A 288,358-nucleotide genomic window follows, 5' to 3' on the forward strand; every position below is an offset into this window, starting at 1 on the left:
AAGAAGGGACTGCATACATAATTTTCTTTTCAAGTACTTGGTAATTTATTTCATAGAATACGTTTTTGTGGTCCACCACTTTAATTATATAGACATTAAGATGTGAATATACATTTCCCTTATCTGCATTGTTGTCTTTAGTGTACTGTTTTTTCTGCTTGAGCTTTGTCATGTTTAGATATAAGTTATTGCATATGCTGCTGCTGTTTGCCAGGCATAGTGCTACTAAATTTCACTTTGTATTACTCTGTTAAGCTAGTTTTACTACTGATTTATTTTTCCTGTTGCTGCAGATTGGCTCATATTAGTGATAACGTTGCATTTTCTTTGCTAACTTATATATATGAATATTGCTGCATGCTTTGGCAATTTGAATTTTTTATTGCTGTTTGTATTAATTGTTTTGTGCTGCTGCATTGCGTCATCCCTTAGTTTAGCATCTGAGTTCAGTAGGTTTAAGTTAGCTTAAGAGGGGGTAGACTATATAAGAAACTAGCTATGATGAATTGGAAGAAAAGCATTGAGAACCTATAAGAAAATGGTTTGGCCAAAAAAGTAGTGTACAGTGGAGAAAAACTATTTTTGAAAGAGGATGTGAACAGAATACAGAATGCATGCTTGGATAGGATTTTTTTTTTTTTTTTGGCTGGAGCAAATGTTGAAATAAGAGGGACGATCTATGGAATGAAGTTTTGGGTTAGACTGCAGTACCAAATGTTACACTGGCAACAAACCCTGTCCTTTCCTTTTGTGTTATCCCACTATGTGTTTGTGTACCCTTGTGTATTTATTTTCTTCCTGTCTCTGTGTACTGTTTCATAGTATTTTTTTCTTCTAATACTAAGCTACATACACTATGATGAGGAATACTGTTATCCACAAATATAATTTGCATTAGCAACATGTTATTTACTTAGTAAAGATGTTTACACATTATTTATTCTGTTTTGTACTAATGCTCATGTGTGAAGTTGATGTTTCAAAAGTTATTCTGATCTTATATGTATGTACTTATGTCATAATTTTTGTAACTCTGATGTATTTGTTATTTCGATTCTTTTGTAAAGCCTGAATTACTGCAAATGTTATCTGTACTATTATGTTCTTTAAGGATATATTTTGTACCTTTGTTATTGTATTCTCATGTTATAAAATTGTAATTGAGACCAGTTCATCAAATTAAGTAACTTGTAAATTACATTTCACTGCACACGTTTCTGTTGGTCATATTATATGGACAATATGTGAGAAGTAGGGACTGTTAGTGTTTGCACGTGTGTTAATAATTCAGCAAGGGACTGGATAACAGCATTTCTGGTTCTAAGGACATTTCAAACAAATTCTTTGTGAGTGGACAAGTGGTGGTTTATGGACTTGCTATATTCTCCGCAAGAATCTTCGATGGTGATTGTGCACCTGCACAGTCGCAACAGATGGCTGCTGGCCATTTCTCCAAGGACTACATTGGGTCTGCATCTTTTGATGGCCCACCAATACCATTATTTCTACAAGGTCTACAGTGGGTCTGCATCTCTGGTGGCCCACCAATACCGTAATCTCTACCGGGACTACATGGGTCTGTTCTCTGATGACCTACCTACCAATAGTCTTCAAAACTTCGACTGACTCTGCTGTGGGTTTGCTCTGTTGTGGCCCCTTACCTGTCTGCATGTCAAGAGTCAGCACTGTCTTTCCGTTGGAAGGACAACACTACTCCTTCAAGATGGCATGGAAATCCACCACTTCCATGTGCATTCTCTTTTACTACTCAGACTTTGAGAAAACAAACACTGTAATTTTACTGTGATGAACCATCAGGACTGTCTTTATGGACTGTGAGAAAATTTTAGCTTTTGACCAACATTGTATCGATAAGTGTGTACATTTCATTTCTTTGTTATTGTAATTATGAAAAAATTTTTCAAATCTGTATTGGCCACTGCCTAAAACAATTTGTAATTTTTTTTGTGGAGAGCATGGGGGCTATGTAAGTAGGCTGTTTAGGTTTTTTTATTGGTAACACCGCCGCCATGTAGCGCTCTGTATGAAAATCACTGGCTGTGCCGTGTGCAGCCTGTGGCTGGTTTGCATTGTTGTCTGCCATTGTAGTGTTGGGCAGCGGCAGCTGGATGCTAACAGCGCGTAGCGTTGGGCAGTTGGAGGTGAGCCGCCAGCAGTGGTGGACGTGGGGAGAGAGATGGCGGAGTTTGAAATTTGTAAGACTGGATGTCATGAACTGCTATATATATATTATGACTATTGAGGTAAACACATTGTTTGTTCTCTATTAAAATCTTACATTCGCTAACTACGCCTATCAGTAGTTAGTGCCTTCCATAGTTTGAATCTTTTATTTAGCTGGCAATAGTGGCACTCGCTGTGTTGCAGTAGTTCGAGTAAGATTTTTGTGAGGTAAGTGATTTGTGAAACGTATAGGTTAATTTAGTCAGGGCCATTCTCTTGTAGGGATTACTGAAAGTCAGATTGCGTTGCGCTAAAAAAATATTGTGTGTCAGTTTCAGCACAGTCGTGTACAATTTTTCTAAGGGGACGTTTCACGCTAACGCAGTTGTAATTGTCACAGAATTCCGAATCAATAGGGAGCAAGGCAGTTCAATAGTTCATTCCTGTGAAAAAATATGTAGTTACTTACATATTGTTGTATATAGCGGTGGTTCACATATTATCCATACAGTAAAATACTCTCCTCTTTGCGTGCTGCCAGTTGCGAAAATCTCGTTTTGGTGTCAAACCATCTGTGAGATATGAAGGATATTGTGAATATTTCATTCTCGCTTTATCCTTGGCACACACGAGCAGAAATGAGTAGTCCGTTTACTCGAGATGAGAGATGGGTGCATATATCCTTCCAAGTTTAAAGACTAAATTAGTATGTTAACTACAATTCGTATGCATTAATGTATGACAGAGCATGCATCAAATGCAAACTCGTAGTGACCTCTATTTTTCATCGCCAACAATTCGAAGTTCTTGCAGTAGCTTACTTAGTCTCAAAATGTCCCAATAACTACGAACTTTAACGAAATGGTAAGTGGTTCATCGCAAGACTGACGAATCAGGCTATGAAATGAGAATCAATTTCTTTTGCCAAATAGTTTCTTTAAAACCAGAAAACGTGCATGGCGCTCTGCAGGTAGCAACGTAGCAGTTGACTTGAGACTGCTTGGGAGCCATCGCGTGAGCCAAGTAGTAAGCTTACAGCGAATTTAATGCAGAGTTTACACTGCAACCAGCCCGCGCAGAGCCCAGAGCCATGACACTGCTGTGGTCTTCGTGCTGGTGGGGCCCGCGACGGGACGGTGGAAGTCCGCCTGGGATGCCACGGCAACGTTCACAATGTTTAATACACTCCAGGGCAATAAGAGCCGACACACCACGGAAGAATTATCCAAAATTTGTGATTTTCATGCTCACCTACTGAAATAGAAACTTGTTTATTGCTGAACTGCATAGATGCTGATGCACTAAAGTTTTGTGTGTTTATCTAGATTATTTATCATTCTCAAATGTTTCTGTATTTAATGTATTTCTGAGGTTGGGAGCTCGTATGTAAGTTTCTAATTTGTGGTTGACCGTTAAAACTAGTTACCCTCTGGGCCATTGGGTGTAAGTCTGATGTAAGGAAACATCCTTATAAATTCTATTCTTCTGTGTGGACAGTTAGTACGAATGTTTAAGCGGGAATGCTCGGCAAATCATTTACCTGTTCTATATATTTTCCACATGTTCAGGTATAAATTCATGAAGTACACTCTGTTTTGAGTAATAAGTATAAGGCACAGCATTCCCTTGCGAGAGTGTTTTTTTTTGTATTTTATGGTAATCTAACTAGATAATAACTGCTCAATTCATTATTAATGATGTCAAGATTATTTTATGCAGTCCACCCCAACTTTCCAACCTGGGCTTCTTCAAAGCCATCCAGCATTGTTTCATGTGCAAATTTTACAGGTTAATAATTTTTTTATCAAAGATCATTAATGATTTCTCAGTGAGAAGTAGTGTTATATTAATAAGGTTGTATTATTACTAATTACAGTAATTGTAGGCTATGCCCAAAGATACATACTATTTATTGCTTACACAAACCGAAATATACTTATGGACATCTAACTGGAACTTTTTGAACAGCATTACCAGCAATCCACGTTGCAGATAACTGACACTAAATCAGGATTACCGAGCTGTGTTAGCTGTCCGCTAATCAGCTCCCTCAAAAGAAACTATTTAAATTTTAATCTATTATTTCATGTATTTTGAGACAAGAATCTCTGTTCTGGATTTGATCAAATGGTAATCATAGAGGTAATTTTGCAACATTTAATTTCAAATTGTAGCTGTAAACAGTAAACGAGAACCAAATTCTGTTTCGTCCTGAGCACTGTGTAGGATGTTTCAACTGAAAACTGAGTAGGGACTATTCAAGTGTTTTAGGCACCTCCCGTGTGTTTCTAAAAGGAGTGTTACATCAGATGTTAATGAGTCTTCTATCACTGTTCCGTTGCCGTCAATACCTCCGGATAGGCTGAAAAATACTTAATTGTCGCCTTTTTTTTAAAAAGAAATGGGGAGCTTCTTACCACTAAAAAGGGGAAAAATTGCCAGTATTAGCTTTCTAGGAAAATAATTTCCCCATCTGTGCTATCGTTTATCAGAAAGCTCTTTCAGCTACTTTTGAACCTACTAGGATATATTACTGTGGTCCACATTATATGAATCTCTAAGTATGCTGGTCATGCATTGATCACGTCACCCAAGGCACGCACGTGTCTACCTGTACACACACACACACACACACACACACACAGATACAATATTTATGATTGGCGAATACCAGGCTGGGCTTCGTAAACACAGGTCGTACGCTTAACAGATATGGAACCTTAAGATGATAACGCAACACAAACAGAACATAACCATCACGTTGGCCGACTTTAAGATGCCCTACGAATCAATAGATAGAGAAACCCTCTTTAAAATCCTGAAAGAATACAGAGTAGATAGGAAGACACTAACCATAATTCAACAAACACTAACAAACACTACATATAAAGTGAAGTTCTATGTAGAGCTCTCAGAACAATTCGAAATCAGAACAGGATTCAGGCAGGGCGTCGGCCCTTCGCCATTGCTGTTCAACATAGTACTGGACAAAATAGTGAAGGAATGGGAAAAGACACAGAAAAGAGTCCCGTTAGGAATAGAACGAGCGAAGTGCCTAGCGTTCGCAGACGATTTAGCCATCGTAACGGTACGAGAAACAGAAACAATAAGAGACAAGACCGGACTACAGATATAACACGAGGAAACACAGTTGATGACCACGCGAAAGCACCCATCACTACACACAAAACATGGGTCAATGCACAGAACAGAAAATTTCAAGTATTAGGAAAAACAATGTAGATTACAGGAAGAAATAAGGTATCTAATGAACAGAGAAGAGCGAAACTAGAGAACGGCTACAAACTGACTTGGTACCACTACAATAAGACAGATTTCTCACGAAAGGCCAAGACGGTGGGGATGCCAGAAGCACTATGTGCAGCCGGGACCACAGTTGTACAAAGACAGGCACAAAGCAAACAGGTAGAGAAGACGGAACGAAAAATACTCAAGAAAATATTAGGGGCGGCGCAAAATGACGGGGTATGGATAAAGAGGCCAGCTGAAGGACTATACGAACACAAAGACCAAATCAGGAAACGAAGACTACTGTTTTACGGAAACCTCAGTAGAATGGCACCACATAGTATAACGAGACAGATATTCAACTGGGCTATCAGAAGGAAAAACAACAAATGGATGAATGAAGTAAGAAATGACATGGAACTCAACATCACACAGGATACAATACAAAACAAAACACTCCTTAGGAACCTTCTCAGAAGAAACAAACTATAAGAGACACCACACAACAAACTAACACAATGGACTGAAAAGACACGACAAGAACACAGCCAGAGGATGAAGGAACACTGGGCGAACAGGAAAAAAGAGAATCTGAATAGAACACAAGGCCTAAAGTCGATCGAAGAACGGAAGCAGAAACACAGCACACGAATGAGGGAAGTTTGGGCAGAAAATAAAGAGAAAAGAGAAAGCAACAGGGAAATGGACATGAAGTTTAGTCTAAATGCGCCATTCAAGAGCATAATGCTTGCCAGGGGTTGAGAGTGGTGGGTGGTGGAGGTACGGTCAGTGTCACGATTATTTGTGACATGCCTTGATACTGTTCTTGTCGTCATGGATGTGTATCAACTTACAAACGGACGTAGTTGCTCCCAGCTTTTTGGGATCGGAGACTAGTCGAATGCCACAATCATGACGGAATTTCCAAGTGATCGAATGAAGTGGCAAAGGAGTGCATTTCAGATGGTGAGCGTGAATGTAAATTATCTTTCTTTCCAATTAATTTTGATTTATTTGTAATAAACTGATATGCTTATGTAATATAGTAATTTTGGAAGTATTTTCAATTTCAAAACAAATTTTTAGAGAAACTGAATTTTTTAAATCTGTGCCTGTAATTAAATATTAAACAAATGAGTTCCACATGATGTGGAATTCACGCTGGTTGCTGTACCAGCAGTTTGCATACATCATTCTTACAAAATTGTTTAGCTTCAATATTGCATTCTTCCATGTTGATGAGAATATTCAAAAGACAAATGAACTTAAATAGGTGATCATCTGCACTGATAAACATTTCTGTTTCCTTCTTGAGAAATCTCCAATTGTCTGTCATTTTAGCAAATGCGCAATGAACAGCTTTTCTTTTTATGGAATGCAAATTATTCTACAGACTCCAAACATCTCTGAGGAAAAGATCTCCCAAATTCTTTAACTAGATATAAGTTTAATTCCCCAGAATGACATAGTGTAGTTCATGACACTAGCCTCGAAATCTTTTTTTGTGGCAGTAGTAACAGTATCCCATTATTAAGTTGCTTATACAACACGCTTTGAACACACTTACATCAGAGATTTTACTGTAGACTCCAACCTCTGTGACTACGGCCTTTTCATCAGCGACTGCTAGGAATACAACAGAGTAATATTGCTAGTAATAGTAGAAAATTCTGCCAGAATTTTTAGGAGACAGGATATGTTTGCGCTTTCTGTCTATACATTATAGGCAGTTTGGGAAATCCTACCTTGCAGTCATTTCACGCGCCACGTCTTTAAATCAAGAAACAGTTGGTGTGGTTAAAAGAACTGGAGTAAGTGTTTTCCATACGGCCACTCAAACTTCTTTCACCACCAATGATACAATCGGTGTTGCCATTCGAAATGATGATGCTGTGCATCATAGAATATACCAGTAGACAGGTATCTGAGAGGAAAAGCTCTTAAACTTACTGGTGATGCACAAAGTCTTTGATACAGTTTCAATAGCAAGTGTAATAGACATTTACACAGTTAATCTATCTTCAAACTCCTGTTGCTCATCATCATTGACTCGCAAGTCGCCAAAGTGGCGTCAACTGAAAAGGACTTGCAATACGGCGGCAGAACTTCCCCGCATGGAGTCTCCCGGCCAGCAATGCCACACGATCATTTCATTTTTTTTTTTTGTTGCTATAGGGAACTAAAGACTCATGTTTTCTTACATCCTTTTATTATTCTTTCAGTTAAAACACTGAAACCGAAATGGAAACACCTTAGCGACATTTGTAGAGCAGAAACTAAAAAAAATTTAAAATGTGAAATCATGTTATACAGGGAAAAATCTAGACAAAGGCAATTCCATTCCATCTTGGCTTTACCTCAATAATTTCTTGTAAGCCATTTTAATTCCAATCATTATGTTCAGTTCAATGTCAGCAGAAAAAAACCAATGAACCAAATTCAATTACCTCCAGAATATTCGTCTTTCAATCTGTTTGTCACGAGACTAAGGCGATTATTCTGAGAGATCATAATTGCCTTCGGTCGATGAACTATCCCCACTGCCAAGTACATCATCATTGAGGAAAAAGAAGAAAAGTTGTGGGAAAAACGTTGAAGAAGAATGTTCGCAGAACGAGAGGAACAAAATTAGCTCGGATGAAGCCATACCACGACGTCACCCAAGACGACGACTCTTATTACTTCCTAATGAGTCTCCGGAATCCAATGAACTACTTTCCTCTTCAGAGTGTCACGTCTGTATAAATGAATAGAATAAAAGTTATTTAATTAAAGTTGTCTCTAGCTAATGATGTTCAATAACAATAAAGCAGTAAATAAGCGATGTTACTTTTGTGTTATAACGTTAAATTGCAAAAGTCTATTATTAATTAAAGGTTTTAATTCTCACAGCTGAAGAATGAATACAAAGCTCTCTCTAATTTAAATAATAAAAGATGATTTCGTGGATATGCGTGTTTTTTGACACTATACTTTTATAGATGCCTACATACCATCTTACAGTTAGACATGAAAACCACAACATATACGAAGTTACCGAAATACATTCGCAGTTGCGAATGTGGACAATAATCAGCTGAGTAATGGAAAGATAATGAAAATTCGTGGCAGACCGGGACTCGAACCCAGATTTCCCTCTTGTTGCAAGAAGTTACCTTACCATTTTTTTAAATCTCATTTTGATCGTTGCGGTACAAAAAATGGTTCAAATGGCTCTGAGTACTATGGGACTCAACTGCTGTGGTCATCAGTCCCCTAGAACTTAGAACTACTTAAACCTAAATAACCTAAGGACATCACACACATCCATGCCCGAGGCAGGATTCGAACCTGTGACCGTAGCACTGTTCCGGACTGCGCGCCTAGAACCGCGAGACCACCGCGGCCGGCTAGTTGCACTTGTTCGCGGCGGACGTCCCATGACTCCCGTTCTAATTCATCGGTGATCCGTTCACCAATTTTTTTTTATTTATTTTTTTATTTTTATTTTTATTTTTTTTTTTACCTGAGGGCAGCTATCCCTCTGACCGAACACGTTGAGCTACCGTGCTGCTGTACTATCAGGCTATCGAAGCACACTCCACAGCCAGACCCAAACATTCATATGTCGTGTAAAATGTGTCTACAATCTGTACTCGTACATTCATTATAAATTATTCTCATACAGGAGAGACATTCTGTTTGAAGTCGATTCCCTCGCATCAGCAAATAAATACATGTATGCATGCATGTCCGATAGGAACACAGTATCATAATTTTGAACAGCACAGGCTCTGCAATATGGTAAATATACGAAGGATTAAATATTGAACAGTCTGAAACTCCTTTATCAAAATTTTACTTAAACTGCTGAGGTAAATTGAATGCAAGTGGACCTGCTTAAACTGCTGACTTAAACTGAACGTACAGAGCCTACTTTCTCTTGACCTACTCTTATCATCTCAAAAGTGACCCACAATATCCTGGCGCAATGCAATTTGACTGCTCAAAAATTGATAATCTGACTTCAAATAATTGATACAAAAGTATGGCCCTGAATTAGAAGAAATCCTAATAATAACCCATACATGTCATAAGTCACTTACTTCACAAAAATCTTCACAACACGAACTACTGAATACTCAAACTACTAATAGGCATGTGATTAGCGAAGGAAAGGCTTTATTGCAGAGTAAACAATGTATTTACCTCAATAATGTGACAACCAATTCAAAAATTATATAATCGACCGTGACATCCATTTCATAAAATTATGCAAAATCGAAGTCGGGCATGTCCAGATCGTCCGCTTTCGCTAACGCTTCAAACCTCTAACCTGCATCAATGCTAATTACTCACTTCCACCCTCCATCACTGCCGGCTGTTCACTTCCAACTGCTAGTGCGACCGGCCACAGAGTCTCTTACAGAGTGCTCACAGCGCTGTCAGAGTTATTAGTGCAGTCTGTCGCGCTGCCAACATATAGACACATAAACAGGCTACTTACAAGTAAATCAGATACAAAAATGCTGAATGCATTCAGTTTACTCGCTTACTAAAAAGCATTTGCAACAGAAATATTTTTGGTTTTAGCTTATATTTTAAGCTTAGTTCTCAGAATGTTGTGTAGTATACAATGATTTTTTTTTATATTAGTGCCCGTGCTCCTGGCCTGTCTAACGATTAGAATCAGATTCCTGTACATTCAAATTAACTTATACAACAACATTGGAAACGATGAAGTTCAATTCGGTGCCTACACAAGAATAAGGACCAGAAGACAGAGAGAAATCAACATGAAATAAAATAATTGAGGAACGAAATACCTGCAGTGATTACATACAAGTCGTTTACGTGTTCTCTATCTTTGAAAACTGGTGTCTGGACACAGAAGAAGTTTAATTTTAGTGCTGATGTCACCAAAGACAAATGTTTATAAAACATAAAATACAAGAGCCTGTATATTATTTATTGGAGGTAGTGAGTTTGGTATGAATCTATCCTTCAAAATAATGATTGTGCGCTAATTCATCTTTCTCATCTTTAGAGGCAGTTCTGCTTCTGCTGTTGTACGCCAGCAAAAATGTGTTTTGAAATTTTATCTCGAATATTCTTCAACATACACTGGAATACAGTATTCTTCATTCTGTAATGCGAACAAGAGATTTCAAGAAAGTTTGTTAGCTCTTCATGTAAGCAAAAAAGCTCTCCGTGTTGTCAGTTGATATTCATGGTACGAACCCATAACCATTTATTGCTCATGTGCTTCAAAACTTGATGAGTCACTACGATGCCTACACAATACCATTAAAATAATAAAAGTCATTGTTCTCCAAGGTTGCAAAGACTGGATGCCAGTGAACAGATTTTGGTTGCTCCAGCGTTATCTTCACCCTTGTATGCCAACTTATGAACAATGGGAATACGACTGCTAGTGGGAAGAAGCCCACCAAGGGGAAGAAACAACACTGAAACAAAAACAAAGAATGACACAATCTCTCGTTGTTTAAACAGGCTGTAACTGCATTGACCGATAGTAATTCTTTTACCTGTCCTGCATTTTTTGAGGCTATGCTGAATCCGCGCATTTGTCTCTCAGTTAAAATACTCAAAGAAACAATCGTAATGGAGACGCCTTATAGATTAAGAAAACTTAAGAATTCTCTAGTCAGATGATTCACCAAAACATCGACTGAAACGGGTTATTAAATTAATTTTCTAACATAAATACTGTTCCTTAGTGCTGTACAGTGTTCCTTTAAAGTCGAGATGGGTCGTTCTAATTCATTTACAGCTTGAGATACAACATTTTCCTAGAACTACGAAAGCGATAATTTCAGTACTGAACATGTTGCTTATTAGTCACTTAAGCTGTAGAACCATTTATGACTGTAACTGTACAGCCGCGCGGCCTCCCTCGGGCATGGGTTGTGTGTTGTCCTTGGAGTGTTACTTCAAGTTAGGTTAAGTAGTGTGTAAGCCTGGGGACGGACGACTTTTGTAATTATATCTTTGGCATCTGCCATTTTTCATCTTCAACAGAAAAGCAGTTAAACAGACCGTCACAAGCTTTTATTATACTCCTTACACATCAATGTACTGCTGAAGTCCCTTGTGCAGTGAGCAGCCTTAGCCAATGAAGTGCAGAGGCGCAGAGGCGCTGGGATTGCTGTACAAGTTTCGAAGGATAACATGGCTGTGGCTTCTGGCCATTCTGTTCGTGGCTGTGGTAGGGATAAGGTGTAATTTCTTGCAATGCGAAGTGATTTGCCATTGAATGTGGGTGCATTTATACACTGATAAGCCGAAGCATTATGACCACTGTCCACCGTGACGCTGAATACCGCCAAATGGCGTTGCGATCACGTGACGCGGTTAGAAAAGTGTGTAAGCGGAGCAGACACGGATGGCGGACCACGCTAGTGATGATATGGCCTCCAAATGGAGAAAATCCATTGAGATAAACGACTTTCACAACGAGCAGGGTATTGTTATACAAAGCTTGTGAATAAGTATCTCGAAAACAACGAAACTAACCGAATGTTCACGTTCTATTGCCGTGAACATCAACGGCAGGAGGTAGAAGGACAGTGAAACTACCAATAGGAGCTAATTGGTTGGACGTCCACGAATCTTCACGGAACGTGAGGATCGAAGGCTTGTGTGCTCTCTAAAGTGGGATAGAGGGTGATTTGTGGCATCTCTGCCGAAAAAGCACAGTGCTCGTGCACTCACAAGTGCCGGCCGTGGTGGCCGAGCGGTTCTAGGCGCTTCAGTCTGGAACCGCGCGACCGCTACGGTCGTAGGTTCGAATCCTGCCTCGTACATGGATGTGTGTGATGTCCTTAGGTTAGTTAGGTTTAAGTAGTTCTAAGCTCTAGGGGACTGATGACCTCAGCTGTTAAGTCCCATAGTGCTTAGAGCCATCTGAACCACCATCAACTCACAAGTGTTTCGGAGCACGCCATTCATCGTACAGCATTGAACATGGAGCTTCGCAGCAGACTACTCTTACGTATTCACATGTTCACCAAACGACAACGCCACTTACGACTGCAGTTGGCACGGAGCCATCGGGATTCGACCGTCGATGAATGAACATGTGTCGACTCTTGCGGTGGATCACCTTTTTGCTCCAGAAATGCCGTCATCGAGGTGAACGGCGGCTCGAAACGTGCAGCCCACCACGGACGCAGGCTGGTGGGAGCAGCACTAAGGTACGGGAGTCATTCTTATGCACGTGCATGGGACCTTTGGTAGTAATCGAAGACGAGCTGAAAGCTGCGAACCACCTGCACCAGTTGATGCTTGATGCCTCCCCTTCGGCGATGTCATCTTTCAGCAGCATAATCGTCCGTGTCTCAGAGGCAGAATCGTGCTGCAGTGATTCGAGGAGCATTATAGTGAACTCACGCTGATGTCTCGGAGGCCAAATTCGCCTGATGTAAATCCTGTGGAACCCATCTGGGTCGCTATAGGTCCTGTCACCGCGTACGCAGTTCAGCGGCTCGTTATTTACGCGATATTTAATACCACATATGTCCACAAACCGACCAACAAACCGTCGGATCCCTGATACGCAGACTCAGTGACGTACACTGGTGTCCACAGTTAAAGCAACAAAAGGAAATTTTGCAACGTTGCGTTTATTTTATCACAAAACAGTATAAACAGGTGATAGTAATGTAGAAACAACGTAAAGAATACAGAACGCAAACAACTGCAGCATGCATAACGGTAGACAAAACTGTTCTTCATTTTTTCAGACTTAACGGATTTGCACACATATTCCGAAAACTGTTTAATGTGCTCATTATGGGGTGTGACCACCTCTGGAAGCAATACAGGCTTTAGAACGGCAGGGCACGCTGTGAATGATGTCATCAGCCTCATGTTGAGGCAGCAACGAGCAGTCCTCTTGCAGAACTCCTCGCCGAAGTGGAGAGTGATGAGTGGATGCTAACGTGATGTAATCTGCTCCATAGTACATTCCAGACATGCCCTGTGAGATTCAAATTGGGAGAGCGAGCAGCCCACGCCATCCGTGCAATATCTTCCGTTTCGAAAACATCAACTAGCTGTGCTCGATAACTGAAACAAAAACCGTAACCTCACCTAAACTTCGAAAAACGCTTTGTAACTCACTGCAAGTTGTGAGAAACTTCGAGCTACACATAGAAAAACATCCCAAAAACTCCGACGAAAGAGCACCTGTTCTAATAACATACTGCTTTCTACAGATATAGGAACTTCATCAATACCGGTATATTAACACACACTCGCACACATCGAAAGATATTGGTGAAATGTATTCCAGTCTGTGTCTTCCTCTACAATTTTTGCCCTCAACAGGTGCCTCTAGTACCATGGAAGTCATTCCCTCATGTCTTAACCGATGTCCTATCATCCTGTCCCTTCTCCTTATCAGTGTTTTCCACATATTCCTTTTCTCTCCGGTTCTGCGTAGAAATTCCCCATTCTTTACCTAATTTTTAACATTCGTCGGTAGCACCGCATCTCAGCTGCTTCGATTGTCTTCTATTCTTTTCCCACGGTCCATGTTTCACTACCATACAATATTGTACTCCAGGCGTACATTCTCAGATTAAGGCCGATATTTGATATTAGTAGACTTCTCTTGGCCAGGAAGGCCGTTTTTGCTGTAGCTAGTCTGCTTTTGATGTCCTCCTTGCTCCGTCCGTCATTGGTTACTTTACTGCCTAGGTAGCAGAATTCCGTAACTTCATCTACTTCGTGACCATCAATCCTGATGTTCAGTTTCTCGCTGTTCTCATTTCCACTACTCATTACCTTCCTCTTTCTTCGATTTACTCTCAGTCCATATTCTTTACTTATTAGACTGTTCATTCCTTTCAGCAGATCATGTACTTCTTCTTCAACTTTCGCTCAGGATAGCAATGACATCAGCGAATCGTAACATTGATATCCTTTCAATTTGAATTTAAATTCCACGCATGAAACTCTCTTTTATTTCGATCATTGAAGAAGTTTTGGTCCAGGTCTACAGTAGTTGTATTCAGGAATGTATAATTCGACTGGTAGTTTGACGAGAGTACCGCCTCCTCCACTAACGCGTGTGCTGTCACTCATGTTATGCTACTCAGGTGCTTATGGTATGCGCTCCCTGTTGTATAACAAATCGTCAGGGCCAAACCAGCTGTTTTGTGACGCAGGAAAACCAAGCCATTTAACCAACGCCCTGTTCCTTCGACTCCGTTGACCGTCTCTACGAGATAAACATCTGTTTATTATCACGAACATCGATTGGCCTCATTTTTATTGTACGATGTTTGATTCAATTATACTGTGCAATTATTTGTGGGAGGATATCGATCCATTTGTGTGAGACACGAAGATTGCGTCCACATCTGGGTTTTAACTGTTCTGTTCAGACGTTCTACGATACTCGCCTTCAGATGGGTGAACGTCGAGTAGTGATATATTCCATACCACTCCATCACAGCCTTGAAATATTTATTGTAAAACTCACCGCCACGATCCGTCTGAAGGTTGTCTGGGCTTCGTTTCGCCCCCGTCTGCAGCAGTCCATGAAACACATGCACGACTTCCTTCCCTGTTTTCGCCTTCACTGGTAATGCCCAGGTATATTTAGAATAAGTTTCAATGACCATGAAAATATATTCACACGTGAATATTCTCTCATGTCGACAAGATCCGCCTGCCATAGGTCGTAAAACCTTTTATTATAATATATCTTCGAGTGTACGTTTTGCCTGCTGGTTCGTGCAGTTCTCGAACTACAGTCTCCATACTTATTCGATGATCCCTCTCTCTCTAGGCTCAGAAATTACTGAAACAACTTCATTCGATTGAACTGTATTACCAGCGGCAGCTGATGCCATGAGCAGTCGTAGCCGGTCTATTAGCTCATTGGGGTTATCGTAATATACACTCCTGGAAATGGAAAAAAGAACACATTGACACCGGTGTGTCAGACCCACCATACTTGCTCCGGACACTGCGAGAGGGCTGTACAAGCAATGATCACACGCACGGCACAGCGGACACACCAGGAACCGCGGTGTTGGCCGTCGAATGGCGCTAGCTGCGCAGCATTTGTGCACCGCCGCCGTCAGTGTCAGCCAGTTTGTCGTGGCATACGGAGCTCCATCGCAGTCTTTAACACTGGTAGCATGCCGCGACAGCGTGGACGTGAACCGTATGTGCAGTTGACGGACTTTGAGCGAGGGCGTATAGTGGGCATGCGGGAGGCTGGGTGGACGTACCGCCGAATTGCTCAACATGTGGGGCGTGAGGTCTCCACAGTACATCGATGTTGTCGCCAGTGGTCGGCGGAAGGTGCACGTGCCCGTCAACCTGGGACCGGACCGCAGCGACGCACGGATGCACGCAAAGACCGTAGGATCCTACGCAGTGCCGTAGGGGACCGCACCGCCACTTCCCAGCAAATTAGGGACACTGTTGCTCCTGGGGTATCGGCGAGGACCATTCGCAACCGTCTCCATGAAGCTGGGCTACGGTCCCGCACACCGTTAGGCCGTCTTCCGCTCACGCCCCAACATCGTGCAGCCCGCCTCCAGTGGTGTCGCGACAGGCGTTAATGGAGGGACGAATGGAGACGTGTCGTCTTCAGCGATGAGAGTCGCTTCTGCCTTGGTGCCAATGATGGTCGTATGCGTGTTTGGCGCCGTGCAGGTGAGCGCCACAATCAGGACTGCATACGACCGAGGCACACAGGGCCAACACCCGGCATCATGGTGTGGGGAGCGATCTCCTACACTGGCCGTACACCTCTGGTGATCGTCGAGGGGACACTGAATAGTGCACGGTACATCCAAACCGCCATCGAACCCATAGTTTTACCATTCCTAGACCGGCAAGGGAACTTGCTGTTCCAACAGGACAATGCACGTCCGCATGTATCCCGTGCCACCCAACGTGCTCTAGAAGGTGTAAGTCTACTACCCTGGCCAGCAAGATCTCCGGATCTGTCCTCCGTTGAGCATGTTTGGGACTGGATGAAGCATCGTCTCACGCGGTCTGCACGTCCAGCACGAACGCTGGTCCAACTGAGGCGCCAGGTGGAAATGGCATGGCAAGCCGTTCCACAGGACTACATCCAGCATCTCTACGATCGTGTCCATGGGAGAATAGCAGCCTGCATTGCTGCGAAAGGTGGATATACACTGTACTAGTGCCGACATTGTGCATGCTCTGTTGCCTGTGTCTATGTGCCTGTGGTTCTGTCAGTGTGATCATGTGATGCATCTGACCCCAGGAATGTGTCAATAAAGTTTCCCCTTCCTGGGACAATGAATTCACGGTGTTCTTATTTCAATTTCCAGGAGTGTATATATTGCAGGAGTCGATTGCTCACTCTTTTACGCTGAATGTCAATACCATCACCACTGCTATATTTTTTCACCATCCAAAATAGGTCTTGTAATGGATTTGTATTTCATATTGCTTCGACTTTTTGCCTTCTTACGCAGATCAGCTAAAAGCAATATTTAACGATACATTTCCAGATCTTTAGGCGAATAATTTACAGTTTTTGTGGGTCTTAGGAAAATAACTTTCAGTAGACCAGGTGCTCTTTGAAATTGTTTATCGCCGATCTGAATCGTTTTTTCATTTAAAGTTATAGTCTTTGTGCCCAACATGTATGGTTTCTCACCACTAACACCGAATGTTTTGTCTATCCCAGCGTCGCTGTGACGGTTAATGAAATCGGCAATTGCGTCATCGTCGTTGCTGAATTTCACTGAAAGTTCAGCGAGAGATTCAGTAACTGGTTTGAAAGTTTCTGGCAGTGTCTGCTTCTTCTTCAAATGCCCTAACCTCAGCAACACTAACTCCTCGTGAACGGGCTTCCGTGCCTCTATGACTTTATGCTTAGTCACATCTCGGTGTATACTAATCGGACTTCTGTGCAGCGTGAGGTTTTATATATCCGCTCACCTTCTTCTTATGCTGCTCCCCCTTCTCGGCAACAGCTGTTTTCCCTTCAGTTAAGTTGCCTATTTTCTTTTCAATTGCGTTAACCCTTTCGCACAATGTCCCATTCACAATGACAGATATCCGCCCTTCAGTTAAAACGGTTATTTAATTCTCGATTGCATTAACACGATCATTCGGCGTATTGTTCAGTCTCAGAAGGGTTTGACAATACGCTTCTAGTTCCTAGCGTACACCTCCAACTTTATGTTCGAGAGTTTGAATTTTCGCGTATACGTGAAACATCCCCTTAGCAAAACTAATAAATTACTGTGCTGCTGAACCTCTTACGTTATTTGATTTGCAAACATCTGAGCAGAACTGAATGTGCTCAGACATTTCTCTCTTTATTTATTCTGTTCAACACCAAATTGACACACAATATTTTTAGCGCAACGCAATCTGACTTTCAATAATCTCTACAAAAGAATGGCCCTGACTAACAATAACCTATACCTTTCAAGAATCACTTACCTCACAAAAATCTCCGTTCTCGAACTACTGCAATACAGCGAGCGTCAATACTGCCAGCTAAATAAAAGATTCTGACTACTGAAGGCACTAACGTCTGATAGGCATAGTTAGCAAATGAAGGATTTTGATACAGAACAAACAAGGTATTTACCTTAATAATAGTCAAAAGTCATAATACATATATCAGTTTATGATATCCAGTATTACAAATTTACTCTTTCTGATGGACACACGTCCAGATCATCCACTCACGAAACTCCGCCATCTCTCTCCCGACATCCACCACTGCTGACGGCTCACCTCCAACTGTGCAATGCTACGCGCTGTTCACATCGAACTGCCCAACGCTACAGTAGCGAATATTCCAACAATGCCAACCAGCCACAGACTGCACACAGCACAGCCAGTGATTTTCATACAGAGTGCTACGTGGCGTTACCAACATACAATCCTAAACAGCCTACTTACACACGTACAAGGGAATGTTTTGTCTGTGTGCAACCATCCTGTCAAACTGAGCTCACGGCATGCGCGCGAATTTATCCATGGCGATGCGTATATATATATATATATATATATATATATATATATATATATATATAGGAACTCCTCGAAGTTCCATCTGTACCTGCCATCATTCAGTTTTCTTTTTTTATCAATAATGAGAAAACCCATACTGTGATTGATTCCAGCAATCTGCACATATCTTTACAAAATCATTGAACAACATGTCGGTTCCTACATGTGCCTGGTAAATCTGTTTTAAATGCAGATTGTCCTGTTTGAATGCTCTAATTAGGTTTGCCTTATCCCTCACTAGCTGCTTTGGGATTCTGGAATATGTTTGACTCAGATAAAATACATCAACAGCCATATGGCGACAGAAACAGAAATATCGCCTAATTTGATCTTGGTTTTCCACAGCAACATCGTCAAATATGAACACGGTGTTTGGCTTTACTTTTTCCGGTGGAGGGATGTTGCTGCTGTCACTGAATGTCGTGTATGACACACCATCTACACCCTGCAGAATCTCCTGCAATAGTTGGTATTTGGGGTGAAACAGTGTTTTTGAATATACACATACATGCGCAAAGCGGACTCCATCCGTATGTGCTAGCAGCGACATGAGAACATTTGTCAGGCCGCATTTGGATGGACCTACAATTGTTGCACCTATGTTGTCGGGAAGGAGTGCGCCATTTTTCTTCTTCCGGTCTTCTTGCGCAGCATCACAGCTCCAGTCGCTTACAACAAAGTCTTGGTGCTTCACCCACCCTGAAATGATACCTACTACGTCAGGTACTGGCATACAATGGCTTTTTATAGAAAATAATTAACGCTCTGCCCTTTCCATGATACCAACCATTTCAGGTACTGGCGTGCAATGGGCTTTCACGGAGAATTTAGTTCAACGACATAATTTTCTGCAGTTTCATGTTTCCAGTGAAAATACTGGGCAATACCTTTAGTACTTGCAATATAATGAGAGGTAAGAAATTAAAAAAAACACATACATGGTTAAATAGATTTTTATCATACACAGGACGCACTAATCATCAACTGGTTCTTTCTTTATCTTAACGCCAGTACAGAATATAAAAAATACAGCCTTCTTGTAAGCACAGAATTCAGCATGTATTTCTCTCAAACCTATTGGCAATACCTTAGTTTTCGCTGGCACCATAATGACCCACTGTTCCAAGTCGTCTACATGCACCCTGTTCATACTTAGGTACTCCGCAATGTCTCTATACAAAGCTTTAACATAAGGCAGGCATCTGTTCACTCTTTCCAACACAATGGATATCACCATCTGTAGATCGAAAACATTTTTAACGGTGAGGTGCTGTAGATAAACAGATGTGTCACCTGATTTCACACGGAGTGCAGAGTCATTGTACACTGTTGTAATGGATAGAGTTAGATCAGCACAGTAAATGTCCGGAGGAGGACGGCACGGGTGAAACTCGGCGGTCAACTGTTGCATGATATACGCTTTTGCATGACGGAGTTCATCCCATTTCACCTCCGTAAACCGCACTTTAATACTTTTAGCTGCATTCTTCATCTCTATGACAATACGCCACTCTCTGTCTGTAGTTGCTTCTATACCAATATGTAAACCTTTCGAACCACTAGCAAATGCTCAAATGTGTGTGAAATCCTATGGGACTTAACTGCTAAGGTCATCAGTCGCTAAGCTTACACACTACTTAACCTAAATTCTCCAAAGGACAAACACACACACCCATGCCCGAGGGAGGACTCGAACCTCCGCTGGGATCAGCCGCGCAGTCCATGACTGGAACCACTAGCAGTTAAATTATACACTGAAGAGAGGAGTAGTGGTGCACAATGGTTAATTGGTATCTTCTCATCCAGAACACCCTCACTCTGTCCATGCAGTATCACAGGAATATTCTGCGATGGCGCGTATGATGGAGGCCAGTACCGACCTGCGTCATGCTGATTAAGATCCCCGGTACACTTCAGCGAGTCACGGTCTGGCTGGGTGTCTTCAACCGATAATAACAGCTGATTGTCGTGCTCCATCAAGCTGACCAGGTGCGTGACAGGGTCGCAGGATGCTGCCGCTGCTGCGGATCCCGACGAGCTGGGACACGTCGCTGTTGCAGACCGCGACAGGCTGGAGGACGCCGCATCCGCTGATGAGTAAAGAGGAAACAACGTTACAAGCGATGATGGAAGCACAAAGACCCTCACACGGCACTAAACACAGACATTAAGCAGGGGATACCTACTTTTCCGCGGCTTCTTCGTTTTCCATTGATACTATGGGTGGACAGTACAAGTCGTTCTCGACTGGCGCTTCATTCTGCCTTGCGGTTCTAGGCGCTACAGTCTGGTAACGAGCGACCGCTACGGTCGCAGGTTCGAATCCTGCCTCGGGGATGGATGTGTGTGATGTCCTTACGTTAGTTAGGTTTAATTCGTTGTAAGTTCTAGGCGGCTGATGACCTCAGAAATTAAGTCGCATAGTGCTTAGAGCCATTTGAACCATTGTGGGTGACTGACCGCATCTGAGGCTGCAGAGCTGCTGGGCCCGCCTTATATCCCTGTTGTGATCGGATGCTTCGTTCCTATTGGCCACTACCAATTTCAAGTTTAATAGTGTTAGGGGAGGGGGGGGGGGATACTTGGGCTTTTCACCCAGGAGGACCAGGGTGCGAGTCCTGGAAATGGTACCGCCAATTTTAATTTTCCGTCAATTCCAAGTGCCTCTGGTGGTTTAATTGTTTTAGGGAGGTACACTTGAGCTTTCCACCCAGGAGGACCAGGGTTCAAGTCCCGGAAAGGGAACCGCGACTTTTAATTTACCGCCAGTTCCCAGGTGGAGGTAGGGTGGGATGTCGGCACAGCCCTGAGACAAAGAAATTCCCACAAAAATTCGAAATTTCCGCCAAAATTCTAAATTCCCGGTAATAGGGTAGGTTGGGGGGGGGGGGAAGGGGGAGGGGTAGGAGGCGGCTGGGGCACACGTGCAGCTGAGGAATCACGTTACGTCATCCAAGGGCGGGTGTGGGCGTGGTCGAGGTTAGGAGCGAGCGGGGGCGATGGTTTTTAATTAATCAATTTAATTAATTTGCTAATCAATTGGATATCAAAAGTGTGCTGACGCCGCCACTGCCCTACTACTAGCAGATGGCCACTGTTAGCAGCAACAAACAACGAGAATCCACATAACATACATCGGCATCCAGCATCAGGTGGTACAATGTACACACTTGCTAGTGCATTGGAGGCCATCGCCACCAGCCCGCCGCCGACACACTCCTCAAATCATAACACAGCGCCGCGAGCAACCAACGCTCCTCAGTAACGGTCACTCCAAGTCTCTCCAACACAACATCTGCCCAAACAACGGGCAAGCACGACCACTGGGGCCCCGGAGCGTAAAACCAAGACAGCCATAAATTACTAAAACAGTTCTTTGCAAATGCATATTGTACACTAGAGATAGAAGGAATGACGGTAAATTGTTTTAAAGGGACTGGACATGAATTTTGGAGAATGGAGGCTGCAGCCTCCTACAGTCCATCCTGATTTAGATCGTCCGTGGTTTCCCTAAATTACTTCACACAAATGCCTGGATGGTTTCTACTGTAAGTCCATGGCCAACTACCCGACCCGCCCTTGTCAAACTAGACCCGTAACTACCTGTGTATACGAATAATGATTTTTTCTTTAACTTTGGTATTATGATATGGCCAATATCTTTGTTGAAGTGATAAAACTAGTTCTACCAGTACTGTTCTTCTCGCCAAGAGTTTATAATGTAAAGTCTCACAGATATCCTCGCCCGGAGATAGGGCTCAAACGGCGACACCTTAGCACGGTACAGGACAGAGGGATTGTGAACATGTCGAAAAGTCTTGCAAGGTTGAATGTACGAGGACTGGGAAGAAATGAGAAAGAGCTGAACCATATTGTCAAATAGTACAAATTTAACATTTTAAGATATTATTCCTCCACTTTCTATGGTGTGTAACTACAGGCAGTTAGTTAGAAAATGAACTTATAGTTCACACGTCGCATTCGTGATTACTTTCACACATATATAGTTCAGAATGACGAACGGTGTCTGTACATCCACTGACAACGGATCAAATGCTTATGTAAACTGTTCAACGCAAAAGTTTTACATAAAAGTGGCCTGAATTTCATTTCTGTAACTTATAATAACAGGCAGTTCTCCTTGTTCCTGAATAGATTCAAAATACCTGAAACAACATTTCAGAATGGTGTTGATAGTCGCAATATATATTGTATAATATAAAATTACAGCTGTTGCTGAAATTCTATTCCAAATAGTAAACTACTGAACTTGTTTTCGAATGTAATGAACAGTAACTTTCAGATCACCAACTGTCTCACAATTTTAAGCTTAGAAATGTCAAAACTGTCCTCACATGGGCTGTGGCCTCGAACGTCAGCGTTCTGTGTAAAGAGGTTCTGACATCAGAGAGCGAAAAAGCATTTTGCGGAGGTTTCCCGAACGAGTAATGCCAGGCATGTCAGATACCCTGAACACCCATACATCGCGCACCTATGAAATGGAACAACGGCTCCTACGTCACAGGCAGTCGCTTCTCGTTTGATTACAGAGAGAGTATAATGGTTCAAATGGCTCTGAGCACTATGGGACTCAACTGCTGTGGTCATCAGTCCCCTAGAACTCAGAACTACTTAAACCTAACTAACCTAAGGACATCACACACATCCATGCCCGAGGCAGGATTCGAACCTGCGACCGTAGCAGTCGCACGGTTCCGGACTGCGCGCCTAGAACCGCGAGACCACCGTGGCCGGCAGAGTATAATGGCTGCTTGGATATTGGGATAATTACGTCTAGTGACTGATAAATTTAAAGAAGAGCGATACTCATAGAACAGCGAAAGTACAAATCACCATAATAAACATGATCGCGCAGTGGCTCCATTTCTTGTCTTTGACGAAGTAAAAAGTTAGCGTACGTTGGTCCATTTCGAAAACTCATGTGTAATTCGTGCGCCTATATGTAGCTAGCGATTGCCACTGGAGTATTCTGCGGAACTCACTTGGTCACGTGACTAGCTACAGTCACGTTCCAGTTCAAAGTAGCTTGCATTTTTAGCTCGCAGTGTGAGCTTGGAAAGTTATCGCGAAAAGCTATCGCGGAAAATTTATTCCACGCAGGGTGCCGTGATAATTTGCTGTTACCTTCATTAATTTTACTGCCAATGACAACATGGAATGTGTGATAGTACTGATACGGAACGTGCAAGCAAAATTTACAAGCAAAAGATAAGTATGTCACTGCTGAGACGAGTGCACCAGTATTCATGCATCTGTCCCAAAGCACAAGTAAAATGCACACAGACAGCTGATCATACAGATAAATGTGTTATTACACAACAGTTTCCCTGGTGTTACGAACAACATAAAGAAAACTGACTCTTCAAAACCTTCACAGAACTACACTTCCAGACCGAGCGAGGTGGCGCAGTGGTTAGCACACTGGACTCGCATTCGGGAGGACGATGGTTCAATCCCGTCTCCGGCCATCTTGATTTAGGTTTCCCGTGATTTCCCTAAATCGTTTCAGGCAAATGCCGGGATGGTTCCTTTGAAAGGGCACGGCCGCTTTCCTTCCAAATCCTTCCATAACCCGAGCTTGCGCTCCGTCTCTAATGACCTCTTTGTCGACGGGACGTTAAACACTAACCACCACCACTTACACTTCCAGACTAGCAAAGGAAGCTGAGGATAACTGTTAAATCTATGGGATTGGATTTCAATACGTGCCTGAATGACAGTTATGTTATGCATATGAGAGAACATGCTTGCAGAACGATCATAGTACATCAGATTTTTATGAAAAAAGCGTGACATTCAAAGTGGCCAGTGATTTTTTTAATCATAGACACAAGCTGCGCTGTGAATGAATGCTGCTACGTTAGAAGGTCCGGCGTAATTGCCAAAAGACAGTGCCTGGCAATGTTTCATTGTTGTTTCGTGATAACTTCTTCTCTAACATTATTACAGAAAAATTTCGAACTGTCACGTAGAAAGCGACATAAAACAATTAAAAATAAGTACAGCACGAGAAAGCCGAACTTTTGGTATTAATTAAGAAGCACCAACTTTCTCCCCATATTTCAACTGCTGTTATACGACCTACTTGTAAATCGTATGGAACTCACCTGGAATCTTGCGAAGAATAAGATCCGTAATCGTAATACGTCAAGAATCGTCATCTCTAACTGACAAAAAATTGCGGATCATGCTTTTGCTGCTAATAAGTAAATGTAATCTGTCACTTTGCCCGACGCACGTCTTTCCACGTAACGCTACTTCGGTGACATGCTTGTCAACTTCACTGCTTTTATATTCATCTAGCTTGTACTTGCCCTCACAAGGACTTCCTTACACAACTTCCTACCACAAAAAATGAAGTGGTAACCAGCAACCAATCACGGAACCTCGACATTACTAGACGAAAACGCTAATCACTGGACCACATTCTTTTACATAGTCAGTTTGCTTTTCCAGCTGTTACATCAGCTTTTACTGTTGAGAAGCCGTGCAAAAGGATTTAGTGATAACTTCTGGAGGAGAGATACTTCGACAGGCAAGGAAATTACACGCATGGTCAGAAACAGCAGGACACTTCGAATGACTAGAGATAGGACGTTCATATTCACTTTAGCACGTGCTGCAGAAATGATTAGCATTTCAGTCATCTCAGTTCTGCATGTTTCCTCTTCCTAGTAGGCACAGGGTCCGCCATGGGCCCCGATAACTTGTTTCTTGCGTGATGGCATCGACGCTTACAAGACATGAATTGAGTCCTATGGTACAGTCATCAATGCTGCATTCACCGGGTTCCAAACTTCATCTGGGAGTTTGGCATTGGGTCACAGCGCTGCACCCGTCGTTTCACCATGTCCCTCACATTTTCTATTTTTCTGGTAATCTGACGGGCCAGCGCAAAAGGCTGACACCCTGTGACACCAAGAAGGGACGTGTTGCTGAAAAATGACGTCTGGGGTGTTGTGCAGAAAGGGTAAGGCTGCAGGTTGCAAGGACGTCATTCAAATAGCGTTCAGTCACGTGCTGGAAGGTTTCTTGGGGAAGGCAGGCTATTCTTCATGGAGTGCTGCAATGAGGAGAGGTATCGAGTGGGCTCGTGAGACCTGGCACGAAGTCGGCATTCCAAAACATACCGAAGGTGTTCTATAGGATTCAGGTCTGGACTCTGTGCAGGCCAGTTCATTTCAGGGATATTGTCGTGTAACCACTCCGCCACAGGCCGTGCATTAGGAACAGGTGCTCGATCGTGTTGAAAGATGTAATCGCCATCCCAGAATTGCTCTTCAACATTGGGAAGCAAGAAGGTGATTAAAACATCAATGCAGGCCTGTGCTGTGATATTGCCACGCAAAACAACCATGGGTGCAAGCCCCCTCCATGAAAAATACGACAGCATAATATCACCACCGCCTCCGAATTTTACTGTTGGCACTACACACGCTGGCAAACGACGTTCACCGGGCATTGGCCATACCCACACCCTGGCATCGGATCGCCACATTGTGTACCGTGATTCGTCACTCCACAAAACGTTTTTCCACTGTTCAATCGTTGAATGTTTACGCTCCTTACACCAAGCGAGGCGACGTTTGGCATTTACCTGTGTGATGAGTGGCTTATGAGCAGCCGCTCGACCATGAAATCCAAGTATTCTTACCTCCAGCCTAACTGTCATAGTACTTGCAGTGGATCCTGATGCAGTTTGGAATTCCTGTGTAATGGTCTGGATAAATGTCTACCTATTACACATTACTGTGCTCGCGCTATTCGTCCACGAGACTCAGAGGGCCTTAGACACGGGCTCACAGGTAGATGCCGTATTTCTTGACTTCCGCAAGGCGTTTGACACAGTTCCCCACAGTGGTTTAATGAACAAAGTAAGAGCATACGGACTATCAGATCAATTGTGTGATTGGATTGAGGAGTTCCTAGATAACAGAACGCAGCATGTCATTCTCAAAGGAGAGAAGTCTTCCGAAGTAAGAGTGATTTCAGGTGTGCCGCAGGGGAGTGTCATAGGACCGTTGCTATTCACAATATACATAAATGACCTGGTGGATGACATCGGAAGTTCACTGAGGCTTTTTGCAGATGATTCTGTGATGTATCGAGAGGTTGCAACAATGGAAAATTGTACTGAAATGCAGGAGGATCTGCAGCGAATTGACGCATGGTGTATGGAATTGCAATTGAATCTCAATGTAGACAAGTGTAATGTGATGCGAATACATAGAAAGATAGGTCCCTTATCATTTAGCTACAAAATAGCAGGTCAGCAACTGGAAGCAGTTAATTCCATAAATTATCTGGGAGTACTCATTAGGAGTGATTTAAAATGGAATGATCATATAAAGTTGATCGTCGGTAAAGCAGATGCCAGACTGAGATTCATTGGAAGAATCCTAAGGAAATGCAATCCGACAACAAAGGAAGTAGGTTACAGTACGCTTGTTCGCCCAATGCTTGAATACTGCTCAGCAGTGTGGCATCCGCACCAGGTAGGGTTGATAGAAGAGATAGAGAAGATCCAACGGAGAGCAGCGCGCTTCGTTACAGGATCATTTAGTAATTGCGAAAGCGTTACGGAGATGATAGATAAACTCCAGTGGAAGACTCTGCAGGAGAGACGCTCAGTAGCTCGGTACGGGCTTTTGTTAAAGTTTCGAGAACATACCTTCACCGAAGAGTCAAGCAGTATATTGCTCCCTCCTACGTATATCTCGCGAAGAGACCATGAGGATAAAATCAGAGAGATTAGAGCCCACACAGAAGCATACTGACAATCCTTCTTTCCACGTACAATACGAGACTGGAATAGAAGGGAGAACCGATAGAGGTACTCAGGGTACCCTCCGCCACACACCGTCAGGTGGCTTGCGGAGTATGGATGTAGATGTAGATGTAGATGACCGTCTTCAACGGTCGGCGGCTTCGGTCAGTCAACAAAAATATGTTCAAATGTGTGTGAAATCTTATGGGACTTAACGGCTAAGGTTTTCAGTCCCTAAGCTTACATACTACTTAACCTAAATTATCCTAAGGACAAACACACAAACCCACGCCCGAGGGAGGACTTAAACCTCCTCCGGGTCTGTCAACAGACGAGGTCGGCGTGTACGCTTTTGTGCTGTACGCGTCCCTTTACGTTCGCACTTCACTATGACATCGGGAAGAGTGGACCTAAGGATGTTTAGGAGCGTGGAAATCTCGCATATAGGTGGATGACAAAAGTGACGCCCAATCACATGACTACGTTTCAAGTCCGTGAGTTCCGCGGAACACCCCATTCTGCTCTCTCACGACGTCTAGTAACTACAGCGGTCGCTAGTATGGAGTACCTGGCAGTAGGTGGCAGTACAATGCACCTAATATGAAAAACGAATGTTTTGGGGGTGTCCAGATACTTTTGATTGCATTGCATTATACATGGATACAGGCGAAACAAGACGACTAGCAATGGATAAGAACGAAAGCTACGGCTTAGCAGAGCTAATGTAGCAATTTTAATTGTGTTCATTCTCGTAATCAAGCTGTGTGCTTTGAGAACCAGATACAGCCGCTGGAGTGGGTTCCCCTTGCAAATCACGTTAACTAGCACGTCCCATGTGACTGCCTCTGTCTCTCGTGACATTGGAGTTCTCGTCGGCTTCAACGTTAGCTGCCTCGTCTGGTGTGAGAACGGCTTAAGGTCGGGGCCTGTTCCTCTCTTTCCGGTCTCTCTCTCTCTCTTTTTTATTTTGTGCTTTTCCGATGCCGCAGGGACACCGGTGCCCCACAGGCGAGTTTTCGAGCGAATCGACAAAGGCGGCAGTGGAGGAACTTGGCCGCTGGCCGCGACGTGCCCGCTCGCTCCCCCGCCACCCCCACCCGCCCTCTCCGGCGCACCCCTACCGTCCCACCCCCTCCTTTGACAACCCGGCGGCGCGCGGGCAGTAGTTGCGCGTCCAGAGTGCAGACTCGCGAGACAACTTGTGCCGCCGCCGTCACCGCCCCAGCTCCCTTTGTTTCCGGGCAGACAGACAGCACCCCTCCCCACCATCACCCCCTCCCACTACTCGCCTAAGCTGCGCCGCTTCTTCAGTCTGCAGACCCGCCGCCGCGCTGTGGAGCCTCACGCCAAGGGCGAAAACGGCGGACTGCGTAAGCGGATAGGGCGATTTTCTAACGGGCAAGTCAGGAATTACACTAAATACGTTTTTCCCTCCCTTTCTCCTCTACTCTTCCCATTTATTACAATCCGCAGTTACTGATGAGTACAAAATTGATGCTAGAGAAAGTAGAACGCTGGCGATACTAAATTTTTCGTATAACGTAAACAGGGGTTACTTTGGCCCAACTTTCGTTGTATTTTTATAAACGGCCAGGAAACAAAGGATAGTGGCAGAGAGGTATTCTTAAATACTTTTTTAGTATCGTCGGAGACACACACCATCAATTAAGTAAATCATTAAACGAAGCAACATCACATCTCTTACCTTGGCATCATAAAAATGTACACCAACGTTATCTGTGCCGGGGTCAATTTTGACCCAGTCATGTGTTCATGAAAAAGTGGTAATACGACGTTTGGACAAAGTAAACTATACAAATATCTCTTAGAGTACATATTCAGGGGCGTGAAGAACAAATAAAACACTAAATTCTGAACGTAAGGCCAGGGAACTGAAGTATATTCAGAAAGTGATGCTGTAAATATACAAGTGTATTAGATTTCATCATCTGACTAGTTAACTAATTCCCAAGTCACATGTTACACTATGGCAACTGTTTGCAAATACGTCATCACATACACTCATGTTCATAAAAAAGACTGAACAGCTTGAACAATTAGAGATAGGAAGTTCATATTCACAGGACATGTACACTCATGCTCATAAATTAAGGACAATGCTGATACATGGTGAAACAACGCTCTGGTAGGCGGTTTGCGGGTTTAAATCACCCCGGGTATGACCATGCGGTGCATGTGACCTGCAGTCGTCGCATGGTGGCGCTGGCAGAAGTCCACATACGCAGAGGTGTGTTGGTGCATGTCAGAGTACGGTGCAGCGAGTAAGTGTGCAGATGTTTTCAGACGTGCTAATGGTGACTGTGTGTTGAAAATGGCTCAAAGAACACATACTGATGACGTTATGAGGGGTAGAATACTAGGGCGACTGGAGGCTGGTCAAACACAGCAGGTCGTAGCACGGGCCCTCCGTGTGTCACAAAGCGTGATCTCAAGATTATGGCAACGATTCCAGCAGACAGGAAATGTGTCCAGGCGCTACAGTACGGGACGTCCACAGTGTACGACACCACAAGAAGACCGATATCTCACCATCAGTGCCCGCAGACGGCCGTGGAGTACTGCAGGTAACCTTGCTCCGGACTGGAACAGTTGTCCCCAGAGACACAGTCTACAGACGACTGAACACACATGGTTTATTCGTCTGGAGACCTGCATGGTACATTCCACTAACCCCTGGTCACAGGAGAGCCCGTAATGTCTGGTGTCAAGAACGCAGTTCATGGTCATTGGAATAGTGGTCCCAGGCTATGTTCACGGACGAGTCTGAACAGTGATTCTCACTGGGTTTTCATCTGGCGTGAACCAGGAACCAGATACCAACCCCTTAATATCCTTGAAAGGGACCTGTATGGAAGTCGTGGTTTGATGATGTAGGTTGGGATTATGATTTATGCACGTACACCCCTACATGTCTTTGGCAGAGGAACTGTAACAGGTCAGGCGTATCGGGACGTCAGTGTGCATCTGTATGTCCGCCATTTCAGGGGTGCAGTGGACCCCACATTCCTCCTGATGGATGACAACGCACGGCCCCAACGAGCTGCCATCGTAGAGGAGTACCTTGAAGCAGAAGATATCAGGCGAACAGAGTGGCCTGCCTGTTCTCTAGACGTAAACCCTATCGAGCACGTCTGGGATGCTCTCGATCGACGTATCACTACACGTGTTCAAACCCCTACGACACTTTAGGAGCTCCGACAGGCACTGGTGCTAGAATGGGAGGCTATAACCCAGCTGCTGTTCGACCACCTGATCCAGAGTATGCCAGCCCATTGTGAGGCCTGTGTAGATGTGCATGATGATCATATCCCATATTAATATCGGGGCACAGTGGCGTTTTGTAGCACATGTGTTCCGAGACCGTTTTCTCATCACCAATACAGATCTGTGTCGTGTGTGTTCTCTATGTGCCTGTACTATTAGCACCAGTTTTGTGTAGTGCCACGTTGTGTGGCACCACATTCTGCAATTATCCTTAATTTATGAGCATGAGTGTACATTACTATGTTCTGCAGAATTGATTAGCATTTCAGTCACCTCGGTTCAGCATGTGTCCTGTTGCCTAGTAGGTACACAGTCCATGTGGTATAATCCGCGATGCTGCATTCACCTGTTTCCAAAGTCCATCTATGATGGTTGGCATTGGGTTATAGCCCTCCGCCTTTCGTTTCACCATATCCCACATTTCGATTGGCGGCAAGTCTGGTGATCTGGCAGGCCAGAGCAAATGGCTGACATCCTGTTACACCAAGAAGGCACGTATTCGTGCAGCATTACATGGTCGTGCTTTGTCTTGCTGAAAAATGGCGTCTGGGATGTTGTGCAGAAAGGTCTCAGGATGTCAGTTACGTATCAAGTTTCATTTGTGGAGGTACCCAATAGCGCCTTGAGTTTGCACTGCATGTCTTGTGTGAATGCGTTCGCTGTGAGACCTTTCCCTCTGTCTGCGGTGAACCAAAATGCTGCCATCATTTTCAAACAAACAGAACCTAGATTAGCCCGAAAACGCTACCTGGTGCCTGTCGTGTCCCCAGCGATGTCGTTCCATACACCATTGCCGTCTAGCATGTTTCTGCACATTCGCCAAAGGTAGGCAGAGAAGTGGCCGAAACGCACGTAACCTACGCCTTAATAAACGGCTACGGACTATCACCCCTGATAGTGTACGACGTGTTAAACTGTTGTATTATTGTGCCAGAGCCGAGGAGAACGCAGATCTGTCCTGCAATACCATTCGGATGAGGCCTCAATCTTCCGACCATGTAGTAATAAGGTAATATTGGCATTACTTCAACTACTGCTGCTACCACGAGTAGTTATAATACTAAAAATATTAATATTAATAATATTAATAGTAGTAGTAACAGTAGTAGTAATGAAAATAATAGTGATGATAGTGGCAGATATAAAAAGAATTTATAGGTGTACAAAATACATGTTTTCCGATGTAACGTATTCTGGGAAAAGGAAATTTAAGGAGACTGGACCAACTAACACTACTGGGAAACGAGTAAGATCTGGGTGAAAAGAAGGATGTGAAGGGGTAAAGGGTGCGTACAGGGACCATCGTAACCATGTCTGTTGCTTAAGCAGGTAAGTTAGTAACTGTCTCCTGTAGGAGGAGATGTTATCCAGTTCTCTGACAAAATGCGCGAGTTTATGAGCGAATGTGGTTTCTGCTACTGAGAACGCCTTTGAGAAGGTGACTGACCGATGGAGTGGGACAGAAAGGATTTTGCTCTGATGGGAATTAGCGTTCATGCAGTGTTGTTGAGACAAGAACGTTAAAGGTCAAGCAGAGACATGAGAGACAGATAGTAGAGACAACGAAAGGTATGGACATCTCTGAACGCAGACAGCATAGTTGTGCATATGGTAGTGAAATATGATCGAAGAGCCTGTGACAAAGCAAGTTTGGTCCCCGTCATCCTACATTGTCTCTTACAGTCCTAATTACAAAAGCTTGGATCATTTCTTTTCTTGCTTTTTTATTTTTCCCAAAAATTTTGATGAGAGAATCCGTTATCTGAGCACACATTACGTGAATTTACAAAGTGATGCAAATTACTTTCCCCTGTGAAACTTGTTTATTCAGATTATGGAATTCATTGTTCTGAACGTTTTGTATCAATTATTTTTGCTGGAAATGATGTATTTCAAAAGTTACTAAACGTATTCGACCTAGAAGGCATCCGTAAAAATCTAGTGAGCTAGTAAACAAATTCAGAGAAGTAGAGTATCTCTAAACTATAGACCAATTCCTACTCACTTCCAAAACATTTATTTTAGCTCAAACGTAATTAATTCAGGAGACGTAATTAATTAAACATTTCAATCAGCGCAAACTTTCAGCCCATATTGTGACCAAACCGCAATAAATTTCTGGAATATGTTAACATGATATTGATGGGCTAAATTTTCTGAACCCAACGACACCAATAACAAATATTTAATTGCCATAACGAAGGACTGCGTAATTTTTCATATTCAAATTTTAATGATCTAAGTTGATGCCACGTCTGAAAGTCGGGAATTCGCAGATTGTAAGCATAGATCAGTTGTGTGTATTTTAATAGCTACCAATGATATCTGTAATTTGATAAACAAAGTCAAACAGTCAATATTACATCTATTTAAAAAGGAATAATTTGATCTAGGGAAATTTCAAATAATAATAACAAAAATGTCATAATATTCTAGCCCGCGTCTATATGAGGACAAAACGTGCACAATATCGTAATTACGCTTCTGCTTTTCTTGGAATAAGTCTTCGTCAATATATAACAGCATAAAGTCAGCGCTGCCATGCTAGTCGGGAACGACAACGAAGAGGAGGCTGTGACAAGAAGACAGCCAATAGATAGCAATTTCAATGTTAACCGCTTCGTTGGCCATCTCAAAGTAGCACAGACTAGTGTTTGTCTGTTCTGAAAAAAATGTTCAAATGTGTGTGAAATCTTATTGGACTTAACTGCTACGGTCATCAGTCCCTAAGCTTACACAGTACTTAACCTAAATTATCCTAAGGGCAAACACACACACCCATGCCAGAGGGAGAACTCGAACCTCCGCCGGGACCAGCCGCACAATCCATGTCTGTAGCGCCCCAGACCGCTCGGCTATTGCCGCGCGGCGTCCTGAAGAAGACTGATTATTTGCATGTCACCCTTCACTTGCGACACATACCAATTAATTATTAATATGAATTGTTTGATTGTCTTTCTAGCGAACCGAGTATGCGGGATTCCTAGACACAACAATAATTTGCCTCAAGAATTCAGTAATCTCTACACTGCACACTCTAATGATGTCGTTTCATCTAGTGCAGGGATTTTAGAAGATATCAGTGTGCTGCCGTTAAGCTGTCGCCAGCACACCGGTCGTTGAAGACGAAGTGCGAAAATATATTAATAGTCGCCGGATCAAGCGCGCCTATCATGAGAGAGGCCAGAGACACATCCACAAGTAATATACCGCCAACGCCCTCTCGACAGCTTGTATGCAGGCCGCCGCCGCTAACCGGAGGGCCTCACTCACTCAGTCATTGGCGTCTGTCAGTCTACGTGCAGAGTGGGTTTAGTTCGTCACAGATTATGACATTACACAGCGACGAGATTAGTGAGTACAGGGGGACTATTTTTCTTGACATTACATCAGTCTGCAAGGGTACTATTAGAGATGAGCTTGTACCACAAAACATGGCCTGTATTCAAATTAAGTAACAGCTTTCTGTTAATGTAAATAAAGAACCGTATTAATCCACATGGGCATTTGTGTTGTAGAAAGACCGGTACCGGCTACCCATAACATCCTATCCCTTGCTTCCTTCTGGTATAAGACTCTACAGTGGCGAATGAGGATAATTCAGTGGCGATCGTAGATAATCTATTTGGCCAAAGATTTTGCTTGCTTTTCTCCTGTTTTAGCTTGCAGGAGTGATCGTGTTCAAGTGTTTCTATTTGCTAATTTTTTGTTGTGTTCTTGCATATATTCCAGGAGGTGAGCCGCAGAACGAACCAAAATTCTCTTTTCAGAGGCTTGCTTGCTTTTTGACATAACGTATTTGCTCAAACCATCAGTTCCCTTCCCCTTCCACCCGCTCCCCCTACGCCTAAGCCGCGGATGGCCAATGTGATGGATCTAACACACGCTTTTCAGTATTAGAAGCGACAAATCGCGACCTTACTGACGAGTGCACAACAACTGCTGGCTACACAAGCTGAGTCGGCCGCACAACGACAATCGACCAATCAACAGCCCAGCAAGTGCCGCCGAGAAGTACACCACCGTTCCGGGAATTTAAGAAAACAAAGGAGGAACGGATTGAATACCTGACCCAGTTGCAGGCAAATTGTCAGTCCAGGTACTGTGAAATCTCATTACTTTCTGTCCGTCACAGGAACTCCTGAGTTTCGCTTAATTCAAAAACTCTTCCCTAAGTCGTCTCCCAACTCTTCCTCCTGTGATGAAGTAGTAGGTGCATTAAGTCGGTATTACGAACAGCAGATTCGGTCGCAGCAGCCAGAATTGAGTTCCTTCGAAGAAAAAGCCGGAACACTCGTACCGCCAGAATTAGTGAGCACGACTAGGAATTGTAAATTTAAGAACAGTTGTGGCAACTTTTACAGTGATTTAATGATAGTGGTTTATTGATACGTGTTGCAATAATATTCAATGCCCAAGATGGCAGAATACGGGAACAGATCTTAAATACTGTGCTCCATCAATTCCCCAAGTATTGCAAATCTTAGAGCAATACGATTCGGGTGACACAGAGATAGCCGGCCGTTGTGGCCGAGCGGTTCTAGGCGCTTCAGTCTGGAACCGCGCCATCGCTACGGTCACAGGTTCGAATCCTGCCTCAGTCATGGATGTGTGTGATGTCCTTAGGTTAGTTAGGTTTAAGTAGTTCTAAGTTCTAGGGGACTGATGATCTCAGCTGTTAAGTCCCATAGTGCTCAGAGCCAATTGAACCATTTCTTGACACAGCGGTCGATAAGTTCGACCAGGCCCCGATTTGCCGGGCTGAGTCTGGCCCGCGACCGCCCCAAGCAGCCACAACAACGGCCCCATACACACAGCGTGTGGAAAGAAAGGCCACGTCCAAGCAGTTTGTGTGCGAAGGTACAAATACGCAAATAGTGCCCGCTCCCAGGAAACCAGACCCGTACACCTGCAGTGAACGCTGTGTTTTCAAAACCTACAACAGGTTCTGAGAAAAATAAAATTAAAGTTGTGTCTCCTTTTCGCCCTAGTGCTGTGCAACGACGCTCTAACAAACCGTTTGTCTCATTACGCATTGCTGGCCGTCGTGTGAACTTTCATTTAGACACACGTGCCTCAGTAACTTTTCTTAATCATGAACAGTTACGCTCATCACGCCTTTCTACGAGGCATGTTTTTTAAGTAACTACCGTTTTGAAATTAAAAAAAGACGTGCTAAGATATCTCAATAATTTTATTTTTAGACTAAAGCCTGTACCTTAATCTACTTTTCTACATAATTTCCGTCTATATTGAGGCACTTGTCATAACGTTGCACCAGTTTTTGAATACCCTCCTCATAGAAGTCTGCCGCCTGACTTGTTAACCACTGCATCACCACTGTTTTGACTTCGTCTTGAAGACGCTGACCGCCTAGGTGTTTCTTCGAGTTTAAGTGGCTCTGAGCACTATGGGACTTAACATCTATGGTTATCAGTCCCCTAGAACTTAGAACTACTTAAACCTAACTAACCTAAGGACATCACACAACACCCAGTCATCACGAGGCTGTTTCTTCAAGTGCAGGATCAGATGGTAGCTACTGGGCTCAAGATCGGAGCTGTACGGAGAATGATCTAGAGTTTCCCATAGAAAAGATTTGATGAGATCTTTGGTCTGATTCGCCACATGCGGACGGGCATTGTCTTGCAGCAAAACGATGCTCTTGCTCAACTTCCATGGACTGTTGCTTTGATTCTGGTGTGACGTAGGCCACCCAGGTTTCATCGCGCGTAACAATTTGGCTTAAGATAACATCACCGTCGTTGTGGTACCGCTCAAGGAAAAGTCTATGCACTGTTTAAACGTTGGTTTTGTGCACATCCGTCAACATTTTCGGTACCCAACGTGCTCACAATTTTCGGTAATTCAAGTGCTCGGTCACAATGCCATACAAAACACTACGAGAAGCATTAGGAAAGTCATCCCGCAAGGAGGAAATCGTAAAACCTTATTTTCCACTTCCTGCACAAAAACTTTCATTAACGACCGAAGGACGTCCACTCCGTCGTTCATCATGCACATTTGTGCGGCCATCTTTAAATGCTCTCAACCACTTTCTTACCATTCCATTACCCATAATGTTTTCTCCGTAAACTGCACAGATCTCACGATGAATATCGATCGCTTTTAGGCCTGTACCACTAAGAAATCTTATAACAGCCCGTACTTCACTGTCGGCGGGACTCACGATTATCGGAGGCAGCTTGAATACTCAGTACACAACGTAAACCAGGAAGAATCAGACTGTAATGGCGTCAGTGCATAGAATAATGTACAGGCTTTCATGTAAAAATAAAATTATTGAGATATCTTAGCACGTCTTTTTTAAACTTCAAAACACGGCACGTAAATCGAGCAAGCACCTCGCTGCCTACAACGAACAGGGAATTCCAGTGCTTTGACAATGTAGTTTGCCTGCCACTTACAAATCTCACGCTAGGACAGTGACTTTTACTATGTTGAAGTCAAGAGACATAACATTTTCAGTTTAGATGCCTTTGATTTGTTTGGACTTAGCATCTAAGACAATGTACTTTCAGTGTTTGCTTTTTAACCAAAATACAGTGCAGCTGCATTCCTTAAAAAGAATTTCCTGAACTATTTTCAGAAGGAAAGGCAAAAGCTAAGAACTTCGTAGCGCATGTTTCATTGAAAGACAATGCACACCCTAAGTTTTTCCGGGCCCGCCCGGTTCCAGTTGTTTTAACAGAAAAAGTAGCCAGTGAATTGAAAGAATTGCAAGATAGTGATGTAATTGATCCCATTCAAGATAGTCAGTGGGCGAGGCCTTCTGGTCGCATTCGCATTTGTAAGAATTTTTAGCATTGTGCAGCCCTGTCAGCAACCGTGATAACTGAACACGTAAGACGTCAGCCTCAGTTGCAAGTAGAAACCAATCTTTACCCAGGTTTCAGCCAAAATAATTTGGCCTTCGTCAGAAGCCAATGACACTAAACTATTGCATTCCAAAGTTTGGCCATGTGAAGTATAAAACTGTAGCAACGTAGTATCCATTCATAAATCTACATTACTTGGGCTGAAGAAACTGCAGGCCCCATTGCGCGGACGAGGTCGGTGGGCCGCGAAAGCTGCGCCGGAACTCATGGAGTTGCTACAGTTTGATACTTGACATTGCCAAACTTTGGTGTGCAATAGTTTAGTGTCGTTGGCTTCTGAAGTAGGCCAAATTATTATGGCTGAAACCTGGGTAAAGATTGGTTTCTATTTGCAACTGAGGCTGACGTCTTACATGTTCAGTTCGCATTTGTGTTGACTACAAGTCTACAATCAACTCACAGGCAGTAATTGACGCTTACCTCGCCCTGAGGAATTAATGGACAGGCTTGGTGCAGAATGTCACTTTTCTAAGATAGATTTGCGTGATCCCTACTTGTAAATTCCAATGGATGAAGGATCACAGAAAGTGTTTGTTCTAAATATATACTTAGGACTGTTCAAGTATTTGCGTTTGCCCTTCGGCCGTGCTTCCGCACCCGCCATTTTTCAACGTTACTTAAAACAGCTGACTGCAAATGTGCCATTTTGTTCAAACTACCTCGACGATATTATCGTGCCGACCGGAGTGGCTGAGCGGTGCTAGGCACTCCGGTCCGGAACCGTGTGACCGCTACGGTCGCAGGTTCGAATCCTGCCTGGGTCATGGATGTGTGTGATGGCCTTAGGTTTAAGTAGTTCTAAGTTCTAGGGGACTGATGACCTCAGATGTTAAGTCCCATAATGTTCAGAGCTATTTGAACCATTTGATATCATCATCTGACGTCGTATACCAGAGAAATACACTGCCAATTTGCGTAATCTTTTTCGACTGTTATCAGAAGCAGGACTCTTGTGTCGTCATGAAAACTGTGACTTTTTCAAACTAAACTTCAGTACTTAGACCATGTGACAAACAGTCAGGGTGAGCATCGCCTCCACCCTCATTTGAATGCAGTCTGTGACTTGCGAGTTCCTCGCAATTTGTCAAAGCTGCAGTCGGTACTAGGCTAGATAACATACTATATTCGTTTTATTTCGAACGCTTCACAGATCGCGGCCCCATTGCATCGCATGCTTCTGTAAAATGTGCCTATTGTGTGTTACGACACGTTTCAGAAACTAAAAAATGCCTCGCCCAGTGACAGATGGTTAGCACATCTCGATGCGGCGAAACCAGTGGTTTTGCAAGTAGACGCTTCAAATGGTTGAAATGGATGTGAGCACTATGGGACTCAACTTCTGAGTTCATCAGTCCACTAGAACTTAGAACTACTTAAACCTAACTAACCTAAGGACATCACACACATTCAAGCCCGAGGCACGATTCGAACCTGCGGCCGTAGCGGTCTCGCGGTTCCAGACTGTAGCGCGTAGAACCGCTCGGCCACTCCGGCCAGCGCTGTGTTTTCGCTCGGGATTGGTGCACAAGACAGACCTATTGCTTTTGCCTCCAATTTGTTAATTCAAACTCCGTGCCATTATTCGCAAATTTAAAAACAAGCCCTCGCTATTGTGTATGGTGTGACAAAATTCATTAACTACCTGTATGGTCGCAATTTCTTTTTAAAGACAGATCACAAGCCTTTGCAGTCCTTGTTTCATCCGTCAAAGCCTGGTCCTACACGCACTGCTAAAAATTGCAACGTTGGTCTTTATTGCTTTTGAAGTATCAGCATGAAATTGTGTACAGGCCTACGGCAGAGCATGGCAATGCAGACGCCCTATCTCGCCTTCCGATTGGCCCAGACTCCGATTTTGATGCATCTGCCGCGTCTTGTTGCCAAACCGATGCGCTGGACTCTGAATTGCTGGAATTTTTTCCCTTGCACTACAGAAAATTTGCAAAAAAAAAAAAAATCACATGGTTCAAATGGCTCTGAGCACTATGGGACTTAACATCTTAAGACATCAGTCCCCTAGAACTTATAACTACTTAAACCCAACTAACCTAAGGACATCACACAACACCCAGCCGTCACGAGGCAGAGAAAATCCCTGACCCCGCCGGGAATCAAACCCGGGAACCCGGGCGTGGGAAGCGAGAACGCTACCGCACGACCACGAGATGCGGGAAGAAAATTTGCACAGGCCACTGAAGCAGACCCAGATCTCAAGATTTTGTTGCATTATATTCGCACGTCGTGGTCTCGCTCATTGCACAGTGTCCAGGACTGAGTAGTGTGCCGATGTTTTGGACGTCGGCGTAAGCTTTCAGTCTTACAGGGGGTGATTCTAGCTCAAAATGACAGTGGACAGTCGCGTGTGCTTATTCCCGAAGTGTTGCAAAAGAATGTGTTGCGATAGATCCATCGAGAACAATGAGGAATTGTTCGCTCTAAACTGTTAGGGGACCGGCACTGTACCTGGCAGGGCACGGACGCCCACACTGAACAGATGACGTCAGTGTCGCGCATGCGCAGACAACCATTCAGCTCCGCCTCAGACTCATTCGCCATGGCGACGAGTACACATAGACTTTTCCGAAACGTTTTCGAAGACTCGTTGGCTTATAGTGGTAGACTCTTTTAGCAAGTTCCGATTTGCGCTGCCTGGGGATTCTACCACATCACGGAGCACCATTCATGCGTTGTCCTCCATTTTTGTATCGAAGGAGTGCCAGAAGTCCTGAGTCGGACAACGGACCACAGTTCGCTTCACGTGATTTTGAACAGTTTTGTGAACGAAGTGGCATTCGTCATGTAACATGTGCTCCGTTTCAGCCCCAGTCCAACGGACTGCGCGGATTTTCTGGGCTCGGGCACAGGGTGTTTGTGCTGAACTTATCATTTTATCTCATCTTCGTTACAAAGACGCACAAGTCACCGAATTTGCGACTGAGAAAAACGCCTGCACGAGGCGGACGAACGACGCAAGGTTGGGGCCTCCCTGTCAGCAATGCCTTACGAAAATTTCATTTCAGTGCGATGTTCACAAGTACGTGTTGCGAAAAGCACTTATGACTGGGCAGTGGTAGTATGAGTTATGACCGCTGAATTTCTTGTTGCGTTATTTAGCTAGACGATTTTGCCTATATCGACCGCGAACACACACACACACACACACACACACACACACACACACACACACACACAGAGAGAGAGAGAGAGAGAGAGAGAGAGAGAGAAAGAGAGAGAGAGAGAGAGACGAAGGACGCACACTCTAGACAAATCTGCTTTACACGTAGAACCCTTTTCTTAACTTCTTATGCCATCAATTCCTATGTCGAACGATTGATGTGCAACTTTATTTTATTCATTATGCAAATCTGAGGTCTATGAGAAATTCTGAATTCGGGGTTACTTTCCTTTTTCAGAATAAATATGTCTATTTATTTCTTACATTCATATTAGCTACATAATCTTAACAATCAAGGGAATCCATACATACTATACAAATGTGTTTATTTATGGATGTTCCACATCTGCTCCTTTACAACTGGATCGATTTCAACCAAACTGGATACATACATCAATCACTTACTGTAAGGCAACAGTCACTGTGGGGGTAAGAACCAATGACCTGTCATAGTTCAGAAGCTAAGGCGTCATAAACAGTGAGATGCGTGAAAAATGCCGAATTGTGCATGATGTTTAAATTTATTATGTCTTTGCTACTAACTCTATTCGCAACACATTTTGCACACATTATCCACGTGTGCCGCTGAATTTATCTACAAAATTATATCACTGTTTGACTCGAAGATAAGAAAATAGAACGTCATAAACACAGGGATGCGTGAAAAAATGTCACTGCAGGCATGAAGTTTTAATACATTTATTCTGTACTACTAAAACACTCCTACGTTCGTCTCAAGGGCCGGCCGTGGTGGCCGAGCGGTTCTAGGCGCTTCAGCCCGGAACCGCGCGACTGTTACGGTCGCAAGTTCGAATCCTGCCTCGGGCATGGATGTGTGTGACGCCCTTAGGTTAGTTAGGTTTAAGTAGTTCTAAGTTCTAGGGGACTGATGACCTTAGATGTTAAGTCCCATAGTGCTCAGAGCCACTTGAACCATTTGCCTCAAGGAACTCCGGAAGACACTGCAGCGCTTTTGACAGTCTTCAACTGCGAAATGCAAACGGGTGTCGGCGAAAATAATAGCCGTCTATAGAGATATGACGACGTATTGCTATGGAGACTTTTACAAAATCGCGTTACAGACACGCGAAGCAGCTGCCACCAGAGTACAGAAACTGTCCTAGATCTTTATACGAATATTTCGTAACTTCAAAGGTGTTATCACGTATAGATGCAAATGAAACGTTTTCGATGCTACACTACAAACACAGGTCATTATTTTTTTTCGCTTCCTATGTAAAATTGGCAGATAGTTATTATACTCTTATAAAACGAGAATAGGGTGGGCCATGGACATACCTAAAAATAAACTATTTTATTACAATCCCTACAAAATTAGATGTAATCTAACCCTTGCGTTCAAGAAATGTTGAAAGACCACTCTTAGAAAAAGCAGAATTAGTTAAAAGAAGGAAATTGGAAATAAACATAAATGAATAATAAAGTACCAACGAAATCAGGATAAAAAGTCTCATTCGTGGCTATTGTCATTTACTTATTTATTTATTTATTTATTTGTTTACTTATCGTGATCTGATAGGGCCATCAGGCTGCGTCTTACATCGGAGCAGGGTTTCATGGATACAGTAACATTATTCTTAATACGCAAGTACACTTGCGGGAAACGTGCTCGCTGGCGGCACGTGAGCCATTTAGCGCACACATTTGCGAACCGACTGACTGATGAGACGCTCGCGAGCAAGTTGTTCGCCAAATGTGTTCGCACCATTTCAGCACCAACATACAGACCACTCAGCGGATGCCTGCAGACATTAGACGACACGAGGATACCGACACGATCTGGTCACCGCTAGCGCTGACTGAGGCTCCGACACCAGCCACCAGTTGGCTACGGGCCCGAGCATCAAGCAACCGGCAGTCAGTAGGTAGCTAGCTCGCCGCTTTGTCGTGCTGGCGACAGGCGACCAGAAGGCGCAGTGGAATCCAATTAGCGCCCTCTCTGGCTTGCGACGTCACGAAGCACCCCTCACGCTCACTTGTGCCACGTCGCGTCGAAACGCCACCTCAGCGAAAGCGTACGCCGCCATCAGACTCCAACCAGGCGCAAGGCTGCCCTCAGTCGCACTGGCCAAACTTTGGTCTACACCAGTGGTTCCTAAAAGGTGAAAAGGTGGTCCGCGGTCCCCCAGGGGTACGCGAGCTATGCCAGAGGTGTCCGCAAGATGCTATAAGAATAAAATATATATTAAATATATTTCGTATGATAATAGATTTTTTGTTTTGGCCGCTTCCTGCATGGGCAGAGCTTTAGCGAACGCTAACTTCTGGGTCTAGCGTCTTGCTAGAGCCAACTGACACTAGCACACTCTAGTGTAAAACAAGAATTACATAGAGGCAAATAGTTCAGCTGTATGCCGTTAGACTGCGCGCGCTGCCTCTTTGCAGCTGACGACTGACAGTCAGTTTACACAGAAACTCGCATTTCAGACGACAATCGGTCATTATTAGTTTAGTTCCGGTGCTTTCACAGACAGCGGTGTTTACATATTCAATATTCTCTATTAAAACAGTAGTGTTTGTAAAGCGCTGCTTTTCACGGAAGCTACAGTTCGGGTTATTAAAAATGGACCGTTGGTTAAAAAGTGGTTCGTTAAAACGAGAAAGGCCTACAGATGAAGAGGAAGATAATGAATATGTAAATGTTTTTTCTAAGTACCAAAAATACAAAACGTATAAAAAGACTTTTAATTTGGCTTTTTTAGGTACTTGATACTGTGATATGAGAAGATACCAATCATGCTCGATGAGGGGTACTCGAGAAAATTTTGTTGGGAACCCCTGGTCTACACCATTACAATCCACGTTCAAGTCCTCCATCTAGCGTTGTGTTAGCAGTAGCATAGGCTAACGAAGAAAAATATTTATTAATGTTATTTAGGAAAAACAATTTAGCCACAGCATAAGTCACGTTTTTTCACAAAAATTGAGCCACAAAAAATTAGGATGAGAGTTATCTGCGATATATACGGGGTGAATCACCTAATACTTGCACTGCATATGTTGCGGAAATGGAAAATGCTATTGATGTGTGGGTTTCACAGAATGGATTGGTAGTCAGGGGCTCGTATTGTTAGCCAATCAGCAGATTGTAGTAATACTTGAAAAGTGTGTTTTAACGTGCAAAAATATACTTTTTTTAAATGGTGCAATATTTATTGACATTAACATACTAAACGTAGGGTAAATTAGAAATGCTATTTTGTCTAAAACTGACATGGTGAGACCGTGGCTGTGTACAGTTAATGTAGGTTAATTCTTACAAAGAAGAAAACAGCAACCAGCCACTATCAATACTGCTATTTATTTAGGTAAATAGGAGTATTAGTAGTGGCTGGTTGCTGTTTACTTCTTTGTAAGAATTAACCTACGTAAATTAGAAAGTCAGTGTGTTTGTTGCAGATTTCTAGTGCGAGTCGTTTACGAGATGTGGTATTTTGGAAAGTTTCTCTGAGCACTGAATATTCCTCCTGGGACACCCACTGTAAAAGAAACATCAACAACCGAGGACGGCCACATTGTCACCTTGAATATACATAAGAGTACATCTAATAGAGGGATCTGAAAGAAAAGTATTGTTTGTACGAATCCAATGCTCTTCATTGGATTGCATTGAAGAATAGGCTGTAACTTGTTGTTTCATCGAGGAAATCCTAGAGAGGAGAAAAGTGGTAATAGCGTGAAATTGAAAGAAGGGGTCCTGCTTCTTGATTTGGTCGTCAGAGAAAGAGCTGCTGCTATCTACTGTTTAAAGAAGAAGTAAATGAAATACTTGTGATTCTTGAGGAGAATTCTATTTCCACCGGGGAGCGTATCATGGATTTGCTGATATTTCACTCTGCGGTGGAGTGCCACTGGAGGGCGAATATAACGCTTCTTCCCAAATTTCAGGAAGAGACTCGAATACGGAAGCGCTCAACCAACCGATAGCCTTGTACACTGTCTAAAAGGACCTAGGGCCATACCCTGATTCTCTGCAAAGAATACGGAAGAAACAAAAACACCGTTGTGGTCGAGGAACCACAGGTAGACCTGACGACGTCCTACTGGAATGTCGCGTTTATGAGTCACTTAAGGCATAAGTGCTTCAGCACACTCCTATCTACGACGTAGTGCATAATTATCAGAAATCTGCTTGTACAATGAAACTGCTTCAGTCGTCATACAGGCAGCCCAATGAGTGCAGACCAACTACAGGGTGTCCAGGAGGAGGACGAGACGTGACATGGAGGAGATAGCTCGAAACCAAGATAGGAATGAAGGGAGAAAGATCTAGTAGACCTTCAGCTTTTCGTATCCGACGCCGACGTATCCTGCCATCCCTAGTCGAATCTGAAAAGGAGATAATGCAACAACCCGTTCATCTAATTCTTGTCCGTGTGCATGTGCTCTTCTCATTGCTATCGTCTACGACAGGGGACGGTCTCTGGGGCGAGGATGCATTGATAAGCCTTCGGGTGATCGTCTAGTCTTTCCCTAACCGTCCTAAATGGGTAGTGGTCTGGCTCGAGGCCGAACGATTTCCCCAGAGCGACCGGTGTTTACAACACCCGCTACAGAAAAACATTTCAGTCCTCGCACGAAGCAGTCCTTTATAAAAGCGTTATCAGCGCTAACGGGAAATGATCAGTCAAATTTGTCGGCATGTAATAAATGTTTTTCCTCTTCTCTCTATTTGACAATCGTACACGGAACTACCCCTGAGCCAGGCCGCACGCAGCGCTGCGCAGATGTTTCCGTTGCCACCAGTTAGCTGCAGGCCGTCGCAACTGGTGTTTACTAGAGCCTTCTATTCCACCCGTAAGTATGGCTAAAACATGTGTCTAAGAGTTTCTTAATTCATACGCATAAAACTACTTTTTCTTATTTAGCAGTTTCTCCACGGTTTTCATCAGGCTCCCCTAAATTTCCAATTACCCTAGCACATTAAAAACTTTTCGAAGGTCTGTGTAGCACCTCCATCTGTTCACTTATTGTGCTAACCTCATGTTTGCTCCTTTTACGTGCGCTCCAAACGCTGTCCAATTACTGGGACTATCGCGCAATGTTCCCTGCATCCGGTCTCAAAATTTCGTCCAGTTTGCCATAGATAATACGTATTACGCGAGGCGTGCTTAATCCTGTATCCCCTTGAATTATTGTATTTGTTTTGCTGTGTTGTGGTTTGTCTGTGCCGTAATCGATGGGCCGTTTGCCGTCTGTTTTGAAATACCATAGTAATGTTAATTGGAAAGAATTTATCAGCGCTCTTCGAGAGAGCCTCTTGTATGTTGAAGTGAGAAACTTGCTACCCTCATCATCTATACCGAGAAATTTGTTTTTGTTTTAAGTCCACAGACACACCTCATCTTGCGTGCTATGTCCATTAACTGCAGCTACTTTTTCAGTCACGTCTAATTCTCTGTGCAATTCGTCTTTCTTGAGCGCGAGTATAAGGACTCTTTTGCACATCAAAAGTTTGCTCTTTTATGCTGTGCAGGGTGACATGTGGGCGCTCTTATAAAGCTATCTCAGCAAGCCTCCTTTCTAAAGAAGCCAAAAGTGGGCCTTCCTCCTTTCTTTCTCAGGGTCAAATCTACAAAGTTAATTGCTCCTTTCTTCTACATTTCCAACTCAATTTCTAAAGTGAATCGCATTTCTGAATGCTGCTCGTTTACATTTTCGTCATTTCCACTACTTCATCTTTCCTCCTACTGAACAGCAAAATAGTCATCAGTGTAACGTCTGTAATCATCTCCACCTTAATTTCTGGAAAAGAGCTTAAAAATTTGTTCTCAAACTCGGTCACAAAAATTTCAGTAAAAATGTGTGATAGACAATTCCGTCATCTTGCACAAAAAACTTGTTGAAAATAAGACAATTAAAGCCAACGTGAACTCTAGCACATCCAAAAGTTCAAAGATTTCGTCCAAATTCATTGACATGTTTTTTATCGACTTGTCCCTAACAACTATTAAAGTTTCTGAAATTTACATGGTAGAGCAGAGGTTCACAGTGTCAAACGAGAGCAGGACGGCGCCCTTTGGAATTGTTACATACTTCATTCGCAAAGCACACACTATTTTGACATTGTAAGCTTGCTGGAACCTATACACAGATTTCAATTTGTTATACAACGCTTTTATTCAAGAGCTCATTAACTGCCTCCCTACCATTACAAATGACGCGCGCAGGTTTATTCTCCCTATGCACCTTTATTTGTATTCTCGCTTATCATGTTTTTTGATGCACCCTAATTGATCTAGATTTTTCACTCGGAGTTAACAAAACCTGCATTTTTAAAAAATTTATCCCGTGTTTCTACCTGGAACTCCTGGGTTAGATTTCTTTTGGTTTGTTTGATTTCATTCTCCAGGAAAAGCTGGACAGTTTTATTTACATAAAATTTCTCATAAATCACAACAGTTATGCCACGCTCATCTGCTTTGATCACAATTCCAAGATTAGAATCCAACTTTAAGGCCGGCCGTTGTGGCCGAGCGGTTCTAGGCCCTTCAGTCTGGAACAGCTCGACCGCTACGGTCGCAGGTTCGAATCCTGCCTCGGTCTTGGATGTGTGTGATGTCCTTAGGTTAGTTAGGTTTAAATAGTTCTAAGTTCTAGGGGACTGATGACCTCAGATGTTAAGTCCCATAGTGCTCAGAGCCATCTGAGCCAACTTTAATTTCTGTATTGAATTTATGCTCACTGTGATTAATATTGCCTAATTCCTTTTCGCGTTCAATAGCCTCTGTTGCTCTGACCGTGACACAAGTCTCTTGGAATTTGACCACTGTGTTTCTCTGCATCTTATCTTCACTTCCAGGTCTTGGTTTTGCATCTTCTTCTGCGGATTATGTTTATTCCCCTTATCCAAAAGTTCCTGCTCTACATTAGAAAAAACAGTGTCTGTTAAATTAATCTGTCTTCTCATAAAACGTATCTACATGTCGCCCTTTTCCGTTTTCCTCTTTGAATTTGCTGTTGACTTGAAAAGATTAGCAATCTTCTTACTATGTCTTTTTATGATTGTGTTCCTATGCTCTGCAGTCCTGGCGGCAATCTTACCTTCACCTTTTCTAAACTGCAGTGGTGTCAGCAGACTTTCAAAGGTAAGCTGAATTAATTTATTAAATATATATTTTTCAACGTGCCAAAACTTTGTTTTGTGTCTCAGCCACAACTGTTCCGCCCGCTTTTTCATTATTCTGTCTGAAACTGCGCTATTACCACTTTTTATTCTAGAATACTTTGGCACTGCACCCACTATAAATACAGGGTGTATAAAAAGAATCATCCGACTTGGCAAGTCTATATTTCTGAAACTAATAAACATATACAATGAATTTTATTCTTTGATGACTAGGAAACTCAAAAAGTTTTTCATACCTTTTCATAGGTGTTCAATGTGGCCCACGTGAGATGCACAGCATATGTCAATGCGGTATTCAAATTGTTCCCACACTGCTGCGAACAAGTCGTGAGTTATAGCTTCCACAGCTGCAATTATGCAGTGTCTCAGTTCATTCATTGTTGTTACTAACGGGGCACACAAACAGAGTTTTTTTTTAAACCCCCACAAGAAATAATCACATACACTCAGGTCCGGTGAGCTTGGAGGCCAAGAATGTAAGGCTGAATCCTTTAGTCCAATGCAACCGTCCCGGCGATTTGCCTTCACACAAACAACCTGTTTCTCGAAATTGTTCGTGCCATCGTCTAATGCTCTGTGCTGTAGGAGGATGCACACAATACATACTACGAAAGTCACGCTGAACAGTTGTTACTGACCCGCGCTGCTCAAAACACAGAACACAAGACGCTTTCTGTTGTCCCGAGACCATTTTTAGTTTAATTAAGTGAGCGCACACTGCTGCTACCTAGCGGAAACCATGTACAACTCGAGAGTTTGCTCTTTCCAACAGTACGTTGTTCACGAACATATCTCAGATAACGTAAAAGCTGTGATTTTTTTAAAATCGGAATATTCTTTTTGATACATGCTATCCTTATTAAATTATATTTTCATATTAGCTTTCATGGTTTTAAAATTACCGAAATAGTCACTAGTTTATCGAATGTAGACATGTTCGTCATTACGCCGATATTACAGCATCATATTTCTTTGATAAAGAAATATGATCACATATTCGACAAAAATTTCTTTGACAAAGAACTTTTACATGGCGCTAAAAATTGCTATTACACTGTCATCGCATTTTTCGTGTAAGTTCAAGATGGCGGATAACAACAGCTTGTTACTATGCACTGCAGTTGCTTGTAACACAATTGCATTGTGTTTGCATATGGAGGAGAAAAGCACTGCATTTCAGTATTTGCTCAGTAAAGTGGCTCGTCATATTACAAAACGGAATGCTCAGTTCAAACTGCGATTTCTTGCTGCAGGAGAGAGCCATTCTAGCTTACAATAGAGCACTCCAATACCACAGAGCACATTAACCAAAACAATTCAACAAACGTACGAAGCGATTTATAAAGCAATGAAGGAAGAATATCTGAAGCCAGACAAATGTTTAGTATACGCTATATGCTCAATAAGAAATATTTTTATTCTTGAATAATTTAATTGAAATGAAATGTCGTGTGGCTAGGGCCTCCTGTCGGGTAGACCGGTCGCCTGCAGCAAGTCTTTTTAGATGGCGACACTTCGGCGACTTGCGTGTCGATGGGGATGCAATGATGATGATGATGATGACAACATCCAGTCCCTGAGCGGAGAAAATCTCCGACCGAGCCAGGAATCGAACCCGGGCCCTTTGCACGGCACGCTGTCACGCTGGCCACTCAGCTATCGGGGCGGACTAACAATCTGAATAATAGAATTTGTGTTCCAACGACTGCAAACTTAATAAAACGTACGAAATATGTGACGCACATTTTAACTTGTGCCATCCGGAGTTCAAAAATAGACAAGGCAGAATGGAGAGCTAAGAAAAGATTTTTTTGTTTTAGAGTGTTTCCTTTTCCTCTATCGGCTTGCTCAAGAGGTATCTAGATGATCCCAGATGCAGAGTCGCTTGCAGCATACCCATCTGTCCATCAGCAAACGATTAATGTGCGTTGTGCCCTTACTCACCTCTACTCTAGTCAAAGCAAGGTTATTAAAAAGAGTCAAAGGAACACACCGAGCCTCCCGGGGTGGCCGAGCCGTTCTAGGCGCTACAGTTTGAAACCCTGCGACCGGTATGGTCGCAGGTTTGAATCCTGCCTCGGGCACGGATGTGTGTAATGTCCTTAGGTAAGTTGGGCTTACGTAGATCTAAGTGCTACGGAACTGATGACCTCAGAAGTTAAGTCCCATAGTGCTCGAGCCATTTGAACACACCGACTAAACTCCGCAGCAATGTTTACAAACACACTGATGATGATGAGGGCCCATACTTCTCGACAGAGAATAGGGGACGATGCGGAAGACACGCACCGCCTCCTAGGCTGGCTCCTAGCGGAGATGGTTCGCCATTGCCTTCCTCCGACCGTAATGGGCACAAACATATTACAGACGTCAAATACCTGTTGGGATGCCAGCGCTCCAAGCGGTTACATTTCACATATTAGTGAACAGAAGACGAGCGAGTTTTATGATCAAATTAACGCCTAGGCCCCAGATTTGATCATATTTCTTTGACGAAAGGCGAGGTTTGACGAAGTTCCCCATTACATTATCAAATTTCTTTGACATAAATATTTAACGTATCAACTCTGAGAAAGAAATATGATAGTGTCATACCGGCCTTAGCTCTGACATCATCCGCAAATCGCGGTGCCACACCAAAGTCGTCAAAGAGAATGGATGTCACAGACATTACCGAGGGCTGGCTGCAAACCGCAGCAACCAATGAGAGACACTGTGGAAGACACGCCCTCCCTCTCAGTATAACAGCGTCTTCGCACTGACAGCAGTATACTGTCGAGCACGCAAGAGCTCAGCTCCAGCTGGATACTTCAGCTACAGTAGTCAACATCATCGTGTAGGATAGTGATAGTTGAAGTTGTTGATGGGATGTACTTTCGTAAATGTTGCAGGTGATGCTTTGAGAGTCAGTACAGTTGTAAATTTCCAAGCAATCCTGTGGCAAAGACTGTATCAAAGTTAAGTAAATCTTTTATTCATCTGTGTAGTGAGAGAGATGATGAGATGATCGTATGGCATTGTTGGCCGGGAAGCCCCATGCGAGGGAGTTCGGCCGCCGTATTGCAAGTCCTCCTTAGTTGACGCCACATCGGCGACTTGTGAGTCAATGGTGATGATAATGAAGATGAAGGACACACAACACCCAGTCCCATGCTGGGAATCGAACCCGGGCCCCCTGTGTGGTAGGCGGTAACGCTACTGCTACGCTACGGAGGCGGACATTTGTGTCAGTTGATATTTCCTGTGTTCTGCTTTGATGAGCCTTCTGCCAGAGAAACCAAAGAACGCATAGTTTTGGCTTGACGACTATAGTTTCAACTGGCCGGAACATTAAGAATTTTCTCGATATTTATTTGTACAAAACTGCCCAGTTACAGTCTGCCGATCGCTTTTTTTCTGCCGATCGTTTTTTTCACTTTGAAAAACCAATATCCGACATGCTGCCCACTTTCGGATGTGTTAGACCGAGGTTAAATAACTTTAATTCAAGACAAACGTTCAGAATTTTAATAAAGTAGTTATAATACAGAACGTAACATCTTTTACAGAACAACCAGTCGATACAGAACTGCGAGTTCACTATTATAATTAAACGTGTGCTAACTTGATATTAAATTTTTAAGAACCCTAATTACTACAAGGACAGTAGCGCTGGAAAGTGGCCTCTATCTGCAGAAAATGGAATGGCATACGAAAAATATTCCTAAGGGCTAGGACGCTCTGCCAAACTCCACGTGCGGTGACCCCAGGGTTGTTCTAAACGAAAGTTTGCGTATAACCAGTTCCCCGAATAAACAAATGCAGAGCAACGCACACAGCCGGAACAATCGACCGCCGGCCGCAACCGATGTCGCTAGTACTGCATGTACTACATACACTAAGGTGTTGCGAATGATAGAAAATAGAGTTAAAACTCAAGTGAGAAATTCTTGTTACCAGCGAGGCGGACGTGACCGGACGTAATGCTGACTGTGCCTAACTAGAGTGAACTATGCCGCATCACGAGGCTCGAGAGCCGACGGAAGACGCAAACCCTCGACAGCGGCGTACGGCCTGCGTCACGTAGGCCTCACGTGACACACACGCAATGCTCAGGAGTACTGGAAACTTCTAGAACAAACAGTGCCGGGTGCATTACCGCTATAAAAGGGCTAGCTGCCATATTGTTGGGGCAGTGATGGGAGTGATGGCAGTGATGGAGCAGCAGGTCGGTCAGTCAGATATGGTTTAGCTGGAGTTCTGATGCTGTCAGATCGCAGTGCAGTCCTGCGTAACTACGAGGATACTTAGACTTATCTCCACGTAGACAACACTTAGTCCGGCGCGACCACCTATGCTGTATTGGGACTTTGTATATAAACCTGTATATGAAACGGATGTGCAAGGTGTGCTTCCAGTGCATACAGGGTGGTCCATTGATCATGACCGGGCCAATATCTCACGAAATAAGCGTCAAACGGAAAAACTACAAAGAACGAAACTCATCTAGCTTGAAGGGGGAAAGCAGATGGTGCTATGGTTGGCCCGCTAGATGGCGCCGCCATAGACCAAACGGATATCAAACGCGTTTTTTTTTTTTAAATAGGAACCCCCATTTTTATTACATATTCGTGTAGTACGTAAAGAATTATGAATGTTTTAGTTGGACCACTTTTTTCGCTTTGTGATGGATGACACTGTAATAGTCAAAAACATATGGACCACAATTTTAGACGAACAGTTGGTAACAGGTAGGTTTTTTAAATTAAAATACAGAACGTAGGTACGTTTGAACATTTCAATTCGGTTCTTCCCTTGTGATACATGTACCTTTGTGAATTTATCATTTCTGGGAACGCATGCTGTTACAGGGTGATTACCTGTAAATACCACATTAATGCAATAAATGCTCAAAATGATGCCCGTAACCTCAATGCATTTGGCAATACGTGTAACGATACTCCTCTCAACAGCGAGTAGTTCGCCTTCCGTAATGTTCGCACATGCATTGACAATGCGCTGACGCATGTTGTCAGGCGCTGTCGGTGGATCACGATAGCAAATATCTTTCAACTTGCCCCCACAGAAAGAAATCCGGGGACGTCAGATCCTGCCAACGTGCGGGCCATGGTGCTTCGACGAACAATCCACCTGTTATGAAATATGTTATTCAATACCGCTTCAACCGCACGCGAGCTATGTGCCGGACATCCATAATGTTCGAAGAACATCACCATTCTGTCATGCAGTGAAACATATTGTAGTACCATCGGTACAACATTACGTAGGAAATCAGCATACATTGCACCATTTAGATTGCCATCGATAAAATGGGGGCCAATTATCCCTCCTCTCATAATGCCGCAACATACATTAACCCGCCAAGGTTCCACTTGTCTCAGCCATCGTGGATTTTCCGTTTCCCAGTAGTGAATATTATGCCGGTTTACGATACCGCTGTTAATCACTGAAGCTTCGTCGCTAAATAGACCGCGTGCAAAAAAACTGTCATCGTCCCCTAATTTCTCTTGTGCCCAGTGGCAGAACTGTACACGACGTTCAAAGTCGTCGCCATGCAATTCCTGGTGCATAAACGGGTGCAATCGATGTTGATGTAGCATTTTCAACACCGACGTTTTTGCGATTCCCGATTCTCGCGCAGTTTTTCTGCTACTGATGTGCGGATTAGGAGCGACAGCAGCTAAAACACCTACTTGGGCACCATCATTTGTTGCAGGTCGTGGCTGACGTTTCATGTGTGGCTGAACACTTCCTGTTTCCTTAAATAACGTAATTATCCGACGAACGGCCCGGACACTTGGACGATGATGTTCAGGATACCGAGCAGCATACATAACACACGCCCGTTGGGCATTTTGATCACAATAGCCATACATCAACACGATATCGACCTTTTGCGCAATTGGTAAACGGTCCATTTTAACACGGGTAATGTATCACGAAGCAATTACTGTCCGCACTGGCGGAATGTTACATGATACCACGTACTTACACGTTTGTGGGCATTACAGCGCCATCTATCACAAAGAGAAAAAAGTGGTCCAAATAAAACATTCATATTTCTTTATGTACTAGACGAATATGTAATAAAAATGGGGGGTTCCTATTTTAAAAAAACACAGTTGATATCCGTTTGACCTATGGCAGTGACATCTAGCTGGCCAACCATAGCGCCATCTGGTTTCCTCCTTCAAGCTAGACGAGTTTCGTTTAACGCTTATTTCGTGAGATACACTCCTGGAAATGGAAAAAAGAACACATTGACACCGGTGTGTCAGACCCACCATACTTGCTCCGGACACTGCGAGAGGGCTGTACAAGCAATGATCACACGCACGGTACAGCGGACACACCAGAAACCGCGGTGTTGGCCGTTGAATGGCGCTAGCTGCGCAGCATTTGTGCACCGCCGCCGTCAGTGTCAGCCAGTTTGCCGTGGCATACGGAGCTCCATTGCAGTCTTTAACACTGGTAGCATGCCGCGACAGCGTGGACGTGAACCGTATGTGCCGTTGACGGACTTTGAGCGAGGGCGTATAGTGGGCATGCGGGAGGCCGGGTGGACGTACCGCCGAATTGCTCAACACGTGGGGCGTGAGGTCTCCACAGTACATCGATGTTGTCGCCAGTGGTCGGTGGAAGGTGCACGTGCCCGTCGACCTGGGACCGGACCACAGCGACGCACGGATGCACGCCAAGACCGTAGGATCCTACGCAGTGCCGTAGGGGACCGCACCGCCACTTCCCAGCAAATGAGGGACACTGTTGCTCATGGGGTATCGGCGAGGACCATTCGCAACCGTCTCCATGAAGCTGGGCTACGGTCCCGCACACCGTTAGGCCGTCTTCCGCTCACGCCCCAACATCGTGCAGCCCGCCTCCAGTGGTGTCGACAGGCGTGAATGGAGGGACGAATGGAGACGTCTCGTCTTCAGCGATGAGAGTCGCTTCTGCCTTGGTGCCAATGATGGTCGTATGCGTGTTTGGCGCCGTGCAGGTGAGCGCCACAATCAGGACTGCATACGGCCGAGGCACACAGGGCCAACACCCGGCATCATGGTGTGGGGAGCGATCTCCTACACTGGCCGTACACCTCTGGTGATCGTCAAGGGGACACTGAGTAGTGCACGGTACATCCAAACCGTCATCGAACCCATCGTTCTACCATTCCTAGACCGGCAAGGGAACTTGCTGTTCCAACAGGACAATGCACGTCCGCATGTATCCCGTGCCACCCAACGTGCTCTAGAAGGTGTAAGTCAACTACCCTGGCCAGCAAGATCTCCGGACCTGTCCCCCATTGAGCATGTTTGGGACTGGATGAAGCGTCGTCTCACGCGGTCTGCACGTCCAGCACGAACGCTGGTCCAACTGAGGCGCCAGGTGGAAATGGCATGGCAAGCCGTTCCACAGGAATACATTCAGCATCTCTACGATCGTCTCCATGGGAGAATAGCAGCCTGCATTGCTGCGAAAGGTGGATATACACTGTACTAGTGCCGACATTGTGCATGCTCTGTTGCCTGTGTCTATGTTCCTGTGATTCTGTCAGTGTGATCATGTGATGTATCTGACCCCAGGAATGTGTCAATAAAGTTTCCCCTTCATGGGACAATGAATTCACGGTGTTCTTATTTCAATTTCCAGGAGTGTATTTGGCCCGGTCACTGTCAATGAGCCACCCTGTATATCCTCATGCACTGATTTATGATTGCATCCAGTGTACCCTGAGATTCCAACCGAGTTCCATATTCTAACTCACCCTACAGCCCCGTTTTTAAGAAGGCAGCCCGAGACCACGAGACGTCCTGTCAAGTGAGTTCTTTGACGCGCATTCTTGCAGTCTTTCTACACCCTCTCAGGACTCGTCAGTGGCACACAACAAAGGAATGACAACAAAAATGTATAGGCTTTTGTGTGATTTGGTTCAAAATGTAATACATAAAAATCGATCAGTTTCATTAGATAAGGCATGGATCGTCAATAACGAAAAATAAATAAAAACCTGAAGCGAGGGTTCTTTCTCTGTACAGGGTAAAAGGAGATGGGATACGTATCTCTCGATAAATAATCTAGTTAATCACCTTGAATATTGCTAAGGTCTTAATTTACATATACATCTACATACATACTCCGCAAGTAAATTCCTGTTTATAAGCCCTTATTTGTTGTATATTATTTTCGTCGTTTGTTGGTGGCGGTAGGACAGTTGTGAAGTCAGCTTTAAATGCCGGCTCTCCAAACTTTCTCGATAGTGTTCCTCTGAAACAACGTCGCGTTCCCTCCAGTGATTCCCATTTGAGTTCCCGAAGCGTCTCCGTAACAGTCGCGCGTTGTTCGAATCTATTGGTAACAAATCTGGCAGCCCGCTTCTGAATTGCTTTGATGCCTTCCTTTAATCTGACCTGGTGTGGATCACAAACACTCGAGAAGCACTCAATAATGGTCGCCCTAGCGTCCTGTATGCGGTCTCCTTTACAGATGAACCACACTTTTCTAAAATTCTCCAAATAAACCGAAGTCAGACATTTTCCTTCCCCACCTCAGTCTTTGCATGATCATTCCATTTCAAATCGCTTTGCAACGTTAAGCTCAGATATTTAAACGAGATCGCTGTGTCAAGTGGAACATTAATAGTGCTATATCCGAAAATTACGGGTTTGTTTTTCCTACTCATCCGCATTAATTTACATTTTTCCATATCTAGAGCCAGCTGCTACTCAGCACACCAACGAGAAATTTTGTGTTGTATCGTCCTACACCTTCTCACACATCTCATACATCATCAGTAAACGACCGCAGGTTGCTGCCCACCCTGTCCGCCAGACTATTTAAGTACCTAGAAAGTAACAGCGGTCCTATCATACTTCCTGGGGACACCCTGGAGATACTCTTGTCCCTGGAGAACACTCGCCGTCAAGAGCAGTGTATTGGGTACTATTGCTTAAGAAAAAAATGGCTCTGAGCACTATGTGACTTAACTTCAGAGGTCATCAGTCGCCCAGAACTTAGAACTAATTAAACTTAACTAACCTAAGGACATCACACACATCCATGCCCGAGGCAGGATTCGAACCTGCGACCGGAGCTGCTTAAGAAATCTTTGGGGCACTCAAATATCTGGGAACATATTCAGTACGCTCATACCTTCGTTAACGATCTGCAGTGGGGTAGGGTGTCAAATGCTTTTGAGAAATCTAGAAATATGGAATCCACCACAGGTAGAACTCCTTGGAGTATCGACTGGTGCCACAGGTTTATGCGACGTCCGCTAGTTGAGTGGTAGGAATAATATGGTGTAATGGAATCTTGAATAAGACCATCCGGCTTAAAAAAAAAAAAATCTGTTGCATTACGTACTGAACGTGTCTCGTGTACTTGGGGACAATACTGTAGCTTAATCTCACAGTTTTTTGGTGAGTAAATCAATATCTGACCTCAATTGTTATCAGCCACGTACAGTTTTATCACATTGCGCCTTCTTTATGAACTAGAGTATTAGTAAAATACGTGTAATTGAAATGCAAAGTAATTTAATTTTCCCATAACAAAAAACTTTTTTATTGAAGTATGAACATGAAAAAACCTCTTTATTAGGTAGAAATTATGTGCCCATTGGCTTATACCCGGCTGAGTCACATTAAGGGCCTATGTTCGACGTTAACGTGCGTTAATCACTCACAGAGCGGCAGGTGGTAGCACTAGCTTTGGAGGGTATATTAAGGGTATTTAGGGAGGAGGGGGCAGAGGTGAGGGCGCGGAAAACAGTGCAGTCGTTGTCGTAATGCGAAAACGAGCCGGCCGTTATGGCAGAGCGGTTCCAGGCGCTTCAGTCTGGAACTGCGCGACCGCTACGGTCGCAGGTTCGAATCCTGCCTCGGGAATGGATGTGTGTGATGTCCTTAGGTTAGTTAGGTTTAAGTAGTTCTAAGTTCTAGGGGACTGATGACCTTAGATGTTAAGTCCCATAGTGCTCAGAGCCATTTTATTTACGAAAACGAACGATTTATCTGACGTCCAAACGCGCATTATCATTCGGGGGAAGTGTATAAGCATATTCGAAACGGGTAAGTTCTTAAACTGCCCGCGTGTCACCGTGGTTAAAGTATAATGCACACGGCAAAATGGCGCTATCCATTACGGGCGCCGAGGAAGCTATGGTGCACGACATGCCATATATGACAGAGGTGAATGGTGGCTGACCACAAAGATGAAGCAAGAGGGTGCCAACAGTATCTCCACAGCGACAGTTCAGCGAACGTTGTTGTATATGGGCCTCCACAGCAAGCTCTATTTTCGTGCACTCACGCTCACTGCTGTTCGTAAGCAACGAAGGCTGGAATTTCCACTTCAGTACTGCAACTTGACGTCCATAGAGTGGTGACAGGTGGCCTTTTCAGATGATTCATACTTTGTGCTCCATCGAGCAGCAGGCAGTCGGCGTGTGCTGCGCGTGAAATTTCCGAAAGTGTACACCTTGAAAACAATCATCGGAAGGCCCCATGGAGTGCTTTCCCTGGGTAATGTCGTCATTCTGGAAGACACACTGGATCAACACAAGTGTGAATATATGCTTGGGGATCAGGTCCACCCTAAATCTGTGTGCTTTTCCTCTGCACTATGGTACCTACCAGCAGGACAAGGCACCGTCTCACACAGCTTGCAGTGTATGTGCGTCGTACGAGGAGCGTCATAATGAGTTTACCGTACCTCTCTGGCCGTCAGATTCCCTAGATTTAAACCCAGTAAAGAATCTGCGGTACCACCTCGATCGGGGTGCTGGCACCACGGATTCTCAACTGAGAAACATAGCGCAGCTGGCAACGGCACTGGAATCCTCATCGCTCCACATCCCTGTCTCTTGTACTTATAGCATCTAATTTAGTATTTTCTAAAATGAATTACCTGTTCTACCTCTCAGTGAAGTGACCAAAAGTAGTTCCACGTCATACTGGTATTCCGGCGGTGACGATAGCATCCTTACATCAGTTCGATGCCTTGATGCAAGTGCTTACATTGTTCCTCTGAAATCATTCAGATTTTCAAGGAAAAAATTCAAGATGACTGTTGAGAATGTGAAACCTGAAGCTTACCAACCGCTTACCCCGTTGAAGTTTTCCAGCACGTTGGTTTCACCAGAAATATGAGTCCTTTTTATTGCCTAATAACTTAATGAAAACCCCCTTAAATAATTCTCAGATTTCATTTTCACTCGCGGTCATGGTTTTATTTAAAGTCGGAATCAAACATAATTTATCTCGGTCAATAGGTCTTTTCAAATGACATAACAGCATTGATATGCGATAAATGAAGCTAAAATCATCTACACTTTGAGTCCAGTTATTAAAACCTCTGGATTACAGTTTTGTCTTGATGTTGGCTACCACAGAACGACAATCAGTCAACCTCTAATTAATAATTTTATTCTTGTGGGTGTCCACAGTCTCAACGCGTTTTCAAAAGGAAAGTAAAGGTGCCAGTAATAGAACACAGCCTACTTGGACCATATTTTGATACTCAAATTTAATAAATAATTTCCGCTGTTCATCACAAACATTATGTTCTGGCGTAAGCACAAGCGCCTGAAGGAATATGAAGAACATAAGAGAAGAGAAGGCGGTGAAACGACTTGCGGCAGTGGCGCGGTGAGTAGGACCGAACCACGACAGGAGCGGCCTCTACAAGAGGAAATATAAGCGCCGCTCCTGACAAACTTGGCCGCTCAGTATCGCTCAGTTGTAGACCAACACTCGCAGAACAGTCATTGGTGATCCATATTCATTGCTTACTTGGACATTGTCGGTAGCGAAGAACATTACGTATTTGCACGTCGCCCATCGCTTGCGACATAGTTGTAAAGCCTAAGTTAAGTATTGTCAATGTGCTTTACTGAAATAAAACTACTAATGTCATTTGCTTGAATTGTTGTATAGCATTCCGAGAACACAGCATCCCGTAGGCACCCTATACGAGACAAGTGGGCAGGCCCACACATTACATCCAGCCTTATTTCACTTTCAAGTTCCCAGTACATTAGCAGTACATTCAACATTTAATGTTCCTGCAAAATATAGTACTTTATAATGTGTATCTTTAGTCACACTCGCCGGCCGGAGTCACCGAGCGGTTCTAGGCGCTACAGTCTGGAACCGCGTGACCGCTACGGTCGCATGTTCGAATCCTGCCTCGGGCATGGATGTGTGTGATGTCCTAAGGTTAGTTAGGTTTAAGAAGTTCTAGGGGACTGATGACCTCAGAAGTTAAGTCCAATAGTGCTCAGAGCCATTTGAACCATTTTTTTAGTCACACTCGACAAACATAATGCAATGTTGTTTGCAAATCGCCTAGTAAGTCAATATTTGCAATGAAATTGATACACAACACACTTCTTCCCACTTTGAAGCATTAGTACCCAAGCGCTGTTCAAAGTGTAGTATACATTGAATGAGTCTACTCTTGTGGGTCCAGATGATTGCGAATATTCATTGGAATAAGGTTAATAATGTCTTCAGTTCAGGCTTATTATCTTTTTGAAGGCATTTCAGATTTTATTGCCATAGCAAACGCCGTTGGTGAGTCAAGTGCGATGCTGAGAAACCTGGACTGGTAGACTCTTGAAGACAGACGCCCACTGGAGCGCGCAAGCCAACTTGTAAAGTATCAAGAGCCACAATTACGTAAGGAGTCTGAGAATATACTGCTGCCTCCTACACACCACTCCTGTACATACAGTGAAGGCCGGATTACATTAATTACAGCTAGCACAGGGGCATTTAAGTAATTATTCAACCCGCGCTCCATACGTGAATGAAACCAGAAGAAGACCTAATAAATGCTACAGTGCGAGGTACTTTCCGCCATGTACTTCACAGTGGTTTGCAGAGTGTGCCCGCAGATAGAAATGTAAGTGCAGAGAAAAATTATAAAATGTAAATCCTCGTGATACGCGTAAAATAGGACGTGTGTATTGTTTCAAAACAAATATACAAATTTTAAGACTTTGCAGCATTTATTACATTCAACTTGCAATAATACACTCCTGGAAATGGAAAAAAGAACACATTGACACCGGTGTGTCAGACCCACCATACTTGCTCCGGACACTGCGAGAGGGCTGTACAAGCAATGATCACACGCACGGCACAGCGGACACACCAGGAACCGCGGTGTTGGCCGTCGAATGGCGCTAGCTGCAAAGCATTTGTGCACCGCCGCCGTCAGTGTCAGCCAGTTTGCCGTGGCATACGAAGCTCCATCGCAGTCTTTAACACTAGTAGCATGCCGCGATAGCGTGGACGTGAACCGTATGTGCAGTTGACGGACTTTGAGCGAGGGCGTATAGTGGGCATGTGGGAGGCCGGGTGGACGTACAGCCGAATTGCTCAACACGTGGGGCGTGAGGTCTCCACAGTACATCGATGTTGTCGCCAGTGGTCGGCGGAAGGTGCACGTGCCCGTCGACCTGGGACCGGACCGCAGCGACGCACGGATGAACGCCAAGACCATAGGATCCTTCGCAGTGCCGTAGGGGACCGCACCGCCACTTCTCAGCAAATTAGGGATACTGTTGCTCCTGGGGTATCGGCGAGGACCATTCGCAACCGTCTCCATGAAGCTGGGCTACGGTCCCGCACACCGTTAGGCCGTCTTCCGCTCACGCCCCAACATCGTGCAGCCCGCCTCCAGTGCTGTCGCGACAGGCGTGAATGTAGGGACGAATGGAGACGTGTCGTCTTCAACGATGAGAGTCGCTTCTGCCTTGGTGCCAATGATGGTCGAATGCGTGTTTGGCGCCGTGCAGGTGTGCGCCAAAATCAGGACTGCATACGACCGAGGCACACAGGGCCAACACCTTGCATCATGATGTGGGGAGCGATCTCCTACACTGGCCGTACACCTCTGGTGATCGTCGAGGGGACACTGAATAGTGCACGGTACATCTAAACCGTCATCGTACCCATCGTTCTACCATTCCTAGACCGGCAAGGGAACTTGCTGTTCCAACAGGACAATGCACGTCCGCATGTATCCCGTGCCACCCAACGTGCTCTAGAAGGTGTAAGTCAACTACCATGGCCAGCAAGATCTCCGGATCTGTCCCCCATTGAGCATGTTTAGGACTGGATGAAGCGTCGTCTCACGCAGTCTTCACACCCAGCACGAACGCTGGTCCAACTGAGGCGCCAGGTGGAAATGGCATGGCAAGCCGTTCCACAGGACTACATCCAGCATATCTACGATCGTCTCCATGGGAGAATAGCAGCCTGCATTGCTGCGAAAGGTGGATATACACTGTACTAGTGCCGACATTGTGCATGCTCTGTTGCCTGTGTCTATGTGCCTGTGGTTCTGTCAGTGTGATCATGTGATGTATCTGACCCCAGGAATGTGTCAATAAAGTTTCCCCTTCCTGGGACAATGAATTCACGGTGTTCTTATTTCAATTTTGAGGAGTGTGTATACAAATTGTTGTGGTCTCAAAAAGGCGAAATGTGTCAATAAAGTTTACGCTGGTTATGCATGCAGCCTCTACATTTTTCCTATTGAAAAAATATCACAGTTGCACGACGGTCATGGAGCGGGAGGATTTTTTTGACTAGTTGTTTGAAATTTTCTCGCTATGTTTGTTGGCATGTAGTGCTAGCCACCAGAGAAGCGTACACCGAGTTGCTGGCTGCCCGCAGTAACCGCCATTTGAGCGTGCGTGTGTGTTGAGGGGAAGGGGGGGGGGGGGGTTGCGAGGGAGGCTCACACAGCAGAGTGGTACAGAACGCAGAGCAGCTTGGCTGGCCGCCTGCCGGCTCAAATTCCTCGCCTGCCGTGCGGTCCCGCTTTGTGCGGCCGTGTTCGGGAGCCGCGCGCCTATCGGTAAACCGTTAGCTGCCGCATTAAATCGCCATTAACAGCCGGCTGTCGGGTAGCGCGAGCGGAGCTGCAAGAAGTCGGTCGCTTGTGTCCCCAGAGAGCGCACGCTGCATGCAGGCACTCTCTGCCCCGTCTGCTCTCTCTGCGCAAACTTCGTTCAGAAAACCGGTGGCACTGTTCCACGGCGCACAGGCGGAGCTAGTCAAGGCCGATCGTTACCTACCTTTTTTCAAGTCATCAGTCTTCCGTTTATTTTACTGTTTGATGCTGGCCTTCATCTTTTCCTATGAAAAATTGACATGGTTCAGCTGTTTTATTATTCTAACTTTTTTCTCGTTTCAGTCTACTATCTCTGTAATTATTACTGCTTCCTTTGAAATTTCGAACATCTTCACATCCGTCTAGAATCCTTTCGTCACAAGAGTCACTGGACGAAATGTTCTAGATTAACTTGCAGCGTCAGATACCAAGAGACCCAAGGTCTCGATGACTGCCTTAATCATCGGCGTGAGGGGCTGAGTCTGACTGCGGTGAGACTGTCGAGGCTCGCATGTTTATGCTCAGAGGGAGCAAAAGTGAGCACGATCTGCGTTGTTGCCAAAGTTGTTCAAGATACCAGCTCTCCCTGGATAGTCCCGCCACTTCCTTTAAATGGGGCAGGTAGATGTGGCAATGTCCCTCTACTCCTCCCCCAATTTCTCCTCCACATCACTTTCCCTTGTCGGCCACCGTGACCGAGCGGTTCTAGGCGCTTCAGTCCGGAACCACGCGGCTGCTGCGGTCGCATGTTCGAATCCTACCTCGCGCATGGTTGTATGTGATGTCCTTAGGCTAGTTAGGTTGAAGTAGTTCTATGTCTAGGGGACTGATGACCTCAGATATTAAGTTCCATAGTGCTTAGAGCCATTTGAACCCCTCTCCCTCTTCTGAGGTGGCAGTAAAAAGACTCAATCTGTGCTGAGATGCTACAGACGAAAGATGTATCGTAATGTCTATTTATTTACATGGGGTTTGTCCTACAATTGCCTTCCCTACCTTACTTGTGAACTGGCGGAAAAAGGCCAGCCTGTGTTGAAGGATGAGGAGGGTACAGTGCATGTGCGCAAAGTGAACGACTGGTGAGATGCGGGCATCAAGCAGAGAGGAGTTTAATAACTGAACTACATGTAAACATGCACTTGAGGACTGTGACCATAACTTCCTACTTGATGTCTGAGAATGTGAGGGAATGGAGGAGAGTAAAAAAAAATACTTTTCGCCAAAAAATGTCTCTGCAACTGGATGAAGTAAAGATGCTTTTCGAAACTCAAACAGATGGTTGCTGGTGCTCTAACTGCTCAAAACCTCTTTTTGAAAAGGCTAGTCAACCTGTCTCTTCCACCACTAAAGAGACAATTGCCACAAATTCAGCAGACAGGTAATATTATTGCTATGTGCTACATTTTTTGCAGTGAGCAACACACCAACAGAAGTAATATGCTGAAATAATAATATTTCTCCCTGCTGCCAAACAGAGAGGCCTAGAGCGGTCTGTCCTCTCCCACAACATCAGACTGACTGGCCTAGTTGATAATTCCACCACCAGACAGTGCTCAAAACTGTGACATCATGGGGGAAAAATTGCAGGAACCAGTGGCAACCCTGCATCCGGTTATGTGCTCATGTCAGGGGCAGCTCACCAGCCTCTGTCAGTGGAAGGAACATGAGGTTGAGATTGTCCAGCAGAATAGAAAGAAGTGGAAGACTTGAGTACTCATTACATGTCTTGCTTTGTGTGTGCTACTGCTACCATGTGTAGAGCTTCTACTTCTTTTTAGTTTACTATTATTATTTATACACATAATTGTATTTCTTCTTTTTCTTCGTTCAACAGCTGAGATGAGCCCCAGCATGTCTGGCCTAGCAGTAGTCACCGCTGTCTCGTTGGGACTTGCAGTGACCTCTGCCCTGTTAGGACTCGCTGTAATACGTGGAATATTGGTGTGCACGTCACTGCATGTTGGAGCAGGACAAAGAGCTGTTATGATTGATAGTGCTCGTCGATTTATGTAATGAAGACGCCCAGCATGTCCCTGACTCTCATAACAACTCTGCTGGGAACCTACACCACAAACTTCAGGTCAATCTTGGTCTCTGAAATACTCGCCATCCCAAAACATTCTGGTATCACTGCAAAGACAAATTGTTGATGTGGTGGATGAGAAGCTGGTGATTCATCCCAGTGCTCTATCGCTTTTCACTTCAACTTATAATTTAACAGCTAGCAGTTCAAAGCACTTAAATATTGTTATGGAAGCACCAGTGGGCAGTGACTGGCGTGTTGTTTTAGAGACCGAAAATGCACCTAGAAGTGTTACAGTGCAGTTTACTAAGTTGGGATGGGATGAACTGTGTTGTGGAGAATTCTACATCAGTCAGCAGATTACCTCAAAGTGTTGTCAATCTCGTTCACACCCAGACGTTTCCTGTGCTGGCCTGATGCTATCTGTAACATAATTGTACGATGGCGTGGCACTCATGGTGAGATCTGGAAGTTGATCAATTTTGGTGGAGTGCTGCAGTATACATATGTATTCTGTAAAAGCACATTACACACCAAAACCTGATGTCATCAGTATCATAGTGGGGTGGGTGAAACAACCTTGATACAAATACTTTGTTGAAAGTGACTGGTCCTGTGATGGTGTAAAAGAACACTAGAAGAAGTAGGATAATAGGATACTCCTACTCGATAATATAGAACGGTAATTGTAGGTCCATGCAGCTGCAGTAAGAAAAAAAATGGCTCTAAGCACTATGGGAGAAAACATCTGAGGCCATCAGTCCCCTAGACTTAAAACTACTTAGACCTAACTAACCTAAGGACATCACACATCCATGCCCGAGACAGGATTCGAACCTGCGACCAAAGCAGCAGCGCGGTCCCGGACTGAACCGCCTAGAATCGCTCGGCCACAGCGGCCGGATGCAGTAAGGCAAATGTTCTCATGTCACTGCCAAAACATCCAGTTAGAAACCGTTTTGAGCATGTACATCTATTTTCAAAAACGCTGTTTTAGTCCACGTGCCAACTGCTGCAAAAGATGTCGGTGTAACATACACAACATTCAGTCAAAGCAGTGAAATCCCTCCACTAAAGAAAGTAACGCCAAACACCTTGATTACGTTAGGTGATGTCGCTGTGGAAAACCAGGCTCAAATTCTATGATATTTCTCTTTTGGTAGTCATATGGGTGTTGAAGTCTTTTATTTGAGTCAAACATATTTCAGAATCTGGAAAGTGTTGGAGAGGAATAATTCAAACGTAATTAAAACTTTCACAGAAGACAGTTTGAACGTATAACACGTTTACCAAGCTCATGTAGGAACTGACAAGTCATTCGATGAGTTTGTAAAGGTAAGTGGAGATGGTTGGAACCACACAGTTTCTTGTTACTGATAAGACAATAAAACGGAAAGATGGTAGGTATAGACGCAACTTCCAGGAATTTCTACATAAATATAACTGTGAAAAAAATTCACATACATCCCAGGCACTCGATCCAAGAGGACTGGTGTACATAGACATAGAATTCCTTCTTTAAAGTAAAGTATATATCGGATATAAACAAAGACATAGATGAATAAATATATTTATAAGCATGCTGCTACCGTTTTTTCGTGTAACTGTGGAGTACTTACGGCTTGACGCGATCGATAGTAATCGGCCACTTTGACCTCAAATAACTCATGTACCATTCAAGTTACATGCCTGTAATTTAGACCAATTTAGGTTTACACTAATAGCTTTCTAAAGATATGTCGATAGATGAAATTGGATGAGCCGTTTAGCTTTTGGAAATTCGTTGCTGGGTGTTACTTGCATATTTTACAGTCAGATACTAAACTTTAAAATAATAAAGATATTCAAAATAATACTAACACGAATTCTTTACAAACGAATGGAGAAACTGATAGAAGCCGACCTCGTGGAAAATCAGTTTGGATTCCATAGAAATACTGGAACACGTGACCTTACGACTTTACTTAGAAGAAAGATTAAGGAAAGGCAAACCTATGATTCTAGCATTTGTCGACTTAAAGAAAGTTTTGACAATGTTTCAAATTCTGAAGGTGGCAGGGGTAAAATACAGGGAGCGAAAGACTATTTACAATTTGTACAGAAACCAGATGGCAATTATAAGAGTAGAGGGACATGAAAGGGAAGCAGTGGTTGGGAAGGGAGTGAGACAGGGTTGTAGCCTCTCCCCGATCTTATTCAATCTGTATATTGAGATATTGAGCAAGCAGTAAAGGAAGCAAAAGAAAAATTCGGAGTATGTATTAAAACCATGGAAAAGAAATAAAAACTTTGAGGTTCGCCGATGACATTGTAATTCTGTCAGAGACAGCAAGGGACTTGGAAGGGCAGTTGAACGGAATGGACAGTGTCTTGAAAGGAGGATATAAGATGAACATCAACAAAAGCAAAGCGAGGATCATGGAATGTAGTCGAATTAAGTCGGGTGATGCTGAGGGAATTAGATTAGGAAATGAGACACTTAAAGTAGTAAAGGAGTTTTAGTATTTGGGGAGCAAAATAAGTGATGATGGTCGAAGTAGAGAGGATATAAAATGTAGACTGGCAATGGCAAGGAAAGCGTTTCTGAAGAAGAGAAATTTGTTAACATCGGGTATAGATTTAAGTGTCAGGAAGTCGTTTCTGAAAGTATTTGTATGGAGTGTAGCCATGTATGGAAGTGAAACATGGACGATAAATAGTTTGGACAAGAAGAGAATAGAAGCTTTCGAAATGTGGTGCTACAGAAGAATGCTGAAGATTAGATGGGTAGATCACATAACTAATGAGGAGGTGTTGAATAGAATTGGGGAGAAGAGGAGTATGTGGCACAACTTGACAAGAAGACGGGATCGGTTGATAGGACATGTTCTGAGGCATCAAGGGATCACAAATTTAGCATTGGAGGGCAGCGTGGAGGGTAAAAATCGTAGAGGGAGACCAAGAGATGAATACACTAAACAGATTCAGAAGGATGTAGGTTGCAGTAAGTACTGGGAGATGAAGAAGCTTGCACAGGATGGGGTAGCACAACAACAACATTGAAAATGTGATTACAACATCAGAATCACTGTGCAAATAATGGTAATGTACGTTTCTTTTTAAGGTGTCGTGATTCCTCTGGCTACTATTAATTTCTATACGAACTGTGAACTGTCTGCCCTGGTGGTTTCACAAAGTCCGCCATCTTTGGCACTCCCAGCATGTCTCCTTCGTCGACACAGCGTCACCTGGACTACGCACTGGGGCCACCCCTGGTGCTCCACTATTCGGCACCACATGGTCGCTGCTGGACCGCGGCCCACCGAGAAGCCCCCACGCGGCCACGCCAACTCCGAACTTAGAACATTTCCAGGGCGCCACAACTCGCCCGTTACCTCGCAGACTAGACCCTGGTCATCCAACTATGGATCTACCAAGACTGCAGCAGACGTTCAGAAGTCAGCCACAAGGTTGCGTGTACGTGCCATGCCTGGACAGCCTAGGGATTACAGCTCGCAGATCAGCCACGAGGAGGAGAGTTGGCGGCACGCCTGTCTTCTCTTCAGCCACAGCATCCCAGCAGGCAACAATTTTTAGAGCTGACGTTACTGCCAGACCACAGCTGTGGTTTCCATCAGGTCGACTGTGTCTCGGCACACAAGTCAGCATGCCAACCATCATTTAAAAAATGGCTCTGAGCACCATGGGACTTAACATCTGGGGTCATTAGTCCCCTAGAACTTAGAACTACTTAAACCTAACTATCCTAAGGGCATCACACACATGCATGCCCGAGGCAGGATTCGAACCTGCCAGAGTAGTCCCTAGAACTGCTCGGCCACTCTGTCTGGCGCCAACCATCATCGATCAGCTTGTTATGGTTTTCATTGAAACTCAACAGACCGTCATTCTCGCTGATTCTAGCGACACAGGATGAATGACTGAACAACTCGATGTGTCTTTGAGTTCCAAGGGACTCGTTATTCAAAGAGTGAAGCCTGCACTCTGACGCGATGGCTCTCGGCGCATGGTCGCATTTGCTGTCGTTTATTGGTGTCATGAGTGCTCCCTGCCTCACTCTGCTGGTTCAGTAATTATTCTGGGTCTCCAAGCTAGGGTCTTTCAGCAGCATTTCACTATTGCGGTGGCGTTCTGGTACTTTAACTTATGGAGTGATGCTTCAGACTGCCCTTTCACCTGGCATCGTGGCGTGTGCGCTTTTACTTTCCTCACTCAGAGGTTGTGTGACAATGCTTGCCTGGTGGCCTGTCTTCCGTTGTATCGGCGGTACGCTGTTGAGATTCCGATGTACACACCGCCCCCAAGTGGCCTCTTCAGCTCTGAAATAGACGGCTGGTGCTTCAAAAATTGATACATATTCACCAAAATTATAGTGCGGCGCAACAGCATCAACAAAAAGTAAATTTAGTAAGGGAGGAATACACAACATTTAAAAAAGTGCAAAATTACGTTTCAGTGGAACTGAACCGATTTTACAGATCAGAATAGATCGTAACCGAGCTCAAATGTCTACTGTGGATAGAGTAAAAGTCACTACTGTGGACAGGCTAAACTTAACATGATCTGTAGACCTCCAAACACCCCCATGCCTATCCCCTACGACGGCTCCTACTCCCGCCTTCATACACTCCTGGAAATGGAAAAAAGAACACATTGACACCGGTGTGTCAGACCCACCATACTTGCTCCGGACACTGCGAGAGGGCTGTACAAGCAATGATCACACGCACGGCACAGCGGACACACCAGGAACCGCGGTGTTGGCCGTCGAATGGCGCTAGCTGCGCAGCATTTAGCGCCGCGCAGCATTTGTGCACCGCCGCCGTCAGTGTCCATTCACATTCCATTCACATTCCATCGCAGTCTTTAACACTGGTAGCATGCCGCGACAGCGTGGACGTGAACCGTATGTGCAGTTGATGGACTTTGAGCGAGGGCGTATAGTGGGCATGCGGGAGGCCGGGTGGACGTACAGCCGAATTGCTCAACACGTGGGGCGTGAGGTCTCCACAGTACATCGATGTTGTCGCCAGTGGTCGGCGGAAGGTGCACGTGCCCGTCGACCTGGGACCGGACCGCAGCGACGCACAGATGCACGCCAAGACCGTAGGATCCTACGCAGTGCCGTAGGGGACCGCACCGCCACTTCCCAGCAAATTAGGGACACTGTTGCTCCTGGGGTATCGGCGAGGAACATTCGCAACCGTCTCCATGAAGCTGGGCTACGGTCCCGCACACCGTTAGGCCGTCTTCCGCTCATGCCCCAACATCGTGCAGCCCGCCTCCAGTGGTGTCGCGACAGGCGTGAATGGAGGGAAGAATGGAGATGTGTCGTCTTCAGCGATAAGAGTCGCTTCTGCCTTGGTGCCAATCATGGTCGTATGCGTGTTTGGCGCCGTGCAGGTGAGCGCCACAATCAGGACTGCATACGACCGAGGCACACAGGGCCAAAACCCGGCATCATGGTGTGGGGAGCGATCTCCTACACTGACCGTACACCTCTGGTGATCGTCGAGGGGACACTGAATAGTGCACGGTACATCCAAACCGTTATCGAACCCATCGTTCTACCATTCCTAGACCGGCAAGGGAACTTGCTGTTCCAACAGGACAATGCACGTCCGCATGTATCCCGTGCCACCCAACATGCTCTAGAAGGTGTAAGTCAGCTACCCTGGCCAGCAAGATCTCCGGATCTGTCTCCCATTGAGCATGTTTGGGACTGGATGAAGCGTCGTCTCACGCGGTCTGCACGTCCAGCACGAACGCTGGTCCAACTGAGGCGCCAGGTGGAAATGGCATGGCAAGCCGTTCCACAGGACTACATCCAGCATCTCTACGATCGTCTCCTTGGGAGAATAGCAGCCTGCATTGCTACGAAAGGTGGATATACACTGTACTAGTGCCGACATTGTGCATGCTCTGTTGCCTGTGTCTATGTGCCTGTGGTTCTGTCAGTGTGATCATGTGATGTATCTGACCCCAGGAATGTGTCAATAAAGTTTCCCCTTCCTGGGACAATGAATTCACGGTGTTCTTATTTCAATTTCCAGGAGTGTAGATATACTTCGTGAAGTCGATACTGTGGTGGCAAGAAGGGCAAAATAAATGGTACAAATTTAGGGCGAACAAATACTTATCAAATGCATACTCTTCAAAGAGGAAGTGGGTTATTATTGTGTTCTAGTGGATAACAATGGAAAGGAGTGTGTTACTCACGTTTCCTGCTCAAGATTGTGTTACTGCTCTCATATGACACGAACGCAACTTAAGCTAAACATACTCATCCGCTGGTAGTTAATACATAGACAACGTCACAAACTATCACGCTATGAGACACTGTCAGGACATTGACACATAGTCTAGTGATAAAGAACGAACTCGCCTCTCATTGCGCTCTATCTGCTTGTGATGAAAAAGACAACAAAGTTATTCGACAAAGCAACGTCATCCTGGTATTGTCCCAGCGTCATTTCGTTATACGACATTCAGAATAACATTTTACTACCTGAGTTACTTAGTCATTCGTCACGTTTACATGCTTAAAATGATGAGCTCTATTACTGTTAAATAATGGAAGTAATCTTCTGTTTGTGATGCTGTGTGAGTGTATCTGTGGGAATGGTTACCAAATCAGTGGGAACTTCCCGTTTCTAAAAGCTTCGAAGTTGTCAGGTTCTAACACTAATCTATACTGCGATTGCGCTGTACTTTGCTTTGTAGTGTACATTATTAATTCGACCCTACGTAGGTGAGGCGTAATAAGAGACTATTCTGATTTCCAGACAGGTCGTTTGTGTCGGAAAGCATATCCAGGTCAGACACATTTTTGGGGTCATATAAAGGACTTATTTCAATAATGGTACGGAGTCCTAAAGTTAAATGAGCACTAAAAAATCTGCAGTTGAGATACCAGAAATATTCTTCCTAGAGATGAATCTTTCTTTCTGTTTCTTTGGCTCATTAATTTCAGAAGCATTATAGGCAGAAAAGTGGAAGTAATGGACTTGTACCACTATTGAAATAAGCCCTTCATATAAAGTAACGGTCACCAACGTGACAGCTGACTATTCGTGGTAGGGATTAGGCGAAGGTTAGGCTAACACTGGACGAAAATGAAACTTCACTAATCGTAATTAGTGAAAAGTAGTTGGTGGAACGACCTTATATGAGAGAAAAATATGGTGTTGCAACTACAAATCAACTGCATCATCTCTTCGCTTGGCATGCAATCGGGTTGCGCGAGGTGACCTGCGATTTGTGAATTCTAAATAACAGAATTTACAAAAGACACAGGAACTACTTCCCTCCTGCTTATAGCCGTGATTAAAATAAAATAATCAGCTTCTTCAGACACTATATCGCTGTTTGTGGAGCATAAATGTGAACGTAGTGTTGCGCTGCACGTCAAACTTGAAGTAAAGCATCAACGGGCTAACTACACTTTTTTTTGCCTGCTATTTGACTCCTTTTTGACCATTTTTCCAGTTCTGAAATTGTCAGAGCAGAAGAATAGAGCCAAAATAAGTAAGCAACGTTGAAAATGTCCTTGAAAATGACTGTAAGGATAGAAGAAATCAAACCAAGAGGAAAATACGTGTCTTATCATCCAATATAAATCGCACAGATTATGTTTATTTCTCGGTCGATCGATATTTTTATATTCATGTAATAGACGCTACTGTCAATACAATATTTACCTTTATACAATGATTAGAAGTGCACACTTCTGTTAGGGTCATTAAAAACAAGTATCTGAGGGTGACGGAAGTATTGGACACAAGAGAATGTATGTGCACCAATATAAGGTATTTTGATTTTGTGTGTAAGGACTGATTAGATATAGCTCTCCGCGCAACTCTGTCTCTGCAACCCTTTTTATCGCCGGATGACTACTGTAACGAACATCCATTTGAACTTGCTTAATGTATTCATTGTCTCCCTCTACAATTTTTATCCCCCCCCCTCCTCTTCTCCACACTACAAAACTGACGATTCCTTGATGCTTCAGGATCTCTAGTACCAAGTGACTCTTCCTTTAGTGAAGTTGTGCTATATGTTTCTTTTTTCTGTAATTCGTTTCAAAACCTCTTCATCTAATCTTCTGCAATCTTGTGTAGCATCACATTTGAAAAGCTTCTAATCTATTCTCGTGTGAACTGCGTATCTCCTGCGTTTCATTTCCGTAAACGGCTTTATTCCAGAAAGTACCCGCAGAAAAAATTCCCAACACGTGAATTTAATTTACATATTAACGAAGTCCTCCCTTTCAGAAATGCTTTTAGTGCTGTAAGCAGTCTACATTTTAAATCTTCTCTAATTTGGCTACCATCAGTTGTTTTCATCCCCAAATAGTTAAACGTATCAGCTGCTTTTAGGGTGTCATTCACCAATCCAGTTCCTTCAGCATGACCTGATTTAATGCGACTACATTCCATAACGCTTGTTATATTTTTCTTGGTGCTCATCTTACAATGGCTTTTCAAGACACTATTTAATTCATTCAGTTGATCCTCCTTACATGTGCTGTCTGCCAGAATCATAGTGTCATCGACAAATTCACAAAGTTTTTCTTTATTCTACATGAAGTTCAATTCCCTTCCAAAATTTCTCCTTGTTTTCCTTTATTGCTTGCTCCATATATAGCTTGAATAACACTGCCTGACTCCCTTCTCAGCCACTGCTTCCCTTTCAAGTCCAGTTCGATTACTATACATGTTGTAGAGGACATTCCGCTTCCCGACTTTATCCGTGTCCCTTCAGAATTCCAAAAAATGTAGTCTAGCATCACTGTCAAAAACCTTTTCTGAATCTACAAATGTAGTGGAGGTAGGTTTGCCTTTCCTTAATCAATCGGCCGGCCAGTGTGGCCGAGCGGTTCTAGGCGCTTCAGTCTGGAACCGCACAACCGCTACGGTCGCAGGTTCGAAACCTGCCTCGGGCATGGATGTGTGTGAAGTCTTTAGATTCGTTACGTTTAAGTATTCTAAGTTCTAGGGGACTGATGACCTCAGATGTTAAGTCCCATAGTTCTCAGAGCTATTTGAACCATTTTTTAATCAATCTTTTAAGATAAGTCGTATTTTTAGTAGTGTCTCGCGCATTGCTCCACTACTGCAGAACCATGTTGATCCTTACGTGTTCCTCCATTTCTGGGGAACCCGAATTGGTGTTCCATTCTTCTGTAAATAATTAGTTTCTGTAGTTTTTTAACAATTAATTATTAAGCTGATAGCTCGGTAATATCCACTCCTGTCAGCACTTGCTTTCTGTGGAACTGGAACCATTACATTCATCTTGAAGTCCAAGGGTATTTCGCATGTTTCATGCATCTTACACACAAGATGCAATAGTTTTTCGCGCCTGTCTCTCCCAAGGATCTCAATAGCTCTGAGTGACTGTCATCAAACCATGTTACCTTGTTTTGGCTTAGGTCTTTCAGTGTTCTGCCACATCTGCCACATGTTTCTCGAAGTATCGTATATCCTGTCTCATTTACATCCAGTTCTATTTCTCTTTCTCTAATATTGCCTTCCAATTTATTGCCCTCTTACAGTGTAAGTTGGCTGTTTAAGTTTTTATGTTGGTAATTCCACGTAGCGTTCTGTATGAAAATCAGTGACTGTGCTGTGTGCAGTTTATGGCTGGTTCGACACATTGTTGGAATACTCGCTATTGTAGTGTTGGGCAGTTGGATGTGAACAGCGCGTAGCGTTGTGCAGTTGGAGGTGAGCCGCCAGCAGTGGTGGATGTGGAGAGAGAAATGCCAGAGTTTTGAGAGGTCACTATAAGCGGACGATCTGGACGTGTTTCCCCCAAAAAAGGAAATTTGTAAAGATGGATGTCATGAATTGATAGATACATATAGGATGACTTTTGAACATTATTAAGGTAGATACATTGTTTGTTGTCTATCAAAATTTTCCATTTGCTTAGTATGCCTATAAGTAGTTAGTGCCTTCAGTAGTTGAATCTTTTATTTAGCTGGCAGTATTGGCGCCCGCTGTATTGCAGTAGTTCGAGTAACGAAGATTTTTGTGAGGTAAGTGATTCATGAAAGGTGTAGCTTATTGTTAGTCAGGGCCATTCTTTTGTAGGGATTATTGAAAGTGAAATTGCGTTGCGCTAAAAATATTGTGTGTCAGTTTATTGATGATCAGAATAAGTAAAGAGAAAACTGTTTGAGTACGTTAGTTTTGCTCAGCTGTTTGAAAATCAAATAACGTAGAGGTTTCCCAGCACTGTTCAAAAATGGCTCTGAGCACTATGGGACTTAATATCTGAGGTCATCAGTCCCCTAGAATTTAGAACTACATAAACCTAACTAACCTAAGGACATCACACACATCCATGCCCGAGGCAATATTTGAACCTGCGTCCGTAGCAGTCGCACGGTTCCGGACTGCGCGCCTAGAACCGCGAGACCACCGCGGCCGGCAGCACTGTCAGTTATAAATTTTTCTAAGGGGACGTTTCAATAGCCTCTCTAAATATTCCTCCCATCATCAGATTTCGTTCTTTGCTTAGTACTGGCTTGCTGTCGAGCTCTTGATATTCATACATCTGCTTCTCTTTCCTGAAAAGGCCTCTTTAGTTTTCCATAGGCCGTACGTACACTGGGGTGACAAAAGTTATGGGAGACCTCCTAATATCTTGTCGGGCCTCGTTTTGCACGGCGTACTGCAGCAACTCAATATAGCATAGACTCAACAAGTGATTGAAGGCCCCTGCAGAAATATTGAGCCATGCTGCCTCTGTAGGTGTCCATGATTGCGAAAGTGTTGCCGATGCAGGATTTTGCGCAAGAGCGGACCTCTCGATTTTGTCCCATGCCGGGCGATCTGTGCGGCCAAATCATTCGCTCGAGTTGTCCAGAATGTTCTTCAAGTAAATCGCAAACAATGGCGGTCCGGTAACATGGGGCATTGTTATCCACAAAAATTCCAGCCTTGTTTGGGAACATGAGGTCCATGAATGCTTCAGATAGTCTCCACGTAGCTCAACATAACCATTCCAGTCAATGATCGGCTCAGATGGACCAGCGCATCCAGTCCATTCCATGTGAACACAGCCCACACCATTATGGAACCACCATCAGCTCGCACTGTGCCTTTTTGACAACTTGGACCCATGGATTTGTGGCTTCTGCGCCACGTTCGAGCCCTAGACAGCTCTTACCAACTTAAATCAGGATTGATACGACCAGGCCAGGGATTTCCAGTCATGTAGGGTCCATCCGATATGGTTACGAGCCCAGGAAAAGCGCTGTAGGGTCGTCGTGCTGTTAGCAAAACCACTCGCGTCAGTCGCCTGCTCCCATAGTCCATTTACAACAGATTTCGCCGCACTGTCCTAACGTATACGTTCGTCGTACGTTCCATATTTTTGCTGTTATTTCACACAGTGTTGCTTGTCTGTTAGCACTGACAACTCTACGCAAAGGCTGCTGTTCTCGGTCGTTACGTGAACCATGTTATGTCTGACTCTTTGGCTTTCAGAATATTGAATTCCTGAACGTTTTCCGAAATCGAATGTCCTATGCATCTAGCTCCAAGTCTGTTAATCCTGTTCGTGCGCCCATAATCATGCCAGACACCTTCTCACATGAATCAATTCAGTACAAATGACGGCTCTGACAACCCACTACCCTTTTACACCTCGTGTACGCGATACTGCTGGCATCCAATGACTCTCCGCCCCATTAGTTGAATGGCCAGCATGTTGAACTGCCACGCACTGGAGCCCGGGTTCAACGGCATAAAGCCATTACTTGATATTTGATTTCGTGTTCCCTCGTGCAGTTACCGAAATATTTTTTTCTATCTAAGCCGGTTCATAACTGTTTGTTCATTAAATGGTTTACATTAACTACATTTCATCTTGTGCCATTTTTCTATCCGCTGAGCTATTCAGCTCCTTTTGTAATCCTGTAAAGGCGTTTTCTTCAGCCTTTAAACTGTTCTTCTAAGCTCTTATCTAGACAAGTTGTTAACATGTCTGCTGCTGTCAGATAAAATATTGGCACTTACTTCATGTATTACACATTTCACCTGTCTATGTTTGGAATGTTAAGTATCCGGTTTGTATTTGCGGCTACTAGATGGCTCTTTTGCTATAACGTTCACGTGCCCGCAATTGCTAACGTGCGTACCTCAGTCTAATGCTACCGCAGCTCGACATGTGGTGCAGCCCTTAGTGCGCTGACTCTATGTTTTCTATTTTAATATTTTGTGAATGAAGCGTTATCGCTTCATATTTATTGTATACGTGACATGGCAATTTCACATGTTTTATTTCTCATCAAGGCACTCTTAGAAGTGGCCGAAATCTGGGTCAAAGGGACTTCATTTCCGCGACCGAGGGCTGCAATTGCTTTAATTTTACCTAACGACCGCTGAGAACGCAGCCATGTGTAAAGCCTTAACACTGTTCAGCCCTTGGCTGGGGTTCGATCCTTATTACCGTCCCATGTCCTATTTTTGTATCGCTCTCCTGTTCTGCTTTAGGAAACCAAACGAAGAATAAGTTTAGCGACACCGTCACTGGCGTTCAGCAAGAATTCGCGCTAGCAACGACCTGATTGGCTAACTTCAGTGCTAATTAGCTCCGAAATAGCTCAACATATCGAACTTTTTAACTATTATATCTCACCACAACCTATCCTGCAAGACCCTCACACTCTATTCACTGTGTTTCTGACCACCCTGTATATTCCTCAACCGCCTTGCACGTCTCCTCCAGCCATTTCTGCTTAGGCATTTTACAGTTCTTGTGAATCTCATTTTTTCGGACGCCTGTATTCCCTTTTTCCTGTTTCTTTAGCTGTAGTTTTACATTTTTTCCTTTCTTCAATTAAATTCAATCTCTCCGACATTATCTAGGGCTTTCTGTTGGGATTTGTCTTTGTTCCTATTCCGTTTTCTGCTGCCTGCACTGTTTAATTTCTCAAGGCTATTGGTACGTTTTCTGTTGCGTTCCTTAACCCGGTTTTAATTAGTCATTGCCTCATTCTCTCTTTGAAACGCTCACCAACTTCGTTTTCTTTCAATTTATCCATGCTGGGTTGAGATTGATTTGGGGGAAGAGACCAAAAAGCGAGGTCATCGGTCTCATCGGATTAGAGAATGATGGGGAAGGAACTCGGCCGTGCCCTGTCAAAGGAACCATCCCGCCATTTGCCTGAAGCAATTTAGGGAAAGCACGGAAAAACTATATCAGGATGGCTGGACGCAGAATTGAACCGCTGTCCTCCCGAATGCGAGTCGAGTGTGCTGATCATTGCGCCAACTCGCTCGGTTTTATTGACGCCCCATCTTAATTTCCAAACATTCTGCACTTTCTTCAGTTTAAATCTGTACATCGTAACCAATAAGTGATTCATCCGAAGTGAAACACGTTTCCTTTAGCCGGCCCGTGTGACCGAGCGGTTCTAGGTGCTTCAGTCTGGAATCGCGCGACCGCTGCGGTCGCAGGTTCGAATCCTGCCTCGGGCATGGATGTGTGTGGTGTCAAATGGTTCAAATGGCTCTGAGCACTATGGGACTTATGAGATCATCAGTCCCCTAGAACTTAGAACTACTTAAACCTAACTAACCTAAGGACATCACACATCCACGCCCGAGGCAGGATTCGAACCTGCGACCGTAGCGGTCGCGCGGTTCCAGACTGTAGCGCCCAGAAACGTTCGGCCACTCAGGCCGGCTGTGTGATGTCCTTAGGTTAGTTAGGTTTAAGTAGTTCTAAGTTCTAGGGGACTGATGATCTCAGACGTTTAGTCCCATAGTCTTCAGAGTCATTTGAACCCCACGGTCCCGGGCCCACTTGAGCTGTAATCGACGATGTCATTGGATCAACGTGTGAACACGTAGAGCAGTCTGCTGCGCTCAGTGTTCAACAATGTATGATGAACAGAGTGCTCCGGAACAGCTGTGCGCGCACCAGCAATGTGCTCTTTCGGCAGAGATGCGACAGACCACCATCTATCCAACTTTACAGAGCAGACAAGCCTCCGTACCCCCCGTTCTGTGAAGAGTCGTGAACCAATTAGTGGCTAGTTGTAGTTTCAGTGTCCTTCTACCTCTACCCTAGATGCTTACGACAGTGGCATGTGAACATCCGATTAGCTTCACCGTTTTCGAGATACTCGTTCGCCGGCTCTGGGTAATAGTAATCTGCCGTCTTTCAGAGTCGTTTATCTCAACGGATTTCGTCATTTTCATCCCACACCTTCGCTAGGGTGATTTCCCCTCCTCCCGCTACATACTTGCCTGCAAAGTCATCAGGTGGCATGCAATATCACGGTGAGCAGTGGTCATAAAGTTTTAGCTGGTCAGTGTTTGTCAGTGAGAACAGGTAGTACTATTTCCAGCACTGGGGATCATTAGGTTCTTTTGGAAGAGGAAATATTAATTGAGAGCAGTGACAAAACAGCTTACGAGACATTATTTTTCTTTAAATTACAAGGCTCTGGGACGCTGGTGTAAAGTAATCTAACGTGAAAGGCAAACATTCAGTAGCTCATCTTGGTTCATCGCGTACTGTAAATTACTAGCAAAATATCATTTTTCAAAGAGCAAAGTAACGTAGACAACACCTTATTCGGAGTCCTTAAACATTACATCTGAATGCTTAAAGCCGTCAGCGGTTATATATAAATTATTATTCAGCATGTTTATCTATTGCTCGAAAATGGCTCTAAGCACCATTGGTCTTAACATCTGAGGTCATCAGTCCCCTAGACTTAGAACTACTTAAACCTAACTAACTTAAGGACATCACACATATCCATACCCGAGGCAAGATTCGAACCTCCGACCGTAGCAGCCGCATGGTTCTGGACTGAAGCGCCTAGAACCGCTCGGACGCAGCGGCCGGCTTACCTATTGCTTGAACACACTGCCTTCAGCAGATTTAGAGGTCATAAGTGAAGTAAACAAATTATATGCGCCGCCATTTCTGTCACAGCTCTCTCGACGTAAATGGCTCATCGCGGCCAGATTTGAACAGTTACAGGAACAAAATATATCATTGATTTAATGGTGACCCAGCTCATTAACTTTGAAAACTATAATTATGAATTTGATTTAACTTCAACTATCAAAATCTTATTTCACCTGAAATGAGTGACATAAATAGTTATCAGTTCAGAGTATTCTGAGCACTGCACGTAACCAACACTCAGAACAAATCCAGACTACAAGAGGAGCTTTGGTTGTCATACTACAAAAAATACAAATGAGGATTGCCCATGAGTTAAATGGTATTTTTGGTGCAAGATAAGCCTATCCATGTGTCTCCTATCTTTCTTTGTGTAATTAGCTGTATAGTCACACAGGTTTTCGATGTCTCTGTAAGTTTATTGCGTTTATAGCACTTAATCTTTCCTAAATGGTTCAGAAACGTTGCCTTATAAAGAGTATTTCACAGCCTGAAACAATGAAATTAACAGGAGAAGAAGGAATCTTAGAGGTAACAACTTTCCGGTTACAACCTCTGAACCATACATGAAAGGTTAAGTACTGGAAACAGATTTAACGTACAGAGACATTTAAAACTTGTATGACTACATAGTTAATTACACGAAGAAGAGACACTTCGATAAGCATGGGAGAATCAAAGTATATCCTGGTCGAAAAATATCGCACAACTCACGACTAATCCTCACCTATATCTATTACAGCATGATTTCGTTTCCAAACAATCCACCAAAGCTCTGAGAGGGAATTTACATTGATAACATAGTTGTCATCTGTCTAAATACCGTTCCTTATACGGATGTAGTGTGGGTTGCATAAAACCCCCTTTATAATTATTGTTCACTGCTCCCTAGCTATAGTGTTCCTGGGTACAACTGAATCTCAACGAACAGAGGAACGAAGAAGAAGGGACTTTCATTCGGCTTGTGTGTACCCTAGGATCTGACTAAACGTAACAAGCCTGTGACTCCACAACAGCCGCGCGGGATTAGCCGGGCGGTCTAAGGCGCTGCAGTCATGGACTGTGCGGCTGGTCCCGGCGGAGGTTCGAGTCCTTCCTCGGGCATGGATGTGTGTGTTTGTCCTTAGGATAACTTAGGTTATGAAGTGTGTAAGCTTAGGGACTGATGACCTAAGCAGTTAAATCCCACAAGATTTCACACACACTCCACAACAGATCTTCATTGCATCTAGAATATATGCTCCTGGAGACCACAAATGCCACAGAACTTCGTTAATTACAATGAAAAGTAATGACATTTTAATTAGTCTTTTTTCCCAACGCCAACAGTGCAAAAACTACTGAATTTGTTTTACCTCGACAAGCAGATGGAGCAATTCGTTAACGTCACATTTCAGGACAACGGAAGAAATTTTAATGCTACCAATGAACTAAAGTCATGCATTTTTAATCGCGAGTGCTGTCCATAGAGATGTTTTTACGATGTGAAAGCTTACAAAATTTTGCGGTGTGGAAACTCATAACTGAGATGCAATGCTAACGCGTTAGCTGTACGTACTTCTCTCTCTCCCTCTCTCTCTCTTTCTCTCTCTCTCTCTCTCTCTCTACAATTTTTTGCATTTGTAGCTGAAAGCACCAATTAGCTTCTAACTACTGCGTTTTTCATCCATGTTGATTGGACGAAATGCGGACATTGTTCTAGAGCGCCGGAGAACATCCTACGTCAGCGCTGGCGTGATGGATGGTCGGGCAACTGGGAAAATACACGATCAGTGTGTTACTGGCCGTTGTTAGCGTCCCGGCAAAAATTTTGAGAACAACAGGAAAAAAACATAAGTCAACAAATACAAGGGGTGTTATTGCAACTGGTCGGTTACTAGCACGCTCGGTGTACAGCAAAAACGTTTACGTTGTATTTAATTGGAAGACAAACATATCAGTTCGCGACTCGCAACCGATGAAATAAAGCATGTATTGCTACTAAATGTGTCCTATCGCTGCAGTTTATGTCAGCAATCGAACAATACCACGGAAAATACTGCAAGAAAACATGTTCGTTTTTCTTGGTATTATAATATTCGAAGTCATTACTGTTTCATGATTCTCAGTATATGAATTGTTACATTTTCTGAAATTTCATTTGAATTTTGAGCATTTACACGTCCATGTTTAAGATTGTAAAAAGACGAGTAATTTTCGTTCAGAACCGTATAAACGGCCAGAATGGTGTACAAGAAGTCGCAACATCAGAAAACTGCTTTAGGTGAGTTCGGGGCGGAACGGGATAGTTAGTGTTTAGCAATTTGTACGATTTAGTACGTCAGTCGGTGAAATCAGAGCCCTTACAGGATCACTTTGTTATCTGTTTGTCTTTTTGTCTGCCTGTTCGGCTGTTCAAAACCCCTTTTTCTCAGTGACGGGTAGAAGTATCAAGTTCAAGTTTATGTCGCATACCAAGGTCTATACTCCCTTGGTGCTAGAATGAGCGTTAGTTTTTAAGCCAATACAACGAAAAAGATAAGGCCATTTATCATAATTTTGATCTCTGCAAATTCAGTCTTCAAAAGCTACAGGCTATTTCCCGTTAACCTAGAATCGTGAAATTTGACACGACATCCAAAGGGAAAAATCCAAAACTGTTAATCCTTAATTGTATAAGAGATTATTTTTTTGTCATTTGTTATCAGATATTCTGTCCGTCCGTCTCTTCGACGGCCGGTGTGGCCGAGCGGTTCTAGGCGCTTCAGTCTGGAACCGCGCGGCCGCTACGGTCGCAGGTTCGAATCCTGCCTCGGGCACGGATGTGTGTGATGTCCTTAGGTTAGTTAGGTTTAAGTAGTTCTAAGTTCTAGGGGACTGATGACCTCAGATGTTTAGTCCCATAGTGCTCAGAGCCATTTGAACCATTTGTCCGTCTCTTCAAACCCATTTTTGTCAGGATCGAGTAGACGTACCGACTTGAAATTTATATCACCTACTAATATAAATGGTCCTCTGGCGGTGTAATAAACGTTAGCTTCTAAGTCAGTGCAGTCAGAACAATGGATCATTTGTATGTTGATACTAGCGAGCTCACCCATATCTACTTGATGTAGAGTTGTGAAATTTGGTGGCAAGAGGAAAGGTTTCACAGTACAAGTAAAGGGAAAAAAATCAGAAAGTTGTTAATTTATAATTATATCACACAAAAAGTATTCATTTTGTCATTCGTTATCCGACTTCAAAATTGAAATTAAAACATTCTCGAAAGTCTTGTAATTCGTGGGAACAATTCTTGCCATTGTCAATGTAGATAACAGGCAAAACTCTTCGAGATTCTTGACTACTGGGATGGATGAACTGTCTGTATACATAATTAATTTTGTACGGAACCCTCAGTCCGTGACTCCTATTCACACCTAACCAACTATTGTAGAAAAAAGGAGCACAAGAAAACACTTTCTGAACGTATAAGGGATCACCTTGTGATAATCTTAACGTACTTTGCTTCAAAATTGTTTTAAACTCTATGTTTCGTATTTCTTGCATCTTTTTTTTTTTTTCAAATAAATGCTTGCATATTTTTCACTATTCGCCACTAACGTAACAGAATGGAATACGGCAACTTTTCGGAAATTTACGTTAAAATGAACAGTTGAGAACGCAATAATATTTTTTTATTGACCGGTCTCGGCTTATATACAACACTCTACAGAATTTATTGACCCCCAATGGCTGGTTCTGACGGTTACTCGGATTTCTCGTGGCGGTGGTGGTACCACAAGAAATACGAGGAGCCATCAGCACCAGCCACAGGGGGAAAAAGTTCTGAAGATGGCTTGCACACCCATAAAAAAAAAGTTTTGCGTCATCTCAGTTCCGAGTGCTCCGGAACCAGTTCAGAAAATTGGAGTAGAGATCAACATAAACATCATTTCCACCCTTTTTATTGCTCATGAAAATCACACATTGCATGTTGTACCACCATACAGCGAGACCTTCAGAGGTGGTGGTCCAGATTGCTGTACACACAGGTACCTCTAAAGCGCAGTCGCACGTCCTCTTGCACTGATACCTGCCTGTATTCGTCGTGGCATAGTATCCATAAGTTCATCAAGGCACTGTTGGTTCAGGTTGTCCCACTCCTCAACGGCGATTCGGCGTAGATCCCTCAGAGTGGTTTTTGCGTCACGTCATCTATAAACAGACCTTTTCAGTCTATCCCAGGCATGTTCAATAGGGTTCATATCTGGAGAACATGCTGGGCACTCTAGTGGAGCGATGCCTTTATCCTAAAGGAAGTCGTTCACAAGGTGTGCACGATGGAGGCGCGAATTGTCGTCTGTGAAGACGAATGCCTCGCAAATATGCTGCAGATATGGTTGCACTATCGGTCAGAGGATGGCACCCTCCATGACCACCAGCGGCGTACGTCGGCCCCACGTAACGCCACCCCACAAAGGATGGGCCCCTCCACGCCCGCACCAACGTGGTGACCAAACCAAAAGTTCTACTGTCACCTCTGTACAACACGTTAGTTTTAGAATCAGGAGTCAGAGGATGCAGGCTGTGATGTTATCCATGCGTCTGGGTAAGATTACTCATTTACATGGTCCATCAGGAGATAGAAGTGGTCGAAAACGATCGAAGGGTAGACCCCAAAACAACAGGGAACCTCCACCTTGCTGCACTCGCTGGACAGTGTGTCTAAGGCGTTCAGCCTGACCGGGTTGCCTCCAAACACGTCTCCGACGATTGTCTGGTTGAAGGCATATGCGACATTCATTGGTGAAGAGGTGCCAATCCTGAGCGGTCCATTCGGCATGTTGTTGGGCCCATCTGTTCCGAGCTGCATGGTGTCGTGGTTGCAAAGATGGACCTCGCCATGGACATCGGGAGCGAAGTTGCACTTCATGCAGCCTATTGAGCACAGTTTCAGTCGTAACACGACGTCCTGTGGCCACACGAAAAGCATTGTTCAACATGGTGGCGTTGTTGTCAGGGTTTCTCCGAGTCACAACCCGTAGGAAGCGGTCATCCACTGCTGTAGTAGCCCTTGGGTGGCCTGAGCGAGGCATGTCATCGACAGTTCCTGTCTCTCTGTATCTCCTCCATGTCCGTACAATATCGCTTTCGTTTATTCCGAGACGCCTGGACACTTCCCTTGTTGAGAGCCCTTCCTGGCACAAAGTAACAATGAGGACGCGATAGAACCGCGGTATTGACTGTCTAGGCAGGGTGAACTACAGACAACACGAGCCGTGTACCTCCTTCCTGGTGGAACGACTGGCTATTGGACCCGTCTAATAGGCATTACTCATGCATGTTTGTTTACATCTCTGGGCGGGTTTATTGACATCTCTGAACAGTAAAAGGGTCTGTGTTGTGATACAATACCTACATTCAATGTCTGTGTTCAGGAGATCTGGAAAGCACAGTGATGCAAAACTTTTTCATGTGTGTATATAAGCCGAAACCGGCCAATAAAGAATTATAATTGTAAGCTCGACTGTTCACTTAAATGTAAATGTAACATCAAGTCGCTGCTCTCCGTACACTATGTCGTCAAAATTTCTTTTTTAATATTATTGCATAAAAGTTGAAGTTATTAGGAATATCGTCTTAAAACTAGGAGATAGAGTTATTTAATGAACAATTTAAGGTAAGGGATTGAAATCTTCAAAAGACTCTTCATCACTAAGAAAATATTTTTAATTTCATTTTGATAAATGTAGTTATTTTTAGTGCTTAATACCAAGTTTCTGGGTGATATTTTATTGAATCCCATCGCCCGTCCACGAAATGTATTTTCTGACTTGTGAATAGGCAACGTAGGATGTGTAATATAAATTCTATGGTTCAGTCCCGCCCAGCTAGACCAATTTCTTTGTCACATCTGTGAGGTAAGCCGTTCCTTTCTGCTAGAAGACAGGATAACGATCTGACAAAGAGATATAACAATTTGTCCATTTTATTTGGACTGTTGAGCTCCGTGGCCGTGGTTAATGATATTTCACTGTAAAAATACAGCAACCAGCCACTTTTTAATGCGTTTTATTTATGCCAATATGCATTTCGGGTTTGCACCCATCTTCAGCTGGCAAATTACATGGATCTTCAGTTTCTACAATAGTACAATCTTGACAGCAGTTTGGATGCTGCAGCAGGCCTGTGCAAAAGCAACGATTCCAATCATTTACTTCAATTTCGCGAGTTTAAAGTTACGCACTATCAGTTGTTCATTTTACTTACACTCTCCTCTCCTTCTTTTTTCTTGGCTTTTCTTCTTTTTTGCAAGAACACAAACACTTTTTATCACGTATTTTACATAGGCGTACTGCGTTATCCCCATTTTGTCGACTGACAGTTTTTGTTCACATACAAACGGTTTATCTATGGACAGAGTTATATTTTACGCTAGTTTTGAGGTTCTAAGATAAGCTACCGTTTTCTAAACATTGACTTGTTTGATAGAAGTATTCTAAGTACGATGTATACAATTTTTTTTGGCAGTATTGAAGATAATCAACTAACATAACACATTTATACAAAGCAGTAATTGATACACTTACAATATAACAAAGATAGAATTAAGATTTTATAATTAAGATTTTTATGTTTTACATTATTACATGTAATTTGCCTGCTGAAGATGGGTGCAAACCCGAAATGCATATTGGCATAAATAACACGCATTAAAAAGTGGCTGGTTGCTGTATTTTTACAGTGAAATATGACAAAGAGATGTTGCATCGTTTGGCAAAAAAGTCTGAACTCAGATGACCTCAAATATGCTACCAGCTTGTTTTTTGTTCTGCAGTGAAAAAATTTTTAAATTTCCCATCTGATTTGTCATCTCTCTTGTTGTGATTATTCATAGCTTTACGAAAGTACCTTCCAACGTTTACTTGCGTACGTTTAACTACTTAGATGCTTTTAAAACTCTCATTTAAGAAAATAAAATGGTCGAAATTGCCATTTGCATTGATCTAATACACAAATGTTATCTATGTCTTTGTAATACGAGTAGCCCAGATGCATAAGCCGCAAAACGCATTTTTTGTCGATTTTGAATTGAGCACGCTATCGTATAGATTTTTTCAGCGTCTCACGATGGAATAGGTTTCAGGGTGCAAAACCTGATACAAACCGTTGTAAATCGTTGTAGAAAATAGTGTTCGGTTGAAAGAGCCGCTAACTGCCGGTTTTCTTCCGGTGCAAAGCCCGGGAAACGTCCGACGTTTGCAAAACCCGCTAAGTTCAACAGGCACGGTGGTTGCCATGCCTTGTCCGGACTTACGAGTGTAGACATTCAAAGCTACATTTCTGTTTGTTGCGATAAGAAAACTGTGTTGATACTAATTGCTGTTACATACGAGACAGAAGGCTTAGTGAACGAGACTGGTAAATGACATTTCTAGATTCAAAAAGTCAAAATATCATTTTAATGAAATGCAAAAACAAGAAGTTCGTGGAGAGTCCTTCTACAGTTTTGAAGCTGGAGGGGGAAGAGCATCCTGAAGAGGGGAAAAAATCCAGCCAAGGAAACGTCCCAACCGAATCACAGTAGGCATAGAAATTTCAGAAGCCAAACTAGGAGACGTCAAAATCTTTTGGAGCTCCACTTTGGTGAAGACTGGGTGCCCAACAACAAGTTCAAATTCTACATCGAGGTGTTAGTCAAGCAGCAAGGTATTCCTAGAGCCGCTCCTGTCGTTGCCAACCCTCAGAAACGGAAAGAAGCAGGAAGCGATTTTGACTTGGATACTATTGAAGTCGATGTCACTTAAAACCAATTTTCTGCCAGTTTCATTTTCTGGAATTTTTTGTCGCTGTTTTAAGTAAGATGCAACTTGGGCCAATCTTACGATTTTCTAAAATTTTATTTATGTTGTACTATGATGCGATTTTATTTTCTACAGTGTCTTATGACGTCGAGAACACGACATTATTTTAAAAACTAACGTTGAATACTCATTTCTGTTCTCTTCTTGACGACAAATAAGACGCCAATTTTGTTCAATTTTCAAACATTTCTTTGAAATAATACGTAGTCTTTTTGTATTCGCAATAATTAAATTCCATCCTTCTGTCAATCCTAACATATCATCGAATAGTGGGTTTAGCAGCTCAATGTTTGTTTCGTAATCGGATCGTTACGTTTGCAAAACCTGCTAAGTACATGATTCGGCTGGAAAAACCGCTAAGTCAATATTTCACTTAAGATTTTAACGCATAAAACTTAGCTTCAGATTTCAGCTGATTAATTATGTGACGCGCTTTTCGTGATTATCACAGTTTCGTTTATCATGTAGTTAGCGGTTTTTGCATTTGGGCTACTCGTATAAGATCAAACCATCTGGGAAGCAAGGAAAAAAAAACAAATACATAATTTGTGATTTACTTGCATAAAAAAATGAATGACGGGACACTATCGCGTTCTACCCCGTGCCGTTCCGCCCCAAGAGCACACTCCAAGTTAACAACTATCATTTGGCGTAATAACAGACGGTTTTAAATGTTCTGTGTAGTTAACATATTGCGAATGGCATGCACTGTAATACTATATGTCATTTAAGGGCGAACAAGTAACTATTAACGGCTTATTTTGTGTTTAAATTCGCCAAATCTTCTAAAAACACGACTGGATACGGCAAGGACAAACATTTACTTACAAGTCGCACCCCAAACCAAGTCAAAATGGCTGTCACACGTTACCTTCCACTCAGAGATGTGGCTACATGTCACTATAACAGGTTTCAGCATTCTCCAGCCTATAACAGAACAGGCCTGTTGTGGACCTCTATCCCTTTCTGTCCTGATTTCCCCCTATATCTAACTAAAATTTCTTTTGCAAGTGAATAATACATCTGTTTTGCACACTATCAAATAATTAGTATGCCCACAACTGTTAATCGTTGAAAACCATTTAGCGAAACTCCTTGAGTAGTAAAATCAAGAAATTCCGTTTCCAAAAGGAACGTAACTGCTGACAATAAGCCGTTTTAAGAACAGAGAGATACTTACATAGCAAATAAAGAATAATGCAACTATACCAGAACACTGATGCATTTCATGTAGGTATGTTCCGTCCTTTCAACTAAGTGAAAGGCAATTTATTTTTTGGCATACGCGCTTCGGTTCTGTTATTCATGAAGCATCTTGAGTGACCTGTAATAAGTATTTATGTTTACGCATAAAATAAATTCATTACGTAGTACTTACAAGTATGTTACTATGCTACGTTTTCTCATGTTATTCACTTATTTTACACGTTAGAAACAACTTTTGCAGCACAAGTTTTGTAAGGTTAAATAATTTTTGTATTACTTGCGATTTCCAATTTTACTAGTCTACATTTGTGGTGCTGGGGGTGTGTTTACTCGATTCCTCTACTCCAGATGGTCATTTCCGGAAATTGTTTTGCCTACATTTATTACAACACTTCACTTGTGCTTTTCATCGTGTTTATGGTGTGTAGTGTTACCAACCAGCGCTTTCGCCTTTTGTGTTTGTAATTTGATATTTGTTCATTTGTTGTGTGTGTGTGTGTGTGTGTGTGTGTGTGTGTTTGTGTATGTGTGTATTTTGTTATGTATAAATGTGTTATTATTTGTGTGAACTCATTGTCACATAACAAAACACAAGGCACACACAAATAAATACAAACACATATTACTGGGTATTGAAGATACTCATAAATAAAAACAAACTGCCCTTCATTTAGGTGCAAAGAGGGAACACACCTCTATGAACTTTGAAGCAACAAGAGAAAAACGGAAAACAGAAAAAAATGACAACTAAATCATTTCTTTCGATAGTCTATTCAGCGTGTTCTATGATCACATGTAACTTCTCCATAGAGACTGCCAATCACCTAATAGCTGAGACCTCTCCGAACGGAGCATCATGGAGCACTGAGAGTTCCAACCCCAGTTATGCCATCCAAGTTAGTGTTTTGCCGGGATTCTCCTCTATTACATAAATGAAACGTCGGAACGATTACTTTGCAAAGTGCCCAGTCGTTTTCTTTCCCGTCTTTTTCCTATCGGGGCTGGTGCTCAACATTTAACGACTTAGCCCTGGGCGGGGCGTTGGACAACTTTCTTACAAAAGATTCCAACAGATGACTTCCAGTTCTTCCAATACCGACGATGCATTTGCATCTTTTCTGGGCTCACTTACATGTTACTTTAACATGTAACAAATGCATAACATTCCACGTAAATGTAATTCATAGAAAATTCACAAAAAGGCAATAGTTAAAGAATACATGTGTCAGTGCGTTCAAATGACGTCAAAGTTTTAAAAATATCAGACTGTAAACGATATATTCACGGTAAGAGGACCAAAGAAGGTGACAGGATGATTTGTGGGCTGTCAACTACACTGCCAGTCAATGGCACGGCACCATACAACGACACTGAACGTACCCAAAAACCGTCATGTAACCTGCACAGTTTGAAAATGCCCGGCCCTGTAGCTGTTCGTGTGTACAAGAGAAAAGAGTTGCAACTGTGGATGTTTACAGATGTGGAAAAATAACTTTCACGAAAACAAAAAGAAAAATGCAAGTGCGTTACCGTTACTAATATGTGCTCTCCGTGAGTACTGCGGTACTCTTTGGCTCTGCAACAACCGTTTTACTCTTAAATTCCTTTTTTTAACAAAGTTAGATAACATATGCACGAATCTGCATTAGTAATCAACCGCCGTTTTTTATATTACTAAATGTATCAGTGGAAAAGTGGCCACTTGGAAAAATGCTTATTCAATTTTATTGATAATTTCTTAATTACGTTACATCGAAATTTTTACTGCGCAATCTGTACCTCACATTAAATTTCAATTACCGGCCTCCGTTTGCAGTTTTTTTCTTTATCACGGTGTGCGCCGATTGCTATAATTCTACTTCATTTTCACAGACACGCCACGCCTATCACGAATTAAAGACGAGCCTTCATACCCCTGTAATTACAGAAATGCCACATTTAATGAAATTTTTTTATATAACGGCCATTTATTTTCTCTGAATCTCGAAATGAGGCCTTACTAAATGCCGGCGTTTACATAATTCACTGAATAACTATATGCAGAGACGTTAATATTGTTCAATATGTAAATAAATAATTCGATGCAGCTACATTAACACAGAATTCCGCTTTTTAGCAGCAGTGCAATTGCTCTTCACTAATGACGCTTCTTGAAGAATTCACGTACGTGTCAGCGGGATAAAAATCCCAGGAATTGAGTACGAGACCTGCTCGTGCAGATTAACGTGCGATAGAACTTTCTACCGGAGTCGATGGCGCTGGTAATAAGTAACGATCCTTCTTCAGTTGAACTGGAACCAGGTGATTTACAATCAACATGTCAAATTGTGTGTATCGTGTAACAGTAAGTAGTTACATTGCTCTGAATAAGATTTTGAGCGAAGGATACAAGCTGTTATCGTTATTGATTAGCAACTTCGGTCTCGATGTGTACCGAGCACGTTATTAGTCAGTTACTGAACAGATGAGCTGCAAAGGTCGACGATTGCACCAAGCAGTGTGCTGCTTAACGCAGTCACGTCGGTTAAATGTCCAAGCGTAATGTTGCAAAGCGATATAAATGGAATGAGCACGTATGGACGGTAATAGAGAAGGCGAATGTCGACTTCGGTTTATTGGAGGAGCTTGTGGAAAATGTGGATCATCTGTAAGTGAATCCAGTAAAGGAACTGTGCGAGCAGTTATTAAGTACTGCTCAAGTGTTCGAGATTCCCACCAAATCGAAGCATTTCAGAGGCGGGTTGCTAGATTTGTTACCGGTAGGCTCGAACAACAAGCAAGTATTAGGAAGATGCTTCGGGAACTCAAATGGAAATCACTGGACGGAAGGTGACGCTCTTTCGGAGGATCACTACTGAGAAAATTTAGAGAATCGGCACTTGAGGCGGACTGAAGAACGATTCCACTGCCGGTGAACGTTCATTTCGCGCAAGGTCCACGAAGAAAAGATACGAGAAATTAGGACTCGCTCTATTTGCGATTGGAACAAGAAAGAAATTGGCTGGTATTGCTGCCAGGTACCCTCTGCCATTTACCATGTGGTGGCTTGTGGAGTACGTAATTGTAGATGCACCGTATACAGCCGTGTGACCAGGGCGTCAGCTACGGTGTACCTGCAGGTGATACGAAAGAACTAATGGGATGACCTTCTGTCGTTATATGTTACACACCCTGTTCTCTCTCATCTTTCCGGCTTGTTTGATCACATCCTGACGCAAGATATGCTCTAGGGGTAGCAGAAATGTTTTACAGATTTCCTCTAAAAATGGACGTCATTCGATGAGAAGGAGATCGTCTCCTTTCTAAAGAACACCATTTGAGGTCCGCGAGCGTCTCTGCCCCCTTATACATTAATCTATTATAAACATAGTAGCGCGTTTTCGAATTCGTTGCCCATTGCCTCGACTGTTTGAGAGTATCTCAAACACTGTATCTGTACGCTACAAAATACCGCACTAGCGTCTTGTATGCGATTTCTTTTGCAGGTGCACCTCAATTCCCTAGAACAATGGGTAACTATTCCATTTATTTTCTCTGCAACTGATGTCACTTGTCCGGCCCGTCATATGTTGCTTTGTGAGAATACCCGTGAAAATTTTAGCAACGTGTCAGTTCCGAAGGATTTCCGCAGATCTTTACATAGAGTCAGGTTCTTCATCGTTGTTATGCGGTGTATCATGGGTTTATCCTCTTTAAGTGAAACTGTAGTTCAGAAAGCCGACTCGGTCCTCTCCGATTACTTTGATACTTATTCGATTTTAATGTCAGTGCCTGGTCAATTATCTCCCAAAGCAGTGAGGTGAAATTCTGAAATAAAATCTTCTTTGAAAATTAAAACATTTCCGAGCGCTACTAACTGCAAAACTTCTCCACTGGTTCCCGTGACATTGCCATATACGGGCATGTTTTGAGTCGGCGTTCGATGTGCCCTCTTCAATCGCGCGATCGCTGGATCCCACGCAGCGCTGAGCTGCAAGCCAACGTCTCTATTCAGGGTGTTTGCGGTATTTTTTATTTCAATAGCTTCGTTTATTAAACTGTCACAGAAGCCGTTAGTGCGAGCCACGACAGAGGTATCGTCAAACTTTATGTGGTGACCGTTTTCTAACGCTTGCTCAGCTTACGCAGATTTCTCTGGATATCCACTTTAGGAAACACAAGAGCTAATCGCATCAGATTTGGTGTAAAGACTATGCTGGAAGAAACTGAAGCGTATCTGATGAAATGATTAAACATGTTGATAGAATGGCCGGTAATAGATATTCAAAACTACTTGCGAACAAAGCCATAGGGAGGGGTAGTAAAGAAGGACCATAGAAAAGATGGAAAGCCAAGTTGTGTGATGCTTGAAGACGGAACTGTCTTAACGCGACTAATATTTGACGTTGATCACATTGGCTAAGGACTTACACTCCTGGAAATTGAAATAAGAACACCGTGAATTCATTGTCCCAGGAAGGGGAAACTTTATTGACACATTCCTGGGGTCAGATACATCACATAATGACACTGACAGAACCACAGGCACATAGACACAGGCAACAGAGCATGCACAATGTCGGCACTAGTACAGTGTATATCCACCTTTCGCAGCAATGCAGGCTGCTATTCTCCCATGGAGACGATCGTAGAGATGCTGGACGTAGTCCTGTGGAACGGCTTGCCATGCCATTTCCACCTGGCGCCTCAGTTGGACCAGTGTTCGTGCTGGACGTGCAGACCACGTGAGACGACGCTTCATCCAGTCCCAAACATGCTCAATGGGGGACAGATTCGGAGATCTTGCTGGCCAGGATAGTTGACTTACACCTTTTACAGCAAGTTGGGTGGCACGGGATACATGCGGACGTGCATTGTCCTGTTGGAACAGCAAGTTCCCTTGCCGGTCTAGGAATGGTAGAACGATGGGTCCGCTGACGGTTTGGATGTACCGTGCACTATTCAGTGTCCCCTTGACGATCACCAGAGGTGTACGGCCAGTGTAGGAGATCGCTCCCCACACCATGATGCCGGGTGTTGGCCCTGTGTGCCTCGGTCGTATGCAGTCCTGATTGTGGCGCTCACCTGCATGGCGGCAAACACGCATACGACCATCATTGGCACCAAGGCAGAAGCGACTCTCATCGCTGAAGGCGACACGTCTCCATTTGTCCCTCCATTCACGCCTGTCGCGACACCACTGGAGGCGGGCTGCACGATGTTGGGGCGTGAGCGGAAGACGGCCTAACGGTGTGCGGGACCGTAGCCCAGCTTCATGGAGACGGTTGCGAATGGTCCTCGCCGATACCCCAGGAGCAACAGTGTCCTTAATTTGCTGGGAAGTGGCGGTGCAGTCCCCTACGGCACTGCGTAGGATCCTACGGTCTTGGCGTGCATCCGTGCGTCGCTGCGGTCCGGTCCCAGGTCGACGGGCACTTGCACCTTCCGCCCACCACTGGCGACAACATGGATGTACTGTGGAGACCTCACGCCCCACGTGTTGAGCAATTCGGCGGTACGTCCACCCGGCCTCCCGCATGCCCACTATACGCCCTCGCTCAAAGTCCGTCAACTGCACATACGGTTCACGTCCACGCTGTCGCGGCATGCTACCAGTGTTAAAAACTGCGATGGAGCTCCGTATGCCACGCAAACTGGCTGACACTGACGGCGGCGGTGCACAAATGCTGCGCAGCTAGCGCCATTCGACGGCCAACACCACGGTTCCTGGTGTGTCCGCTGTGCCGTGCGTGTGATCGTTGCTTGTACAGCCCTCTCGCAGTGTCCGGAGCAAGTATGGTGGGTCTGACACACCGGTGTCAATGTGTTCTTTTTTCCATTCCCAGGAGTGTATTTATGGCCTAACGAGGTGGTGTAGTGGTTAGCACAATGTACTCGCATTCGGGAGGACGACGGTTCAAACCCGCATCCGGCCATTCTGATTTAGGATTTCCGTGATTCCCCTAAATCGATTCAGGCAAATGCTGGGTTGGTTCCTTTGAAAAGTCACGGCCTACTTCCTTTCCTAATCCGCTGGGACCGATGATCTCGCTGTTTGGTCACCTCCCCGAAATCAACCTATCAGCTTACTTATACTCTGACTGCTTTTTTGCTGTTTACTTCTGTCACTGATATTGGAAATTGCTACTTGGACTATTCCTACATCAGTTTATTCTTTAGTCTACAAGGATAGTTTTGCTCAAGGCTTCTCAGTATATGTGTTTGTGGCTTCTATCAAAGAGCTATAATAAACTTGTCTTAGTACCAACAAAACTTTCTGGTCACTGAATTTTGAATTTTTGATCCTAATCAATGTTTGTTTTAATGATGGTCGACAGTGTGCTCAAAACAACTTGTTTAATTTCTTGCATTTGAGATCTCTAAACACGGTATGGGATAGGACAAGGAAAGCATGGAAGGGCGAACACAGAATAGCTGTGCCATTTTTCGTTTGAATGGTTACCTTTACAGTATTTAACCACCACATACTTCCGTACAATGACCACAAATAATTATGAATGACAAGGTAAGGTTAATAAGTTGTTTACAGCAATAATCGGCTTCAACAAGTAATTTTACCTCAACAAACCGCAAAAGGACAGTGCCAGAACAAATGTAATTTGTAAAAATCTTTTTTTAAAAAACTTCTTTCCTTATAAAACAGAAGTTCCTGAAAGGGCAACAGCAAATATATCTTTAAGATAATTTACGAAAGGGCACTTACGGTCTTCAAACAATTTTCGAAAACTAATTGTTTTTGTTAAACAGGCCCTTGACACACAAGAGGGTAAACACAATGCTAAAATAGCATAAAATCGTCTGAAAATTTCACCAAGGACCGAAACAGCAAGCTAGATTAAGGTTGTTCTTACGTGAGGGAAGTACAGTCCCAGTTTTAAAGAATGGTTCAAATGGCTCTGAGCACTATGGGACTTAACATCTCAGGTCATCAGTCCCCTAGAACTTAGGACTACTTAAACCTAACTAACCTAAGGACATCACACACATCCATGCCCGAGGCAAAATTCGAACCTGCGACCGTAGCGGTCGCGCGGTTCCAGACTGAAGCGACTAGAACCACTCGGCCACCAGCGGCCGGCAATCCCAGTTTAGGCTCAAAACAGCAATTCTAGTAAAACGATATGGAAATATTTTCGTAACATAATAATCAAGACAGTGCCTTGTACTTAAGCAAGTTTAGAAAAAAAAACTGCTTCCTTCTGTGGTATTTAGACTTGGAAACCCATAATACAATTGTAACACATATTGGATACTGGAAATTTCTATTAAAGCAAACAAAATATAAAATAAAAGCTTAAATGCAAAATCCTTGAAAACGCTGGAGATCACAATCAACCTGCACAATTTTTGCCACAGCTCATCGCCAAAACACTTTCCCAGAATACTACGGCACAAAAGTTCCTAAGGCGACATCAGTGGGAAAATCTAACATCAAGACTAACCACCGTATTTAGTCTTTTACACTGCTTACAGCCAACACAGATACACTGCAATGAAGCTCTCAGTGCTACACAGAAATCCCCAGTACAGCCACAGTCACATACACAGCCAAATATTCGACTGATAAGAAATATAAATAATCTGAAGCAATGAAGTTTTAGTTCAGATAATTACGCTCAATCAAATATTACAGGTGGTGGTGGTGGCGGTTAGTGTTTAACGTCCCGTCGACAACGAGGTCATTAGAGACGGAGCGCAAGCTCGGGTTATGGAAGGATTGGGAAGGAAAGCGGCCGTGCCCTTTCAAAGGAACCATCCCGGCATTTGCCTGAAACGATTTAGGGAAATCACGGAACACCTAAATCAGGATGGCCGGAGACGGGATTGAACCGTCGTCCTCCCGAATGCGGGTCCAGTGTGCTAACCACTGCACCACCTCGCTCGGTAAATATTACAGTAAGCGGCCAAGTGCAGTCAATAGATGTTCGCATATCGTAGTGTGAGAAATACTGGCAATAAATGCTCGATGTGGCAGATATTTGATAATCCTGGCTCTCATCCACTCAGTAGCGCACTGCGTGGAATACCAAAGCCGGAGAAATTAGCGAGCGGAGAGAGAGGGGTTCCACACTGAGCTCAATGTAACTCCGACGTCACCAGTCACTCCAAGTCTTGAAATATACAGAATTAACGGCCGACTGACTTAGTATGTCCGAAACTTCGTCCGTGATTCCCATCTAGTCCGGTGTCACTCGCTGCCTCAGTCTTACTGCCCCATCAACGCTTCTCAAGGCCTTCTTTAGGACTCGCTCTACCAGAGATAATGAGTGACAAGCTATAATCGATTCGCGCTGACAATAGTAGAGCCAGTGAACAATGGCCATAATGAAGTCATCAGAAGTCGATTATGATTCCCCCCACTGCTCACCATTAACATGGAATAGAGGACTTCTCTTACAATAGGCCCCTTTCTCTAGCTGCTAAAAATGATGGTTCTACTTCTACGCAATTGCTACATAGTATAATTTTAATAAATACTATAGTACACTGATAAATTCTGTCACTTAGGACTCTTTTCGCCGAGTTATAGTGCCAGAAAAGGTCCTACGTATGGATTACTATTGTCTTAACTAATCGCTACCAAGTTTTACACTTAACTCGAATCATAAACAATACAAAAACTCAGACTAAATTCTAAGTAGAACAGCACCTTAAAGAAACTGCAGGGTGAGTCACTAACTATTGCAACCTAGAATAACTCCGAAAGTATGATAGTAGCTGAAAAGTTTGTGGGACAAGGGTTTCATGGGACAATGGGGCCCATAATATGACGTTGGTTTTTTGTTGCTATTTGGGGTCGCGTCAGAGATGTGAAGGTCAACTTTGTTTCTCTAAATGGTATGCTGTAGTTTGGTACTTACTCGTATTTTCTGATTGCGGCTATCGAGACGAACCCAATGATGTGTAACAGTAAGGTCTTTGAAGGTCAACGAAGGTCCAAATGGTAGCATGAACGCCCATTTACAGAAGGTGTTCGAAGTGATGACCATTGGTATCAATGCAGTGTTGCAATCTTCTTACCATGAATTGAATGGTATTCCTTATCACTTCGGCACTTATCGAAGCACATGCTCTGACAATTCTCTCTCGTCTATCGTGCAAATAGTAAATATTCGCCAGATACGGCTTATCCATCTAAGGCGCCATTCACAAGTAAACACCATTCGACGGTTCCGCAATACAACACTTACAGGAACGGTAACACGAGTATCGTCGAATCAAGCGTTATGAATGAGGTATGCCTTCGAAGAATAAGTCGATATGCTTCTCATTCACGGAGAATGCCAAAGAAATTCATTGAGAGCTAGAGAATTATACGCTGAAAGATATCCTCAACGTACTCACTCAACGCGTCGTGCCTTTAAATATGTGTATGATAAACTGAGAACAACTGGATCTTTAACGCGTCAGAAACGTATTCAGTAAAGGGGAGTTACTAGTGGGGAAACAGAAATTGGTATTCTTGCCACTGTGGTTCGAGATCCTTGTGTGAGTTCGCGTCAGACTGCAAGGGAATCTGGCATGAGCCAGAGTACCGTTGTTCGTGTTCTCAGAGGGATCACACATTTATTAATTTGATTTTATTTACTGATCAGGCTTCATTCACGAACCATGGAAATGCTAATTTGCGTAATATGCATTATTGGGCAATTGAAAATCCATATTGGTTGCGGAAAGTTGCACACCAAAAACCGTGGTCGGTGAATGTATGGTGTGGGGTTCTGGAGGACAAAATTATAGGCCCCAATTTCATAGAAGGAAATCTTAATGGTAGGAAGTACACCACATTCCTGCAAGAAATATTAGCTCTGTTATTGGCAGAAATACCTTTAGGAACAAGGAACGATGGGTGTCCGGCACATTTTTCACTGATGGCTAGAACTGAGTTGCAGAGAAAATTCCCAAATCGTTGGATTGGTCGCGGAGGAGATGTGTCGTGGCAGGCTCGTTCGCCAGACTTGACGCCTCTGGATTTTTTATTATGAGGATTCGTAAAAAAGCATTGTTTATAAAGACGTTCCCACTACACCTGAAGATATGCGAGAGAGAATTGTCAGAGAATGTGCTTCGATAAGTGCCAAAGTGGTAACGAATACCACTCAACCCATGATAAGACTGTAGCTCTGCACTGACGCCAATGATCATCACTTCGAAGACCTTGTGTAAATGAACGTTCATGCCAGCTTTTTGACCTTCGTAAGGCCTTACTGTTACACATCATTGGATTCGTTGTCGATAGCCGCTATCAGAAAATAAGAACCAAACTATAGCTCCCCATTTAAAAAACAATGTTGACCTTCATATCTCGGAAGCGACCGCACCTAGAAACAAAAAACCAAGGTCATATTATGGCCCCCGTTGTCCCATGCAACTTTTGTCGCACAAACTTTTCAGCTCCTTTCGGAGTTATTCTTGGTGGCATTTGTTAGTGGCTCACCCTGTATAACATTATAAATCTCTTCTACTGAAGACCCTTTTTTATCACAATATAGTGTACACACAAATTAAGACCAAGAAATGCACCACGTCGCAATTATCAGAATAGGACAGAAATGGTTAGACGTTATGTCCATATACAAATAAACAAATTATTACAATTCCAGAAAAAGTGGATAATCTAGAGAACGAGGTTCAAAAATTGAGGAAGTCATAACGCACTGGTACACCTGCGGCCCTTTTGCAGTGATCGGAAGGAAATGATTCAAATATCTCTGAGCCCTATGGGACTTAAGATCTGAGGTTATCAGTACCTAGACTTAGAATTACTTAAACCTAACTAACTTAAGTACATCACAAACATCCATGCCTGATGCAGGATTCGAACTTGCGACCGTAGTTCCGGGCTGAAGTTGAAGCGCCTAGAACCGTTAGGCCACAACGGCCGGCTTTCGGCTTGGAATTGATGAACAGAGTATCCTGAAGGATATCGTGCCAAATTCTGTCCAACTGTATCACTAGACCGTCAGAATCCCGAGATGGTTGGAGGGCGCTACCCATAATGCTCCAAACGTTCTGCGTTGGGGAGAGACCCGGCGAACTTGCAGTAGACAATCAGTAGAAATTCCTGCCATGTGAGGGCGCGCATTATGTTGCTGAAATGTAAGCCCAGGACGGCTTGCCATCAAGGGCATCAAAACGGGGCGTACAATATCTTCAAGGTACCACTGTGCTCTAAGGGTGCTGTGCATAAAAACCAAAGGGGTACTGCTATGAAACGAAACGGCACCCCAGACCATCACTCCTGGATGTCGAGCTGTATGCCAAGCGGCAATCAGTTTGATATTTCACCACTGTCCAGATCATCTCCAGAAACGTCTTCGTCCTGGTATCTCATAGGAGTAGTATTGTTGTCTTCAGTGGTGAGTCCCGCTTCGAACTGAATCCCGAATGACCAGCGAAGACGTGTCTGGACAGTAGTGGGCCAACCAGTCTATCACCCGCCATGTGACCGACGTCCAGGAGTGATGGTGTGAGGGGCCATTTCATTTAATGGCAGTACCCTTCGGTTGTTATCTGCAATACCCTTACAGCACAGGCGGTACATCGGCTATTCTCTACGCCCCCTTTTGTTGCCCTTCCTTGCAAGGTATCCTGGACCAACAAAAATGGTTCAAATAGCTCTGAGCACTATGGGACTTAACATCTAAGGTCATCAGTCCCCTAGAACTTACCTAACTAACCTAAGGACATCACACAAATCCATGCCCGAGGCAGGATTCCAACCTGCGACCGTAACAGTCGCGCGGTTCCGGACTGAAGCGCCTAGAACCGCTCGGACACACAGCCCGACTGGGCTTACATTTCAGCAAGATCACAGCGAGAATTTCTACTGCTTGCCAAACCCTACCTTGGCCAGCAGGATCCCCAGACCTCCCCCCAATTAAAACGTTTGGGGCATAAATGACAGCGCCCTCGGTCCACCTTAGGATTTTGACAATCTAACGTGCCAGTTGAGCCATATTTGGCACGATATCTACCAGGAGGACATACAACAACTCTGTCAATGAATGCCAAACTGAATAATTGCATGCATAAAACCCAGAGGTAGATCAACATGTTATTGACTTGCTCAGTTTGTGAAACTGTTTTTCTTAAATAAATCTTCCAATTTTTTTGAAGTTGTAATATTTTGTTTGTCGTCACTTTCACATCACTTCTACAGATTGCAGTGCCATTTGGATAATTCCTTCCGGGTATGACGTCTTTTTTTGTCTTAAAGTGTAGTATATGACGGAGGAAGCAAGGATGAGATAAGAAGTAGACTATCACAGGCAAAGAAGACATTCGCGGCCAAAAGTCTACAAGTGTTTGAGGGTGACATTTTTGAGAATGTGCATTTCATGGACAGTGGGACACAGAGAAGACGAGAATAGAATGCGGTGCTACAGAAGTACGTTGGAAACTAGACAGGCTGATAAGGTAAGAAATGAAGAGACTCTCCACGAAATTGACGAGGAAGGAACTTTGTGAAAAGGGTTGACAAGAAGATGCAAATGGGTAAGAAGACATTTGTTGAGACAGTAAGGAATAATTTCTATGTTAGTTGAGGGAGCTGTAGATTGTAAAAACTGTGGAGGAATATAGAAATTGGAATATATACAACAAATAACAGTGGACATTGGATACAGCTGTTACTTTGAGACGAAGAGGTTGGCACAGAAGAGAAAGTCATGGTGCGCCACACCAGACTACTGATGAGCCACAAGGAAACCACCTATGTCCGTGGAGAAGATGACATGACGAGTCGATAGTATATACTGCACGATCATTTCCGTTTGGAAAGACGCGTTTAACATTTTTTGCAGTTTCAGACTTGCCCGAAATAGTTCATCACATCCCTATCGTTCATTTCTTAATATTCCTTACGCTTATTCCTTTTTTAAAATCAAAACATTGCCTTTTGAGCAAGTAGCTTTCTGCTCTAAGTCTTATATCCAGGTCCAATGGACATAAAATAAAAACAACGAAAAGCCCATGAGTATTCGTTGTCCCTAATACCTCCACGCACCATAGAACTAAGTCTCTCCGAATACGACGCACTGTCATGGTAGACTCAACTAAGCGTAGCCTGTCGGCCCACACCATACAGCCATATCCTGCCACAGAGAAAAGCAAATGCAATCCGGTCGCAAGTAGTGGGTGGTAAAATCCCCACTGCTCAGTATTAATGAGCTTACTAAACATTGCTAATGTTCTGTTATTAACTTGCTCGATGTGCATGATATAGCTCAGTTTTGATCGAGGCAGACACCCAAGTATTTCGCCGTTAACTGGCATCTGTTCCGGACCGAGAATCAAGCCGGATTTCCCATTTTCCGCGAGCTGTTACCTTAACGACTTAGGCTATCCGAGCATGCCTCCAGGATTGATCAAAACTGTCATATCCTGTGCGGACGCCACCAAGCATAATTTTCATGTGTCGCAGTTAGCTGAGGTCAATGCATAGTTACAGAATGAGGATCTATTTCGCAATGTTCACAACAGCTGTAATCATCAATGACAGTGTCTGTTCCTTCAAAGATGCATGCATTTGTGAAGATGCAGACGCTACAAACACAGATATTGTAACCATCAATGATGCATCATCCTTGTCAAACAGAAATAGCGTGGCATACGTAATTGCGCACAGTACTATTCCCGCGATACATAGACACAAAGCACATCCACACACAGGCGAGTCCCCATGCACCATACTGTTGAAGGATACAGAGCTGGACGCTTTCTGGTCTTTTACGAAGCACACACGTCTAACAAGAAATTTGTCATTTGTAGAAACCTTGAGAGGCAGACTCAAACTGGGAAACATTTTTAAACGTGGTGACCCAAAAAGAGCTCCTACACTTCAAAGGATAACAAAACAAAAAAGATTGGAGAGAGAAAAGTTTTTATTCAGAAATATACAATGGGTATGATGACAGTTTGTACTGATTATGTTTTGAAAGTGACGCCTCGTGAGTGTTGTCCGTTTCGAGCAACGCACATTTCAAGATGTCTGAGATATGTCATCACCTGACGTGTCATTTAATGTGATATAGTGCTGCCTCCGCTTAGATTACTTTCTGGAGGTCGTCAAGATTATGTGGCCGATTTGTGTAAACCATTTGTGTAAACCTTATAACGTTCTTTAGAAATGTTTTTGTTTGTGTTGTCAATGAATATGAAATGCGTAATGTTTGTCTTATGTAAATTTACTGTGTGATGTGCTCTTGAGAAAATGACTTAAACTGCAAACCAGTACGCAATGCCCATAATGAAATCAATCCCTATGAGATTTACACTGTCTTGTGAGCACCGAGTTGTACGGACATGTAAAATAACTGACAAAATTCGTTGTGCAAATAAACAATGAAATAAGTTTTCGTTAGCTGTAGAATCGCAGCGGATATAATCTTTATATTCTGTTCTCCCCACAGTAGGCATAACAAATATTCAATCTTGGCACAGCGAAGTGCAATGCCGTCCGTAAAATAGCTTCACACAAATAATATCAGTAGATTAGTTGTTCAGAGAAAATATTGGATATTGGCTCAGCGATGTGCAGTGCTGGCCGCATTGAAACTATTACAAACATTAATACTTTTCTTATCCTGGCACATTAATATTTTTCTGATTCTGATTGAAACATGATTTCTTCTAGAAAAATTTCCATTGTATTTAAAGAAACACGAAATTGAAGAGGAAGAGGTACTGATAAGGGGATACGCTAAACCCGAATGCTTCAGTTTGAAAATTGTATTCAAAATAAAGCTTCTCCTTCACAAAATCTAGTATGAAACATTTCACATTCACCGCAAAATCACTGTGCTTCTCAACTGTTATACAGTTCTCACTTACTGACGTAATTAAAAACACTTGTATTGTTACATGAGAAAAGTCTGACGTCTTTTGATACAATAGATTCCAAAATTTAACTTCTCTGTATCACGATTACAAAACATACAAAATATTACAAATCGGGTAAACGTAATCAAATTATACATTAAATCTGATGGAATATACTTGGTCCCTAGATTCAAGGGACAGCACTGCAAAATTCAGCGAAATCAACATTGCGCAGCTGCATACTTAAAACTAAATGTACAGAATTTCATTACCTTACAAATTTGTTCCAGTTGCTTTCCATTTTAGTTATAGTATCAATCCTTTACTATTCTCTAATTGCTATGTTAACGATCATATCATCTCAGTTCTTGATAATCTTATAGCCTTACAGATTAATAATACACACTTTACACTTCTATAGAAATAACTACGACCTAACATTTACTGGCTCTGTGCGAGCACAAACAATATCACTCACCACTTCATTTTGCGAAACACTGTATTATGTTGCGTCCATAGACCAAAAACTAAAATCTCACAGTTAGCCAACAGCTTACATCCTGCCTGTAACAGAGAGCAACGGCAACTGCTCCGCGTGCTCCTACTTACAATCGATTCTGCCACTCAGTGGTGTCGAATACAATCTCTTCTACGCATGACAGCCGTTTCAGGCCATTTTTCGTGTATTATATTACAAACCCGGGGTCCACGTACGAGTGGACCCCTCACGACTTTAGCTTTAAGGTGACACCAAAGAAAAAAGCCATTGGGTGCGAGTCTGGTAATCAGGTGACCCTTTTCCAGGAAACAGGTCTCTGAACACTGAGCTTTAGCCCAGTCTCGTTCGAACCACACATCAAGGTTATCTAGTTCTACGTTCTGAATGTTAATTAGCAAGGAATTCTCGAGCATGGCAGCGATATGATTGGACATGACCCAAGTTGTTACACCCTCCTCGTCAAAGAAATATTGTTCAGTAGCGCTACCTCTGTAAACTACACAAAAAACAGTTACTTCATTAATGCACAATTGTCTCTCGTGGAAGTTTCGGGGATTACGATCAGATCAAAACGGAATTTTTTTTGTGAAAGTAGGAATGTTTCATCACTACACTGCCTCTCTCGCCTTCCCAATCCCCTACCCCGCTCATCGGCGATCAAAACGTGGTAGGTTTTATTGGGAGTACGTGATTTCGTTCATAACAATATACTGAAGAGCTAAAGAAACTGATACAATTGCCTAATATCGTGTAGGGTCCCCACCAGCATGCATGAGTGCCGCAACAAGACGTGGCATGGACTCGGCTAATGTCTGAAGTAGTTCTGGAGGAAATTAGCACCATAAATCCTGCAGGGCTGCCCATAAAACCGTAACAGTACAAGGAGGTGGACATCTCTTCGAACAGGACGTTGCAAGGCACCCCAGATATGCTCAATATTGTTCACGTCTGGGAAGTTTGGTGGCCAGCGGAAATGTTTAAACTCAGAAGAGTGTTCCTGGAGTCACTCTATAGCAATTCCGAATGTGTGGCGTGTCGCTTTGTCTTGCTGGAATTGTCCAAGGCCGTCAGAATGCACAAAAAACATGAACGGATGCAGATGATTAGACAGGATGCTTATGTACGTGTCACCTGGCAGAGTTGTATCTAGACGTCTCAGGGGTCCCATATCACTCCAGCTGCACACGCCCCCCTCCACCGGCTTGAGAATCCCCTGCTGACATGCAGGGTCCATGGATTCATGAGGCTGTTTCCATATCCGTACATGTCCATCCGTCGTTACAATTTGAAACAAGACTTGTCCGACCAGGCAACATGTTTCCAGTCATCAACAGTCCAATGTCCGAGTTGATGGGCCAAGGCGAGGGGTAAAACTTTGTGTCGTGCAGTCATCAATGGTACACTAGTGGTCCTTTGGCTCCGAAAGTCCATAGCGATGACGTTTCGTTGAATGGTACGCACGCTGACACTTATTGAAGGCCCAGCATTGAAGTCTGCAGCAATTTCTGGAAGGGTCACACTTCCGTCACATTGAAGGGTCCCTTCAGTCGTCATTGGTCCCGTTCTTGCAGCATCTTTTTCCTGCAGAAGTGATGTTGGAGATCTGATGTTTTATCAGGTTCCTGATAGTCGCACGATACTCTGAAATTGTCGTACTGGAAAATTCTCACTTCATCGCTACCTCGGAGATGCTGTGTCCCATCCCTCGTGCGCCGACTATAACACCACGTTCAAACTCATTTAAATCTTGACAACCTGTCATTGTAGCAGCAGTAACCAATCTAACAACTGCACCAGACGCTTGTTTTCTTATGTAGGCGTTGCCGACCGCAGCACCTTATTTTGCCTGTTAACATATCTCTCTATTTGAATAATTATGCCTATACCAGTTTCTTTGGCGCTTGAGTATATTCAGGTATTTTGTCTCTCTCGGGTAGAAAAAATTGTGTCATGACACATATTAGTATAGAGTTAAAAGTATTAACATAGCAGAGTGAAGGGGCACCCAGCAGAATGATTTTCGGTGAGGACAGGAGTGATGGACGAGTCACCAGAATGTGTCTCTATGACAACACGACTGAAAGTGATGGTGACACACAGCTACAGGAGACACCAACGAGGGAACCAACTCGCCGCGCACTAAGACACCAGCTGGCGCAGTCAGAAACAGACTGACCAGGCCGTCTTCTTCAACAGTCCAACTGGACCTCCGAGTTGTTCCAGCTTCTAACGCCTAGGGTTACAATAATTCGGTGAGTGTTGCTCCTCGAGAGAAAGATAGCTGGCAGTTCCTACGTTTCATAACGAAAGAAGATCCACCACCATCGTGGAAAACTACTCACACAAGTTTAAGGACTTCCTAGAGGACGGTCTTGACTGTTCAAGGAAACGTAGTGATAATTCAGAGTTTCATTTCAGCACTTTGGAACGTGTGTTAAATACACTCCTGGAAATGGAAAAAAGAACACATTGACACCGGTGTGTCAGACCCACCATACTTGCTCCGGACACTGCGAGAGGGCTGTACAAGCAATGATCACACGCACGGCACAGCGGACACACCTGGAACCACGGTGTTGGCCGTCGAATGGCGCTAACTGCGCAGCATTTGTGCACCGCCGCCGTCAGTGTTAGCCAGTTTGCCGTGGCATACGGAGCTCCATCGCGGTCTCTAACACTGGTAGCATGGACGTGAACCGTATGTGCAGCTGACGGACTTTAAGCGAGGGCGTATAGTGGGCATGCGGGAGGCCGGGTGAACGTACCGCCGAATTGCTCAACACGTGGGGCGTGAGGTCTCCACAGTACATCGATGTTGTCGCCAGTGGTCGGCGGAAGGTGCATCTGCCCGTCAACCTGGAACCGGACCGCAGCGACGCACGGATGCACTCCAAGACCGTAGGATCTTACGCAGTGCCGTAGGGGACCGCACCGCCACTTTCCAGCAAATTAGGGACACTGTTGCTCCTGGGGTATCGGCGAGGACCATTCGCAACCGTCTCCATGAAGCTGGGCTACGGTCCCGCACACCGTTAGGCCGTCTTCCGCTCACGCCCCAACATCGTGCGCATGCGTGTTTGGCGCCGTGCAGGTGAGCGCCACAATCAGGACTGCATACGACCGAGGCACACAGGGCCAACACCCGGCATCATGGTGTGGGGAGCGATCTCCTACACTGGCCGTACACCTCTGGTGATCGTCGAGGGGACACTGAATAGTGCACGGTACATCCAAACCGTCATCGAACCCATCGTTCTACCATTCCTAGACCGGCAAGGGAACTTGCTGTTCCAACAGGAGAATGCACGTCCGCATGTATCCCGTGCCACCCAACGTGCTCTAGAAGGTGTAAGTCAACTATCCTGGCCAGCAAGATCTCCGGATCTGTCCCCCATTGAGCATGTTTAGGACTGGATGAAGCGTCGTCTCACGCGGTCTGCACGTCCAGCACGAACGCTGGTCCAACTGAGGCGCCAGGTGGAAATGGCATGGCAAGCCGTTCCACAGGACTACATCCAGCATCCCTACGATCGTTTCCATGGGAGAATAGCAGCCTGCATTGCTTTGAAAGGTGGATATACACTGTACTAGTGCCGACATTGTGCATGCTCTGTTGCCTGTGTCTATGTGCCTGTGGTTCTGTCAGTGTGATCATGTGATGTATCTGACCCCAGGAATGTGTCAATAAAGTTTCCCCTTCCTGGGACAATGAATTCACGGTGTTCTTATTTCAATTTCCAGGAGTGTACATTGTTTGACAAAAAAAAAAGTGAAGCACCTAGAAATGGAGGAGGAAAAGAATTGAAATTTCACGAGTTGAGAGGTTGTATGATGTTATTCCAGTGAACTTTACGAAGAACGTGGCAGTATGAGCCCACTTATCAGTTTGTCGTTGTAGTTTCTCCCCCCCCCCCCTTCCCCCCCTCCCCCCTCCCCCCCCCCCCCACCCCTCCGTCCTACTTTCATGGACTGGATGTATGAGCTGTTTCGGCTGGGAAAGGTTTCAGAAAGCCGTTTTATCCCCTACTGAGACTAACCGGCACTGTTCGAACTGGTCATCGTTACCCAGGATGCTGACACTGGAACGGAGTAGACGTCTGCACTGGTCGCACACATGTCCTATCGGTAACGGGTCTTGGGTTCTTACTGGACACAAGAATACCTCCTAAAAACTAAGGCCCTAAGGTACCGACCGGTCGCCGTGTCATCCTTAGCCCATAGCCGTCACTAGATGCAGATATGGCGGGGCGTGTGGTCAGCACACCGCTCTCCCGGCCGTATGTCAGTTTCCGAGACGGAGCCGCTATTTCTCAACCAAGTAGCTCCTCGGTTTGCCTCACAAGTGCTGAGTGCACCCCATTTGCCAACAGTGCCCGGCAGACCGTGTGGCCACCCATCCAAGTGCTAGTCCAGCCCAACAGCGTTTAAGCTCGGTGACCTGACGGTGCCACAACACTGTAGCATGAAAAGTAGCGCGTGAGGACACAGGTCGCTTGTGACATGCACTTGTGCTATCAGAACTCCATCAGTCACTACAAGTCCAATCTGAAGTCATAGCCTATGGCTACCCGCAATACAAGGCTAGAAGTAACACTGCCTGCCTCACCAAAATATAGAAAAAATGGGAATTCCCCCAGGTCGCCTCCTTACCCATCATCAGTGGCTATTCGGCATAGTGCAGAGTCTAAATTCATGAATGAATGCAATAATGCAATGCTGCGTCATTCACTACCAGCCCATGCTTTTTGTTCAAGGTACCAATCCAAATGCAGCTGTTTGTGTTGTCGTGTTAACGGCTGCCCACCCCGGCCATGGCAATTCTCGAATAGCAGGCGTCGATGCAAAGGGGTTACGATGTAATTGATATACAGTACGGGGATATTCCCTCCGGCGGTAAAAGGTGGAACCTTGCAGGAGAGTATGCCTGTCAGTCCCCTACAGTCAGCATCGAACCACTGTCACACCCGAACGCCATACAAATCAGGTTACTGTACGATAAGGCCCGCCGGCTAAATGGAGATCCACAATGAGGCCCCTTTCAAACTAAGTCACCTACTGGCAATGCTGTCTCGCACGATTAGCGGCATCTTCTTGTCATTCTCAGTGACCACTCAACATCTGACGTAGTCTGCACTGCTCTGACAGTTCCAAGAAAATCACAAGAGATGGTTTACACGTCTGTTATGCAACTGTTGTATCTGTGCGTAGGTGCCCGACTTTAGAGTTCATGATGAAGTCCGAGCTTCATAATACAGAATGTGTATAGAGACAATGGTTCGACTCCCGAACCTTCATTTTTGTAGTACAAGTGTAAAATTCTGTGATATTGAAAAACATTGCAGCTACACTACTCGTTCTTGGTGCTTTACCGTCGTCTCACCGCTAAGCACGTTGTCATATCGGCCCTGCCTCTGTGTCTGCAGCTTGAGGCATCTAAGCGCAAAGTAGTTCCTGGAACCTTACCAGGTTGCATCTATAAGGGATTTCGTAGATCACGACAGCCATACATTTTCAGGAAAACTCCATGCGTTTCTTCTTTACTTGTCGATAGTTATAAACATGTTTGCGCTAAAAATTCAATTTAATTAAAAACAGTAAGTAGTCAAATAACATGAAATTTAGTAAAACTTTGTGAGCGTGTGGGTGCTATTCTGTCATTTTGCGCAACGGATTAATCTGAGATGTACCCTTTACCCTGTGACTCTGAAAGATGCAATTTCCACCCCCACACTACTACAGAAGTAAGACAGACGCCCCTAACGTTATAAAGAGAAATGCCTGAAAAAATTTCACCAATAAAAATCTTCTGGAGTCGTCTGCTGTAAGAAAATGACACAAAAATTCACAAAATTTCTTAGGTAACTAGTGGGATACTTGGGTACTGGAGTAGTGTTAGTTAGTGTAAGAAAAACATGAAACTAACGAAAATTATTATTTATTTTGCAAAAATTCTGAGAAATCACAATGGCACTTTTAGTTATGAACTAAACAAGTTATTACCGGGTTCTTTTCGGAATGTGAAATTACCTCTTAAGGATAGGTTTCGCTAATGAAATTCCTATACAAAGTTTAAGATTGTTATTGACTTGGCAGAATGGCTGAGAGCCGCGCCTACTCAACTTGAATAATTATCCGTTAGAATTTTGCTAGGTACAGTCAAGGCTCTCGCGTGTGAAATGAAGTGAAGCGTACTGTTGTGGAGGAAATATGGGGCTCGCAAGAGCTGTAGCGCACAGTACCGTAAGCTGCGATGACTGCTGTCTGTGCCGCTCGCTGCTGACAAATAAGACAACTCTCGTTCTATCTGGATTGATCTTCGCCAATCAAACTCTCCCTATGCCTTGATGAAGTCAAGGACTCCTATTCGCCCCTAGTCTAACTATTGGCGTGGTACGCCGGTCAGATAACCAGTCCACAGCGATGTCACTCAAAAGTTCGCTCGCAGGCGTTTAACTATAACTCTGTCCGTTTACACCGCACAATAAGTGTGTCGTCCAACACAGTGAACAACGCTTAACCGCAAGAACTCAATATAGAGTCGCACTTCGATTCGCTCTCAACAGAGGTGCTCTCCCAGTGAAGTACTGAGGAGAGACTTGTTCCTCGCTCTTTGAGTACACGTACGAGCGCACACGCTCTCGTTACGTGTTCTCGCTCCAAGAGCGACAACGGAACGGCCCGTCTCCACACCAGACGTGAAGGGATATATCTATCGGTCTCTTCCATTACTCCTTCAGCTCAAGGCGTCAGGAATATCGTCTGCCAATCAGCATTGCTCTTCTAAAACGGGAGAATGAGGTGTCGTTTAAGGCGACCAATCCGGAAATCTGTAGCATCGGCGTTTGGCGTTTGCTGACTCCCTGTGAAAACCTCTGAAACTGCATGCTATGTTTGCAAAGAATGCGTACGCTGGGTGCTCCCACACAATGTAGCGGAATTTGCTTTTAAGCTGAACACAGGGTCATTCTGCCTTTCACTCGGGCAAACGCTGTCTGCTGTACGGGTGGTCATCGTCCAACGTTGATAGACTGACTCGTTCTCTGAAGGGACCGGTCTCCTGGAGTGCGGTCTGCCTCTCCCGAACGAAAAGCTCCTGTGACCGTTGTGTCTCGAATGTGTGTGTGTACGCCAGCCTCGAGTATTTCAATCTCGGTGCGCACTTGCGATTTACTAGTTATTCACATATCGTTTACATGAATTCATGCAACATTAACTTTATCTTATCGAGTTTGGGTTCGAATGAAGCGTCTTGATGTGCGGAATATGATTTTGAGGGCGGAATATGTAAGCAATGAAGGCTAGGAGACCACAACGTCTTACAACTTCATGCAAATACGCGTGCTTTTTTACTTAAATTACCTCTCATACGTCACATAAATTAAATAAAATGACAGTGATGAAAAGAAACATAGATTAAAAATTAAGTTTTAGCTGGAGTCGAAACGTCGCCTCATAGACGTTCGTCGGACGTAGCTCGAACGATAACAAGCTGACCACCATCAACACCAACGCACCTACGCACAGATACATTAGATACGTCACAGAAGCGTAAAACTCCTATTGCGATTTTATCGGATTTGCCAGAATAATGCACCTTATTCATTGGACATTATCTCTGTAAGAGGTCCATAATTAAAGAATTTGTTGTAAGCGCACTCGAGCTGATGTAATTTCGATGTAATGCTCACGCGCTGCCTGCGATATGTAAGCTAGAAGAGAATCTGAGACCAAAGAGCTGTATTGACTGCAGTAAGAACTGTGTGTTAGCAGCAGTAAGTTGTTGCTAGCGAGCAGTCGCGTCTGGTGTGTCGTGTTGGCTGGGCCGGTCGTGTGCAGCGATGGCAGAGCCTGAGCGTTGTAGGATAAGGTAAAAGCAGCCTCGCGCATATGTAGTATTGTTACATCATGTCTCATGTAAATGTTTAAAAAATCTGTTAATAATAATCTTTCTCATAAAAAGTAACTTTTGACATTCATCTCAATTTAAATAATTCACTAATTTCTCCAATCCTTGGCCATCCCGATTATTGAAAAGAAAAATCAGTTCTTCCCTTTTATATAAGACAAATCTATCTGCCAGCATTGCACTTAGCTGCGCCAGGAAAAATTTCTTATAGGAGCAGATATATACGCGTTATCCGGCGACCTAATTAAGGTAAGATTTTTCAGCTTATTCAGAATGATGTATCAGGGCCATGACGCAGCATTGCTGACGTCTAAAATTTACCAGGTTAAATTGACTGTCAATTATTGAAAGGTTATAAGTGACCCACATTTTTTATTGAGAGATTAGTCACATTTTATTACTGATACGTTACGCAATTTTCCTGTTGGTAGGTTATACTGAATGTGAACGACATAATTATATTTTTTTTTACTGTTAAGAGGTTTAGGAATTTTTCTGTTTTGAGGTTACACTAAATGAGAATATTATTCATATTATTTTATTTTGTGGGGAGGTTACACTTGGCGACCCTGCCAGGATCGTATTTTTGTGAATTTCTGAGAAATAGTAAGTTATATATCTGCTCTTATTTGCTTAATATTAAAGGTAGTTTGCATCTGGCGCAACGCATTTACTAATTTGTCACTTTTTCTTTCACAGATCATCGGCAGTTTATTGCTCTTTGTTGTAACTGTATTTGTTCCATTTTTGCTTTGTCTTTGTTTGATTTTGTGCTTAACTGTGAGTTGTGAAAATGCCGCGAAAAGCTGCTAACAGTACATCGCGAGACGTAATGGATGAAAAAGTCGACTTTAATAACTTGACTGATAATACAAATATGCTGATTTACCAAAGTCTTTATTTGCCAATTCAGAAATATGGTAAGTGCGAAAAGAAATAATGTCTCTGTCAACAAAACTTTCAAGTCCAGGAACATTTGGTACTCCTGTACCACCACGAACAATGGCTACGGTAAACCAACCGTTACCATGACCAAACGAATCGTTTATATGTAAACTAAAATTAAGTATACAACTGACGAAAACAGCAGGACCATCCAGCAGAGCTTGTGCAGCGACAGACTTTAATGGAATACGGTTCTTCTTGTCACCACCTGTAGTAGCGAATTCGATGTTCTCGATGGTCTTGTAGACTGTTTGTTTAGACCGGCGGCGATATCTTCTGTACGGCATCTTGGCAGCGTTCAATGCAGTTGCGTGTCTTGATGATAATCGTCCAGTTACAGACAATCAATGCGTACCGACCACCAGTAATGATTATAATCTAAATGATGAGCAAACAAATTCAATTGTTCCCAATGTAAATTTAACGACAATTTCTAATTTTCTAACGAAAATGAACATTGTAGTCAAAATATGTCAGATTTATTTGATTCCGCTCTAGTGGCTAACAGTGCACATCCGATTAGCAAACCTTTTCGTGAATCAGACAATGACCAAATGGTTTCACAAAACGTGACAAATGCAGACACACCATCACACAGTACAGAGAATAGAGTCGGTAATTTTGGCTTGGATCAAGTTGTAGCATTACTCCTACAATTCAGTGAAAAACAAGACAACAATTACAAACAACTTAATGAAAAACTTGACAACAATTCCAAACAGTCGAATGAAAAACAAGATAATAATTACAAACAACTTAATGAAAAACTAGACAACAATTCCGAACAACTTCATGAAAAATTAGACAACAATTCCAAACAACTTAGTGAACAGATTACAGCTGCTGCCGTGCAATGTCATGATACTAAAGAACAATTACGTGAGGAAATTAAGGCTTGTGCTAGGAATAATAGTGAAGAAATTAGATCCGTTGCACAAGAATTAAGTAATACACATGCAGCCACAACTAAATTACTTAGAGATGAAATTAGTGCAGTCGCTAAACAATGTTCTGCAAACGCAACACAGTTACGCGGCGAGTTTAAATTAATGTCAGCAGAATTTTCACGCACACTGGCTGCGAAAGTAGACACGGAATTCGAACAACAGAACAGCCTAATTGACGAGCGTTTTAATCACCACCTACAAAACAGTGAAACGCGTTACCGTAAATTCATACAGGAACAGAACAAAGTAAAGAAACAAGTCATGGAAACAATTACTGCACAGAGACAGGAAGATAAGCGTAAATTATTTACGAAAGCAAAAACATACGTAGACAATAACATAGCTACAGTATCAGACGAAATCAATACTATGAAACAGTTGAACACCGAATTGCATAATGAAATCTCCAATCTTAAAACAAAAACAGACACACACACACAGTAGACTTTCAGACAGTGACCAACAGACTAGAACAATTAGAATTAATACAGGATCCCGATGCCATTAAAGCAGACGTTAAGAAATTGAACAAAACTACCCGTAAAATCCAAAAACAAATTAATGCTTATGACACTAAAAATGATGATCAGGTAAAAGCACTGACTGAAAAATTTGATCAATTGGCCAGTCGTATTGACGTTATCGAAAATAATAATGATACCAAATCAGACGATACGTCACCAGTTTCGTTGAATCAAACACCCGAATTACAAAATTTACAACAGACAATTAGTGAGATAGGTTCGTCGAATAATACATTACGTAGAAAATTGTCACCTTTACAGTACGAACTGACGGAGATAAAAAATATTTCAACCTCTAACACGACACAGCGTATGCCCCATTGTGAACATTTGTCACATTCACACAGCCAATGTAATTTAGGTAATTTGCAGAAAGTACGTGACTTTGATTCCGAACAGACACAGACAAACGGATTATCATACAATCATGAACCAGTCCACATACTCAGAGACGATACCGTTGATTATAAGCAAAAATCTAAGGTATTTAAAAATAACAGAACACAAATACATCCTTTGGACTGGATACGACAACTTGCTTTTGAATTTTCATCAGCTTGGCCTGTAACGCAGAAACTAGAATTGCACTGGATACAACAATTTGCTTTTGAATTTTTACCGGCATTGCCTGTAACACAGAAACTAAAATTTATTTGCAGCGCGTAAGTGACCTCATGGGATTCATTACTCTTCGATGAATATGTGCCGTAGCGTGCACAGAGCCCCGAGCCGTAGTAGTGCTATTTCATCTTTAGTTTTCTGCACTGCTGCCTTCTCTTTTACTATCCTTTATATCTATCAAAACAGCTCTTCAACTATCGATCTATCTAGGATTAAGCATGAGTAAAGAAAACCAGATATGACAAGTTTTACGGAAAGTGACAATTTTCATTAGAAACTCCTGAAATGACAAGAACTACCAGCGTAATTTTAATAACAGACAAAATTTTAATCATCAGTATATGCAAATTTCAGCAATCGCAAACACTTTTTGGGAACAATAGAGGGTTTTCACCGCAACAGCATCAAAAGCAGCCGGTTAGCATACCTAACCAACAATGTAGTCTGCAAGGTCAACCAAGCTTTAATGTTTCGCCGCCTACACATATAGCGTCGGCTTCACCAAATAGTAACGCACAGCAACAAGGAAATCACTACGTACAGAAAACACACCATTTCAATTCCTATCGCAATGCGCCGTATAGCAATTATTATCATGACAGACGTAAAAGTAATGAGCACAGATTTCAGCGTAAGAGTCGGTCTTACCAGCAGCAGAATCATCCGCAACAACAGATTATCATGAATGAACCAGACAGTAGATATCGTCCCGAACCTAATTCGTCAAGGAGAAATAACAGAACAGTGCAGATAGTTGAAATGCCACAGCATCCTCCCGCAAATAACAGCACATCAGAAAGAATTTGACTAGATACAGTAGAGGTTGCATCTTGCAACAACGTAAGCACAACTTTTTTCACGCAGAATGTTATTCATGAAAATGTTATTACTTTAGACGACATCCGAGACACTCTTTTGCAGGAAAAACCAGTTATTCAAAAAACCATTTCCCACCCTGTCATTGAAGGAAAGATTGGATCATCCACATTTTCAGCAGTAATCGATTCTGGATCACCTATGTCAGTTATAACTGAAGATACTTTTAACGAATGTAACGAAGAGAATATTTATCTTACATTACGATTAGGCAAAACTAAAGTAAAAGGAGCAGTATCAGGTAAAGGAGTAGATGTAAAATTACAGACACACTTATCATTTTGTATTGCAGGTCATACGTTCCACTCAAATTTTTGGATTGTTCCCTTATTGACAACAGACTTTATTTTAGGTACGAATATTTTGGTACAACACGAAGCTATTATTGACTTTCAAAATTCCTATTTAATGTTAAAGGATGAAAATGTACAACTGGCATTATAATTTCAGCACTCTTTATCTGCAGAAGAACAAACAATTAATCGAACAGAGGTCATTTCTGCATCACGTAACATAGACTGTCATTCCACATTGTTCACAGATACGTTCGTACACAACTACAATACACCAGACGAAGCCGACTACGACGTTATGCAAACGATTTCTGAGAAAGTAAAACAAAGTAGTGCAAATACAGACGTTGAACGTACGTAACTATGCAATATCCTTTTACAGCAAGCTCCAGTTTTTGACAACATCCCTGGTACTATGTCCGGTTTCATGTATGAATTTCAAGTTAAACAGCACAACACGTTTAAAGCCAAACATTATCCCATTCCGTATATTCACAGACAACAGGTTAAGAAAGAATTGCAAGCTATGCTTGACCAAGCCCGTACATAAACCCGCTCCATATTGTTAAGAAAAAGGACGGCTCACTTCGCCTCGTACTTGATTCGCGTCACATCAGTGACATTATTATTAATGAAACAGATCGCCCACAGACACTAGAAGAACTTCTACAGAAATTTCATGGTACTGCTGTTTATTCCACATTAGATTTGAAATCGTGATTTTAGCAAATGCAGCTCCACCCGAACTGCAGAAAGTACACAGCATTTCTCTGTTTTGGTGATTGTTATCAATTTTGCAAATTACCGTTCGGTTTAACAATTTCTTCAGCAGCGTTTATTCGAGGTTTGAATATTACACTTCCGACAGAATTAGGACTGAATCACAACGTATGTAGACGACATTCTTATTGCAGAAGCTAATTGGTCTGAACACAATTTGATTCTGGAACAACTGTTGTAAACTTTTCGTGCACAAGGACTCACAGTTAATCTTAACAAATCGCACTTTGGCAGAGCTTCCATAAAATTTCTTGGACATGCAATTTCAGCAGAAGGCATTGCGCCTGACCCGGAAAAACTTCAAGCTTTACGTGACATTACTGTTCCAACGACAAAGAAACAATTACGCAGCTTTCTGGGTTTAATCAACTTTTTCCGTAAATTTATTCATTACTCTGCTTTAGACACCCCTAGATTGTGCCAACTGACGGGTAAAAACATTATTTGGTCCTGGGATAGCCAAGCGCAGTCTGAATTTGTCAATCTGAAACAAGCTTTGTTGAACGCACCACTTTTATCACACCCAGATCTCACTAGAAATTTTTAGATTCCCACCGACAGTTCTAACACAGCTTTAGGCGTACACATTTTTCAGGAAATTGAAGAAGACGGTAATACAGTAATTAAAAACATCACTTTTGCAAGTCGCGTTCTGTCACCTGCTGAACGCAATTATTCTGTTACAGAACTTAAAACATTATGTGTTGTTTGGGCATTTACCAGATTTAGGCATTTTCTTTATGGAAGACATACTACCGTTTACACAGACCATAGAGCTATCCAGTTTTTACTTTCCGCTAAATTTACACATGACACATTAAGCAGATGGAAGTTGTATTTACAGGAATTTAATATAATTGTTCACATTCTCGGTACACAAAATATTGTAGCAGACGCACTATCTCGTTCTCTCTGCAACAATCAGCAAGACATCGCAACCAACTTCTGCCAAGCAAATTCTAGCGTCATGTACAGGGTGTTTCAAAAGTGACCGGTATATTTGAAACGGTAATAAAAACTAAACGAGCAGCGATTTGAAATACACCGTTTGTTGCAATATGCTTGGGACAACAGTACATTTTCAGGCGGACAAACTTTCGAAATTACAGTAGTTACAATTGTCAACAACAGATGGCGCTGCGGTCTGGTAAACTCTTATAGTACGATATTTTCTACATATCCACCATGCGTAGCAATAATATGGCGTAGTCTCTGAATGAAATTACCCGAAACCTTTGACAACGTGTCAGGCGGAATGGCTTCACATGCAGATGAGATGTACTGCTTCAGCTGTTCTATTGTTTCTGGATTCTGGCGGTACACCTGGTCTTTCAAGTGTCCCCACAGAAAGAAGTCACAGGGGTTCATGTCTGGCGAATAGGGAGGCCAATCCACTCCGCCTCCTGTATGTATCGGATAGCCCAAAGCAATCACACGATCATCGAAATATTCATTCAGGAAATTAAAGACGTCGGCCGTGCGATGTGGTCGGGCACTATCTTGCATATACCACGAGGTGTTCGCAGTGTCGTCTAAGGCAGTTTGTACCGCCAGAAATTCACGAAGAATGTCCAGATAGCGTGATGCAGTAATCGTTTCGGATCTGAAAAATGGGCCAATGATTCCTCTGGAAGAAATGGCGGCCCAGACCAGTACTTTTTGAGGATGCAGGGACGATGGGACTGCAACATGGAGCTTTTCGGTTCCCCATATGTGCCACTTCTGTTTATTGACGAAGCCATCCAGGTAAAAATAAGCTTCGTCAGTAAACCAAATGCTGCCCACATGCATATCGCCGTCATCAATCCTGTGCACTATATCGTTAGCGAATGTCTCTCGTGCAGCAATGGTAGCGGCGCTGAGGGGATGCCGCGTTTGAATTTTGTATGGATAGAGGTGTAAACTCTGGCGCATGAGACGATACGTGGACGTTGGCGTCATTTGTACCGCAGCTGCAACACGGCGAACGGAAACCCGAGGCCGCTGTTGGATCACCTGCTGCACTAGCTGCGGGTTGCCCTCTGTGGTTGCCGTACGCGGTCGCCCTACGGTTCCAGCACGTTCATCCATCATGTTCCCAGTCCGTTCAAATTTTTCAAACAGATCCTTTATTGTATCGCTTTTCGGTCCTTTGGTTAGATTAAACCTCCGTTGAGAACTTCGTCTTGTTGCAACAACACTGTGTTCTAGGCGGTGGAATTTCAACACCAGAAAAATCCTCTGTTCTAAGGAATAAACCATGTTGTCCACAGCACACTTGCACGTTGTGAACAGCACACGCTTACAGCAGAAAGACGACGTACAGAATGGCGCACCCACAGACTGCGTTGTCTTCTATATCTTTCACATCACTTGCAGTGGCATCTGTTGTTGAAAATTGTAACTACTGTAATTTCGAAAGTTTGTCCGCCTGAAAATATACTGTTGTCCCAAGCATATAGCAACAAACGGTGTATTTCTATCGCTGCTCGTTTAGTTTTTATTGCCGTTTCAAATATACCGGTCATTTTTGAGACACCCTGGATATTCAACATGTCGCATTTGAAAATTTCATTTCATCGTCATTACGAGACAGCACAAGAGCAGAGTAAAGACAACGTATGGAAAGAAATTAAACACCTTTCGCAAGATAAGAATAACGTTACCATTAGAAACCATTACAAGGTACGCAATAACATTCTGTTTCGCCGCTCGGGCGTATCACGTTTGTGGCTGTCTACCGTCCACCTGGCAGGCAGTTACTCCAACAGGACGTTGAAGCGCTGCTGACATTACCTGGAAAGGTCTTTGCCGGCGGTGATTTTAATGCAAAACATACTGAATGGCATTCTCGTCTTACCAACAACTACGGACGAAAACTTCTCCGAGTCGCACAGCGGTGGAACGCCATCATCCTCGGACCTCATGATCCCACCCACTTTCCTAACAATGGTGGACTTCCAGACGTGCTCGACATTGCGGTGGCCAAGGGGGTGCCCTATGTTATATCTGCCAGCACTCGCAACGCCTTATCCTCGGACCATGTTCCAGTTATCTTTGACATCGATGTCGATGCTCAGCCAGTGTCGCGGAGAGGAATCCAGACCAGGAACACCAACTGGATCCGATACCAAGAACTGATCGCTGAGGGCCTCCGAGATGCACCAGATGCTGCTGAGGTTGGAGTTGATGGCTATGCCCGATTCCTTCAAGACTGTGCTATACAGGCGGTGCACCGGGCCACACCGCGGCCGCGATCTGAACCACCTGACCGATCTCGGCAACTGCCACCACATCTAATGGAGGCGATAACCACCAAAAATCGCCTAGTCCGTGAATGGCAGCTGACACGAAACGCAGCAACGAAGAGGGCACTAAACCGGATGAGGAGAGAGATAAAGGTTGCCGTTGCAAATCACCGCCATCAGGAATGGTCCAACCGCCTGGCCACTCTTCGGGTTGATGATGGTACTGCTTGGAAAGCCACGCAGTTCTTCCTCCGCCGACGACAGAGGATACCGCCGCTACAAGTCGGTCAAAACATCGCCAGCAGCCCAGCGGACAAAGCCAACGCCATCGCTGATGTTTTTGAACGAAATTTCCAGCCCATCATGGACCCCATGGATCCGGATCACATTCGACTGGTTACACAACGTCTTCCGGTATTCCTCAATGCACCTGTGGGCGACGATCACATCGAAGAGGTGTATGCTGATGAAGTCTCCGTAGAACTTCGGCGACTCAACAAGCGCAAGGCGGGAGGCCCTGACCAGCTCACAAATGAAATGCTATGACAGATGCCACCAGCAGCCACAGAACACCTGGCTCGACTTTTCAACAACATTCTCCGCACTGGACACTATCCTCAAGCATGGAAACATGCGGAGGTAGTGCCCATCCAGAAGCCTGGGAAGGACCCTCGTTTACCAAGTAGCTACAGGCCCATCAGCTTACTACCAGCGGTCAGTAAGGTCTTTGAAAGACTTTATCTCAGACGCTTACAACGTCACATTCAGGAAGAACGTCTACTGCCGGACGAACAATGTGGTTTTCGCCCTGGTCATGCAACAACGCACCAACTGCTTCGACTAGTCGAAGAGGCCCTTGATGCCATCGAACGACGGGAGTTTTTCGGGGCCATTTTCCTGGATGTCTCACGGGCGTTCGATTCTGTATGGCATGAGGGGCTCCTTTTCAAGCTTCTGGACCTCGGTGTGCCCCTGCCGCATGTCCGCCTCCTACAATCTTACCTCGCCGACAGAAGCTTCCATGTCCGCACGGAGGACTTGTCGACGCGCCGTCTGGTTAGGGCTGGAGTTCCCCAAGGCTCTGTCCTCGGCCCCATACTCTACATCCTGTATACTGCAGACATGCCGCGGATGGACAGGGTCCACCTTGCCCTCTACGCAGATGATACGGCGATGTACGCAAGGAGCATGAATGCAGCTCTACTCCAACGACGCATGCAAGCAGCAGCTGACACACTTAGTCAGTGGGCCAGGAGGTGGCGCCTCAGCTTCAATGGGGCTAAGACGCAAGCCCTCCTCATCACGAAGAAACATATTCCAGCTACTCTACCACAGATCACCATTAGGGGAACCGCCGTACCTTGGGGCACTACAGCAAAGTACCTGGGTGTGACGCTGGATAGAGGGCTCACTTGGAGACAACACATCGATGATATAGTCAAAAAGGTCAGAGGTAGAATGACACAGCTCTACCCCTTCCTCAATCCATCAACTGCACTCCCACCTGACCTGGGTGTTGCGATGTATCTGACTCTAATCCGTCCACTCATCGACTACGCCGCTGTGGTTTGGGGCAACGCCGCAGCGAGCCACGTCGGAAGACTACAACGACTCCAAAACCGGATCCTACGGCTGGCGTTGCACCTCCCTCGGGACTTCCCGTCGGACGACCTTAACCGAGTCTCGAACATTCCAACTGTTAGAGAGAGGTTTCGCCAGGCTGCACGACTCTTCTACGAGAAGACCATGCAGTCAACAAATCCGCTCCTCCGAGCATTAGGCCACCGTGTGCAGCGTCTCAACGCCACCAGATGGCCACACCTGCTTCGCGACCAATAAGTTGCAAGCACGCCAGGAACGCCGTCCCAGCAGACTGAAAGGACATAAACACAACGAAAGGACAACCCACACACACCGCCAGCTTGGAGGAATAGCCAACCAGCTTAGACTCCACCGAACAACAGAGACCAATCTGTCTCTGTCAGGCTGAAGCTAGCTCACCCTGACAGCAACAACTGGTTGTTATGTATTCCTGACGGGCTCGTTAACAAATTAATTTGGTATACTCATTTAAGTTACGCACATTATGGAGCCAGAAAATGTTTTCTTCTACTGAGACAGAACTGTTATTTTGTCAACATGGAGAAACGTATTCGACGAGTTTTAGCGTCATGTAAAATCTGCCAGAAAGCTAAATCAGACACGACTTCACATATTCTTCCGTTAATCCCATTGTACCTGTTAAATTGAGACACATGGCCGCTATAGACATTTTTGGACCGATTCCCAGAACTAATAGAGGTTTTTGCTACATCTTTGTCGTTGGTGAACTCACTTCGAAATTTGTTACCTTCACTCTGTTGCGCAAAGCTACTGCTAAATCTCTTTCGAATGCATTTGTAAAACGTTTTTTATTTCATGTAGGGCATGTATTGAAAGTAATTTCCGACAATGGACCACAATTTCGATCTGTGATATGGACATGTATGTTACGAGCTAGAAACATTTCTCCGATCTATATATCCAAAGTATCACGCTTCTTCGAACCCTTGTGAACGACTGATGAAAGAAATTGGTAAACTGTGTAGAATGTACTGCCATAAAAGACATATTGATTGGGATACACACATACTCTCATTCCAGGATGTAATTAACTCCATACCAAATGAATCCACTATGCTATCTCCGACTGTTATATTGAAAAATGTTGAACCACCTAACAAAATTAAAGAATTAGTATCCTTTCCTACATCTCGTCGACTACACCACCATGAAATAATTGAGATTGCGCTCAACAACATCAAACGTGCCGCAGAGCACAGGAAACAGGAAAAACAGGTTTGTACATGCTGTGACTTTCATATTGGACAGAAGATATTAGTACGCACACACTATTTATCCAACAGAGGAAAGAGTATACGCAGTAAATTTGAACTTTTATACGCAGGTCCATACAGAATTTGCAGCATTCCTCATCCCAATGTGGTACATGAACCAGAAAAAGCAAAGACAATCACCATGTCTCCAATATTAAACCCTTTATTGAATGAACATACTTTATGATTTATCACATTTTAATGCCTTTTCCGGCTATTATTATGAACACTTACTGATGATTATTTTTTTTTTCCTGCCAATTGCCCGGTAACGTAAGGTTAGCAGGTCGCTTTTCTTGTCGTTATGTATCAGACCTTGCACATTTTTGATTTTTTGTGTATGTGTGATTGTTTTCCTATCGAAAGTAGAATTTTTGTCTGTATGCACTATGAAATGTTTAAGATGTAACAAACACCAGTTGACATTGACATTTTGCCTTATATCTCAACATCTTGACTATTTTATATTTTTTGCTACTACATTACGATACTGTGTGTACATTTTTTGCACTTGAAAACTGTCTATGTTTTTGACCTAATATGTTTTCTATCATTCTATGCCGTATTTTTAATTATATTACTAGAAATAAGTTTTTATTTAATGGGTATATGAATTAAATGCAAGGTATTAATCGATATTCATCATTTTTCAGTAAGCAATACCGAGTAAAAGAAATGAATTTGACAACCACATTGGTTTACTATGAATTGGAAATTTTACCATCAGAATAAAGGAAAGAAAATGCAATATCTTGTCATGAAGAGTAAATGGATCAGAATTAACAAGCATTAACCAGAGTATACTGTACACATCGTATGATAGCAGTCTTGACTAATTATTTTTCTTTCAGAATACAAGGCGATTGATGCAGACTCTCAGACAGAACTACAGATGTGAATTTTAGTGATGATGTATGCTAGAAGTAAGAAACTCTATACTATGAATAGCTGTTATGAAGTAAATGGTAATATGAATATGCATAATGAAGTGTCTATTTTTTGCAGATGATAAAAAATGATGATGAATAGTTATATGAAGAATATGCTAATATGAATAATGAAGTTTTTCTTTGCAGATGATGATAATGATGAGGTTTACATATTTACTGTTAGTTAAGAAATGCTATGTAGCTATTTAAGTATTTCTTGCAGTTCTTTTTGACAGTATGTCTTATGTTGCATAATATAATGACTGAATGTTTTGGAAAAGACAGCTAGAGTACATACATATTAAGTACACGTTTCATTACCTGTTAATTCGAAGTTCACTATTTTTCAGCATAATATGCATTTCTTCTTTCAGCTCAATTATCCATTTTGTATTTTTTCCAGGAGAAGCTTTTGTGACATAATATGCTATAAGTAGATAGTTATTAAACCTGTTCTAGTACTTGCATTTTTTTACCCAGTTGTGTCTATCATTTATGAATGTGATCACATATACTGTACTTGTTTCATAACCTTGCTACAGCTGACTCATGACGAATGACGTTAATAATCCTTATTTCCAGCAATAAGTCAAAAGCAAATATTTTCATGCCCAAGCAATTAATTATCGATCCTAGTGCAATGCATTGCTTAAAAAAATTATTACGAGTCCCAACTATTACCAGTATACAACTAAATAATGCTACCAGTTTAAGATTTTTTTTAGTCTTAAATAAAATTTGAATTTTTCTGTGTATTGATTCCATTATGTCTACGTATTATTGGACTACCAACCTTGAGTAATAGTTCCAATGTCTTACATTTTAAATATGTCTTATGTCACTTACATGATATCATATATAAACACCAGTAGCTTGATGCTACACTCAATAGCCCCTATTTTAAATAATGACTTGTGAATAACACTGAATAATGTTTTGTAACACTATATGAATACTTTGTAACTGGCCAATGAGTGCCACTGATTCAATCAGATGAGTTTATTGTTTTGTAATACTCAATACTTGCTACATGCTTAGTAACTGGCCAGTGAATGCCTCTGATTCAATCAGATGAGTTATGAATAGCGTTTTGTAATACTCAATACTTGCTACATGTTTAGTAACTGGCCAATGAATGCCACTGATTCAATCAGATGAGTTATGAGTAGTGTTTTGTAATACTCAATACTTACTACATCTTTAGTAACTAGCCAATGAGTGCCAATAATTGTTCATATTGGTTGATACACTAGTGTAATTCTATGATGAATAGCATAAGACTTAATGTGTGTTTCACCTTCTTACCTAATTACTGCAATATCCGTTTATCCTGTCCATCATAATGATCATGGAGCACTATATTGGTTTTTGCACTAATTCTACGTTGCTGAAAAAGTATGGATTCTACAAGAATATGGTGTTGACATATCAAGCTGTCCACCACCTTGAACGATGGAGATGTTATTATGGTCCCACTGTTTGGTGTACCTAATGTACTACCAAAATGATAACATTGAATATTAATACAACATTTCAGTGTCTTGGCTACAGTGATAAATACTTCAGGGAAGAGACCTTCAGATTGTCTCACTTAGTGTTGTGCTTCTGTAGAAAGATATGGACTTTCACTGCAGCTACGGGCAACCTCCTCTGCTACAACCATGATGCAATACTTCCCATTCCTTTCCTAGTTCTTACAAAATGCTAAAAACATTTATAGTGCGTGTGCACTTTATTTCTTTTCTTAATGAATTCAGTAGTTACAAAATGCTAAAAATTTTTATAGCGCGTGTGCACTTTATTTCTTTTCTTAATGAATTCAGCACTTACAAAATGTTAAAAACTCTTATAGTGCGTGTGCACTTTGTCATTTGTTAATATATTTTGTGCTCATTGCGTATATACTTTGTCATTTCTGAATATGTTTTGTACTCAGTGCATGTGCACTCTTTTTAATTTCTTAATATGTTCTGCACTTATCAATGATGTATATACTCTGTGACTGTAGACAAAGTAGCTAAATAGATTATAGAAAAAATTGTTGCTCATGGCAGAGTCCAATTGACTCACCAACGCTGCCAAATTTTTGCCCCCCCCCCCCCCCCCGCCCCAGTGGAGGGTTATGTAAGAGGTCCATAATTAAAGAATTTGTTGCTAGCGCACTCGAGCTGATGTAATTTCGATGTATTGCTCACGCGCTGCCTGCGATATGTAAGCTAGAAGAGAATCTGAGACCAAAGAGCAGTATTGACTGCACTAAGAACTGTGTGTTAGTAGCAGTAAGTTGTTCCTAGCGAGCAGTCGCGTCTGGTGTATCGTGTTGGCTGGGCCGGTCGTGTGCAGTGATGGAGTGATGGCAGAGCCTGAGCGTTGTAGGATAAGGTAAAAGCAGCCTCGCGCATATGTAGTATTGTTACATCAAGTCCCATATAAATGTTTAAAAAAATCTGTTAATAATAATCTTTCTCATAAAAAGTAACTTTTGACATTCATCTCAATTTAAAGAATTCACTAATTTCTCCAATCCTTGGCCATCCCGATTATTGAAAAGAAAAATCAATTCTTCCCTTTTATATAAAACAAATATATCGGCCAGCAATGCACTTAGCTGCGCCAGGAAAAATTTCTTATAGGAGCAGATATATACGCGTTATCCGGCGATCTAATTAAGGTAAGATTTTTCAGCTTATTCAGAATGATGTATCAGGGCCATGACGCAGCATTGCTGACGTCTAAAATTTACCAGGTTAAATTGACTGTCAATTATTGAAAGGTTATAAGTGACCCACATTTGTTATTGAGAGATTAGTCACATTTTATTACTGATACGTTACGCAATTTTCCTGTTGGTAGGTTATACTGAATGCGAACGACATAATTATATTTTTTTTTTTTTTTTTTTTTACTGTTAAGAGGTTTAGGAATTTTTCTGTTTTGAGGTTACTAAATGAGAATATTATTCATATTATTTTATTTTGTGGGGAGGTTACATGTTGGTCTAATGGCCTACGAAAGATGTACAAAGTCTGGAGTAAATCTGTGATCCCAACGTCGTTGCGTCCCCTTGTAAGTATGAACGACGACACTAATGCACTCTGGTGGCCATTCTACCTGTCAGAGAATTGCAACACCAATCACTTATGTATCCGGTACGGGGTGTACATGTACAAAGTTACATCGAAATTCCATCACGTATTTAGGATGCTACACATTTTTTGCCATGTAGTGCAGTTGTTTTCACTCAGAATTCGTGGAACATTTATTTACTGACAGGTCCTGTGCTGTTAATGCTAATTTCACAAATTCCCCTGTCTCAGAAACTTTCTTGCCTTACAATTAGTGGTGAACAATTACAACAGAGGTAAGGAACCTGGCGAAGTCGACTCCTAAGGCGTGGAAAAGCTAGTGAGTTTAAAAATTTTGCAATGCACTGTGACCAGCTAGAACAGTAAACCATCAACTACTGGATGCCCCTTTTTCATAATAAAGTCTTTCATTAGTTACATTAAATACTGTTGCAATATAGATTCTTTTTTACTACGTTCTTTTTTTTGTGAATGCTAACTACAAACCACAGTAGACGATATATAACACGCTTTATTCTGACGGTAGTTGGACTCATATTATTCTAGCATTGTTATTGAAGTGTCACACTCAGTACCCAGTTAATCTGCAGAAGTGGTATGATGTAAAAAGTTTTACTTTGCAGTGAGTCAATTTTCAGCCGAAAGTGGGAACGTTAGGAGGGACCATAGTGACGGTGGTTGCAACCCAGCCTGTCGCTAGGGGCGGAGAGTTTTTTGTATGGGCATATACAACACCAGGTATTGCGGTACTTTGGATCGCCAACTGTCTACTTAGAATACGCATTTGTTTCATCAATAACTTTCGGCTTTGACCACACCTATGTTATAGTATTGAATCTGGTTCATTATCACAACTGGAACGATGACTGAGTGCCGAAATATTGTCGCGATCATTGTTACAAGAAAACGTTTTAATAACATTTTTGATAAACAATGAAATTCACAGTAGAAATAGTTCAGGCAGAGCCTCGTTTTCCCAAAGAATTGAAACGTGAATTGGTATTGGCATAGGAACAAGGTACGAGCAGTTGGAAGTGCGTGTCAGCGCAACAAAATGTGGTAGTCAAACGAGGACCATAAAAAATTCAACGAGGAAGTAGTTCGAATCAGAGAATGTTAAAATTTCATTGAACATATTAAGTGCAGTATGAAGAAGCACTCCGAACAGTAAATGAGGAAAGTGGTCTAATGAAATACCTTTACAAAACCTCCCCTCCCCCCCTCCTCCCACCCCTGCTCCAAATAAAAGTGACAGGTCACTTGGATATATGCTACAGCATATCCAGGAATAGCTACTTTGCGCTAGAAGGGGCGCAGAGGCAGCCAAAGAGTAGAAGAGGCTAAAGAACGTATTGACTGTAGTAATGACATAGACATGAAAAATTGGCACGAGACAGAAACAGAGTCGGACGGTGTAGATGAGCGGTTCTAGGCGCTTCAGTCTGGAACCGCGCGACCGCTACGATCGCAGGTTCGAATGCTGCCTCGAGCATGGGTGTGTGTGATGTCCTTAGGTTAGTTAAGTAGTTCTAAGTTCTAGGGAACTGATGACCTCAGATGTTAAGTCCCATAGTGCTCAGAGCCATTTGAACAGAAACAGATGGATCATAGTACAGTATCAGTTGAAACAGTAATGGTTTGAAGCAGTAGTCTCTGTAACGAATTTGTGACTTCCTTCCCACTATATTTTCCTGGTTTCATAATTGAAACAGTTTTCTTTGCGGCGAGCGGACCTTGGATGCATCGTGCGAAACGTAACTGTGTTGCTTAAAAGGAGAGCTTCCTCCTTTCTTTACGAATACTAAACTTCCTGTTTAAAGCTGGAAAGGATCTTGTGAAAGTATAAGATTCATATCATTTACTTTATTGGTTTCGTAAGTGACACAGTACCTAACAACGGTTAGACTCAATTGTGCTCATGTTAGCAGTTAAATTTATTTCCCCTTTCACACTCAAGTTTGCCAATGCTGTATTGCTTTTCCAAATTAAATTATCACGCTATAACGGTGCCACAGTAGCCCTCATAGTTGTTCAGCTAGTTATATGGTCCATTGATAGATGTTGCTGACTAAGAATGACGGTAATGATTTGGCCACTAATTTCGCGTGTAATTACGCACACTTTTTGTGAATAAATCGATTAGTCACTCAGTGTGACCCTGTTATTCAACGGAAATCTTCTAAACTCATATTTTATCAACATCTGAAAATCATTCATAGATTTTTGGTGCGTCTCGACTGCATAAGACCATTCTGGGGGAAACTTGAATGACACCCCTGGCCTACAAAGGCGTATGACCGGTAACGTATCGGCGTCTCCTGCCGGAAAAGGTGCACTGAGCCTTGAATGTTCCAGAGAACAAGCGATGTGTAAGGGATACAACTGAAAACTTCATACTACTGCCAACAGCAATAACTCCGCACATAGTCTGCATACTTACGTATATTTGTTATTTTTGTGTGTGTGTGTGTGTGTGTGTGTGTGTGTGTGTGTATGTGTGTGTGCGTGGGAGGAAGAGAGAGAGAGAGAGAGAGAGAGAGAGAGATGGAGGGAGGGACGGGTGAAAGGGAGAGGACCATTGACGGAGGTATGGCGGAGGGAGATGAAAGGGAGAAAGAGAGCCTTTTATTTAACAGTTTCCCTTGTGTACAGTGCCAGTGGCCGTCATATGTCTCTGCGAGAACGACACGGGGCGGAAAAAACGAGGTCCAAAATGCATATTCCTCCGTATCAAAACAGCCATGAAATTCTAATCCAGCCCTCGGTATTCCGCAATGGCCACAGCACAGAAAAGCAAATTCCCGGTGTCCATAGTGCTACCAACACTGCGAAATGAACGGACAAATTGCGTGTTGAATGCTGAATCTAAATTGGACCGGACAGCTTCAATACGTACACTGTGTGGTGAAAAAGAATGTTACTTAAAAAAGAAACACAAATTAATGGCTGGGATAAAAAGGACACCCACGGCAGGAGAACAGAAATATTTCTGAGGCTGGAAGAAAATTAAAGCTCCCATGTGCCGAAAGATATACACAATAATGATGAAAAACAGCGGCGGGTGAAGTTTCTACTCCAATCTCATAACTGTTGCAGGTGACACTTCACACTGAAGCTACGCTTCGTAACTGACATGTATTTTCTTCCAGGCGTGGAACAACAGCATGGTTCTTGCAGTTCATTCTCACACACGCTGTAGATGTGGCAAACGAGTTTCACATTTTTGGAGCATATGGTCACAGTATTTGGCTAAGGCAAAATACCTGAGAGCAAGATGTACTGCATAAAAATATTTCAGGATCCAATATATGTCAAAGGCAGCTAGTTCATCGTGTAATTTCTCAACATTTCTTGCATTGAAGTTTACATAAAATTGTGGAGTATATTGACCCGTATCGTAGTTGTAAAAGTACAAAAATATTATGTGTTAGCTATCCAGACGTATCACAACGCCGTACCGGTAATGCAAATGTAGGCAATAGTCACTGTGTTTCAGTAACTGATCGCTTTCTTTACTGCCATGAATTTACCATGCTCATTACAATCACAGCTAAGTGTGCCTATAAGGATTATCTGCTTTGTCGAGCAGACATTTCTGGGACTACAACTCGCCAACATTCTACTAACGACTTATTAAAGAACGAAATGGAAATATTTTAGCTCAAGACGAAAAGTGTATGTACTATGTACAGCGGACTTGTAAATAATCGCATGGCGGCTATTTCCTCAGTAAACAAACAAACAATAACCGAACCTTTGTGTAGCAACTGCTCAAATGGGCTTTATCAGGAGGTCGGTGAGTTAGGCGTAAGGAACACTAATAAATATTAGAGATAGACAATGTGAAAAACTGTACTAGCAAAGAGGCTGATAAAATTAGATCAGATTTAATACGTAGTGAAGCTTAGGGGAGAGAAGCAAAAAGCTTTTGGTCAGATGACCACATGATGATGATGATGATGATGATGATGATGATGATGATGATGACGACGATAAAAGATTCAGTGCTTAGAGAAATTTCCGTTCTTGTCAATGGGAGACTGTAACAGGCAGGGACATTGCGAGCGACGAGGTGGCAGGAGTATTTATTTGAAGACTCAAAAGAAGCCAAAGTTAATCACCATTGTACACGTTTGGACGCTCATGTATAACCACCTAAACATAATGAAATTTAAAGAATATATGTACAATTTAGAAATTACGGGGGATGGGGGGGGGGGGTTAGAAAATTTGGTAGTGTTGAGTTACTGGAACTCTGTAAGAGATGAGAGAACTGTTGACTGAATCAAAGAAGTGGGTAGAGCTACTGGCGTGGAGACATTATTATGAGCCATCACGTTTCGGTCGTTCAATTTTTAAAAGTGACTTCTATTTGCACCACGAAACTTTGCTACCCACTGCATCACTGATGAACTTATTCCTGGTAACAGTAATCGCGTTACTCGCAGCGGTAGTTCGCTCTCTGTTGTCTTCCATAGTCGTTGGAACCTCCTTGCAGGCCGTATGCTTTACATGGCACCAGAAGAAGAAGCTGCCAAACCCGCTGGTGTACAAACAAGAGGCTTAAAACTCATCTTGCTATTTAATAATTTTGGGCAGGACATTCACCATGTTGGAATCGTATCGTTTGACCAGTTCTGAAGGACACAATTTTCTTACAATAGGGGTAAATCTTTTATGAAAACAATGTATGTTCAGTGTACCATCAAAGAGATAAGGGCCAATCACGTGCTGTAAGGATAATGTCACACCTTCTATTCACACTCCGCTCTCAAATTTACGGGCTCTGAGCACTATGCGACTTATCTTCTGAGGTCATCAGTTGCCTAGAACTTAGAACAAATTAAACCTAACTAACCTAAGGACATCACACACATCCATGCCCGAGGCGCCCCCTGTGGGTTCGGGGGTAAGAATAGGCCCACGGTATTCCTGCCTGTCGTAAGAGGCGACTAAAAGGAGTCTCAAACGTTTCGGCCTTATGTGATGGTCCCCTACCGGGTTTGACCTCCATCTTCTAAATTCTTCCGAAGAGCGAGCTGATTGGGGAAGGGCGCCTTACAAGGTGCAATGTGTCCATCGCTCATTACCATCTCTAGCTTGGTTGGTCGTCGTCGCATAGCTGTCCCGCCCACTCACCATCTCTAGGGCGTGGCTTTGTTCTTGGGTGCGGTTTTTGCAGTCTGCTCTGCTGTGTCGCTTTATGCGCCAATGACGATCATGGACTACATTTCACCTGAAATCCAGCACGGTAGCCAGTCCGTTGTGGTGGGGCCGCCATGTACCCTGTCGGTTGTAGCCCCCTGACAACACAGGGATCGCTCTACTGATGCCTGCGCCGTTAACTCCCCGCGTATGCCAAGGAGTAGATGCCTGTCTCCTTGGGGCATCAGGACTCCCGGCAATGGCCATCCCGCCAGGTGGTCGTTGCTGAGGCTGGGTGGCGCCCGTGGGGAGGGCCCTTGGTCGGAGTAGGTGGCATCAGGGCGGATGACCCGCGATGAAGCGTGGTACATCATCTCTTGCTGGCGGCCAGCCGCCAGCAGTCTCTAAGCGTTCTCGGCCTCAATACAACGCTCAGGCATATGATCCACAATCGTTCCCCTCCCTGGCCACACCATGGGAGGAACGAAAGGCTACGGTTGGCAGCGAACCTTATTCACCTCGCTATTTAGTCTGTACACGAGTCGATGGGGAATCGTTTATGGCGACCAAGCCTCAGTTTTTTGTCGAGCACTTGGAGGACAAGTTTGGGGAGGTGGAGGGCTTGTCCAAAATGCGCTCTGGGGCAGTATTGATCAAAACGGCATCCTCTGCACAGTCACGGCGGTTACTCGCTTGTGACAAGTTGGGGGATGTTTCCGTCACGATCACACCCCATAAGAGTCTCAACATGGTCCAGGGCATTATATTCCATAGGGACCTACTCTTGCAGTCAGACGACGAGCTACGCGCCAATTTAGAACGGCGGGGTGTTCACTTCGTCCGGCGCGTCCATCGGGGTCCGAGGGATAATCAGGTAGCCACCGGTGCCTTCATCTTGGCCTTCGAGGGTGACGTCCTACCCGAAAAGGTCAAGGTGATGGTCTACCGATGTGATGTGAAGCCCTATATCCCTCCCCCGATGAGGTGTTTCAAATGCTGGAAGTTCGGCCACATGTCATCTCGGTGTACTTCCAGCATGACATGCAGAGATTGTGGACGCCCTTCACATCCTAATACTGCATGTGCGCCGCCTCCCATCTGTGTGAACTGCGGCGAACACCATTCCCCTTGCTCGCCAGACTGCAAGGTTCTACTGAAAGAACGAAGGATCATGGAATATAAGGCCCTGGACCGCATGACCTATACTGAGGCTAAGCGGAAATACGAGAGGCTACATCCTGTGGCTCTGACCAGCTCCTATGCCACCGCTGCCAAAACAGTAGTTTTGTCATCTGCTGCACCGATTCCACTGAACACTCTGAGCCGGAATACTACACCTGCCCCCTTGATGGTGGGGGGCACTTCCCCATCTGTTGCTCCTGCACCACCTACCTCAGGAGCAACGACCCCCCAACCATCGGGGACACAAGTCCCCAACTCTAAGCCGGAGAAGCGTCCGCCTTCTTCGGCGACTCTCTCTCGCAAGGGATCCCTCGGGTCCCTCCCTTCCCAGGTTTCCACCTCTGGGAAGGGTGACGTCAGCCAATGGCTGAAAAGCAGGCCAGCGACTGGTCGCAGGGCTTCCCGCTCCTCCTCCGTCCCGGAGACTGACTCGGTGAAGCCCTCCCAGCCAGTAAAGCCCAAGGAGCAGAGAGAGAAGACGAAGAAGAAGAAGGCCTCTAAGGCCAAGGAACGCGCGGTGGCATCCACCCCACCGCTCCATACAGGCTCTGCGTCTGAGGATGTGGTGGAGATCCTGGCGTCCGCTGAGGACCTGGATCTCGCCATACCCTCAGACGCCAAGGACGCCGATTGTACTGGTCCTCGATCGGTGACAGCAGGTGACCCAGTGACGTGATCTGCCTCCTCGGTCCCTTCACGCCTATTTCGCCCATGGACAAAGTGATTCTCCAGTGGAACTGCAGCGGTTTTTTCCACCACCTTGCTGAGCTCCGCCAACTCGTCGGCAGTCACCATTTCTTCTGCATTGCCCTCCAGGAAACGTGGTTTCCGGCAATGCGGACCCCTGCCCTACGTGGGTATCGGGGTTATTATAAGAACCGGGCAGCTTATGAGAGGGTGTCTGGTGGAGTCTGCGTCTACGTCCTTAACTCTATCTACAGCGAGTGTGTGCCTCTTCATACACCCTTAGAGGCTGTCGCTGTAAGGATGTGGACGCCTCAGCCTATTACTGTCTGCAGTTTGTACCTTCCGCCGGATGGTGATGTCTCTCGTCATGTGTTGGCTGCATTGATAGGACAACTGCCGCCTCCCTTTGTGTTGCTGGGCGACCTTAACGCCCATAACCCCTTGTGGGGTAGCGCCGCGATTACTGGCCGGGGCAGAGATGTCGAGAGTCTTCTGTCACAGCTTGACCTCTGCCTTTTAAACACGGGAGAGGCGACCCACTTTAGTGCGGTCCATGGCTCGTTTTCGGCCATTGACCTTTCTATTTGCAGCCCCGGACTTTCACCATCCATCCACTGGAGGGTCCATGACGACTTATGTGGTAGTGACCATTTCCCCATCTTTCTGTCACTGCCACAGCGTCACTCTTCTGAACGCCCCTCCAGATGGGCTCTGAATAAGGCTGATTGGGACTTATTTACATCTGTCGCAGTGATCGCACCTCCTTCCACTGATCCGATTGATGCGGTGGTTCAGTCGGTCACCACCAGCATCGTTTCTGCGGCGGCATCTGCGATTCCCTGTACATCCGGGTCACCTCGGCGGAGGACTGTGCCGTGGTGGTCGCCCGAGATCGCAGAGGCGATTCGAGATCGCCGGCGGGCTCTTCAGCGCCATAAGCGGCACCCGTCGTTGGAGACCCTCATTGCTTTTAAACAGTTCCGCGCCCGAGCCCGACGCCTTATTCGCCAACGGAAGCAGGAATGCTGGGAACGTTATGTTTCCACCATCGCAGGTTTGGGCCAAGATTCGGCGACTCCAAGGCTATCGGCCACCTGTCTCTGTCCCTGGGCTTTCGCTGAATGGAGCAGTGTGCACCGACTCCGACACGATTGCGGACCGGTTAGCAGAGCATTTTGCTCAGTGTTCCGCGTCAACGAACTACCCGTTGGACTTCCGCTCCCGGAAAGAGCGGTTGGAAAGTCGGAGGCTTTCCTTTCACACGCGCCACGCGGAGTCGTACAATGCTCCTTTCAGCGAATGGGAATTCCAGAGCGCACTTTCTGCTTGCCCTGATACGGCTCCTGGACCAGAACGCATTCACAGCCAGATGCTGAAACACCTCTCAGTGCCTTGCCAGCGACGCCTCCTAGATCTTTTCAATCGCGTCTGGGTCGAGGGTGTTTTCCCGTCTCAATGGCGGGAAAGCATAGTCCTCCCCGTATTGAAACCTGGCAAGAACCCGCTGGAGGTGGACAGCTATCGCCCCATAAGCCTCAACAACGTTCCTTGCAAGTTGCTGGAACGTATGGTGAGCCGGAGGTTGAGTTGGCTCCTCGAGTCTCGGGGCCTTCTGGCTCCGTCTCAGGGTGGGTTCCGTAAAGGCCGCTCTGCCGTCGATAATCTGGTCTCCCTGGAGTCTGCCATCCGTACAGCCTTTGCGCGCCGCCAACATCTGGTTGCCGTCTTCTTCGACATGCGGAAGGCATACGATACGACTTGGCGCCATCACATCCTGGCCACACTTCATGGGTGGGGCCTTAGGGGCCCGCTCCCGATTTTTATTCAGAATTTTCTTTCGTATCGTTCCTTCCGCGTGCAAGTAGCTGCGTCGCATAGTTCCTCCCGGGTCCAGGAGAACAGGGTCCCACAGGGGTCTGTCCTCAGTGTGTCCCTGTTTTTAATTGCCATCAATGGGCTCGTTGAGGCGGTGGGGTCGTCCGTCGCGGCTTCTTTATATGCGGACGACTTCTGCCTATATTACAGCTCCAGTGGCATCGCCGCTGCTGAACGGCAGCTGCAAGGTGCCATCCGCAAGGCGCAGTCATGGGCTGTAGCGCACGGCTTCCAGTTTTCGGCCGCGAAGACCTGCGTTATGCATTTCTGCCGGCGTCGCACGGTTCACCCTGAGCCGCGCCTTTACCTTGACGGTGAACCTCTTGCTGTGGTCGCGACGCATCGGTTCTTGGGACTGGTGTTCGATACCCGGTTGACTTGGCTGCCCCATATTAGGCAGCTGAAGCAAACATGCTGGCGGCACTTAAACGCTCTCCGTTGCTTAAGCCACACCAGGTGGGGTGCCGACCGGTCCACCCTCCTCCACCTATATCAAGCGCTGATCCAGTCCCGCCTTGATTATGGGTGTGTGGCGTACGGTTCTGCCTCGCCTTCAGCATTGCGATTGCTGGATCCCATACACCACTGCGGGATCCGCCTCGCCACGGGAGCGTTCCGGACAAGCCCCGTCGACAGCATACTTGTGGAGGCTGGTGTCCCTCCATTGCGGTTCCGGCGTGACCGCCTTCTGGCCGCCTATGCCGCGCACGTTTATAGCATGCCAGGGCATCCAAACTACCGTCTCCTGTTCCCGCGCTCGATCATCCATGTTCCAGACAGGCGGCCCCGGTCAGGGTGTCCCATTGCGGTTCGCCTCCGGGACCTTCTCCGTGGCCTTGACTTTTTTCCTCTGCCGCCTGTTTTCCGGGCCAATCTCCGTCTGCCACCGTGGAGTGTGCCCCGACCGTGCCTTCGGCTCGACTTGGCACAGGGTCCGAAGGTCTCAGTGCCTCCGGAGGCCCTCCGCCGCCGCTTTCTTTCCATCCTGGCCGAGTTTCCGAGCGCGGCAGTGGCCTACACCGACGGTTCGGTGGTCTCTGGTCACACTGGTTACGCTCTCACTCTACGGGATTATTGTGAGCAACGGTCATTGGTAGCTGGCTCCAGTGTATACACTGCCGAGTTGGTTGCCATCTATCGTGCCCTAGAGTTTCTCCGCTCCCGCTCAGGTGAGTCCTTTGTCATCTGTAGTGACTCCCTGAGCGGTTTACGAGCTCTTGACCAGTGTTTCCCTCGTTCCCGTCTGGTGATGGCCATCCAGGAGTCCCTCCATACTCTCGTCCGTTGTGGCCGCTCTGTCACCTTTGTTTGGTCCCCGGGTCACGTCGGCATCCCGGGTAACGAGCGGGTTGACGAACTGGCGAAACAGGCGGTCAGTTCCCCGGCCATGGAGATCGGTCTTTTAGAGAGTGACGTCCGATCCGTATTGCGGCAGAAGGTCCTTGCTGCTTGGCGTGATGAGTGGCGCACCCTGCCCTCTCCCAACAAACTTTGGTCAGTCAAGGAGACAACCAGTGTGTGGCGCTCCTCCATGCGGGGGTCTCGCAAGGACGCTGTCGTCCTCTGCCGGCTCCGCATAGGACATACCCGGCTCACGCACGCGTATCTCTTGTGCCGTGACGACCCGCCTCTCTGTCGCTGCGGATTGGCCCTGACCGTGGTACACGTCTTACTAGACTGCCCACTTTTAACTGCCCTCAGGCAGACGTTCGCGCTGCCTGATACACTCCCTGCTCTTTTAACCGATGACTCTACTATGGCTGACTTAGTTCTCCGTTTTATTCGAGCAGGGGGTTTTTATCATTCAATATGAGAGTCCCTTTTTATTTTTTTTAGTGTCGACTGTGGCTTTTGGCCTGGGGTTTTAGTTTGTGGTGTTTTAATGTGTCCCTTGGTTGTTGGCCTTTCCAGTTTTATTTTCATGGTCGGCCAATGACCGTCGCACTCTGTGTGTCTTTTAATCTCTTTTCTCTGGTCTTCGTCTATGTCTTTCTTGTACTGTGTCGTCCCTTGTCGTCTCCGTTATGTGTTTATTGCTTGTTGGACTTTTCTTCGTGTATTATTATGGTCGTGGAACAAGGGACCGATGACCTAAGTAGTCTGGTCCCTTTAACCCCCACAAACCAACCAACCATGCCCGAGGCAGGATTCGAACCTGCGACCGTAACGGTCGCTCGGCTCCAGACTGTAGCGCCTAGAAAGGCAAGGCCACTCTGGTCGGATCAAACTTATTATCCCGTGATTTGTGAACATGGTTCCATCAGTAAGCAATATTTTCTCCACAAAATCATCTTGCTCGACGGCCCACTGACGGTATTCAAAATGATGTTGACATATGCATGTCAAAGAAGAATTCGCACAACAATTTTAGGCCGACGCCAACTTACAGGATAACTCAAAAGTTCGTCAACGTTTGAAAATGCACTGATTCATGGAATAATGTAGGAAGAGAGGCAAACATTGACACTCGTGCCTAAACTGATAACGAATTCAATAACTGGCCAACAGGCGCTGGAGAGCAGCACGTATATGACGCCGCATGAGAATCTTGTATAAAATGAGCTGTAGTGAACAATAATCGCGGCATGTTGACTTCATCGGGAAACGTATAATTAGTGAAGTTTTACTATCAGAATGGAGTTGCCGCTACTGCAGCTTTATGGTCCTATCGTTATAAGAAGGATATCTGAACGGGTAAAGTCCATGTGACAAGTGTCTCTGTGAAGAAAATCATCGCGAAGTTTGAAGCCACGGGTTGTTTAGACGATCGGCTCCGTTGTGGAAGACCAGACACCAGTGCTACTGCTGCTCGGTTGCTTCACGAAGAAATTGAGACTTTACCGGGTTCATTTCCACATGGTGATGTCCGTGCTCGTGAAGTCGCACGTCATAACGGCTGCCTACGCACTACTATTTGGAGATCACTAAGGCGTATCCTCCAGTGCTATCTGTACAAAGTCCAGCTAGCCACCGGTTTTGCCACGCGGAAAGCGTTAGCGGCGTGAGCACTTCAACAAATTAGGAAAGATGACTGGTTTGTCTAACGTATTGTGGACCGCCGAAGCCTATTTCATACTCCGAGGGTCTGTCACCATCCACAACTGCAGAATCTGGGCTACCGAAAATCCTATAACTGTCGTGGAAACCGCATTGCATGACAAGAAAGTCACGGTATGGTGAGGATGTACCACACTGGTAGCGACAGAACCCTTTGTAAGTAGGCTGTTTAGGTTTTTATGTTGGTAACGTCACGTAGCGCTCTGTATGAAAATCACTGACTGCTGTGTGCAGTCTTTGGCTAGTTTGCATAGTTGGAATATTTGCCAATGTAGTGTTGGGCAGTTGGATGAGAACAGCGCGTAGCGCTGTGCAGTTGGAGGTGAGCCGCCAGCAGTGGTGGATGTGGGGAGTGAGATGGCGGAGTTTTGAGAGCGGACAATCTGGATGTGTGTCTATCAGAGAGAGTAAATTTGTAATACTGGATATCATGAACTGACTTTTGAACACTATTAAGGTAAATACATTGTTTGTCCTCTATCAAAATCTTTCATTTCCTTAGTATGCCTATCAGTAGTTAGTGCCTTCAGTAGTTAGAATCTTTTATTTAGCTGGCAGTATTGGCGCTCGCTGTATTGTAGCAGTTCGAGTAACGAAGATTTTTGTGAGGTACATGATTTGTGAAAGGTATAGGTTAATGTTAGTCAGAGCCATTCTTTTGTAGGGATTATGAAAGACAGATTGCATTGCGCTGCAAATATTGTGTGTCAGTTTAGTGATGATCAGGATAAGTAAAGAGCGAAATGTCTGAGTACGTTGTTATGCTCAGCTGTTTGAAAATCAAATAACGTAAGGGGTTTATCAGCACTAATTTTTCTAATGGGACGTGTCATATGTCAACCCCTGGCCGCGGATACCTCACTGGAATCCTCTGATTTTTTCTTGTAGTTTGTGTAATAAGTGTAGCTATTGTTTATTGCTAGCGCGTAATTACAGAGAGAATTTCCTTTGCAGTTGTACTTTTTCATTGTTGTACGGTAAAACAGTAGTGGCATGCATGTAGATTTGCACCAAGTATTTCGTAACTGCGCTTGCAATTAACGAGATCTTATTTTCAGTGCTATGCTAATGTGTTTTCTTGTTTTGGCTTTCTCAAATTGTGCTTTTCTTGCTATCGTGTGAAATACGTGATAATTATGACGTGTGAAAAACGTAACACTAGGCTACAAAGTAAATTGAGAAATGATAGTGACGACGATTATAGCTTATCAGCACCACTGTGTAATGAATTAACAGACATTCAAAGTAGTAATTTGGTAATTGTGCAGTATTGGTGTAGACAGTGAAGCAATTAATGAACGGGGAAGCATTATCGATCTATCGGTCGGCAACAGTTCGCCTCAGGATTCCGAAATGGCAGGACACAATCTTGCAAATACTGTAGATTCAGGTTTTGCGTCCTCACCGTTTTCTCAAATAAGTCAAGACACATTTTCTGCTTTTCAAAATGTGAATATTGCCGGTTCAAATGGAATAGCACTGAGGATCATATTTCAGACACCAGTTCATTGTTATTGCAATTAATGCAACAAGTGGGACAAAAGCTTCAACACTTAGACACAATGGAACAACACCAGAGACAAACACAGCAACAATTAGACACAATGGAACAAAATTTTCAAAAGTTAGACACAATGGAACAACACCAGAGACAAACACAGCAACAGTCAGACGCAATGGAACAAAATCAAAAACAGTCACAGCAACAGCTTCAAAAGTTAGACACCACGCTTGAATAAACACGTGAAGGTTTAACTGCTGAGTTACTTAAAATCGAATAGAAATGTCAAAAAGTCTGTAATGACGTAAAAACGCAAATTTGTGAGCATTTCCAACCCATTTTTTCGCGTCCTGAAAATGCATTACAGAATCACGAAGCAGCCATAAAGGAACTGCAAACTATTGTTCACGAAAATGACGGCACCTTGCAAGCTAAAACTGACTCAGTTGCATCTACCGATTCGGTTACGCTACTTGCAAAAACTTAGGAAAACTTAAAGGACACAGTAGATACGATTTCAACACACTGAGAAAATAAGTTCACTATCGGAGAAAGTAGCCGAACTTTCGGATCAGTTCACTAACTTATCTACAAAGGTAGATGATCAGCTGGATGACACAAGACCTGTAGCCTTCACTGACACAGAAGCGTATGAACAAATTATAAAATTCAAACAAAACCAACATCAAATCAATACACAGTACAGAAGAGAAATCCGGGAAGTGCAAGATCAGTTGGCACAAGTAGTACAAGAATTACATATTTCAGAGGACACTCGCGCTCCAATACGGGAAGAGGGACATAGAAATACGGAACAGCCACAAAATAATAACACAAGGCACTTCCGAAATTATGAAAGAAATTGGCAAGGTGCACCGAATTTTGGAACCGCCTAAATGAAGTAACAATGACCGATATGCGACTCGCCGACGTGATGATTTTGACTATAAGCTGTTCATTACTACATGTAAATTCAAAACATTTAAGAATTCTGGAAACGACATTCATCCACAAGCATGGTTTCATCAATTCTCTCATTATTTTCCTCCCAACTGATCATTAGAGCACAGATTACAGTTTATGTGTGGCTATTTAGAGAATGAACCAGCTGTAAGAATGCGATCGGTCATTCACAATTGTCACAGTGAAGGAGAATTTTATCATGCCTTGCTCTCAGCATATTGGTCTCAAGCTACTCAAGATCGCGCAAAACATAGCATCATGATGATGAAGCACTTTGAACAATCTGAATTTTCCAGTCTTGTCAAATACACTCCTGGAAATGGAAAAAACAACACATTGACACCGGTGTGTCAGACCCACCATACTTGCTCCAGACACTGCGAGAGGGCTGTACAAGAAATGATCACACGCACGGCACAGCGGACACACCAGGAACCGCGGTGTTGGCCGTCGAATGGCGCTAGCTGCGCAGCATTTGTGCACCGCCGCCGTCAGTGTCAGCCAGTTTGCCGTGGCATACGGAGCTCCATCGCAGTCTTTAACACTGGTAGCATACCGCGACAGCGTGGACGTGAACCGTATGTGCAGTTGACGGACTTTGAGCGAGGGCGTATAGTGGGCATGCGGGAGGCCAGGTGGACGTACCGCCGAATTGCTCAACACGTGGGGCGTGAGGTCTCCACAGTACATCGATGTTGTCGCCAGTGGTCGGCGGAAGGTGCACGTGCCCGTCGACCTGGGACCGGACCGCAGCGACGCACAGATGCACGCCAAGACCGTAGGATCCTACGCAGTGCCGTAGGGGACCGCACCGCCACTTCCCAGCAAATTAGGGACACTGTTGCTCCTGGGGTATCGGCGAGGACCATTCGCAGCCGTCTCCATGAAGCTGGGCTACGGTCCCGCACACCGTTAGGCCGTCTTCCGCTCACGCCCCAACATCGTGCAGCCCGCCTCCAGTGGTGTCGCGACAGGCGTGAATGGAGGGACGAATGGAGACGTGTCGTCTTCAGCGATGAGAGTCGCTTCTGCCTTGGTGCCAATGATGGTCGTATGCGTGTTTGGCGCCGTGCAGGTGAGCGCCACAATCAGGACTGCATACGACCAAGGCACACAGAGCCAACACCCGGCATCATGGTGTGGGGAGCGATCTCCTACACTGGCTGTACACCTCTGGTGATCGTCGAGGGGACACTGAATAGTGCACGGTACATCCAAACCGTCATCGAACCCATCGTTCTACCATTCCTAGACCGGCAAGGGAACTTGCTGTTCCAACAGGACAATGCAAGTCCGCATGTATCCCGTGCCACCCAACGTGCTCTGGAAGGTGTAAGTCAACTACCCTGGCCAGCAAGATCTCCGGATCTGTCCCCCATTGAGCATATTTGGGACTGGATGAAGCGTCGTCTCACGCGGTCTGCACGTCCAGCACGAACGCTGGTCCAACTGAGGCGCCAGGTGGAAATGGCATGGCAAGCCGTTCCACAGGGCTACATCCAGCATCTCTACGATCGTCTCCATGGGAGAATAGCAGCCTGCATTGCTGCGAAAGGTGGATATACACTGTACTAGTGCCGACATTGTGCATGCTCTGTTGCCTGTGTGTATGTGCCTGTGGTTCTGTCAGTGTGATCATGTGATGTGTCTGACCCCAGGAATGAGTCAATAAAGTTTCCCCTTCCTGGGACAATGAATTCGCGGTGTTCTTATTTCAATTTCCAGGAGTGTATTTTGAAGACATGTTGCATAAGAATCAGTATCTGTCAAACCCATACAGCCCCTCGGAACTCATCCGCATTTGCTTAATCAAATTGTCTAAACATTTACGACATATTATTTTGGCAGGACGTTGCAAAGACGACAGTGAAGCTTTTCAGGGACTGTTACAAGAATTGGAAATTGACACTGATAATCGCTGGACGCGTAAACAGGAACACAACAATTATAGGTCACATCTGTAACAATTCCGCGATGACAGAAACAATAACTGTATACATAAATTTCTTTTCAAGTACTTGGTAATATTTTTATTTTACAGTAAATTGTTGTGGTGCACCACTTTAATGATATAGACATTAAGATGAAAATAGACATTTCCCTTATCTGCATTGTTCTCTTCAGTGTACTATTTTTTCTGCTTGTGGGTTTGTCATGTTTAGATATAAGTTATTGCATTTGTTGCTGCTGTTTGCCAGACATAGTGCTAATGAATTTTAATTTGTGTTACTCTGCTAAGCCACTTATTACTACTGCTTTATTTTTCTTGTTGCTGCCCATTGGCTCATATTAGTTGTAATGTTGCATTTGCTTTGCTAATTTAGATTTACTGCTGCTAGCTTTGCCAGTTTGCATTTTTTGTCATTGCTGTTTGTGTTAATTGTTTTGTGCTGCTGCATTTCCTCGTCCCTTAGTTTATGCATCTGAATTCAGTAGATTTAAGTTGGCATAAGATGGGGTATGCTATATAAGAGAATGAGTTGTAATGTATTGGAAGAAATGCGTTGCGAAGTTATATGAAAAAGATTTGGGCCAAAATGAGTGTTGTACAATGAGAAATAATTATTTGGAAAGTGGGTATGAACAAAACAGTAGGGTTTAGGGACAACAGGTATAGATAGGACTTTTTGCGACTAATGATGAATGAAGGGAGATCTCCAAGAAGTAAAGAGAGTTTTGTTTGCAAAATACTACAGTAAAACAAACCCTGTCCTTTCCTTTTGTGTTATTCCTCTAGGTGTTTGTGTACCCTTGTGTATTTGTGTTCTTCCTGTCTTTATATGTTTATCTGATAAGAGATATGTTGTAGAATTTTTCTAATACTATGTTATTTACTTTGTAAAGATGTTTAGACATTATTGATTCTGTTCTGTTTCAATGCTTATTGCCTGGGGGCTTAATTAAATATAATGCTAATAGTTTTAATTTTAGTCGCTGTTTGTCCGATTACGAAGTCTTGTAACTGGTTGGCCCTGACTAGTATTACTCAGCAATCTGACTGCACAGAATAACAACAAAGAATGAAAGGAAATTTCCGTTAACACAATTAATTAATTAATTAAGTCCCCAGCAACTATAAAAGCTACGAAACAACAAAGCACAAATGTAACTGTTCTGTGTGTGGAAGTGTGATTGAACGTACACATCTGGCACGGTTCTTCCACGATAAGACAAGATATTTTAAACACCATTTACACTGAAGCAATTAAAAAAAACAGAAATACTATAATTGCATATAGAAACCAAAATTACAGTCTAATACAAGAACACTAGCCAGATGCTTTGTTGACTGAACCTGCGACCAAAAGGCTTTGTTATTTGGGACATTTGGAATAAAAAATTTTCTTTTTCTTCATATATATTGACGAAAAATACACTCTGATCATTACAACATCCCCAATCGAAGAATGTATGGTATCTTGCCCAACAGAACAACTGCACACGACATGCTCACAACTAGTACTCAATCGACATCGTCTCAGCAAACACTGATCATGCCTACCTCAGAACTACTACTGCCCACAGTAACTTCTCAGCTGCAACTGCCAGTGGAGGCGGCTGAATAATACTCTTTGGCGCAATCTCTGGCGCTGTGACTCAGTGTAGCCACCTTTCATATGCCCCTCCTCCACGGGCTAGAATTTGATGGTATTTTTGCCAGCATTGGTTGTGAAAATACCACCAAATTCGTCCAAAAAAATACAGACAAAAATAAAAGATAATATTAAATAAGTAAATACCACATAACTAAATAAATTTTGGCTTTGCACTGACCCTTCAATAACCTAATATATAAAATACAAATGCTTGCATACATGTGATTTTACATAATAGTTTACACAAGTACCATGTTGTTAAACAATTCAATCAATAGCGTCAGCCATGACGAACAGGTGCAGGTAAGAGTCGCATAACATTTCATAAACAGTAATCACACAAAAAAATCAGTTTATACAAATATTCACATAAAATCCTTTCAATAGTTCAATAAACAATTAGGACTCCTCAGAGTGGCTGACAGTTCCAACAGTAGCACCCAGCAATGGTCAACAGGTGCATATAGCAGTCTCATAACATTTCATCAGCAGTATTTAAACAGCTCCAACAGTGGCACCCAAAAATGGCGAGCAGGCGCAGACACCAACAAGTGACATTATCTCAGTAGAAGCAGTTCCATTAGTGACACCCAGTAATGTTGAACAGGTGCAGACAGCAACAAGTAATATTATTTCAGTAGAAGCAGTTCCATCAGTGCAACCCAGCAATGTTGAACAGGTGCAGTCACCAAGAAGTAATATTATTTCAGTAGAAGAAGTTCCATCAGTGGCACCAGCAATGTTGAGCAGGTGCAGACACCAACAAGTGACATTTCAGTAGAAGCAGTTCGTTCAGTGGCACCCAGTAATGTTGAACAGGTGCAGACAGCAACAAGTAATATTATTTCAGTAGAAGCAGTTCCATCAGTGGCACCCAGTAATGTTGAACAGGTGCAGACACCATCAAGTGACATCATTTCAGTAGAAGCAGTTCCATCAGTAGCACCCAGTAATGTTGAGCAGGTGCAGACAGCAACAAGTGACATCATTTCAGTAGAAGCAGTTCCATCAGTGGCACCCAGTAATGTTGAACAGGTGCAGACAGCAACAAGTAATATTATTTCAGTAGAAACAGTTCCATCAGTGCAACCCAGCAATGTTGAACAGGTGCAGTCACCAAGAAGTAACATTATTTGAGTAGAAGCAGTTCCATCAGTGGCACCAGCAATGTTGAGCAGGTGCAGACACCAACAAGTGACATTTCAGTAGAAGCAGTTCGTTCAGTGGCACCCAGTAATGTTGAACAGGTGCAGACAGCAACAAGTAATATTATTTCAGTAGAAGCAGTTCCATCAGTGCAACCCAGCAATGTTGAACAGGTGCAGTCACCAAGAAGTAATATTATTTCAGTAGAAGCAGTTCCATCAGTGGCACCCAGTAATGTTGAACAGGTGCAGACAGCAACAAGTAATATTGTTTCAGTAGAAGCAGTTCCATCAGTGGCACCCAGCAATGTTGAACAGGTGCAGTCACCAAGAAGTAACATTTTTTCAGTAGAAGCAGTTCCATCAGTGCAACCCAGCAATGTTGAACAGGTGCAGTCACCAAGAAGTAATATTATTTCAGTAGAAGCAGTTCCATCAGTGGCACCCAGTAATGTTGAACAGGTGCAGACAGCAACAAGTAATATTGTTTCAGTAGAAGCAGTTCCATCAGTGGCACCCAGCAATGTTGAACAGGTGCAGTCACCAAGAAGTAACATTTTTTCAGTAGAAGCAGTTCCATCAGTGGCACCCAGCAATGTTGAACAGGTGCAGACAGCAACAAGTAATATTATTTCAGTAGAAGCAGTTCCATCAGTGGCACCCAGCAATGTTGAACAGGTGCAGACAGCAACAAGTAATATTATTTCAGTAGAAGCAGTTCCATCAGTGGCACCCAGTAATGTTGAACAGGTGCAGACAGCAACAAGTAATATTATTTCAGTAGAAGCAGTTCCATCAGTGCAACCCAGCAATGTTGAACAGGTGCAGTCACCAAGAAGTAACATTATTTGAGTAGAAGCAGTTCCATCAGTGGCACCCAGCAATGTTGAGCAAGTGCAAGTAACAGTCCATAATATTTACTATCGCTAATCAAACAGTTCATCAGAGTTTATCAGCAGTAATTAAACATTTCCAAGTGGCACCCATAAATGGTGAACAAGTGTAGGTAACAGTCCATAATATTTACTATCACTAGTCAAACAGTTCATCAGAGATTATCAGCAGAAATTATACGTTTCCAAGTGTCACCCACCAATGTTGAACAAGTGCAGGTAACAGTCCATAATGTTCACTATTACTAATTAGACAGTTCATCAGAGTTCATTGGCACAAATTAAACATTTTCAAGTGTCACCCACCAATGTTGAACAAGTGCAGGTAACAGTCCATAATGTTCACTATTACTAATTAGACAGTTCATCAGAGTTCATTAGCACAAATTAAACATTTCCAAGTGACACCCATCATTGTTGAACAGGTGCAAGCACGAACAACAGTTTGAATGCACACACAATTGCTTTCAGAAAATTACTATCAATGCTCTTACACTAAACATAGAAATTATAATAAACACACAAATGATATCAGATAATTGTAACATTAAGTATTACAAATACACAAATGTCAGTAAACCTATAATATTTATGGGTGTCAGTGCAAGCCACAACAAACAAGTAAAACAATATTTAGGAGATAGGTCGGTACCAATTATTTGGGATTAGGAAAGGAAAACACACTCACTCATCTTTCATCCACATTCAAGTACAACTGTGTAAATTAATGGTTCTAACTGTGTAAATGCAATTCTGTCAAAATTTGATGCTCAATATGTGTATCAAGTAGTAGTGGTACATGGTATAACAGTCAATAATAGTTTGTCAACGGCATAGTCATCATGTCAAAACCAATGTTTGCCAAGCCAACTTTTTCTGAATAACTGTCAGTGTGCCATGATATGCAAATACTTCCTTTCTCCAAAAAAAAAGTATATACTGCTTATTGATTTAACAAAGTGTGTGTGTGTAGTCAATCTTCTAGTGTTCTAGTCTGCCATCTTCATCCTCCTTGTTCCATACAAACCAACAAAAAAAAAATGCTCCTTCTTACTTTACCTCTTATCCACCAAAACTCCAATAATCATCAGCATCACATTATCTTAATACTTCAATAATACCTCTTCAATACGCTGATACATACAAAACTTATCACCAATATCATTTACCTGACCTCTTGTCCACCAGAACTCCAATAATCATCAACTTCACACAATCTCAATACCTCAATAATACCTCTTCAATACGTCGATACATATAAACCTTATCGCCAATATCATTTCACTTCCATAACAACTCTTTCCTCTAGTCACTCTCCTCAAACAAGTACAGATAAAATCCTAGTGCAAACTTCAATTAATCATCCCATACAATCCGAAGACACAACGTCCACACACAACCTCTGTGTAATCCACCTGACCCAAATCTTCTACTCATTATGAATTATAAAATACATTTTGGTTACATTGTCCATCATTAAATAAAAGAAATGCATACGTGACCTCCAACAGCCTTTAGTTTGAATAACTTTCAGTAAGTAAGTACGAGTAAGGAGTATGAATGATCGTAATAATTCACAGTGTGTACACCACTTCAAGGATCATGGCAAAACAGAAGCAAACATGTGGAGTATTTCTTGTGTCAAGTGTCATTTGCTATTTCAATTGCTCACGAAGAATGCAGTGTAATAACTGTCAATGGTCTAAACCTAGTGTTGGTATGTCATGTCGTTAGCTTCCTTCCTATTACCATAAATTTATACAGCTTCCATAAAACCTCCAGCTCATATGACTTCAATGAATTTTCTTGTACCAATGTCGTTCGCATAATTATAACAGTTCATTTTCTTATCTTAAAATATAAAGCACTGAGTGTAAGCAAAACTTGCAATAGCGAGTAAATAAACCAGCAGAGAACAGAATGTCACCAAGTGGATGCAGCACAATCCCTACAACGAGCCTCTGGCAAGCAAACAATCTATAATTAACACCATAGTGTGACCCAAACTCCATGTTCATACACCGCATATCAGCATTTCTATACAGGGTGTTACGAAAAGGTACGGCCAAACTTTCAGGAAACATTCCTCACACACAAATCAAGAAATGATGTTATGTGGACATGTGTCCGGAAACGCTTAATTTCCATGTTAGAGCTCATTTTCGCTTCTTCCACCTACGCTCAATGGAGTACGTTATCGCGATTTCATACGGGATACTCTACCTGTGCTGCTAGAACATGTGCCTTTACAAGTACGACACAACATGTGGTTCATGCACGATGGAGCTCCTGCACATTTCAGTCGAAGTGTTCGTACGCTTCTCAACAACAGATTCGGTGCCGATGGATTGGTAGAGGCGGACCAATTCCATGGCCTCCACGCTCTCCTGACCTCAACCCTCTTGACGTTCATTCATGGGGGCATTCGAAAGCACTTGTCTACGCAGTCCCGGTACCAAATGTAGAGACTCTTCGTGGTCGTATTGTGGACGGCTGTCATACAATACGCCATTCTCCAGGGCTGCATCAGCGCACCAGGGATTCCATGCGACGCAGGGTGGATGCATGTATCCTCGCTAACGGAGGACATTTGGAACATTTCCTGTAACAAAGTGTTTGAAGTCACGCTGGTAGGTTCTGTTGCTGTGTGTTTCCATTCCATGATTAATGTGATTTGAAGAGAAGTAATGAAATGAACTCTAACATGGAAAGTAAGCGTTTCTGGACGCTTGTCCATATAACATATTTTCTTTCTTTGTGTGTGAGAAACGTTTCCTGAAAGTTTGGCAGTACCTTCTTGTAACACCCTGTATACCAAATTAAAGAGTAGTTACGACAACAAAACAGAAATGTGTAAATATGCAATCCATACGCAAAGCAGCAAATATATACAGGGTGTTTCAAAAATGACCGGTATATTTGAAACGGCAATACAAACTAAACGAGCAGCGATAGAAATACACCGTTTGTTGCAATATGCTTGGGACAACAGTACGTTTTCAGGCAGACAAATTTTCGAAATTACAGTTGTTACAATTGTCAACAACAGATGGCGCTGCGGTCTGGGAAACTCTATAGTACGATATTTTCCACATATTCACCATGCGTAGCAATAATATGGCCTAGTCTCTGAATGAAATTACCCGAAACCTTTGGCAACGTGTCTGGCGGAATGGCTTCACATGCAGATGAGATGTACTGCTTCAGCTGTTCAATTGTTTCTGGATTCTGGCGGTACACCTGGTCTTTCAAGTGTCCCCACAGAAAGAAGTCACAGGGGTCTGTCGAATAGGGAGGCCAATCCAAGCCGCCTCCTGTATGTTTCGGATAGCCTAAAGCAATCACACGATCATCGAAATATTCATGCAGGAAATTAAAGACGTCGGCCGTGCGATGTGGCCGGGCACCATCTTGCATAAACCACGAGGTGTTCGCAGTGTCGTCTAAGGCAGTTTGTACCGCCAGAAATTCACGAAGAATGTCCAGATAGCGTGATGCAGTAATCGGTTCGGATCTGAAAAATGGGCCAATGATTCCTTTGGAAGAAATGGCGGCCCAGACCAGTACTTTTTGAGGATGCAGGGACGATGGGACTGCAACATGGGGCTTTTCGGTTCCCCATATGCGCCAGTTCTGTTTATTGACGAAGCCGTCCAGGTAAAAATAAGCTTCGTCAGTAAACCAAATGCTACCTACATGCATATCGCCGTCATCAATCCTGTGCACTATATAGTTAGCGAATGTCTCTCGTGCAGCAATGGTAGCGGCGCTGAGGGGTTGCCGCGTTTGAATTTTGTATGGATAGAGGTGTAAACTCTGGCGCATGAGACGATACGTGGACGTTGGCGTCATTTGGACCGCAGCTGCAACACGGCGAATGGAAACCCGAGGCCGCTGTTGGATCATCTGCTGCACTAGCTGCGCGTTGCCCTCTGTGGTTGCCGTACGCGGTCGCCCTACGTTTCCAGCACGTTCATCCGTCACGTTCTCAGTCCGTTGAAATTTTTCAAACAGATCCTTTATTGTATCGCTTTTCGGTCCTTTGGTTACATTAAATCTCCGTTGAAAACTTCGTCTTGTTGCAAGGAATAAACCATGTTGTCCACAGCACACTTGCACGTTGTGAATAGCACACGCTTACAGCAGAAAGACGACGTACAGAATGGCGCACCCACAGTCTGCGCTGTCTTCTATATCTTTCACATCACTTGCAGCGCCATCTGTTGTTGAAAATTGTAACTACTGTAACTTCGAAAGTTTGTCCGCCTGAAAATGTACTGTTGTCCCAAGCATATAGCAACAAACGGTGTATTTCTATCGCTGCTCGTTTAGTTTTTATTGTCGTTTCAAATATACCGGTCATTTTTGAAACACCCTGTATATTACATAATAAACAGGTCAATAGCATCATATCAGCATAAGCAAATAAATGCTCATATGTAATCTTAATAAGTAAACTTGAAGGCGCAAGCAGATAAATCACAAAGTATGACTTACATACATAACCATATCAGCACGACTAATCAGGTGACAGCTATAATTTAAATAAAGAAGCACAGCAGGCACATAATTAAAAAAATGTGACATCAGTGAAAAAGCAGTGCAGCCAAGCGATGCATAATATACATAATTAACAATCCTGTTCATTAATCAATCATTGTCAAAATCAGTTAACAGAAAGTATAAATCACGTAATCGCTAGCAACAAATTACGTATAAAGTACGAACCTAAGTGGAAATATGTTACCTGAAAAATAAACTCAATTAATAGTTACCTTTTAAGTTTATTACTTCCTTCTTCGAAATTACATTCTTCCTGAAATTTTCTCGATAGCAAGTCCTCTTAACGTCAGACACACACAGAATTTACCTGAAGTTCTGAAATATTTTATACAACCGTATCCTGAAAAATACTGAACGTTAATAACATAATTCATAAAGTCACTATAGCTTTATACCGAATTTATTCGGAGAAATTAGACTGTGTATTTGTTTATGGCTGTCAGTGCAATCGCACTGAGTGCTCGATCAGCTGTAGGTACACGTGACGTAAGAAGTAATTGTCTGCGGTCAACGACTGCCTTGTGCGGTGCGCAGACTTGACCGTTGATTTGAGTATGTGCCGCCGCCGGAACACGCCGCGGTATCCTCGTATTCTCTGGGTGTTTACGTATAAGTGTTAGTTTCTCAAAAGTACGTCATTCCACAAAAATTTTAGCGTTCGATATATGATGTATTCCCTTAGAGCACCGTGATTTAAGAGTTTCTACTTCGACAGTGTTATCATGAATAATTTTGCGAACCCTATATGGACCGTTATAAAGCAGAAAAAAATGCCACACAAGCCTTTTCCTTTGTGAGACAAACGATGAGACTTCATTAACACCTTTTGATCACCTGATAAGGTTTTTAAACGACCAGGACGTTTAGCTGATTTCTCTCTTCTAGCAGCCGCAGATGCAATATTTTGTAGAGCCAGGTTGACAACTTCAGAATGCCGCAGTTTCCGTGAAGGCGGAAAAGGAACGATTTCAGAAATGCGATTTGTCGGTGCTTTATTTTTAATATCAATATAGGCGGTAAAGAAGTTGAATCATTCGGGAGTTCATTCAGAATGTTTTGAAAAATATGAAGATACTGATCCCACATTCTGTGATTCTGATGACAATAAAGTCGACACAATTTATTACTCTATCGACATCGTCTCAACAAGCACTGATCACGCCTACCTCAGAGCTACAACTGCCCACAGCAACGTCTCAGCTGGAACTGCCAGTGGAGGCGGCTGAATAATTCTCTTTGGCGCAATCTCTGGCGCTGTAACTCAGTGTAGCAATCTTTCATCATATGTGAAATTAATGTTTCGAAAACTATCCTCATTATTTTATTTATTTACTTGTGCCATAATTTCTGTAACACTGATGTATATGTTTATTTCTATTCTTTTGTAAAGGCTGGACTACTACAAGTGTTATCTGTATTGTTATGTTCTTTAATTCTGTATCTTGTACCTTTTTAATTGTATTCTTATGTTGTAAATTAATAATTGTATAGACACCAGTTCTTCAAATTAAGTTTCATTTCACTGCACAAGTTTTTGTTGGTCATAGTACACGCAGAATATGCGAGAAAAAAAGGGGGGACTTTTAGAATTTGCGCGTTTGTTGATAATTCAGCAAGGGGGTGGTTAACAGCATTGCTGGTTCTAAGAACAATTCCAAAAACTTTGTGAGTGCACAAGTGGTGGTTATGGACTTGCTATATTGTCCGCAAGACTCTTCGATGGTGACTGGGCACCTGCACAGTCGCAACAGATGGCTGCTGGCCATCTCTACAAGGACTACAGTGGGTCTGAATCTTTGATGACCCACCAATACCATTATTTCTACAAGGACTGCAGTGGGTCGGCACCTCTGGTGGCCCACCAATACCATACTCTCTACTAGGACTACAGTGGGTGTGCTCTGTGATGGCCTACCTACCAATATTCTTCAAAATTGCGACTGACTCTGCTGTAGGTTTGCTCTGTTGTGGCCCATTACCAGTCTGCATGTCAATAATCAACACTGTCTTTCTGTTGGAAGGACAACACTACTTCTTCAAGACTGCATGGAAATCCACTACTTCTGTGTGCATTGTCATTTACTGTGATGAATGATCAGGACTGACTTATGAGAACAATTTTTGCTTCTGACCAACAGTGTATCAACAAGAGTGTGCATTTGATTTCTTTGTTATTGTAATTATTAAAATTTTTTTCGAATCTGTATTGTCCACTCCCCAAAACAATCAGTAATTTTTTTGTGGGGAGCATGGGGGCTATGTAAGTAGGCTGTTTAGGTTTTTATGTTGGTAACGTCACGTAGCGCTCTGTATGAAAATCACTGACTGCTGTGTGCAGTCTGTGGCTGGTTTACATTGTTGGAATATTTGCCATTGTAGTGTTGGGCAGTTGGATGTGAACAGCGCGTAGCGCTGCGCAGTTGGAGGTGAGCCGCCGGCAGTGGTGGATGTGGGGAGAGAGATGGCGGAGTTTTGAGAGCGGATGATCTGGATGTGTGTCCATCAGAGAGAGTAAATTTGTAATACTGGATATCATGAACTGACTTTTGAACACTATTAAGGTAAATACATTGTTTGTTCTCTATCAAAATCTTTCATTTGCTTAGTACGCCTATCAGTAGTTAGGGCCTTCAGTAGTTTGAATCTTTTATTTAGCTGGCAGTATTGGCGCTCGCTGTATTGCAGTAGTTCGAGTAACGAAGATTATTGTGAGGTACTTGATTTGGGAAACGTATAGGTTAATGTTAGTCAGGGTCATTCTTTTGTAGGGATTATTGAAAGACAGAGTGCATTGCGCTAAAAATATTGTGTGTCAGTTTAGTGATGATCAGAATAAGTAAAGAGCGAAATGTCTGAGTATGTTCAGTTCTGCTCAGCTGTTTGAAAATCAAATAACATAAGGAGTTCATTGGCACAGTAATTCACTAATTTTTCTAAGGGGATATTTCACCTTTTCTTCGAGGAAATGCAAAGTGCTGATTTGTAAACGATCAGCGTGAAGGATACAAGGTACGCCGATATGTTACAGAATCACAGCATCCCTAGCTGGCTGATACACACCTGCTGGAAGGTACGACTTCTATGCAGGATAGCGCTCCATCCTATATTGCTACACATGTGAAAGATCTTTTGCGCACCTCTTTCGGTGAGGACTGGGTGCTGAGCCGCCAGATCAGTTATGCTTGGCATCCCATGTCCCCAGACTTCTGTCCGTGTAATTATTAGTTATAGCGTTACGTGAAATCGCAAATCTACTGTGATCGTACGAGGTCATTAGGGATGCTGAAAGACAACATCTGACGGCAGTTTCTCACCATTCCTGCTGATATTCTGTGCTGTGCTGTCCACAACATTGTCCCTAGATCACAGTTTATAAACGAATAGCTCGTTAAAAAAAAAGTATGTATGGAATAAATGTACCGAGTAGCGGCAAAGATAAATTTATACACTTTATTCTGATAAAGTTTGGAACCGTACATTTTTTTAGATGATCCAGTATGTCTCCGAAAATACTGTTTTATTTAAAATGACGGTATCCCCACTCTAATTGCTTCTGTCATGACGAGTTTGTATTTGTATATTATTATTTCGCAGCAATCAGCTAAGGTCACTGATGTAACATTATGGCGCTTAACTAATATTTTATCTACTGTTACGTCCTTTCAGACCAGGAACCTGTATCTTGTAAATATCGAAGTCTGATGTTTCTGCCGACGACCGTAGAAATTCTATTTGTTAGACGGCAACTCAAACCTGTAATGAGTATAATTATGACACTTTATCAATAAGCCAACCTTTATTGGCGATGTGCATGGAAGGACCATTGTAATTGTGTACTAATGTTTATTTTATTGTTTATTTTATTTGTTGTTTCGTGCTACAAAACTGTTGATGTTCGGAGAACCCCTAGAACCGAAAGTTAAAATTTATCTCACGAGAAAATTAAAAGCAGAATTGACAAGAAAAGAACCGGAAAAGCTTAGATGCATCAATGTTTATCAGGAACACATTAGCAAGAGCGCATGTGTGTCATAGATTCCATTATGTGTAATATTGTTTTGTTTGAAGTTGATGCAACATTTTTCATTTCAGAATTGATGTAACATACATTCACACTACAGTAGAGTATAACAATAAAACGTAGAGCATCGTCTTAAAAGATGGCTTCGTTTGGATCATTCATAAAATGGCGATCCTCCATTAATAAAATAATATTGGGACAGAAAAATTTTTAAATGTCAATTTATGAATTTTCGTAGCAGGGGATGTCTAAAAATCAGACATTCGCTATCAAAATAAAATTTTATCCACGGAATTTTCGCACAGCTTCGGTTAAAACTGGTAGACAGTTAGCAAAAATGCAGCAAAACGTTGAAATTGCAGATTCTGACACGGACGTTGTTGTAAATAGCGGAAATGACCAATGTGTTTCACAGAATATCACAGAACTCCATGAAACGTAAACAATAATGAAAATCTCTTAAGAAACGTGTTTAGTAAGATGAATGAAGCTGCGTCAGAAGCTTTGGTGGGGACCGACGTGTTATTGTCAGGCACGACGGCTATGGTACAGCCTGCGCCGTCACCAACGCGCTGACCCATTGCAAATCATATTAAACAAAACTGACACATTCGAAAGTACGTTGAATAACATTCAAACTGATCTCACTACTTTAAAAACCAGACACGATGGGATAAAAGCAGAATTACTCACACTGCAAAACAGTAACACTGCACTTAAAACCAAAGTTGACGAAGTAAATACTCGACTCAATGATCAGGTTACAGGTATACACAAGCAGATTAAAACACTTAGAGAGCAACAGGGTCAATCAACGGTTAAAACTGAAACTTTGTTTTATCGAAATAAGAAATATAAGGATCAGCAAAATTTACTTGTATCTGATATTGAGAAGTTGTGTTCTAATCATGATACATTAAGCACACAAATAGTAAATGTTACTGAAGCGCACGTTTCTGTAAACAAGCGTGTCACAAAGCTAAATATCGAGGTAGATACCTTAGCAAATACTTTGAATGACAGTATGCAATTAGTAACCGTACAATTTGCAATTAGTAACCGACAGTCACTTTAGTCAAGTTACCAAAGATTTTCACACTTGGCTGGGGGGAAAACGATAAGCATTTAGAAAGTCGTTTACAACAAAATTTGCCTACGATTGTCAATAATACAGTTAAAGAAATTTTGAAGTGTGATACACATATTGTACATTTTTCACCACAAAACGACAGACACTTACAGAAACCGACAAGTGATTACATACCTAATGAGCACACGAGACATTCGATAGTAACTCAGATGCAAATGAACAGAATGGGTATGATCTTAATGCTAATCGCAGAAGTTCTTGTGAGCCCGTTCAGCAACAAGTGTATGAACATATACCGCCGTCATACAGCAGTTATATACATACATACATACAGCATCCATTGTATATGGGAAACGAGCATACTCTAAATCAGGGGGCAGGAAATGTATTAGCAGAAGTGAAAATTAAATGTAATGTCGTGTGACGAGGGCCTCCAGTCGGGTAGACCGTTCGCCTGGTGCAAGTCTATCGATTTGACGCCACTTCGGCGACTTACGCGTCGATGGGGATGTAATGGTGATGATAACACAACACCCAGTCCCTGAGTGGAGAAAATCTCCGACCCAGCCGGGAATCGAACCCGGGCCCTTTGGTTCGACAGTCTGTCGCGCTGACCACTCAGCTACCGGGGCGAACATTAGCAGAAGTATTACATGATGGAAACTTATTAAAACACAGGGAATTCCAAGTCTTCATCCATGAAAAGAGAAAAGACCATCCAACAGTTTTTCTGAGAGATTTGAGAAACGCTTTTCTCCGTACATTGACCAATAGGCAAAAGATATGTCATCGGATTCACACAAGGTGAAGCAGCCATACGGGCATGTAACGTTGCAGATCGTTAGACATATTATTAACAATTCGAGTGAGCTATTCTGAACAAATTCTGGTCAGATTCGGCTCACGAGAGGCTACGAAAAATGGTGTTCGAATCAGAACCGCCCAATTCATGACAATATAATATTCGACGTTACTTTAAGAAATATTTTAACATGACACATTACTGAGATGATCCCGTGTCGTCGTTAGTCGTAGACCGTTCCACGTAAGGGAATAGAGGTACCAGATCGTGATGTAGAACAACTTCTTTCGGTCTAAGATTCACGTGATATCGTTAATGAAGACATGCGGACTGCTGAGTAATAGTTACGGCACGCCTGTCAGAAATGTAAACAGCGCAGGTTAACCAACCTAATCCACGCGCGCAGAATAATGTCAACTGCATGACACAGCAAAACATGCAACCATATCTGAATGCGTATCAAATGGAGTCACAATCCAAACAAAAAACGAAAAGCCGGGAACAATAGCAACAACTATCGACGTGGAACTAATCACAATTACAAACAACATAGCACGCAAAACGCACAGTATCAAAACAGTCCGCAACACAGTGTTACGGAAACAATTACAGACATGGTGGTTTTCCATTCTGCGATAACCAGCAAAGTCATTGGCAACCACCAACATGTGTTACGCAACAAAACAGTAATTTAATGAGTCATGGTCAACCAAGCAACAATAATATGACAAATCAAAACATGACGCCATAACACCAAGACAACAAAACGGTGACTGCAAAAGACAATATCCGACTGTAAATATTGTGGAGGTGGTGACATTGTATTTTAGTCCTTTTCCTAACAGGACTTTCTCATTCTGAGTAAAGACGATGTTGGTTTTATTTAAAATTCTTTCATGAAAGACGTGACTGCTTTTTCTAAATGTATTCTGAGGGCATTTTCATTAGAAAGCAGACAAAAAAGATTGCTGAGCTTCTTCTCGTGTTTCTGCATTATACCTATGTTACAAATCTCTAGATGTTCGTTAATTTGCGTCCACATGTCGTCAATATTAAAAATATAGTTAACACGATAAGTGTTTGTGATACTTAAGTACAAATGATATGCTTTTTCGTTAAGGCGGTCTTTTTTAGCGTACAGCTCTTTTATCCTATTACAAATAATATTCTTAATGATAGGTCTAAAGGATTTTGGATTTTTCTTACATACAGAAAAATTGATGTTGGCTTTTGTATAAGTCTGGACAAGTCGCCTTTTTTCACACTGCTTGTTAAAATAGATAGCCATACTTGTATTTAAAATTTTCTTTTTTAATTCTTTATATTTAGAAGCAGCCTTAGATATCTGGGCAGGTAAGAAACGTAAAACTTTGAACATAGCAGCTATGTTAAAAAAGAAAACTGCAAGAACTACCACGCTCAACACCTCATGCACTGAAATTAGCCCAAAAAACGTTTTTCTATTCCTTTCATAGGACCCATTTCCTATCAGATTCAGCGCATGCTGCGCAACAAATACAACTGCAATGTTGCCTTCTCTACTAATAATAATCTAAAGAGAAACTTCATTCATAATTTGAAATCCATTCGCTCCCCTATAGAAAGTTCTGGCGTTTATAAGATCATCTTCGATACCTGCTCCTCCTATTATATAGGGAAAACTGAACGTGCTTTCACCATCAGATATAGAGAACATCGTTTGAGAAAGAACGGCACCAGTCCCCTAAATTCATCCTTTGCCGATCATCTCTTAATTACTGGACACGTGCCTGAAGCCGTAGGCGATAACAATATTCTGCATACCGAAAAGAACGGGCGTAGGTTAGATGTTTTAGAGGAAATGGAGATTTTCAAACATCTCTCTCGTCATGATGGCCTCATTCTCAACGAACAGCTGAAGCTGCGAAAGAAATTCTTTTTCGGCTGTATATCTTTGATTCAGATTTCCTCATGCAATTTATCGAAATGTTGTTTTCCTGTTACATCTTTGCTGTTTTCTTGTATGTCATAACTAACGTTATTTTACGTTACAAAATGTATCTCTGTTTAAAGCAGATAACTATGTAACTTCATCCTATTATTATTAGTGCTTTCGTTGTGCCTGAATCAGCTGCATCACAATTTCATGTGTCTAATTTTTAATGTACAGTGGCCTAGTTGTTTCTGCGGCTACTAGATGGCGCTCTTAGCAACACCATGTTTACTTGCCCACACTTTCTAACGTGGGCACCTCAGCCTTGTTGCAACCCTTGTTCACTCAAGTACGAGCAGCCCATAGCGGCTCGCCGTCTTACACTATTCATGACGTCGCCTTTCCGGCTTAGTTCATTTTTAATATGTGACTTGTGAGTGCTGCATCTTTTTCCAGTCAGTACAAACTTTAATTTTATTAATGCATTATATACTTTATATGTTTTAGAACAGTTAGTCTAATTCTCAAGATGACGTTAGTAGTAGCGCCGAATCCTGGTCAGTTTTGACTTAATATTTGTGTCCGAGGGCTCATTTGTTCTAATATCTCTGAAAATTCAAAGGGACTGCGTCTGTGATACAATATTCACAGTCAACGTCTATCTTCAGGAGTTCTGGGAACCGGGGTGATGCAAAGCTTTTTTTGATGTGTGTATTACTCAGGTTAAATGTGGAGGAAGTTTAAGTTTTTGATGGACAATGACATCAAAATTATCCTTATCTCAAGATTTAGCTCTCATTCTAATCCGAGTGAAAGGGTATTCAAATAACTAAACAATTTTACACTCCTGGAAATGGAAAAAAGAACACATTGACACCGGTGTGTCAGACCCACCATACTTGCTCCGGACACTGCGAGAGGGCTGTACAAGCAAAGATCACACGCACAGCACAGCGGACACACGAGAAACCGCGGTGTTGGCCGTCGAATGGCGCTAGCTGCGCAGCATTTGTGCACCGCCGCCGACAGTCAGCCAGTTTGCCGTGGCATACGGAGCTCCATCGCAGTCTTTAACACTGGTAGCATGCCGCGACAGCGTGGACGTGAACCGTATGTGCAGTTGACGGACTTTGAGCGAGGGCGTATAGTGGGCATGCCGGAGGCCGGGTGGACGTACCGACAAATTGCTCAACACGTGGGGCGTGAGGTCTCCACAGTACATAGATGTTGTCGCCAGTGGTCGGCGGAAGGTGCACCTGCCTGTCGACCTGGGATCGGACCGCAGTGACGCACGGATGCACGCCAAGACCGTAGGATCCTACGCAGTGCCGTAGGGGACTGCACCGCCACTTCCCAGCAAATTAGGGACACTGTTGCTCCTGGGGTATCGGCGAGGACCATTCGCAACCGTCTCCATGAAGCTGGGCTACGGTCCCGCACACCGTTAGGCCGTCTTCCGCTCACGCCCCAACATCGTGCAGCCCGCCTCCAGTGGTGTCGCGACAGGCGTGAATGGAGGGACGAATGGAGACGTGTCGTCTTCAGCGATGAGAGTCGCTTCTGCCTTGGTGCCAATGATGGTCGTATGCGTGTTTGGCGCCGTGCAGGTGAGCGCCACAATCAGGACTGCATACGACCGAGGCACACAGGGCCAACACCCGGCATCATGGTGTGGGGAGCGATCTCCTACACTGGCCGTACACCTCTGGTGATCGTCGAGGGGACACTGAATAGTGCACGGTACATCCAAACCGTCATCGAACCCATCGTTCTACCATTCCTAGACCGGTAAGGGAACTTGCTGTTCCAACAGGACAATGCACGTCCGCATGTATCCCGTGCCACCCAATGTGCTCTAGAAGGTGTAAGTCAAGTACCCTGGCCAGCAAGATCTCCGGATCTGTCCGCCATTGAGCATGTTTGGGACTGGATGAAGCGTCGTCTCACGCGGTCTGCACGTCCAGCACGAACGCTGGTCCAACTGAGGCGCCAGGTGGAAATGGCATGGCAAGCCGTTCCACAGGACTACATCCAGCATGTCTACGATCGTCTCCATGGGAGAATAGCAGCCTGCATTGCTGCGTAAGGTGGATATGCACTGTACTAGTGCCGACATTGTGCATGCTCTGTTGCCTGTGTGTATGTGCCTGTGGTTCTGTCAGTGTGATCATGTGATGTATCTGACCCCAGGAATGTGTCAATAAAGTTTCCCCTTCATGGGACAATGAATTCACGGTGTTCTTATTTCAATTTCCAGGAGTGTATTTAAACGTACATATCAGGGAATCATTCCAAGTGGATGAACTATTTGTCTCTTTTCGAGGACATTTACAATAATCTGCCAATGTATGACTCTAATTATACACTTATAGGAATTATGTTAGATTTACCCTAGCAAATAATGCCAGAAACAGAAAACACTCAATAGACAAAACTCAAAAACTAATTGAGGAATTTACTATAGCCATACAAGTACTTCTGCGTACTCCCCCAAGTCGTGTGCATTGAAGTGACGTAACATGAAATGGGCGCTTCTTTATGAGCATCCATACATTAATGCTCGCATTCCACATGCTGGGTCGTATAATAGTTTGATTATACTATCATAGAGATTTATATAATTTCATATAAACAAAGTCATTAAGAGACAAGGAGATACGTGAAACACCAACTACGACTGTAAAGCATATCGCCGTGTCTATAGCCTAAAATATATAAATTCGTCCAAGGGATTTTATTTCTGGTCAGCTGTTAAGAAGAAAGAAGAGATGGCGGGGAAGAAAACTTTATTATGCTTTAAATGATCTCTATATGATAAATCATTTATTTAATATATTATGCTGCATAGCGAAGGTAATGCCAGTCACTCAAAAATTTTCTGTGTAACAGAAATGACAGAAGACTGAGCATATATGCACCTGACACGAACAGAAATCATTCTTAGAAATAAACTACGTTTCAAAACACAATATGAAACCACATAGTTCAGAATACAATGGAAGACGTCAAAGGAGTTTTGGCAAGACCCAGCACAACCAGCAGCACCTCCGAAGATGTCCAACGTAGCTTCGGAAGAAACGTCAGTGATGGAAGAGTTCCATGGACCACGGCCATACAACGTGTAAGAATTCTTGGCAGCTGAAACATCCAGTCGTGAAAGCCTTCGTTGTATGACAAGCAGACAAATGATGTTGTGGTCTTCAGTCCAGAGACTGTTTTCATGCAGTTCTCCATGCTACTCTATCCTATGCAAGCTTCTTCATCTCCAAGTACCTACTGCAACCTAGATCCTTCTGAATCTACTTAGTGTATTCATCTCTTGGTATCCCTCTACGATTTTTACCCTCCATCCTGCCCTCCAATACTAAATTAGCGATCCCTTGATGCCTTAGAAGATGTCCTGCCAACCGATGCCTTCTTCTAGTCAAGTTGTGCCACAAATTCCTTTTCTCCCCAATTCTATTCAGTATCTCCACAGTAGCTACATGATCCACCCATATAATCTTCAGCATTTTTTTGTAGCACCACATTTCGAAAGCTTCTATTCCCTTTATGGCTAAACTATTTATCGTCCATGTTTAACTTCCATACATGGCTACACTTCATATAAATACTTCCAGAAAATACTTTCTGAACACTTAAATCTATATTCTTCTTCAGAAACGCTTTCCTTGCCACTGCCAGTCTACATTTTAATTTTATATCCTCTCGACTTCGACCGTCATCAGTTATTTTGCTCCCCAAATAGCAAAACTCATCTAATACTTTAAGTGTTTCATTTCCTCATTTAATTCGACTGCATACCGTTATCCTCGTTTTGCTTTTGAGATGTTCATCTTATATCCTCCTTTCAAGACACTGTCCATTCTGTTCAACTGCTCTTCCATGTCCTTTGGTGTCTCTGACAGAATTGCAATGTCATCGGCAAACCACAAAATTTTTATTTCTTTTCCATGGATTTTAATTCCTACTCCAAATTTTTCTTTCGTTTCGTTTACTGCTTGCTCAATATACAGATTGAATAACATCGGGGATAGGCTACAACCCTGCCTCACTCCCTTCCCATCCATTGCTTCCCTTTCATACCCTCCGACTCCCCATCTGGTTTCTGTACAAATTGTAAATAGACTTTCGCTCCCTGTATTTGACCCCTGCCACCTTCAGAATTTCAAAGAGTATATTCTATTCAACATTGTAAAACGCTTTCTGTTAGTTTACAAATGCTATAAAAGAAGGTTTGCATTTCCTTAACCTGTCTTCTACGATAAATTGTAGGATCATTACACATTTGGAAAACAGATTAGGGCCCACAAACACATCAAGTGACGTATCTCGTAGCTAGATTCAGAGGAATTTTAATTTTTACTTTAACTGTAGTATTTGATACATAGTCAGGCGCTTGAGCTCATGTGTTGTTGCGCCGCTATTACTGGCCTAATCTTTTCTTTCAGGTTTCAGTGGTAATTGAATAAATCATGTCGTGACATAAAAGAAACATTGAATTGCTGCATAAACAAATGTGCAGTAGAATGTTTAGAATAACAGAAGTAGTTGCACAGAAAACTTTTAAAACAAAGAACTAAATCAGATAAATGACAACATGAATGTTCTAAGGTACCATAAACTGTGATAAATTGAAACACTGAAGTTCAACATAATGTACAGTGAAACATGTGCGAGGCTACGGCAAGTAGAAAAAACAAATATAAACGAGTGAATAATACGGGTCTGAGAAGCAGTGTGGAATTTGGTGGGCGAAATGTTCTCGGAAACGCGACGAAAACCCACCTATCGAGTACAGCATCCAAATCAGGGCTCGGTGCAGAAATTCTATCACTCTTCCACACTGTTCCACAAAGAACAATAGCGTGTTAATGGCGCTTATTCCCATAAGAATCGCCACCACCAAGACCACCAGATGGATATCGTTGTGTGGGTGTGCTATTCTACAAAAAAAGCACGTGTATGGATGGTATGTGACGTAAGCGGGGCGGCGGCGTAGCGATTGTACAGTTGTTACACACGCACGAGAGAGAGTCAATTAGTGAGCGTTCTAGTGCAGTCCAAACATGCTGTTATATAGTCATGGCGGATTCCACTGTTGACCAAACTTTGCCGCCAAAAGTGTAGCACTGCGTTCTCTCTTGCACAGGGACACGTGGTGGACAGAGAGCTGTCGCCATCAACAGGTTTGAAAGTGCCCAGGTTACAGTTGACCGTTGTGTGATTCAGCTCCGAGGCAAACAACTTTGGCAGGAAATGTGCGGAGGCGACGATTACACGTGGTGAGCGGACAAGGGGCCGCTCTGACGTCACACTTGGCAAGTTCCAGCGTGTCCAGCGAAAACACCCGCCAAAATTCAAAATTCCCGCCATTTTTCTTTGAGGTTAGGTTAGTGGACATAGCACAATTGGCCTACATTCCCGCCAAAAGCCGCCATCTTGGATGACGTCATGCACTGTTGCCAAATGTAGATGCCACCATGTTGGATGACGTCATCGCCGCCATCTTGAATAAATTTGGCAACAATGGAGAGTGGGGTGATGCAAAGGTTGTCCTACTACTCACGCCATCCAAGCTCTGTTTGACACAATACCCAGGTGTATCAAGGCCGTTATTACGGTCAGAGGTGGTTGTTCTAGGTACTGATTTCTCAGGATCTGTGCACCCAAATCGCGTGAAAATGTAGTCACATGTCAGTTCCAGTATAATATATTCGTCCAATGAATACCCATTTATCATCTGCATTTACTCTTGGTGTAGAAATTTTAATGGCCAGTAGTGTAAAAGTACGAATTGTACTTATTTTTACTATCTGTTATCATTTCTATGTCAAAATGTATGATTTCCTCTTTTATTGAAGATGTTGATGTAGCAAGTCAAATGTTTAACCACGTGTGATAAATTATCTAGGTGTTGCACAGTGTACTGTCCAGAGATAGCGATACAGCGAGCTACTGTGCAAATCAGACACTTGAAATATGAACGCTGTGTGACGTCGGCTGTGACGTATTGTGCTCGCACTGAGACTACAATAACGCGCCAAGAAGCGCGGCGCTAGAATTTAAATGTTAGTATTGTAACAAAATGTAAAAGAAGATTGGTATATACATGTTTTGAATAATATTGTAAACAAAGTAAATAGTTCGGATGTAGTTAGATACTCAGTCTCACTACTCAGGGGGTAGTATAACAGATCACATAAAATCTGTATGGAATAAATATACCGAGTAGTGCCAAAGATCAATTTATATACATGAGACAGGCTTAGGAGATAGTACCTCAGGTAATCTTTGTTTCTGAATCAAAGGACGAAAACTGCAATAAGTAATTATTATTTTTCTGTAAAAGTTTGGAGAGGAAGGTATTACCGTAATCTCGCACACGTTGTGCATTCTTTAGATGATAAAGGAAGTAACCAAAAACATTGTGCTTTATTTAAAAGTGACAGTATACCGACTCTATTTGCTTCTGTCATGACGGATTTGTATTTGTATATTAACATTTCGCAGCAATCAGCCACGATCATTGAAGTAGTAACTAACATTTCATCTGCGGTCTCGTATTGCAGTATGTGTTCTTTCAGACCAACAACTTGTATCTTTTAAATGTGGAAGTCTGATGTTTCGTCCAGCGACCGTAGAGATTGTAATTTGTCAGATCGCAACTCAAACCTATAATAAGTACAATTATGTCACTTTATCAATAAGCCAACCTTTAAGATATCGTTGAAGCGTGACGGCCGACATGTTAAGAGCATTTGTTGTAAAGAACATCTACTTCCCTAAAAATCAATTGTTATGCTAATTATTGCTTTTCTGTCATATGATATTTTGTGCACATTTTTGGTTTCAACAAAACGTTATGTCATTTAAGCGTTGAGTGTCAATTTTGACCTCTGTACGTAAATTATTCGGCAAAGTATTAGATTTTGAAATGCTAACGGACTTTTGGAGCATCCTGTATCTGACGAGAACTGGTATGCGGATTTATTGCAGCTGGCTGCAAGAACCGCTATTTCTGCAGCGTCGGTGGTAGCAGTAATCCTTCATACACGTTTTCTTGTGGCAAAACTCCCTATGTGACAAAGTTTTTTGATGGCAGTAACACAAGCGGGACGAGTTGGACAGCATATGCCTGGCAACCGCTCTGCTGCTTTTGGTGTGTTTTGGTGACATTGGCCTTAGATTAACAGCATGTCGATCAATGCTTCGTTAGTCAATGACATTGCACTCTCGAAAGTGTTTCATGTATTGCTAATAATTCGTTTAAGTGGAAATTTCACAAGCTACACACTGCAAATTACAAGCAGTATTTCTCACAGCAGATGTGATCTTCGTAGATACTCCACTGTAGTTAACTCTTCAGAGTACACACAACCGAGAACGTCTTGAGGGCACAGGTTTCCGTTGAGAATAACGTAAACATCACTACCGCCTCAGCGACGTAAGTTTCCAGGCAGAGCGACGTAAACTTCCATCTAATGTGCCATTTACTGGGCACAACAACAGAACGAGAATCCCTGCGTTCAACGTTCTTTTACTCCGTGATTTTTGATAAAAAGAAGGGAAAAAGACATCGTTCTTTTCTGCGAAGTCCTGATACAAAAACGTCAACAGTAAACAGAACAATCGTCGTCATTAGCTACTCGCTGAGCGTAAACCAATATCGAAAAGCAGGCAGTCAAGAACAAAGCAGGTGCCAAAAGCATCAACTGTAGTCAGAGCAAACGTTGTTATTAGCTAAGCACTGAACGTAAACCAATATCGAAAACCAGCCAGTCACGAACATAGAAGGAGGAGCTTCGATACTATCCGCGGGCTGGCCTATATCCGCATTTGCGGCACTAGAAACGTGACACGCCTGTGCTGCGACCGTCTGTAGCGACTTATATGCTAGAGACTTACAACGTCTCTGAATCGCCGCCCCTGTAGGCGTGGTTATTCACAGTTCAAAGTTTTATACGCTGAAGAGCCAAAGAAACTGCTACAACTACCTAATATCGTGTAGGGCCGCCGCGAGCGCGCAGAAGTGCCGCAACACGACGTGGCATGGACTCGACTATTTCCTAAAGTAGTGCTGCAAGGAACTGACACCATGAGTCCTGCAGGGTTGTCCGTAAGTCAGTAAGAGTACGAGGGGGTGGAGATCTCTTCTGAACAGCGCGTTCCAAGGCATTACAGATATGCTCAATAATTTTCGTCTCTGGGGAGTTTGGTGGCCAGCGGAAGTGTTATCTTAGAAGAGTGTTCCTGGAGACACTCTGTAGCAATTGTGGACGTGTGTGCTGTCGTATTGTCCTGCTGGAATTGGCCAAGTCCGTCGGAATGCACAATGGACATGAATGGATGCAAGTGATCAGACAGGATTCCTACGTACGTGACATCTGCCACAGTCGTATCTAGACGTATCAGGCGTCCCACATCACTCCAACTGCACACACCTCACACAACTACAGAGCCTCCACCAGCTTGAACAGTCCGCTGCTGATATTCAGGGCCCATGGATGCACGAGGTTGTCTCCATAGCCGTACACATCCAACCGCTCGATACAATTTGACGCGAGACTCGTCCGACGGGGCAACATGTTTACAGTCATCGACAGTCCAATGTCGGTGTTGACGGGCCCAGGCGAGACGCACAGCTTCGTGTCGTGCAGTCGTCAAGGCTACACGAGTGGACCTTCGCCTCCGAAAGCTCATATCGATTATGTTTCGTTGAATGGCTCGTAGCTGGCACTTGTTGATAGCAAAGCACTGAAATCTGCAGTAGTTTTGGGAATAGCTACTCTTCTGTCACGTCGAACGATTCTCTTCAGTCGTCGTTGGTCCCGTTCTTGCAGAATCTTTTTTCTGCCGCCGCGATGTCAGAGATTTGATGGTTTACCGTATTCCTGATATTAAGGGTACACTCGTGAAATGATCGTTCAGAAAAATCCCCACTTCCTTGCTACCTCAGAGATGCTGTGTCCCATCGCTCGTGTGCCGACTGTAACACAAAGTTCAAACTCATTTAATTCTTGATAACCTGCCATTGCACCAGCAGTAATGGATCTAGCAACTGCGCGAGACACTTGCTGTCTTATTTAGCCGTTGCCGACCGCAGGATATAAGTTGCGAGAAACTCTTTGTAATTTTTCACGAACCCCTGGCCACTGTTCGTCTAAATGCTAACAAATGTCTTTAATGAGTAAAAAGCAATTTGAAGTGAAAACGTTAGTCTCTTCATCTTGTATATTCTCCTATTTCAAAAAATTCTGGTTTGAATTTTCAGTTATGCCCTGCGGACGTTACGAAGTATTTGCAGTTTTTTTTATTTTTATTGTGTGGTTACAATTTATATAATAAATCGTGACAGACTTTTGTCGTATAGAAGTCATCAATGAACTTACGTCTGAAATTTTTCAGCCTGTGCTAGCAAATGTACTAGTGTACTAAGGCCTAATATACAATAATAATGAAATGTGTACAGTATTGATGATCTTCGTTTTCACTTTATGTACACTCTTAATGTGTTGCCACTTGGTCGTACAATTTTATCTGTTATCGTTTCTTCATTTCTGTCCCCCCATGAACCATGGGCCTTGCTGAGATGGGTGGCTTGCGTTCCTCCAAGATGCATACAGCTATAACGGAGGTACACCCATCTACATTTACATTTACAGGGATACTCTGCAAATCACATTTAAGTGGCTGGCAAAGGATTCATAGAACCACCTTCACAATTATTCTCTAATATTCCAATCTTGTACAACGTAATCGTGTGACCTCTGATTTCCTGTCTAGATCTCTCTATGTAGATCGGCGTCAACAAAATATTTTCACATTCGGAATAGAATGTGGGTGATTGAAATTTCGTGAGACGATTCCGCCGCAACGAAAAACGCCTTTGTTTCAGTGATGTACACTCCAACTCCTCTATCATTTCTGTGACACTCTCCTTTTAGCTTTCATGTGGATGACCTCAAGCTTTTCGCTATTTAGAGTCAACTGCCAATTTCTGCACTATACAGATAAATTTTCTAATCGTTTTGCTATTTCTTTTGATATTCTGATGGCTTTACTAGTCGATTAGCGACAGAATCATCTGCTAACAACCTAAGACGGCTGCCCAGATTTTCTCCTCAATCGTTGTATAGATAAGGAACAGGAAAGGGTCTAAGACACTATCTTGAAAGACGCCAGAAATCACTTGTGTTTCCCTCGATGACTTCCCGTCAGTTATTACCAGCTGTGACCTCTCCAACAGGAAATAACGAATCCAGTCACATAACTGAGACGATACTCCATAAGCACGCAATTTCACTAGATGCCGCTTGTGTGGTACACTGTGAAAAGCCTTCTGGAAATCTAGAAATACGGAATCAATTTGAAATCCCTTGGCAACAGAACTCAACACTTCGTGTGAGTACAGAGCTAGTTGCGTTTCACAAGAACGCTATTTTCTAAATCCTTGTTGACCGTATGTCAATAGAGCATTCTCTTTGAGGTAATTCATAATGTTCAAACGCAGTATATGTTCCAAAATCCTCCTCCATATCAACGTTAACGACATGGGCATATAATTTAGTGTGCTACTGCTACTACCTTTCTTGAATATTGGTGTGTCCCGTCCATCTTTCTAGTCTTTGACTACGGATCTTCCCTCGAACGAATGAGTGTTAAGTATGTAGCTACTGTATCAGCTTACTCTGAAAGGAACCTAACTGGTGTACAGTATGGCTTTTGTTAAGTGATCTAAGTTGCTTTACTACTCAGACGATATCTACTCCTACGTTACTCATGTTGGCAGCTGTTCTTTATTCGAATTCTTGAATATTTATTTTGTCTTCTTTTGTGAAGGAATTTCGGAAGGATGCCTTTGGCAGCACTGACGTCGATAGTATTTGTATTTAAGTTCCTATGGGACCAAACTGCCGAGGTCATCGCTCCCTAGGCTTACACACTGCTTAATCTAACTTAAAGTACTTACCCCAACGACAACACACACATCCACGCCCGAGGGAGGACTCGAACCTTCGACGAGGGTGGGAGCCGCGCGAACCGTGGCAAGGCGCCCGAGACCGCCCGGTTACCCCGCTGACTCGTCGAATAGTATTTCCATTGCCATCGCGCAGAGAAGGCATTGGTTGTCTCTTCCGCTAGCCTGCATCACATACGACCAGAACCTCTTTGGATTTTCTGCCAGATTTCGAGACTAAGTTCCATTGTGGAAACTGTTATAAGCATCATGCATTAAAGTCCGTGCTAAATTTCGAGCCTCTGTAGAGAATCGTCAATCTTGGAGATTTTGCATCTGTTTAAATATGGTGTGTTTTTTTCGTTGTTTCCGCCACAGTGTTCTGACCCATATTGTGTACCAAGGAGGATCAGCTCCGTAGTTTGTTAATTTACTTGGTATAAATCAATTGCTGTCGATACTATTTCTTTGAATTCAAGCCACATCTGGTCTACACTTACATTGTTAACTTGGAAGGAGTGTACATTGTCTCTCAGGAAAGCGTCAAGTGAATTTTTATCTATTTCTTTGAACAGGTATTTTTTGATTTATTTTTGGAGGATTTTAGGGTTAGAATATTCATTTTCACTACGAAAACCCTGTGTTCACTAGTTCCTGTACCCGTTTTGATACTTGGCATTACCTCAGGATTATTTGTTGCTAACAGGTCAAGTGTGTTTTCACAACTATTTACTATTCGCCTGGGCTCATGAACTAACTACTTGAAACAATTTCAAGAGAATGCATTTAGCGCAATTTCGGATGATGTTTCATGCATACCTCCGGATTTAAACATGTATTTTCAGCAACGTATCGAGGGTAAATTAAAGTCACTACCAACTATAATTATATAAGTCTGGTTCATGTTTGAAATGAAACTCAAGTTTCCTTTGTACCTTTCAGCTGTGGTATCATCTGAATTGGGAGGTAGGTAAAAAGATCAAATTATTGTTTTATTCTGGTTGTCAACAATGGCTTCCACCCATACTAATTCACGGGTACTATCTACTTCAGTTTCGCAACAATTTCTATCAGCGACAAACTGTGTTTAGTCTGTCCTTTCGGAACACCATCAGGTTCTACGCCAAAATTTCGGCTTTAGCCAGTTTTCAGTGCCTATAACGACTTAAGTATCAGTGCTTTCTATTAGCGCTAGAAGCTCTGGTACTTTCCTGACACAGATACGACAATTGACAACTGTGAATCAAGCAGGCAAAAATACAAACGTCTCAAAAATGAGATCGACAGGAAGTGCAAAATCGCAAAACAGGGATGGCTAGAGGACAAATGTAAGGATGTAGAGGCTTATTTCACTAGGGGTAAGATAGATACCGCCTACAGGAAAATTAAAGAGACCTTTGGAGAAAAGAGAACCACTTGTATGAACATCAAGAGCTCAGATAGAAACCCAGTCCTAAGCAAAGAACGGAAAGCAGAAAGGTGGAAGGAGTATATAGAGTGTCTCTACAAGGGCAATGTTCTTGAGGACAATATTATGGAAATGAAAGAGGATGTAGATGAAGATGAAATGGGAGATACGATACTGCGTGAAGAGTTTGACAGAGCACTGAAAGACCTGAGTCGAAACAAGGCCCCCGAAGTAGACAACATTCCATTAGAACTACTGACGGCCTTGGGAGAGCCAGTCCTGACACAACTCTACCATCTGGTGAGCAAGATGTATGAGACAGGCGAAATACCCTCAGAATATAATAATTCCAATCCCAAAGAAAGCAGGTGTTGACAGATGTGAAAATTACCCAACAATCAGTTTAATAAGCCACAGCTCCAAAATACTAACACGAATTCTTTACAGACGAATGGAAAAACTAGTAGAAGCCGACCTCGAGGAAGATCAGTTTGGATTCCGTAGAAATACTGGAACACGTGAGGCAATACTGACCTTACGACTTATCTTAGAAACTAGATTAAGGAAAGGCAAACCTACGTTTCTAGCATTTGTAGATTTAAAGAAAGCTTTTGACAATGTTGACTGGAATACTCTCTTTCAAATTCTAAAGGTGGGAGGGGTAAAATACAGGGAGCGAAAGGCTATTTACAATTTGTACAGAAGCCAGATGCCAGTTATAAGACTCGAGGGACATGAAAGAGAAGCAGTGGTTGGGAAGGGAGTGAGACAGGGTTGTAGCCTCTGATGTTATTCAATCTGTATATTGAGCAAGCAGTAAAGGAAACAAAAGAAAAATTCGGAGTAGGAATTAAAATACATGGAGAAGAAATAAAATCTTTGAGGTTCGCCGATGACATTGTAATTCTGTCACAGGCAGCAAAGGACTTGGAAGAGCAGTTGAATGGAATGGACAGCGTCTTGAAAGGAGGATATAAGATGAACATCAACAAAAGCAAAACGAGGATAATGGAATGTAGTCGAATTAAGTCGGGAGATGCTGAGGGAATTAGATTAGGAAATGAGACACTTAAAGTAGTAAATGAGTTTTGCTATTTGGGGAGCAAAATAACTGATGATGGTCGAAGTAGAGAGGATATAAAATGTAGACTGGCAATGGCAAGGAAAGCGTTTCTGAAGAAGAGAAATTTGTTAACATGGAGTATAGATTTAGGTTCAGGAAGTCATTTCTGAAAGTATTTGTATGGGGTGTAGCCATGTATGGAAGTGAAACATGGACGATAAATAGTTTGGACAAGAAGAGAATAGAAGGTTTCAAAATGTGGTGCTACAGAAGAATGCTGGAGATTAGATGGGTAGATCACATAACTAAGGAAGAAGTATTGAATAGGATTGGGGAGAAGAGGAGTTTGTGGCACAACTTGACCAGAAGAAGTGATCGGTTGGTAGGACATGTTCTGAGGCATCAAGGGATCACTAGTTTAGTATTGGAGGGCAGTGTGGAGGGTAAAAATCGTAGAGGGAGACCAAGAGATGAATACACTAAGCAGATTCAGAAGGATGTAGGTTGCAGTAGGTACTGGGAGATGAAGAAGCTTGCACAGGATAGAGTAGCATGGAGAGCTGCATCAAACCAATCTCAGGACTGAAGACCACAGCAACAACAACAACATATGGATGGTCCCTGTATCTACGTTCTTCCTGTGGTCGGCCTGCAACCTTTGAAACTGAAGCCCTTTTTGTATTTTCCAAAGATCCTCTAACCCAAAAAACCTCTCAGTCCACACCACACAGCCCCTGCTACCCGTATAGCCACCTCCTGCGTATAGTGGACACCTGACCCCCGAAACCCAACCACCCTATGGCGCAAGTCGAGGAATCTGCAGCCAACACAGTCGCAGAATCATCTGAGCCTCTGATTCAGACCCTCCGCTCGGCTCTGTACCGGAGGCCCGCAATCGGTGAGCTCTGCTTTCATATCGCAAGCAACACTGGCAGCCTTTACCACTTCTGTTAGCCGCTCGAAACTGGAGAGATTCTCTTCTGATCCAAAGGTACCCTCATCATTGGTACCGACGTGAGCCACACCTGCAGTTGGCTGCACCACGTGCTCTTCATGGCATCCGGCAGGACCATTCCACGTCTGGAATGAATCAGCCTGTCGTGCACACGGAGTGCACATTGGCTTTCTTCCAGTTGTTGGCAGCCATGTTCCTAAGGAGCTGAAAGGTTTCCTCTGACAAGACAGGCGATTGTATCTCGCTGATTGACGTTGTCAGCCACAGACAGCATCTGTAACCTGTTTGTGAGACTAACTAGGGAAGCCTTACGTGAGGCCCCTGGGAGGTCTTTCGCTGCGAGGGTTCAACCTCAGTGTGAGCAATGATTGGGCTGGCCACCGTTCAGGGCCGAACAGAGGACTCGTATGCGCTGGACGTCCGATGGATCCACAGGGTCAGCCCACAACCGTGATGACCGTCTGCTGCAGCTTCAAACTGTGTAACCAAATCCATCACAGCCTGGAGATCACCACAGTGGTGTTATTCTGTGGAGAGGCAAGACTAACCCTCGATTCCTGAAAATGGGTAGCAGCATTTTCAGTAGTTGCAGGGACGAAAGTTTGAACAGCTGGCTGATCTAGCCTTGTAACATTTCTCCACATGGCCTTGTTATGCCAATGCTGCAAACGACTGAAAGCAAGGAGAAACTACAGCCATTTCTTTTTCCTAAGGCAAGCAACTCTACTGAATGGATTAGTAATGATGGTGGCCTCTTGGGTAAAATATTTTGCAGAAAAAACAGTCAGTGTGAAACTCCAGATGAAGCTACTCAGCTGAATGTTATTATCGCTGAAAACGAAACTGACTTTCACCGTCCCAGAGCGTGGAAGACGCCTTAATCGGGTAAGTAGGCAAGAGAATTTAAAAACGGTATATGTATATGATGAAGTTGTGTGTAGTGCTAATTTACGAAGCGCGCTGGCAGCAAGTATAGGTCTATAGATATATAGTCGAGTAGGGTAAAGCAGAAATGGGTCTAATAGTTAATAAGAAGATGAGAATGCGGATAAGCTACTATGAACGGTATAGTGAACCCATTATCACAGCTAAGGTTGTCAGAAACCCAACACCCACCACAGTAGTACAAGTCTTCCGACAGATGGTGAAGAGACTGAAAGAATGTCCCTTGAGAAATAAGAAATTATTGAGATAATTAAGGGAGAAGAAAATCTGTGATGGGGTAGTATAAATAGATAGCAGGAATAGGAAGCGAAGTAAAAATAGTTGGAGGACATGTACTATGTGAAAGAACTGAAAAAGGAAATAACCTGGTAAAATCTTGGAAAGAGCGTAATTCAGTCATAGGTAATACTTGGATTAATAATTATGCAAGAAGGCTGAATATATGGAAAAGACCTGCGGACACTGAAAGTTTTGATGATATAATGGTAAGCCGAAGATTTTGAAACCAAGTTTTAAACTGCAAGACATTTCCAGGGGCTTATATGAACTCTGACCATTACTTATTGGCTGCACGCGGCAGTCCGCCGTGATGGCACGATATCCCGCTGAGTAACGCGGCGCCTGCTGTGCTGAGTCTTCCTCTGTATTTGTGTGGATTAAAAATTCTAAATCAAGATCGTAAGAATATCTTTATTGGTAGCTAGTTTCAGCTTTTGAATAGTTCTCGGATATTCAGCAGGGTGGCGTCGTCTAAAAGGTGCGATATTTGGGCAAGCCGACTTCTTGCAATGTGAATGTCCGAGAACTATCCAAAATTTTCCTACGCCGTCAAAACCTAAAATCACATACTGAGTTTCAGCTTACTGTCGAGCTATCTTCTAAGCTAAAATACAGAACATTGCATCTTTCGCTCATGACATTGCTATCCTGAGTGACAGTGAATAAGAATTACATGATCTGCTGAACGGAATGAACAGTCTAATGAGTACACAGTATGGACTGAGAATAAACCGAAGAAAGAAGAAGGTAATGAGAAGTAGCATAAATGAGAACAGAGAGAAACATAAAATCAGGATTGATGGTCACGAAGTAGATGAAGGTAAGGAATTCTGCTACCTAGGCAGTAAAATAACCAATGACGGGCGGAGTAAGGAGGACATCAAAAGCAGACTAGCAATTCCAAAAAAGGAATTCCTGGCCAAGAGAAGTCTAGTAATATTAAATATCGGACTTAATTTGAGGAAGAAATTTCTGATAATGTACGTCTAGAGTACAGCACTGTATGGTAGTGAAACATGGAATAAGGGAAAACAGGAGTAGAAGAGAATCGAAGCATTTGAGATGTGACGCTACAGCTGAATGGTAAAATTTAGGTGGATTGATAAGGTAAGTATGAGGAAGTTCTGTCCAGGATCGGAGAGGAAAGGAATATGTGGAACAAACTGATAAAGAGAAGGTACAGGATGAAAGGACATCTGTTAAGACATGAGAGAATGACTTCTATGGTACTAGAGGAAGCTCTAGAGGGCCAAAAACTGCAGAGGAAGACAGAGATTGAAATACATCCTGAAAATAATTGAGGACGGATGTTGCAAGTATTACTCTGATATGAAGAGGATGTCACAAGAGAGGAATTCGTAGCGGGCCGCATCAAAACTGTCAAAGACCGATGACCCAAAATAAATAAAAAAGGCTTAGAGAAAGCTTTTGACAATGTTGACTGGAATAATCTCTGAAATTCTGAAGGTGGCAAGGGTAAAATACAGCGAGCAAAATATTATTTACAACTTGTACAGAATCCAGACGACATCAATAAGAGTCGAGAAAGAGAGACAGCGCTGTGGCCTAAACCGATGTTATTCAGCATGTATATTGAACAACCCCTGTAGGGGGAAACCAAAGAAAAATTTGGAGTAGGATTTAAAATTCAGAGAGAAAAAATAAAAACTTTGAGGTTTGCTGATGATATTGTAATTCTGTGACAGACAGCAAAGGGATTGGAAGAGCAGTTGAAAGGAATGGACAGCGCCCATATAAGATGAACAAAAACAAAAGCAAAAAAAGTTAATGAAATGTAGTTTAATTAAATAAGGTGATGTTGAGGGAATTGGATCAGGAAACGAGACACTTAAAGTAGTAGATTCGTTTTGCAATTTGGGGTTGCGGAATGGCATGGTAGTCGAAGTTGAGAGGATATGCAGTGTACTGGCAATGTCAAGATAATAATTTCTGAAGAAGAGAAATTGGTTAACATCGAATATGAGCTTAAGTGTTAGGAGGTCTTTCCGAAGATAATAGTGTAGAGTGTAGTAATGTATGTAAGCGAAACATGGGTAATGAACAGTTCAGACAAGAAGAGAATAGAATAATATTGAGATTAGATGGGTAGATCACATAACTAACGAAAAGGTATTGGGTAGAATTGCGGAGAAAAGAAATCTGTGCCAGAACTTGACCAAAAGAAGGAATCGCAGAGGGAGACCAAGAGATGAAGACAGTAAGCAGATTCAGAAGGACGCAGCTTGCAGCAGTTATGCTGAAGAGGCTCGCAGAGGATAGAGCAGCATGGAGAGATGCATCAAACCAATGTTCAGACTGAAGGCCACAACAACAACAACAAGCTTATTGTGGTGTGGGTGCAGGGGAAGGGGAACAACGATAAAACGGGCGATAACTGTTGTTCTGTCACGTTTATTGGGATATCGTGAAAAGTTACAAATGTTCAGTACGGTCATCCGACTCAGCAAAACGCTGCATCCGTAACTTGGTGTAGTCGACAGTTGCTCAAAGTATGTCTGGTGTAATCAAAGCAGAGGAGGAAGGGATTAGTGTTGAATGTCCCGTTGTCAACGAGTTCATTACAGACGGACCTCAAGCTCGGATTAGGGAAGTATGGAGAAGGAAAATGGCTGTGCCCTTTCGACAGGACCGTCCCGGCATTTGCCTTGAGCGATTTAGGGAAATCACGGAAAACCTAAATCTGAATGGCCGGACGGGTTTGAACCGCCTTCCTCCCGATTGCGAGTCCAGTGCGCTAACCACTGCGCAGCCCCGCTCGGTGTTAAAGCGATATGTCGTCGTAGACAGTTGTTCAGGTCAGGAAGAGTACGCATAAATCCCTGAGAGACACGATCCTTAAAATATCCCGACAACTGGAAATAACATGGATTCACTCGGGTGAATTTGGAAAGCCCCACATCTATATATTTCCTTGAGATAATGGGTTTGTTACCGCAGATTTCTGGAAGCAAATGTTTCACCTGGCAAGTGACATGTGGACACAGTTGGGTGATTGCAAAGCTTGAATCAGTTGTACCACAAGGAGGTGGTTATTATTTGCACATGTCACTGTGCACCTAACAGCTCCGCGAGCTGTCATCCCTTCGAAGACAAACGAACCGAGAATGAAGGAGTCTGCGAAACCATAGAATACATTTACATAATTGAGTGCAGAAGGTGTTCCTTCACAACACGTGGCGGAGTAGAACCCCGTATGTGACAGTTCTGTGCATTCACGGCATTGTACGGCGTAAAATGTGGCTCGTCCGTCAGAACAATATGTCATCCATTTTCACGAGTGCGAAAAGAAGAAGAGTAAAGTCGCAGCCTTTGTAACCTTTCTTGAGGCATGATTTGATGCACATTCTGAATTTTTTAGGGATACCAGAACAAAATGCGCCGCAAAATCTTTCGATTCGTTGACCAGGGTGGAGGAAATTACCACGGCATAACTCGAGCACTGCCTACGAAACTTGAGGTATGTGCAACACTGTTGGCTATAACTACAACTTTAGCAACAGCTACCACGGGAACGGACAGCCTGTTGTATTACCTAATTCAACTGTTACTTCAGATTTCTTGATCACATTCCTTAGCTCATTTATTGACAAAGTGCCTTTTCGTAGCTGTTTCTGTTAGCTGTATTCCCACAACGCAGTTCTGCCAGTTCCGATAAAACAGCTTTAAAGGCAATGCACGGTCATTCTCTTCGAAATCCTTTGGATTTTGCAAAGAAAACTTTAACCATCTTAACATTTAACCATTTACACGATCGCTCCTCAGAAGATATCAACAGATGTTGCCAAGCAACAAGTGGCAAATTGATATTAAAAAAAAAAAGAAAAATTTCTCTTTCAGACTGCATTCAGCGCTATATTTTCACCTGGTGGCAGAAAGGGGGACGATTATTTTTAATTAACAGCGCACCGATTAATGAACATACCTACATGTTTCAGCATCCTGCAATGTACACAGCCTGCGCTGCAGCACTTGGAACACCGTCAGTTTATTTATAACGATCCAGTAGTGTGCAAGAAGTTGGGAATTTCGGTTGGATGGGAAGTGTGCTGACATAGCCGAAGCAGTTAAGGAGACTGCTCGTGTGAAGCGGAAAATCTGTGTTCAAGTCTCACGCCAATTTTCGCTTTTCACCACTGAATTATTTCAAAGTCCTCATGTGGCTGACGTCAGCATTTCTCTTTTATAATTTTTGATCTTATAATTGTTTATTAAAAGAAACTACGTAAATGGACATAAGGTACTTGTAAAAGATGGTAACACTACATACTGTAAATTACTACTCTATTAATTAGAAAAAGCAGTTCACATTCTTCCTATTATGCCTGCTTCTCCTGTAACAATTATAGATTCAGGATTGAAAGCATGCCTTTAAGCTGTAGTGGTGAAAGAAAACAAGTCACTCTCTCACTTTTCATATCCAAGGCTACTCGTTTATGTTGTTATTACGCACTAGACATCAAGTCGTCTACATGAGCAGGCACTGATGGGAGCATGTACATTTTTTATGTATGCGTGACCTTTATGGTAGCTAACCTTCACATAGTATTTTCTCGAATTAAGAACAAGCAGCGAGCTTGGTTGTTTAACAGTAAATCTTGCAGTGGACATTTGGGGCTTGGAAGCCACATGCAAGTGTCAGGAGAGGAACATCTGAGAGCACTTACTGCACCATTTCCCACACCGGTGCGCAGACAATGCTTTTGGCCGAAGAGGCGATAAACCCTCCTATCTGGATGTAGCTATTATGCCTTTATGGTCACGACAGGGACAGGGGCACAGATGAGAAGTGTGTCGTCCGGCCAAGGCATTTCGACAGTGTCGTAAACGCCCATTGTTCTAAGAGCTGGCGTCCATAAAAGTCCACGAGTTTCCATGTTCACCTTGCACTGGACACTATCGTTGGAGCCAACAGGTGGTGTCGTCCATCCGCTTGCCGAACTTTTGGGGAAGACTCAGGTCTTTGGGAGAATTTTAGGATAGAACGCAAGATTTATGGCGGCTTTGAAATGGTCTGTGTTGGGACAAAGAAGCACTTTTATTAGTTTAGCCGAGACCTCTGGTTGGCTTGTCAAGATAATCATCTTGTAGTAAATGTGTTGTTCTCTTTAGGCCTAAATAAAAACTAATTCCGGAGCGTAAAAGTCTACTTCTCGCTGTGCAGAAGCTTACAAGTCAGGGACTAGCTGATTCCAACAGGGAAAATTTCGGTTAGGTTTGGCCGGGAGGTAGAGCAGATAAGCTATAAGCGAGACATGACGCTCATAGAGTCTTGTGATTAGCACGAAAGCATTGTGAAAGCGGTTGAGTGGGTGCACTTTTCGAGTTTAGCGAGGTTTAATGGAGAGGGACGAGGGGAGAAATAGGACTTCTGATTCAAATACCGGTCTGGAGAGGAGCTTTTGGCCTCGATTCATGTTATGAGTGGGTTGCACGTGGGAGACTCGTCCTGAGCGCGATTTCGCACTGGCGCTGGTCTTGACTGGGGAGTCTGTACCGACAGTATACACTTTTCAGACAACTCACTCTGCCGAGGACAATCTTATTCGTATCAGCTCTACCGCTTAGAGGTTTTATCTCGTTGTGCGCACTGCCGTATAAGTAAGTCAAATTGGCCCACGGTATGACCGGAGAACGGGAGTGTCACAAACTGGACTCTGCTGGATTTCAGAGCTCCATCAGGCAGTAATTGCGATCCGTCTGGAAGATACCTGCAGCGACCTTGCATATTTCGTGCCGGCGATAACGAATTACAAACGGTTCAAATGGCTCTGAGCACTATGGGACTTTACTTCTGAGGTCGTCAGTCCCATAGAACGTAGAACTATTTAAACCTAACGAACCTAAGAACATCACACACATCCATGCCCGAGGCAGGATTCGAACCTGCGACCGTAGCGGTCACGCGGTTCTAGACTGTAGCGCCTATAAGCGCACGGCCACCTTGCCCGGCAACGAATTACATTCGCCGCATATAGTTGCTCTGCGAACGCTCGTGCCACGGCCGTCACCTGAGACAGCGCTACGCGTCGAGAAACGGGTATAGCATTGCTGCTCCGGCGTGTTAGGGCAAACAGAATCACAGTCTCGGCACTTGTTCTCAGTTGTACCAATGTAGTGTAACTTCTGTGTAGAAGAAATCCATCGGTGTCTATTCAGCGTTAGATAATTTCAGATTGCTTTTTTAATGTTTTAAGCCAGAGTAAATAGATAAAACACATAATCCTTAGTCATTGTCAACCTGACGCCAGCTTTAGGAGTGCTAATTAACCGCTCCTCCCCATGAAGCATGGACCTTGCCGTTGGTGGGGAGGCTTGCATGCCTCAGCGATAGAGATAGCCGCACCGTAGGTGCAACCACAACGAACGGGTATCTGTTGAGAGGCCAGACAAACGTGTGGTTCCTGAAGAGGGGCAGCAGCCTTTTCAGTAGTTGCAGGGGCAACAGTCTGGATGATTGACTGATCTGGCCTTGTAACACTAACCAAAACGGCCTTGCTGTGCTGGTACTGCGAACGGCTGAAAGCAAGGGGAAACTACAGCCGTAGTTTTTCCCGAGGGTATGCAGCTTTACTGTATAGATAAATGATGATGGCGTCCTCTTGGGTAAAATATTCCGCAGGTAAAATAGTCCCCCATTTGGATCTCCGGGCGGGGACTACTCAGTTTAGAGTCAGTTTGGACAAGAAGAGAATAGAACGTTTCGAAATGTGGTGCTACAAAAGAATGCTGAAGATTAGATGGGTAGATCAAATAACTAATGAGGAAGTATTGAATAGGATTGGGGAGAAGAGATGTTTGTGGCACACCTTGACTAGAAAACGGGATCGGTTGGTAGGATATGTTCTGAGGCATCAAGGGATCACCAATTTAGTATTGGAGAGTAGCGTGGAGGGTAGAAATCGTGGAGGGAGACCAAGAGGTGAATACACTAAGTAGATTCAGAAGAATGTAGGCTGCAGTAGGTACTGGGAGATGAAGAAGCTTGCACAGGATAGAGTAGCATGGAGAGCTGCATCAAACCAGTCTTAGGACTGAAGACCAACAATTAACTGTTGCTTCTATTTATGTTGCCAGCAGTTCATTTATTTGTTATCTCGCTTAATTTGTGTTGTTTGTCCTTTTACATGATCAATAAACTCTTGCCACTTTTAGAAAAGATTAATCCCGTATTGATATGTTACTAAATAATTGACTACAATAATGACAGGGCCACCATTTCACTAAATTATTTCAGCATTCAAATTTTATTTAATATTCTAATAAAAGTGATAACCTCCACTGCAGGCTAACAACGATAGCAACCACGGTCAAAGGGCAGAAACAATTCAGCAGACACGTGGCCAGGTAGACAAATGGAAGGCCTACAAGTGATTGCTGTCAGGATGCAAACTTACAGTCGCCTGTAGTCTTTAAAACCGAACCGCAGGACCGGTCCTGTCTTGCAGTGGAGATGTGAGTATCGTGCAGTTCTTTTTTTCACGATATTTCATGTCTTGTATAGTACACATAAACCAATCACGCTATACTGTCTACTTCTTTCAATTGTGGTGCAACTCTTGCACCACGGAATTTAGTGTGGAAATTTCTTGCATCCCAAGCTGCTATTGATATGAGACGATTTACTATTAAAAAAAGACCTAAATCGCAGCCTTCTTTAATAAACAGTACCATATTTCTGCATGTTGGCTTGACATAGACTGTCTTTTAAGTAATCTGGACTCAAACTCAATACAGTAGCGAGTGTGTTCGCTGCGGTCTGCCTACCGCGAAGCTCACTCAGAGAAAAAAGCATTCAGATACGGATAGCTTGGAGGCTAAAAAGCGTGGCTATTGTCCCAGTTCATTGGTTCAGTACCGCATCTACCATCGGTTTCACATAACGAAAATATCGAAATTACAAGCAACACATTACAGAAAAGTAACACTAACGCTGCTCCGTTACAATCTGTACCTTGCAACAGCAAGCGAGTTAGTTACATTACAGAGACCATACCGGCAATAGAAACTACTGCCGGGACTTCTTGTTTCGTAACGTAAGTTAAACTGTGTCTAAGTTTCTATCTTCGTTCGTGTAGAAACGAGACGAATCTTTTTGAAACACTTTGAAGTTTAATCTGGAATGCCCATTACATTCACCCTAATCGTGTCCTCAAAATATTGAAGTTGAATCATAAGATATTTGTACCATACTCCACAAAGGACCAGGATATAATTGAAATTACAATTAAGGCTTGCACACGTGCGCTGGAGGTCATGAGGCTGCACTCATCTCTTTCCTAAAGATTAATTTAATTACGAAAACCTTAGCACCACAGCAACTGTTGTTACATCATTAACTTCGCTCTTGTAGCAAGAAGTTCCCTATGACTGACGATAACTGTTTCGTCAATGTTTACTGATACTGGTCCCGCATGGCTTCTCGGTTATTGTCACGACAACAGCTTGAATGCAGTTATTCGATATCTTCGTTTCCTTAATTACAACCTATTTTTAGAATTAAGAAGTTTGCTTTTTAGGGTTCATGCAACATTAGCTTCCAGCCAATGAGTATCTGTTCTCCTCTGCAACCTTTCCCTAGCACAGTCTGTGATTAAACCTATCCAATAGTGTAGTGAATTCTGTTGGTACGCTCCTGTACTCATCTCCAACAGTTTCATCGACGTCTGTATGGATACACATTTTACAGAATACAAAATAATCATTGTGTCGACAGAGATTTACTGCCTGCTTATAATCAACATCTTTCATTATTTTCTCCTCTAAGGTCGGTCTCCAGCACATATGTAAAAAGTATGAATTCCATGATCCTCTTCACGGCATTTGTCAGCATTCTACTTCTGTTTGGCACTTCTCTCATACCTCTTCCCTTGGTTCAAATTTGCTCTGATTTCCAGGGAAACAGAAACCTTCTTAAATTTTTCAGTTTGAAGTAATATACAGTCGGTGGAATTTTGGGTTTTATTGATCAGTCCATATCTTTGTATTTGTATTAGTGTGTTGCAACGAATTCCCTTTCGTGGTAGAATATGAAATCATCGTCAGTGATTTACGCTTCTTTCCTTTATTCTCAAGTCACAAAGATATACTGTAAAACAGCTACGATGAAACACGGACCATCCGGTGTTATTTAAATAAACATTGATGTTTGCATACTAATGAAGACGACTGTGAATTAGGAACAGCGGGCGTGCTTAATACATTGAAATTACAGATTACTAGCTAAGAGAATTAATTTTCGCTGATGCTTATTAATCCTATCGATTCACATCGAGATTTATGTTAACACAGCACTCATCCGGAAATTAAGTAGGATTTGCTTCACTGCAGGTGTTCATCGCAACAAGATCTGTAGCAGTACTCCAACTGTTGCATCCTCTGCACTGCTCATTATTATTTCACTGTTATTCTCTCCAGATCACTCAGTTCATATGGCAGTATAGTTAACTATAACATGTCTTGATCCAGGTATAGAACACGCAAAGAACACAACTGTAGACAGCTACAGCGAACTGTTCTTTTCCTGGAAAGCAAGAATTTGAAACTACTTATCAGTCTACACATTTAGCGATGGTCGCAGTCTGTATAGTATACGCTATTCTGTCACTTCTTACAGTGGCCTTAGGATTGCTTTCGCCTGATAATTGAAATAAATCTGCACGAGGTTTACTAGGTAAATAAGAATTCTTCAATAATTGTACAACGTATCCTTCTCTGCAGCCGAGATCGCTAAAGCATGCCTACGCGATATGCTCAGCTTCGAGGTAACTGATTCGACTCCTGGTGGTGGAAGAAATGTTCTACACCAGTATTCGACCGGCAAAGATAGGAGAGGTGGCGGTGTAAAGTTCCTGAACGCCAGACAGTGCGTGAATAGCCTGGATTACGTTCCAAACGTCTCCTCAATGTCGCGCGGGCGGAGCGCATGTGACACTATTGATTGTGGTCCATCCGTCGGATGGGGATATTAAGCTCGACGTTCCCTTTGGTGCTATTCTAAAGCAGAGGGGTGTGTGTCGCATCTGGTTTCACTCTCTCCCTTCTTTCATCATTAAACAACACGAACTCGACACCTAATTATCACACGCCCATCCATTAAAGTCGCATCCATTTAACACTTAAAGCACAACTCTCATACACAATATGCCTGGATTTAAGACAGCTACACTTTTAACTGTTTTTGGTTACTTTTGTAATTTTTAGTAAACATATCGGCATTTGCAGAGCCGCAGTGGCTTAATGTGGTACGGCCTCTTGCACTGCGTGGTGCATGTGCGAGCGCACTGAAGTAACAGTTTTTCGTAGTTCTTCTCACCATTAACAGTCCGGTTCCGCAAGTTTAAATTATTTGTCACACCTTATGGTTCCAGAATATATGAGTAAGGAAAAAACTGTCAAATTTATTTTTCCTATGAAATGATATGTATTGTTTCTCATACTTAGTTCGATTTTGCACTTTCTTTTTAACATCTTATGTTTAAAAAGTGTATAACTAATTATTGGTTACTTTCTTTACAACAGGAAATATGACGATGGCCAGAGCCCGAAACATGTCATTTGGAGTAAATGCATAAAAAAAGCGTTACCTGATTCATTACGACTACTCAGCTTTCCTAAAATCCAGTCAGTTATACATGGAGAAAGCCCACTTTGCGTGAAGGACGATAATACGTCGTGCAGCGAAGAATGCAATACGACCAGTCCGTTTTTTTATAGTGCGAAATTTTCATTCAGTCGTTATGTAGAAGCACAAGGTGTGCAGAAATTGCACAGTAGTGATGTGTAAGCTGGTGAAACTGGCGAGACATTATTCTTAAGGGGGGTATGACGTCAAACGGGCCGACTTGGAGCAGGAGAGGCACCACAGGACATTTTATTTCCTACTGTCTATACTTTTACAAATAAATTCATGAAACTTTGTCAGCATGACCAGGAAGGATTCAGGATTCACACTCATAGCAGTGGAAGTGTAAAAACATAACAAAATATTTTTTATATATGAAATTTCACCATTTTTTCATCCTTTTTTTGGCTGCATTTGTTGCTAATAGGTACATTTTTCTTCACAAGTAAGAGAGATTCTTTGATGAATTTTGCACAGCATACAAACCATACTTACAGGTGTACGAAACTCTAGAATTTTCCAAATCTATTAAAAACTGTGGTAAAAATTGAGACAATTAATTACAAAATTTGATTTTTTTTCTAAACATACAGTTTAAAACGTAACAGCTCGTTCATTTTTTCATAAATTAAATAGATTCTAGAGTTTCAGAAACCTGTAAGTATGGTTTGTTGCTGTGCAAAATTCATCGAACAGGCTCTCTTACTTATGAAGAAAAGTGTACCTATAGCAACAAATGCAGCCAATAGTAAGTGAAAAAATGATGAAATTCCACATGTAAAAAATTTTTTTCATTATCTTTTTGAACTTCCGCTGCTACGAGTGTGAATCCTGAATCCTTCCTGGTCATGCTGACAAAGTTTTATGAATTTACTTGTAAAAGTGTAGACAGTTGAAATTAAAATGTCCTGTGGTGCATCTCCTGCTCCAAGCCATCCCGTTTGACGTCCTACCCCCTATAAATATTCCACAGAAATATAAATTTCTGCGATGCATCTAAGCAGCAATGTACATTCACTTATTTGGCGTAAAATGGTCACCACAGCGATCGCTGCATGAAACGGCTCCTGGCTTGAGTGTGGTTTTTTTCGGTAATAAGTTGATACTGACAGCGGTTTTTACCCGTCTGGATAGCTGTGAGTATTAAACCGCCGCTTCCGGGACGGGGAGGTGAGCTCGCAATGGATAGAATGTGCCCGCTGGAGTAGGACAATGATTTGTGTGCCGACCGGTGTGGATGTGGTTTTAGGTGGTATCCCACATTCCACTACGTGAATACCAGGCTGGTACCCAAGTCCCGCCTGAGTTACACAATTCGCAAACATTTAAAAAACTTTCACTCACTCTCAGAAGAATTACATTACACGCAGATAGTTAAGGTACACGTATTCCGTCCCGAAGATAAAAGTGTAGTGACGGAACAGAATCAGACCACCCCTTTTATGAGCCATGCCAAATCCGTTAATGTGGACCCCTGCACCGATGCGGGACAAAGTCACAAGGAAATGAAGAAGACCAACAGCCAGTGTTTTAACTCACACATACGCCTGATGTGTTTCTTAGTGCACTGTTACTGGTTGTATGCGTAGACTTCGTCAGCTACAAACAGCACATCACTAATCGAGAAGCGGCCACCCGCTCGCTTCTTGAGGGAGGGAGAGACACGCAATTCACCCCTCGTCTACTACGTGAGCTCTGAGAAGCTCATGTCAACTTTTTAATTCAGAGAATATCTACGTTTTTATTTTATTTTACTTTTCTTTTTTTAAACCAACGACGCACCACGAAGGAATAATCCGAACGGCACGGAATTTTGTAGATGTGATGTACTCGTAGATGTACATACGAACAAATGATTATAGTTTTAGAGGAACTGTATGATTTATTCACGAGAGAAACTTCACATATAGAGCATGCCAATAACGCGTTGGTCCACCTCTAACCCTCAAGGAAACGATCATTTGGCTTAGCATTGACACAGTTGTTAAATGTGCAGAATTCTGTCCAACTGACGCGTTTAGATCGACAAAACGCTGAGATGGACAGCCCTCATTTAGGGAAAGATCCGGCGACGCCGTTGGCCAAGGTAGCGTTTGGTAAGTTGGAAGACAAGCAGTAGAAACTCTCACCATGCGCCAATACCTTTCTGAAACGTAACACCAGGATGGCTTACCATGAAGGCAACAAAACGGGACATAGAATGTCGTCGACTTACCATCGTGCTGTAAGGGCGCCGCAGATGATTACGAAAGGCGCCCTGCTATGAACTGAAATGATGTACCAGGACATCACTCCTGCCTTGGCCAGTAAGGTCCCCGGGTCTCTCGGAGAAGTGTGGGAAAGCCCCTCGGACCTCTTTACAATTTTTACTATCTAAAGCATCAGTGGGGCAGAATTTGGCACGATATCCCTCAACTCTATTCATCAGTGCAAAGTCGAATAACTGTGTGCGTAATGGTCGGAAGTGGACCAATGCATAGTTGACTAGGTCAGTTACCGAATTTTTTCCCTTGAATAAATCATACAATTTGTCTAAAATTATAATCGTTTGTTTTTCTTCGCATGTACATCCGTCCGATTCGGATAATTCCTTCATTGTGAGTGATTATTATTATTATCACGGGGAACAATTTGTTTTCCACAGTTAATATCGAGCATAGACAGCATTAAAGTGCCCACCAATCTTTATGGTCTCTCCAAACCGAACTGAATGATTTACACCTTTGCATATCGGGAATCCTCGTTTTGACACATGTTCCGCACAAGTGTTATCTTTCATTCGAAGAGCTCACTGCCGCACTAGTCGAAAGCACTGCGCCTCAATCACTGAATCAGTCGGAATATTCTGCAACGTATGTGAAGTCTATGTTATTGCGCTCAAAACGAATTTGTATAAATACTTTTACAGCGCTTACATGAAGCGGCATGCCGATATGTCGAATCACATATGCGGGCAAAAAGTTAATCGTGTGTGGAAGGAAGATAAGCTGAAGTTCACTATGAAAAATTCTCTTAGTAATCATATGAATCAAGCGGCTGAAAAGCTACGTAATCATAGGGTTCAAAGGAATGTACAAACAGTGTTCTATTCATCTCCAAAGTAAGTAAGGGTTTAATGACACGTAATGTATGTATTAGGTTAGTGCATAAGTTCGTAGCATTTTTTGTATGTTTAATAAACGCAATAGATACACATAACAGAGACTTTAGTCATCAATAATATAATTCTCCTTCACTATTTACAACAATCTGCTAACTCTGGGGTAACTTTACGATTCCGTGACTAGAAGTCAGTTGGTTTTGACGCGAAGAACTCGTCGAGTCATGTTCACAGCACATTTTCATCCGGAAAGGAAGTTCCTTGAAGGTTGTTCGATAGACAACGGAAAGGTGAAAATCCGAGGCAACTTCATGCAGTCTTCCTGGTCGTTGTTCTTGGACTTCATACGCAAGGTTCAAAAATGGCTCTGAGCACTATGGGACTTAACTTCTAAGGTCATCAGTCCCCTAGAACTTAGAACCGAAGGACATCACACACATACATGCCAGAGGCAGGATTCAAACCTGCGACCGTAGCGGTCGTGCGGTTCCAGACTGTAGCGCCTAGAACCACTCGGCCACTCCGGCCGGCTTTCATATGCAAGACGTCTCAGTTTTTGACAAATGTCAGCAATGATGGTAACACCTCAGGGAAGAAATTCGTAGTCCAACACTCCGTCGCAGTTCCACCAAGTGCATAACATCGTCTTTAGTGGACGCGCGCAAGTTTTTGTAGGGGGAGTTGTTGTTTTGTTTGGGCTCGACCATTTCTTATGTTGGCATAAAGACATCCTATCTCGTCACCAGTAATCATAGAAGGTAGGACTGATCGTTGCTGTTCACGAGACGCCGACTGGGGTGGCCGAGCGGTTCTAGGCGCTACAGTCTGGAACCGCGCGCCGTAGCGGTCACAGGTTCGAACCCTGCCTCGCGCATGGGTGTGTGTGATGTCCTTAGGTTAGTTAGGTTTAAGTAGTTCTAAGTTCTAGGGGACTGATAACCTCAGAAATTAAGTCCCATAGTGCTCAGAGCCATTTGAACCATTTGTTCACGAGACAATTGATGCGGAACAAGCAGAAATGCACATATGGCCACACGCCGATTTTTGTGGTTTTGGCTTAGACCATGCGGTACCCGTAAAACCAATTTTTGAACCTTCTTCACTGCATTCAAATGTCGCACGATGGCGGAATGATCACAGTTCGCCACATTTGTCAGTTCTCGAGCACAGTGACTCGTATCATTGTGTTTTAATATTTTTAAATGTGGAGAGTCACTAATGTCAAAACGATCGTCCTTAAAACGTGAAAATCATTTCCTTGCCTTGCTCTGTCCAGTGGCATACAAGACGCAAATGTTTGTAACTGCCTCCGCTGCTATGACCCCTGTATTGAACTCAAACAGAAGAATATGTCGTTGACAGCTCCTCTCGCTATCTCCAAATCACAAAATGACAATACGTAAACTCAAATAGCAACAGTGACTATGAATAAATAACGACAATCGATGTACACAGAGGAATTGCTAGAGCCACGCGTATTCAAATACAGAGATATGTAAACAGGAAGAATTACGGCGCTGCGATTGGAGAGAATCGTTCAACGTGACGGAAGTGCAACCCTTCCGCAAATTGTCGCAGATTTCAGTGCTGGGACATTAACAAGTGTCAGCGTGCGAACCATTCAACTAAACATCGCCGATATGAGCTTTAGGAATCGAAGGCCCACTCGTGTACCCTTGATGACTGCGTGACACAAAGCTTTACCCTCGCCTGGACCCCTCCACACCAACATTGGACTGTTGATGACTGGGAACATGTTGCCTGGTCGGACGCGTCTCGTTTCAAATTGTATCGAGTGGATGGACGTGTACGGATATGGAGACAACCTCATTAATCCGTGGACCCTGCAGGTCAGCAGGGGACTATTCTAGCTGGTGTAGGCTCTATAATGGTGAGGTGAGTGTGTAATTGGAGTGATTTGGGACCCTTGATAGTCTAGAAACGACTCTGACAGGTGAGACGTACGTATGAATCCTGCCTGATCACCTGCGTCCATTCATGTCCATTGTGCATTCAAACTAACTTGGACAATTCCAGCAGGACAATGCGAGTCCCCACACTACCAGAATTGCTACTGAGTGGCGCCAGGTACACACTTCTGAATTTAAACACTTCCGCTGACCACGAAAATCCCCAGATCATTACTGAGCATATCTGGGATGCCTTGGAAAGTGCTGTTCAGGAGAGATCCCCACTCCCTCGTACTCTCACGCATTTATGGGCAGCCCCCTAGGATTCATTGTGTCAGTTTCTTGCAGCACTACTTCACATTAGTCGAGTCCATGCCACGTTTTGTTGCAGCACTTCTGCGTGCTCGCGGGAACCCTAAACCGTATTAGGTTCAATGGCCCCACTATGGGACTCAACTGCTGAGGTCATCAGTCCCCTAGTACTTAGAACTAGTTAAACCTAACTAACCTAAGGACATCACACACATCCATGCCCGAGGCAGGATTCGAACCTGCGACCGTAGCGGTCTCGCGGCTCCATACTGCATCGCCTAGAACCGCACGGCCACTTCGGCCGGCCCGTATTAGGCAGGTGTACCAGTTTATTTGGCTCTTCAGTATAAAACCCCATAACAACCGGAATAGTAAACGGAAACGCTACGAATTTATGCACCAACCTAGTAGTGTACGAACAGAAGGTCAATTTTTTAGGGATCCCTCAAAGTATTAATAATATTTTCGTGGAACCTTTTGTCCATCTGTGTCTGTCCGTCCGTGCGAATTCTACTCACGATTGGGATGTTTAAATGAAGTGCTTATAACCACATGATCAGCAGCTAAAAACGTTGTTTAATACAGTTCATAAATAAAACATTGTTTTATTGAAGCATTTTAATCAGCGTTTAAAACAACTAAATGAAATGTAATTTTCTACGTATTTTTATGGCGACTGTGGGATAAATCTCACGCGATGGGGAGGAAGGGCGATTCCAACAAACCTCTTCAAATCTAACCAAGGAAGTGTGGCCAAATTTTAAAGAAAACTTTTTATGTCAGCAGTCGTGTCGCGGCAACCGCGCTGGCTTTGTCAGCATCATCATCATCGTCATCATCCCTTATCATCATCATCATAATCATCACTGTTCATCAGTCGGGCTACAACGCTGCGTTATGAGCCGCTGGCCGCGAGCTGTCTACCCTGTTGGCCGCAGCTGCGCCTAATTCAGGGAGCGTCCGCCGACGGCGTCTGAGCGAGAAAATTCCAGAGGTAAGCACTGAAAAACAGCGTGCTTCTCAGTGGTAATAACTGAACACAGTAGACAGTCCTATATCACATTGGGTATTAGTCCCTCGACTAACTTGTTGAAGAGTGACGTAACACGGATTCTCACCTACCACTGACCATGCCTGTGGATTCGCCTGTGGCATTGTGTTATCACATTGTCAATGTACTTCAAGAAGCAAAGATGACATTGAAGTTTTCTGCTGTTATAATATATGAACTAATCCAGAAAGTGTCCAAATGGGCCGTGCATCAGTGTAAGTCCCTTTGTCAGATGCGCGAACTGCGAGAGGAGACTGAAAGAAATGTCAAGACATCTCGAAAACAGATTCTAGAGCAATGAAAGCCCGTGTAAAATTTTTGGATCAGGAGACCTCTTAGATAAACGAAAGCGTAGCTGTGTCTATTCCTTCGTTTGCCGCTGTCGCAATTTGTACAAACCGAATCTAAGTACAACAGCTAATAGACAGAGGAATGCGACGACAGCCTTATGCTTGCATGGCCACGTGTTACGTTCACCAATTTGGGAGGTTGTGCGATAACTCTAGGGATGAAAGCTTTTTTGAGATCGAACAGTAGTCGACCAGGAACAACACAGAAGGTTCACAATAGATAGAGACGAATTGGAAATTCTCAGAGGTAATGAGAAATAAGTCAAAGAAAACTGTCGAAAGTAGAGTGTTGTTCACTAAAATTGCAGTATCAGGAAGATTAGCAGACAACGAAATTTACTTATTGTGCTGATACATTGTAGTAGGAGTAATAGAACGTTAAATTTGTAGGTGGTTAGACTGTGTACTTGGTGTGATATCGAGTAAACAGTGCCGCCGCCTGTAAGAGCAACAACGGCTCTAGCCCAGCTGGGGATCACGTCAACGGAGCTTACTCGTGGATGACAGATACAGGTAGATCACTCCATGGTGCTATAACTCTTTGCCATCTGTCTCCGTACATGAAAGGCAGTGTGCTCACTGACTGACTCATTATCGCCCAGCCCAAACCGATAAGTATAGAAACTTGAAATTTAGAGACCTTGTAGACCTCATACTGTACGTGTCGTATAAGAACGAATTCTCGAAATGCCTCTGCTAATGAGGTGAAATAGGTGAAGAAAGGTTTTTTTGAAAATCTGCCACTGTTAAGACCGTTTTGAAGCGAGACCTAAGAATGTTGGTAGGCCCTATTTGGTTTGTCGGTCAGAAATAAGGAAATATTTGTTTCAGCATTTTTGGAAATTAAACCCCGATGGGGATGAAATAGTGGGTGAAAAGTTTTTGGACATAAATCATTATTAAAGAACTACTAAATTATTTGTAAAGCTATATCTGTGACAATCGGTATATGGCTTCTAGGTCAGAAATAAAAATATTTCACTGGTTTTGGAAATTCAACCCCTAAGGTGGTGAAACAGGGGATGAAGACTTTCTAGAAAATGTTTCCTTATATTAAAAATTTTGAAGCTATATCTATAAAAATTGGTATTTCACTTCTCGGTTAGATATAAACAAGTATATCTGACGATACGAAAGTTTGTATGGAAATAACCACCACTAGAACGTAGAAGGCATGATTAACAAAATCCTTGGACTATCGCTTTTTGGTCAGTAGTACATTCCGAAAAGAGCACACTTCTGTGGCTTTAGTCAATATGAAATTTTAAACGGAGTTGAAATTTGTGAAAAAAACAAGAAAAAAAATCATTGTAGACCATACAGTCTACCCGTGCGAAGCAGCGGGCGCTACGCTAGTAGTTCAGCAAACATAGTGGCTCGCAAGTGGTGGCGCCCCAGTATTTTGGCAACGCATATCCAGGGGTTTCCAGTGAGTGAGATGTCAGGAGAACGTGCTGACCATGGTGACTGTCAAACACCCTTCTGTACTGACGTATGTGAGTACAGCACATTAAATGTGATCTTGCATTATTTTGTTGGAAGACGTCAAGGAGACCTCAGCGATAGGGCAAGATCACCAGCCTCAAGACATCAATAATATAAGAATTGCTGTCCCAACTGTTCCAAATTACCACCTATGTGAACGCGCGCTGCGGCACCACAAAACATCACACCAGACGCTAGACTCCTATCACGATGACAAATACAAAATGGCAATGACCATTTATAACACTCGGCACGGTACTCCACAATCGTCACATTATTTCCTTTTGTATTTTCGATATCATTTTCAGATTCCAAACGTATATATTTTATTATGAATGCTAATTATTTGAAGGACTGCAAAGTAAGCTTACAATAAAGTACTTGAAAACAATGTTGTAAGGAATGTAGTGGTGACGCTGGTCAAGTCACTGTCTTTGCATTTTATAACAACAGTCTTTAAGTGGAGATACTGTCAGCATTGCACTAACGTCATTGGTACCAGAGAGCGCGTCCTGCCATCCTGATTTAGTTTTCCGTGATTTCCCTAAATCGCTCCAGGCAAATGCCAGGATGGTTCTTTTGAAAGGGCACGGCCGATTTCCTTCCCCCTCTTTGCTTAATCCGATAAGACCGATGACCTCGCCGTTTGGTATCCTCCCCCAAACAATCTAACCCAACCAGAGTGCGCGCACGAAGTACGTTAACAGGCCTGACGTAAGTGCGTAAGCTCGCGTAGGATTTCGTATGTACGAACTTCCTGCTGATAAAATGTTAGGCAAGGCACTGTAGTGTAGTCAGTGCTGTAGGCCACAGTACAATATGTACTCGAGAAGAGTTTCAAGAATATTAATGGAAGAAGAGTGTTGTATGGCCAAGTAAATTAAATTTTGTTCGTAAGTGGAAGAAGAGCCGTCTTTCCAATATCTGTTGTCGTCAGCTCATTACGTCGCGCCTGCAGCAGCTCCACATCGAAGTAAGACTGTCATTTCCGAAGTTTAGGAATTTAAAAGACTTCTCAGTGCAGCATAATCAATTACCGAATGTTATAATTTTTGTCACCTTTAATCTTTACCCAGTCTTTATAATACAGCACTCCATCTTCAGGCCACAAGTGCCCATCGGGACCATTCGATCGCCGTGTCATCCTCATTTGAGGATGCGGATAGGAGGGGCGCGTGGTGAGTATACCGCTCTCCCGGTCGTTATGATGGTTTTCTTTGACCGGAGCCGCTACTATTCGGTCGAGTAGCTCCTCAGTTGGCTGAGTGCACCCCAAAAATGGCAACAGCGCATGGCGGCCCGGACGGTAACCCATCCAAATGCCGGCCACGCCCGACAGCGCTTCACTTCGGTGATCTTACGGGAACCGGTGTATGCACTGCGGCAAGTCCGTTGCCTGTCATTATAATATAGAGCGCCCTCTTATTGCAGTGAAAATAGAAACATTACGACTTGACTGAAATTTTTTTTTCAGTTTTGTTAGTTTAACTATATTCATTATCTTTTTGAGAAACAAATTTATTAATTATCAAAAATTGCTTGTTTGGCGAAGTAACATATATTACGTAATTTTATGTTTATTTGTGTGTTGCTTACGTGCTTTTGGCGTTGTCTGTTCTGATTACTGTGACGGCTGCGACATATTCAGTGTTCAGTTACAATATTGCTGGTAAAGAGTTTTGTTTATTAGAAAGAAATATCCAGTAAAAACGAATACTGTTAACATTACAGTGAAGTAACTTTCTCTGACATTACAACGTTACACGGTCCTGTTAGTAAAGCACTTTTCATTTTGAATGACTGCAAAGCGTACAGCGTCACAATAATTAAATTTGAAACGTTTTATGACCTCCTGCATTCGCATCCGACCTCTCACGCGTGCATTGACCATTGTTGCTTACGTAAATATCAGTGAATGTCACATAAATTCAGATTTTAACCCAATGTCTCGTAAAAGATTGGTGACGATATTATTTCATTAAACAACTGCAATTTTACTAAATTTCAAGTTCCTAATTAATAACGTTTTCGTTAACTATCCAAAATCCATCAACACAATTACACTTTTTTTGTTTTCACTCGTTAGCAGTGCAACAATTTCGTTGGCATTACAGCTCTCAGTAGCGCATTTATCTGCATTTTCTTAGTAGAGGTTCCTTGTAACTGATGTCTTTTATGGACATAACGAACAGTAGGTGGGGCCCGCACTAAAACCTTGGCCGACAGATGCACAGTCGGCAGGGCACGCTTGGTGAGAGCGGTACAGGCGGGGGATACGGGCAGGTGCAGTGTGTGAAATGCCATTCTGAACTAAGGCCCGTTGCACACTTACTCGGAGGGTCCGCGCTCCGCACGCGGTTGGCGGACCCGCGTCGTGGTTCACACAGTCGGATGGATGCGCGCGACTGTGTGCAGTCGAGTGAACGCTGCACTGTGCTGGATCTCATCTGAGGTGTAACACATCGTTCTGTTTGATCGGATCTATAGAGATGAGCCTGCTGCAAGTAAAAGTCATTTCAGCCTATATGATATACAAAAAAGAGAAATTGCACGCGCGAGAGGCGGTTTTGGGTGCATCCTATGGTGGAGCAAAGATGCAGAAAGGACCGTTCGTCACATTGTATTTTGTATAGAACTACAATAAAAACATTAGGAAAATATGCGTCTTCTTACCACACTTTTTCTGATCTGCCTCGTTTAGACCTTCAAAGCCGAGTATTATACACTCCTGGAAATTGAAATAAGAACACCGTGAATTCATTGTCCCAGGAAGGGGAAACTTTATTGACACATTCCTGGGGTCAGATACATCACATGATCACACTGACAGAACCACAGGTACATAGACACAGGCAACAGAGCATGCACAATGTCGGCACTAGTACAGTGTATATCCACCTTTTGCAGCAATGCAGGCTGCTATTCTCCCATGGAAACGATCGTAGGAGATGCTGGATGTAGTCCTGTGGAACGGCTTGCCATGCCATTTCCACCTGGCGCCTCAGTTGGACCAGCGTTCGTGCTGGACGTGCAGACCGCGTGAGACGACGCTTCATCCAGTCCCAAACATGCTCAATGGGGGACAGATCCGGAGATCTTGCTGGCCATGGTAGTTGACTTACACCTTCTAGAGCACGTTGGGTGGCACGGGATACATGCGGACGTGCATTGTCCTGTTGGAACTGCAAGTTCCCTTGCGGGTATAGGAAAGGTAGAACGATGGGTTCGATGACGGTTTGGATGTACCGTGCACTATTCAGTGTCCCCTAGACGATCACCAGAGGTGTACGGCCAGTGTAGAAGATCGCTCCCCACACCATGATGGTGGGTGTTGTCCCTGTGTGCCTCGGTCGTATGCAGTCCTAATTGTGGCGCTCACCTGCACGGCGCCAAACACGCATTCGACCATCATTGACACCAAGGAAGAAGCGACTCTCATCGCTGAAGACGACACGTCTCCATTCGTCCCTCCATTCACGCCCGTCGCGTCACCACTGGAGGCGGGCTGCACGATGTTGGGGCGTGAGCGGAAGACGGCCTAACGGTGTGCGGGACCGTAGCCCAGCTTCATGGAGACGGTTGCGAATGGTCCTCGCCGATACCCCAGGAGCAACAGTGTCCCTAATTTGCTGGGAAGTGGCGGTGCGGTCCCCTACGGCACTGTGTAGGATCCTACGGTCTTGGCGTGCATCCGTGCGTCGCTGCGGTCCGGTCCCAAGTCGACGGGCACGTGCACCTTCCGCCGACTACTGGCGACAACATCGATGTACTGTGGAGACCTCACGCCCCACGTGTTGAGCAATTCGGCGGTACGTCCACCCGGCCGCCCGCATGCCCACTATACGCCCTCGCTCACAGTCCGTCAACTGCACATACGGTTCACGTCCACGCTGTCGCGGCATGCTACCAGTGTTAAAGACTGCGATGGAACTCCGTATGCCACGGCAAACTGGCTAACACTGACGGCGGCGGTGCACAAATGCTGCGCAGCTAGCGCCATTCGACGGCCAACACCGCGGTTCCTGGTGTGTCCGCTGTGCCGTGCGTGTGATCATTGCTTGTACAGCCCTCTCGCAGTGTCCGGAGCAAGTATGGCGGGTCTGACACACCGGTGTCAATGTGTTCTTTTTTCCATTTCCAGGAGTGTATTTGCACAGACGTCTAGCCACGCCTTCAATCGCATTTCACGGTTCTTGTAGTCCCCATGCGATGGTTCCCATATGTGAGGCCTTCCTTCAACTTCGGCAATTAACATGTCTGTATCGATTTCACAAGATATTCTGGAAACTTTTTAATTCACCCCCACATTTACCACACTAGTCGAATGCTACGGCTGGAATGAGGTACTCTGCTTCTACTGCGCGCGGTATCCGCAGGGCTGTGCACGCGCCAGCTTGTTTCTGTGTATTCAACTGGCGCGGACGGCCCGCGGCGTGCAAGGGCTGCCATACTCGAATACGTGACTACTAAGCGCGCGGGACGCGGAGCGCGGGCCATCCGCAACGGGCCTGAAGCTCATATTTTCTGTGAATATTAACACTTCGCCGTCCGGACGTCTCGTTCAAATTTACTCGCTTGGCGCCGGAAGCGCTAATTCGGATTACTTGGCTTGTCGCCGGCAGCTTGTCACCTTTCCGTTGATGACAAGCTTCAAACACATCGACTTTTGTGCTCTTAAATTTTTCCGGAAATCCTCTATTTTGTCGCATCGTTTTATAAACTCGATTTTTCTTTTCAAGTAACCGTTCTGCTAGTTCTACACTGTTATAATAACTATTCATGTAGAGGTGATGCCACTTTCCATGTCAATAGTTCTATCACAGTTTTTGTTAAAAGTTGTCTAGTGCCAGAATATATCTTGAATGAGGAAATGAATCCCGAACTCGAATCACACAGCATCCGAATGGGTATGCCATATTTCGTAATTTTCGACGGATTGCAAACTTTAAAATTTAACTGAAACGTTTCTTTAAACTTTTTGCAAAAATAATCAATTATGAATTGCACTTTGAAAATGCGGTCGGCATTATCCGGTTTATTGTTGTTGTCGGAAAAATGTAAAAATGATATTTGTCTGAATCGTTTGCGGGACATCGTTTTGCGAAATATCGGTGTATCTACCAACGGATTCGTTGACCAGAAATCATCGATCCTTGTTTTTTTTTTGCAATTCCCATAAGGATAGCAAGCCCAAACCATTTTCTAAGTTCGGATCCCGTAACATCGACAAATTTGGTATTTTTTAATCCAGTTTCCTTCTATTGAAATTTTTACTGTAATGCTTGTTTCTTTCGTTGGTACTATTTTCAAATAGATAGTTTCCAATATATAATTCTACGATATCGCTGTGTATCTTTAGCAAATATGTGTGGATCCAGAGATCCTTCAAATTTAATATTGGTCCTCAGTAAATCATAGCCTGTCTTCTTCGTCTGATTCATCCGAATCAGTTGGCAACCGTAGCGTTCGACGAATTCTTCTTGGGCGTATTTCACTATTATCCGACGATTCTGCTTAACTTTTTTTTTTTTTTTTTTGACATCCAGTGTCTTCTTCCCAATCGCCCAAGTGGTCAAGAACGCCAGACAAGACGCCCGCTCATTCATTGTAAATAATCGTATCGTCTGCCACGATGAAAGTGCACAAGTACTTATAAAAACAAAAAAACTTGACGTGTGTAACTTATTGTTACCCAAAGAAAAGACCAACAGAATGAAATTTTACACTGTGCTACATTTTAATGTGTAACTGCTTATCATATGATTACTGAAGAAGTGTATAAAAGAAAGTGTTATAGCTTTCGTGATACGAGAAAAAATTATCGATTACAATTATTCAGTGTATTGGATAGAACAGATATTGATATCAGTTATTCATATCAACAAGTTGTGTAAACTTCTTACAGCCTACAGTACCTACTAGAATCAATTCGTATTTTGCAGATAACAGCAACACAAAAGAAAGAAGAGTCGAGGGAATGGGAAACAGTACAGATGTTAGTGACGGTACCATCTGTTTGCGAGTAGTTCCTACGGTGTAGAAATAATCCTATAACACTGTGAATCTAACGGGCCAGACTTATTTGGCACTTGAATTTGTATGTCGTAGTGTGTTACTCCGATTATCAAACCCTATTACCAACGATATAACTTCAGAACGAACTGAAGGACTCTCTTGAGCTTACATACTGTGCTTCGGCTGACTTCCAAGCTGTTTCATCTGTGTATCTCCCTCACCACGAAGAACCTGCCAGTGCTCTGCCCTGTAGAGAATCCGCTGCGTGCGCAAAGTTTCTCCACAGAGTCCCGCAGGAATCCTATCTGCTGCAGACTTACCTGCAACTCTTTCCAGGTCCCTACGGGGGTCTCCGACTCACCGTTTTTTTAAGACTCTCCTAAAACCACCAGTGAACCGCGATCTGCGGCACTTGGACGTGATCATCCTATTACGGCAATCCGCAGCTTCGTTTATTATAACGTTACTTTTGAGACAACTAAGGAAAGATCACAAACAAGGGAACCGTTATAGCTGCTTGGGCTTCCGCGGCCAGAGACAGTTAACAAGACGGATTTCTAGACCTCCATCTGCGTACATTCTCTGCAAACCACTGCGAAGTGCAATTATTTGGTATTTTTCCCATTTAATTCACTAATAAGGCGCGAGAAGAATGATTGCTTAGATGCGTCTGTGCGTTCTGCAATGAGTCTAATTTTGTAAACATGGTACTTTCGGGAGCCATACCTAGGAGGTTTGTACTATATTGCTAGAGTCGTAATTTAAAGGTGGGTCTAGAAACCTAAGTAGGCTTTCTCGGGCTAGATTACGTCTGTCTTCAATAGGCTGCCAATTCAGTTTCTTCAGCATCTCCGTGACAATTTCCCGGGGTTGAACAAACTTGTGACCTCCTCTGTATATGTTCAACAGCCCCCTGTTAGTCCTATTTGGTACAGCTCCCACACTCTTGAGCAATATTCTAGGATGCATCGCAGTACTGATTTGTAAGCAATCTCCTTTGGGGGAATTTCCCTAATGCCCTACCACTCAACCGAAGCCTGCTATTTACTTTACTCACGACTGAACCTATGTGATCATTCAATTTCATTTCCCTACAAAGTGCTAGACCCAGGCATTTGTAAGAGTTTACCGGTTTCATCTGTGACTCACTGATACAATAGGTATAGAATACTACATTTTTTCGTTTTGTTAAATATACAAATTTACATTTCTGGACATTTAAAACAAGTTGCCAGTCTTTGTACTACTTTGAACTCTTACAAAGTTCTGACTGAATGTTTACGCAGCTTCCTTCAGATTGTTCGTTATGGATAACTGCACCATCTATAAAAAGTCTGAAAATATTATTAATATTACACAAGATCATTAATATACAACACGAACAGCACACTCGTTAATTCTACATCTATCGATGATTCTCCGTTTAATGTAACTTGCTGTGTCGTACTTACCAAAAAATCTTCAGGCCAGTGACAAATTTCGTTTGGTGCCCCATACGATCATACTTTTGGTGATAATAATCTTAAGTATGATACTGAGTGAAAAGCTTTTCGGAAAAGGAGAAATGCAGCGCCCACCTGTCTGTCTTGGTCTATGGCTTTCAGTATATCAGGTGACAAAAGTGAGAGTCGGTTTTCACATGGTCGATGTTTTCGAGATATCTCATTACGTCTGAACTCAGAATACGTTTTATTATTATACGAATGGATGACAATGATACTGGACGGTGGTTTTATGCATCATGTCTGCTACCTTTCTTGTAGCCGGGTGTGTCTTATGCTTTCTTCGAGCAGCTGGGTACGGCTTTTTGTTAGTACGATCAACGGTAGATAATATTTAACACAGGGGCGAACTCAACAGCAAATTGGGTATAAAATCTGATGGGCATTCCATCGGGGCCTGGAGCTTTGTTCAAATTTAACGATTTCAGCTGTTTCTCAAAGCCACTGACACTAATATATATTTCACTCATAGTTTCTATGGTACGAGAATTAAACTGGGGCAATGTTCCTGGATTTTCCTTTGTAAAGGAACATATAAAAACAGAGGTAAGCATTTCTGCTTTTACTCTCAGTTTCAGTTCGAGTCTCGTCCTTGAGAGACTGGATATTAACTCTGATGCCACTAGCAGCCTTTACACACGACCAGAATTTCTTTATGTTTTTTGAAAGATATCTCGACGGGTATGGTGCAGCGTCATATTGTAAATAACTATCTCTGATGAAAGCAACGTTTCGTCTACGGTTATAGTGTATTGGCTAGACCCATAAAACGCCACTGTAAGCGTAGCCAAAACGTTTGTTTCATGAATGTTATGTGATATATGACGCGGTACCGTACCCAGTAAACTTCCATTAAAGGAAACTTGTTTTTCTGATATTGAAAAAGTGGAACGGAACTAGATTCAATAACTACAAACGAAATGGTCATTCAAACTTTGGATATAATCTTTAACATCACGATCTCACTATCTGCATGGTATCAATAGTAGAGAATATACTGCTAGACGGCGCTTCACAAATACAATTCTACATCTACATCTACATCCATACTCCGCAAGCCACCTGACAGTGTGCGGCAGAGGGTACCTTGAGTACCTCTATCGGTTCTCCCTTCTATTCTAGTCTCGCATTGGTCGTGGAAAGAAGGATTGTCGGTATGCCTCTGTGTGGGCTCTAATCTCTCTGATTTTATCCTCATGGTCTCTTCGAGAGACATACGTAGGAGGGAGCAATATACTGCTTGACTCTTCGGTGAAGGTATGTTCTCGAAACTTCAACAAAAGCCCGTACCGAGCTACTGAGCGTCTCTCCAGCGGAATCTTCCACTCGGGTTTATCTATCAACTCCATAACGCTTTTGCGATTACTGAATGATCCTGTAACGAAGCACGCTGCTCTCCGTTGGATCTTCTCTATCTCTTCTATCAACCCTATCTGGTACGGATCCAACACAAGTGAGCAGTATTCAAGCAGCGGGCGAACAAGCGTACTGTAACCTACTTCCTTTGTTTTCGGATTGCATTTCCTTAGGATTCTTCCAATGAATCTCAGTCTGGCATGTGCTTTACCGACGATCAACTTTATATGATCATTCCATTTTAAATCAATCCTAATGCGTACTCCCAGATAATTTATGGCATTAACTGCTTCCAGTTGCTGACCTGCTATATTGTACCTAAATGATAAGGGATCTTTCTTTCCATGTATTCACAGCACATTACACTTGTCTACATTGAGATTCAATTGCCATTCCGTGCACCACGCGTCAATTCGCTGCAGATCCTCCTGCATTTCAGTACAATTTTCCATTGTTACAACCTCTCGATATACCACAGCATCATCCGCAAAAAGCCTCAGTGAACTTCCGATGTCATCCACAAGGTCATTTATGTATATCTTGAATAGCAACGGTCCTACGGCACTCCCCTGCGGCACACCTGAAATCACTCTTACTTCGGAAGACATCTCTCCATTGAGAATGACATGCTGCGTTCTGGTACCTAGGAACTCTTCAATCCAATCACACAATTGGTCTGATAGTCCATATGCTCTTACTTTGTTCATTAATTAATAAATTATATCATGTTCGTTATGGGGGGAACAATCTGATAATCCTACATTGTATGTGAATAATACGACAGGTTACAGAGGAATAAACTTGTGGAATTTATAGGTAGAATCTGAAACTCTGAACGCCTGTTAGTGTGAACAAATGGAGGTTGTTGTTGTGGTCTTCAGTTCGAAGGATTGTTTGATGCATCTATCCGTGCTACTCTACCCTGTATGATCCTCTTCACCACCGGATAACTACTGCAACCTCTATCCTCCAGCATCTGCTTGCTGCATTCAACTCTTGGTCTTTCTCTACGAGGTTTACCCCTCCCCCACCCACCCACCCACACACACACACACACACACACACACACACAACTTACCCCTCCCCCACCCACCCACCCACACACACACACACACACACACACACACACACACACACACACACACACACAACTTCACTCCTATATCAAACTGGGGATCCCTTGATGTCTCAGAATGTGTCCTGTCAACCGATCACGTCTATTGGCCAAGTTGTGCTACAAATTTCTTGTCTCCGAAATTATACTCAGTACCTCCTCAATACTTATACGATCTACTAATATAATCTTCAACATTCTTCTGTGGCCCCACATTTTCAAAGCTTCTATTCGCTTTTTGTATAAATTGATTATCGTCCAAATTCACTTCCATACATGGCTACACTACACACAAATACTATCATCAGAAAAGACTTCCCAGCTCGTAAATCTATATTCGATGTTAATAAATTTCTCTTCTTCAAAAATGCTTTTCTTTCCGTTGCTAGTCTATGTTTTATATACCCTCTACTTCGGTCTTATCAGTTATTTTGCTGCCCAAATAGCAAAACTCATATATTTCTTCTTTCCTAATCTGATCCCCTTACAGTCACCTGATTTAATTCGATCACCTTCCATTACCCTTATTTTGCTTTTATTGTTGTCCACTTTACATCCACCGCTCAAGACACTGTCCATTCCGTTCAACTATTCCTCCATGCCCTTTGCTTTCTGTGACAGATTTACAGTGTCATCGGGAAACATCAAAACTATTAGCCAGAAGGAGATTTTCAATCTGCAGCGGAGTGTGCGCTGATATGAAACTGCCTGGCAGATCAATAATGTGTGCCTGGCCGAGACTCGAACTCGGAACGTTTGCCTTTCGCGGACAAGTGCTCTACCACTTGCCCGCGAAAGGCAAATGTCCCAAATTCGAGTCTCGGTCCGGCACACCGTTTTGATCTGCCAGGAAGTTTCATCAAAGCTATTATTTCTTTTCCCTGAACTTCAATTCCTACTCCAAATTTTACTTTGGGTTCCTTTACTGCTTGTCCAGTGCACAGATTGAATAGCATCGGGAATAGGCTACAACCCTGTCTCTCTTCCTTCTCAATCACTGCTTCTCTTTCATGTCCCTCAACTCTCATAATTGCCGTCTGTTTTCTGTACAAGCTGTAATAGCCTTTCGCTCCCTGTTTTTTTACAACTGCTACCTTCAGAATTTCAAGAAGTGTATTCCAGTCAACATTGTCAAATGCTTTCTCTACATCTACTAATGCTATAAACGTAGGTTTGCCTTTGCTTAACCTGTCTTCTAAGATCAGAACTGATCTTCCCCGAAGATCGGCGCCTACCAATTTTTCCAATCTTCAGTACAGAATTCGTGCTAGTATTTTACAACTATGGCTAATTAAACTGATAGCTCGGTAATTCTCACGTCTGTCAGCAACTGTTTTCTTTTGAACTGGAATTAGTACATTCTTCTTAAAGTGTGAGCGTATTTCGTCTGTCTCACACGTCTTGCACACTGGACGGAAGACTTTTGTCATGGCTGGCTCTGCCGAGGCTATCAGCTGTTCTGACACAATATCGTTTACTGCCGAGGCCTTGTTTCGACTTAAATCTTCCAGAGTTCTCTCGAATTCTTCTCGCAGTATCAGATCTCCCACCTCGTCTTTATCTACGTCCACATCCCTTTCTATAATATTGTCTTGAATTTTATTTCTTATGTATAGAACCTCTACATACTCTTTCCAGCTTTCAACTTCCCCTTCTTTTCTTTAGACTGGTTTTCAATCTGAGCTCTTAATATTCGTACAGCTAATTCTATTTTCACCAAAAGCCTCTTTAATTTACCTATATATGGTACCTACCCTTCCCCTAGTGAAATATGCTTCTAGATCCTTACATCTACATCTACATTTATACTCCGCAAGCCGCCCAACGGTGAGTGGCGGGGAGCACTTTGCGTGCCACTGTCATTCCCTCCCTTTCTGTTCCAGTCGCGAATGGTTCGCGGGAAGAACGACTGTCTGAAAGCCTCCGTGCGAACTCGAATCTCTCTAATTTTACATTCGTGATCTCCTCAGGAGGTATAAGTAGGGGGAAGCAATATATTCGATACCTCATCCAGAAACGCACCCTCTCGAAACCTGGACAGCAAACTACACCGCGATGCACAGCGCCTCTCTTGCAGAGTTCACCACTTGAGTTTGTTAAACATCTCCGTAACGCTATCACGATTACCAAATAACCCTGTGACGTAACGCGCCGCTCTTCTTTGGATCTTCTCTATCTCCTCCTTCAACCCGATCTGGAACGGATCCCACACTGATGAGCAATACTCAAGTCTACGTCGAACGAGTGTTTTGTAAGCCACCTCCTTTGTTGATGGACTACATTTTCTGAGGTCTCTCCCAATGAATCTCAACCTGGTACCCGCCTTACCAACAATTAATTTTATATGATCATTCCACTTCAAATCGTTCCGCACGCATACTCCCAGATATTATACAGAAGTAACTGCTACCAGTGTTTGTTCCGCTATCATATAATCATACAATAAAGGATCCTTCTTTCTATGTATTCGCAATACAGCCATTCCTGCTCAGCAATTCTGCACTTCCTGTCAGTCCCATTTGTTAAACGTGTATATTCCCTTTCGCTGCTTCAGTTGCTGCATTTTTGTATTTTATCCTTTCATGAGTTAAATTCAATATCTCTTTTGTTATCCAAGGATTTCTATAGGCCTTGTATTTTTACCTGTTTGATCCAGTGCTACTTTCATTATTTCATCTCTTAAAGTTGCCCAGTCGTCTTCTACTGTATTTCTTCTCCCCCCCTCCCCACCGCTTGTTAACCGTTGCCCAATTCTCCTTCTGAAACTCTCAGGAACCTCTGGTTCTTCCAACTTATCCAGGTCCCATCTCCTTAATTTCCTACCTTCTTCCAATTTCTTCAGTTTTAACCTAGTGTTCATAACCAATAAATTGTGGGTAGAGTCCACATGTGGCCCTGGAAATGTCTTGCAGTTTAAAATCTGGTTCCTAAGTCTCTTTCTTACCATTATATAACCAAACTAAAACCTTCTGGTGTTCCAGGTCTCTTACACGTGTACAAGTGGAGCAACGATTAATATATACTCTTTGCAAAATTCTATCATGTGGCTTCTTCTTTCATTCCTTGTCCCTAGACCATATTCATCTACCATTTTTCCTTCTCTTCCTTTTCCTACTACCGAATTCCAGTCCCCCGCCTCAATACATTTCGTCTCCTTTAACTAGCTGTCCCATCATACATTTCTTTAATCTCTTCATCATCTGCGAAGCTAGTTGGCATAAATGAAGGTTACACCCAGATATGTTTCAACAACAGACTAATGTAATCATTCATGAATTTTCCGTAAATGGAATTTCGTTTAGTTTCAGGAGAAATTTAGTATATTTTATCTGTTCAACAAACGAAATAATATCAATAATTAATGTAGCACATAATCAGGAGACAGTCAGTATGGGAGAACTCCAAAGTTTTCAATTCTAATTTGCCAAGGAAGGAAGATCTTATTGAGCTTCTGAAACAGTGAAGTGTGGCAGTTTTTCTCTTTACAGAAATGCTAATTATGGAAACAAAGCAAATCAGTATATTTTGATATTTCTCCACTCTAATATGTTACGACATAATTTCTGAGGTCTGTCTTCACTTAGGAAGGAAGAACTGATTGCACAAAAGCAAGCAGGAAGATTAAGATATGATGCTCACAGATATCACATAGGCATGTATATAACCAAGACGAAATTTTCATATTCTCTCGCTCGCTACGCACGAACTATTAGTCCTACAGATAAACTAAGCAGGATCTTTTTCAAGGAAATTTGATGTAGTTAAATTCTGTATTCAATTCACAATTTTGATCTAGTCAATTTGGTTAAAAAAAAGTACGAATATAAAATACGCCACAAATAATCTATTACAATTTGAGGAGAACACGAATGTTCACAGCTACAAACTAAAACACTAGTAGAAAAAATACCCCTGTTTCTCATTACCAAAGATGTAAGTGGCTCAGGAAGGGGTTCTATAAGCAGTTGCAAGAATGTTTGACCATTTGCTCAATAACATAAAATATCCGATAAGTATCGAAATAGAATTGAAATCATTACTCCTGTAAAACTCCTGTTTTATATGACAATATTTCATTAAAGACTGTCAGCTTGCATGGCATAGTTGACAAAGACGTTTCCGTCATTGTTAAATTTGTATATCCTACGTAATGTCAGCAGTAGTAATTTTTACAAAATTTAAGCCATTGCTGCGAGCCAGCAAGCCGTCATCAACACAAACAAATCATGTGTACAAAACCTTTAGATTGATATCTTGTACCTAATTTCGAAAGACAGAGTTGCATGATCTATGGAACAAGTAACTAAATCATTAACTATCAAAAACCTAATTCTTGCTCGTTTCGGATGCTCGGGAAACACGAGTTGAAAATCTTCAGGTCGTTGTTAGCAGGGCTCTGCCTAAAGGCCACCATCTGCTTTAAGGCGGAGAACAGTCCGACTGTAAAAACGTCCCGTGCCGTCGACCCTACTGTATTCGCAGCCCACACGTTTAAGGCTGGCTGTCTCCTCGCGCGGGATCCGTTTGCCGATACGCGCCTGTAATAACGAAACGATAAGGAACGGCTCGATCCCCCCATAAAATTTTGTCGCTGTAATACACTACTCGGGCCGCTCCGCCGTTACCGTCCATTTCGTCTTCTGGGAAAGAGCGAAGGAGGAACTCACACAGCATTTACTACCTGCTCGCACGTCCTGTACGTAGATTTATGGCCTAACTGCAGTCGTTTTCACACGTTCGTGATGCCGTTGATGGTTCAGCAAAAAATGTACGTAGACGGTGAATAAACTATCCATTCCATTTCACCTGAAGGAAAATAGGGGCCTCGTGTATAATGGATACAGAAATACACGAATCTTTACTCGGAAAGTATCTTTAAGTTTACATGAAGTAAAAGTAAACATATTGTACTGGAAAACTGTATTACATGTATTGTTGTTTCTGTTTAAAGTACTTAAACGAAGCGTTAAGCAAGTGTGAATCATTGAATCATTGCTTGAAGTCATCAGATTCTTCTTCTTCTCATATACAGAATATTTTAATAGTATTAACTGTCTCTGAAACAACAAGATGATTTAACCCAAAATGCATAACGGGCTACATGGCTTACAGTTTCTATTTCCTGCCACCGTGGACCGAATGTGCAGTCACAGTGCTAGTGGGGAGTGTACGCAAACGTGCACTATCCACCACATCTACATCTACATGGATACTCTGCAAATCACATTTAAGAGCCTGACAGAGGGTTCATCGAACCACCTTCACAATTCTCTATTATTCCAATCTCGTACAGCGTGTAGAAAGAATGAACACCTACACTCCTGGAAATGGAAAAAAGAACACATTGACACCGGTGTGTCAGACCCACCATACTTGCTCCGGACACTGCGAGAGGGCTGTACAAGCAATGATCACACGCACGGCACAGCGGACACACCAGGAACCGCGGTGTTGGCCGTCGAATGGCGCTAGCTGTGCAGTATTTGTGCACCGCCGCCGTCAGTGTCAGCCAGTTTGCCGTGGCATACGGAGCTCCATCGCAGTCTTTAACACTGGTAGCATGCCGCGACAGCGTGGACGTGAACCGTATGTGCAGTTGACGGACTGTGAGCGAGGGCGTATAGTGGGCATGCGGGAGGCCAGGTGGACGTACCGCCGAATTGCTCAACACGTGGGGCGTGAGGTTTCCACAGTACATCGATGTTGTCGCCAGTGGTCGGCGGAAGGTGCACGTGCCCGTCGACCTGGGACCGGACCGCAGCGACGCACGGATGCACGCCAAGACCGTAGGATCCTACGCAGTGCCGTAGGGGACCGCACCGCCACTTGCCAGCAAATTAGGGACACTGTTGCTCCTAGGATATCGGCGAGGACCATTCGCAACCGTCTCCATGAAGCTGGGCTACGGTCCCGCACACCGTTAGGCCGTCTTCCGCTCACGCCCCAACATCGTGCAGCCCGCCTCCAGTGGTGTCGCGACAGGCGAGTATGGAGGGACGAATGGAGACGTGTCGTCTTCAGCGATGAGAGTCGCTTCTGCCTTGGTGCCAATGATGGTCGTATGCGTGTTTGGCGCCGTGCAGGTGAGCGCCACAATCAGGACTGCATACGACCGAGGCACACAGGGCCAACACCCGGCATCATGGTGTGGAGAGCGATCTTCTACACTGGCCGTACACCTCTGGTGATCGTCGAGGGGACACTGAATAGTGCACGGTACATCCAAACCGTCATCGAACCCATCGTTCTACCATTCCTAGACCGGCAAGGGAACTTGTTGTTCCAACAGGACAATGCACGTCCGCATGTATCCAGTGCCACCCAACGTGCTCTAGAAGGTGTAAGTCAACTACCCTGGCCAGCAAGATCTACGGATCTGTCTCCCATTGAGCATGTTTGGGGCTGGATGAAGCGTCGTCTCACGCGGTCTGCACGTCCAGCACGAACGCTGGTCCAACTGAGGCGCCAGGTGGAAATGGCATGGCAAGCCGTTCCACAGGACTACATTCATCTCTACGATCGTTTCCATGGGAGAATAGCATCCTGCATTGCTGCAAAAGGTGGATATACACTGTACTAGTGCCGACATTGTGAATGCTCTGTTGCCTGTGTCTATGTGCCTGTGGTTCTGTCTGTGTGATCATGTGATGTATCTGACCCCAGGAATGTGTCAATAAAGTTTCCCCTTCCTGGGACAATGAATTCACGGTGTTCTTATTTCAATTTCCAGGAGTGTATATCTTTCCGTACGAGCTCCGATTTCCCTTATTTTATCGTGGTGATCGTTCCTTCTTATGTATGTCGGTGTCAACAAAATATTTTCGCATTCGGAGAGGACAGTTAGGGATTGGAATTTCGTGAGAAGATCCCGTCGCAACGACAAACGCTTTTCTTTTAATGATTTCCAGCCCATATCCTGTATCATTTCTGTGACACTCTTTCCCATATTTCGCGGTAATACAAAACGTGCTGCCTTTCTTTGTACTTTTTCGAAGTACTCCGTTAGTCCTACCTGGTAAGGATCCCACACCGCGCTGCAGTATTCTAAGTGTCCTGCCAACAAAACGCAGTCTTTGGTTAGCCTTCCTCACAACATTTTCTATGTGTTCTCTCCGATTTAAGTTGTTCTTAATTGTAACACCTAGGTATTTATTTGAATTTACGGCTTTTAGATTAGACCGATTTATCGTTTAATCGAAGTTTAACGAGTTCCTTTTAGCATTCATGTCGATGGCCTCTTGCTTTTCATTATTTAGGGTCAACTGCCACTTTTCGCACCATTCCAAAATTTATCTAAATCGTTTTGCAGTTTGTTTCGATCTTCTGGTGACTTTATTAGTCGATAAACGACAGTGTCATCTGCGAACAACCGAAGACGGCTGCTCAGATTGTCTCCCAAATCTTTTATACATGTAAGGAACAGCAAAGGGCCTATAACACTATTTTGGGGAACGCCAGAAATCACTTCTGCTTTACTCGATGACTTTCCGTCAATTACTACGAACTGTGACCTCTCTGATAGGAAATCACAAATCAGTCACATCACTGAGACAATATCCCATAAACACTCAATTTCACTACAAGCCGCTTGTATGGTACCGTGTCAAAAGCCTTCCGGAAATCCAGAAATACGAAATCGACCTGAAATCCCTTCTCAATAGCACTCAACACTTCATGTGAATAGAGAGCTGGTGGTGTTTCACACGAACGATGTTTTCTAAACTCATGTTGACTGTGTGTCAATAGACCGTTTTCTTCGAGGTAATTCATAATGTTCGAACACAATATATATTCTAAAATCCTGCTGCATATCGACGTTAACGATATGGGCCTGTAATTAAGTGGGTTACTCTTACTACCTTTCTTGAATATTGGTGTGACCTGTGCAACTTTCCAGTCTTTGGGTACGTATCTTTCGTCGAGAGAACGGTTGTATATGATTGTGAAGTATCGAGCTAATGCATCAGCATACTCCAAAAGGAACCTAATTGGTATACAGTCTGGACCAGAAGACTTGCTTTTATTAAGTGTTTTAAGTTGCCTCAGTATTCCGAGGATATTTGCTTCTACGTTACTCGCGTTGAATCTGCTTGAAGCATAACGAAGGAAGGAGCCTCGTTTCATCGTCGTGAGGAATTTTTTAATGGTATTTTTTTCTGTTCTAGCGACCTGAGGCGCTACTGATGGCTCTTTTCGGAAGAGTGGGTAGCTTTGCTTGCATGGATGTTGTCTCTGATGTTTGGGATTGATTGATACCCATTTTCTTTCTGATAATATGGGATCAGTTAACAAAGCTATGACTGCTTGTCCCACACACGTCAGCAAAGTCCACATCCCCCCCCCCCCCCGATAATCATAAAAAGGAAAAGAAACAGTTTCTGTATGAAAATGAATAAAAACTCATCACCCCAGAAGAAATTTGTGCTTTCTACTAAGCCGAGGAACGACAGCGATCTAACCGTGGCCAAAGACGAAGGTTTACTGCTACTCTAACGTACAGTCGCATCAAAGGTAGAATCGCAGCTGAGAAATAGCCTTGTGCACTCAAGTAGAACGACATGGCTAAAGTTGATAAGTTGGAGAAGAAAGACCTTCCTAGAAGGCGTAGATATGAATTTTCTTCTACGGATTCTGAAGACAGTGTGTCAGACGTTAGCTACGCCGAAAGAGGTGAGTGCTTGGCTTTTCTTAATGATAGTACACAGGCTGTAGAATCACTCCATGTTGAAGAGCTTTCACCCTCAGTCGACTGCCAAGACGACGGTGAGGATTCTCATTCGACAGTTCTCAAGAACCCTGGAGAACTTCAAAAGGATGCCAATGGATCCCATCGAACAAAACCGAGAACGAATCCCCCAAGCTCTCGATGGCCTCCTGACCATCCAGAATACTATCCAAATGACTTGGTTTGGACGATTCACCATGCCCGAAAGTGCTCTGGGAAGATTGTTGAAACAATTGGCAAAGAGATTCACGTTTCCAGCAAGGTCAAAACTGGGGAAAAGCTGGAGAAGGCCAGACGAGGATGACGAAGTCGATAGGATCAAACTAACATAGTGTGGAAACTGAGCTCTCCTGTTCTAATAAACGAGCGCCCGACCCTTACTATCGTGGTTGATTGAAAACATTGAGTTAATTCTGTTTGAATAACTGTAGGTGTCTACAATAGTATGCATAATGTATTTTTCTTGAAAAATTCATTGCTTTTTCATATATTTCAGTGCACACTGTTATTTACATACTCAAGCAGATTTTTTTTCACTTTCTGCTTCTTCATGGCGATTTTGTTTTTCGATAAATTTGAAAATATTGATAAAATAAAATGTTTTTCCTCGAAAATTTCTGTGTGCTGCCTACGTATCCCTACCCATATCAGGTTATGCCAACTGACCCCTGGGATTATGTCAACTAGCCTGCACCAGTGGTCAGTTGGCACAGTAGCAAGCTTTTAGTAAAAGTGTTTTCAAGATTACCTACACACGTATTTTAACTAGTGGGTCTTACATGATTTTGTAGTCAAAAATTTATACTATTCCACACGTTCACCAGAATCTCTGTATGTATTACACAAAGAAATAGAAAAATCAAAAATCTAAATCAATGCCAGCCAGCCCCATCTCCACTACAGTTTTTCAGAGGACATTTTCTGCAGTTACTTGTGACAAGTTTTAAGATCTTCCTTCTTTAATTCATTAGTTCCACTGGTTTCATGTGACTGTTATTTGCCTAGGAATTCGTTCTGTCTTCAGTAATACATCATTGTCTTTTTTTTTTGTAAACAGAAATATTAGAATCGTACGTTGCAGTGTTTATGGTTAAAATCTTTAACTTTTGTAGAATCTTATACATCTGTTTTATTCATTTCTACATGGAATTATGAACAATGTGTTCTGACTGACATATCCCTGTTCTTGCCTCAAGTAGCCATTAACGTTTAACGTTTAACTCTCTATCATTTTCTCTATTAATATTATTGTTTTGCTGCGCAAGGAAAGCTCTCTTCAGCCTGAATATGTAAGCAATATTCGTAGCGTCACACATATTACGTCAAATACAGGGTGTACATAAAGTCTGCAAACACTTTCGATTAATTATTGCACAAGAACCAAACATTTTACACATATCATACATATGTCGTTTTGAAGAGACACCATAAAAGTTTTTTTTTTTCATGTAAATCGCCACAGCCTAGTTTGGTAATTTGCCGATAGGCAGCGCTACTCGCAAACATGTCGAGTTCAGGTGTGGAGCGAGCTTTCTGCGTGTTGGAGTTCGACCAAAACAAGTGTGCTACAGCTGTCCAGCGGATGTTTAGTACCAAGTACGGTGAGAAGCCACCACCAAGGAAGGCCATTTACCACTGACACAACAAATCCGTTACGATGTGTTGCCTGTGCCCGGCAAAGATAAGCGGACATCCCCGTGTGAGTGAAGTGAATGTGGAGCGCGTACGAGAGCTCATAAAGAGTCCCAAGAAATCGGTGCGTCGTGCATCCCTTGAACTTGAAATGACTCCAGTGTGGAAAGTGCTGCAACAGAAGCTGTCTATGAAACCATTCATATTGGATCTAGTTTGCAAACTTCACCTTGTCCATGAGCTCATCCAGTCTGTCGAGGAATCTGTCAAGATGTCCCTTGCTAAAGTCTGCTGCTCACTGCGAACTTACTGATTCATATGCCATCATCCTGAAGTCTTCGCGTCTTTTCGTATAATTCTAGTTAAAGTTTTTACCCAATGCAACCGATGCTTTAGTTTCAGTTGCTATGAATATTTGTGCACGAGATATGAGAACTCCTCTTCATTCAAAAGTATGAGCTGGCTTTCTAAAGGTTTTACGTGACAGTACAGTACTGCTTCCTGTCCATCACTGAATGTTCTTGGAAAAACTTCCTACAGCAGGTTCCATGACAATCTCTTTGTTTTTGGAGCAAAGCTTTATGTTACTTAACGTAGGTTGAGGAAATGAGTATTTCTCACTTATTTCCCTGATTGTCATTCCAGTATGTGTGACTTTTTCTAGGCTTCCTCCACTTTATTTCAATCCCACTTATGTTCTAACTTCTACACCGTTCGCTGAAGAAAGAAAATCGTAAAAAATGTGTGTGTGCTATTTATTTTGTCTTATACTACACGAAATTGCTTCGCCCGATACAACGCGAAGCTACTGCTTATAATATTACAAATATTTTTTTAAAATATAAAATAGTATTATATTTTTCACTTTTGCTTGTGGCAAAGCTCCTGAAATGATACAAAGGTGCACAGAAATTTTTTCTTGTTGATATTGAAATTCATTCCGCCAACCAGCATCAGATTCCTATCAGTACGACGAGAACACTGACCTACGGCACTGTTTAGAGGCTAGTAACCGATCTCAAAATCACGCAGCTTGCGTAATTACCTTGCGCGGATACTTGTAGAAAACATCAGTAAAAGAGATCCCAGGAACGCTGAAATAAAAGACTAATGAAGTAAATGACAGTTGAACACTAATAGCGTTCGGCTGTGGCCACCAAACAATTTGTCAGCAACTCTCCTTCGCTGCAGCCAGAAATTGTTCTAAAATGCAAGATAATAAATTGAGAACCGGCCGCAGTGGCCGAGAGGTTCTAGGCGCTACAGCCTGGAATCCTGCCTGGGGCATGGATGTATGTGATGTCCATAGGTTAGTTAGGTTTAAGTAATTCTAAGTTCTAGGGGACTGATGACCACAGCAGTTAAATCTCATAGTGCTCAGAGCCATTTGAACCAATAAATTGAGATGTGGCATTAATGGAAGAGGAAAGTAGTTTCTTAATTCAAACACGGATATGATAATTAAATTAGCGTAATTATTTAACCAAAAGTTACAGATACGAGAGCGACTCTTAAATTTTGTGAAACAGCCATCGAAAACAAACGAGAGAGAGCTCACATGTCCTGAATTGTATAATATAAAACAAATTACGGCGACTTTCTTCAAATTGTTATACGGAGCATTTTTCTGGAATATTCTTACCGGAACAACACAAAAATATATTTCCTACCTTAAATCGTGACCGTTTCTCCTTACTTTACAGATTTATTTATACAGAAAAACTTTATCCTTAATGTATTTTAGCCTTAATTAAACGATTGGGGCATATACTATTAACTATTCAAAATGTAATATTCCACGTTGTGGTAGTTTAACATTCGCCGTGTTTCCACAATGAAATTTTCACTCAGCTGCTTAGTGTGCGCTTGTATGAAACTTCTTGACTGATTAAAACGCTGTGCCGGAATGAGACTCGAACTCGGGCCCTTTGCCTTTCGCGGGCAAGTGCTCTACTGACTGAACTGCCAGGAAGTTTCAAATCAGTGCACATTCCGTTGCAGAGTGGAAATTTCATTCTGGAAATACCCTACAGACTGTGGCTAAACCATGCCACCGCAATATCCTTTCTTCTAGGAGTGCTAGTTCTCCAACGTTCGCAGGAGAGCTTCTGTGAAGTTTGGAAGGTACGAGGCGAGAAACAGGCAGAATTAAAGCTATGAGGACGGGTCGTGAGTCGTGCTTGTGTAGCTGAGTCGGTAGAGCAATTGGCCGCGAAAGGCACAGGTCCCGGCACACAGCTTTAATCTGCCAGGAAGTTTCATTGCCGTTGTTATTACTTCGGTCAGACATTGTCACAGCACACAACATAGAGAATAATCTCAGTTGTATCTAAAAATATAATAAAAAAGTAATATTACTTACTCGCAAACAAAACACAATACTCCAAGTTTAAGTTCGCGCATGGAAACTCTCAGTAGGGAGAGATAATTCGTTGACACTCCCAAACGCTCTGTTTTTGATTCATAACGGCGTGAGTGGTGTTATTCTGTAGTTCACACCGTAGCGCGACAGGTGTCTTCACCAAAGGTAGCGCTTAGGAACAGCTGCCTTGATATTACCCACCCTTCCCCGAATTTCTGTTATTGAGCTGATAGTTACAAAATTTGGAAATTACACTCTCTAGATTTTCCTTTGCGTGAATCCATTGCATATGACTTGTACAGTCAGTTCAGAAAACCAGTCATATTATGCCGCTGTCACTACACAGAATCGAACAGAGTGAGCAAAATGATACTGGCCTGGACCACTCACTCGAGCAGTGTTTACTTGTGCTCGAACTCTTTTCGTATAGTTACGGTTTTCATTGGCTACAGAGGCTGTTTCGCGCCGCTTTGCCATTAAGTTTTGCATTACAGACTTTGCACAGGTTTTGCTAAAACACTCCACTCTTCAACTCTTAGACAAACGGTTCCACAAACTACTTCCACGAATTGTGCTTCACGTAATACTCGACACCGAATAAGCACTGTTTTAGCATGAGCACCATTCTGTGTTGCATTCTACCAGTCATTAAATACGTCTCCTCGCTCATTCAATCAAATGTAATAACGCAGCGAAACGCTCGGGGCAGGGCATGGTGAAGATACCTATACAAATACATCTGGCAGTAAATGATTGGTGCACCAAATTTATGGTTTCCAGCATTTTCTGTGATGGGTAGATATCTTGTCCATTTACAAGTGTCAGTCGCCTAAGTGTTAAAAATATTTTCTACTCTAGTTTTATTTTGCTCAGCCTTCACGTAGTCTCCATTTTTCTACTGTCTACCTAGGGCGGCTGACAGTAGCTCGTAACCGCTGTTGGAACTGCTGGCCTGTTCGATCGGGTTCACGTCACATGAGAGATATTGTGACACTGGACATCGGAGAAGAGTCTGAAACGCTGTTTTAAATTGTCTGTTAAAGATTTGAGCCATTGTGTGGTGCTGAACTTATATATATTGTTATATTTATGGTATTTTATGGTTTTATTTAGAAAATTAGCATGTATTCTTGGTTATCAATGGTCCACTAAAATGTACATCGAAATTAAATTCGCCTTGTGCATGCACGAGGCGTGGCAGATTTCTTGTTGCGTGCTCTTGGTCGCCATGTTAAAACTTTGTACATCCGTTCGCTAATCTCGCCAGCGTCTCTCCAACTCCACGTCGATCTAGTGCAGCTAAAACTTTCCATAGTAATTAGAATGACTAGAAAGAGTAATATTTACTTTCGAGTCTCAACGCATTATTTATCAGCGATGAGCACTCGTTTATTTCTTCCTTCAATACAATCCGTAATATTCAGAGTTATAAGTACCCTTCGTTTTTATCAAAGCAAGAACAAAATCGGAGTCATTAAAATTATATTCATCAACAGAGATAATAAAAATCAGAGATAAGGCAATGATAATGTTTGCTTTTCTTATGCAAGGAGTAACATCTTTGGTTTCTACACACAGCATAGTATCTAACACAGTTATTTCCGTAATGAAATGTGATATTTCAGTTTTCAAATGGCTCTGAGCACTATGGGACTTAACATCTGTGGTCATCACTCCCGTAGAACTTAGAACTACTTAAACGTAACCAACCTAAGGACATCACACACATCCATGGCCGAGGCAGGATTCGAACCTGCGACCGCAGCAGTCGCGCAGTTCCGGACTGAAGCGCCTAGAAGCGCCGGCCACTGCAGCCGGCTATTACAGTTTTACAACACCGTCATTTTCCTCTTACTGGACAAACACTCCTTTCTTTTGTTCTCAACCCGTGGACTGGTCGGCAGCATACCTCGGTTGCATCTCTTCCTATACCCAGCAAGCCTCTTTACTTCACAGTATGCTGTCAGTTTCTTGTGTTATCAGCTTGATGGACTGAAAGCTTTATCTTCTTCCTGCTTTCTTTTCTGTTATTTTTGCTACTACTATTTTATTGGTTTATTTATGCATTTATTTAAGCTACAAGATTATTTTCACAAAGAAAGGGGAGATGTCTAAACACTTGTCCAATTCATATATCCCTCCGTTGCTTGACAGGTCTCTACGAAGATCATACCTCTCATTGGTCATTCTGCCTGCCAATGAGATCTTTGGAACTTATCTCCAACACCATACCTCCTGTGTCTAAGTCTCGTAGTATTCTAAATGGGTATCCCTCGATCGATAACATCCGATGATGTAATGAGTTAACTTACTCCTGTACCGAAGCAGGTAAATGTTGTAATTGAGAAGTAATATCCTAAGAAACTGTTCCGGCGACAGAGGCTGGGACAGAAAATAGCTCCAGTTTGGCCGTTGAGCCACGGCTAGAAGTTCCCCAGTCAGTGCCAAGCAACTCTTTCTCTAGCGGAACGCTCAAGCACTCTAGTCTGCGAAAGTTTCCGATAAGCGACTGCTACATAAATGCTCTTTTTGAAAGCGGACAACGCAGCCCTCATTACCGGCAGAAATTGCTTCTATTATTCGCGAAAATTACTTTCCTAGCAGAAAAAGTTCTCACAAAAATTCCCCGTTAAACGGAAAATTCGCGTCGAAAAGGCAGATGCATGTGGCATAGACGATCGTGTCTTGCAAAATCAACCTCGAAAACTACGCAGGTCAAACTGACAGTAAAAATGCTTTCATCACAGGAATATGTGTATTGACAATACCAGAAAACATAGTGCACGTAACTAATCGCACACTATGACCTGTTTCACCTCACAGTTGCCTCAGTATCGAGACTGGGCACTGACGATTCACAATCATGACGCTACCCGCCTACGACGTGGTATAAATGCGGTAAAACTCATAAAAACCAATGGAAATCTTTTTCCAAGTCAGATTCAATCCGGCAGGTGATAGTTTACCTGTATGGTGTGATGGTGGATACTATGGGGACCCTTATATGAAGTATTCGGCACCACGCTTTTAGGCATCATACGATGCACTTTTCATAGCACAGCAAACGTTAAAATACAACATAAAAATTAATGTTTTCGGTAGATTCCCGGCTAATTGGTGAACTGAAAGTTACGTTCACTCTCAAGAGATAATGTTTCTATAAAACCTCAAATCAAATTCATTGTAATTGGTTATTTAATTACAAATTCCAGAATTTCTGTCATAAACAAACTGTTATTTTGGTCATTTGGTCAAAACGAGATATAATGTAAAACCTGAACCTCAAAACCCATTTCCACATTATGTAAAATAACCCAATATATGTTAGCATCAAAGTTCCTGTTGTAATAAACGGGATATTAATTATTTCGTATCAAGTATTGTTAGTTTCATTTCTCAAGCCGAATTTCGATACTAAACTTAAAAAGCAATTTTAGAATTCACATTTCTTATAATCAGTCATTTATTATCTTCAAAATTGTGATTGTAATTTCTTATGAAATAAACTGCTTTAATTGTAACTCAGTTAATATAACTTTATTGAACAATACTTTCAAAGAACTTGTATTGTTAAAAATTATATAAGCACTGAGCATAGGAGTTCGAGGGGGCAGTACAGTGGCAGTTGTTTCCAAGCGGTTAGAGTACATGATCTGTAAAGCCAGTTCTTTTGAACTGTGCATTGTACCAATTTTATGGAACAAAATAAAGATTAACACAAAATGCAATCTGAGCGGTGGTTAATATCATCGGCTTTTCACTTTGACAACTGGGTTTTCTGCAGTGAAACAATCAATATTACGCATCTCAGTTTACCTTGAATTGGTAGAGAAAAGACATCGACACTAACAACATTAGTACACGCTACAAGTATTTCATTGAACGTAACATAGACACGTAATTTATGAGTAAGTTAATCGAACATTTTTAGCTAGAACCTGGTAAAAAGAGCGTGTTATAATGGGTAATATTAACGTCCACGAAACAGAGTGCTGGAATCTTTGCTGTATTACTTGATAGGCGAATGTACGGACAGATAACGTGCATCTGTTTGTATCCGTACGACATACTGGAGTTAGTGACAGTGGCACTCTAGCGGAGATGAAATGTGTTGTTATTTCTGATTTCAGGTAGCGTCTGCTTTTCAGGTCGGCAGTTTCCAACGGCGGTTTCCAGCCTCCCCCAGCCTCGCTGAGTAGTCAAAGGAAAATGCAGACTATACAAAGGCTGGACAAAATGAAAGTAGCGCGGGAAATATTTATAAGGCTGATGGGGAACGGACCCTTTTCAATAAACAGGGCATACATCCAGCACAGAAAATGCAGGAAACCATGAATTCGGTGGACCAATCGGCTGCTGTCACATGCATGCATATGCGCGTCTCCTGCGTCTTCTGGCCCGAGTGCTTCGCTGCTGCGTGGGTGAATGAGAGGAGCTGACGTATTTAGTGACTCGCTGCATGAAACACAAAATGGTGCTCACAATAAAAGTATTTATTCATTGCCGAGCTGACGTATTTAGTGACTCGCTGCATGAAACACAAAATGGCGCTCACAATAAAAGTATTTATTCATTGCCGAGTGTTATGTGACGCACAACTCGTGAAAAACGGTTGTGGAACTGTTTGTGCAAGACTTTACGAATGGAAATGGTAAAACCTCCAACAAAGTCTACAATGCAAAAAGTTGCGGCAAAACGGAGCTAAACAGGTCCTGTAGTGAATAAAAACCGTAAACATCCGAAACAGGAAGGCAAAACGGGAAAAACATTCCACAGACGTTGCATACAACACGCTGATGCGTATAGACTTAACCACATTGAGACATCCACAAAAGTTAATCGTATGCATCTTAATAGACACGGACGAAGTGACTTCCACAACAGCCTAACTGTTGATCGACTAGAATAATTAGAAGTAATGTTACACAAAGGACAATCTTCTGAAAACATCTTTAATGAGCAAACGGAGTTTAGTAGCTACCGTTTTTTCAGTAATATTAAAAATTAATGTTTTCCTATGGAAACAAATGTTTAATAGTGCATCCATATGGTAACATACAGCAAAATTTGGTGACTTCACAAAGATTTGTTTTATAAATGATATCTATTTATATTTAATAATATAACAGCTTTCTATCTTAGTGATTAAAATTCTTCTGGGTATTATGCCGCGTCATTGCTAAAAACTAACAACAATAATAAACTAAAACCGACGTTTCGGCCGAATTGCAACGTCCTTCCTCAGGGCACGGTGCACCTATCACCATGCAAAACCAGTCGTGGCCTGAGGAAGGCCATTGCAATTCAGCTTTCTACCACAGTCTAACGTAACAGTCGCGCCACTTCGCCTTTATTTTGTTGCTACAGCGCCAGCAGCGCCCCAAGCGGCCGATAGGTTGAACTGTGAGATCGGCGCGATCGTGAAAGCGAATAGTGATTGTTTATTTTGATTTATACAATGGTTTTTACCATCGGGAGCGTTTGTAGAGCAATAAATTTCAGTAACAACAGGAAGAAGACACCACAGCTGTTTTTTTTTAGGTTTCCTAAGGATCCTGGAAGGTATATACCATCATGTTACTAAACTGTATCGTCAGGATTCACTTGCAAACTATATGTGTATAAATGATGAATGTTTCGTTTTAGGAGGAGAAAATGGCTAGTTAATAGCAGACGAGAAGACCTTATGAAGAAAGGCCCAGTTTACCTGTATAATAATATTACATTTTGATCGCTACATTTCGAACAAAACCTGTTCATGAACGAAGACAATAACAAACTCGTTTGGAATGCAGTACCCACACTGTTTGACATTTCAAATAAAGCCCCTCAACTGACGATGAAGAAGAAACTGCCACAAAGATTCGACAGTCAATCTAAAGCTATAAAACAGTCCTATGACACAGAAGCAGCCAGTTCGACTCTCCATGTATCAGTGCCAGATTCGTGTGAATCATCAACACAGACCTGCTTTGACGATAAGTGGTTAAATTAAATGCACCTGTTCGTGTCTTACAAAAGCGTGTGAAGAATGTGCAGAAGCGAAACTATTACGGGACAGGGAAAGTGCCTACAGACAGATTGTTTGAAAATTATTCAAATATTTGGTTTTTCGTGAAATGTAATGAAATCAGCTCATTATAGTGTTTTCAGCATATGTCTCCCACTATTTGGCAGTTGCTTGTCCCACTTAGAATAATATAAAGATGGAGGTCGTACTTGTGGCAACAGGCGAAAATGACAAACACAGTAAGCCTACAGAACGATAAACGAGCTGTCGATCGCTTTTGCATGTAGAGGTACGTGTCGGTGCTTCTTACATGTGAATCTGTGTGTTTATGTTCTTTGATATCAACGTGGTAAGCTGCAGTTCTGTCCAATGTCACAAGTGTTTCTTCACGATTGTGTTGTAGCTTGCCACTCTATTCATGGTTTTTGTCCATACTTGTGCATATTTTAGAATCATTTTTAGAAACGTATATGCCTTCTGATACTACACAAACTCTTGAAGGCAAGAAAATAACTCGAATAAATCGGAAATTACGCAGGAAATTGATGCAAACAAACATTATGCTTACGACGCGTCTGACGTTCACCTTACCCGCCACTTGGAGCGCTAGTGTCACTCCATCTGTCAAACGGCAACAACTTTTACAGCAGTCAGCGTCGCGACTGTTATGTTAGACTGTGTTTCTACCAACTTTGAGAGAATAACAACTGAGTATTTGTAGAAGTGCAGCATCTTTACAAGTTCTTTGATCTGCTTTGAATTGTCTTTAAAAATGTGCTGTAGAATGGAAAACACACACACACACACACACACACACATATATATATATATATATATATATATATATATATATATATATATATATATATATAATTCAACTTAATCTCGTATGTAACTTTTGACGAGATGGAATCTAATTTCAATTTAACAGTAACTGGTCTGAATACAACTTGTCTTTATATTAAATACGCAACTGAAATAAAAAAATTATCTGTCCATAATCGAAATTTCGACTTACCTCGCTTCTTGACAACATTTTTTGCAGAAAGGAGCTAGAAGGCAGTGTGTAAGTTAGATTTCTATTTCTAAATAAATACTGGAACTGTTGCATACCACATGGTGCAATGTGGTAATGCATAATGATAAACCTTCTTTAAACAGTGGAATGGGGAGAGTAATAATTGCTATGAAATGCTATTTTAAGACAATTATTTTAGGCTAAGTATGTGTTCAAAAAGACAGAGCCAAATTTCGTGTGATCTTCACACACAACATTGGTCTGAACAATACAATGCTTGACAAAACGAACAATGATTTGAAAAGGGTGCAACGTTAACAGAGAATTTATGTAAAAACTAAACAGCTTAATCAGATTATCTCTTAATGCATGACTCAGGGAAGTAGTGTGAGCTTTCTCTCAGCTCTGAGCAAGTTAACTGGCTGACTGTAATTATGCTAACAAATTGGCTGCACTGTGCTGCAATCTCACCTCAAATTTCTTCTCTTCAAACATAATCACATTATTGAAAATTTAAATTCATTTCGACTTCCAGTATATAAATCACATTCATCCTTTCTGTCCTACACAGTAAATCTTTCTTCAACTAACAGATACAATCACAAGTCAATACAACGTCCATTACATACTACATTTCGACTAAGAGTGTACCAGGGTGTGCAGAGGCAAAGACTATGTCACAACAAGATCAAAGGTTGTTTAACAGTAACATAGCTTGCTCTCTCTCTGACGTGCACATCGATAACTTATAAAAATCAAAATGATATGTCCACCTTACAACATGTACAGTCTTACTGTAGTTGAAAACCACGTATCCGCTAGTGGAAACAGCAAGTTATTTTTTGATTTGTCTTGGTGTTGTAAACTTATATTCACAATGTCCCACTTTGTAACATAGTAATATAATCTTACCATGACCAGAATTAACCTAAATTAAGTAAAATTTGACATCGAGTGTCAAAGCACTTGAAGATGAGGCTACAGCACTCCGTTGTGCGTTAAAATAAAATCGCGATTTTTGACTGAAGGTGGTTGTTTTTCATTCAATTACAAATACAAATGTGTAAAACTGTCATTGTGGGTGTATAGCAGCTGACGAAGGAACACTGTTTGCCTGAAGTCTTACGAACTAGCGTCATTTGGAGACGAGATGCAATGAAAACCTGCCTCTTTAATTTCCCTAAGTCTATGGTATGTTCATGAAGCACTGACGTAATCGGAGAGCGTTGTAGTCGTGAATTGTCCCCGTGAACGTCAAAATCTTCCGCCCCTCACCCAACAGAACATCCGGCTTGGAAGACATTGTATGGCGAGACACTTCTGCAGAGGAATTTTTTGCAGAATGTAGGGCTCTTGATGTGATAAGCGGATTTTCGCAGGTAGTTGTGGCGATAAACTGATGTTTATCTTAGCTCGAAGTCTAGGTTTGACTGGAAGGTGACAGTTAGGCTGTGTGCTGGCGAAGTCAACGAATATGATAGGAGGTAACTAATCTATAGCGTAGCCAGAGTGGTTGTAATGAGACAGTATGGTTGTTAGATGATGAAATCGACGAATGTGAATGCAAAAAACATGGTGTGGTGATAAAGTGATCAGCAGCTTAGACCGAGCCCTTGGTTAGGTTGGAAGTTGATAGTTTTGCCTACGTAAAATACAAAGTTACATTGTAATTATATATAAATTGCAGTGTAACAGTTGCCCTGTATTTTACATCGACCAAATTCGCTAAGCGGGAAGAAAATTCCATGCTTATTGCAAGCAACAAACACACTTATGATTTTAGTGGATCGCAACCATATTTTATAACGCATCTAGGAACTAACAACCGAATTCAAAAATGTCGACTAACGTTAAAAGCTTCTTAAGAGAGTAGTTTTCCTGCTCAGTAACAAATAATAAAGTGAAGAGCCAAAGAAAGTGGTACACCTGCATAACGTCGTGTAGGGCCACCGCGAGCTAGCAGAAGTGCCGCAACACGACGTGGTATGGACTCGGCTAATGTCTGAAGTAGTGCTGGAGGGAACTGATCCATGAATCCTGCGGTGCTGTCCATAAACCCGCAAGAGTACGAGGAGGTGGAGATCTCTTCTGAACGGCACGTTGCAAGGCATCCTAGATATGCTCAATAATGTTAATGTCTAGGGATTTTGGTAGTCAGAGGAAGTGTTTAAACTCAGAAGAGTGTTCCTGGAGGCACTATGTAGCACTTCTGCACGTGTGGTATGTCGCATTGTCCTGCTGGAATTGACCAAGTCCTTCGGTATGCACAATAGACATGAATGCATACAGGTGGTCAGACAGGACGCTTACATACGTGTCACCTGTCAGAGTCGTATCTAGACGTATTAGGGATCCGATATCACTCCAGCTGCACGTGCTCTACACCATAACAGAGTCTCCACCACCTCAAATAGTCCCCTGCTGACATGCAGGGTCCATGGATTCATGAGGTTGTCTCCATACCCGTACATGTCCATCCTCTCGATAAAATTTGACATGAGACTCTCCCGACCAGGCAACATGTTTCCAGTCATCAACAGTGCAGTACCTCATATTTCCTACAAAGATACGTTCCTGTACCTAGTTATCGATTGCTGACAATGTAGTTTGTCGTTGGCACAGTCTGTAAAGTGCTTCATAAGAACTCTGATATCCAGTTTAGTGGGAAACTCAGGTCCCAGCCTGCCTCACGGTGAGCCCTGGGTAGCTTGTTTGAAGTAACACAATTGTTTTGACAAGCCTGCAATGAGGTCTTGATGGTGCGGTTCGGTCTTTACGGCGCAGTATGGAGCAAGTTGGCTGTATGCAGTTCGGCCACGTTTGCAATGCAAGTTTGTTAATCATTCACAGAGATCGTGTGTAACTATATTCTTGGTTCACATCCTGAAGTTTAAGGTAGACAGTTTTACTGAAACTTTAGGCGCGGTTTCGATGTATGGTCCATAATCTGTTCGTTATTAGTTCGTCCAAATGGTTAACCATTTAAATTCGACGTACTCCGTATAAATGAGTTTCATTCAATACTTTCTCGTACATATAGATTTTCCTTTGTTTTAAGTGTTGAAATTTTGTGTATCATTTATTTCTGAACACGAGTGTTCTACATGTTGTTGTAGCTCGAAGTACTTTCTGGAGATAATTATATAGCTTTGTATTCAAATACATTTGAAACCAATTCTTTTCTTTCTCACCTCTTACTCCGAGTTGCACTTAGCAGTTAGTCCATGCAGCTCTACAACTCGTCATGAGCAGTGGTAGTAATTTTATACAATTCCTACCATGATCAATATCAAAAGTAAAACTAATCACGGTGAACATTATATTTCCTTTCCTATGCATGATTTTTCAGCATAAAAGGTAGTTGACGGGATCTGACATACACTGGTGCAGCTCTACAGGGAGGACAGCTTGTAAGGGTGATGCAGCGTTGGTTGTGATGATACATTGCACCGTAATAATGTTAGCCAACCAGGGCACTGCGCGCGCGAACAAGCGACCCGCCAGATGAAATTAGTACCAGTTGTTCTGATAGCGTGGCTAATGGCGCACGACACTGGTAAGCCTTTGGCTCGGGTTCGAGAACACGAATTACCGAATAAATAATACAGGGTACCAATGCAATCATGCTGATTGACGTCTCCCTGATGGCTAAAGAAATTTGCTTGAAACATTTTGTAATTTGCATTTAGACAAACATTTATTTACGGTGGTCCAGACAAATGGGACACCCTGTAAGTAAGTGATACGGAATTTGAAAGAACAGCTGCTCCAGTGAATCTCATTTTCTTAAGTCATGCGAAAATTGTAAATTATTCACCCACAGATCTGGAGATGTATGGTGAAATACTGAAAGTGAACGATGTACATAGGAAAGGAGGAAACTGACACAACATGAAATACAGAACCATCATGAAAACTACAATTGGTGCTCGAAATAGCACCAGTGATAGCATTGACTTCCAGCCTAAAAGAGTCAGTGATCGACTGCTGCAGTATTGTAGCGGCACCACCATTTAGGAATAAGGAAAGTTTTGTGCGATATTTGGAGCACAAATTACAGCCAGGTGCAGCCCAGATTGCAGTAAGTTAGGCATACCAGCAGTTGCAAAGGCAAATAGAGGCCACAGGGGCATAGAACTGCCAGAGAGGGCTCACACAGCAGTTTCCATGGCGCACGTCACAGACAGAAAGGGGCCACTGGCCAACCTAACTGTAATGCATACGTGACGTGAAGCAGCACACTTGGCAATACAGAGGGTCACAGCCGAGTATAAATATGCGCAATTTTCTAACGAGATAGACTCAAGTGTGGTATCTCTCCCGGATCGTGGGGCATATCACACCAGCGGGTTACACGCCGCAGCAGATGGGGTGCCAGCGTCCCAGTCCACAGCGGGTCATTGTTTTGACCCTCCGAGGCCGACACGGGGTCCACAGCCAGTCAGCAGCAGGTCACTCTTCGGCTATCACAGGCAGTTGTCTCATCTCTCGACACATCCTGGAGACTTCCTGAGACGAGGGCTACAGGTTCGGACGCTGGATAGCGGGCACTTGTTCGTCGCCACAATCTCAGGCACGCCAGAGACGAGAAAGATGCAGCTGGCTGCCCGGCCGCTCACATGGAGCAGCACTGAGTTGCTGCTGGCGCAGCCATCCTGACATCATCGGAACTCAGGGGGTCAGCCAAGGCCGGCACTACACAGGCCGCTGGGGTGCTTCCTCAGCATTGCGGGGCCCTGTGATGCAGACCGAGGTGAACGGAGCACTGTAGTGGTAACAAATAAATCATTTGGAAAGTTCTCACTTAGTTTTAATATGGCAACTCCTCGCACCCACTCAGTACATTTGATGTCTTCCTGCTTCATTTTGGCACCCTGATACATTCAGTGGCAGAAGCTGCTACAATAGTATATACACTACGACGATCCAGATGAAATAACAGATTGACTGTGGCTAGTCATAGCATTAGTATTTCTAGATTTCCGGAAAGCTTTTGACACCGTTCCTCACAAGCGACTTCTAATCAAGCTGCGGAGCTATGGGGTATCGTCTCAGTTGTGCGACTGGATTCGTGATTTCCTGTCAGGAAGGTCGCAGTTCGTAGTAATAGACGGGAAATCATCGAGTAAAACTGAAGTGATATCAGGTGTTCCCCAGGGAAGCGTCCTGGGACCTCTACTGTTCCTGATCTATATAAATGACCTGGGTGACAATCTGAGCAGTTCTCTTAGACTGTTCGCAGATGATGCTGTAATTTACCGTCTAGTAAGGTCATCCGAAGACCAGTATCAGCTGCAAAGCGATTTGGAAAAGATTGCTGTATGGTGTGTCAGGTGGCAGTTGACGCTAAATAACGAAAAGTGTGAGATGATCCACATGAGTTCCAAAAGAAATCCGTTGGAATTCGATTACTCGATAAATAGTACAATCCTCAAGGCTGTCAATTCAACTAAGTACCTGGGTGTTAAAATTACGAACTACTTCAGTTGGAAGGACCACATAGATAATATTGTCGGGAAGGCGAGCCAAAGGTTGCGTTTCATTGGCAGGACACTTAGAAGATGCAACAAGTCCACTAAAGAGACAGCTTACACTACACTCGTTCGTCCTCTGTTAGAATATTGCTGCGCGGTGTGGGATCCTTACCAGGTGGGATTGACGGAGGACATCTAGAGGGTGCAAAGAAGGGCAGCTCGTTTTGTATTATCGTGTTATAGGGGAGAGAGTGTGGCAGATATGATACACGAGTTGGGATGGAAGTCATTACAGCATAGACGTTTTTCGTCGCGGCGAGACCTTTTTACAAAATTTCAGTCACCAACTTTCTCTTCCGAATGCGAAAATATTTTGTTGAGCCCAAACTACATAGGTAGGAATGATCATCAAAATAAAATAAGAGAAATCAGAGCTCGAACAGAAAGGTTTAGGTGTTCGTTTTTCCCGCTCGCTGTTCGGGAGTGGAATAGTAGAGAGATAGTATGATTGTGGTTCGATGAACCCTCTGCCAAGCACTTAAATGTGAATTGCAGAGTAGTCATGTAGATGTAGATGTAGATGTAGCTGCCGCTCGTAATACCACCCTCTCGAACAAGGTTATTCCTGTAATTCCAGAGCTTAAGAGTGAAATGTAATCGAATAAGTTTAGTCTGAAAACTGCACAAACATGTAAGCAAACATACCTTCACAGGCATGTTATGATTAAAGGTTTGGATGTCTTATGGCAGGCTGATCTTGTAGATATGAGGGAATGTTCAGTGTGCATCATGGATTCAATTAATCTAAATTCGTCTAGGCATTATCTGTTAAAAGAAAAACAGGGAGAGATATCACTGAGGCGTCTGAGCGTTTTCTATAGACAGTTACGAATCGATGGCTGGACAACTTTCAAACTGATCACTATGGGGAGTTTTACAATAGCAGTGTGGAATACACCACTACTTAACATGCACACACCTGACGGCGAGTATTGCGGAACGTCTGATCAGAACACTAAACGGTCAAACGTGGATGCATTACAATCCTCACGCTTCACACAAATGGACGGATATCCTCCTAGATATAAGTGTGCAGTATAATCGAACCAAATGGAGCTATGGACAACACACTCACCCATGCCCGAGGGGGACTAGGAGCTCCGACGGGGAGAGCCGCACTGATCGCAACAAGGCGCTCTAGACCACGCGCCTACCCTGCGTGGCCAAGAGAAAGAGGTTCACAGCTTGAGCACTCCTGGTTTTCGAGCCGCATGGCGGGCGACAGTCGGCTTCGTATCCCACCGCTGTGTGGGGCGTCTCCAGACACGTGTGCGCTGGTCATCGGGGTTCAGTTTGCGATGGGACTCACAGTGATAGACTGGGGTGCCACAGTTTTTCGTAGAAGGATCCCTTTGGTTGCCATCTGCGGTACGTCGACGATATTCTACGCCCCATTGTGTTTCCCTTCACGGCAAGCCATACTGGGCTTACATTTCAGCAAAATAATGGCCGCCCGCAAACGGCATGAGTTTCTACTGGTCTGCGAAACCCTACCTTGGACAACAAGGGCGCCTAATCTCTCCCTAGCTGAGAACGTCTGGCCAGGGCTCTCGATCATGCTCACAATTTTGATGATGTAGCGCACCAATTGGACGCAATTTGGCTCGATACCCCTTAGGAGGACATCGAACAACTATATCAATCAATGCCAAGATGAATAAATAATTGACTGGATCTGTTTGGAAGGCTTGTGGTGTCACCGCCAGACACCACACTTGCTAGGTGGTAGCCTTTAAATCGGCCGCGGTCCGGTAGTATACGTCGGACCCGCGTGTCGCCACTATCAGTGATTGCAGACCCAGCGCCGCCACACGGCAGGTCTAGAGAGGCTCCCAGTTGAAAAGCCGACTTTGCTAGCGACGGTTCACTGCCTACTCACGTTGTCATTTGCCGAGAAGATAGTTTAGCATAGCCTTCAGCTACGTCATTAGCTACGACCTAGCAAGGCGCCATTATCAGTTGCTATTGATATTGTGAACTATGTACCGTCAAGACCGACGTTCATCATTAATGGATTAAAGTTAAGTATTCCACCAGCTACGTCCGTTTTTCTCAATTCTAATTCCCTTGTCATGTTCCAGACCTCACGCCAGCCTGCGTGAGCTAACACGCGTGCTTTCGGCCCCCTTTAGTTATACAGTTGGCTCTCCTGCCAACAACAACATTGGCGAGGAGAATAAAGGTGTTCTTATCTAAATTGCCCTGATTTACTTGTGTAATGGCTTCGCCACAATCTCCAGATGCAGTGTCAGAATTTTATCGCTTACAGAGTCAGCAGACGCAGGCCTTACTGGATGCCCATGGACAGCTCGTCCAGGGTCAACGTGCGATGCAAAACGATGCGGCAGCAGCCGCTTCGGCGCTAACGTAGTTGCCAAACGGTATACCTTCTTTCGTACAAAACGTACGGCAGGTCAGACTAATCGGGAGTGGGTTGCAACCTTGTGCTTTTGAGTGTCAATGTGGACTCCCTTATTCATATACTATGGTACGTGATGCAATTGCACAGAACGTTTCTGATGTTCGTATAAGGGAACAGATTTTGAAACTAGTCAATCCCTCCCTGCAACAAGTGATGGACATATTGGATCGGCAGGGCACACTTGACTTTGCTCAGGAATCATTTGAAACTTCGCCAGCAGTGTGTCAGGTTAACCGGCCCGCCGGGTGAGCTGCACGGAGCAGTAAACAGCCCTCGCGCCCGGCCGCGCCGCTGCCGCCAGGCTCTCAGCCACGTGTGCCGCGCAGGCTAGCAAATGCAGTGATCAAATCATGCCCGCGGTGTGCTACTAAACATTCGCGTGAGAATTGCCCGCCACGCTAAGCTATTTGCTTTTATTGTAATAAAAAAGGACATGTTCAGAGTGTTTGCCAGAAAAAGCTCAGATCGGAAGCTCAAAACCATTGAAACGTCCCCTTTGAAAAATTATACACGACTGTACACACAATATTTTTGGCGCAACGCAATCTGACTTCCAAAAATCTCTACGAAAGAATGGCCCTGACTAACATTAACCTATACGTTTCATAAATCACTTACCTCACAAAAATCTTCGTTACTCAAGCTACTGCAATACAGCGAGCGCCACTACTGCCAGCTAAATAAAAGATTCAAACTACGGAAGTCACTAACTACTGATAGGCACAGTTAGCAAATGAAAGATTTTAATAGAGAACAAACAATGTATTTACCTTAACAGTCATTATATATATATATATATATATATATATATATATATATATATATATATATATATATATATCAGTTCATGACATCAATTCTTACAAATTTCAAAACTCCGCCATCTCTCACCCCACGTCCTCCAACTGCACAACGCTACACGCTGTTAACATCCAGCTGCCGCTGCCCAACAATACAATGGCAGACAACAATGCAAACGAGCCACAGAATGCACACAGCACAGCCAGTGATTTTCCTACAGAGCGCAAGGTGGCGTTACCAATAAAAAAACCTAAACAGCCTACTTACATAGCCCCCACGCTCCCCACAAAAAATTTTACAAATTGTTTTGGGCACTGGCCAATAATGATTTGATAAAATTTTTCATCATTACAGTAACAAAGATATCAAATGCACACACTTATTGATACAATGTTGGCCAAAGCTAAAATTTTCTCACATTTCATAAAGACAGTCCTGATCGTTTATCACAGTAAAATTGCAGTGTTTTTCTCAAAATCTGAGCAATAAAAGAAATTGCACTTCGAAGTAGTGGATTTCTAGGCAGTTTTGAAGAAGTAGTGTTGTCCTTCCAACGGAAAGACAGTGCTGACTCTTGACATGCAGACAGGTAATGGGCCACAACAGAGCAAACCCACAGCAGAGTCAGTCGAAGTTGAAGACTATTGGTAGGTAGGTCATCATAGAGCAGACCCACTGTAGTCCTGGTAGAGATTAGGGTATTGGTGGGCCACCAGAGGTACAGACCCACTGCAGTCCATGTAGAAATAATGGTATTGGAGGGCCATCGAAGATGCAGACCCACTTCAGTCCTTGTAGAGATGGCCAACAGCCATCTGTTGCGACTGTGCAGGTGCACAATCACCCTCGAAGAGTCTTGCGGAGAATATAGCAAGTCCATAAACCACCACTTTTCCCATCACAAAGAATTTGTTTGAAATGTCCTTAGAACCAGCAATGCTGTTATCCAGTCCCTTGCTGAATTATTAACACACGTGCAAACACTATCAGTCCCTACTTCTCACATATTGTCCATATACTATAACCAACAGAAACGTGTGCAGTGAAATGTAATTTACAAGTTACTTAATTTGATGAACTGGTGTCAGTTACAATTTTATAACATGAGAATACAATAACAAAGGCACAAAATACATCATTAAAGAACATAATAGTACAGATAACATTTGCAGTAATACAGGTTTTACAAAAGAATCGAAATAACAAATACATCAGTGTTACAAAAATTATGACATAAGTACATACATAAAAGATCAAAATAACTTTTGAAACATCAACTTCACACATTAGCATTAGAACAAACAGAATAAATAATGTGTAAACATCTTTACGAAGTAAATAACATGTTATTAATGCAAATTATATTTGAGGATAACAGTATTCCTCATCATAATGAATGTAGCTTAGTATTAGAAGAAAAAAATCTATGAAACAGTACACAGAGACAGGAAGAAAACAAATACACAAGGGTACACAAACATGTAGTGGGATAACACAAAAGGAAAGGACAGGGTTTGTTTTCACTGTAACATTTGGTACTGCAGTCCAACCCAAAATTTCAGTCCATAGATCGTTCGTCTTATTTCAACATTTGATTCCGCCAAAAAAAATCCTATCCAAGCATGCTTTCTGTATTCTGTTCACATCCTCTTTCGAAAATAGTTTTTCTCCACTGTACACTACTTTTTTTTGGCCAAACCATTTTCTTATAGCTTCTCAATGCTTTTCTTCCAATTCATCATAGTTAGTTTCTTATATAGTCTACCCCCTCTTAAGCTAACTTAAACCTACTGAGCTCAGATGCTAAACTAAGGGACGATGCAATGCAGCAGCACAAAACAAATTAACACAAACAGCAATGATAAAAAACATGCAAGTAAGCAAAGCAAGCAGCAATAAAGGTAATAACTTATATCTAAACATGACAAAGCTGAAGCAGAAAAAATATTACAGTAAAAATGTTTAATACCTATGTCACATCTTAACACTAGAGTGATGCATCACCAGAACATACGCTAGCAGATAAGTTACCAAATCGTAAAAAAAATTATTTTTGGAATTCCTGTGAAGGGAAATGTCTATTTGTGCTCTCTTTTCTAAGGAAGTACATCATAAAATGATTCTTTACTGGATCTGTAGACAGAAAGTGGTTATATTAGTACATGTATTAAATTTTAATTCAAACAATGTTGCGCTGCAACAAGAAACTAGATATTAAACAAAATAGGCAAAGCAAGGCGTGAAACGTCATTCGCTAGCCATAAGGCATTTCATAATGCAGTAAACAATCTTCCAGCTAGCAAGACAATAGACGTGAAATGTTTCTCGTCGTTTCATTAAGCATTTTAATAAATATCATCAATTAAGAGCTCCACAGTATAATCATATGTTTTCAAGTTTGAGCGTGTCGTATTTGCGATGCTTTCTACAAAGGAATGAATGTCAATAGCGAGGATAATAGCCTCTTCTTTTTTTTTCACCTAATGGCTTTCTTTTGTCAGACGACTACCTCTCAACTGGGCGCCCAAAACGCATTACATCAAGATCACTTACCTTTCTTACTGAAATATTTACGACAGCAGTTTCCGCTACATTGACAATCTCATATAAAAAAATTTCACAGGTTGAGAATTTGCGTTACAAATGTGTAGAAACAAAATCCTATAAATATAACAGTGTCCAAAAAAATTTCGTGGGCATTGTGATACATTACGCATTTACACACATTTCATAACTCTTAAAGTACGATTCTTGGTTTCCAACATCCTTTTTCACAAACCAGAGTCCCTAACCACTACTCTTTATTCCTTACCTTATTACATTTACAGATTCGTCGACACTTCTTCAATATTTCATCATAGTAAATACATAGCATAATCGAATAACTCATATAGCATCAGCTTATTGATCATAAACATACCGCAACAGCATAATACACATAGTCATCGTAATAATAACATCATAACACCTCAGTCAACTCTCAAAATCGTCGTAGCTTCCTCCAATAATTTCAAAACCTAAAAAAATTCTCTGCTCATGTCAAAAGTGTCATCTGCCTTAAAAGTACTTTAAAAATCATGATCCCATACCAAATACATCATTCAGAGCTCTCATAGTGTCACAATGGTTCCGAAAAAATATGAACATTTCACAAAGTACATACAAAATACTATTTCGTAAGTGTGAAGTTATCCAACTGTGTAATTGCGTAAACATCTGTCACTGATGTAGTAAAATAAATGTTTGTCTCTCCCAGTTAAATGATCAGATAGCTGTGTAATTTATGTGTTAGAGAAATATGGTACCGATGTGTAAAGTTGTATAAGCAAATACCATATTAGCTAGGGCTCCTTGTGCTTGCCATACACATGGTACACAAAGTAAGCATGTACCCCCTGAGGACTAATGTAATTATATCCTCAGGTGTTACAGATTACAGCAATGGAATGCAATGTATCACGGAAAACCTTTGTATCATTGTACTTCAAATATCTTTAAAAATAAATGTTTTAAATACAAAATTAATCACTCAAATACGTGTACTGTAGCGCTAAACTGTGCGTCTTCTCTATGGAAGTGTCGTAGTTATCGTCCTCCGAAAGCTAAGTTGTGCAGAAGTGAATGTACTTACCTCATGATAGACAAAAGTGAAATGCCTTGCGTATAGATATCGTAGTTACTACGCTTATTGCTGTGATGAAGTAAGTACTGTACTGTAACCTATTGCTGTGACGAAGTAAGTACTGTACTGTAACCTATTGTTGTGTTACAGAAAAGGCTGTCTCATTGTAGCTATACCAGAAAGTTACTACTAAAACATGTTTTCCTTTCCAGAAGAATTCAGAAAAACTGTGCAGATATAAAACAGATACACTGCAAAAGCACAATGTAAATTGTGTCACATATTAGTAGCGTCGTGATATAATCGTGTAGCTATCAAAGAAACCAAATGCTAAGTCATCTTTAATCCCACAGAAGGTACTTCAAATAAAGAATGTCTTTTCAAGTAAACCAAAATATTGCATTAAAATCTCATTAGCAGTATATGTTCTAAGTATGTGAGCCTTATGGTCGTTATGTAATCGTGCAACTAACAAGCAAGAATGTACACACACAATAACACTGTGTCGTCTGTTCGTTGCAACAATGCATTCGTAATTTCTGTTTAGATAAGTTGTCTTGGTTCTTGACTGGATATTTAACTTCAAAACATTGTTGCATGTTAACAGTTTCTCAGTGTGACAAAGCATACTAGAAATGTGAAGTGAAATGTTTTATGGTAAAGACAAAGTTAAAAAGCAGATTATCTTTCAATAAACGGTTTTACATGTGAAATGTAGTACAATCATTTACTCTTCCTAGTGCTCACGCAATTATCATGCGGTATGCGTCGGTAAAGAATACTGGAATTTTTCTCAAGGTTAGCGTCTATGTTATTTTTCTCTGAGCCAGCCGGCGCACGCGGCTGCCTGCGGTGCGAGTCATTGTCTGTCTCTTTGTTGGCGCGCGCCGTTATTGGGATTTGGAGATCTAACTTCTACAAATTCACCTTGACGAGAAGGCCCTGCCCTGTTTGAAGCTCGCCAGTTCTGATGCAATTCAGGTCTGTCGTTACGATCATATCGTCTGTCGTCATGTCGGTCATTTCTGTAATTTCTTTCTTGCCGGTCACGTGGTGGAGAATTTCTCCCTGAATCGTAACTACATGCTGGACCGTTGCGTATGAAGTTATTCTGTCTCCCTTGATAATAACTATTTTGGTTGCCATATTGTCTGTTTCTCTGATTGTCTCTGTGATAGTCATTACCGCGGAGAGACGTCCTATCCCTGTAATTATTACTACGCTCCCAACGGTTGTCATACGGGTGGTGTCTGTTTTGTTCACGATTTGCGTTGTAAGAATAGCCTTGTCGTGTCCAGTTATGTCTTTCATCGTGGAATTGCGACGGATATGACCTGTAATTGTTGTGCTTCTGTTTTCGCGTTCCGCGATTGTCAGTGTCAATTTCCAGTTCTTGTAAGAGTCGCTGAAAAGCTTCAGTGTCGTCTTTGCAACGTCCTACCAAAATAATATGCCGTAAATGTTCCGGTAATTTGATTAAGCAAATGCGGATGAGTTCTGAGGGGCTGTATGGGTTTGACAGGTACTGATTCTTGTGCAACATGTCTTCAAAATATTTCACAAGACTGGAAAATTCAGATTGTTCGAAATGTTTCATCATTATGATGCCATGTTTCACTCGGTCTTGTGTGGCTTGAGACCAATATGCTGAGAGAAAGGCATGGTGAAATTCTCCTTCACTGTGGCAATCGTGAATGACCGATCGCATTCTTACAGCTGGTTCATTCTCTAAGTAGCCACACATAAATTCTTATCTGTGCTCTAGCGACCAGTTGGGAGGAAAACAATGAGAGAATTGATGGAGCCACGCTTGTGGATGAATGTCGTTGCCAGAATTCTTAAATGTTTTGAATTTACGTGTAGTAATGAACAGCTTATAGTCAAAATCATCATGTCGGCGAGTCGCATGTCGGTCATTGTTACATCGTTTCAGCGGTTCCATCTCAAAATTCGGTGTATCTTGCCAGTTTCTTTCATAAATTTCGAAGTGCCTTGTGTTATTATTTTGTGGCTGTTCCGTATTTCTGTGTCCCTCTTCCCGTATTGGAGCGCGAGTGTCCTCTGAAATACGGAATTCTTGTATTACATGTGTCAGCTGATCTTGTACTTCCCGGATTTCTCTTTGGTGTTGCGTATTAATTTGATTCTGATTTTGTTTGAATTTCCTAATTTGTTCGCACTCTTCTGTGTCATTCAGATCATCATCTACCTTTGCAGATAAGTTAATGAACTGATCCGAAAGTTCGGCTCCTTTCTCCTGTTGTGTATTTATTTGCTCAGTGTGTTTTTCTGAACCAAATTTCAGAGTGTCCATTTGTGTTGAAATCGTATCTACTGTGTCCTTTAAGTTTTCCTGAGTTTTTGCAAGTTGCGTAACCGAATCGGTAGATGCAACTGAGTCAATTTTGGCTTGCAAGGTCTCATGATTTTCATCAACAATAGTTTGCAGTTCTTTTATGGCTGCTTCGTGATTCTGTAATGCATTTTCATGCCGCGAAAAAATAGGCTGAAAATGCTCACAAACTTGTGTTTTTACGTCATTACAGACTTTTTGACATTTCGATTCAATGTTATGTAACTCATTAGTTAAATCTTCACGTGTCTGTTCAAGCATGGTGTCTAACATTTGAAGCTTTTGTTCCATTGTGTCTAACTTTTGAAGATTTTGTTCCATTGTGTCTAACTTTTGAAGATTTTGTTCCATTGTGTCTAACTTTTGAAGCTTTTGTCCCATTTGTTGCATTAATTGTAATAACAATGCACTGGTGTCTGAAACATGTTCCTCAGTGCTTTTCGGCAGTGAAGTTGCACCGGCAACATTCACATTTTGACAAGAAGAAAACGTGTCTTGACTTATTTTAGAAAACGGTGAGGACCCAAAACCTGAATCTGCAGTATTTGCAAGATTGTGTCCTGTCATTCCCGATTCCTGAGGCGAGCTGTTGCCGACCGATCGATTGATAATGCTTCCCTGTTCACTGCCAGTTTCACTCTCTACACCATTATTTGACGCCCGCTCCATTTCCCTATGCATAGTTACCAAAGTACTACTTAGAATGTCTGTTAATTCACTACACAGTGGTGCTGGTAAGCTACGCTCGTCGTCACTATTATTTCTCAGTTTACTTTGGAGCCTAGTATTACGTTTTTCACACGCCATTATTGTCACAATATTTCACACGACCACACAGAAAAACACAATTTGAAGAGCAAAAATAAGAGAAAACATTAACATAGCAAATAATATCTAGTTAATTGCAAGCGCAGCTGCGAAATACTTGGTGCAAATATACATGCATGCCACAACTGTTTTACCGTACAACAATGAAAGACTGCAACTACAGAGGAAATTCTCTCTACAATTACGCGCTACCAATAAACAAAATCTACACTATTTACACAAACTACAAGAAAAAATCAGAAGATTCCAGTGAGGTATCCTCGGCTAAGGGTCGACATATGAAACGTCCCCTTTGAAAAATTATACACGACTGTGCGTAAACTGACACACAATATTTTTGGCGCAACGCAATCTGACTTCCAAAAATCCCTACGAAAGAATGGCCCTGACTAACATTAACCTATACGTTTCACAAATCACTTACCTCACAAAAAATCTTCGTTACTCAAGCTACTGCAATACAGTGAGCGCCACTACTGCCAGCTAAATAAAAGATTCAAACTACGGAAGTCACTAACTACTGATAGGCACAGTTCGCAAATGAAAGATTTTAATAGAGAACAAACAATCTATTTACCTTAAAGTCATAATATATATATATATATATATATATATATATATATATATATATATATATATATATATCAGTTCATGACATCAATTCTTACAAAGTTCAAAACTCCCCACGTCCACTACTGCTGGCGGCTCACCTCCAACTGCGCAACGCTACGCGCTGTTAACAGCCAACTGCCCAACACTACAATGGCAGACAACAATGCAAAAGAGCCACAGACTACACACAGCACAGCCAGTGATTTTCTTACAGAGCGCTACGTGGCGTTACCAATAAAAAAACCTAAACAGCCTACATACACCATTCCAGGCCTTTTGATTCGCGCCGGAATCGGAATCGAACCAAGGATACTCAGGCTCGCGAAATTTCGCTCATGGAAATTCATGTAGTTCATTCCACTCCACCCAGTGCCACTCTCTCTAACAGTGACTGTGTTCGTCCCAAAAATACTGTGCGTCGACATCGCCGGAACTCCCGTCAAGTCGCAAGTGATTATGTACCAGTGTCAGTTCACGTTGCACGAGACAGTCACTCTTGTCGTCAGCAGGACAATAAATTTTTTGTGGACTTGGCTATTAACGGCAAAGTGATACATTTCCAGCTCGATACCGGAGCTACAGTTTCACTGATCAAGACATTTACGAACTGCTGGGCACACCTCCGTTGCGTGTCGCAAATGTTACGTTAAATAGCTACTGCGGTCAAGATATCCCTGTGTTAGGACAGTGCAGCCTTCTGGCAACATACAAAGGACAAACAAAACTTGTGTTATTTTACGTCCTTCGTTTTTCTTCTGCAGTGAACTTGTTTGGTTTCGATGTATTTCAGTTGTTTAACTTATCTATAGTAAATCAGGTCCTATCAGTGAACCAGACTGTGCCTTCAGACAGTGTTTCTCGTCTATGTGAAGAATTTGCAGACATTTTTGCACCTGGCCTCGGTTGCGCTAAGAACTATAAAGCACATTTGGAACTGAAAGTAAACGCGCAACCGAAATTTTTCAGAGCGCGCAATGTTCCCCACGCATTGCGTAATGAGGTCGCAAAAACATTACACGATTTGGAATCACAAGGTGTAATTGAACGTGTGCAGGCTTCTCTCTGGGCATCACCCTTAGTAATTTTGCCAAAACCTTCCGGAAAGTTGAGACTTTGTGTGGACTTCAAGGCAACAGTGAATCCATAACTAGTGATTGCAACTTTTCCTTTACCCCGCCCGGAAGATCTTTTTGACAAAATGTGCCCGGGTAAATATTTTTCGAAGTTGGACCTAGCAGATGCGTACTTGCAAATACCGGTGGACGAAGACTCCCAGCGCGTTTTGGTGGTTAACACGCATCGTGGTTTGTATCGATTCAAACGACTGCCATTCGGGTGTGCATCGGCCCCTTCATTGTTTCAGCAATATCTACAAACTGTTTGTGCGTCGGTCCCTACTGCAGCAAATTATCTGGATGATATTGTGATCTCCGGAATGACGGAAGAAGAACATTTGACCAATCTCAGAACATTATTTCAGGTCTTGCGGCAAAATGGACTTCGCTTGCGGAAGGACAAATGTGAGTTTTTTGCTCGGGACTTGCCATACTTGGGACATGTACTGAATGCCCAAGGCATACATCCCAGTCCAACGCACCTCCGTGCCATACAAGACTTGCCTTCGCCGCAGAATTTGAAGCAGCTACAGAGTGTGCTGGGAAAAATAAATTACTACCACCGCTATATTCCGCATGCCTCTTCCATTTCAGTTCCGCTTCATCGCTTACGCCGTAAGGGTGTTCCGTTCGTCTGGACGACGGAATGCGGACGCGCCTTTCGCCAGTTGAAATCGGCGTTGCTTTCCAATACTTGCCTTACGCCATTCGATCCCCAGAAGCCCCTTTTGTTCATGGTAGATGCATCGAATTTCGGGATCGGTGCTGTGCTTGCGCACAAAGATGGATCGCACGATCGCCCTGTTGCCTTTGCGTCCAAATTGCTCTCGTCTGCGCAAAGAAATTATTCACAGATCGAGAAAGAAGCATTGGCTCTCGTATTTGGTGTTACAAAGTTTCATGATTTCTTGTTATGGTCGTCACTTTACCATAATCACAGACCACAAACCTTTGACATCGCTTTTTCATCCGACCAAGCCTGTACCTCCACGTACAGCGCAGAAATTCATTCGCTGGTCTATTTTCCTCTCTCAGTACCGCTACGATATCTTGTATCGGTCCTCTGCTAAGCACGGAAACGCCGATGCGTTGCCCGCTTGCCTGTTGCTGAGGATAGGGCATTCGATTCCTCCGAACTTGCTTGCATGTTCATTGATGCGGAAACCGATGACGTGGTCGAATCGTCTCCGATTGATTTTCGTCGTGTAGCTACAGCCACAGCTGCCGACTCTGTCCTTGCTCCCGTTCTGCGTTTTGTTGCTACGCAATGGCCCTTGTCAAAGTCACGGATCGGGGACCCATTGGTTCGCCGATATTTTGCTCACAATGAGAGACTTTTTGTACAGCGTGGTGTTTTGCTGTTGCGTTCTGATAATGATCAGTCCAGGGTCGTGGTCCCACGTTCGTTACAGTCCTCCGTCTTACAGCTTCTCAACCAAGAACATCGGGGTATAGTGAGAACGAAACAACTTCATCGTCAGCACTGTACTTGGTTCGGAATCGATGCCGTGATTACGAATATGTGCTCTTCTTCATGGTGTATGCCGAACAACAATCAGCACCACCGCGGAAATTCTTTGCTTGGCCAAAAGCCACTTCCCTTGGCAACGCTTACACATCGATTTTGCTGGTCAATTCTGGAATGCTCGATGGTTGGTTGTGGTAGATTCATTCAGTAATTTTCCTTTTGTTGTCCGGATGTCTTCCACGACGTCATCTGCCACCATCCAAGCGTTATCCGCTATCTTTTGCATTGAAGGTCTTCCACAGACTCTTGTTTCCGACAATGGCCCACAATTCATGTCCGCAGAATTTCAGTCATTCTGCAAGGCCAATGGTATTCAACATCTGACGTCCGTACCGTTTTCGCCACAGTCAAACGGTGCCGCTGAACGATTGGTCAGGACTTTCAAGTCACAGATGTTGAAGTTGAAAGAGTAGCATTCTCGGGAGGACGCGTTACTGCTCTTTTTGTCCTCGTATCGCTCTCAGCCCCGAGATGGTCGCTCGCCGGCTGAGTTGCTCCACGGTCGCCCTCATCGAACCTTGGTGTCTTTGCTGCATCCGCCGCATCAGGTTCCTGTGCAGCGGCAGACACCTGCTTTTGCTCCAGGCGACGTTGTCTACTATCGCCACTATCGAGGTTCACGGCGTTGGCTGGAAGGGCGCATACTTCGCTGCCTCGGCCGCGCTATGTATCTGGTTTTGTTTGGCCTCTGGTCAGGTGCGTCGGCATCTCAATCAGCTGCGCCTCTGTCGTCGCACGGGATCTGCCGCTCGCCATCTGCTTTCAGCGACGGTGCCGTCCGGTCAGCGCCCCGGGGACCCATCTACTGGCTCGCCTCAGCCCCCGGTGTTACCGACGCTGCCTTCCATTTTGCCCCATGGCGACGCGCCGCCGCCACCGCCGCCGCCGCCGCCGCCGCCTGTTCTCCCGCCGGCGACGCCCGCAGAGGACGCGACGCTGCAACCGCCGGGCGCCTCCCTGGGTCACGCGCCGCCGATCGCTTCCCGTGACCAGTTGTACTCCGACAGGGAACTCTTGCCCGCTCCGGACCAAATGTCGTCTTCGCCCGTCGGGTGCCCCGGCCCGATGGAGGTCGACCCTTCGGCCCCTCCTGTCCCTCTACGGGCGCATACACCGCATGTTGGCGTGCACCCTGGAGCAGGTTTTCAGGCGTTTCCTAGCTCCCCGCGGTCCGAATAGGAGGATGCGGGTGGCACAGCCTCGCCTGTTGTTAGGCTCCCCACCTCATCGCAAACGTCAACATGGGGTCCTCCCCACGGCGGGCGGAAGCCTTATGCCACAACCGTTCGCCGATTTGCGGGGGAGGAATGTGCTGTCACCGCCAGACACCACACTTGCTAGGTGGTAGCCTTTAAATCGGCCGCGGTCCGGTAGTATACGTCGGACCCACGTGTCGCCACTATCAGTGATTGCAGACAGAGCGCCGCCACACGGCAGGTCTAGAGAGACTTCCTAGCACTCGCCCCAGTTGTAAAACAGACTTTGCTAGCGATGGTTCACTGACAAATTCCGCTCTCATTTGCCGAGACGATAGTTAGCATAGCCTTCAGCTACGTTATTTACTACAACCTAGGAAGGCGCCATGATCAGTTTCTATTGATATTGTAAATCATGTACCATCAAGAGCGACGTTCGTCATTAATGGATAAAGTTAAGTATTCCACCAGCTACGTCCGTTTTTCTCAATTCTAATTCCCTTGTCATGTTCCAGACCTCACGCCAGCCTGCGTGAGCTAACACGCGTGCATTTCGGCCTCCTTTAGTTATACGGTTGGCTCTCCTGCCAACCACAACAAAGCTCTTTCTCGTGAATAAATCATCCAGGTTTATGAAACTGTAATCAGTTGTTTGTCTGTACATGTGCATCACATCTACCTATTTTCCGTCCATTAGACATTAGAAAGACGAACTACAAAGGAAGCATCCATCCAATTCGGATACCTCCTTTGTGGTACGTCTTTCTATTTTCTTCGGATCCATTAAAACATTTCCTACCACAGAACACACCGACAACACGTTGGAATAATTTGTTAACTTGCCAGGAAAAATAAATATTGAACAACAGTTATGCAGGGTGAAGCACAACCCCGACAGATTTTGAAAGGTAATAATACGGAGGAAAACAATTTAAAAAAAGTCTCGTAAACCTTAACTCTCAATTGCATACCTGAAGAGCTTCGAGAACTTCTTCATCTACGATGCTGTCAAACACGTCTCTTCTACAAAACAAATGCTCATAGCTCTCAAGATAAGCATTTTAAGAGTCAATGATTACTCGGCACTTTTTGTCTCGTTTTGTTACATACCACCACCTCTCAAAAGACGGAAGGCAAAGATCTTTCGGTAGAAGAGCTATGTCTCATAGTAGCCAAGGTGAATAAGTGCTCATATCTCTAAAGGCGTGCATTTTAGACCCCATGTGGACAAGACTTTTTTGTTGTTTTGGTTCATATTATCGCCTCTGAAAGTTTGTCGGTGCTGTTCTAGTTCACTCTGTATACAGAAAGAGAAAAGGAGGTTGACTGTCAGGATTCTCTGCCAAAGAAGGTGGATGAGGACAGCAGCAGAGCCGAATCCTGGTGAAGATACAACAAGTATTTATTAGTTCTTCACCAATTCCTGTTCTTCCCAGTACCTTCTATTATCTGGAGCGGCCGGAAGTTCCCTCGTAATATTCTGGCGTCGTAGGTGCAGGCGTTGATGTAGGGCGTGCTACGTGCACGCTCTGCCCGGGACGCATAGCGCCGCCCTGACGCCTCCAGTATAGAGGTGAGCTGTGATCGCAGGATGCGGCAGGGCTGCCGGTCACGGGCGGCCATCAGGTCGTCTCTCCTTGCGGAGTCCGCTGCTCGTGGTCTAGTGGCTAGCATTGCGGCCTCTGGATCCCAGGGTCCCGGGTTCGATTCCTGCCCGGGTTGGGGATTCTCTCTGCCTGGGGACTGGGTGTTTGAGTTGACCTCATCATTTCTTCTACATCTACATTTATACTCCGCAAGCCACCCAACGGTGTGTGGATAAGGGCAATTTACGTGCCACTGTCATTACCTCCCTTTCCTGTTACAGTCGCGTATGGTTCGCGGGAAGAACGACTGCCGGAAAGCCTCCGTGCGCGCTCGAATCTTTCTAATTTTACATTCGTGATCTCCTCGGGAGGTATAAGTAGGGGGAGCAATAAATTCGATACCTCATCCAGAAACACACCCTCTAGAAACGTGGACAGCAAGCTACATCGCACTGCAGAGCGCCTCCCTTGCAGAGTCTGCCACTTGAGTTTGCTAAACATCTCCGTAACGCTATCACGCTTACCAAATAACCCTTTTTTGGATCTTCTCTATCTCCTCTGTCAACCTGACCTGGTACGGATGCCACACTGATGAGCAATACTCAAGTATAGGTCGAACGAGTGTTTTGTAAGCCACCTCCTTTGTTGATGGCCTACATTTTCTGAGGACTCTCCCAATGAATCTCAACCTGGCAACCGCCTTACCAACAATTAATTTTATATGATCATTCCACTTCAAATAGTTCCGTAATCTCACTCTCAGGTACTTTACAGAAGTAACTGCTACCAGTGTTTGTTCCGCTATCATATAATCATACAATAAAGTATCCTTCTTTCTATGTATTCGCAATACATTACATTTGTCTATGTTAAGAGTCAGTTGCCACTCCCTACACCAAGTGCATATCCGCTGCAGATCTTCCTGCATTTCGCTGCAATTTTCTAATGCTGCAACTTTTCTGTATACTACAGCATCATCCGCGAAAAGCCACATGGAACTTACGACACTATCTACTGGATCATTTATATATATTGTGAAAAGCAATGGTCCCATAACACTACCCTGTGGCACACCAGAGGTTGGTTACTTTAACGTCTGTAGACGTCTCTCCATTGATAACAACATGCTGTGTTCTGTTTGCTAAAAACTCTTCAATCCAGCCACACAGCTGGTCTGATATTCCGTAGGCTCTTACTTTGTTTATCAGGCGACAGTGCGGAACTGTATCGAACGCCTTACGGAAGTGAAGAAAAATCGCATCTACCTGGGAGCCTGTATATAATATTTTCTGGGTCTCATCCACAAATAAAGCGAATTGGGTCTCACACGACCGCTGTTTCCGGAATCCATGTTGATTCCTACAGAGTAGATTCTGGGTTTCCAAAAACGACATGATACTCGAGCAAAAAACATGTTCTAAAATTCTACAACAGATCGACGTCAGAAATATAGGTCTATAGTTTTGCGCATCTGATCGACGACCTTTCTTGAAGACTGGGACTACCTGTGCTCTTTTCCAGTCATTTGGAACCTTCCATTCCTCTAGAGACTTGCGGTACACGGCTGTTAGAAGGGGGGCAATTTCTTTCGCGTACTCTGTGTAGAATCGAATTGGTATCCCGTCAGGTCCAGTGGACTTTCCTCTGTTGAGTGATTCCAGTTGCTTTTCTATTCCTTTGACACTTACTTCGATGTCAGCCATTTTTTCGTTCGTGCGAGGATTTAGAGAAGGAACTGCACTGCGGCCTTCTTCTGTGAAACAGCTTTGGAAAAAGGTGTTTAGTATTTCAGCTAAACGTGTGTCATCCTCTGTTTCAATGCCGTCATGATCCCAGAGTGTCTGGATATGCTGTTTCGATCCACTTACTGATTTAACGTAAAACTAGAACTTCCTAGGATTTTCTGTCAAGTCGGTACATAGAATTTTACTTTCGAATTCACTGAACGCTTCACGCATAGCCCTCCTTACGCTAACTTTGGCACCGTTTAGGTTCTGTTTGTCTGAGAGTTTTTGGCTGCGTTTAAACTTGCAGTGAAGCTCTCTTTGCTTTCGCAGTAGTTTCCTAACTTTATTGTTGAACCACGGTGGGTTTTTCCCGTCCCTCACAGTTTTACTTGGCACATACCTGTCTAAAACGCATTTTACGATTGCCTTGAACTTTTTCCATAAACACTCAACATTGTCAGTGTCGGAACAGAAATTTTCGTTTTGATCTGTTAGGTAGTCTGAAATCTGCCTGCTGTTACTCTTGCTAAACAGATAAACCTTCCTCTTTTTTTGTATTTTTATTTACTTCCATATTCAGGGATGCTGCAACGGCCTTATGATCACTGGTTCCCTGTTCTGCGCTTACAGAGTCGAAAAGTTCGGGTCTGTTTGTTAACAGTAGGTCCAAGATGTTATCTCCACGAGTCAGTTCTCTGTTTCAGTATTTGAGGTAATTTTCGGATAGTGCACTCAGTATAATGTCACTTGATACTCTGTCCCTGCTACCCGTCCTAAACATTTGAGTGTCTCAGTATATATCTGGTAAATTGAAATCTCCACCTGTAAGTAGGCTGTTTAGGTTTTTTTTATTGGTAACGCCGCCGCCACGTAGCGCTCTGTATGAAAATCACTGGCTGTGCCGTGTGCAGTCTGTGGCTGGTTGGCATTGTTGTAATAATCGCCATTGTAGTGTTGGGCAGCGGCAGCTGGATGCTAACAGCGCGTAGCGTTGCGCAGTTGGAGATGAGCCGCCAGCAGTGGCGGACATGGGGAGAGATATGGCGGAGTTTTGAAATTTGTAGGAATTACTGATATATATATATATATATATATATATATATATATATATATATATATATATATATATATATATATATATTATGACTATTAAGGTAAATACATTGTTTGTTCTGTATTAAAATCTTTAATTTGCTAACTATGCCTATCAGTAGTTAGTGCCTTCAGTAGTTTGAATCTTTTATTTAGCTGGCAGTAGTGGCGCTCGCTGTATTGCAGTAGCTTGAGTAACGAAGATTTTTGTGAGGTAAGTGATTGTGAAACGAATAGGTTATTGTTAGTCAGGGCCATTCTTTCGTAGGGATTTTTGAAAGTCAGATTCCGTTGCGCTAAAAATATTGTGTGTCAGTTTAAGCACAATCGTGTACAATTTTTCTAAGGCGACGTTTCACACCTAAGACTATAACATGCTCTTCCTCATCTTCATTGGTACAGTGGCTAAATTGAATTGTGTAAAAACCGGGACTCTGTACGGGCGCTGTTGACCGCGCAGTTGAGCGCCCCACAAATCAAACATCATCGTCATCTACTTGCGGTAGGTCGCGTCGTCCCAGCGGCAAGACTATGGCGTTGCCCGGAGTAGACATCTGGATCGCTGAAGAGCAGGGGGTGTCTGGTGGAGTGTTTGCTGCCCGGGCTGGGCAGACAGGCAGAGGTACCTCCTTCGTGGCTCGGTGGTGGCACAGTTTAAGCGAAGACTCCCGTCTGACACATGGCAGGCGCCGTGTGTCGGCCTGCCGTCCCGGTGTGACGCACTCGGCTGAACCAATTTTTAAATGCTGGTTCTCGGCACTGAATTCGCAGAAGGGCTGCGTTTGTAGGCCACTGCGAACCATCTGGAACAGGGCAATGACCTGGCTCTGGCGTAATCGTCAGCCCGCTCGGAGATCCGGAAGTTAGTCAAGTCGGAGTGGCTTCTCGAAACTGGCCCCAAGGAATTGACACCGCGGCGGGTTCAGGGAAGTCTTGCTGCACACAGGGGTGCTGATCAAGGATGGGTAACGGCCGACTGCGGCCAATGTCCTTGGCTTTCGGTGGGTTTGCTCTGACGACACATAGAGTTGATTACACAGTCCACTGACCATTACATGCTGTCTGGCCGTGGCCTCGTTAAAATTCTGGGCTTCCACTTCTGCTCCAAGTTCTCCTATAGTCTTATCCATTATAGTGAGCATGTTACAATCCACGTTCACTGAGAAACCGCCCCTTAGAAAATTATAAATGACTGTGCTGGTAAACCCCTTATGTTATTTGATTTTCAAACGGCTGAGCAAAACTGAACGTACTCAGACATTTCTCTCTTTACTTATTCTGATCATCACTAAACTGACACACAATATTTTTAGCGCAACACGATCTGATTTTCAATAACCGCGACAAAAGATTGGCCCTGACTAACAAAAATCTATGCCTTTCATGAATCACTTACCTCACAAAAATCTTCGTTACTCGAACTACTGCAATACAGCGAGCGCCAGTACTGCCAGCTAAATAAAGGATTCTAACTACTGAAGGCACTAACTACTGATAGGCATAGTTAGCAAATGAAAGATTTTGATAGAGAGCAAGCAATGTATTTACCTTAATAATATATACATCAGTTCATGTTATACAGAATTACAAATTTACTCTTTCTGATGGACACACGTCCAGATCGTCCGCTCTCAAAATTCTGCCATCTCTCTCCCCACATCCACCACTGCTGGCGGCTCACCTCCAACTGCGCAACGCTATGCGCTATTCACATCCAACTGCTCAACACTACAATAACAAATATTCCAGCAAAGCAAACAAGCCACAGTCTGCACACAGCACAGTCAGTGATTTTCATACAGATCGTTACGTGACGTTACCAACATAAAAACCTAAACAGCCTACTTACAACTGGACACTTTGTTCTTGCTCTGTTCCATACCACCATCTTTCAATATATGAAAACCAAAGATGTTTTGGTAGAAGAGATGTGTCTCGCAGTAGCCAAGACGAACAAGTGCTCATATCTCTTAAGGCGTGCATTTCAGAGTCCATTCTACGAGATGATTTCTCTTATTGTTTCCTCTTATCGCTCTGAAAGATTTCGATGATGTTCTGGGTCACCTTGAGTACAGGAGGAGTCACGATGGAAACATGCACTATTTGAATGACATTCAAAAACGAGTAAGGACTTCCTCAGCTGTCTGTATTGGCTTTACTCAGCTGCAACATTTCCGTTGCTGCTGAATACAAATTACCGCACGATACTACACTTTGTCAATGGGCTGCACCATTTTAAATTCCTCTAGCTACGGTACTGTCGCGCAGGGATTTCTGTGTGTATCAAGTCTGCAGTTAATGTGTCTGCAAACAAACAAACAAACGATTAAACGCGTATCTTTATTTTTTCCTAGGTAATAATTAAAATAATACAACCTCCCATTGTACTGTGCCTACCTAAGACAGAAATTAAATCACACATATACCTGTTATGAGGGCACTGACTTCGATCTGTTGACAGGGGATCGATATGAGGGTACCGTACTGACCAGAAACGAACAAATAGCCCTTTGCATATCGTCATACCGCTTTTCCACGTTCTTCGTGCTTCTGTTTGGTCCGGCAGCCATATCGTGCTCTGCAAGCGTCTCCTCGCTTAAAACTTGGATTCGTTGTATGGTTGCTTACGCATGTTTTCGTCAAATGGAAACGTGGAGTTTTGCTGGCGCTTAATGCAGACAGGAAAGAATGTTTCGAGCAGCGCGGCAACCATATAGAAGACCACAAACAATAGCTCTCTCCTGGCCTCTGGACTCCCGCAGGCAGCTTTTGTAAACACGTGCCGTATTGTTGTCGCTGAATCGCGGGGCTTTTCCGTGTTTACTTCCCTGGCAGTAGTCGCCCACAGTGGCTCCATCCCACGTTTTTTCCGCGCGTTTCTTTTATACTCCCGTACTGAACTCACACCGAGATCTTTCTCCTTACCAAAGATATATTTCGTTCGCCATTCTCGGATGTCGTTTGTTTTTGTAGGCCACCTATCATTCGATTGGCTTTGACACTTTCATCCATCTGTTGTTGTCTTGTAGTGGTCTTTTAATTTGTGGATATACGCTAGACCAACATTATAACAGCCTCACATATTATAATGGATCACATTTTCCTACAAATTTTCTTCTCCATCGATCCTTCCAGAGCAAGGATTAATTTAATCGATATTTGCATGAACACACTGGAATCATACTACCACTTTCACACTTCTACTTTCTGATGATTTCATCAACCGTTCCACTCTCGAATAGCATGTGTGAAAAATGAAGAAATAAATCTTTCCGTGCGAGCTCTGATTTCTCTTACTTTGTTACGACGGTCATTTCTCCCTATTCGGAGGAGAGAGTTGGTGATTGAAGTATCGTGAAAAGATACGAATAATGCCCCTGCTTCAATGACCACTCGCTTATATCCATGACTTCTACCCTCTTTGTGGACAATTCGGAACGAACTGCCCTTCAACATTTTGATGCTCTTCATGAATCTTATCTGTTACGGATACCATTTCGCGCAGCAGTAACTGCAGAAGTGATCGGACAAGCGCAGCGTAGGAGGTCTTCTTACTAGATTTGTCGCATCTCCTAAGCGTTCTGGGAATAAAAAGTAGTCTTTGGTTCGCCTTCTCCACAGCATTTTCTACATGATGATTTCTACTCAAGTTGTCTGTAATTGTAATTCGCAGGCATTTAGTTTTATCTACGACCTATAAATTTTATCATATAATTAAATTTCTTTAGTACTACTCTAGAGAATTTCACCTTTCTGTTTTTTTTTTAGGACCAATTTCCACTTTCTGCACTATGCAGAATTTGTCTCAGGCATTTTGCAATTCGTTTGGACCTTCTCATACGTTTAGTAGGCGGTAGACAACAGCATTATCTGCCGATAGCCGGCCGCGGTGGTCTCGCGGTTCTAGGCGCGCAGTCCGGAACCGTGCAACTGCTACGGTCGCAGGTTCGAATCCTGCCTCGGGCATGGATGTGTGTGATGTCCTTAGGTTAGTTAGGTTTAAGTAGTTCTAAGTTCTAGGGGACTGATGACCACAGCAGTTGTGTCCCATAGTGCTCAGAACCATTTGAGCCATTTGAACCATCTGCCGATAATCTAAAAGTGTTGCCCAGAATCACTCATTATTCGTTTATACAGATTAAGAACAGCAACGTGTCTTTAACACTTCCTTGGGGAATCTCAGATGTCACTTCTTGTTTTACTCGATAACTTTCCGTCGATTTTTACGAAGGGTGACCTTTCTGATAGGAAATCATGAATCTACTCATGAAACTGACATAATACTTTAGAGAGACACAACTAGACTAGAAGCTGCTTGTGAGGAACGAAGTCGAAAAAACTTAAAACTATACTCCAACCGAACAGGCCGTGAAGGCCCAACGGTACCGACCGGCCGCCGTGCCATCCTCAGCCCACAAGGCATCACTGGATGCGGATCTGGAGAGGCATGTGGTCAGCGCACCGCTCTTCCGGCCGTGTGTCAGTCTACAAGACCGGAACCGCTACTTCTCAATCAAGTAGCTCCTCATTTCGTCACGCAAGGACTGAGTGTACCTCGCTTGCCAACAGCGCTCGGCAGATCGGACATTCATCCATCCAAGTGTTAGTCCAGCCCGACAGCGCTTAAATTCGGTGATCTGACGGGAATCGGGGTTACAACTGCGGCAAGACCGTTGGAAAACGATTTCAAAATCCTTCTGGAATCGACTAGGGGTACCTTGTCGACAGGACAATGAAGAGTCATTCACTTGTATCTCACAAGAACGTTATTTACTGAATTTGTATGATTATGTGTCAATAGAGCGTTTTCTTCTAGGCATTTCATAGTGTTGGAACACAACATACGTTACAAATTCCTACTACAAATCAATGTCAGGGATATTGGTCTATAGCTCAGCGGACTACTTCTATTTCCTTTCTTGTGTAATGGTGTGACCTGTGCAAGTTTCCAGTTTTTAGGTGTAGATCTTTTCTCTAAAGCTATTTCATCAGCATTCTCCTAAGAGAACATAACTGGTGTCCAGTCTGTACCAGAAGACTTGTCTTTATTAAGTGCTGCTTAAGACGTAGCCCACTAACCAGTTTCTTCTTCTAGTAAATGTTTTCAGTGGGTTTATCTCTCCATCTAACTTTCTAATACATTTTGATTATACTCAGATTTTTAAATGTTTTGTCACCGAAAACAACACATTGGCCACAGAAAGCAATAAAAGAGTAAAAGTCAAGATATGTCACTTCTGATGATAGTATTCTTCCAGATGCAGATGTGAACGTTGTGGTGTATGCGTTTCAGTAAGCTTCTTGCATATGAAGACATTCAATCGAAAGTGAAAATACCCTTTTGCTGCGACAGTCATTCTCGATGAAGTAAACTTTGTGCACGAAGATATCGCTGAAGCTCCGTAATGTTCCGACCGAAAACTCGCCATCGTGAATAGGTGATGCCTAGGGGAAGGTCCAGGGAATGAACTATTGTAGGAAAACAGTAGCGTGCAGGCTCCAAGCAATACCGGTAGTCTTTAGCACTGGCCAGCGTGCTTTGTTGGAAAGCGAACGCTTTATCGACGTACTACGCAGCACTTACTGTAATCAAAGAGCTTAACGGAATTTCTCATGCAGAAAGAGAATGCAGAATTAGGAAACCTTAGGAAATCTTTCCGGTGAGTTAAGAATGTGATTCCTTCCTCTCGCAAAGGGAAAGAGCAGCATTTCTTCTTCCGTATTCACGTCGCTGACTTTTCTCCCGTTAATTCCGACTCTCTCTCTCTCTCTCTCTCTCTCTCTCTCTCTCTCTCTCTCTCTCTCTCTCTCACACACACACACACACACACACACACACACACATTAAAAGGGTCAAGGAGATGTTACATTACTCCTCACATCTACATCTGTTGTTTTCTCCGAACGAGCGCCAGGAGCGAACCGAAGTGGGGAAGTTTCCAACTATCATGTGGAGATGACGTCTGGGAACGAAGATAGTCCTGTCGACACTAGTATACAAGTTGAGAAATTTCAATAGAGCGAGTTTTTATGCAGACGAATGAGAGACATCACTTGTTTATAGACACGATTTTGCAACAAAATCTCAGAACTTTTGACTCTCGTTAGAAATCGGAGAAAAAAAATCTTTGAACATAGCTGCTAAGGTTCAGTGACCGTGTCAGAATTATATTAGAACAAATAAGCCCTCGGTCACAAACATTAAGTCAAAATTGACTAGGTTTCGCCGCTACTATGAGCGTTGTCTTCAGAATTAGACTAGCTATTCTAAAACATATTAGGTATATAATACATTAATAAAATTAAAGTTTGTACTGACTGGAAAAGATGCAGTACTTACAAGTGACATATAAAAAAATATGTAAGCCGGAAAGGCGACGTCATGAGTAGTTGTGAGATGGCGAGCCGCTAAGGGCTGCTCGTACTGTGAACAAGGGTTCATGACGTCGCCTTTCCGGCTTAGATCTTTTTTAATATGTCACTTGTAAGTACTGCATCTTTTCCAGTCAGCACAAACTTTAATTTTAATAATGTATTATATACCTAATATGTTTTAGAACAGTTAGTCTTATTCTGAAGATGACGCTCATAGTAGCGTCGAAACCTGGTCAGTTTTGTCTTAATATTTGTGACTGAGGGCTTATTTGTTCTAATATAACATAAGAAAATTCTTAGACAATGTTGCGCAACATTTCGTAGATTGAACGTGTCAATAGACATAGCCTCCAGTTATTCTGTGGCCCGTGGGAAACGCTTCTTCGGTTCTTTTATTATTTTTATTTTTCTTATCGTTAAACATTATTTATCAGGATGGGTCCAAAGGAGAAAGTGTTGCAGCTGACTGAAAATGTTCAGTGCCATCTTATTCGTGAGAAGTTAATAATTCCGATGATAAAAATCGCAACAGGAAGAGGTTGATTATCGAAGAGCTGGTCAAAAAATATCAAGTATCAGCGAGTTACCTAAAAAAAACACATGCTTCTTCTACTTTCAAAGTCGGAAATAAATTACAGCCGAAACGAGGCCCTTCCGCAAGCAGGACACGTTTCCAGCAACGTCTCTTCTTTCGGTTTCTTCCTATCCGTCATCATCACTGCACAAGGTCGGCCATATTTAACAAATATCGAGGAACAATGCAGTTACGTGTGTACCCGAGACAAAGTAATTAGACTGTCTATTTACACTACCTAGCTACGACCCGCCACGGTAGGCGAGAGCGCTAATGCGCTGCTTCCTGGACTCGGGTAGGTGCGCCGGCCCCGGATCGAAGTCGTCGGGTGGATTAACGACTGAGGTCCGGTGTGCCATCCAGCCTGGATGTGGTTTTTAGGCGGTTTTCCACATCCCCCTAGGTGAATACTGTGCTGGTCCCCACATTCCGCCTCAGTTCCACGACTTGCAGACATTTGCAACACATTCGAACTATTCCATGGCTTACATTAGACACAGACACCTGGGGTACACTAATTCCTTCCCGGGGCGTACGGGGTGGCGGCAGGAAGGGCATCCGCCCCCGCCCCCCTCCCCTTAACGTTAACATGCCACATCCAGTTAACCATGGCCGACCGTGCATCACTGCGTGACAAGGCTCAGACAAAGAAAGATACACTGCCTAGCTACATGTCTATAGACAATCCCTCTACGACGTCTAGAATTAATCGCTCGATTTTGTATACATATCTGTACTTAAGTTGTGAATGTCGCAGAGGAGAAGCGCGATTGTCAGTGTTTGTTTCCTTCCATCAAGGCCAGTTAAACGTCGCGTGGTGCTCGTACCGCTGATGAAATGCGAGGCGCATATTCAGAAATGTGAACTCCTACATATCAACGTTGTTTTTTACTTCCTCGCAGTATTTAAAGGTAAGCAATAACACTTGTTACATACTTTGATTTTTGGACTATTAATGGACTAAATCGAGTGTTTATACCCGTCTGTCAGAATTTTCATTAGCGAGGAAAACCACAGTTTAGGCAACAAAAAAAATTAAATCTTGAATTTTAAAATTTTCTTGTGCAATTGAAATTTTGAGCTTTCAAAAGTTCGTAGTCAACTACATTCCACAAGTTTAGACTGAGCATATACCACATTAAAACAGACGCGAAATCCCCAAGATTGGCGATCTTTTACAGAAGCTCGAAATTTAGCGCAGACTTCAATGCGAGATGCTTGTAATAGTTTTCACAACGAAACTTTGTCTCGGAACCTGGCAGAAAATCCAAAGAGATTCTCGACGTATGTGAAGTTTGCCAGCAACAACTGACGAAAAATCATCGAAGAAAACAGAAATGATTTCTGGCGTTCTCCAAGGTAGTGTTATAGGGCCTTTGCTGTTCCTTGTGTGTATAAACGATTTGGGAGACAATCTGAGCATCCCTCTTAGGTTGTTTGAAGGTGACGCTGTCGTCTATCGACTAACAAAGTCATCAGAAGATCAAAACTAATTGCAAAACGATTTAGAAAAGACAGTTGACCCTCAATAACAGCCGCGAGGGGTAGCTATGCGGCCTAAGGCGTCTTGTCACGATCCGAGCGGCTGCCCCCGTCTGAGGTTCGAGTCCTCCCTCGGGCATGGGTGTATGTGTCGTCCTTAGCGTAAGTTAGTTTAAGTTCGATTAAGTAGTGTGTAACCTTAGGGATCGATGACCTCGGCAGTTTGGTCCCATAAGACCTTACTGAAAGGAATCCGTTATACTTCGGTTACACAATAAATCAGTCAAATCTAGAGGCCGTTAATTCAACTAAATACCTACGAATTACAATAACGAACAACTTCAGTTAGTAGGAACACATAGAAAATGTTGTGGGGAAGGCTAACCAAAGACTGCGTTTTATTGGAAGGATACTTAGAAAATGTAACACATATACTAAGGAGACTGCCTGCACTACGCTTGTCCGTCCTCTTTTAGAATACTGCTGCGCGGTGTGTGGTCCTTACCACATGGGACTGACGGAGTACATCGAAAAAGTTCAAAGAAAAGCAGCACGTTTTTTGTTATCACGAAATAGGGGAGAGTGTGTCACTGAAATGATACAGGAGTTGGGGTTGACATCATTAAAACAAAGGCGTTTTTCGTTGCGGCGAAATGTACTCACGAAATTCTAATCACCAAATTTCTCCTCCGTATGTGAAAATATTTTGACACCAACCTACATAGGGAGAAACGACCACGATAAGATAAGGGAAATGAGAGCTCGTACGGAAAGATGTAAGTGTTCGTTCTTTCCGCGCGCTATACGAGATTGGAATAATAGAGAATTGTGAAGGTGGTTCGATGAATCCTGTCCAGGCACTTTAAGTGCGATTTGCAGAATACCCGTGCAGATTTACACTACTGGCCATTAAAAGTGCTACACCAAGAAGAAATACAGATGATAAACGGGTATTCATTGGACAAATATATTATATTAGAACTGACATGTGATTACATTTTCACGCAATTTGGGTGCATAGATTCTGAGAAATCAGTACCCAGAATAACTACATCTGGCCGTAATAACGGTCTTGATACGCCTGGGCATCGAGTCAAACAGAGCTTGGATGGCGTGTACAGGTACAGCTGCCCATGCAGCTTCAACACGATACCACAGTTAATCAAGAGTAGTGACTGGCGTATTGTGACGAGCCAGTTGCTTGGTAACCATTGACCAGATGTTTTCAATTGATGAGAGATCTAGAGAATGTGCTGGCCAGGGACGAATTTTCTGTATCCGTCGAACATTTTCTGTATCCAGAAAGGCCCGTACAGGACCTGCAACATGCGGTCGTAGATTATCCTGCTGAAATGTAAGGTTTCGCAGTGATCGAATGAAGTGTAGAGGGACGGGTCGTAACACATCTGACATGTAACGTCCACTGTTCAAAGTGCCGTCAATGCGACCAAGAGGTGACAGAGACGTGTAACCAATGGCACCCCATATTATCAAGCCGGGTAATAGGCCAGTATGGCGCTGACGAATACACGCTTCCAATGTGCGTTCAGCGCGATGTCGCCAAACACGGATGTGACCGTCATGAGCTGCAAACAGAACCTGGATTCATCCGAAAAAATGACGTTTTGGCATTCGTGCACCCAGGTTCGTCGTTGAGTACACCATCGCAGGCGCTCCTCTCTGTGATCCAGCGTCAAGGGTAAGTGCAGCCGTGGTCTCCGAGCTGAAAGTCCATGCTGCTGCAAACGTCGTCGAACTATTCGTGCAGATGGTTGTTGTTTTGCAAACGTCCCCATCTGTTGAATCACGGATTGAGACGTGGCTGCACGATCCGTTAGAGCCATACGGATAAGATGCTTGTCATCTCGACTGCTATTGATACGAGGCAGTTGGGATCCAGCACGGCGTTCCGTATCACCCTCCTGAACCCACCGATCGCATATTGTGCTAACAGTCATTGGATCTCGACCAACGCTAGCAGCAATGTCGCGATACGATAAATCGCAATCGCGATAGGCTACAATCCGACCTTCATCAAAGTCGGAAACATGATGGTACGCATTTCTCCTTACACGAGGCATCACAACAACTTTTCACCAGGTAACGCCTGTCAACTGTTGTTTGTGTATGAGAAATCGGTTGGAAACGTTTCTCATGACAGGACGTTGTAGTTGTCGCTACGGGCGCCAACCTTGTGTGAATGCTCTGAAAAGCTAATCATTTGCATATCACAGCATCTTCTTCCTGTCAGTTAAATTTCGCGTCTGTAACACGTCATCTTCGTGGTGTAGCAGTTTTAATGGCCAGTAGTGTAGATCCTCAGATGAGCCATGGACCTCCCCCATCCCGCAACATGCACCAAATCATGTTGACAGACGGACATTACCTGGCGCAGCGCACTCGCTGGTGGAACTGTGGAACTCGGCTGACCTCAGCGCTGCCGCTCGCCATGGCCATCAGCGTACTCCGTCGTCTTCGATTAGAACAAGTCCTGGACTTAATAGGGTTACACGCGCCATCCAGCTGGTAGCCGCTGTCACGTATAGGGAGATTTTCCTGCAAACATATTTTCATGGGTTTTTAATAATGCAGTCCAAAGAACGTGTTGCTGTGCCCTAAAGTATTGTGACACGTGACGCTTGTGTTGTGGAAACACCTCAGATTGACGTACACTAACCGCTTAAGTCGCATTTGATTTTCAGTACTCTCCCATTCTTTTCTCGTTACAAACTATTGCCCCTGGTAAAATTTAAAGTAGTTTAATTTCGTACTGGGCCACACTTTCGCTAGAGACCGCGGTTTTCGAGTTATTCAAGAAAAATATACAAAAGTGATCTTCAAATACCCCTTCCATCCCTAAACTCATAAACTCATCCTCCCCTCTCCCCCTTCCTTCCCTTTCCGGTCAGGATTTTTAGTATCTCGTTCATGGAATTCCCTCGTATCACTGTACAAAAATATGCGAGTACACGAATTTTTTTCCCATATTCCACCTTTAAACGTCGTCCGATTGGACTATTACGTCACGGACTTAGTCAGCTATTTCGTTAACAATATTAAGCTTTCCCGTAAGGATAATGAAAGAAAAAAGACTTCTGTGAACATAAAGTAAAAATTAATCACAAATGTTAATCTTACAATTTGTAAGCGCTCTACTATGCTGGTGGAATAATAAAGAGCCCAGTCAGTGGACATGAAAAAGGTTGAGTGTGGAAAATAAAACATGAAGGGGGGAGGAGGGGTTGTGGGTGTTATGAATAAGATAACCGATGGAAGGTGACTGTGGAACAGGATTGCGCGGGAAGGTCAGTTTTTACGTTTCTCTTGAATAACTACAAAACCGCGGCCCCATGGAAGCGTATCAAACTACAAAACTGAACTACTGTACAGAGCATTTGCTAAGAACAAGATCCTATTCATCCTATCTAGGACCAATAGTTTGTGCAAAGAGTGTCAGAGGATATTGAAACTCTTACGTGACCCCACGTACACCGTAGCTCAGGTAATTTTTGTAGGTCAGTTTTTCTTTCTTTTCCGACATGATAGACCACAAGTGTTCTGTATCAAATTGTTCGTCTCGACTTCCTCTACGCACGTTGTAAACAATTGTAGCATACACCGTTATAAGACATACCACAGTGGCAAGGTATTTTGTAGATTCCAGCATTTAGCAATAAAGGGTAGCATCACGACTGCCAAATAGTGAAAATGAGTTCTGTTTCGAGTACAGACCGCTCCGGTTCGGTTCTTCAGGTCAGCATGAGTGTGATTTTGGAGCGGTTACCAGCACTCGTGTAGCTACTGATCGAGTGGGTAAGCATTTCCAACTCAGTTAACCTTCGAAATAAGGGGAAGAATAGGAAGAAACACGTCTCCATTAGAATGCTAATACACAGATAGGTTCAAACGCTCATACACTCTGTACATTTAACCATTACTCACCGAGTGTAGGCTAAAATTGCGAACGCCTTTTATACGAAATATAGTTAATTGTAATTGTATCGCAATTATACCCTACTGTGTTTATGACTCACAGCATGTACTCTTTAATGGTGGAGAGAACCGCACTTCTCGCTCACATTACTGTACATACTGTCTCAAGGTTACTGAGAAAAGTGGGGCTATGCCTAAAACATTGGAGTCGTATTAGTGACGACAGCCTTTCAAATACTCGTCCGACCAACCAGATTTAGATCTTCTGTGACTTTCCTAAACCGCTTAACGCAAAGGCCGGCATAGTTCCTTTGATTTCCAATGCTATTTTCCTATCAGAGTAACAAAACTGGTATTCACATTGAATTAATGGTTCACTCTGTGTTTATAAAAGAGCAGTTAATCTTTTCCTGATATATCTAGTCTACCTACTTCAAACCGAAGATAACACTTCTTACATTTCGTACTGTTTTCGTTTAATGCTTATTCCAGTGTGCGTGACAGTTGATTGAACATCCATTAAGACGAAGCTAAATTTATCCATTTATTCTCCAGTACATTGATAGTGACCGGACCAAATATCTCACGAAATAAGCGCCAAACGAAAAAACTAAATGGTTCAAATGGTTCTGAGCACTATGGGACTCAACTGCTGTGGTCATCAGTCCCCTAGAACTTAGAACTACTTAAACCTAACTAACCTAAGGACATCACACACATCCATGCCCGAGGCAGGATTCGAACCTGCGACCGTAGCGGTCGCGCGGTTCTAGACTGTAGCGCCTAGAACCGCTCGGCCACTCCGGCCGGCCTAGGAACCCCCATTTTTATTACATATCCGTGTAGTACGTAAAGAAATATGAATGTTTGAGTTGGACCACTTTGTGATAGATGGCACTGTAATAGTCACAAACGTATAAGTACGTGGTATCACGTAACATTCCGTCAGTGCGGACGGTATTTGCTTCGTGATACATTACCCGTGTTAAAATGGACCGTTTACGCATTTCGGAAAGGATCGATATCCTGTATGGCTATTGTGATCAAAATGCCCAACGGGCATGTGCTGTGTATGCTGCTCGGTATCCTGGACGGCATCATCCAAGTGTCCGGACCGTCCGCCGGATAGTTACGTTATTTAAGGAAACAGGAAGTGTTCAGCCACGTGTGAAACGTCATCCACGACCTGCAACAAATGATGATGCCCAAGTAGGTATTTTAGCTGCTGTTGCGACTAATTCGCACGTCAGTAGCAGACAAATTGCGCGAGAATCCGGAATCTCAAAAACGTCGGTGTTGGGAATGCTACATCAACATCGATTGCACCCGTACCATATTTCTATGCACCAGGAATTGCATGGCGACGACTTTGAACGTCGTGTACAGTTCTGCCACTGGGCACAAGAGAAATTGCGGGACGATGACAGATTTTTTGCACGCGGTCTATTTAGTGACGAAGCGTCATTCACCAACAGCGGTAACGTAAACCGGCATAATGTACACTATTGGGCAACGGAAAATCCACGATGGCTGCGACAAGTGGAACATCAGCGACCTTGGCGAGTTACTGTATGGTGCGGCATTATGGGAGGAAGGATAACTGGCCCCCATTTTATGGCAATCTAATGGTGCAATGTATGCTGATTTCCTACGTAATGTTCTACCGATGTTACTAAAAGACGTTTCACTGCATGACAGAATGGCGATATATTTCCAACATAATGGATGTCCGGCTCATAGCTCGCGTGCGATTGAAGCGGTATTGAATAGCATATTTCATAACAGGTGGATTAGTCGGCGAAGCACCATATCATGGCCCGCACGGTCACCGGATCTGACGTTCCCGGATTTCTTTCTGTGGGGAAAGTTGAAAGATATTTGCTATCGTGATCCACCGACAGCGCCTGACAACATGCATCAGCGCATAATCAATGCATGTGCGAACATTACGGAAGGCGAGCTACTCGCTGTTGAGAGGAATGTCGTTACACGTATTGCCAAATTCATTGAGGTTGACGGACATCATTTTGAGCATTTATTGCATTAATGTGGTATTTACATGTAAATACGCTGTAACAGCAGGCGATCTCAGAAATGATAAGTTCACAGAGGTACATGTATCACTTTGGAACAACGAAATAAAATGTTCAAACGTACCTACGTTCTGTATTTTAATTTAAAAAGACCTACCTGTTACCAACTGTTCGTCTAAAATTGTGAGCCATATGTTTGTGACTATTACAGCGCCATCTATCACAAAGAGAAAAAAGTGTTCCAACTAAAACATTCATACTTATTTACGTACTACACGAATACGTAATAAAAAATGGTGGTTCCCATTTTAAAAAACGCAGTTTATATCCGTTTGACCTATGGCAGCGCCATCTAGCGGGCCAACCATAGCGCCATCTGGTTTCCTCCTTCAAGCTAGACAAGTTTCGTTCTTTGTAGTTTTTTCGTTTGGCTTATTTCGTAAGATATTTGGCCCGGTCACGATATATAAATATATATAGGGTGGTCGATTGATCGTGACTGGGCCATTGAATATATATATATATATATATATATATATATATATATATATATATATATATATATATATATATTTTCAATGATTACATTTTATCTGCACAAATTCTTGAAATGGATTTATTCAACACCACACGATACAAAACAAAAGCACGTGGACATGTGGACTTGAAAGTAACCAGAAAGAGAACTGATTACAACATTAACAACTTTTGGTACACTTTTCACCATTCATTTTGTTTCACTTTAAGTCATAACTGTCCCAAGAATTTTTACGCAGCTCTGGTTTTTCTTGCAGTGGACGGGCGTCTTCAAGTCAAATTTGAAATCAGAGACGGGATTTAATCTTTCCGTGCAAAGACCAACCGTAGCACTTGCCCGATTTCCGCGACTTACATGCAACACAAAAAACTACTTTGTAGATATACTTTAAAGTACGGTAACTATAAAAAATCATTAACATTAATATACATAATACCATATGTAGATCTATATATCGTAGAAGCGCCCAATTCTTCGTTGGTGCAACACAAAACCTACCTCATTATAGTAGATTGCTTGAAAGAACGTAAATAATCGATTTTTAAGAGACCTTTGTTAACAGCGTAAAGCGAACAGTCTCTGTCAACAATACACTGAGGTTAAGTTTTTAGTAATGCACAGTAGATCAGAGTGGAACGGAACATATAAATAATATCGTCATGCCAATTAGCAACATAAAATTCATATTTGAACCATCAGCTGTTTTTATTTTACATCCAAACATCTACCAGTTTCGATCTTGGACCATCTTCATTGCTGAAGGATTAAAATGATTTATGCCACCATATTGCAGTTCTGCTCTGTATACATTTAGTATTCGCATGTTTGCTTTTAAAGTCATGTGTCATATATTTACTTTCATGGCATGCACTACACGTTTTAAGTAACGAGTAGTGCAATATGGTGTTTTAAACCATTTTAACCCTTCACCCATGAGGAAACCGGTAGATGTTTGGGTGTAAAATTAAAATAGCTGACGGCTGAAATATGCATTTTATACACTACTCAACGGCTGTTGGCAAAAACCTTACAAAAATGTTAAAAACAATTAGCGACACTTATAACGTGATTCAATATAGCAGCATTACGATAAAAGTTTTCTTTAAACGTTCTAACCTACACACAATTGTGTGTGAGCAATCTGTTGTCTCCAGCTCTTTAGAAATATTGAACAATTCCGATCACGTAATCGTAAACAATGTTGGTACTTTCAATTCAAAGCTGGTAACACCTAATTTGCTCCCGAATTACTACTCTGTCAAACTGAGCGACTCCTGACAGCGCAGTTTACGAGTATATACCGGTCATAAATTGTCTCTGCATTCCACGCCTGCGCCCACAAACTTCGCTTTCTTCTTATTGCTGTACCTCTGGTGTCCTACATCTGATGTAGCTGATCCAGCATTCCGCTTTCTGTTAACTGTACGATTGTTATCTGCTGCTAATTCACTCTTACGACACTATAAGGAGGCAAGGAGTTACGAAACGCGCAAAATTCGGCACTGATGGTTATTATGGTCCGACTTTGACAAAAATTACTGTCAATCATCTTTGTAAAGACAGCTCAGAAGGTCGTATGTCTAATGAAGTTCTGCACTTTTTTTTCAGTAGCAGCGTCTTTCTCCTTGACTTGTGGGTGCATGCAGAAATCCTAGTCAATTTACAAAAAATTCAGGAGTAAATAGTAATAAGAATAATTACGTGACATCTGTTTAATTTTACACTACTGGCCATTAAAATTGCTACACCAAGAAGATCAGGTGCTACAGACGTGAAATTTAACCGACAGGACGAAGATGGTGTGATATGCAAATGATTGGCTTTTCAGAGTATTTACAGAAGTTTGCCGCCGGTGGCGACACCTACAACGTGCTGACATGAGGAAAGTTTCCAACCGATTTCTTATACACAAACAGCAGTTGACCGGCGTTGCCTGGTGAAACGCTATTGTGATACCTCGTGTATGGAGGAGAAATGCGTACCATCACGTTTCCGACTTTGATAAAGGTCGGATTGTAGCCTATCGCGATTGCGGTTTATCGTATCGCGACATTGCTGCTAGCGTTGGTCGAGATCCAGTTACTGTTAGCAGAATATGGAATCGGTGGGCTTAGGAGGGTAATACGGAACGCCCTGCTGGATCCCAACTGCCTCGTATCACTAGCAGTCGAGATGACAGACATCTTATCCGAATGGCTGTAAAGGATCGTGTAGCCACGTCTTGATCCCTGAGTCAACAGATGGGGACGTTTGCAAGACAACAACCATCTGCACGAATAGTTCGACGACGTTTGCAGCAGCATGGACTTTCAGCTCGGAGACCACGGCTGCACTTACCCTTGACGCTGGATCACAGAGAGGAGCGCCTGCGATGGTGTACTCAACGACGAACCTGGGTGCACGGATGGTCGCATCCGTGTTTGGCGACATCGCGGTGAACGCACATTGGAAGCCTGTATTCGTATGAGGTGCCACTGGTTACACGTCTCGGTCACCTCTTGTTCGCATTGACGGCACTTTGAACAATGGACGTTACATTTGAGATGTGTTACGACCCCGTAGCTCTACCCTTCATTCGATCCCTGCGAAACCCTACATTTCAGCAGGATAATGCACGACCGCGTGTTGCAAGTCCTGTGCGGGCCTCTCTGGATACAGAAAATGTTCGACTGCTGCCATGGCCAGCACATTCTCGCCAACGGAAAACGTCTGGCCAATAGTGGCCGAGCAACTGGCTTGTCACAATACGCCAGTCACTACTCTTGATGAACTGTGGTATCGTGTTGAAGCTACATGGGCAGCTGTACCTGCACACGCCATCCAAGCTCTGTTTGACTCAATTCGCAGGTGTATCAAAGCCGTCATTACGACCAGAGGTGGTTGTTGTGGGTACTGACTACTCATTATCTTTGCACCCTAATTGTGTGAAAATGAAATCATATGTCAGTTCTAGTATAATATATTTGTCCAATGAATATCCGTTTATCATCTGAATTTCTTCTTGGTGTAGCAATTTTAATGGCCAGTAGTGTATGTCAGTGCATGGTGTGTCACTACATACCGTGTCAGCTGGCACATAGCAAAGAAATAAATTACAAAATAGAATCGTTACTATATTTGATTAATAAAATGTCGAAAGTGTCCACGTTCATGTTACATAGCGTAGGATGCAGCAGCCACCCTGATAGATTTCTTGGTAGATTTACTTGACTTCTTGACGACGAGCCCCTCCACTGCAACGACTCTGGTGAGGTCGAGCGGCCGTGGTCTGTAATGACCCACATGTCGACAGGTCGAAAACCTCCCAGCGGTTTTGCTCCTCTTTCATCAGACAACAGGTCTACCACGCTTCCAGCAGTGGGGGCAAACATAACACAGTCGGCTGCCGAGTTGGCTTTGAACACACACACGCCCAGAGGCGAGAGCGTGCGTGGGAGCAAACCCCTCCGCGATAAGACCCCGTAGAGCCTGGCAGGCACACACATTAGCGGCGGCTCGAAACAGCCCCGCCGAGCCGGGCGGGCGAATTCTTGCTCTGTTGCCCGCCACACGGCAATCTCATTACGCAAACAAAAGCCTCTCACAGAGGGATGAAAGAGTAATTTCTTCCCGCAGCCTCCAGTAAATCCGCGCTGTCTTTTCGTTGCATATATTTGCCCATAGCAGATTATTACACTCCCTGCTTTACATGCATACGTAATGGTGTTTTCTTTGCTTACGGCTTTGCATCTTGTCAAGGCACAGGGATTTCAGATGTTTTGTATAACGTAGTTTAAGGGAGAGTTAAAAATGTCGCTGTCACCTCTGGAAGTAACTATTCAAAGCCCGCGTTTGAGGTCGTGCGATAGCGTTCTCGCTTCCCGCGCCCGGGTTCCCGGGTTCGATTCCCGGCGGGGTCAGAGATTTTCTCTGCCTCGTGATGACTGGGTGTTGTGTGATGTCCTTAGGTTAGTTAGGTTTAAGTAGTTCTAAGTTCTAGGGGACTGATGACCATAGATGTTAAGTACCATAGCGCTCAGAGCCAGCCCGCGTTTGAGACCCATGTAGCCGCGCGGGGTTAGCCGAGCGGTCTGACGCGCTGCAGTCACGGACTGTGCGGCTGGTCCCGGCGGAGGTTCGAGTCCTCCCTCGGGCATGGGTGTGTGTGTCTGTCCTTTGGATACTTTAGGTCAAGTGGTGTGTAAGCTTAGGGACTGGTGACCTTAGCAGTTAAGTCCCATAAGATTTCACACACAGATCCATGTACCGTCACATGTTACCTGGAATTAAGCATTTCGTATCCCTTTGTGGAATAAGCCTTCAACATAACTGTCTGCAATGCAAAAGGAATATATGTGGTCACGAGGCTAATTTCTTTTTCTGCTGTTCAGATCACAGCAGGGAATGGAACATCTTGTCTACCAACAAATTCCCATAACCAAAAGAAGGAGACTCCACCCCTTGCAGCCTCGCAACTATCATAAGAGGTGCATTCAAGTTCTAAGGCCTCCGATTTTTTTTCTCCGGACTGGAAAGAGATAGAAACATGCCCATTGTTTTAAAATGAGGCCTCGTTCATTGTTAATACGCCCCAGAGATGGCACCACCTTACAGCAGATGGAATTTTACCGCCAGCGGCGAGAACGAGAACTGTTTTAAATACTTAAAATGGGGACGTTTTCCTTACATGAACAGCGTGCAATCATTCTTTTTCTGAATTTGCGTGGTGTGAAACCAATTGAAATTCATCGACAGTTGAAGGAGACATGTAGTGATGGAGTTATGGATGTGTCGAAAGTGCGTTCGTGGGTGCGACCGTTTAATGAAGGCAGAACATCGTGTGACAACAAACCGAAACAACCTCGGGCTCGCACAAGCCGGTCTGACGACATGATACAGAAAGTGGAGAGAATTGTTTTGGGGGATCACCGAATGACTGTTGAACAGATCGCCTCCAGAGTTGGTATTTCTGTGCATACAATCCTGCATGACGACCTGAAAATGCGAAAAGTGTCATCCAGGTGGGTGCCACGAATGCTAACGGACGACCACATGGTTGCCCGTGTGGCATGTTGCCAAGCAATGTTGACGTGCAACGACAGCATGAATGGGACTTTCTTTTCATCGGATGTGACAATGGATGAGACGTGGATGCCATTTTTCAATCCAGAAACAAAGCGCCAGTCAGCTCAATGGAAGCACACAGATTCACCGCCACCAAAAAAATTTCGGGTAACCGCCAGTGCTGAAAAAATGATGGTGTCCATGTTCTGGGACAGCGAGTGCGTAATCCTTACCCATTGCGCTCCAAAGGGCACTACGGTAACAGGTGCATCCTACGAAAATGTTTTGAAGAACAAATTCCTTCCTGCACTGCAACAAAAACGTCCAGGAAGGGCTGAGCGTGTGCTGTTTCACCAAGACAACGCACCTGCACATCGAGCTAACGTTACGCTACAGTTTCTTCGTGATAACAACTTTGAAGTGATTCCTCATTCTCCCTACTCACCTGACCTGGCTCCTATTGACTTTTGGCTTTTTCCAACAGTGAAAGACACTCTCCGTGGCCGCACATTCACCAGCCGTGCTGCTATTGCCTCAGCGATTTTCCAGTGGTCAAAACAGACTTCTAAAGAAGTCTTCGCCGCTGCCATGAAATCATGGCGTCAGCGTTGTGAAAAATGTGTACGTCTGCAGGGTGATTACGTCGAGAAGTAACGCCAGTTTCATCGATTTCGGGTGAGTAGTTAATTAAAAAGATCGGAGGCCTTAGAACTTGAATGCAACTCGTACTGGTGGTCTGTCACGCCCAGGGGCCTGGGTTCGATTCCCGGCTGGGTCGGAGATTTTCTCCGCTCAGGGACTGGGTGTTGTGTTGTCCTCACTATCATTTCATCATCATCCGTGGAAGGCAACGGGAAACCACCACTGGAATCACTTCCCTAGAAGCTCATGCCGTGGACCTCTCTGACGCGGCATCCCCCATGACAAGACCTACCGTAACGCAAAACACAAAGTATATGTGAATCAAGTGGTCTGGAGACGCCCTGGACAACGGTGGGATACCAACATGACTGCCGCCCTCCATACGGCTCGACAACAAGGTCTGTGGTGCCATATTGTTTCACAGTCGGACCCCTTTGGCTGTTATCGGCGCCACCCTTACAGCACAAGGGTACGTCGAGATATTCTCCACCTCGTTTTGTTGTCCTTCATGGCAAGCTATCCAGGCTGACTTGTCAGATAACGCCCGCCAACGCAAGGCGAGAGTGTCTGCTCCTTGTCTTCATCCTTGCCAAACCATAACTCGGCCAGCAAGGTCGCCGGATCTCTGCCCAGTTGAGAACGTTGGGAGCATCCTGGGCAATGCCCTCCACCAAGTTCGGTATTTGGTGATCTGACGCGGCAGTTGGACAGAATTTGGCACCATATCCCTCAGGATGGGATCCAACAACTCTTATCAGTCAATGCTAAGCCGAATAACTGTTTGCGTAGGGGCCAATGGTGGACCAACGCGTTATTGACGTGCTCAATTTGTGAAGCTCTTTCTTTCCGACAAAGCATAGACTTTGTTTCAAATTGTATTCATTTGCTTGTCTGTACACCAAATCTACCGATTTTCCTCCCATCCGGATAATTCCTTCGTGGTGAGTAGTTTTCTTTGTTTTTTGTTTTTTATTTTATTTTTGTCTTACAGTGTATAAATTTAAGCTTTGGGAAGTCTTTTCTGTAGGTATTTTATATGGGGTGTAGTCTCGTACGGAGTGGAAACGAGTAACTGCGAACTGTGGACCAGCGGTGTATATTTCTGTCGTGTCAATCACGGAGATGATTTACGACTCGAGAGCGATTAAAGCTACGCTTTATATTGGAATCCCTCACCACTCCTCTGACAGGGGCAGGTCCCCAGCGGTGGGATCCGAATTTTTCAAACACTCTATACGATGACTGTAATATTTCTGGCTCTGCAGCAATCATATTCGGTTACAAGAAGCTCTTTTTAGAGCAGTTTAGAAGGCTGCTGCGGCACGATGACGTAATGTGGTGTTAGGCACCGATGACAGATGGTTTGTTCAGTACGGGTATCGTGAGACTGACCGCCTAAATTGCGGTCCTTCTCTGCGATTGCCTGCTGCGTTCAGAAGTTGCGCGCCAAAATGGTAATCTTCTATTACTAATATTTGAAAAATTAAACAGCGTATTTACTTGAATTCCAAATTAAAGCATCTCTCAATAGCATTCTATCATTCCATTATTTCTCAAGTATTCATAATCAACAGAATAATAAACAACTGCTTAACGATAAGGTAGACAAAGCACTTCGGAGATCTTTGGATCACGCCTAACTGGCGAGCGAAGTGGTTCGGCTGTAAGATCAGTTCTGATTTGGCAGAGTCGGAGGACGGACATATTGTCTGCCGCGGTCGGTGTTAGTTAAGACTTTATTAGAAATGTATGGTTATTTGGACATATAGTTGCCAACAATGTGATACTAATTACTGAAATATGCAGTTCATTAATTTGTTGAAAAATAGAAATCATTTGTGACTCTGAAGTGAAATGTAATTGTGCAGTTCCTCGTGTCCTGTTAATATATAGCAAGTGGTGTCCCGTATAAACTAGCTGATTGGAAATTTAATTTCTAAAATGATAGTTCGTCGCTAAGAGTTTCTTACAGCCTCAAGATTATGGATTCACGACCTACGTCTTGTTTTCTGCGCAGGGGACAACAGCTGTAGGAGACTGCATGCTGAACTTTTATTAGAACTTATGAATTATGGAGGGTGGAAACAAATAGGTACCTCGCGTGTACTTTAATCTTAGCACAAATGAGATCAGTGACACGTCATCTGTGGTAAGACAGAGGAGGTATGAAGGAGAAAATGATTTTGAGGGAAGAGGTTTATAAGACACACCTATGTATCACTTCTCCTCCTCTCCCTCTTTTTCAACTTTCTGTATGATGTCGGTTAAGGTCCAAGAAATCAGAACCTGCAACAATTCACCCAGGTGAGCCCCGTTTGTGAGTAACCGATGACAAAATATTTCGGAATTTTGTGTGAAGCTATACAGCTTTAAAAATGGTAAAACTGTACATACTGGTTGCAAAGTGTCATGTTAAAGTTTGTTGGCTCAAATTCCGTCGGATACACCGAAATATTTTTTAGTTTTAAACTTTTATCGATATGAGTTTGATAATTATTTTCATTCAGTGAATTGGTTTATATGTAATTTTTTTTCTATTCATTTGTCCATCATGTTATTCACCACATGAAACTTATCATTTCCTCTATTTTTTCTTACTGTCACTTCGCACTTTGAATCCTTGTCAACGTGATTTTGATTTCTGTTATGTATTAACTTTGATTTAATTACTTCCATTTTGTAATCTGACATTTTTATCCATGTTATTGCATTCATTACTTCTATTTCTCATTTTGTTTGAGAGTTTCATTTTACTTATAATTCCTGCCTTCGTTTTAATCATCATCCACATTACTCTGTCCATAGTGCAACAAGAGTTTAAATGTTTGTATGACGATTTCCGTCCAAAACGATGTACACCTTGTAACGAAAAATATTCTTGTCACCACTGCACAGTCAATAGAAATAGATTATTTCATCTTTTGTTTTCTAACCGTTAGATTGGAATTTTCAAATGTTAAACATTATGATAGATAAAAAATAATAAACAGATTCACATGCAAAAAGATTCCATGCAGAAGAAGAATGATGGGAAGAAAAAACGAGAGCATTTAAAGAATTTAAAACTTCGATTAAAATGATGGACAAGGGAATGCAAATAAATTGCTTGTAAACCAATCAATTGATTAAAAATAACGGCAGTCACTTCGATAAAGATTTAAAAATAAAGAAATGTCACTGTAGCTGACGAGATTTGAGCCAACAACCTCATGCAAATGAGGTCAGTACCTTAACCATACGCTAGGCAAGCGAAATTCCGAATTCTTTTTTCATCAGTTACTCGAAAGCCAGGGCCCACCAGGGTCAAACGTTGGAGGGTGTGATTCCATGGACCTAAACCCACATCACCGTACAGATTGTTTTAAAAAGTCGATCCCACCTTTGGGAACCTGTGCTTGTGTGTGCGTGAAATCATGTTAGAGAAATTTTGTGAACACAGCGTTTAGCACTAGGTCAGTTATGATGGACATTCACTACACGACCCAAACATTAGGTGGCAGCTGCTTCAGTACACCGACGACAGCAGAGCTGAGTCAGCCTGGCGGGTTCTGTTAAGAGCCTCCGCCGCAGCAAGAAAATAGCATTCTGTCGTGGGTGGCACGATTTCCTGTTGCTGCCCTACATGAAATGTTTTTCAAAAAACTAGCTCACTTTCACAAACAAATTCTGAAATAACTCTAGAGATCTGTGTGGGTGCCATTTCCTGGCTAGTCGTAACCATTAATTGCCTTGCTAAAGAGATATCGATGTTCTCATTGATTCCTCCTTCGTGCAAAGAACTTTGTGAAACGCTTACAACTGCCATGATTAAAACTGATAAATATAAACTGAGAGGTATTTTACTAAAATTAATGTGATGCGTTGCTACATCTCTCCTTGGCGAACATAATTATCCAATTTCCGTCTCTGTCACTGGTTTTAGAAACACATAATAAGCACTATTCTAATTTTAACACTATTTAATGAATAACCTGTTCCACCTTTGAAACTACTAAATTGCTTATTTATTTTATCGTATTTATTTCGTTTTATTCATATTAAACACCATCAGTTCCTTCATTGCGATTAGAAACTGAAGCTTGTCACTCCGTGTTTTCACAGTATAGCTATAGTTTCCATTGATTCAATAAAAGGTTTAAAAATACTTCACCAAACAAGGAGGAGCAAAATTTATCATGTGGGTTACATTATTACCGAAAATAGTATTGTATCCCTCAAATATTCAATGTCAACAGCCTTCATTGTCAGCACAATATTTAAATACACTCCTGGAAATTGAAATAAGAACACCGTGAATTCATTGTCCCAGGAAGGGGAAACTTTATTGACACATTCCTGGGGACAGATACATCACATGATCACACTGACAGAACCACAGGCACATAGACACAGGCAACAGAGCATGCACAATGTCGGCACTAGTACAGTGTATATCCACCTTTCGCAGCAATGCAGGCTGCTATTCTCCCATGGAGGCGATCGTAGAGATGCTGGATGTAGTCCTGTGGAACGGCTTGCCATGCCATTTCCACCTGGCGCCTTAGTTGGACCAGCGTTCGTGCTGGACGTGCAGACCGCGTGAGACGACGCTTCATCCAGTCCCAAACATGCTCAGTGGGGGACAGATCCGGAGATGTTCGTGGCCAGGGTAGTTGACTTACACCTTCTAGAGCACGTTGAATGGCACGGAATACATGCGGACGTGCAATGTCCTGTTGGAACAGCAAGTTCCCTTGCCGGTCTAGGAATGGTAGAACGATGGGTTCGATGACGGTTTGGATGTACCGTGCACTATTCAGTGTCCCCTCGACGATCACCAGAGGTGTACGGCCAGTGTATGAGATCGCTCCCCACACCATGATGCCGGGTGTTGGCCCTGTGTGCCTCGGTCGTATGCAGTCCTGATTGTGGCGCTCACCTGCACGGCGCCAAACACGCATACGACCATCATTGGCACCAAGACAGAAGCGACTCTCATCGCTGAAGACGACACGTCTCCATTCGTCCCTCCATTCACGTCTGTCGCGACACCACTGGAGGCGGGCTGCACGATGTTGGGGCGTGAGCGGAAGACGGCCTAACGGTGTGCGGGACCGTAGCCCAGCTTCATGGAGACGGTTGCGAATGGTCCTTGCCGATACCCCAGGAGCAACAGTGTCCCTAATTTGCTGGAAAGTGGCGGTTCGGTCCCCTACGGCACTGCGTCGGATCCTACGGTCTTGGCGTGCATCCGTGCGTCGCTGCGGTCCGGTCCCAGGTCGACGGGCACGTGCACTTTCCGCCGACCACTGGCGACAACGTCGAGGTACTGTGGAGACCTCACGCCCCACGTGTTGAGCAATTCGGCGGTACGTCCACCCGGCCTCCCGCATGCCCACTATACGCCCTCGCTCAAAGTCCGTCAACTGCACATACGGTTCACGTCCACGCTGTCGCGGCATGCTACCAGTGTTAAAGACTGCGATGGAGCTCCGTATGCCACGGCAATCTGGCTGACACTGACGGCGGCGGTGCACAAATGCTGCGCAGCTAGCGCCATTCGACGGCCAACACCGCGGTTCCTGGTGTGTCCGCTGTGCTGTGTGTGTGATCATTGCTTGTACAGCCCTCTCGCAGTGTCCGGAGCAAGTATGGTGGGTCTGACACACCGGTATCAATGTGTTCTTTTTTCCATTTCCAGGAGTGTAAAAAGGCTGTTTCAGCTTTGCAATCGATTTTCAGTTGGCAGTGCTATGTAGGCAGCACAGGATTCATTCCGATTAGTCTTTTGCCTTGGTAGTTAGTGAATGTTCGTTCTTCGAAGAACGCTACAGGAAACCATTTCAAGGACAAATGTGGAACGTTGATAGTATTAACATTCATCACCGAACTTTCATCTAGCTCCCAATGAAGTTGAAAAGCCTGCCAACATCTGAGCAGCTAAACATAGTGTAAAACTAAACACAGGCATTCATTTAACTGAATATATTCAGTGCATTTGAAGGCTGCAAACATTTTCTACTAAGTAACTTCAAGACAGATTTGCTGATGAGTATGTTCGGCCGGCATGGAGAAATGTATGATGCAAGATATTATGTGATAGAATTGCAGGGTGAAACGGTAGCGACAGTTGTTTGTAGATTGCTGTATGGCTGGATTAGTATGAAGTCCTGTGGACGTTCTCAGTCGACAAGTATCTATTAGGCTAAATGAGAAAGCATATGGACAAATGGATAAAATAGACATCCCACAGAACACTGAAAGACAAAAAAAGAAGTAATTATCAAGAATGGGACGGGAATTGGTAGATGTGATGTACATCTACAGAGGAACAAATGATTACAATTTCAGAAAAAAATGGATGATTCATTCAAGAGAAAGGCCACAAATTGAGCAAGTTCTCATCTGACCCTTACGCAAGCAGTTATTCAGCTTAGCTCTGAATCATAGAGTTGTGAGATGTCCATCTTATGGATATCGTGCCAAATTCTGTTAAATTGGGGCGATAGATCGAACGTCCTCAACTGGGACGACGTCGCTGGCCAACTTTGAGTTTCGTAGACACTAAGACAAGAAGTAGATGCTCTTGTCGTGTGAGGGTGGGCATTATCTTGCTGAAATGCAAGCCCAGGACGGCTTGTCATGAAGGGCAACAAAACAGGGTGTAGAATGTCGTCGACGTACTTCTGTGCTATAAGAGTGGAACAGAAGCCAACCAACGGGTTCCTACTCTGAAATAAAACGCCATTCCAGACCATCAGTCCTGGCTGTCGGGCCGCATGGCGAGTGACAGGTTGGTGTCTTCATGTTTGCCAGACGGTACGTTGATAAGCAATGTCGCCCCAATTGAAGTCGTTTGGCACATTATTGGCTGGACCCTCCAACCAGCTCGGGATTTTGACTATATAACAAGCCAATTGGACAGAATTTGGCACGATATCCCTCAGAAGGACAACAACTGTGTCTCCCGTCTCCCGTCTCCGAAATACCGTGTGACTTTTCCGTATTTCTGAATCCCTCTTCCCGTGACGGAGAGAGAGTATCCTCTGAAATATGTAATTCTTGTATTATCAGTGCCAACTGAACTTGTACTTCCCGTATTTCTCTTTTGTGGTGCCTATTGATTTGTTTCTGCCTACGTTTAAATTTCCAACTGAACTTGTACTTCCCGTATTTCTCTTTTGTGGTGCCTATTGATTTGTTTCTGCCTACGTTTAAATTTCCTAATTTCCTCGTACTCCTCCGTGTCAGCAAAGGCTACCGGTCTTGTATGATTCAAGTCACGATCTACCTTCGTAGATAAATTTGTTAACTGATCCGAAAGTTCGGCTGGTTTTCCGATAATATGCTGATTTCCTCCATGTGTTTTTCTGAACCAAGTTTTAGAGTGTCCATGTGTGTCGTAATCGTATCTACTGTGTCCTTTAAGTTTTCCTGATTTTTTACAAGTTGCGCAACCATATCGGTAAATGAAACAGAGTCAGTTCTAGCCTGCAAGGTATCATGATTTTCGTGTACAATGATCTGCAGTTCTTTTATGGCTGTTTCATGATTCTGTAATGTGTCTTTATGTCGCGAAAAATAGGCTGGAAATGCTCACAAATTGGTGTTTTTACGTCTTCAGAAATGTTTTGATATTTTGATTCATATTTTGTGTATCTCGGCGGTTAAATCTTCTCGTCTTTGTTCAAGTATTTGTTTATTTTCGTCAATTATGTCTAACTTTTGAAGTTGTTGCTGTGTTTGTTTCTGATTTTGTTCTATTGTGTCTAACGTTTGAAGCTTTTAGTCTGTTTGATCAATTTTTTGAATTAATTGCAATAACAATGCATTAATGACTGAAACATGGTTCAAAATGGTTCAAATGGCTCTGAGCACTATGGAATTTAACAGCTGAGGCCATCAGTTCCCTAGAACGTAGAACTACTTAAACCTAACTAACCTAAGGACATCACATACATCCATGGCCGAGGAAGATATGAACCTGCGACCGTAGCGGTCACGCAGTTCCAGACTGAAGCGCCACTCCGGCCAGCGACTGAAACATGTTTCTTTGTGTTTTTCGCCACTGTCTCCACCGGCAATACCCGTATTTTGAAAAGCAGAGAGTGTGTCTTGACTTAACTGAGAAAAGTGTATTGACACAAAACCTGAATCTACGGTAATTGCAAGATTTTGTTCTGTTATTTCGCATTTCTGAAGCGAACTGTTGCCGACCGATCTATCGACAATAGTTTCCTGTTCACTAATTGTTTCATTTTCTACCCCGTTATTTACCGTCTGGTCCATGTCCCTATGCACTGTTACCAAATTATTGTCTAGAACATTTGTCAGTTCGTTACTAGTTGGTGCTAACAAGCTACGCTCGTCATCAATGTCATTTCTCAATTTGCTTGGCAGCCTAGTTTTACGCTTTTCACTCGGCATGATTGTCACACTATTTCGCACAATGACACACAAAAAACAATTTGAAAAGCAAAAATAGGATGAAATACTAAAATAGCACTGAAAATAATGAATATCTAATTCGTTGCAAAAGAGACTGCAAGATACTTCGTGCAAATCCACATCCATGCTACAACTACTTTGCTCATGACAATACAACACAACAATAAGAAACTACAACTACAAAGTAAATTCGACACATACAATCACGCACTAGCAGTAAACAATAACTAATTTCTAATCATGCGCTAATTATTCAAACTACACGAAATTCAGAAGATTCCAGTGAAGTGTCCACAGCTAAGGGTCGCCAAGTGAAACTTCTTCGTGTTTACCTATTTTTATCATTTCAACACCGACCTACCGAATTTTCCGTGACAAAGGCAACTCAAACTTGACCTATTCATTTATTACCCGCAATATACGAACCCATTGCAATCTGACTGCTATCCAGTGACAACATGGCTTCAAATAATTAACACAAAAGAATAGCCCTGAATTGAAAGAAATCCTAACAATAACTAATGCTTTTTCATAAGTCACTTACCTCTCGGAGAATCTTCGTAACGCGAACTACAGAAGTTACAACAAGCAGCAATTACAGCCATCTAAATAAAAAGATTCTAACTACTATAGACTCTAACTACTAGGAGGCATATGATTAGCAAAAGAAAGATTTTGTTGAAGAGCAAACAATAATGCTCACCCCTCCCCCCCCCCCCCCCCGCCCTAAAAAAAGTGAAACATCACTTGAATGGACAGCAACGTACACCCTAAACACCTTAATCAGACAGTAATCAAGCTGCTACCACTGTGTTTGTATGAATTCTTACGTATATTTCTTACAGATGAACTGCTCTCTCGGAAGAATAAGAAAAACAGCATTTTTTAACAGGATCATTATCAGTTTCATAACTTCTTTAGGATCTGCAATAGGCCGTTTGTATGCGCTAAGGTTAAGATCACAGCTTTTTCTGGGAAAGTGTCGGGGGGATTACAAATTTAATGACAAAAGTTTCACATCCTGACCTGGTGTCAAAAAGTTAACATAATTCTAAAGTCAGCAGTTAATATAAATGAAAAATGAAAGTCCTGATGTTAGTATCACAAGCTCTTAATTTATCACGGAAGAACAGCACTTATGCAAAACTTATATCCTTGTACTGTAGAAATTTATTACTGTTTCACTTTACACAGATCTTTTAGAATCAACTTTATTTAATCCAGTTATTGTTGCAGTATAAATTCTATATGTGGGGGCAAGAAGAAAAAAAATAGCTCAATCATCTTAAAAATTAAGATGATAGCACACTTTGAAGGCACAGAAATTATGAAACTAATATTCTGAATTACTCACTGAAACAAATATAACGCATCAATTTCTCACTTGTCAGCAACGGAGTTTAAGAAAAATACAGAGAAGCGAATGGGACGGAAATTCATTAATTTATTTCACGTAAACAAACACAGAAAATACAGTTCAACTGTATGTGACGATTTCTGCATCTGTAGGTGCCGCCACATATGTATGTAATTCTGTTTCCAAAACAATCATAAAATTACTGGTTAATAAACAAAACCATTTTTGTGTGGACACTTCTAATCAGAGCATGGTGTAGCTTCTTGCTGTGCAGCCTCACTTCATCTCGTAGCCTTATTTTACAATACTCAATGAGTGCAGCTTTTTTTTTAGTTGGTGAATCTGATTATGAAGGGAAGGACAGTTTGAAACATGCTTATTCTACTGAAGGAAAACATCATTCCATGTCCTGTAAAGTTGAGGTACGTAATTTCTTAAAAGGGTTTTTCACATTAAGACTGGACATTTGCCTAACACATTCTGGCCCATTTTGCACAGGTAACATGATCATTGGATATATCAGAGAAGCCACCTCTGTTTTTCTATTCAAGACACCAGCACTAGAAATTTTAGAACATGGTGAAATTTGCCAAACGTGGACTCCAGTTTTTTGTTCAGTTTCCTAACTAAATACAAAGTATAAGAAACTGGATGAGGTATATAGACTCAATCGTTATTTATTACAATGGCAGTGCAATCAGCACTAGTAGATGTGCCAGTGTGAATGTGTATCAAAAATCTCTTGTAATCAGCTTCAAACTGTTTGATACTCTGCTCCTCCACGACGTATTATAGCTTTAAAAAAAACACTTCCAACAGGTCTTGAGTGAGTTTACTTGCCAGCACGAAAGTCCTTCGTGGTGCAGATCTGTTCCTGACAGCATCATACGCAACTAAGGACGAATACAGACTTAATTATACCTATAAAATCAGTTCTTGTTGAGTGAACCATTAAGTTCCCTCAGGAGATTCTTTTAATGGAAACAGACAATCTTTTACTTGCTTTACATACCGGCATCACTAAGGGGCAAAAATCATAAAATATAAACGCTTATTTTGCGTAAAAACATGACCTTATGGTTACAAATAGATTTCAATTCTTATACCAGAATAACAAAACATTTGACACTTTTTGTTGACGAATCTTCAGAAAAGTATTGTTGCCTGTCAAACTGATATTTTGTTTTCCTCTCCATTGTAAACTGTGGACTGAAAGACTAACAGTGCAACAAAAACAAGTATTCACTGAAGAACTGTAATTTTGTTACTTGTAAACAGAATTGTCAGTATGTTTCAGCTGGACACACGTAAAAACGGTAACCATCGTATTAATGTTACGAATTTTGAAGAAATCAGATTAACTGTACTACTACATATGAAGGGCTTATTTCAATAATGGTACAAGTCCATTAGCTCTACTTCTCTGCCTACAATGCTTCTGAAATTAATGATTCAAACAAACAGAAAGAAAGGTTCATATCTAGCAAGAAACCATATGCTTGAATATTTCTGATATCTGAACTGCAGGTTTCTCAGCGCTCATTTAACTTTAGGACTCTAAATCTCAAAATTAACAAAAATGGACTTGTACCACTATTGAAATAAGCCCTTCATATATAGTAGCAATAATACAATTTATTTTCTTGTTAAAATCAGCGCCTTATATCTGTTATAAATGAGGAAAACTGCACCGCACACAGTGCGTGCTAACAGAAACTCGGCGTCTTGTCCCGAGCCGCGTGACTTACGTGTTGGCTTCAGTGTATGACGTCACTCGCATTCTATGTTTTCTGTGGTCTATGATAGTATGTCTGACCATCGAGTTGGTAGATCTTTGTTGTCTTAATTCGCGCGGTGACAAAAAAAGGACAGATATCGGTATTTCGTAACATAGGGATATAATGTAATATACGATAGTAAAGGGGTAAGGCTTCTAGCTACACCCAATTATACGCAGTTTATAATAAGCGGATCAGAGAGTTGTTGTGATTTAATTTGAAACGTGATACGCGATCTTAACGTACACACAAGCGATTTCCGTTTTCTTTATGCATACATATACTGAAGAGCCAAAGAAACTGGTACATCTGCCTAATGTCGTGTAGGACCCCCGCGAGCAAACAGAAGTGCCGCAACACGACGTGGCATGGGCCCGACTAATCTCTGAAGTAGTGCTGGACCCACTTGACACCATGAATCCTGCAGGGTTGTCCATAAATCCGTAAGAGTACGAGGGGGTAGACATCTATTCTCAACGGCGCGTTCCAAGGCAACCGAGATATGCTCAATAATGTTCATGTCTGGAGAGTGTGGTGACCAGCGGAAGTGTTGAAAATCAGAAGAGTATTCCTGGAGCCACGCTGTAACAATTCTGGACGTGTGGGGTGTCGCATTGTCCTGCTGGAATTGTCTCAGTCTGCCGGAATGCACAGTGGACACGAGTGGAAGCAGGTGATCAGACAGGATGCTTACGTACGTTTCACCAGTTAGATTCGTATCTGGACTTATCAGGCGTCTCATCATTGCAACTGCACACGCCCCACGCCATATCAGAGCCTCCACCGGCCTGAACAGTCCCTTGATGACACGCAGGTTCCATGGATTGATGAGGCTGTCTTCATACCCGTACACGTCCCTCTGCTCGATACAATTTGTAACGAGGCTCGTCCGACCAGGCAATATGTTTCCAGTCTTCAATAGTCCAATGTTGGTGTTGACAGGCCGAAGCGAGGCGTAAAGCTTTGTGTCGTGCAGTAACCAAGGGAACGCGAGTGGGGCGTCGGCTCCGAAAGCGCATACAGATGATGTTTCGTTGAGTGATTCGCAAGCTGGCACTTGTTTGCTGCACAGTACTGAAATCTGCAGCAATCTGCGGCAATGTTGCACTTCTGTGACGTTGAACGATTCTCTTCAGTCGTCGTTGGTCCCATTCATCTACATCTACATCTACATGACTACTCTGCAATTCACATTTAAGTGCTTGGCAGAGGGTTCATCGAACCACAATCATACTATCTCTCTACTATTCCACTCCCGAACAGCAAGCGGGAAAAACGAACACCTAAACCTTTCTGTTCGAGCTCTGATTTCTCTTATTTTATTTTGATGATCATTCCTACCTATGTAGGTTGGGCTCAACAAAATATTTTCGCATTCGGAAGAGAAAGTTGGTGACTGAAATTTCGAAAAAAAGGTCTCGCCGCGACGAAAAACGTCTATGCTTTAATGACTTCCATCCCAACTCGTGTATCATATCTGCCACACTCTCTCCCCTATAACGTGATAATACAAAACGAGCTGCCCTTTTTTGCACCCTTTCGATGTCCTCCGTCAATCCCACCTGGTAAGGATCCCACACCGCGCAGCAATATTCTAACAGAGGACGAACGAGTGTAGTGTAAGCTGTCTCTTTAGTGGACTTGTTGCATCTTCTAAGTGTCCTGCCAATGAAACGCAACCTTTGGCTCGCCTTCCCGACAATATTATCTATGTGGTCCTTCCAACTGAAGTTGTTCGTAATTTTAACACCCAGGTACTTAGTTGAATTGACAGCCTTGAGAATTGTACTATTTATCGAATAATCGAATTCCAACGGATTTCTTTTGGAACTCATGTGGATCATCTCACACTTTTCGTTATTTAGCGATGTCAGAGATTTGACGTTTTACCGGGTTCCTGATATTCGCGGTACACTTATGAAATGGTCGTAAGGGAAATATCCCCACTTCATCGCTACGTCGGAGATGCTGTGTTGCTTCCCTCGTGCGCTGGCTATAATACCACGTTCAGTCTCACTGCCATTGTAGCAGCAGTAACAGATCTAAGAACTGCACCAGACACTTTTTGTCTCATATTGGCGTTGACGACCGCAAACGCCGTATTCTGCCTGTTTACATTTCTCTGTGTTTGAATACGAATTCCAATACCACTTTCTTTGGTGCTTAAGTATATAAAGGGCATAATTAATCCACTTACAGACGGTCAGTTTTAATAGGTACTCCAGCGTAGCAACACGATACGATCACTGTGTGTGAATACGAGTTCTTGCGTATAGATTTTATCTCATATACGGAAACTGTGCTGTGAAGTATGGCCAACAGGCTTGCCGCTGTGGTAACATCGGTTCCGTCAGATACCGAAGCGCTGTCGAGCTTCGCTAGCACTTGGATGGATGACCATCCGGTCTGCCGAGGGCCGTTGGCAGGTGGCGTGCACTCAGTGCCGATGGGCCAATTGAGGGGCTACTTGACTGAGAAGTAGCGGCTTCGGTCACGAAAGCCGGCAGTGACTGGGAGAGCGATGTACTGACCACGTACCTCTCCATATACGCATCCAGTGACGCCTATCGGCTGAGAATGATACGGCGTTTGGCCAGTCTTGTTCCGAGGTCTGTTCGGACGGAGTTAGTTACTTAGTTAGTGTGCTGCCAAATTTGTGCCAGGGCATACCACGGACCAGTACAACTTGCATGTCCCTGACCTACCCTAGTAATAGTACCGAGAAAAGGGGACCTACATTTTACATGAATCGGAACCACGTGCGGTTCCTGGCCGCTCTTCTCATCATTCAAAGGTGAAGGCTAGGTTAATGGCAGACTGAAAAATTACCACAGTTCAACAGGAAGAGGAAGGTCCACTGCTTACTTGAACTTGAAAACTTCCAGAACTTGTGGATTCTCATCCGTAACTTCGAATGTTTTAGGAAAGGAAAAGAATCAAAGCGTTGCAGTAGCTAGCAGCCTTACATCACGCTCTTCACATTGTTCAGTACCGTATTTTCATCCTGAAGCATATTATATACAACGGCATTTGCAGCGTGGTGAAGCACAACAAATAAAATAAAATAATAGTTTTCTTTGATATATCTGTTCTTGCTGTCATAGCGTGTTGATGACACAGTGACTACCGAAAGGTGAGGGTTTTGGAAGATGATTCCCATTATCAAAGTGACCCTGATTTCGACAAGATGTACTTCATGAAAGACGGGTCTCTACCCCATCGAAGTTGGAGATTGTTTGATGTCCTGTAGGAGCACTTTGGGGACCGCATTCTGGCTCTGGGGTACTCAGAGGCCAGTGGCATCGGCCTCGATTGCCCGCCATATTCTCCGCATCTGAACATATGCGTCTCCCTTTTGTGGGGCTATATTAAAAGAGAAGGTGTACAGCAATAACCTCAAAACCATTGCTGAGCTGAAAACAGCCACTCAGGAGGTCATCGACAGCATCGATTTTCCGACACTTCAGCGGGCCATGCGGAATTTCGCTAATCGTTTGCGCCACATCATCGCCAATGATGGCAGGCATATCGAGGAGGTCCTAACCTAAACATGCCTGTCATTTGTATGAAATGACAGACAAATCTTTACTCTTTTAAAGTAAATGAAGCATTGTACTTGACTGCTACGTCACTTGGTAAAAATATTTCCAGACAAGGCTTGGTGCCGTTCTGCAGTACGACGGATACCCGGTGACGACAGCGAGAAACTACCTTACAGACCAGGTCGGGGCAAACCTTTCACACCGCACGGACACGCGTCCAAAATGCTTCAAATGGCTCTGAGCACTATGGGACTTAACATCTGAGCTCATCAGTCCCGTACAACATAGAACTACTTAAATTAACTAACCAAAGGATAGCACACACATCCATGCTCGAGGCAGGATTCGAACCTGCGACCGTAGTGGTCGCGCGGTTCCAGACTAAAGCGCCTACAACGGTTCGGCCTAACCGGCCGGCACGGACAGGCGTACGTGAAGCCACGACACACAGCAGTAGGGACATTATTGCCTCGGCAATGCTATGCCAATTCTTATCCCATATGTTTGTTGCTAGTTTCTGTTGGCAATATTATTAAAACAGCACTGATCACTTGCCCCACTTATATTTCAAAGAAATACAAATGTTACGAGTAAAAATAGCTCTTTTCTTTAAAAAAAAAAAAAACGTTTATTTACAAAATGAAAAAAACCTGTCATGTTATATCTTCACGGATCCGATGATGGCACCTTTAGTGTGTTGAAACCGGTACCCCAGTAAACAGTATTTAAGCGATCTTGGCTTTTGAATTATTTCTACAACAGAGTGAACACACTATGTGTTCACTGCAGAATAATTTTTCACTGCTGCTATGGCTAAATGATATTTAATTTTTTACTCTGTTACTGGTAAATAAACAAAAAAACCCCTTTTATAGCAGAGAACAAACGAACGCCTAAAAATACCCATTATTAGGAACTAAAATGCCGATATCGGTGTTAACCCTTCGGTTTTTCCCATCCCTAGAGGGGAAGAGGAGTGCTCGTCGGTGGCGTCGTGTGAAGCCAACATTAAGTACAACAAGCTGAGTGTGCTCCACTGAGCGCCACAGGAAGGTATGTGCGCTGCACGTCTGAAGGCGCGTATTGAAACCACTTCTGCACCGGCGGCAACGCTGCCAAGAAGCACTTCTCACAAGGGAACCTCCCCATCGCACTCCCCCCCCCCCTCAGATTTAGTTATAAGTTGCCACAGTGGATAGGCCTTGAAAAACTGAACAGAGATCAATCGAGAAAACAGGAAGAAGTTGTGTGGAACTTTGAAAAAAATAAGCAAACTATACAAACTGAGTAGTCCATGCGCAAGATAGGCATTATTAAGGAGAGTGTAAGCACAGCAGCGCTATGGTCCCGTGGTTAGCGTGAGCAGCTGTGGAGCGAGAGGTCCTTGGTTCAAGTCTTCCATCGAGTGAAAAGTATACACTCTTTATTTTCGCCAAGTTATGACCTGTCCGTTCGTTCATTGATGTCTCTGCTCACTGTAATAAATTTAGAGTCTGTGTTTTGCAACCGCACCGCAAAACCATGCGACTCCACAGGAAAACATGTCTAATATATTCTATATCGCAAGTGCGTCACATGACAGGAATTTGTTGTTGACCCACCTAATTTGTACACTTGACGAATGGATAAAAAGATTCCTTTACCTTGCCCGATTTAGGTTCTCTTGTGGATGTGATAATCACTCCCAAAAAAGTGATGAAAACATAAGAGTTTGTCACATAAACTGCAACATATGAATTGACTGAAAATGGAAAATTAAACTTTTCACCCGAGGGTAGACTTGAACCAACGACTTGTTTTACAGCTGCTCACGCTAACCACGGGACCACGGCGCTCCTAAGCTTACCTTCTCCTTGATGTTGCCTATCTTGCGTATGAACTACTCAGTTTGTATATTTTGCTTATTTTTTTCATAGTTCCACACTACTTCTTCCTGTTTTCTCGATTGATCTGTGTTCAGTTTTTCAAGGCCTATCCACTGTGCCAACTTATAGCTAAATCTGAGAGGGGTGCGATGGGGAGGTTCCCTTGTCAGTGGCTGCGCGTGAAGCGACTCTGGAAGCGAACGCAGTTCCGGGTGCTCCCCTCAGTTTCGGTCGCCTCCAGCAGCGGGGAAGTCCAGCGCCGTCTCCAGTGACAGCTGGAACGACCCCCTCCCGGGCTGCGGCTGGCCGCCGCCTCGTTCGCCTTCTCTGTCAGCTGCGGCAGGAGGAGCCGGCGGCGGTGACGTCACGAATCTGCGGCTGCGGCCTTGCAGTGTGCGCTCGCCGCAGACGACAGGCAAGCAGTCACAAGCTCCGGCGAACGGCCACCGGAGTCTCCCGGGACCGCAGTCTGCTTGCGGCGTAAGTTCTGCGCTGTGAGAAGACAGGTGGAGTTTTTCAGCAACAAGTGCACTGCCGTCAAATTACTTCAGCCGTCTCATCCGTAACAAATGAATCTCCGTAGCGAAGATTCTACTGCAGCTACTGGGTCGGGGTGCTACCGAAGCCACAGTCAGTGAGCATTTTTTTCCGACTGAAATGTTACATTTGCTGGGCATTGAAATTGAGGCAACATCCAATAAACATCAAATTGGCGTCTTTTCGATTTTTGAAAACTAAAGTGAGTGTCATTTATGATGGCGGCCGAGTTTAGGTTCGTTCTGCGCATCTGACGTCACAAAACAGTTAGCCAATGAACAGAGAAGGAATGTTGCCAGAGCGCGACTGCAGTGCAGAGCACGGACGAGTGTCTTCAGTTTTAGAAACGTTCAGTCATAAATAAAGTAATTGAACAAAAGCAGTGTCTTGATAGCAGACTTTCTTTTATAGAAAGTTTGGAAAAAGCATTCTTTATATCAAATGCTTCATATTCTATTAATTAATGAAACCAAACAAGCAATAAGCCTCCTAATTCAGGCGATAGCAAGGACAGGTGTTTGTATCATTCTCACTTACCGCTTTTTTGCAACAAAGAACAGCGGTAATTGTTTATTTCCTGTTGTACTTCGAAACGTGAGTAATTCAGTCATACAAACAGTGTTGGTCGGTATTTTGCGTCATATTTTAAAGGCCTCCAGGTAGTTTGCTGAATGGTGAGCTGCATTAGCGTAAAGGTTAAAGTGTTTGACTGCAAAGCGAAAGGTTCTGAGTTTAAACCTTGTTTGGTGCTTAATATTTTCTTTATTTAAAAACAATATCGAAGTGTCTTACTTCATGAATTTTATTCGTTTGAATGTAATTTTTTGACGCTTCTAGTGGCAACTAAAATCGACCATACGAAAAGTATACGCTATGGACTTTCACCTCAGCAAACTTCAAAATTTCGTGCAATGGTATACTTCATATAATGCTGCACAATAACTGCGTTGAAAATCGAAACAAAATTAAGTCATTTACGGGGGGAAGGTATCAGTCAAGAAGATGTATAAAAATCAAATTTTTGGGCCAAATAGTTTTTGTGAAATCGAATGATAAAAGTGTGTCAAAGCAGTCGAAACACCATGTGTCTGCACAGGCGAGCAGTGCAGTGATGACAAAATCGCGCACAGCGCGGAATGCGGAGCACGCCTCTGTAGTAGCGAAAGGGCTAATGCGGCCGTGGTGGCTTTACTTCATAAACTGCGCGCTCCCTCCTAAACGTAAGTTTGCCATCTATGCTATGGCGCTGCTTCTCTTGGGGCGTGCAACTGGCAACGCAGCAATCTCCCGCGTCTGGGCGGGCATGCGCGAACCGCCAAGATCAAAGAATTGAACTATAGTGGTAAAACTTACATTGAGAAATCATGTTTCACAAAATACTATTCTAAACTTCAGATTTTTGAAACATAATTCATTGTAGTGAAAAAAATGAAGGCGCAAGACTTAATATGAACAACAGGTGCTACCGTGTCTGTCCCTGTAGCGGAGTCATTTCGCTCCCTAGTTCTGGTCGATACATACCGACACGCCGGTCGTCTTCGTGACTATGACTTCATGTTTCCAACTGCTACCTGTCGCAACGTTCAAACTTGCATTGTATCTGCCAAGTGATTACATTTTAGGTGTGTACTTGTATTTGTAAGTTTTAGAAAAACCGACCACTAATTTTCTGGAAACTTAAATTTTCTGACTGAAATACAGGGTGGCACAGGAAATGTGTTGCCAATTGTTTCTTTCACAATTTACGTTAGATATCCCTCTGGGATCTTGCAGCAGTACCAGCAGAGCTTGGAAAAACATATGAGCTACGAACTGACGTGTAATTCACGATACTGCCGCTAGAAGACTAGTAAGCAGCAAAGGCTGACAATGGAAGACTGACGACACACCAACGATCGGCAATTGTGTCACTTTTTCATGAAGCGAAAAGCCTTGTTGTGACTCAGAGGCGTTTTCGACAACACACGATGGGTCCCATGCGAGAAGACCATCCACACGTTGTACGATAAATTTGTACAGGCAGGAACAGTATTGGACGCGAAGCGACATCGGCCTAAGCCTGTTTGTTCGCCGGAGAATATTGAAGCGGTACGAGTTGTTGTACAGAGAAGTCCCGGGAAATCGTGTAGAAAGGCAGCAGTGCAACTGAGAATATCCAGACGCTCCGTTCAACGCATTCTTAAAAGTGACCTCCATATGT

This window comes from Schistocerca gregaria, chromosome 1, assembly GCF_023897955.1.
Source record: "Schistocerca gregaria isolate iqSchGreg1 chromosome 1, iqSchGreg1.2, whole genome shotgun sequence".
NCBI classification, from domain to species: domain Eukaryota; kingdom Metazoa; phylum Arthropoda; class Insecta; order Orthoptera; family Acrididae; genus Schistocerca; species Schistocerca gregaria.